Here is a 288,358-nt window from a genome sequence, read left to right as displayed (position 1 = left end):
CATCGATCCAGCCTGTCCAGGTCCCTCTGCAGGGCCATCCTACCCTCGAGCAGATCGACACTCCCACCCAATTTGGTGTCATCTGCAAACTTACTGAGGGCACAGTAGAGCACAAAAACAAAAACCAAATCATGTTCACTGTGTCCTTTTGGAGACTCAAATCCTAACAACATAGGTAGGTGCTGGAAGTTGAAAATTCCAGTTTATGAATAACCCTGGTGACACATACCCCTATTTCCAAAGGAAATACATTCTGATTTGATTAAACTAGATGATTTTGACATTTTCATGCTGTTCACAATCACTCAGTTGTTGGGGGGGTTATTTGCAGAGCAGCCTAAGCCATAATTCGGGGCTGTAAAGGGGCTGCTGGTAAGTGCTGCTCAGGAGCCCACAGCTATGCCTTCCCCTGTAATCTCAGAGCACACACCTAAGGAAAAGAGTTTTGTGAACAAAAGTAAATTCATTACATACCAAAACCATACTGGGAGCAGCTCTCCTGGGCTTTTTGTAAAGCATTACAGGTTGTTACTTGCATCTCACTGTTCCCTATAGCCTAAATTCACTGATTATATTGCATCCCCTCATAGGGTGGGCATGTGTCCCGTCCTTTGTTCATGCAGAGCAATGCCCTGTGGTGGTCACATAGCCAGCAGTTAGTCCTGGAGAAAGCGGTGCAGAGGGGGACCACATCCATGGGATCTGAGGGGTGCAGAGGAGTCCTGTTCTTTTGGGAGGAGGACCTCTGAGTGGGAAAAAAAAAAGGAAGTCTAGCAACTGCCAGTTGCCTCCACGCCAAGTGTGAATGACTGTGTTCCCACAAAGGTTTTGTTGTGGGTGTCCTTGATCTTTGAAAAGCTGAGGTAAGCTGCGTTCAGCTCATTTCAGGGCTTGAGAAAGGAGAAGTTCAAACACAACGTGTGATAAAACAGCTGCATTAATATTGGACCATGCTTTAGTTGCTGTCAACTATCGCTCCATAGAGATCAGGCTCCCTGCCTCTCCTACCTGCTCAAGGTTTTCCAAGCTCCATGATTTAAGAAGCTTTAATGATAGAAACATTTTTACTTGAATTTTAAGGACAGGGAGGACTGTATTTTCTGAGCACTGACCTTGTGAGTTTTTCAGTGTGTAGGCTGTAGAATTTAGCATCCTTCCCATCTATCTCAGCTCCTTCTAATCCTAGCAGAGTGCACTCTCCTCATTTACACCCAGCTGTGGGCAGGAGGGCACGGCCGCAGAATAGGAAATACACCACTGGGCTGACTCTGCTCCAGACCACAGAATTTACTTTCTGAAAAAAATGATTTGTACTACTTGAATGTTATGTAAGGAGGGTAAACCTTGAATACGAGTGCTCGCTCTGGGCTGTAACAGTTGCCTGGTGTTTGCAATTCCCTGGGTCTGTGAAACGGTCAGGGCCAGATCAGATCACTGCTCAAGGAAACCTGGCAAAGGGCCTCCAGCTGTGAACACACCAGTGCAGAGGTGAAACTCTTTAACAAGTCCCAGTTTGTTTCTGTAATGTCGTGGTTTAGCCCCAGCCAGCAACTAAGCACCACGCAGCCGCTTGCTCACTGCCCCTGCCCCGGTGGGATGGGGGAGAGAATCGGAGGAGTGAGAGTGAGAAACACTCCTGGGGTGAGAGCAGAACAGTTTAATAATTGAAATAAAGTAAAATAGTAATGATAATAATAACAATATAATAATGATAATAATAATAACAATACACAAAGCAAGTGATGCACAATGCAATTGCTCACCACCCGCCGACCGATGCCCAGACAGTTCCCGAGCAGCGATCGCTGACCCCAGCCAACCCCCCCCAGCTTCTATACTGCCCATGACACCATATGGTATGGAATAGCCCTTGGGGCAGTTTGGATCAACTGTCCTGGCTGTGCCCCCTCCCAGCTCCTTGTGCCCCTGGCAGAGCATGGGAAGCTGAAAAGTCCTTGACTGGCAAAAGCAGTGCTGAGCAACAACTAAACCATCAGTGTGTTATCAGCATTCTTCTCATACTAAATCCAAACCACAGCACTATGCCTGCTACTAGTAAGAAAATTAACTCTACTCCAGCTGAAGCCAGGACATGTAAAGATGGTGAGAAATATTTATGGGTTGAAAAACACCTTCCAGCTCATCATGAAACGCCACCAATGCACGGTACGTTCCTAGGTGGGTTGGAGTGCTCTGACCCTCGAGGCAGGAGCAGCAGCTGTGCTGCCTTTAAAAGTAGAAGTCCAGCTGCTTTCCAGCCACTGAAATGAGGCACTAACACTTGTCTGATTAAAGTCTACTTTGTGTTTGACTAAATCATAACTTCTAGTGGCGTTCCTTATCTTGCTTTTATAAACATCACAGGGTGGTAAGTGCCGCTAGCAGTTTGTTCTAATAATCCTCAGGTACAATTACTTAGGGGAGTGGTAAGTCTTTGGAGTTGTTGTTTTGGGTTTGGTGGTTTTTTTTTTTTTTTACTCACAGCCATTTGTTCCTGCTATGTGTCTGTTCTGTAAAAAGATTTTTGCACCCAGTATCTTCTACCTGTGAAGGCAGACAACCACCATTCATCATCAGGCATATGTGTGTCAGGTTAGAGGGGCAAAATGATTCATTTGTAACAACTTTATTTATCCTTTTCCTATTAAAATACTCTTTTCATCCTACTTCTGAAGCATTGCTCTGCAGGAGGAATGGTGTTTAAGTTTGAAATTCTTCTGGGTAACTGCTTCCTTCCATTCCAGCCCGTATCGTTTCTGTGCTAGTGTAAATGAAATGCACATAAATCAGTGTGTGACTCTGTTTCCAAAGTCCTTGGCCAGACCTTATGCGGCATTTAAGTGTTGCTTTCAGTCTCAGGCACAGAGACAAGAAAGGTAGTAGCACTTCAATCCCCAGTCTCAGCTCAAAACACATTCAGGAAAACTTTACCCAAAGCTACTACTAATCTAAACAAGGTGATGAATGGTTGAAACAAACAAAGGAGTGATGTGAAAACAATTGTGACGATATTAAATGTCATGCAAAATCTAAGGCACATCACATTAAATCCTGATGTATATAGCACGTTTAATAATTTATGATAAAAGAAACCTCACAGCTATCACTGAAACTGCTGATACACTAAAAACAATGCATTTTTTTTATGTCCTGAAGAACTGAAAATGAGACTGAAGGTCACACTTCAGAAATGCTTTAGGGTGCCTTCAGATCCAGATATCTGAGATGTCTGAAGATAAGTTAAGATAGGTCTTGGGGATGTCTAAAGTCCTCTCATTTTCAGTGGAGATCTGGGACAGGATTGCTTAAATACAGATAGAAGGTTTTATTCTGAAAATAATGGTGAGTTTTATTTGACTTCCAGCTTCCTCCCCAGAAGGGTGAGGATCTCCTATAGGTCCTGTATGATACTTGCCATCGTCACGTATCCATCTTGAATACCCAGGAACAAATAACACTAGTCATACACATATGAGCAACTAATTTATCTCAAGGTATCTATCGGCACTTTAGAAGACAAAGGAAAGAGTAGCTCCCTTCTATAGAAGAATCCAAAGCCTATCGCTGGTGACATTTATACCACATAGGACACAAACCTCCTCAGGCTCAGGTTTAAAGATGCCTACATATTGAGTAGGGAGGGTCCCAGGGCCAATTAAAATTGAGATACCCAGGTCTATATTTGCCTGAATTCTTCCTCCTTTCCATTTTGGCACACCCAAAGTCAAGTCTACGTAGTCACTTAGGCATATGGGTGAGTTTCACTAAGGCCATAACACACTAAGGGTCTGCACAGGTCTTGAATCACTACCACATCATCATGAAACACTGCCTTTCATGTTCTGGAAGTGACAAGTCCTTTTTGTCGTACGCTTCTACATCCTTTGTGTGGCTTTACAATACAGTTATGAACAGGGATTCCAAACAGAAATGGTTACAGCTGTTGAGGATGTCTCTGCCCCCCTTTGCCCAAGCGTTTGTGATGTGGGAACTGTAACCAAAGCTTACTGCTCCTGTATCAGTAGATAGCTGAAAATCTGGAGATTAGTTCTAAAGCTGCTGACAAAGGTGGATTGGAGCTAAGCTACAGGACTTTGGACTGACTTGAATTCAGAGTGTTCATGTTTTTACTTTGCTGACTCTGCTGCAGGAGTTTACATATGAGAATGGTAACTTCCTCAGATACTCTAAATTAGTTCCTGTAGAGTTGACTGTGGCCTCACATCTTTCTTGTATCCCAATGGGGAACAGTCTGTATCAGGCCCATCATATTCACTACATGTTTTAGTGCTGTGAGAATACTATTAAGATCTGTTGTGATGGGTTAGGATCCGCAAACCACTGTGTTAAGGGGTATACAAAATAAAGAAATGAACCCTGCATTTTCCTTACCTCTAGGGGTATTACCTATAGGAGTTTGCAGCTACACACAGCATTATTTTCTTTCAGACCTATTTGAAGACCTACCTGTCCATAAAGCCTGCAAATCACTAGGAAATAATTGATCTATTTGTGCGCCAAAACTAGAGTTGTGTGATTAAATAACTTTTTCCAATCCCTCTGGAATAAAAAATGTCTTCACATTCTCAAACCAACTGAAAACCTGCAAAAGCTCTTGAAACTGAATAAAATGTTTTCTTTGAACTAGAAACAAAATATTCAATTCTTTCAGGTCCTTGTAGTTTTATAAAAATACATTAAATTCCAAAAAGAAAAGCCATTTTACACTGAGAAGTGAATATGGCTGTTTTGTACAAATACTTCAAGTTCTGTAGGTTTCAGGCCTTTTTTTTTTTTGTTCTTTTTTCCCTGATGAATTCAGTAAATGTGAAAAGAATTTCACAATACTTCTTGGAGCACCTGACTGTATCTTTTGGAGGAGAGAAGCTGGTGGTAAAGTCTGAATAACTGTTACCAAAAGTCTCACCAACTTCTGCCTGCAACTACTCCACTCTTATGGTCACCATAATGTCTTAAGGAGCAGATGAAATGAGGAGAGGAGGAAAGCTGAAGTTGCTATAACATCACTGCCACCAGCACATAGTCAATGAAGCACAGCAAGCATGGGAGAGCCTGGCCAACTAGGCAGCTAGGCTTTGCACATGCTTGGAGCAAAATTAGACACTGATGAGCTGTAGATATTCATGAAAATTGCTGATAGCTTCTGGAAGAATGAATTTGGACCATTTGAAGTAATAACTTTCCTTTTTTCTCCTAATAACACGAATTCTCCTATTTCCTCTATATTGGCCGTCTGATACTCCGACTATATACCTAACAGTAAACTAATTCTCCAGTAACATCCCTATGTAGGTAAATTCATTTTATGTTTAGGAAAACAATTTGGAAAAAAGGGAACTACTTCCACTAGCAGTAGTAAAATCCACTCATCTGTGTTATTCCTGTTTGTTCTGCAAAATCCTACTACCCCTAATTATTTTCTTTGGAACTCCGTTGGGACTACTGTTGAAATAATCCAAAGTAGGACTTGTCTGCCCTCCAAACTGCATCCCCATATGCCCTACACCACTGCAAAGTACAAAACAATTAAATGTGTGGGATTAAAATTACGAGAATAGGTGTTGTCCTTTCAGTGCAAAACCTGAAGTAGTCCGGAAAACAAACTAGAAATGATGAGTGAGAGAAGTTCTTTTTGAAGGAAAAGAAAGATCTGTGTGTCGAGGTGGTTTTTCTGGTTTAACCATCTACCAGTGAAAATCAAAACAAAATTATCTATTCACTTCTCACTATGTGCCCAGGTGCTTCAAGAACACGTTTTTTGTTTTCTTCTGTCTCTGAGAGATAACTATCTCCAGCCTTTTTCAGTGTCACACAAAGGCTTTAGAAGCTGTTGTAAATATGCATGAGAGCATCTTTAAGGTTTTCATCAAGCAACTTCCTTTTGTGTCAACGAGGACAAGCTGAAAGAAGAGGATCTATGACCAAGAAGAAAAGAAAACTATGTAAAAGCCAGTCCACATGATAGGAAGCAGAGGCTTGATAGAAAACTTTCTTGTTATTTGTATTTGTTAAGCCTTTGCATTTAGAATCTGATGTTATACAATTCTGATTTGTAATATGGGTAGGTAACTATATCCTGGACTTCAGTGAGCTGGGTATGTGGTAGGGACTGTAGGCATGGACAGATCCCCTTCTTCCACCATGATTACACTCTTCAGAAAGGCTTTAACAATGTAAAGGTTACTTTGTCAAATGAAAAGTAACAAATTCAAATTGTCAGACGGCATAAAGGTATGAGTTTGTTGAGTCTTAACAGGAGTGCTAAGTCTTTCCTGCAGCTACAAGCCTGTATCTAGTCTCTTACTACAGCTCATCTGACCAAAAGTAACTAGTTAAGCAACAGTAAAGTAATTGTCAGTCTGAATCATTCCATCAGACTCTCTTGAAACCCAAAGAAGAGACTGCTGTTAAATGTCAAGGACTCCTTGCCTGGCAATAGACTGAAATTTGGAGATTTATGATAAACTTCAAGAACTCATTTTCCTGATGCAAAAAATTATTCAACTGCAGTCCATAGTTAACCCCTGTGGTAGGGATAAAGTGACATTACTTTTGTGATGAAAGTAAATTTAAGTTGTAAAAGCTGTTTATATATAAACTCTCATTTTTTACATAAATATGCATAATTCTCACCTCTGAATAACTGTGTATTGTTTATTCTTTAGCAACAGTTGTATGCTGAGAAAAAGTCTGTGGTGGGTCCCTATCTTACTCTATGTTCTTTTTATCTCTCTAACTTCTTCTATCCGTTCTGCATGGTAGGTGAGTAACAGGATATTGTTCACAGAATCACAGAATCACAGTGATTGAGGTTGGAAGAGACCTCTGGACATCAGCTGTTCCAACCCCACTGCTCAAGCAGGGCCACCTAGAGCCAGTTGCCCAGGACCGTGTCCAGATGGTTTTTTAACATCTCAAGGAGTGAGACTCCACAACCTCCCTGGGCAATCTGTTCCAGTGCTTAGTCAACCTCACAGTGAAAAAGTGTTTCCTGATGTTCAGCCGGAACCTCCCGCATTTCAGTTTGTGCCCGTTGCCTCTGGTCCTGTCACTGGACACCACTGAAAAGAGCATGGCTCCGTCCTCTTTGCAACCTCCCTTCAGGTATTTAAATACATCAATAAGATCCCGCCCCAAGCCTTCTCTTCTCCAGACTAAACAGGCCCAGCTCTCTCAGACTGGTGAGATGCACCAGTCCCTTAATCACCTTCATGGCCCTTCACGGCCCTTCACTGGACTCCCTCCAGTATGTCCATGTTTCTGTTATACTGAGGAGCTCAGAACAGGACACAGTAATCCAGTTCTCGTTCCAGTTCTCTCTCCATTGCTCAGCCTTGACCTCACACATCCTCAGGTGAGAATGAAGACTTACACATGAAGACAGGTTCAGTCTCTCAAAAAAGAAACACCCCTGAGGTACTAAGGAGACCTTGTTGGTGAGCTCAGGCTGGAGCACTAGCTGCTCAATGTAAAGAGCCATCCTTGATGCATTCTGCTGAGGCTGTGCTTTTCTGGGGAGAAAGATCCCAAAAGTTGTTGGACTACCAAGGGTAATTTAGGCAGCAGGATACTGCTTTCTCTTTATGGTTAAGGGTCATCTCCCAAGGAATCAGTTCCTTCTCCAACATACTGTGTGAGCGGGGCTGCAAATTTGGGACCATTTCAACAGGAAGGGTGAAGGTTATCCGGATTCATTCTTTTTTTTTTAATGCCCTCCTCCTGGGAGCAGATAATGTTACTTCCCCATATCCTTCACGAGCAATTTAGCCTCTATGTAAGTGTATATAAAACAGGTGAGTAGTACCATTGAGGCCACATTAGCTGTTACTCAAAGGAAAGAAACTGCCTCTTTCCACTGCAGTTCTCTAACTTATTTTGAACATCCTTTAATAAACTGGATGCACTGTGTAGGTCTCTATTGACTGGAAAGAAAGACCAAGATGACGAGCTTGAACACAGAGCTCCTCAGTTCTTCAGATGAATCCCACTCCACAAGTTTAGGTGAGGTGATGAGTGTGCATCTTCTTTGAAAGGTAAACTCTGTACTAATAACATTTTTTCTCCATCAAGACTCACAGAAGCACCCACAGCTGAAAACTCCACAATCATCAACCAGTAGTTGCACATGTTGAGTAGCTGCAAAAGCTTTTACTCATTAATTGCTAAGTCTTGTAAAAGAATGCGTAAGTGGGGTAATGTCAGAATCTTCATGGAACTGCTGTCTACGGGGCCATCTGTTTTTTATTTCTTTATTTACTGAGAAACCATCATGTGCCAAACACATTATAGAAAATGCTGAAACCAGCTGAGAGATTTTTTTGGCATTATGCTCTTTCCATGTAAATCCTGTTAAAGTTTATTTCATAGATTATACTTTTTTTTTCAGTTCTTATAATGATTTTGAAATATTTTAAGAAGAGTGTGCAAAATATGAGATATTTTCCAGATTCTATCCAACTGTGATTACAGGAGAGTGTAGTACCTTTTAGAGCACAAGGCAATGCTACTATTACCCACACAATTAAAACAACCATTAATTGGAGTGTCAGTGGCTGGTACCACATCTTCAGAGATGAAAGTTGATGGTCCCAGCTTTACACAAAATTAAGAAGTGGTGATCCTTTGGGATCAAGGTGAAGATAAAGACCTTGAGCTGAGTAGAAAATTAAAATTTGAGGCATCTTATTGAACTGAAAGATCTTGGGGTCATAGCACAAAATGTCATGTTCAAAGACTACTGTTCATCTTGGGGATTAAAAATCTGACAGCAAAGGAAGCAAAAAGGAAAATAAATTAAAAAGTCATAAAAGTTATGTGCAAAATCTCTTGAACATGCATGTTACTAGGAAGTGTATTGGGGGACTGCTTAAAACCGTTCAGTGACTTTGTTGTTGTTATTAGGGGTTTTTTTCCAAAACAATTTTCATGTGCGGGTGCTTTGATCCTAATATGTAGCTTATTCATAGACGTGAGGGAAATCCTGCCAAATAACAGAATATTTCATCAAATTTTGTTATAAATGATGGTACACTGCTACTAATGACATAATATGAGCTCCCTAAAGAAGTAAAACACTCATCAGTGTAGAAGCAGGTAGAAAGAGAAAATCTTCTTGAAAGCTTTTAGTCTAAACAGCCAGAGTAGGAAGGGAAATAGGGAGGAAGAGAAGGGAAGTGTCATTCATAGTCATCCCTGAAAACATAACAAAGAAGAGAATAAATGTTCCTCCAGCTTTTCAGAGTTCAGTTCATGCAAACTGCCCATTTTGCCAGCCTGGCTGCCAGATGTGCTATCGTTAAAATATATCTCCTTTTGTATGGCCATGCTTGTATTTGTAAAGGTAGGGACACAGTTCCTCACCAAGGATTTTCAGTGCCTTAGGAGGGGGAATAGAGTGTAATGAAAGACTGGCTGCTGCAGTATGTTTCCCACAAACAGATGTGATTTATTGCATGAGCTCTTTGGGGCCCTTTGGAAAACAAAATTTCATGGGTTCAGATTTCCATGTTTTTCTTGTCTCTTAGCTGTCTTAATTTAAATGTCATATACCACCAGCATATCCTGCCCACTCCAAAAATCACTTATTCTCTACCAGTCATAGAATTTTCTTTTTAATATTTTTAACATCAAAAGTTCCAGCTTCTAAAGCATTTTGAACTTTATAACTGTAAGTAAAAAATAATTTCATATCAAATAAAGACCTGGTTTTTGTTTTTCTGTTGGAAAATATCAGGCAGTACATTTGAAGAAATTCAGAAGTGTTAAACTTTTGTAAAGATGGAGCTTTGCTAGTCTTGACAATTTGAAAAGAAATTAAGAAAACAGGCAGGTTTTATTATTATTTCAAATTTAGTAGCATATACATCAGCTGGAAGTGGCTTAATTCGCTGGGGTTTTGTTACAGTCTAAGCCTAAAACAAGCACTACTAGTCCATTCCTCCGGCTGCTGCTGTCAAAAAGCAGTGAGCTATATACCCGGTGGAATAAGTTGGCCAGTAGCTAGGGAGAAGGGGCACAACATAGTTCCTGATAGTAGCAAATTACCCATATGCCTGGTTACACAGACACAAACTTCCATATTCATTATGCTGCCATTTAGACTACTACCAATTTTTCCCCCTAATAGTTTGAAAAAGAAATTAGAAAAAAAAAATTAAGATTTATGGACTGAGACTAGCAATCATTATTTTTGCTTCTGCGAGGAAAACCATGTTCTAGTTGTTCTTTTATTTTCTTTTTCACAGCATGGAAGTCTGCCAAATTAGGGGCCATTAGCCCAAATAGCTGCTCTGCTCCCACCTACTTATCTGTCAGATGCAATAGGGAGGAATTACATGGGATCTCTAAGGAGATTCATCTACACCATAGACTTCTAAGCTACATGATCGGAGAAGTTTACAACACGGTACAAAGATTAGTCGAACAAATGTTGAACAAATATTCATTGGTAATGTTTGCTGGAGGAAACAGTCTCCCTGGTCTTGTATTTGTAATGGTGTGGCCTTGCCTTAGTACTAGAAATTAAAGCAATTAGTAAGGTGCATTGAGTTCATGAGTGGCCATGTAGCATCACTGTGAGAGTGTCACCATAGCTTCTTATATAGCTTTTTTTTTAGACATTTGTGTAAGTTTCACAAAGGGATCCAAATACCTTTTATTTCCAGTTAAGAATTTAAATTGTTCATAAAATTTATACATGTAATCACAGATTGACAGAATAACGTAGTTTGGAATGGACCACTGGAGATGGCCTGGTCCAACACTCTGCTTAAAGCAGGGCCAACTTAGTTCAGACTCCTCAGGGCCATGTCCAGTTCATTTTCAAGTATCTCCAGTGATAAAGATTTCACAGCCTCTCTGTTTCCCAGTTCTCTATCTTCATAGTGAAAACTTTTTTCCAAAAATGTAATTTCTTTTTTTTTCGTCACAGCTTCTGTGTGTTGCCTCTCATCTTGTCAGTGTGGGCCTCTGAGTAGATCCCACCTCAGTCTTCATGCGGATGATCATTTCTTGGGGTCGGTAGAAAAAAGAAAGAGAGCATGTGTCCTTAAAAGCACAAGAGGTTACCACTGAAAGAGTTCACTATTCTGAATTTCCTTATCTCAATAGTTTCTTTGTTCAGCTAAGAAATACAGTAAAAACAGCTTTAACCCTGTGTCCTGGTTTCGGCTGGGATAGAGTTAATTTTCTTACTAGTAGCTGGCACAGTGCTGTGGTTTGGATTTAGGATGAGAAGAATGCTGATAACACACTGATGGTTTAGTTGTTGCTCAGTGCTGCTTATGCCAGTCAAGGACTTTTCAGCTTCCCATGCTCTGCCAGGGGCACAAGGAGCTGGGAGGGGGCACAGCCAGGACAGTTGATCCAAACTGCCCCAAGGGCCATTCCATACCATATGGCGTCATGGGCAGTATAGAAACTGGGGGGGGTTGGCCAGGGAGCAGCGATCGCTGCTCGGGGACGGGCTGGGTATCGGTCAGCGGGTGGTGAGCAATTGCATTGGGCATCACTTGCTTTGTGTATTGTTATTATTATTATCATTATTATATTGTTATTATTAGCATTACTATTTTACTTTATTTCAATTATTAAACTGTTCTTGTCTCACCCCAGGAGTGTTTCTCACTCTCACTCCTCCGATTCTCTCCCCCATCCCATCGGGGCAGGGGCAGTGAGCGAGCGGCTGCGTGGTGCTGAGCTGCTGCCTGGGGCTGAACCCCGACACCCTATGACTAAATGTCCATTCAGTTTTGCCAATTAAAAAAACAAAACAAAAAAAAGGCAAAACCTGTGGTACTGACTTAAGTATCATAAAAGGAGGGGGAGAAATATAAATTTTAATTTGTTACATAAAAGGTATACATAAGTATACATAAAATATGAATTTATAATAAAAGATAAGATAAAAAGGAGGCATGTGCTCTCTGGCATCTCAGTGTTGAGCACCAGGACCCACCTTGCAGTGCAATTGTTCTCACATATCTTCATTCTTCAAAGCAACAGAACTTTTTTTTACTTGCAAGGCTCCCATATGAGTCTTTTCAGGAAACCAATGTTCTGATGACTAGAAATTTTCTTCTAACTTGCCGATAATGTTCATGTGTTTCTCTGCCTTTACTCCCTCCGTCCAGAGCAGTCTTCTCCTTCCTGGTATTTACCTTGCGATGTTCAGGACTGCCAGCCTGTCTCCCACCTGTCTTTCTTTGCTACAATAAAGAAGTCCTATCTTTTTGCCACATTTTTTTTTCTTTTAAAGTGTTCCCTGATCACATTTTCAAGCTTTTCATTGTAGCCAGGAGAGTTAAAATGATTTGACTTGATTTGATTTTTTCTTTTCTTTCGCATTCTTTTTTATTCTTTCTACTGTAAACTGGGAACCATGAAACTGAAAATCTGCAGAGCTTTGTTAATTTTAGCAGCCAAGACATTTTTAAAACAATCGCCAAATATTAAGAGAATGCAACATCAGCAAAAAACTGGAATGACTGTTACAGACTGGCTGTGACTCTAAAAAGCTACGGGAAGTGAACAACAAAACTGTACCTTATTTTTCTCTCTTCTTATATCATATTAATAAAATATAACTTTTTATATTATTTGCATGAATTAATTCAGGTTCATTCTACTAGCATATGATGTCTAGTCAATTTCCAGGCCTTGATAGTAGTATAGACAGATAATCACATATCTTAGCCAACTGAAGCCTTTGGGAGAAAAAAAATTACAGTCAATTCTATCCAAATTGCAAGTTTTTTAATTTAACTGGTCTTCTTCTCATGAGATTTGGGGCCTCATTTCTAATATAGATTGCATTTTTCCAATAAAAATGTTCACTTCATAGATTGTCATACAGAGGAGTGTACAACAAAGCCAATTTTCCTGGAGTACCAAAAAAATGATGAGCTGATCATGTTTGTTTTTACTGAAAAGCAGCCTGTACCAATTACACCAGAAGTGAATTATTAATCCAAGTGTGACAAAAATTTAATTATCAAAATCTGGACTGTGTTTCAAAATCTAAATATGCTTCTCTCTCACATGCATTCAGAAGTCTGTAGATCTACTGTTAAAAGAGACAGATCAGTTTGTCTGCTGAAGAAATAGATATGAGATTGAGGTGAAATTACTAGGACAAGGGGGAGGACTGTATCTCCAGGAGTCCTGCATACTTCGTGTCAGGTTCCCAATCCTTGTTTTAAAGTTTTGGAAAGTTTGCAACTAAATTTGCAATGGTCTTGAAAAATTCCTCCAGAAGTGGCCAATCAGCGATCTCAGTTCTTCTGTGACAGTGTGGGGGAACAAAAGCTTTGACTACACCACAACATGGTACAAGATTTTCTAAAACTCATATTTTGCAAATCTTTTAAACCATCCTGTAGTAAGCACTTACGCACTGTTCAAAATAATGATTTTGGTGAACCTATAGAAAGATGAGCAATTGCTGGCACATACATGTCAATGATCATACGTCAGCAAACTTTGGTTAATATCCTATAAACCATTTTGCACACATGCAGAAGAGAACACATAATTCACTTTTCTTAAGCCAGCCAGTTTCCTCTTAGCTGGCTTTTCCTCTGCCCAAACTCACAATCTGAAATTGTTTGCTACATCCTTGCCCTTGTTGCTGACATCTGACTTTTTAATGCATTTCCATCTAAAGTGTTAAAGTGACAAGAAATAAAAATGAGAAACAAAAAAGAAAACCGTGGTTGAACTTTCCCTTCTTAAAGTTTGTCTTTGTTTCTCCTTGCTCAGCATCTAACCATCTATTTGATGTTTTTTGTGTTTTTATTTTCTCCATAGAGGACATGTTCTCCCAATAAAAGACCGAACCACATATTCTCCTCCTAGGGAAGATAGCCTTACCTGATTACTCATGCTCCCATATTTTAAATAATGGGTAGGAAGGTTTTCTTTTCCTCCTTGCTCTGTTCCATTCTATGTGTTGCTTTCTTTGTATTTTTCTGTTTGCTTTGGTGGATTTGAGAGCCATTCTGATGGAATATCACCTTATTTCTTTCCAAAAAGTATGTTAGGACATTGTACATGCTAAGACTTTGCCCAGGCTACCTGTTTCAAAGTTTAACCTAGGCTAAACTTAAAAATGGTTTTGTTTTGTTTTGATTAAGGAAATGAGAGAAGAGCTAAATGACAATGGCTGAAGACACCTACTTCTCCCCAATGACCACAGAGAAAGTCAAAGAAAGCCTAGAACATGAGGGTTAAATGAAATACATTTCCTTTTAAGAAAGTGTTTTTGAAACTGAGATCATGTCTTCAAGCAAAGTCAGAAGTGGAAAAAATCTGAGATAAAATTTTAGAGATATAAAATCTGGGAAACAAATTCAGGGATAGAGAATATTTCTATAGCAGGTACCATGAAGGGTCTTGGAAATCTTTATTGCACTAATTTTAAATGTCTTTCTTTACACACACTATCAATTTTGGCTTCCATGATATTCTGTTTTGGACATGTCATTGTGTTCAGTTTCCTTCTTGATCTTGTTACCATTTTCTTTTTGTGTTAATTACTTTTTCCTCCCATGTTTCCCAAGAATGAACTGTTGCAGCTGTAGTAAATACTGAAAATTCTGTGCCTAAAGATAAAAAGAGCTGTTGACATGTTCAAATTAGCTGACATTAAACAACAGCAAATGCTCCCTTACTATTCTTGTGGCAAATACAATAAAATAATGAAATTATGGGGCATAAATAAGACTGTAAATAAAATTACAGCTTAATCTATCCCTCTGAAAGAGTGACAGAGAAGCAAAGGGAAGGAAAAAAAAAAACCAAGGAAATTCAGGGGAAGAAAAAGAATGAAATTATATAAAATCACATTATCAAGCCCTAAGTGCAACTGGCTTTTGAGACAGCTTTGAAAAGTGTATGTGTGAAAAAGCAAGAGAACAAAGAAGAGAGAAAGAGCAAAATATATTCAAGAGGATGCTGAGGAGAGGATGCTGACTCATTTTCTAATGTGTTTCAGATCTTATTCGTACAGAAGCAGTTTACAGATATCTCTTCTCAATCCTCCTATTGGCTCCACAGTGAAACCTGCAAGGGTCTTTCTGCAGAACCATTGTAGAAAGAGAAAAGGATTGTCAAGGCAATGACACAGCGACATGAACCACAAAAGTCTCCTGTTTATAAATGAAAAACAGAAAGGGATGTAAATGTCTCCAGAACTAGGCTTCCAGAAAAGACCTGCAAGCAGAATCAGCAATCAAGAAATAGAAGATCTTGTTTATAGGGTTTTTTTAAGGTCTTATTTTGAATCATAGAATTGTCTAGGTTGGAAAAGACCTTTAAGATCATCCAGTCCAACCATTAACCTACACTACCAAGTCCACACTAAACCAATCAAGGGTAGACTAGACTAAACCATGTCCCAAAGTGCCACGTCTACCCGTTTTTTGAACACTTCCAGGGATGAATTGAGGCGTAGTGGATATAGTTTTATGGAGCTGTTGCAATAAACAGCTAGAATTTAAAGCAAATAATACTTTTGTGTACCCAGGACACTTCTTGTTGCAGTATATTTACTTTTTATTCAACATGCAATTAATCTATACAAGGATTCATAGGATTTTATATATATATATATATATATATATATATATATATATATATATTATTTTACCAGTGAGACCAGCTCTCCTTTATGGAATTGAGCTTAATTTTGGTGGTCTGATTGATCAATAACTTACTAACATAGTAGCATCACTTTTGAAATAAGTAATAAGATAAAACTATGACCTATAATAAAATCTCCCTTTTTGCAGGTTATGAAATTAGAGACTTTCATCATGTCATGGTTTAGCCCCAGCCAGCAACTAAGCACCACGCAGCCGCTCGCTCACTCCCCCTACCCCGATGGGATGGGGGAGAGAATCGGAGGAGTAAGAGTGAGAAACACTCCTGGGCTGAGATAAGAACAGTTTAATAATTGAAATAAAGTAAAATAGTAATGCTAATAGTAACAGTATAATAATGATAATAATAATAATGATACACGAAGCAAGTAATGCACAATGCAATTGCTCACCACCTGCCGACCGATACCCAGACAGTTCCCGAGCAGCGATCGCTGCTCCCCGGCCAACCCCCCCCCAGTTTATATACTGAGCATGACGTCATATGGTATGGAATAGCCCTTTGGTCAGTTTGGATCAACTATTCTGGCTGTGCCCCCTCCCAGTTTCTTGTGCGCCTGGCAGAGCATGGGAAGCTGAAAAAGTCCTTGACTAGCATAAGCAGTACTCAGCAACAACTAAAAACATTAGCGTGTTATCAACATTCTTCTCCTACTAAATCCAAAACACAGCACTATGCCTGCTGCTAGGAAGAAAATTAACTCTATCCCAGCCGAAACCAGGACAGTATCCACCCCTTATTCTATACCATCTAAGTCATGCACAGGCCCTCCCCTTTCCAATGTGTTCTAATTCATCACCACCGCTTTCCCTATCTTGATATACACACAGATATCATTCCCTTCGTCTATGGCCCATCCCTCTAAAATGTCCATTGAGTTCATTTAGCCCATGACTTTGGGTTCCATCTGTTATCACAGTCTTTCAGAGCAGGAGAGGTGGTGTGCAGTGTTGGACTGTTGCATGCTGAAGTCAGTTCTCATTCCAACATGGTTTCATCAAAGTTCATTTTCATTAAGCTGGGCAATTCTTACTGCAATACCATTGATGCGGCATATAGCAATCATAATATATAGTATTATATACTTAATATTAACCTACTATATTATTATATTAACATGCAGTTAAGAGATAACATATAGTTAAGAGATAACATACAGTATTATAAAGCAATTAATATTATACAATTCAGTTCATTGGCTATTTTCACCCAAAATCAAATTCCCTTGAGGTACACATTGGGCTTCCCCATCCTTTCGCATCACCCACCAAGTGCACCCAGGTCCTTGAGCAAAAGCAATCCCACGAATGGGTTTGCCTTTGCCAGAGGGGGAAGTAACCCAGACTGTCTTCCCCAGCATATTTTTCATGTGCACTACAGGAACTTTATCTCCTTCTACAGTACGTAAAAGTTTTGATTGGGCAGGGCCAGCTCGATTGGCAGATCCCCTGGTGTTGACTAACCAGGTGGCTTTTGCTAAATGCGTATCCCAATGTTTAAACGTCCCACCACCCATTGCTCTCAGGGTAGTCTTTAACAATCCATTGTATCGCTCAATTTTCCCGGAGGCTGGTGCATGGTAAGGGATGTGATACACCCACTCAATGCCGTGCTCTTTGGCCCAGGTGTCTATGAGGTTGTTTCGGAAATGAGTCCCGTTGTCTGACTCAATTCTTTCTGGGGTGCCATGTCGCCACAGGACTTGCTTTTCAAGGCCCAGGATGGTGTTCCGGGCGGTGGCATGGGGCACGGGATATGTTTCCAACCATCCCGTGGTTGCTTCCACCATGGTGAGCACATAGCGCTTACCTTGGCGGGTCTGTGGGAGCGTGATAGAATCAATCTGCCAGGCCTCCCCATATTTATATTTCAGCCATCGTTCACTATACCCAAGGGGCTTGAACTGCTTGGCTTGCTTGATTGCAGCGCATGTTTCACACTCATGAATAACCTGTGCAATACTGTCCATAGTTAAGTCCACCCCTCGATCACGAGCCCATTTATACGTTGCATCCCTTCCTTGATGGCCTGAGGCGTCATGGGCCCACCGAGCTATAAATAATTCACCCTTATGTTGCCAGTCCAAATCCACCTGAGCCACTTCAATCTTAGCAGCCTGATCTACTTGCTGGTTGTTTTGATGTTCTTCAGTGGCCCGACTCTTAGGTACATGAGCATCTACATGACGAACTTTTACAACCAGGTTCTCTACCCGGGCAGCAATATCTTGCCACAATGCGGCAGCCCAGATTGGTTTGCCTCTGCGCTGCCAGTTGCTCTGCTTCCATTGCTGCAGCCACCCCCACAGGGCATTTGCCACCATCCATGAGTCAGTATAGAGATAAAGGACTGGCCACTTTTCTCTTTCAGCAATATCTAAAGCCAGCTGGATGGCTTTCACCTCTGCAAACTGACTCGACTCCCCTTCTCCTTCAGCAGTTTCTGCGACTTGTCGTATAGGACTCCATACAGCAGCTTTCCACCTCCAATGCTTTCCCACGAGACGACAGGACCCATCAGTGAACAGGGCATATTGCTTTTCATTTTCTGGCAATTTATTATACAGTGGGGCCTCTTCAGCACGTGTCACCTCCTCCTCTGGTGATATTCTAAGGTTTTTTCCTTCTGGCCAGTCCATGATCACTTCCAAGATTCCTGGGCGACTGGGGTTTCCTATTTGAGCCCGTTGTGTGATCAATGCAACCCACTTACTCCATGTAGCATCAGTTGCATGATGTGTAGAGGGGACCCTCCCTTTGAACATCCAGCCCAACACCGGCAGTCGGGGTGCCAGCAGGAGCTGTGCTTCAGTACCAACCACTTCTGAAGCAGCTCGAACCCCTTCATATGCTGCCAGTATCTCCTTCTCAGTTGGAGTATAGCGGGCTTCGGATCCTCTGTATCCCCGACTCCAAAACCCTCGGGGTCGACCTCGAGTCTCCCCTGGTGCTTTCTGCCAGAGGCTCCAGGTAGGGCCATTCTCCCCGGCTGCAGTGTAGAGCACATTTTTAATATCCTGCCCTGCCCGGACTGGCCCAAGGGCTACTGCATGAACTATCTCACGTTTAATTTGTTCAAAGGCTTGTTGTTGCTCAGGGCCCCATTTGAATTCATTCTTCTTCCGGGTCACTTGATAGAGAGGGCTTACGATCTGGCTGTAATTTGGAATATGCATTCTCCAAAACCCCACAACACCTAAGAAAGCTTGTGTTTCCTTTTTGCTAGTTGGTGGGGACATAGCTGTTATTTTGTTGATCACATCCATTGGGATCTGACGACGTCCATCTTGCCATTTTATTCCTAAAAACTGGATCTCCTGTGCAGGTCCCTTGACCTTACTCTGTTTTATGGCAAAACCAGCCTTCAGAAGGATTTGGACTATTTTCTTTCCCTTCTCAAAAACGTCTTCTGCTGTGTTGCCCCACACAATGATGTCATCAATGTACTGCAGATGTTCTGGAGCTTCACCCTGTTCCAGTGCTGTCTGGATCAGTCCATGGCAAATGGTGGGGCTGTGCTTCCACCCCTGGGGCAGTCGGTTCCAGGTGTACTGAACACCCCTCCAGGTAAAAGCAAACTGGGGTCTGCACTCTGCTGCCAAAGGGATGGAGAAAAATGCATTAGCAATATCAATTGTGGCATACCACTTAGCTGCCTTTGACTCCAGTTCATATTGAAGTTCTAGCATGTCTGGCACGGCAGCACTCAGCGGCGGTGTAACTTCGTTCAGGCCACGATAGTCCACTGTTAGTCTCCACTCCCCATTAGACTTTTGCACTGGCCATATGGGACTGTTAAAGGGTGAGCGAGTCTTGCTGATCACTCCCTGGCTCTCCAGTCGACGAATCAGGTTATGGATGGGAATCAGGGAGTCTCGGTTGGTGCGATATTGCCGCCTGTGCACAGTTGTGGTAGCAATCGGCACCTGTTGTTCCTCAACCTTCAGCAACCCTACAATCGAAGGGTCCTCTGAGAGACCGGGCAAAGTGGACAACTGTTTAATTTCCTCTGTCTCCAAAGCAGCTATACCAAAAGCCCACCGGTACCCTTTTGGGTCCTTGAAATACCCTCTCCTGAGGTAGTCTATGCCAATGATGCACGGAGCGTCTGGGCCAGTCACAATGGGGTGCTTCTGCCACTCATTCCCAGTTAGGCTCACTTCAGCTTCCAGTACAGTTAGCTGTTGGGATCCCCCTGTCACTCCAGAAATACAAATGGGTTCTGCCCCTCTATAGTTTGATGGCATTAGCGTGCACTGTGCACCAGTGTCCACTAGAGCCTTATACTCCTGTGGGTCTGACGTTCCAGGCCATCGAATCCACACAGTCCAGTAAACCCGGTTGTCCCTTTCCTCCACCTGGCTGGAGGCAGGGCCCCTCTAACACTGGTCACAGTATTCGCTGTTCACTTCCTGTAAATGTGAATCAAAAGTCCCCTGATCAAGGTCGGAAGTAAAATTAGCCCTCTTACTCTGTCTGGGGAACTGCTCACTGGAAACTGGAGCTGCAATTTTCCTGGGAGAACCGCCTTTTCTAATAGTTTTTCCTTGCAACTCACGCACCCGTGCCTCTAAGGTTGAGGTGGGTTTTCCATCCCACTTTCTCATGTCTTCTCCATAATCACGCAGGTAAAACCACAGGGTGCCCCGTGGTGTGTATCCTCTATACCCTCTCTCTTGAGCATAGGGACGTTGACTCCTAATGGCTGAGACACTGGTCCGTGCAGGTGGGGAGTAGGACAGATCCTCTCTGAATTGTTGGAACTCTTGGCACAGTTTTTCCACAGCTGAGACACAGGCCTGTAGGGAGGAAGAGAGCTTTTCTTCGTAGTCCCGGAGTTGTCTAGCCACTTCATCCACCGTTGGTGCCTCGTCGTCTTTCCAGGCTAGTATTGCCAACAAGTTGGAATACGATGCTGGTGCGCTCCGTACCACCTTCCGCCACATAGATTGTGTGCACCTGACTTCATCTGGGTCTTTGGTTAACCGCTCATCATTCAGGTCACTGTAAATCACCTCCAGCACGCCTCATTCCCTCAGGTACTGGATACCTTTCTCTACGGTGGTCCATTTGCTTGGGCGGTATAAAACATCCTCCTTGAAGGGATCCTTTCCTTCACGCTTGACAGAAGTCGCCTCCAGAGGCTGAGCGGTTTTGCCCCTTTTCCAATTGCTTTGTCAATGCCCCCTTCCCTGGAAAGGGATCCCAGCTGCTTGGCTTCCCTACCCTCTAAATCCAGGCTACTGGCCCCATTATCCCAGCATCGGAGCAGCCAGGTGATGATGTGCTCGCCTGGATGACGACCGAAATCTTTTCGCATATCTCGCAGCTCACTCAGGGATAGGGATCGGGTGGTCACCATCTCATTTATGGGTTCTTCCTCCTCTGGTTCTCGTGATGGCCCTGGTTCATCTTCATCCCTTACTAAACGAACTGATTTCCTCGTGTATTTTTTCTTCTGTATAGGGGCAACTGATACCGGCGCAGGTTGGTTCTCTGGTTTAGCCACAGTGTCTGTCACTGGGGTTTGAGTAGCCGCAGTGCTCATGGCTGTGGCTGGAGTAGCCACAGTGCCTGGGGCAGGGGTTTGAGTAGCTGCAAGGCCTGTAGTGGGGGTTGGAGTAGCCGCAGGGCCTGTAGTGGAGGTTTGAGTAGCCACAGTGCTTGTTGTTTTGTCATCAGATCCAGAGACCTTCTCTTTCTTTTGAGGGTACTGATTAGCGTTGACCACGGCTCGATAGGCATGGGCCAGTCCCCAGCATGTTGCAATGATTTGTGTCTCTCTGGAACTACCAGGGTGACAATATACTTCTTCCAAATACTTTACTAATTCTTCAGGATTCTGCACTTGTTCAGGGGTGAAGTTCCAAAACACTGGAGGTCCCCACTGCCCTAGGTACTTGCGCATACGTTCCCACACACCCTGCCACTCATAACTATCCAGCCTTGGGGTAGATCTCTGGATGGTATTTTTAAACTGCTTACTGACCTTTATCAAAACGGAAACAACATTCCCAAGAATTATCAATAGAAGTATCTTAACTGCCCAGGGGTGTTCAAGATACAGGAAAGTTGTTGTAATGAAGGAGGAAACATCATAGAAGAAGCAGCAAAGGTGCCATTCTGTATTTCCTCCACAACAAGCCTCTCAGAGTAAGAAGTATAATTGCTAACTCTCTCTATGAGGTAGTACCCGAAGTACAGTAGTGACTTCTGTATGAAACCCAAATACCAAAGAATGCTCAAGGTCAGGGTTTTGATAAGGAGCCTCCCAAGCAAAAGATCATGAATCACTGCAGAGCATAGCACACTACACAAACTGACAGCAAGCTTTAACGCGTGCTGCAAAAAAAAGAACATGGTGCAGATCAGAAGAACTAATATCGTGACCGGCAACTGTTAACAGACTCCTTAATACACTCTGGTTAATCTGTTGTTATTTCAAACCCTTCGAGCCCCACGTTGGGCGCCAAAAAGGACTGTCGTGGTTTAGCCCCAGCCAGCAACTAAGCACCATGCAGCCGCTCGCTCACTCCCCCTACCCCGATGGGATGGGGGAGAGAATCGGAGGAGTAAGAGTGAGAAACACTCCTGGGTTGAGATAAGAACAGTTTAATAATTGAAATAAAGTAAAATAGTAATGCTAATAGTAACAGTATAATAATGATAATAATAATAATGATACACGAAGCAAGTGATGCACAATGCAATTGCTCACCACCCGCCGACCGATACCCAGACAGTTCCCGAGCAGCGATCGCTGCTCCCCGGCCACCCCCCCCAGTTTCTATACTGAGCATGACGTCATATGGTATGGAATAGCCCTTTGGTCAGTTTGGATCAACTATTCTGGCTGTGCCCCCTCCCAGTTTCTTGTGCGCCTGGCAGAGCATGGGAAGCTGAAAAAGTCCTTGACTAGCATAAGCAGTACTCAGCAACAGCTAAAAACATCAGCATGTTATCAACATTCTTCTCCTACTAAATCCAAAACACAGCACTATGCCTGCTGCTAGGAAGAAAATTAACTCTATCCCAGCCGAAACCAGGACACATCACATCTTTCTTTTCCCATTACATACCACTAGCATCATTTGTTTTTCCTTCATCTCTTTGTGGCATAGACATGTTAAAGTTCCACAAACACAGTGTAAACCATCTAGCAGGATCTGAAATAATTCTATCTCCTACGGAGGTCAAAGGCAAAAATCCCGCTGAGATCACACAACAGCCAAATTGCATCTTTTGCCACGCTTCTGATCTCTTCAGGTTCTTTTACGTCCTTATTAACTGCTGCAACCACTGTTGGCCTCCCTGGGGATTTTTGTAGGCTGTAACAGGAAAGTCTGAAGTTGCAGTAGAGACACAACAGCCAGGTCACTGCTCTTGGGCTCAAGGAAAGTTCAGGTTGATTCCCAGTGGTTGCCTGTAATATAGAAACTTTGATTTCTATGTTTCATACGTAGTTCAGCACAACTCTCTTTCATTTCTCTCTCTTCGTTCTCTTAATTACCTGTGGTGCAAGCTTGCTCATCCAGGAGTTGTCTCTTACTGTGATCTGAGAGGTTCTGGGAATTTCTGTGATTTCCCCCTCCCCCCCCCCCCCCAAGAATACAATCAACATCCTCACTGTGCAACTAGATGCTGAGTTTATCAAGGAAAATAAGCACCAATCCCAGAGAAAGGTTCTCGGTAGCAAAGTCTGAAGGTTTGTAGCATAGATTAACAACTAATAGCTCAGGGTAGCTGCTCTTTCTTGCCTGCATCCACAATTTGTATAAATCGGTCTCAGCTGTACCTGATGTGTGCAAGTTCAGATCTGACATACCTCATGTGGTTTGAGCAAGTGACATTGATACCTACTCATGTTTCACTTAAAATTAGAAGTGCATGTTCATTGCATTTTTTTAATATGAAAATACTGAAAACATGAAATGCTTTTACATAGGAGGGCTTCTTTTCCAGGCTATGCCTTTGTGGAAGCATTTCTGTATGGTATTCATCACAAATATTTATTCTGCTTTAGTTTTCACATATCGTGGTAATCCCAGCTAACATCTCCACACACAAGAGTCTCATGCCCTTCATTATTTCAAACTTCAGACCTCCTCATGTGTGGAGTTTGTGTATGTTTTATATTTGCATAGGATCCATCTGCCCCAGTCACCACATTTTTTTGCTTCGACACAAAACTCACAATCAAGTGCCAGCAGGGTAATAAGTAACCATCTGTCAGCTGAAGTGTATTAACTAAGAGCGAGCACTCCTTGGGTGTTGGCCCGCGTGACTTCAGACGATGGTTGGCACATTTCCAGGTGTTTCTCCACTTCTGCCAGAGGCCATCACTACTGCAGAGCAGTTGGGGAACATGTAAACAGATTAAAGCGAACAAAAAAGCTGTATCAGACCTTGCGCTGGAACAGATGAGGCATTCTGGTCTGGTGACGCTTCGTGGAATCAGTGCTCCTCACCAACTGGACTGAGAAAGCAGCTGAAAGCGGTAGCATTTCAAATTGAATGCATTCAGCTATACTCACTCAGCTGATAGATGTAATTGAGCTGCTCATGCATCCTTCCCCTGTAACCACAACAGAGGGTTTTATCTGACTTTACCTAGACGTATTTTACACGCTTTGGCTGCTCTGCTGTAAATTGACATTGAGATAGCACAGCAACAAAGGTTGTGGGAGAGAAAGCAGATAGGAGCAAAGCAGAGAAAAACATTCATTCTGACCGCTGTGCCAAGTGACTGCAAGGATTTTTTCATAAAGATTTCCCAACTAACATTTCAGGGGGTTCACATTTGGGGATAACTGCTGCTCTCTAGAAAAGTGACGCCCCTCACCCCAGCAGCATGTGCTGTATTGTTGGGTTTGAGACTTGTAATGATATATACCCTGATGTGTGGGAGGATAATGTTGTCCTTAGGGTTTAGGTAGAGAAGATTCTTTTTACTAACTGGTACCATTTCGTCATCTTAGAGGGAAAAGAGAATCAGAGACAACTCATTTTTTGTAATGACCTAATTTTAGAAGATTGACATTTTTTTGTATAATAAATACAACTTTGGGGTATGCTTACATATTATAGTAAATTTAATCCACCTTCTAAAAGCATTTTCTGGCATCTTTGATTACTTGCTGTAACTTGAACATCTCTTCTGGTTCCATCTTTCTGGTTTCCCAGTGGAAAATAAGGGGGGAAAAAAAATATTTCCTGATATAAATCCTACAAGATTAGGGTATCTGTAATGGTGTTTCCAAGGCAGCAATAACAGAAACAATTTGCAGAAGCTGTTGTTGGGAGCTTTCAGATTTTATTTTTTTTAATGACTTAACAAAACTGACTAATGCTAAGAAACCAGGTTGAGAATAGTTCCACCAATGGATTGATTTCACATTTAAGCCTTTTAAAATGACACTTCCTCCCAGACATGCAGCCTGTTTATATTTCATTCCATAGATGAATAAACTTTATTGCTATAAATTCATTACCTGGTTCTTCTGCTCATTTCTTTTTTTCTCTTCATCAGCTGCTAAATAATTTGACTTCAACTTAAATGTAGTTGAAGAAAGTTCTCATGCCTCTTAAATGATGCCTTTTGGGCAAAACTGCAGATGTTCTGATGTCATATAAGTACCTGCTGTTAATTACATTGCGTCTCTAGACACAGTATAAAGAAGTGTAAAATAAAGGGTTTGTATGCATTCTCTGAGCAAGAATGAATTGCTAGCACAATGAGCAGCTAGTTTCAGCTTTACTCATGGAGGTGTAACCTATTTCTCCACAGTCAGGTCACAAGAAGTAAGAGTTACCTAGAATTAGTCTGTTACTAAGTGGTTCTTTTTCCTACTGCCTGACTGCAGTAATACCTGATTTTCTGGAGTCTCCCGAAAGACAAGTTCATGGGATTGACAGAGAGATGTGCACCTTTTGGGGATGTAGAGTTCTACACTGTATTCTTGACACTAGCTGTACAGCACTATACAAATGAGGGGAAATATTTCCATCCTCTCTTCCAGGGGATTCATGACCTGAGATACTAATACCCCAGAAGAGCTGTAGTTGCTGTCTTTTCTGTTTGTGGCCAGCACACACATGTGTGAAGCTTTCTGTACTAAGAAAACTGACTGACCAGTCTTGGCTGGCATTTGCTCTATTATTTCTTTGGAGATACAATCAGAGTCATAAGTGAATAAATAAGTCATGCTTTTTAGGTTTTTTTTATCTGTTTTCCAGGAATATTTTGACATTTTTTCAGGTTGGTTCTAAGTCAGAACCTTAGGGATATTTTTATAATTTTCAGCTTGGGCCTTACGTGTACCAGCCATCAGGGGACAAAACCCCTGATAAGGTGAGCCTGGCAAGGCAAATCCTACATGAGGACCCATTGCAATGTGAATTTAGTCAAGTAGCTGCCAGGGTTCAGGGTATTCCATTATCTGGGAACAGAGAGGAAGAAAGGAGAAAGAATCCTTGGTGGATATTCAGCTCAAGATTCAGATATCTGGATTTAAGCAATAGATGCAGATATCTACACATAAGTTAGGCATTTAGATTCTTATGACACCCATTAAAAACCCAGTCAATATAACCAGTGGATCTTACAGCATGATTCAATTTACAAACAAGTTGATACTTTCAAATGAACTTAATAACTTTCCAGGATCTATTGATGCTACTGACCTTTTGTATTGATCATTTATTAAATAGTTCATTGGTATCAACATGATTTAATATACCTAACTGGTATAAAGACAACCAGAGTTAAAAAGCGTAAATGAAACAATTCAATTTAGTTGTCTATAATACAAAATTTCATAAGGCCATTTGAAACACCATAGGGTTTCTGAAGCACCCAGAAGAGCTGACAGTAATAAAACAGGACCTGCAACCTTTTAGACTGACAGATGGGAAGATCAGGGATATCTATAAAGGCATTCGATGCCTATATAGGGCAGCTGAATCAAGTCATAGATGTTTCAAAATATTACTCTCTCTGTTCCTCCTCCTCCTCTCCATTCCTCCCAGTGCCTCTGGATATGAATGCAACAGCAGCTGGCCAGTTTACCTGCTGATTCAGAGCCTAAAGTCTCAAACCTAACCTTCATATCCTCTGAGAAGACGTCTGTAAAGTGCAGGAGTGAGCCATTCAGTTCAACCTTGGCTAACACTCATCACTGAGCATTTGCACTGTGTACTAGAAAACACCATCTCATTAAGGCAGAGTGCTTCATGGGTAATGGAAGTAATCAAACCATCAAAAACATGGGCTTTTCACAACTAAAATTAACTTACCATTTTCCAGTTAAGATGCATTTCCTTTTTTTTTTTTTTTTTAAGAAACAGTGCAGTACTACAATGCAGAAACACTTTCTTTGGTATAATTTTAATCCTGCAAGCTTCATGGAAAAAGACACTGATATTAAAAAAAAGGGGGGGCAGGGAGGCAGGCAGGGAGAAAAAAATAAAAGCAGCAGTTTCCAGATCAGAAGCATACTTAACTATTCAGTGGATGCTTCATGCCCAGAATCTCTTTCTCGGGAAGTTTACAAATGCACCCTGCTCTACTGAAATGACCTTTACATGCCATTGGAAAAGAGTCACCGCAAAGAATACATGACACCAAACACATCTCCTAAAAGCAAATGCCACCTCACCACGTAAATGTCAGTAGGCAAATCTTTTGGAAGGAATGCTGATGGGCAAAGTCAAGTCCTGTTGCACCACAGCATAAGACATGCTTTGAGAGTTCAAGCCATGTACATTTATTTTTTGAAGATTCCAACTATTTCTTTTGTCTTGGTTGGATTCTTTCAGAAGTCTAAATGATTGACAATCCCTAATTACTGTCTGATGTAAACTTTGAAAATAACAAGCTCCAAAGGAAAGACAAAGTTAACAGGTTATATTTAAGGGTAAATTAAATAATCTAAAATGACTGGATACCTTTTTCCATCTCTCACACACATTGCAATTTTTTTTTTCCAGTGGTCAGCTTAGACTAGGTCTCTGCCTGTAAATTATGAAATATGCCAAACATAGAGTATGTCTTACTTCAGAATAAATGTGACTTCTGTGAAAATCAGGTCTTAAAGTTTTTCATTTCTACACTGCCTTTTTCTCCCCTATACCCTAATATATATAAGGAATTAAGATATTTCAATATAATCTCAGCACACCACTCTGAAAATGGAAAAGAACAGAGAAGGAGCTTTTCTATGACTCGTCAATATTGATATCAATTGCTATCATTCCTTGCACATATATTTTATTCTTTTCTCATGGACACTAATTACTGTACATTCTGTAACAAGTTGAAAGGCAGATTCTGTCCCTAGAGTTCTGCTGACCCACATTATCATATCTCTTTATTCAGGAGAGCAACAACAATTTAAATCAGCTGGAAATCTAGTCCCATAAATTGTTCACTGCAGCAAGATGTAAGATACACCACCATTCCTCATCTTTAATTAACCTTCTCTGTCACTGCATTAATATGAAAGCATCAGAATAAGGAAAGAACAAGGCACTCACTTCTTTATATCTTTCTAACAGATTTCTGGAAGTGCTGTTAAGGTAACCACTATGAATCTGTGTAATTCATAGAAGAAACTTCCATGTGTGGAATGACAAACATTCAAATATGAGCTAACAGAATAAAACAAAGTCACAGTTTCTGAAAAGCTTCCCCTAAAGAAAGGAAAACCTAACCTAAAAATACAATTTCAAAGGAGTAGGGAAGATTAGCTCTGCCTTTCATGATCTCATTATTGACTTCAGCATAATAAAAGAAAATCTTAAGGCAAAAACTTGACTTTCCTAGCACACACAATCCATTCAGTTATTTCTTTTTGCTTTTATGTTGCTCCATTTCTCAGCTTGAGAATGATTGACTGTGTTAGTAATTTTTCCTAATTATTGGAAAAAGACAAGAATGGCATTTCTGGTACAGGAACAAATGGATTTAAACTGGTCTCCAATAAATTTAGGCTACACTTTGTTAGGTATTTTTAACTACAGAACAGATTCCAGACCAACCTTTTAGTAGGTTTGAGACGGCAACCGGTCTAGTTAATTTTAAGATAGAGTTTGATTAACTGATAAATACAATTGTTTCAGAAGCAGAAGATTAGATGTGGAATGAGATTCCCTCAGTAATCAGTAGAGAGAAATACATTAGATCCTATATAGGATGGTGTGAAGTGCCCTCCATAGGTGCCCATTTCTCTTATTTCACATGAAGCAGAGAAGGCTGCCTTCAGCTAGACATTAAACTTGTGAATAGCTAAAAGTTGGCATGTGGCAACACTGACAACCCAATACATCTTCCGTCCTGTTGCATGCTGCCCAGCTTCACTTTGGTCACACAGTCCTGGATGGGAAATTCACCTGGCCCTTTTACTCTCATTGAGTATTTGGTCCATCATGATTCCAGAGCGTGTTTAGGCATTTTGCATAGGATTGCTTGAGGTTAGCTGCCTTGTTCCCAAGTCAAACATACCTTTTCAGGCTCTGGAAGTGTAACAGAAAAACAAACAAACAAACAAACAAAAACCAGAAGGGAAAACAAACAAACCCTTTCCCCCCTCGCCCACCAAAAAACACAACCCACCAAAAAACCCCCAAACCCCAAAAAACTAAAAACCAAACAAGTATACAATATTTTCTTGAAAGAGAAAATCTGCTCAACTCGAATTTAAATCCTCTGGAGACTTATAGCCTTTTTTTCCAAGTCCAGGTATCCTTTCTCTAGCTGTATTTATCTGCAAGGAATCATTTTGTCTGATTACAGTGAGTCTCCTGACATTGTCTTTCCTTAGTACAGAATATTTAGTGGTAAGACAAATAAGCAAAAAGACCAAATAACAATAGTGTCCGTAAGTAAGAACCTGATAAAATCTGTAGACTAGATAGCCTACAACCCTGACAAAAAGGAGGAAAGCAGAACCAGAACTCTTTTGTACACTTATACTGAAGCTTCTGAGCCTGTCGTCCAAGGTAATGAAGGAGTGGCCAGATTTCATGTAGCACGTAAGAATATCTCCCTACGTGCTTTAGTCCTCTCCCCATTCCTCCTTTGGCTGACTTAACAGCCTAGGTTGTCAATCGGTGTAATCATGACCAATATTTAGAGCAGAAAAACTTAGACAGGACTGGAGTAATGACTCCAAGTGTTGAAATTATGCAGAGAACAGAGTCAACACACTCCTGAGCCAAGAAGCCAGCATGAAACGGGGCTTAGAGAAGAGGCACAGGGCTATGAAAGCTGAAAATTCAGCTGGAGTAAAGGCATAGAAGATTGGAGGTCAGTTATTTCATTATAGTTGGTCTGGGCTTAAATATTCTTTAGGCTGGCCTGCCATGCCATCTTTGGGGCATGGTAATGAAATTGGGATGTAACTGCAGATTTCTATTGTGTATCTGAGAAAGCATGGAAGGAAAACACTTGGTCTTGCTCTGTAAAGTAAGAAGGACACAAGTGAAGAGTGATGATTTAGGTTATTTCTACACCACAGTCCAAAGGCATGATAATAGCTCCTGTAAACATATCTAGTGTAATATTAAAGCAGTTTTCTCCAGCACTAGTCTTTCTCATGACTCAAGGTCAATAGTTTTCATTAAGACTTGCAAAATCCTTCTAAAAGTCCTGAATAATACAAATCTCCGTTCCTGTGCTAACACCCCTGTCAGCTATTTTAATACCACCTTGGAAATATATACCCTCGCTGCATGATCACCTTTAAATTGCCCTGCCAACATAGCTTTAGTCTTGTTTTCCAAAAGAGCTGAGCATCTAAAATTACTAATGCCCAGGAAGCCAAAGAGTGCAGCAGGACCTCCGTAGCTCCACACAGTGACTATACCAAGAGTGAAGTGTTTGCTGGATATCAAGGCTTAAAATTGCCCCCACTGCCATATACTTCCCACATCTTCCCACTCCTGACATGTGTTCAGAATTCATCCACATGGCACTTTGATCATGGGGCACATGTCTCACTGCAAGTCAAAAGAATTTCCATTCTTAAGTGACTAAGTAGCTTTTGAAAATACAGTGTGTGCTCCTTAGGGGTTTGGATCCCTTCAGAATAGAGCATGACAATTAAACCTCTCTCATCATAATTGCAAAAAGATGAGTAACTGACAAGTGTGGATTTGTCAAGCGGAAATCATGTTAGCAAAGTCTAATTTTTCTTGTGCACTTTGTGAACAGGAAAGAAAAAAAATTGATGAGATATACTATGGCATCAGTAGGGCTTCTAACACTATTTCTCATGACAGTTTCATAACAAATTAAGGAAAAGCTGGTCTCGGTGAAATTATTACAGACTGGGAATAATGCCACTCTATACCCTTCCAAGGAGTAGCTATCAGGAGTGTAATATCAAAATGCAAATATACATCACATAGATTCTGTAGGGTTCTGTTCTGCCTTTGATGCTTTTTCGATGACCTGAATGATCAAAAAGAGAGTTTGTTCATTAAATTGGCAAGCACAAAGTAGAGAGGGATGTCAAGAACACTGGAGGACAGGGTTCACGTTCATAAATATCACCACACAGAAAAAAATCGTCTGAAAGAAAGAAAACTGTAGTAGGAACAAGTGCAATATAGTCACCTTTATCAGTAATAACTGACTTTACATGGACAGGATGGGAATTAACAAGTGAGACAACAACTTTTGAGGAAAAGACATTAAAATGGATGAACTAGAGTCAGTGATGGCTTATGCTTGCTAAAAAGGTAGTTAGCATAAGGACATGTATGGTCTGAAGACAGGAGACGTTGTTGGTCAGGTTGTGTGTGTGTGTACCAGGAGGGCGTTGAGGCACTGGAACAGGTTGCACAGAAAAGCTATGGATGCCCCATCCCTGGAAGTGTTCAAGGTCAGGTTGGATGGGGCTTTGAACAACCTAATCTAGCAGAAGATGTTCCAGCCCACAGCATGGAAGTTGGAACTAGGTGATCTTTAAAGGTCTCTTCCAACCCAAACCATTCTATGATTCTATGTGTAATCTGCAATCCAAAGATACGATGTTAGTGTAAATATATGTGTGTAAACATAATTATATGCTTATATACCATTAAACTGAATACTGAGCTGCCTTCAATGGCATCACCATAACCCAGAGATGTTCATAAAGGAGAAGCTTGTGTTGGTACTCCAGAGACAGGGCCTGCCAAATGGTATTCATGACCAGACCTGGATGTAAGAAAAATAGCCTGAATTATCCTGCCAAACTATTCACCAATGTTAAGAACTTGGCAAGAGTGTAATGTCAACTATTGGACTCCACAATCCAGGAAAATGGAAGAGCCACTCAACAGAGTCCAAAATACATTAATTTAAAGAGTCAGGGCTCAGGAAAATTCAGTGAAAAGAGATGGCAGGAATTTTCATTGTTTAGCCTAAGGAAGAGGAAAATGAGAACGAACATACTAGAGAGTCTGAAAGTCCCTTTGCAGGGACAAAGGGGATAGTCTTCTCCATAGCCCTGATGGATAGAAGCATAGAATCATAGAATGCTTCAGGTTAGAAGGGACCTTTAGAGCCCACCCAGCCCAACCCCTGCAGTGCCAGGGACAGCTTTAACCAGCCCAGGGTGCTCAGAGCCCCGTCCAGCCTGGCCTGGGATGGTGCCAGGGATGGGGCCTCCACCGTCTCTCTGGGCAACCTGTGCCAGTGCCTCACCACCCTCACTGTAAAAGATTTCTTCTTGATGTCTAGTCTAAATCTATTCTTCTTTAGTTTAAATCCATTATTCCTTGTTCTGTCACAACAGGCCTTGCTAAAAAGATTGCCCCCATCCTTCCTATCAGCCCTCTTTAAGTACTGCAAGGCCGCACTAAGGTCTCCTCGCAGCCTCCTCTTCTCCAGGCTGAACAACCCCAACTCTCTCAGCCTGTCCTCATAGGAGAGGTGCTCCAGCCCTCAGATCATTTTGGTTGCCCTCTTCTGGACCCGCTCCAACAGGTCCATGTCCTTCTTGTGCTGAGGGCCCAGAGCTGGGCACAGGGCTGCAGGTGGGGTCTCACCAGAGGAGAGCAGAGCAGCAGAATCACCTCCCTCGACCTGCTGGATAGGACAAGAGATGGGCTTAAACTATAGCACGGAAGATTCCGAATTTAGGAATTTTCCTATGATGAGAATATTGAGACACAGTTTAGGGGAGGTGTGGGGTATCTGTCAATACAGTGTTTTAAAGACAGGTTTTTTAGGAATCAGATACGGATCATCATATGGGAATTATCCTGCTTTGAGCCAGGCAAGGTTTAGACACAACTTACGGTTTACTTTTCTATTACTTTACAGCCTGTGTTACTGTAGTTTTATATTTTCATGTGTGGAAAATACAGAATAAGAACGGTTGTCCTCATTAATTTGCTTAGTCTCTGTTGAATTGTTCATCTTAAAAATATGGAAAAAATGAAAATATGTAATATTTCTAAGCAACTAATTTTTATTTTATGTTTTGAAATGCATTAATCATGACAGCCAAGCAATGCAGACCACTTTTCTGTGGTTCTGTAGTGCCAACAGAAGCATGAAAGAGTCCAGGTTATTTTTATTGTAAACAAATGCAACTTGGATAGATGCGTACGGGGAACATCCTGTAGAAAAATTTGTTCATTGTACACCTGCTATCAAAGCAGAAGTGCCATTTCAATGCAAATGTCCCTGGAAGAAAAAATTCTGATGCATTTCATATGAATTACCTGTGTATATGTGTGGGGGTGTTTCACTTTAATGAAGCAAATTAAGCTGAGAGAAAACTTTCCTGAAGGCAGAAATGTGCAAGAAGGCAGATGTAGCTTTCCGTTGGGAATTTACATACATTGAGTGGCTTAGAAACCTGGTTAAGACAAAACACTGTACCTCCTTAAGAGGTGGTGTGCTATCCTGGTAGTGACAGGCATTCATGTGGGTTTGAGCCTTTGGGGTGACATGCCACAGTACGCATCAGAAGCCATGGTCATCCCCATCGAATTTCTAACCTCAAACACATGTCTGTTTGCTCTTAGCCATTAGTCTCTACGAGAAAGAGCCCACCTCATCACATTGGTCATGTTAATCCCCAGAGCAGGACTGTAGCAGATTCTTCTGGAGTTTGGGAGGGGATGGACAGCATTGTCCGTCACTGAAAGTGTGTTCCATTACATTAACCCCAGGGAGTCAGTAAAGCAGATCATACCCTTTTTCTTCTCACAGAATGGAAAGAGGACCAGAAAATTGATTCATTTTCATGCTCAGCCTTGCAAAGAAAACCTGTTTATCATCCAGGTTTGTTGCAACCCCAGTGTATCAAAGCTCAAGTTGTAAGTGAGGTAGTACCAGTGCTAAATTAGCTTCACTGGCAAATAAAATGGAGGAAGGTATTGATCTTCCTTCTCTGCTAGATTTTGGTGTGTGTGATGGGGCCTGAGTCTGGGAAGGACACATTGGCTTTTGACCTTTTCTCCTCTCTGAGAGAAAATGGAGAGAACTATAGAGGTGATATACGTACAGCCACCTCTCTCTGCACCATCCTCCCTCCCACACTCACTACAGGAACAAGGCTGGAGTCAACCAACTCTTCTGGCTTGCAAGAACACATCATCTGCAGATTTGGATTCCCATGGTGAGGACGTGCCCAGGTCTTCAGACACTGTAGTTCCTCTTGTTCAGATTGTATTTGGCCATTGCTCCAAATGCCTTCCTTCTCCTCATGTAACACCTGTATGATCATTGCTTAATCTTTCCTTTCAATCCTTTTGGATGGGAGGTTATGCCAAGAAAAATGCATACACAATTCTCAACAGGTTTCGCACTTATTGGGTGTGTATAGGTGTATTAAAGCTGATGAGTTTTCCGTATTATCAGAGTTCCTTGTAGTGGAATTAGTTTCACTTAGAAAACACGGTAGAAAAATAAAACTTAGACCACTTTGCTGGGATAGAAGTACCTTATCTATGAGGTTTAAATCACAGCTGAAAGTGACTGAGATCAAGCAGATGGCATGAGACAGCCATTTTGTCAGGCTCACATCAGCCTAGGTGACTTTAAGGATCAGTAAAGTGCCAATAACAAATATACTAACAGCAGAGAGAAGTAGCTGACAAGAACAACCCTGGAGACCCCAATGATGGTAGGCTGATCACTGATGGAGGGTGAAGAACGCAATAAGCAAAAAAAGGGACTTAGTTCTCAAATTAGGGATCACTTGAGTTGTAAGCCCAGAAATGAGTAACTATGAAAGAAAGCCTTGAGAATCCTTGGCATAAGAAATTATCTTCCTATTCCCATGGGCCTATTCAATAAGTTAAAATAGAATGTAATTCTAATGATGGTGATATAACTGTTGCTTTCTTTAATAAATTTGGTACTTGCAGTTTTTCCATAGGTTACCAATTCTCTGGCCTTGTTTTCCACTAATAAATTTGGAACATAACATCATCTTTTCAGTATGATTTATGCAACGTGACTTCAAAATCTAGTTTTTAAATACCTAAATCTGAACTGCTTAGCATGGATTCCCTTTAGCAATAGTGGAGAGAAATCAGCACCTCCAGAGGGCAATTCATCTCCATCTAACAGAGTCATAAAATGGTCACCAAATGAATCAATTTCTGGAGGCAAATTTTTCTCTCTGTTTTCTCTCTATTTTCTGTAAAGAGAGCTTTCCTAAGCTCAGACCAGCTTAGAGTTACACACTTAACATTTAGACTTCTAAAATCATGAGATATGAATCACCACTTGAGTTGCCCAAACCCCACTCTTCTGGTTTTGTGAAGTGAGAGACTGTGCACAAATTATAAATACACTGTAATCATCTAGTAATGTTGTTCTAAATGTTACATCTCATAGGCAGCAATTCCTCCTTTAAAGGAATTGTGTCTTTTTTTTTCCCTTACCCATTCATCAAGCAGGAGGCTAGCATGCAATAAAGGAGACAACAAGAAACACCTTTCAGAGACAGTCCATTTGAATGATGATCTTAATGTTCTATCATTACAAGTCACCAACTTCTCCAAGGTACAATTTATGGTGGTTTCCACACCTGTTTCGTTCTCCTGATGTGTTCTTCTTTATTTATAGAGCTGTTTAGCAGAGCCTGGATTTCTAAGTTTCATCTTTTATTTTTTCTCATAAATATTATTTCCACCCTAGAGCGCCATGAACCTTTTTCTCTTACTCTAATACATTAGGTAATATGGTAGTTACCCTGCTCACATCAGGAATGTAATTCATCTTTCAGATGTCAGCTTGATTCTGTAGTAAATTTTCAATGTTTTGAGGGAAATGGAAGAATGTTTCAAGGAAAAGCCTAAGGATGTTTATGGCCCAATGTAAATTGAAGCAAGATCAACTGGACCATGGTTAAAATATTGCCAAAATCTACCCTCAGTGTCCTTGACCTTTGAATAGGGAAAGCTTTGCATTCAGTCCTAACGTCCTTATTTTAGAGAAAATAAATGGGAACTGAGAGCTACAAGCTGGAGAAAGAACCTGTCTTAATTATGTACAACCAAACACCATTTGCATGTTATTTCAAAGATTTTGAAGATTTTCAAAGATTTCAAATTAAAGTAGGTCAGATTTATCTCCCTTTCTGATAGCTCCTGATTCAACTAAATTTTCCACTAATCCAAGGAAATTTTTTCAGTTGTTTTATTTTATGTTCTGCAGAATAACTATTAGGCAAGGCGTTCAGAATTTACCAAGTACAAAGGGCAATATTGGCTGCCTCTTCCAGTTAAACTGTATGTTTAAGCCTTGAAACCTCTTTCTAATATGACACATTAGATAGTGTCCATCTTTGTTTTAATTACACTGGGATTTGCAAGTGCTCAGTTTTATCTTGTGTTCTACATTCCTGTGAATCCCACGTTTTGCAGCATCCACCATAACAGGAAACAATGGGTTGGTTAAACCTGATTCAAATCCAACAAAGCCAAATGAGATAAGCAAAGAAGCATGCTACCAAGATATTTGCAATATAAATATGTGTATATAAGAGTAGGATAGGAAATTTGTCATTATTTAGAGGAGCTGGCTGTGATGTTGTTCAGAGCAGATTAACCTCTTCCCCAAGAATGTCACAATGTAGAAATAAGGAATCATGGTGTGTAGACAAAATACAGATATTTGTGCTAGAGATATCCAAATCTGAACTATTTGCCTTCAGTCAATGGAAAGAAACAAGCCCTTTCAGAGGGCAATTCCTCCTCAAGTAGACATTAGAGTGTGTCGGACAAATCCTGGCCCAAATTCTGCTTCTTCTCTCCACTGATTATTGCCAGGGTCTGCACTATGACTAACTTTGTTGTAGTCAGCTAAAGTCCAGTGAAATTATTGTCACTTGGTAGAACTGATGTTTTCTATTCCATTCTCTGCTTGGGAAAACAAATGGGCAATTGTCTCATTCTCCAAACTAACCCAAAATATAGATGTGAGTTGCCTGCCAGCTATGGAATTATAGGGTATCAACAAGTAATAGCCTCTTGTAAACCCACTGACTGAGGAATGTCCAAGTGGCAGCAAGAGAATTTAGCCTGTGATCACATTTGGATTTAAAGCAGGTCTGTAGCATGTCAGACTATGGAAGCAACTGTTAGAAAAGACCATCTGGTGAACTCCCACAGTTCTCACTGAAAGTGCTTTAGAATACAGCCTAGAAAGGCTTAAGCCATATCTACGCTGTTGGATGTATTCACTGCAGGGAGATTTCCCTGGTCCCAGCCCAAATGATAAAGTGTAGCTCATGTCCATCCTGTTTAAGATTAGCCGTCTCTAAAACACAGTGTTGTATCCACCTGACACAGCATTTCATTCATATCTTCCCTGGGCTCTGTAGAGTGCTCCTATGGCCCTAGGAAATTATTATCATTTTTAAAAGCATTTGGATATTTTTCCAATTAAAAGTGTCTTGTACAATGTAAAGGTTGTGCCACAGCCCACAAGGCAAATATTTTTATAGCATGAAACTAAGGAAGCGCATTGCATGTCCAGAAGTGAGACAGGGCGGGGGGGGGGGGGGGGGGGGGGGAGGGGGGGGCAGGGAGCCAGGGGAGGAGGATGTGGTCATTGTAATCACCACAGTGATGTCTGCTGTTTAGCAAAAATATACCTTATCTATTAGCTTTTCACTGTGACTTTGTGCCAATGAAATCACTAAGGTGAAATAACAATAGCAAGAAGGTCTCCCGCAGTGGGAACAGCTGAAGTCTGTTCCTTTGGTTTTTCATAGGAAAAAGGATGCAGAAATGTGTCCTTTCAGTGCAGGTGGAAAGACAGTAACCTTGTTGAGAAAACTAATAATTCTTATTTAAAACAAAATGAAAAAAAAAAAAAAAAAGTCTCTCCTATACAAACAGAAGCCAAACATTGGGATTTGGGCAGTGGAATAGTTTTGCAAAAAGATGTTTTGTAAAAAGGTGTCTTCTACCACTTGCTTAAGCACTACTTCTATTTGGCCAAGCCACAGGATGTTAAAAAAGAAAAGGTAGAAACACCATTGCTTGTCAGTGTTTCACACAGCATGGTTTATTTTTGGCTTGCTGCTAGGCTACAGAGTGTTGCCTGCTACATGGTTCAATGGCTTCAAATAAACAACCGGCAGTTCATCTCTAACAGGGAGTGGATGTTGAGTAATGTTTGCAAATAGTGAATACTAAAGGGCACAAACATGGCTGAACTTTAGAATTCAGCTTGATGTTTGTCATTTATTTTGTATTTGTTTTGGAGGAGGAATTCAACCAAATACTAATGATGATTGACGATATACTGAAGTTTAAGAATCACAACTTTAACTCACAGATGTAAGTACTCGAGACCAAATATAAAATATCATTGTATGCAAACATTCAGAAATGCCCCTTTTCAAGGCAATTCTTTGTGTTTTCTGTAGGTGTTTACCGATCCCATAGCTATGGCTTAAAATTCACTCCCTGGAGGTTAGGCAACTGGAATCTTTTTGGAAACTACATTACAGCTGATTGAATAGCTGGATGTTTTCTCATTCTATGCTCACATGGTCATCACTGGCTGAAACCAGTGGCCAAAAGTTTTCCCTTTGGCAAGAGTCATAATAATATAAACTTCCACAATAATTTTTACTCAGAAAATAGATAAGAGCAAGAGAATGGAGCTAAAGATGGGCCTGATCCCCAAACTTCACTTGCTCAAGAGGCACTGCAGCACTGTCAGACATATTGGACATTCATCAAACCAGTTGTGCCCACCGGCATGTGCATCATGCCCATTTGAATGTTAATCAGTGATGAAAATAATCATAATTTGGCCATGATCCAGGGATGGTGCTGGTCAAGAGAATTTTGAGGATTTCATAACTGAGCAAACCCTTCATATGGCTCATCTTCTCAGCAGTGACAGTCCTCCAGGGACGCTGTGTCTGCCTTTCAATGCCACCCTGGTCTTGGGCCATGTCCAGTCCCACCATCCAGTCCCACGCCACCGTGTGGGATGCCGAGGGTGGTGTTAACCAGTAGATGTCACTGGTGGAGCACTGGGCTATGAGACAGACACAGCGGACTGTCCAGAAGACGAGCTGTAGACCTGCTGGCAAATGAAATGGCTAATTATCTTCTGGTTGTACAAGGAGCATATGCAAACACGTAGTCAAAAAGACCCTCAGCTTCAGGATTTTTCTTTTTTTATTATTTTCATTTATTTCTTTGTCAGCAACATGTTGCATCCGGGAGAGAGAATTTTCAGACTAGCATCTCTCTGGAAAATGATGCAGCAATTTCTCTTCTGACACACTTTTGTGGCTATTCTGGGGAAAAAAGAAATTGTAGGAGAGCAGGTACAGCCCTCTCTGTTCATTTTGCATCTTGCTCTTCCGACTGTGAAAGCACAGTTTACACTGTGCAAAAGGGAGGGGTTCAGAGAATTGTGTTATGGGTGAATGATGCCCAGTGCAGGTTCCTCTCTTCACTTCCACTGGAATGCCAAGAGGCCAGTCTCTCCACCAGAAAGTGCCACGTGTTGAAAGATTTGTCTACATGGCAGTCCAAGATACAAGAAGATACCCGTAACAGCACAACCTGGAGCTCAGCACAGGAGTCCATGTGATCTTTAATTAAAGCTTTCACTGAGGTGTTACCAAAGCAAACCAAGAGGAGACTTTACCCTTGATTAACCAGTCTGAATCCAAAGAGCCACAACTGCCTCCAAACTACGGACTCCAGACTCAGAGGTTTGCCGTGATTATTACTTTGGCACTGAAGTGTTGTGCAAACCCAGAACCAAAAAGTTTGTTTCCGCCTCAGAACTTATCAAAAAATAGAATTATACAACAATTAATAACAAATAAAAGTGTACAAAAAAGAAGCAAAACCAGCATGGGATTGATCTGACTAAAAATAAATGTGGGTTGTCTCCTAGGGTGCCTTTCAGGTAGAAGAAATCTAATCAGGATACTCAGAGGAGTGCAGGACATTACAGGTCCTAAAATAAATGTCTAAAATAGACTGAGTGAATTGTGCCATGCAAGGTTGTTTGGTTTTTTTCAATCCATTTGTTGTAGAAGGAGCCTTCCAGCTCAGAGAGAGACATCTGCACAGAAGGTGTCTAAACTCAGAGGTCTCCCACCAAGAGAAGCACAAACAAAAAGCTGGCCTTCAAAATGAAGTGTGTGAAAAAAAAAGTAATTTCCACCATAAACAAGTCCAAAAGTGTCTACATTAAAATTCTGTTACAAGCTATTAATATCTCTGGCTAAGGTGAGCATGACCTGTTCTCATGCATAGTACTGACTCTGACACTTTAATCCAAAGCTGAGATCCTGACAAATCCTCCCAGGCAACAGTATAATTTCATCGATAACTTTTAAATATTCAGAACAGGCATTTCTTTTCACTGTGGCATCAGATATCTATGTCAGTAGTTTAAATACAGTTTTCATTTGCATTAACTTTGGTTTAACTTCAGTGAGGTGGACGGGAGTAGGTTTGGAGAGTGAAATAAAAATATCTCGTTTGGGCTTGAGCACCTCATGCCAGGCACTGTTTACCAGACTTTTTGATAACCTGTTTCACACACTAAGTACCCTCATTTTAAGGACTGGTGTCTGTCTTACTTCTCCCTTGTCTGGAGTCACCTTCCGAGCCGGCAGTCATGCTATGTTTCTGATTCTTTTCCTCTGTTTAATAAGAAATTCAGATCTAAGTAATTTGTTTCCATTAAAACGTTGCAAATTATGGCTATATAACTAATAGAAGCCATCTGATTCATCAATGCTGTTCCATAGATCAGAATAATTGGAGGTGGAAAGAAGTAGAAATATACTGACTCATCAAGAGAGGGGTTTTAGTGAACTATGAGCCAGGTTTCTTCCCTCATTTATACTAATAAAGTATCTTTTAAAGTGCCTTGCACATAGCAGGACACAGAAACAATTATGAAATGGATCTGATGTCTGCATCCTTAGGAACACTCATAAAAAGAACACTGCTTCAAAAATAACAACCCAGGTTTTTTTTGTTTTTTTTTTTTTCATCTCTGGCAGGATATAACCTGTTCCTAAAAATTCCTCCATCATGTATTCACACGATGTAGGCTACAAATGCAACAGCCATGTGCCTTACAAGCCAGTAACACAGGAGGGGAAATCTGGCCTTTCCACTTCAAAAACACTGGAAGTAAAATAGTTACAAGACTTGCTACATGTCATTAAACATAATAAATGGAGAAACCTAATTACACTTTACTAGCTGGTCTGAAAACCTCCAAGGGGAGATAGGCTGTTCCTGAAAGTGGTGCTGTGTTAAAGGCTGTGACATGATATAGGGCAAGCACCTGGATATCAAATCACTGGATTTTTAAGCTGGAGATGCTTTGCCACTGCTCCCACTTCAGATCATGTACAACAAGGGTGGTTCACAAACCAATCAACTCTAAGGTGGCACCACCCCACTGGAGACAGCAAAATTAAGCGCTCACTTAAAGATGCTAGTGAACAACATAAAGTTAGTTTATTTCTGCTGGATCCTAACTGCTTTGGGGTTGATAAAGTGTTAGGGTGGAGAAAGGTGTTCTGTGTGGTTTTGAGCAACCCCAAGCTGTTAATGCAGTGAGGGGAGGAGAAGGAAGTTTACATTCTGCATCTCAGTTTGCATGCAAGCTCTTCAGCTTGCAAATCCACCGTATAATGCTTCCAATTAGGACTTTGGATGCCATGACTCCATAATATTTAGAATTTGAATCAGGCTCTGCAGTTTACTGTTCAGACAAATCATTTAAATAAAATATACAGTGAAATCATTTGCTTTCTTATTATAGCTGCAAACAGACTAATAGGCAAATAAATGAATGCAATCAAACTGAATATTCTCTTAGTTATTTCATGGGAGGTAAAAATCATCTGTAAACAAAATCAGATATGTTTTGTGAGTTTGAGGTACACAAGTATTTTGAAAGGATAAACAAGGTAATGAAACCGAGTATGAAACTAATTTTAATTCAAAAGAGGAAAAAAGAACAGTCTATATGGGAGCTCAGTAAAGCAGACAGCAGCTCAGGGAGAAGTGTGTTGAGAATTTCAGTCAGCTGAGTGACATAGGTTCACTGTCATTTGGGGAATGATTTCTTCTGTATGCCTCAGTTCACCATCTCAAAAGTGGGCAACGGTCTACTTGGGCACAGATTTTCCAGTCAAAGATGCTTCAGAAATTCTTGCCACACATTGCCATTTTTTCCAGCAAGCCATAAAGGGTGTTGTGATATACTGTTCAGTGTGCGTACATGGTTGTGTGCTATGCAATAACACAATGAGGTCAAAAAGATTTTATAAACAGTGAACAATCCAAACAACAGAAAAGCAGACATAAAAGTAGTGCTAAGAAAAACAGCCCAGAACTGTACAGATTGCTTAGATAGTACCTATAACGAACTGCCTCATAAGAAACACTTAGCCATACCACCTCCTCATCATTCAAACATTGTGCTGGGTATTCACCATCATCGGTCCAAGCCCAGGTTTTCCTACACGAGGTCTGAACAGAATTAGGTTCTTGCAAAGGAATTCTAAAAGAGGAAATAAATCTATTTAACCATTCACCTCAAATAAATTCACCGGTGAGGCAGAGCCCTACAGTGCTGGGATCTCTTCTGCTCTCTTTCTGTTGCTTCCTGCAGACCTTTGGTCTTTCACTATAGGGCTTAGGGCTGTACCAGTGTTAGGAGCTTCTTGTAACCTTGAGGGGACAGAGAAGGGGGGGAGGCGTGTGGAGTGGACAAACAAGACCTGATTCATTTCATGCAGTTGCAGTGTGGATCCACTAACACCAAATGAACCATCAGGACGTGGTTCAGGTTATTCTGTCATTCTGGAGGAAAAGGACTTGCCTGGAGGTACCTCTGTGTAAGGAGAGACTCAAGACTTTTTTCCACCCCAAACAGCTGCCACCTTTGCTTCTCTGTGTTCTTTGGGCAGGAAGCCAAGCTTGTCGGAGATGGGAAGAACTGGAGGTTTAGCATTTGCATTCATAAATGGTCTCTTTTTGTCATCTTTCACATAGAAACAGTATAGAGCCTTATAATTATTAATCTTTAACTTCACAGGTAAGCTAATAGCTCTGCAAGGGAAGAGGTCGGGGAGCAAAAAAGGCAAGAAGACCAGCATATCTTTCATTTCTCCCTTTCATTTAGCGATTGCCCAGCTAATAAACAAAACTGTCTGAATCAGGGTGCTCCAGCAGCACCACATTTCAGTCTGAGCCTTAAAAGGCCAGATATCTGCAATAGGCACAAGCAGAAATACTGAAGGATGTTTACCTTTGGGATCTTTAGGCACTGATAGTGTTAGCTGGCAGCTCAGCAGAAGTCTCAGGAATGTCAATAATTCCTGAAAAGTGAGCTTGGAACCTAAGAAAACATTGTTAAGGGTCCTAACACCTTTTCCTGGTAGGGTTTTGGAGTATAGTAAAGCAAGCTGAAAACTCATGCACACTGGTTATTTCGGAGTAGTCCCTGCAAGCATACATTTAGTTCGCAGTAAGGCAACTTGCTTCACTTTGAGAAGAAATAAATTACACGCTGCATAGCCAAATTAATCAAAGTTTCCTGCAAGTGAGAATTAAGTTAAACACATCAGTCAATCTGGACCTAAGAGAATTCACAGGTGAAGAAAGTATATTTATCTTGCTGAGCTCAAAACCTCACATACACATGAGCTCTAAGCCCCTGTGTATGATTCTAACACTGAGTCTTCCTGCTAATGATTCCTTGAGGTTAAAGACACCAATAAGCATCTTAGAGACCAATTCAAGAGGCTCAGCTTAAAGACCTGGAGCCAAACTCTGTTCCCAGGGTTGCGAGTCACAGCGGGGATGGGAGAGCATGGCAAAGCAGTCACTACCTGCGGGGGTCTGCACGGACCCTCATTCACAGATGGGTACATCACTTGAAAATCAGCAGCTGAACCATGGAAGTCTGTAGTGCTGTGTTAAAGAAAACTAAATTTGGTGATGGTTTTCTTTAGAAAGAGTTTTGTGCACTAAAGTGTGGAGTAGAAAAGCAAGAAGGGCTTTCTAATCTGCTGTCTCAAGTGGAGCAAAGCCCTCACATGGATCCAAGGTCTCCACTGCACAGGTGTTAATCTGAAGTGAATGGATAGAGGCCAATAGAGTTCTTCCAGATTTTGGAGTGTAACAGAGAAGTATGTTGCCCAGAACCTCATTGCAGGCTTTGAGCTGCAGGGCTGCCTAGGTCATGATTGGTAGCAGTCTGTTTACATTGTTTTTCACAGACTACAACAGTGACGCCACCAATGGGACTGCATTGTGACTGCACTAAATGTGGTCCTCATTGATTAAACCCAATAGATTTATATGACTTGGAGCTGGAACAGGAATTTTGCATGACGCAAGGGCAACGACATTTAATGGCAATAGCATTAGCAGTGTCCTTTTGCCCAACGCACATATCATATGTGCAATCACATCAAGAGAAATAAACTCAGTAAAAGTAAATGCTGTCAAAGATAACTAGCAATAGGCAAAATCATCTACAAATAAAACCATCACAGGCCTTCAAGTCTGATCCATGTGTCTGTGTGGTTGGAATAAATAAAAGCCTCAAATCTTGTTAGCATTAAGCCGATTTTCATTCAAAGCATAATGGATGGCTCTTCCAGGGAGACATATCACTAGTGCTTGTTCCCACCTCCTCCTTCTTCAAGGAAAACCTATGCCAATGTAAAGGAAAACCAAATCAGTTGTGCTAAAAGGGTCTGGCTGATTTATGTTCTTTTTTTATTCATTCTTAACCATATTCTTCTTTCTCATCTCAGCATTTTAGTTATTCATGGAGGAGTACAAGGTCATACCACTTGCCAGATAGGATCAAACATCTACTTCACTGAGAAATCAACCTTGGCTAGATGCTAGGCAAAGATGTTAAGAAATGCCACTCTGGCTGCAATTTATTCCAATGTGAGATGTCCTCATTACAAACAGTTGTAAACTCTAAAGCAGGAGACATCTGTCATTAGTCATTTTTATCTCATTCTTGACACCTTATAACTGTTCAGTCCTTTCAGGACACTTGTTACATACTTAACCTTGAAAACTCCCTGCCACCATAGCTACATCTGTATGAGGATATTGAATCATAGATTCATAGGATGCTTCAGGTTGGAAGGGACCTTTAGAGCTCCCCCAGCCCAGCCCCTGCAGTGCCAGGGACAGCTTTAACCAGAGCAGGGTGCTCAGAGCCCCGTCCAACCTGGCCTGGGATGTCTCCAGGGATGGGGCCTCCACCGCCTCTCTGGGCAACCTGTGCCAGTGCCTCACCACCCTCATTGTAAAAAACTCATAGTCCAGGAGGAAGCAGTTAATGACCTGCTACGCCACCTGGACGTTCACAAGTCTATGGGGCCAGATGGGATCCACCCGAGGGTACTGAGGGAACTGGCGGAGGAGCTTGCCAAGCCACTTTCCATCATCTGTCAGCAGTCCTGGTTAACAGGGGAGGTCCCTGATGACTGGAGGCTTGCCAACGTGACGCCCATCTACAAGAAGGGCCAGAAGGAGGACCCGGGGAACTACAGGCCTGTCAGCCTGACCTCGGTGCCGGGGAAGATTATGGAGAGGTTCATATTGAGTGAACTCAACAGGCAAGTGCAGGTTAACCAGGGGATCAGGCCCAGCCAGCATGGGTTCATGAAAGGCAGGTCCTGCTAGACCAACCTGATCTCCTTTTATGACCTGGTGACCCACCTGGTAGATGATGGAAAGGCTATGGATGTCATTTACCTGGACTTTAGCAAAGCTTTTGACACCGTCTCCCACAATATTCTCCTTGGGAAGCTGGCAGCTCATGGCTTGGATGGACGTACTCTTTGCTGGGTAAAAAACTGGTTGGGTGGCCGAGCCCAGAGAGTTGTGGTGAATGGAGTTAAGTCCAGTTGGCAGCCGGTCACGAGCGGTGTTCCCCAGGGCTCTGTTTTGGGGCCAGCCTTGTTTAATATCTTTATCGATGATCTGGATGAGGGGATTGAGTGCACCCTCAGTAAGTTTGCAGACAACACCAAATTGGGTGGGAGTGTCGATCTGCTGGAGGGTAGAATGGCCCTGTAGAGGGATCTGGACAGGCTGGACCGATGGGCCGAGGCCAACTGTATGAGGTTTAACAAGGCCAAGTGCCGGGTCCTGCACTTCGGGCACAACAACCCCATGCAGCGCTACAGGCTTGGGGAGGAGTGGCTGGAAAGCTGCCTGGCAGAAAAGGATCTGGGGGTGTTGGTAGACAGCCGGCTGAACATGAGCCAGCAGTGTGCCCAGGTGGCCAAGAAGGCCAACAGCATCCTGGCTTGTGTCAGGAAGAGTGTGGCCAGCAGGAGCAGCGAGGTGATTGTCCCCCGGTGAGGACTGGTGAGGCTGCACCTGGAATGCTGTGTCCAGTTTTGGGCCCCTCAGCACAAGAAAGACATTGAGGTGCTGGAGCATGTCCAGAGAAGGGCAACAAAGCTGGTGAAGGGTCTGGAGCACAGGCCTTATGAGGAGCGGCTGAGGGAGCTGCGGGTGTTCAGCCTGGAGAAGAGGAGGCTGAGGGGAGACCTGATCGCTCTCTACAACTACCTGAAAGGAGGGTGCAGGGAGGTGTGTGTTGGTCTCTTCTCCCACATAGTTAGCGATAGGACGAGAGGAAATGGGCTTAAGCTGCACCAGGGGAGGTTTAGGTTGGAAATTAGGAAAAATTTCTTTACAGAAAGGGTGGTCAAGAATTGGAACAGGCTGCCCAGAGAGGTGGTGGAGTCACCATCCCTGGAAGTGTTCAAAAAACGGGTAGATGTGGCACTTCAGGACATGGTTTAGTCTAGTCTACCCTTGATTGGTTTAATGTGGACTTGGTAGTGTAGGTTAATGGTTGGACTGGATGATCTTAAAGGTCTTTTCCAACCTAAACCATTCTATGATTCTATGATTCTATGAAAATAAAAAAAGAAATAACAAAATGGGACCACCCAGCCAGAAACCAGCTTGGCCAAAAAGGACCTGGGAGTCCTGGTGGACACCAGGTTGAACATGAGCCAGCAATGTGCTCTCGCTGCAAAGAAGGTGAATGATATCCTGGGCTGCATTAGGCAAAGTATTGCCGGCAAGTAAAGGGAGGTGATGCCTCCCCTTTACTCAGCCCTGGTGAGGCCACACCTGGAGTACTGGGTGTAGTTCATGGCTCCTCAGTGCAAGAGAGACACAGACATACTGGACAGAGTCCAGCGAAGAGCCACAAAGGTGACTAAGGGACTGAAGCATCTCTCCTATGAGGAAAGGCTGAGAAAGCTGGGACTCCTAGAGAAGGAAGGCTCAGAGGGGATCTCATCAATGTGTATAAACACCTAAAGGGAGGGTGCGAAGAGGATGGAACCAGGCTCTTTCCAGTGATGCCCAGTAACAGGACCAGAGGCAATGGGCACAAACTGAAACACAGTTTCCTGAAATTGAACATCAGGAAACATTTTATTTTTCTTTCCTTTTTCTTTGTAAGTTATAGTCCGTGACAGCTCTTTGTGAATTGCTTTCACCACACACTTGGGTATATCTAATTGGACCCCCAGTTCCAATTTTTAGCTAACTAAATCACAGCATGCTGAGTTCAAGGTCTGCTGGGAACTTGATGCTCCCAGACATTTGCAGTCTAGGTGCACAGGTATGGATCTAGAAGCCTAATGACAATTCTAAGCATTGTGGCATAGTGACTTTCCAGTTGTCATCTGGGAAGAAAGTTGCAGAGGTGGGAACAAACATTCAGATCATTCAGCTCCAAAACTATTAGTTCTTTGCTGTATTTCTGCAAACTGCAGTTAAATATTGCATCCTTCATGTCAGCTGAAGGGGTACTACACATATAGGTGCAAGCGTGACCTCAGATTTGATTCCTATAACTCCAAGATCATTTTTCCTCTTTCTTTTTTCTCCTTGCATCCTGGCCAAAATCACCAGGGGAATAAAAGTCAATGGCAAAGCTCAGCTATGCTAAATAGCTTTAGCTCTGTGAGCTAAAGCCTCAGCCGTAAATGAGATCCAACAGGAAGCAAACTCTTCACAGATGTTTAGGGGAGACTCCAACCAGCCTTTTATAACTTAATATTATATTCACTGGATTTTATTCAGGGAAAGAGAAAAGGAAATTCTGAAAAGACAGCACAGTCCACAGCACTTATAAACTGGAAAAGAAGATGAAAACATGATATACTGAGGGCAACTGGAAATATTTTCATGTACATCCACATATATTCAGCTAGAAAATCAGGCCACATTCAAACTGACAGTGTCCTGTGAGCATTACATTCCTCAAAATTAAGGGAAAATTGTTGCATTTTTTTTTATCACACAGAAAGCAGGCTAAGGCTTCAGGGACACATTCTGCAGGGCATGGATCACTGCCTCAAAGGATGCCAGTATATTTAGTGCTGCCTTTGGGTCAGTGGTACTCATTCCAGTATTGCTGCTTGACCTTGCAAATAGACACAAACGGGCTCAGTGGTATTGGTCCCGTGTCTCCTCTTTCCAGGCTATGTAATTTCTGATGCCAGGATGCCTTCCACAGATTAGGCAGAGAAGGCTGAAAGCTTCGTTCCCTTTGCTTTGGAAATAATACTTTCATAAAGACTGAACTATAACCCATATATATTAGTTCCTCTGCATACCTCTGAGTTTCAGCTGGATGGTTCTATACTGAAAGTGAGTGAAGGTTATTACATTCCTTTTTCTATTCATTGTCTGGCTTCTATGCTTAGTGCTCAACAAAGACAACTTTAGCCTTCAGTTTGAATATGCCAGGTGCATTACAGTATAAAAGGCATGAACATGATTTACAATGTATTCACAATGTTCATATCACAATAAAAATGCTGAGGCGCCATTGTGAAACTTTTCATTTTAAAAGTTCACAGCCCTAAGAAACGAAATTAGGCATGATGACCTATAGGATACGTCAGCAAGTTAAAACAAGGAGGTGCTGTGATTTGAATGGGGATTTGCACTACAGTTCCCCAAACTTGAATTAATGTACTCTGCATGGCAAAATCTAAGCTAAAATATGCAGTCTGTTCCATTGTTTCCATCTTCATTAGAAAAATGAGCACAACAGAAAGAGAAAGCTGTGACATGCAAGCCGTGCTTTCTTACAAAAGAGGAGAAACAACTCCCATACATTTAAATCCTTAGGCTATAAGATGGATTTCAATGCACCCCTCTCAATCTCTTGAAGGAAATGACAGCCACTACTCCAACCTGTGAGTAACCACTACAACATGCATTTAGCTTGCTGCTTCAGATCCACTGTTCTTCCAATGGGAATGAACTGGTTTTTCTACTTTTTGTCTGTTATTCAGTCAAGGTCAAACCGATCTTAAGTATCTGGAACTGATGAAGTTCCTGGGTGTTCTGGTTTTGGCTGAGGTAGAGTTAATTTTCTTCACAGTAGCTAGTATGGGGCTATGGTTTGGATTTGTGCTGGAAACAGTGTTGATAACACAGGGATGTTTTTGTTACTGCTGAGCAGTGCTTACACAGAGTCAAGGCCTCTTCTGCCTCTCACCCCACCCCACCAGCGAGCAGGCTGGGGGTGCACAAGGAGCTGGGAGGGGACACAGCTGGGACAGCTGACCCCAACTGACCCAAGGGATATCCCATACCATATGATGTCATGCTCAGCAATAAAAGCTGGGGGAAGAAGAAGGAAGGGGGGACATTCGGAGTGATGGTGTTTGTCTTCCCAAGTAACCATTATGCATGATGGAGTCCTGCTTTCCTGGAGATGGCTGAACACCTGCCTGCCGATGGGAAGTAGTGAATGAATTCCATGTTTTGCTTTGCTTGTGTGCATGGCTTTTGCTTTACCTATTAAACTGTCTTTATCTCAACCCACGAGTTTTCTCACTTTTACTCTTCTGATTCTCTCCCCCATCCCACTTGGGGGGAGAGAGCGAGCAGCTGTGTGGGGCTTAGCTGCCAGCTGGGGTTAAACCACGACAGGGACAGCACACTGATAAAGTAGTAAAGTTTCAGGGGAAAGTGTAAACTACTTTCAGGATGGAGCTTGATCAGCTTGTGAAAGGGCTGTGGTTGTGTGTGATAACAGGAGACAGGAATCATTATTTGAACAGGTCTCCATCATTTCTTTCTCTTCTCTCTAATCTCACTCTGCACAGAAACATGCTTATTCTTCCTGCAGAATGATTATCAAGTGTACAGGTGGCTGGATGAACCCCAGTGGCATGCAATGAAGGCTAGACCACCACTAGCTTTGTTCCCATCAACTTGATCAGTTCTTTTTACATTTCCACTTCTCTCCTGCAACACACCTGGGGACATTGCGCATTTACCGTATTATTTCATTCTCTGAAAGCTTGAACTTCTCTGTATTTCAGGGTGTATAGAAGTCTGAACCATTACTCATATATAGAAAGGGCCTGTTTCGTTGTCTTTGGAGAGGCGCTACCCTTGTGTACACAGTTCCCATGTTTCTCTTTCGTTTCGCACCCTGGGGAACTCCCTTGAGAGTTTTGTCCCATTACCATGACTCTACACTTTATATTGAGATGTGAGCAAAAAAGCACAAAAAAAATTTGGGCACATCTATCATCTAATTGTTCAGAACAGAATGCAAAGTGGGGGCAAATGCTGTGAATGGCATAACTCCATTGAAGTTTTGTCTCATATGCTCTCTGCTTTATCTAGCTAGACTTTTGAATGATTTACTCAACTAGCTAAAAATGTTTTATTGGCTATTCTTCCTTTAATCATCAGTGCAGACACCACAGGGGACTTCTGCATGCCCTGGTGTAAACTTTGTTCTGCTTTTTTAAAAAATTATTGCTATTAAGCTAGAGTAGCACTTTCTGGAAAGCAGGGGACGGGCTGAAGTGCTAAACAGGGGCTGCCACTTTCTGCCTACTTTTAGGATAGAGAAAAGAATGCATAGCACCATATTAGTGACCAAGACTTGCCTTTATGCAAGGACTTTCTATGGACTTGAATTTTTACCCCACATCCCACCTTTCATAACACACACTACACATGCACATATTAGGTCGGCAAACACCTGCCTTTTTTTTATAGGTTACATTGCTAGAGGTCAATGCTAACCAGACAGGAATGAGATATAAAGAATGGAATGGAATGGAATGGAATGGAATGGAATGGAATGGAATGGAATGGAGTGGAGTGGAGTGGAATGGAGTGGAATGGAGTGGAAAGGAATGGAGTGGAATAGAATAGAATAGAATAGAATAGAATAGAATAGAATAGAATAGAATAGAATAGAATAGAATAGAATAGAATAGAATAGAATATTGCAGTTGGAACGCACCTACAATGACCATCCAGTCCAACTGTCTGACCAATTCAGGGCTGACCAAAAGTTAAAGCATGTTATTAAGGGCATTGTCCAAATGCCTCTTAAACACTTAACTTGCTATTGGCAAGATGAAAATAAAATAATCTCTTTTTTAAATTATTTTAATTTTGCTTGTATAAGGTTTTAATTCATTTTAAATTTAGGATCTTTGCCATTATGAAATGGAAAAGAAAAATCTTGCTGGATATGACCCAGGCCTGAGTTTGGGGATAGGTGAGTTGAAGCTATAGAAGTATCCCGAATTAATCACAACAGATACTTCAGGCTGCTGCTTACCCATGTCGCTTTAATAGACAACTTTGCAAGGCTTTCAATAAGTAATGAAATTAACAGAAGCAGGCATCTACATGATATTTGGAGATTGTTTCAGAATGTATACTATGCCTGAATACAGCTTCTCCCACCCCACACTAATTACCCTTCAACCCATCAAATACAGAAACAGAATTTTAACTAGCTGGGAAGCCAGCTTGCCACTGGAATAAGGAGGTTTGTGTTGAATGTTAGCAAGCTGGATCTTATGTTTGCAAGATTTTCATTTGAAGATAAATTATTGTAATTCATTGAATCTCAACTAGATATTGAAAAGACTTTGCAGATGACATTTTCTAAAGCGTTTAGCAAAACTAATGGTGAAAAGAATATATTTCCTGCAGAAATTAATGAGCTTCTCCTTATACCATATTTAAATTGTTGTCATTGATGTAGCCAGTCACATATATTCAGTAAAGCTTCAGGAAAAAAAAAAAAAAGAAAAAAAGAGTGGAAAAGGATTGCATATTAATAGTAAGGTAAGGGAACAAAACTGCTGGTATATTTTAACCTAGCTAGTCTCTCAGGGAGACAAGGATGTTGTGAGCCTGTGAGCAGCCATGTGCAATGGTTACCAACAGAACTGATGCATAAGCAAGGGGCAAGGCACTGTGGTCAAGGCATGCAGAGGTCAGGAGCTAGACCTTAATGAAGCAAAGTAAGATGAAAAGTTGAGAAGAGGACAAGCTGAACTCCAGGAATTAGCATATGGACAAGTTTAGGATGGGGCACATGGAATGACGGGTTGTAGGAACCAAGAACTATGACTAAACAAGAAGGAACTAGGAGAGAGACACGCTTTGCTGTTGCCAACTGGTAACAACTGCTCAAACAGCCTCCTGTACCTGGCACATGTCAGGTTCACGGGCTACTCTTTCCTCAGCTCATCAAGCACTTCAGGCCCAATGTCCCTCAACAGAACTGTTGCCAGTTTACCATTTGCAGAAGTTGGTCATCAAAATGAAGCTTAATGGAGGTCAACATAATGGGATTCTTGGATAGAAAATCCAGATACATTGCCTACTTTCCAGGAATCATCTTCACTAGTGTTAGCTAGATATATAACTTGCCTGGAAGCCACCTCTTGTCAAGGCATGAGTCTCTGTTTTAAACACAAACTGGCATGCCTTGGAGGGTAATTTGAATCACAGAAAAATTTGGGTTGGAAGGGACCTCTGGATGTAATTTGGCACAACCCCCTGAGTAACAGGTCAAGCACTTTGTGAAAGGAATAGAGTGGCAGCTCTGACCTCATGGTCCTCCGAGCATGTACTGGTTTTATAGCAAAATTACTGTCACTCAGGTTAAATCAGAAGTTGTCGGTATGATTATAGCAAATTTAGGTTAATGCATCTGAACACAAGGGCCTTTCTCCAAAGTATATTTGCATCTGTGTGATTCCCCTTTTTTCTAATTTCTGTATTTTCCACTGGTCCTTTTCTGCCCTGGCTTTACTGTGTCTGCTTTTATCACCTTTACTACAGCTGCAGCCAGCCATTTGGATAAATACCATAATATCAGAAAGACACCTATAATATGGTATACCAGCCAATGCAACCTCTATTACAATATTCATTCACGCACCATATGATGTTGTGCTCAGCAGTAAAAGCTTGGGGAAAGGAGAAGGAAGAGTGACATTCGTGATTATGGCACTTATCTTCTCTAGGAGCCATTGCACATGCGGAGGCCCTGCTCTCCAGGAAGAGATTGGAATCTGCCTGCTGATGGGAAGCAGTGAGAATTTCTTCTTTTTGCTCTGCTTGTGTGTGCAGCTTTTGCTTTCCCTATTAAACTGGCATTATGTCGATCCACGAGTCTTCTCATTTTCCTTCTGTTTTTCTTCCCATCCTCCAGGAGTTCTGCATAGATACTTAAATTTGCATGTTGAAACTGACAATCTCAAATCCACCCCGCAAAAGGACAGGATTCAGTTGCCTAAACATAGCTGTCTAGTGCCTTTTGTGGTCACAAGGTATCTGAGACTCCTGAACCAGGCTCAAAGATATGATGTGGAACCCACAAAAGACCAGCGCTCATCTGTTTTAGCAGCTGGTGTCTAGGGGATATCTGATAGCATCTCATAGAAATCTTAGAAATCATAGAATCATTTAGGTTGGAAAAGACCTTTAAGATCATCCAGTCCAACCATTAACCTACACTACCAAGTCCACACTAAACCAATCAAGGGTAGACTAGACTAAACCATGTCCCGAAGTGCCACCTCTGCCTGTTTTTTGAACACTTCCAGGGATGGTGACTCCACCACCTCTCTGGGCAGCCTGTTCCAATGCTTGACCACCCTTTCTGTAAAGAAATTTTTCCTAATTTCCAACCTAAACCTCCCCTGGCGCAGCTTAAGCCCATTTCCTCTCATCCTATTGCTAACTACGTGGGAGAAGAGACCAACACACACCTCACTACACCCTCCTTTCAGGTAGTTGTAGAGAGCGATAAGGTCTCCCCTCAGCCTCCTCTTTTCCAGGCTGAACACCCGCAGCTCCCTCAGCCGCTCCCCACCAGCCCTGTGCTCCAGACCCTTCCCCAGCTTTGTTGCCCTTCTCTGAACACGCTCTAGCACCTCAATGTCCAGAGAAGGGCAACAAAGCTGGTGAAGGGTCTGGAGCACAGGCCTTACATGACATTAGATGACTGTTTAGGCAACCAAATCCTATCCTAGCCTTTTATAATTGCAATTTAAAAGTGGAGTTCAGACCATCTTTGTAGAGGTATCAGACTTGCTCACGGTCTTTACCTGGGAAAACAAGATACATAACAGCTGGCCAGTAACAACACTACGAAATAAAAACAGAGAGCGCCTTGTGTGACAGGATGGCAATAATAGGATTTGACATGAAATGTACCCTACAGTAAGAATAAACAAGACTGTACTTAGTCTCTACCTTCTCTACCTTTGTTTCAAGTTGGGAGCTCTTGAAATAGAGGAAAAACATAAGGGAAACAAGGCAGTCAGCTTTGCTAAACAGCTTGGTGAGCATATGGATTTGGGCTTTCTTCAAGAATCAGCATGTAAAATTTCCTGGACTTTTTAATAGAAAAAAATGCAAAAAAAATCTCTTGGTCATAAAATATATATATATCTACCACTCAATACTGAATCACCTAATGCATACAGCCCCTTCCATATTTGGGACTTTAGCCAAATAAGTATAACTGTTTGTTGTCTTAGCAATTTTTCATACCTGTTTTTTTGTTTGGTTTGGGGTTCTTTTGCTCTAACTGAATTTCTGTGCCTGACTATTAAGAAGGAACATCATTTTATTGCAGCTCTTAATGACACTAGAAATGTTTGGGGATTATGTATTAAGAGCAGGGATTGAGCTCAGAATGATTGTTTGCTTCCTGCTATGGAAAAAGTCTATGTGAGTATTTACTTCCCAGCTCTTACAATTTTCTGTAACTGTAGATATGAAGTACTTTAAAAACATCTCTGTATCCTTCCTCCTGACTGTTGTCTGCATTCCAGATCCAAAAGTTGCTCCAACCCCATTACCACAGTTTATGTCTGCACCTGATAGTAAAAGCAGATGTAAACTTGAGAGAAGGGTTTCTCATCTCTGTAAAGGCAACGGCATTCAAATCTTCCTGACTCACGTGGCTTCAGCTGTTTGCAAAACACTGCATTGATGCAATTTAGAAGCATAGCAGTTGGGGAGTGAGAGAGTTTTTCAAAAAACCATGACGCACTGTGTGACGCCAAAGAAACTGTTTCTCCTTTGACAGCCTTCGCTGTAAAAAATACTGCTATAAAATACCAATAAGGGCACTCCTCTTAGCAGTAATAACCCAGCTGAGTCTCTGAGCCTTTTGAAGATGTATTTGTGAAGCAGGAAGAGAAGGAAAAACAAAATACTAAAGGGAACCTACAGCAGAGGTAAAATGGTCCTGTTTAAACTGGACACTAATATATACTGTCGGCTATATAGTAGAAAATGGCACCATTAGGAAATGAAAACTCATTCCAGCAACATATAATCAGCAGCTTAAGAAGTTGGTATTGAACAAGACAGCAACCCTTCATCTTCATTGGGATTTTATTAATGCTGCTGTTAAAGTGGCTGTTACATTGACTTTTTTGCATAAAACCCTGTAAAAACTGTAAAAAGAAAATTGAGGCCTTGTCCTGTAACAGTTGTGGTGGCACACACAAAAAGAAGACATGTTATAACCAACCCTGGAGCACAAATAATAAACTTAGGCCATCAGAGGTTCATGTCAAAGCCCACTACGTTCTTTCCCTCCTCTTCAGAAGAAAGTGGACCGGGCTATGGGTCTATGGGTCATCTGTTCTGCTGTTCGGTGTTACTCTTCAGCATGGGATTTGGGGTTGACTTTTAGAGGCAGTGATCTGAGTTAGGAAGTATCTTTGCAGAGCCAAAGGGTTTGATACAGAGACAACAAAACATTAAATATATATATATATATTAAAAATACATACCTACATACATATATACATGTATATACATATATAGTTATATTTTATATGTATATAGTTGCATTTATACACACATGTATGAGCTCCAAAGGTAGTGTGATAAAGTACAACATCTGTTTAGCTGTCTGTAAATTCTCTCTTCCTTTCCCACCTACTCCCAGATACTCCCATGCTGCTGGGAAAAAAATGGGATGAAAGATGCAGTGAGAGCACCAGGCAGTTCTGTATGTTTGCATCTGGAAAGGTGAATGGCCATTTTATTGACAGAGATTTTTGAAAATGTCGTGATTTGGGGAAATATATTCCAGCAAACAAGCTCCCTTTCTCACTCACACACTCACTCATGTACGGGGATCTTTACCCAACAGTGGTGTGTGCCCAGCACCTCTCCAAGATGCAACTGCCCATTTTGAGCATATCCACAGTAAAAAATGACTGACTGTGCAAGGAGCTTGGAGTTCCTGACTCCTGGATAAATGGGTGGGGTTTTTTGGCTATATCTGAGGGGTTTCTGGTTTGCAGGACTTTGGTTTTGGTGGGGTTTTTTTTAATTGTATTTTTTAATCCTTCTGCTTGTTTGTCTTCTCATCTGCAAACTATAATTTAAAGTATGTCTTGTTGTGTTCCTATAATACTAGGCTATATTTTGTTGCCCTTTATTATGCAGAGGAAAAAGGGGTACAGCTAAAAAGGTGAACAGTTGAATTTAATGTTAACTGAGTCAATAAGGAGAAGACTTTGAGCTTTATCAAAAAAAGGGGTCAATTCCTTTAGGTTTGAGCTTGGCTCTGAGCCTGACCCGTGACCTCACTGTCAATTAATGTCATGGTTGCGCTATGCAAGGAGACAAATGTGCTGTTATTAGCAATTAATAGCACAACTGACCTGAGCTCTAAAGGTTCACATGTGGCCTGAAGGGACACTTAAATGCTTTGTGTTAGCAGCTGGAAGTTTTATATATGTCATTGTGTAAAGTCAGAACATTGTGAAGACCCTTAAGGCCCTCAGAAACAGGACAATAATATTTGAATCTGTGCCTAAGCATGTTATACAAAATATGAAATAAAGTCTCCACATCTTGGAAGGAAGCTAATAGACTTACAATGCAATGACAAGCTGATCACTGTTGTATAAAAAATATCCAAACAACAAAACAGGTAAAAGTAAAATTGTACCAAATACTTCCCTCCTGGTCTCCTTTCTTTCATAACTGTTATTGGCATAAAGGGATACTGAGCCCTTCATGAACCAATTTGCACTTAAAATGGGAATCCAAACAGGTGCCAATACTGACATCCACCATAACTCTCTCAGGAGTCATTTAAACCCAAAGACACTTAAACTCCCACAGTACTATCCCTTTTCCCCTGAAAACTTTCTGGACACCTGCATTGCTTCTCATGCCTTCAACTGGACTGGTTTGATTAATTAAGAGACAAACACACATGCTTATATACCACTGGAGTCCTGACACTAGCTGGAGCAGCAGGTTGAGCCCAGACTGCTAGGCTAGTTCAGAGCCAAGCTACCCTATGCAGACCCCTGACTGGTACCTGGTAACAAGCAGAGGTAATTACTTGCCTTTTGACCACAGTAGAGGTGTTAGACCTGGTTTTGGTGTAATACCCCTCTGTTCAGGACACAGTCTAAGACATTTTAAGCCTGTAGCACCCACCTGACAAGAGACCGCTCTAACAATCAAAGCACAGATGAGGAAAAAGCAGGGGAAAGTATGTGGCTGAAGATGCTCTGTTTCCAGAATAGTGATAGAATCATAGAATCATAGAATCATAGAATCATAGAATCATAGAATCGTTTGGGTTGGAAAACACCTTTAAGATCATCCAGTCCAACCATTAACCTACACTACCAAGTCCACACTAAACCAATCAAGGGTAGACTAGAATAAATCATGTCCCAAAGTGCCACATCTACCCGTTTTTTGAGCACTTCCAGGGATGGTGAATCCATCACCTCTCTGGGCAGCCTGTTCCAATGCTTGACTACTCTTTCCGTGAACAAATTTTTCCTAATATCCAATCTAAACCTCCCCTGGTGTAGCTTGAGCCCATTTCCTCTCATCCTATTGCTAACTACATGGGAGAAGAGACCAACACTCACCTCACTACACCCTCCTTTCAGGTAGTTGTAGAGAGCGATCAGGTCTCCCCTCAGCCTCCTCTTCTCCAGGCTGAACACCCGCAGCTCCCTCAGCCGCTCCCCACCAGCCCTGTGCTCCAGACCCTTCCCCAGCTTTGTTGCCCTTCTCTGGACACACCCCAGCACCCCAATGTCCTCTTGTAGTGAGGGGCCCAGAACTGGACATAGTATTGATGCGATGCCACATTCATGGGGCTAGAGGAGTCCAGACATCAACAGGTCAATAGCAGTCCAGCAGTCCATGAACCTGCATCATGAAACACCAGGATCTAAATATAAAGCCACTAACCTGGAGACCCTTGTACCTCGTTATTAGACACAGCTTTTAATTTCTCCATGCAAAACCTGTAGATTTATATTAGCTCTGCCAATATGTAGATAAACTGTTTCACTGCTAGCCCTCTAAGAGCACCATGGAAGATGGGTGGCCTCATACTCCAAGTCCCCCACTCCCTCCAGCTGTGGCCTGTTGTCTCCCTGTCCATGTTGCGACATCTCAGTTTCCCACCACAAGACCTGCTGGACACTGGGTTGCTAAACAACTCTTCTGCCACCATGTCTGCTGTCTACTGGTGTCTCCTGGAGCACCAGCTACCACAGAGGAGGCTGACGATGTGTTGCAAGGTTTCTCTCATGAGGCAGGTGGTCCTGACGGTCCTGCACTTCCTTGGAAAGGGGATGGTGATTAAGCTGCAGTAATGCCCCATGTGCTGACTCTGGCCTGGGGAGAGACACGTAACCCAAGAATTCACTATGAAAAGGGCTGCCAGGCCTCTATCGGTTTAATAAACCAAAACTTGTTTAAGTGGTTGCGTTTGTATCAAGGTATTTCTCCTCCAAGTACCTCCATAAGCTCAGGATTCAGAAAGTGAGAGAGCAACCTGAACAGTTATTCTCTCCATCCCCTCCAAAAAGGTGCTCTACATCCTTCACAGCCTGAGGGTGGTGGAAAGGTGCAGTGGAGTCTGAGGCATCTGGGCATATCTATACAGCGTGTGTTCCTGCCAGGTGGGCAGGCATGTCTGTTTTCACCAGCTGCCCTTCTGTCAGGGATGTTAGACCCAGTACTGGGTGAAAGCAGCACTGCTTGTCCTGTTACTCTGGGGAAATGGCTCCCTTCTGGCCTTGCAGAGGTTGTGGGGATTTACAGACCCAATATTTTACTTTGTGCTTGCCATAGGCAATTTATGGTGACTCATGAAGTCTTGGAAATGTAATCACCTGTGAAAGCTCTCAGAGAACCCTCTAAAATTCACCCCTTTTCTCTTAAAATGTCAGAAGAAAATGCAAAGGCAATAAACTGCGCAGTGATAAGGAAACTTTATCATCCAGCAGACCTATGAAACCTACATTATCTTAAATAGCTTGCAGCTATTTAGACTTATTATTTAGTCACCACATAATGAATGTCATTAGCATTGAGAGAAGTGAATTTGTACGTGCAGATCATTGTAAAGAATTTGGATGCATTATGACATAAAAAAAAACAGCACTAGGATAAAACAACATCAGCAGGCTGGAGATAAAGGACTCATTGTCCTGGTAGTGCTCAGAGGTGTGTATACAGAGGTACAGAAATTATTTCCTCTATTCAGAAAACAGAATTGGCAGACACCTCCCTTTGCTTGTCTTTGCTTCTTAGCAAAATGTGGTTGCTCTTATGTAGAAATTAAAGTTGAACAAATTGATGATTAACAGGATGAGAAGAGGAAAAAATCTCATAATCTAGCATTCAAGGTGGGGACAGGTAGTTTGGAAAATAAGCAGGTGACTGGCATTTTCTCATTTTCTTTGTAAATACTATATGACTCCTGAGGCATTTGTTAATCAAAACAATGAAACAATTCAGTTAGCACTTGTCAAGTCACCTGAGTTTGCTCACCAGATTAGCTTTGGTCTCCTGCTATGACCTTGTACTTTAATGGAGACATGATGTGAACAGCAGCCAAAGAATTGCCCCCAAAATTCTATTTCCTGCCTTTACTCATATCACAAGAGCAATAGGATAAGGCAAAAATTATATAACTTAAAAGATAAAATATATTAAGGATCAATGTTTTAATTTTCCTGGGTGATGCTGATTAATTAGGCCCTATTATCAATTGCTTTTTGAAAAAGGCAGTCTTTGTATGCCTTTCTTCTTCTTGTGCAAAAACAGTGATTATGTTGTCTTTCCTGGTAAGAAAATACATATGTCACAACCAATACTTCCGATTTCCATTCAGATTTTCCAGTTAAAAAATGTGAAATAAATACAAAGGACGCCTTGAATGGAAAGTCAGGCAGCATTTGCATCCTAATTGGAGGTGGAAGCAGGCAAGGACGCGCAGGAGCGAGGCCGCTGCCTCTGTCCGTGGTGCTGGTTCCCACACAGGGAGCTGCCCGACTCTGCTCGGGACCTCTGGCTCCTTCTCTGCCAATGTAGTCACAAAAAGGTTTTCAGCAGATTTCTGATTATTTTTGTTACCATCAGTGCCAACACAAGTGATTATTAATTGCATTTTCTTTGGCAAGCGCTCATCTCTAAAGGCCTTTTATACATCAACGACCTAGCCATCCTCCATGGCTGTGACCATGAGAGTCACTGTAATTACCCCAGAGAGGAATTTTTCCAATCTAACCTGAATGTCTAAAGTGAGGGGTTTACAGCCAATAGAACTCTAGTGGGTAGAATCCAGGACAGAATTAATTCAGTGCTAAACAAGATGTCTAAATAGGTCAGTGTCCTGGTTTCGGCTGGGGTAGAGTTAATTTTCTCCCTAGTAGCAGGCACAGTGCTGTGGTTTGGATTTAGGATGAGAAGAATGCTGATAACACACTGATGGTTTAGTTGTTGCTAAGTGCTGCTTATGCCAGTCAAGGACTTTTCAGCTTCCCATGCTCTGCCAGGGGCACAAGAAGCTGGGAGGGGGCACAGCCAGAACAGTTGACCCAAACTGCCCAAGGGCTATTCCATACCATATGGCATCATGGGCAGTATAGAAACTGGGGCGGGGGGGTGGCCAGGGGACAGCGATTGCTGCTCGGGAACTGTCTGGGTATCGGTCGGTGGGTGGTGAGCAATTGCATTGTGCATCACTTGCTTTGTATACTATTATTATTATTATTATATTGTTATTATTACTACTACTACTGTACTTTATTTTGTTTCAATTATTAAACTGTTCTTATCTCACCCCAGGAGTGTTTCTCACTCTCACTCCTCCGATTCTCTCCCCCATCCCACCAGGGTAGGGGGAGTGAGCGAGCGGCTGCGTGGTGCTTAGTTGCTGGCTGGGGCTAAAACACGACAGTCAGACAGATAGTGACTTCAAAATAACTGTTTCTTTCTTTTGTTTATAAAACAAGCTGTCTTGCATTGGTGCAGCTGTTTACACTGAAGTTATCCAAAGTTACATGAAGATAATTCCACTCCATTCAAAATCAGCCCACATTAAAGCAGTGCAAATTACGATAACCTCTGTCACTCAAGATGGCATTCATCTTCTCCAGTACTGAAACTGTAAAGCAGATACCTATTCAGACCTGCATTATTTCAGGCTCCTTCTGAAGTCAATGAAGAGAGATGGGCATATTCAGAGGGTGATCCTAAAATAGTTGACTAATATAGGTGAGATGAACCACCCCCACCCTTACAAAAAGGATGAAGTCAGTTAGCTAACAATAAGGGAGAAGGCTGCTGCTTTTGTTAGCATTGCTGTTGCTTGCCAAATATGTCTTCTGTGGATGACTCTGGATGACTTTGCCATCCACCCACATGCCCATGCAAGCTACTCATGTGCCAGGCTTGGTCTTGCTTATGTCTTCTTTTCAAACATTCATTTGCTTAGCTTCTTATTTCTCTACTGGAATGCCTCTTGTTGCTCTCTAATGACCCTGAAGTTATTTCCCAGATATTATGTTGTCAAATGCAAATCCCAAAATCATATTACAACCAGGACTATGGCTTTTTTCCTCCTCTGACTCTCAACAAAGCAGACGTTTGCCACTCTTGCTACTTTATTGTCTCAGTAACACATATCTGACCATGATGAATTCTAGCAAATTCCCTTTAAAAGCGTGCAGTTTAATTAAATGTCTGCTGCATATTCCTCCCCTAAGCCTCTAGGCTGTTAATAAACAGAAGAAAATCTTATTTCAATAACCTCTCTTCTAATTAACATTCTTCTCTGCTTTTCCCTGGGTATCTTAAACGTCTAGTGCCACACTGGGACTCAGTTGGATAGTGTCATCCTACAGACAGTGCGTAGCCCTCGATGATGATATTAGAAGTCGGATAGCTAGTAATGTTCAATTTCTGTTAAAAATTAAACATGTCTGCAAAGCCGATGTCTAAAATTACTCACTCCTTTCCTTTTCCTTTGACTTTGGCTGTATTTATGGTCCATGTGTTTGATCTGATTACATCAGGCACCTCAGTTTAGCTGCCTGATAATCTCCTGCCTGAGTGCATGCATTGGTTCTATCAGAGGAGATCATTAGGACCAAATGAGCACACAATAAAGCAAAAAAGCCTAATCATTTACCCTGTTATTTAAGAAATGCAATGCTGAACATATTCAAAACTGGTATTAAATATGACTCAAAGTCATCTGTGCGTATGCCATCTACTTCACAGATCTCACACCCTGTAACTTAAGATGAAAGTGGTCTCAGGTTTCTGAAACTTCTGTAGTAAATAAATTTCTGCATTGGTTTAGCTTATGCCTGTCTACAAGCACCAAATGGCAGTTCTGCAAAAAGGTAGCCATCTCACTGCTTGGTGGGATCTCACGTAGTCATCTTATTCCAGTTGATGATCTTTTAGCTTTTCCAAGATAATTAATTCTTATGTATGCATATATCTTGACAAGTATAGCAGATGCAAGTCAGCTGCCAAATGACCAAAGCATATAAAGTGTGAGTGTATAACAGACCTCATAAAGGTTGAAGCGTACAACAGGTATCAAAAATTCCTTGATGACGAAGTAGTGATATTGGGAAGGGGCTGTTTGTTTGTTTACTTTTGTGTAAGGTGTTTTGGTTCATACCTAAAAAGTGCTATGCTAGTTGACTGATGGAATTAGTACAATTAGAGATGGCCACAGCTGTATTTTTTTACTTAATAACGAATCCCACTCCTCATACCCAAAACAAAAAGAGCAAGAGAAGAAAAAATAAGAAATGTTAAAATAAAAAGATAATAGTGAGGGGATCAACCCTCTTTCTTCCACATGGTTCTTGGCCAGCCCAAATTGTTTTGATCAAACCGTAACAAAACACTCTGTTTCATTTAGCATTTATTCAATGCTTTTGTATTAATTTAAATTTCTTTTTAAAAATGAAAACTGCAACAATTAAATCAGCTACTACTTCACTAACAGTTATATAAGCACAACCATTTTCAAACACTTCTCCCAGTTTAACTTCATGCTTTTTTTCTGCTGTTTCAAGCACAACAGTATAATATGGTCAAAAAGTTCAAGCTGGAACACTGCTTGTGAGTGACAAGGGGTTACCTCTGATTATGGGATAGATGTGGATTTGTTTAAAGATGATTGATTCTGAAGATATTTTTTTTTCCCTTTGATTTCATCTCTTTGAAAAGGGAACTCATTTTCCTTGCAAAGTCATTGAAGGCTCCTCAGTCAAGGCTTATGTGTCACAGCACAATACTGTTCAACCCTTGAGAAAATAACCACAATTACTAGGTTATTTTAGGACTTCCTATTAAATTTCAGGGTACAAATGAAAATACATTAGTCAAATGAATTCAACAGGCTTTGGAGAGAGTGTGTTTTCAATAGGTGTTCTGATAAAAGTATTTGGCTGTGTTCCTTCATGTATTTACAAACATTTGTGTTACCATCTTCTGTGATGTCTTACATTTCACCCCTAGAGAACTTGTCTTTGGCTGGAATTACACTTCATTCTTTTTCCGGACTATTTTTATGCAACTATTTATGCACTAGGTTTATTTACTGAACTAGCAGTTTAAACTGGGTCCCAGAGATTGTCTCGCATCTCAAAATCCTATTTCAGACCTTGTCAATCCTGATTCTTTCCTGTGGACCTGGGGATGTTCTTACAGTTCCTTTTTTCTTCCTGTATAATTTCTATTCACTTCTCATTAACCGTGTGAGTCTTCCAACTACAAATTACTCTGACAACATTAGAATGGGAATGTATCATTTTCTATCTTGTGGGGTTCAATTAGTTGCATTTGCTTAGTTGTAGATTTGCCATAATCTCTGAAAATGATTCCACATTATTTGTGGGTTTCACAACTTGAGGTGAACACAGACTCATACTCATTGATAGCTTTCCTTGTAGTTTTTTTTATATTCAGAAGATTTTTGAAGTCAGTAGTCAACATCAATAGTCATCCAGAATCCAGGGGATTAATATGAACTTATGGTCTTTGTAAAAGCAAACCTTGCAGCTTCTGAATGTTGTAAAAGCTTCACTGTTCTGCTCCATCTTACCAGTTAATGGATTCTGCTTAGAGATTTCGTATTTTTTGTCAGTGGTGACAGTACTGGCATTTTTTTTTTTTTCCAAAACCAAGAATGTGTATTTGAATTGCCCTCAATTCCTTTGATTTCTTTTTTCACTTTTTTTTTCGTAGATCTGCATGTCAATAATACAGGGTATCTTAAGTTGTCCAGTGAAATTACGCTCAAATGTTGTATATCTGTCTGTCATAAACTATCATTGTTCTACCATATGAAAACCCATTATAGAAATTAACTTCAAACAAAACTAGAACAATGACTGTTTGAAGACTCTGCTTTCTTCCGTGCAAAGAAAAATTTCACCAGATTCAATCTCACATCCAGGAAAACCTTGAAAATCCCTTTGTTTTCCTTAATACGCTATTTAGAATGATTTATGACTTTCAGAATAATGTAACTTGGGCACTGTGGAAATTCAATGACTCTCAAAATAGGGTTGACATTTTAATCTTGGCCTGATAGATCATATGAGATCTTCTGTGAATGTAAGATCTGGATAACCCCTCTTAAATCCATTTCCAGTTTAATATTTCAGACTGATAACGCTGATTTCTTCTCTATTTTTCACTACTTACCTGTATGTCCTATAATAGCAAAAGCTTTCATAAAGACTTTGGGAGACTTTTGTGCGACTGAAGGTTGGTGTCACCTCACTCCATTCGCTGTCTGCCTCAACCATGTAATGGCCAGGTTGCTACACTTTTCCAATGGTAGATTTGAGTTTTACCTCTAAGGACCACCGATTAAGTCTGGAAACAGTCTGAAACAAGTGACCCTGGCTGCACCAGGACTTTTTTGCCAGGATTGTTTCTGTTCACAAATTCTGTGAACAAATTTCCAGGTGATTTAGAGGCTTCCTGACAGAGTTGGGCTTGGGGGTGCAGAGGGTTCTCTAAGTGGAAGTTTTGAGGATGTCACCAGAACCTACACAGCTCTGGTGATGTGGTCTGACACAGCTTCCCCAAAACAGTACTGGAAGTATGAAGTAAAATGAGCAACTGAAGGCAGGTTGCTTCCACCTCTTTTTAATCCCAGGTGTGCAAGGCCATCCCTTTTTACTTGTCAGTTCCACTGATTTTCTCCAAAGTACATAAAATAACATTGTTGTTCTTCCAGTTAGGCTGACGCCTTTTCAAAGAAGAACGGATTGGGGGTAGGACTCAGTTCACAGATGGACACCGACATTTTGGGGTGTATCTGTATATAAATTGAAATCCCATTAATAATCCCCTACACCCATTTTTCACTGGTCAGGAACCAAGAAGGGAGGGAACATGCAATGCGCAGCTGTGGACAGTATCAAGGCAATACAATTAACCATCACAACAGGAATCTAATTACTACATCTTCTTACTTCAGCTAATCCATCTGACTTAAGCTACAGTGGGTAATACTTCCGACTTCCTCAAAGCATGAATGTTTTGGGGTTTTTTTGCCTTCTCTCATCCCCGAAGCTCGCAGAAAGGTATTGCTGCTCAAAGCTCTATTCATCTTGTTCCTCAATCCTCATTTATTCTATGTCAGACTCAAAACTACAGCCACTAATGGCAGAGGGATAAAGAGAGGTATTAATATGCTGTTAATGTTTTCATGTTAAACTTGTCAGATTAAATGATGGATTTAAGAACTGCATTGTAATCTCACATTTGGAAGCATTGCTGGGAAAAGGAAAGGCTGTTGCTAACATGTTTGATATTGGGTGAAATTGATCCTGGCATCATTACAATGGATATTTTACCTCTTCCTCACCTGCCCTACTGACTCAGCCATTGAAGTCTTAGTCCTGCAATGTGTCTGTTCTGCTCTTCTAGCCCTGATTCCCAAATGAGACAGTGAATTCACTTGAATTGTGAACTTCAATATCTTTTATTATATTGTCAGGTGCCTAGAAGCTCTGCCAGTGCTCATCCATCCTAAGCTAAGTCTTTTTCCTCTCCTGGGTATGTGCTGAAGTATTTAGCACTGTTGTCATTTGACCAGATTAATGAATAAGGGAGCTGAAATCACCACTTCTGGGTAAGATTGAAAGCCCACACCACAGTAAGAATCTCCATTACCATGGGTTGGGCTTCAGGTCATATCCTCTATGAGGTACTGGAAGCTTTGAAGCCTGTCCTCTGAGGGTAAACCCCTAATGCCTACCAGATCACTAGACTATCCATCCATTTAATAAAAACAAATGGACCTGTAATGAAAAGTACTGAGGCCAGACCCATGACTGGAAGTAATTAGCATTCCTCCATTGAATCCTGTGATGATTTAAGGATATTAACTGACCATGAACTAAATCAGTGTTACACAGGAGAAAAAATAATTCCCCCTACAGCATTACTGTTGAATAGGTCTATACAGCACAACGTGTATGATGTTCATTTTGGTAACGCAGCCTCAATTCTATTTCACAATAGGATTGTTTTTTTCCCAGCATGGAGTCATTCAGTAGCCTGTGTGTTCAACAAAGGCACTGCCTGCATTCCAGCCTCTTGCCAAAAAGTGCATGATTTGTGTTTGGCTTGGTGTTTATTGTTGGGATATTGTTTATGTGATTTAGTGATATAAACAAAGCTGATTGCGTGGACAGAAATTTAATAACTTCATTGCACAAGTCTGAGGGTTGCATGTATTTTTAGTGTATGCCAGGGTTTGGGGGTTTTTTTTGTTGTTTTGGTTTGGTTTGGTTTTGCAATTAGGATACAAGTGTTTAGTTTATGAAATACAAAACACTGACTTTCCAGAATTTGGGTTTAACTCGGGACTTCTGGATTTAACATCTGAGCATTTACTGCTAGACCTCATAGTTTCACCCTTCTGTCTGTGCTAGTGCTCCAGCTGTTTTTGCAAATGTATCTGAACCAGAAACTGGGGGTTTTCTGAGTCCTCATCCATCCCAGGAGCTTGGTATAAACTCTGGCACCATGCCCATATGGACTGTCTGTCCTCTGCAACAGCACCACTGGCAAACCCTCTACACAGCTGTCCCAGCTGAGATTGTCCCTCATGCTAAATTGGAGGCATTGGCAGGGAAGAGAGAGGTCTCCTGTAACATCTGTGACATAAAGAAGGAAGGAGATTTCCACAGAATTCTGCCTTTACTTCTTTTCGTTAGTCAGTGCAAGTTTTGAAATCCCAGGAAATCAGAGGTTTTCCTCTTAGCTTCATGTTCTTCCAGTGTTTACAAGATGAATTAACTTACTTATAAAAAATAAAAATCTAAGGACAATTAAAGAATTTTGTCAAAATATATCTTCTTTTTAAAGAGAACATATTATGAAGCCCTTATATTCTTCAACCAATAGTGGATTACACATAAGAAAATTTAACTGTTATTGACTCTACTGAATAATAGCGTTATATTTTTTAAGGTGAGTGGGTGAGATGTATACTTTTTATACTGAAGGTCTACTTACTTTGCTGTTAGTTTAAATGATGATTTTTCCTTTAACAAAAGCCATGGCAGCCTTCCTGCACCCTCATCTTAGCCAGTACTGTGACGAATGTATAGAAAAGTCATAAGAGAGAAATTTCCATGCAGGAAATATTATTCCATGCAGGAATAATATTTACCATTGCAGCAACTTTGGTCTCTTAAACAAGCATCCTCCACCTCCAAAGAAATATTCTCATCCACCCTGTGCACTTAGCAGGGTTGTACCATGCGGGCCACATACACCCACCCACACCACCTAATATCAGACACACAGAGAGTTGCAGAAACTGTGGCTTGTGCTGTAAAAGCCCTCAGTGAGAACTGATCTCTTTGCTCTGTGTCTGCACAGCCCATAGCACAGGGGGTCCCAGGATAAGTCTGGGGGCTCCTGGGACCTGCGCTCACACAAACGCATTCATGGCATTAATCATAGCCAGAGACTGCGAGGTCGGCTCTGAACTTCCACACTATCTGAATGGGACTGGCGGATGCAAAGACAATCTCTGACTCAGAAAATGAGGTAATGTTGCTCCCTGTCTCTGTCACATATGAAGGGTTCTTTGTCTCTCAGCCTCCTAGGTACCTGGTTAAACAGGCATGATGGAAGTTGCAGTGATTTTCACTTATTTCGAGTCCTCAGCAGGAAGGGTCAGACTGCAGTTTGAAGACTGAGATGTCTTTCTTGCATGATGGCAGGCTCTGATACAGCTATTATCGCTGAAAAATGAGGTCTCGGGGTAGCGATTCTCTTATGGAAATGTCACTTCAGCAGCAAGTAGCAGTCAAAAAAGCAAATGAAATTTTAGGAATTCTGGGGAAAGAAATAAAGGAAAAAATGGAAGGCATTGCTATGACACTATGGGTAATGTGCTTGCATCTTAAAAAATATGTGGGGTTCTGGTCACCTTATAGTAACTTTGGAAAAGCTACTGGAAAGATCCATCACTAAAGGGATGATCCGTCACTGATGGATAGCATCTGAATGAGGAGGAACTGAATTGGCTGGTAGTTAGCCAGGCAGGGGGATGACTGAAGAGGGTATGATGGACACCTATAAAATCAAGATTGATGTGAGCAGTGGCAGAGAAGATGAAAAGGCAGCAAATGTTCCTGCTTTTCTTGTGTAGTAATTATTCCACATCAAATCAAAATAGCACGTGGCCAGTTTGAAACAAACAAAAGTAGACGATAAACAAAAGGGATGTTGAACGGTGAAACTATCTGAAGCAGGTTGCAGCTAAAAGTTGCATGAGTCCAAAAAGCAATTAGAGATACTTAGAAAAGGAAAACCCACGAAGCACACAAAAAAACCATCTCATCTCAGGAGGTTCTCCAAGCCTCCACCTCATCTCCAAGACTCGTACTGTGGGACTGTGAGGGAATATTCCAAGGAAACTTGCCCTATTCCTATATCCATCCCTGGGCAACTGCTTTGGACATATTGAAGACAGGATACTGAGAGAGGTGGATTTGGGGACTGATCCCATAAGGACATTTTTACAGGTTTTACCTTCTCAGTGCACCTATTTTTAATGTTTGCTTGCTGCACAGAGCAGCACTAGAGTGGGAAGTGAGTACACGAACGTGTTTGGTAGGTTAAATATATGATTGAAGCGGGGGAAAAAACAGCTTATTAATATTGCTTGAATGAGGGTGTGTTATCTGACCATATATGGTTTGTGAGAACACCACCTAAGAGCTGTGTCATTCCAAATAAATGACAGGGGAAAAAACTACCAGAGGTGGTTTGCAATTTTCTCTCCCTCAGACTGGAAAGTGGAACGAAAAATATAAGAAGCTTCATATTTACAGGAAACAGCAGAACACGCTCAGTGAGCTGCAAAGTTTGTGCAGGAATGGTTATATTACCTGAAGAAATAAAATAAAATTCTATTGTCTGAAAGATATCTGTCTTTCAAGCCACAGACATATTTACTAGGGTGTGCAAGAAGTCTCATGGAGGCAGGGTGAGCTAGTGGGTGGACTGGATGGCTGGAAGCCAGCAGGGTCCTGTCTTCTCTCTCTAGCTACTGAGATTTTTCCTGTCAGCTCCCTTGTTGATACAATCTCTGTTTGCAGCTGAGTAACTGAATTTTCAAGTTTTGTGCAGTGCCAAAAAAAAAAAAAAAAAAAAATTAGAGAAAAAATATTTTGGGTCAGCGTCAAAAACTTTAATTTCTTAATGAAAGAAAAAGGGGAAAATTAATTTTGTGCCAACCAAACCATTAATCTCAAATGGCCCTTTTATTTTAGCTTTTATGGAGAATATTTTTTTAATGACATAATGTTCAGAATTAGAAATGAAACAGTTATTTTAAGAACTTTTTCTAATTGTTAACTGGACATGAACACCATCAGTGCTTTAATGGACAGATTTTTAAAAATGTGAAACCAGATTTGTGCAAAAAGAAATTTTTCAGCTCTGCTGCAAACAATGTAGGCCAGGATTATCTCCCCTAATGAGTTTGTACAACACCTAGCATAATTGTGTGCTTGTAACCAGTGTTAATTCCAGGATAATAATAACCAAAATTTTAAGTGTATATCTGAATTTTACCTAAACCTTCTAATTACATTGAGATTATCCACAGAACTGAGATGCTAAATGAGATTCTGATTCAACAGCTGCAGAGATAAAAATAACTTAAACCTACCCATCTTTTCATATTTTTCTGCTTGCCCCCCACAGCTGGTGCCAGACTCCGACAGTACAAAAAATGCAAGAAAATGAAGGTGGGTTGGACTAAACTCCAGCAGAGTGTTTTGACCTCCTCCATGAGCTGGATTCTAACATGGGGTAAGACTTTTGAAACAGTGCAGCTGAAGGAAGCTAGCTTGAATAGGCTGAGATTTCACATCTCACTTTCCAAAATCGTTTATTTATATCAGGTTTGAGCCCAATCCAAAAAGCTAGATCTCACACTCCAGACGTTAAAAAACAGGGAAAAACATTCAGCCTTTTAACCTCACCTTGCTGATCTTTACACAAAGGTTAACCATTAACCAACGTTCCCTCTCTATTTTCCAGGTTTTCTACCCTCAGAGTACTAAACCATTTTTTCCTGCTATCCTGGATTTGTGTTTATATGTTTCTTCCAGTCCCTGTATGTTCTGGGATTGCAAACTTTCTCAAACAAGTATAATTTGATGGGAAAAGCAGCTGTACAATAGCAAAGCTTTCATGCAGCTTATGTTCCATTTTTCCCTCTACTGTTCACCAAGGCTGATGTCCTCAGATTTCTTTGCAACAAACGCAGACTTTTCATAGCTGGGCACGATAATCCAGAAATATCACTCTCATAATTAAGAAGCATATGTGTGTTGCATGCTAACAACCATAGTTAAACATGCTGGATGAAGTATACCACTTTAGTGTGAACTGGAAAAACTACGTATCTTCATCCATGGTGTCTACATGCCCTTTCAGTTTCCATAGCTGCTTAGTAGATGATTTCTTGCACACAGCTGGTTTCAGGAGGCAAATAAAAAAGTCCTTTTGCCTCTAAATTGGATGTCATCCTTCTACTGCATGGCATTAAGGCCTATTGTTGGGTTATGCCCAGTGTTAGACAAAACAGTATGTAAACTGGCTCGTGTCCAAAGTCAGTACATTTCAGCATGTGCAAAGCCAAAGGTATTAAAAAAATTTACAGCCTGAGGCAGCATTCCAGCCAAAAAGCTACAGGTCTCAGAATAAGAGAGGACTAAGAACATAAACAAGAGACTTGCTTCACCTAGTCAACATCCTGTAACATTCCCAGTAGACTATAAAAGGCAGAGGTGGCACTTTGGGCCATGGTTTAGTCTAGTCTACCCTTAATTGGTTTAGTGTGGACCTGGTAGTGTAGGTTAATGGTTGGACTGGATGATCTTAAAGGTCTTTTCCAACCTAAACGATTCTATGATTCTATGATTCTATGGCTATAAGTGAGACTTCTCTGACTTCCTAAACCCCAAGAATCTCATCCCAGAAGGCAAGCATGTTAAGGGTACTTAGCTGACTAATTTCAATGGGAATCATAGAATCATAGAGTAGAATCATAGAATTGTTTAGGTTGGAAAAGACCTTTAAGATCATCCAGTCCCACCATTAACCTAACACTACCAAGTCCACCACTAAACCAATCAAGGGTAGAGTAGCAATTTCATGTTTCCTGGCTTGGTGGCCATGATGATGTTTCTTATAGCCCTTTAGAAACACTAGCCTAGACATGCATCTTTAGATTTTATGAGTCAACCCAGTTGACTTCGAAAAGAGCCCCATGACAATCCCAAGACATATCTGCTCCCCCCTAAAGACACAGAAGGAGTCTTTTGTTTGGGATGCACTTCACCTAAGGTTATATATCCCCAATAAGGGCACTTTCTGCAGGAGTTATCCTGCTTTCCTTTACAGTCATGGAAAGAAATAGGCATTTGGAGGTATTGTCCATCTGCCCAGATTTAGACAGCTATTTTAAAGAGAAACAGGTCATTCACTGCACTGCACAGCCTGTACTCACTAGTTCTCTCTTGTCCAGAAAGGGAGCTGAGGTTTGTCAGCTCAGCAGCAGACGTCAGATGAATGTCACTCTCTATGGCCTAAGTAGTTGCTATTCCCAACGTGTATCTCAAAGACTCTCATCCTTTCACCATCCAGCCCTTGCTGGTTCTGGTTTGCTTGTCTGGATACATGGTCTACCAGGGCTAGCCTCAAGGCTTTTAGCTTTTTCAGCAACTAGAGCAACAATTCTCTCCAGCCATCCAAAACCTCTAACCCAACATCTCCTAAGCTTTTCTCACCTCTTCTCTCTTCCATAATCATATCATTTCCAGTTACATTTTCAGGCTGCCCACTCTGCTTGGGCCCCTGGTTATAGCAAAATAAAATATATGGATAAGGATTGCAATAATTCTGCCCATCTGCCAAATAGCTTCAGTTGAACCCTGAGCTTCCTCCTCCAGAGTAGTGACCAGCTCCTTTATTAAAGCTCACCAATACTGTGTACCTGCAATTCCATTGCCCAGTTTTTTTGGAGGGGTTTAAATTTCCATTCAAGATGAGAACAGACTGGAGCTAATAAAAAGCAAGTGGCTCTCTGCCACAGCTTACTGGTATCCTAGTTCTGTTTGTTGCTATATATGTTTCTCCAAATGGTTATTAAGCTGATTCCTTTCCCTTCCAACTAGTTGAGAATGTGAATTTCTGCCAGCAGTGGTGCCTCCTTCCACCCTGTGGACGTTTGCTTTTGGAGTCATTTCTCTGTAAAGATGACATTCACTGACGTGCATTGTCCTCCTTCTTCTTCCCAAAGGGGAGCTGGCACAGACTTCAAACAGCATCTCTAACTGCATTTTGCAATAAGCCAGCCCTCACCCACTGGTATTAATACATGTCTGCAAAACATCTTGCTCAGGTCATCATCACTGTTAACTCCTACCTTGTGCTTTCCTCTGGAGAGCACAAAATGCTTTGCAAAAGAGAGAGGACTATCAGCACTGCTCTGAAGATGGGAAAACCTGAGTTGTCAGTTCAGCCAAGCTCTAACCTGAGGTTCAAGCAGTTACCAGCCAGACTGCCTGCTCTGTCACGGGGGATTATCTTCACAGCAGAGCTGGTGGAAATGAGTGTATGAGCTCTCATAAATCACTTCAGGGTGAAGTTCAGGAGCTGAGCTCTCATAAATCACTTCAGGGTGAAGTTCAGGAGCTGATCTTAAGCCCTTTCCAATACCTGAGCACCTCAGACATGTGCACACAGACCGTTCTGCTGTGCAGTCCGTAAGTGCCACCAAGGCAGCAGGGACAGACCTGGCCCTGGGCGTGGAGTAGTCAAGAGAGATTGAAGTGCTGCTGCTTGCCCTTTTCATGCTATCTTGGAAAGACACATGGACCCAACAAGGCCACATCTGCACCTGTTGCATCTATCCCACAACTATTGCACCCATCCTATCCCGTATCTATCCTGCAACTATCTGTTCACCATACACAGCACCTTGCCGTGTCAATGCAGCACTGCACTGTCTGCCTTCCAAAACATACAAGGCGGTGGGCACTGCTGAAAACTTCACAGGTCATTCAAAGGGACACAACTCAGGGTTTCTACTGTGGCCTTAACTCATAAATTGTTTAGACTGCATCTTCCATTCACTTCTTCTCCGAAACCGTCATCAGGAGAAATCCTTCATGCCAGATAAGGTGTGACGCTACTAGAGTGTGACTCATCTGGCATATTTCAGGATTAATCGAACCACAGCCTAAGGGGTCCCTAGGGAAACCAAGTCTGACGTTGGTGTCTAGAGCTACGTGGAATGAATCTTATCTTTATGCTGACTGTTTCCATATTTAATCTTCTCTGTGGCTCCACTGTTGTTTCACCAACCCTCCATTCTCACTCTGAGGAGCATAAAAATGCCTGTTTACATCTTGATAGTGTGTGCATCTATGCACCCACTGTGCAGAGGAGTCAACTCCCACGTGCACCTGATGGTTTGGGAGCATAAGCCCCATATGGCTTTGTGCTCATAACAACTTTAATCACATTTGAACATTTTTCCCCAAAACAATGAAGACCTCAGTCCTGGGATGAGTGTAGTTAGAGCACATTCAAGGGAGATCACAGGCAGAGCACAATGCACAGAACAGGGAAGAGACAGAGAAATTCATCATTGTGGGAGCAGCTGTGAACATGGAAATTACTTACTGACTTCTTACAACCACTCTCCAGGAGAAGGGCAGAAAGAAGCATTTAAATAGAGATACCAATTCTCTCCACACACCTTTTAGCAATTCCCTTTGGTTAAATTTGGTCCAAAGTTTCTCACTGGAACTGTAGATGTTGGCTGCCAATTAAAAGCATCCAAATGGATAGATTTAATTTACCTTTTTGTCATGTTGCAGTGCTAAAAGAGATCTAAGGCAGACAACATCAGAGAGGATTACTCATGTATCCAGAAGCAAATACATTGCTTAAAAAGGAATAAAAAAATCTCTTTGTGACTACCTTTTAGAAAATTCCTGTGAGGTTATTCAAGGGATCATAAGAGACCAGAACACTATTACAAATAACCAGAATATGTTTCTTTTTAATCTGAGTCAGAGCATATGACAAATGACCCAAATCTAGAAGCTGTACTTTTAAGAAGGGACTGAAGGAATCCTGTATCTTTTAACCTCCTTCCCTGGTGTTTGACCCATCAATACTTCTGCTTTTGAGCTTCAATACAGTCATTGAATTCACCTGTATCAAACTGGCATCCCAGAATGATGAAGCAAATGCTGAATTCCCAAGGAATCAGACATCAGTGCTGAGGATCGATTTTGTGCACTTGTCGTTTCTTCTCTTACCACTCGAGAGGTGAATCCATGAATGCGAACAAGACCCAAATGAGGTTGTAGAGCATCATTTTGGAAACATATTAAGTCCACAGGCAGAAATGGTCGCTCTTAATGAATCTTCATGTTTCAATTGTATTTACTTTAGTTTCATAAATCAATAGTGCATGCTGTGACAGCTGGAGGATTGCTGCCTATACACCCAAGCTAAATCAAAAATATCAAGACAAGTGCTCAGGATGCAGAATCATACGAAATAAGCCTAGAAGGGACCTCAAGACATGTTTTAATCTATTCCCTCTCCATGCTAGCCAAGCCCAGGCCTGAGAAATGTTTCTTTAATCTGTGCAGATATCATCATTCCACACTCTAAGGATACTGAATATGACTCATATAACTCAATATAATCATACAACCAATACAAACTGATTGGGAATATAACAATAATTGCTTTCTTTTCTTTTCCCCCACTCTCTGCAGAGGGTGTGTGAACATGGGGAAGTACAGAGCTCTGTGGAGGGGTGTGGGAAAATCCCATGGATCAGTACAGGCTGGGAACTGTCTGGCTGGTAGGTGCCCTGCTGAATGGGGCCCAGGTGTTATGCTGTATCCCTCAGCATGTTTACATGAGACGTATGCTCTGGGCCCCTGACAATTTTTGTAGCCCTTTTCTCAATCCCTTTTAGTTTCTTCACATCCCTCTTTGAGCTGGAAGGGGTGGGGGAGAGCAGAACTGTCTGCAAGGTTTCAGGATTGACCTCACCAGTGCTGAACAGAGGAAGGACAACATCTTGATCTGCAGGCCATGCTGACCCTCATGAATGCTGATATGGGATTTGCCTTAATCTCAGTTGGAACACACCGTTGGTTTATATTCAGTCTGATGTCCACCATAACACCCAGGCACTGTTAGCAGAGCAGCTGCTCAGATATAGACAAGGAAGTATCAACATCAGAGTTAACTGAAGCATACATGGAGGAGTTATCAGGCTGGACTGGGTATTATATCTCATTGCATATCCAAAAAGGCAGCTTGGACCAGTGCTTAGGGCTAGGGACCGGGATTCAAATGCATTGGCCTTTACAAACTGGATTATTTCAGACAAATCCTTAAAGGCTCTAATCAGACCATCTGTTACAGGTACTCAACATCCTCATTACAAACCCCATGGCCTTTTTGTTCAAGAGACCAATACAAATGACTCAAAGTTTAGGGTTCCTATTTCCATTTAACTGCATAGTCAATGAAAAGAGTTAGACATGGTATCTGAATTAACCTGTATCAGGGCATGTGGATGTGTTCCTTTTCCTGTACCTTTTCCATGGCTTTCCTCTGTCCACGTAGTTATTTCCTGCTCCAAAAAGGCATCATAAAAAACATTCATTCACACTGTAATATGCTCAGGTAATGTGGCAGAGAAGAATATCTGTTTCACAAGCAGGTCTGTCTCAAGCACCAACCAATACTACGTATTTCAGAAGTTGCTGCCAGTAAAAGTAAAGATCCTGCTACCTTTTTGTTGGCTTGTACCTTATTATTGCTTTATTGCTATTAGTTTGTACTTTGAAGCATGAGTTATTTGTTCTATTTAACACTGCTGCAGATATATCCTATTATCTACTGATTTTCAGTGGAACATGGCCATCCATAAATGCCACCTACAGATATGTGCTCTCCCTCTTAACCTTGCATTTGGCTTTAAATTTATCTGGTGGCAATTAATTCCTCGGGTTATTTATTGTCTCTGTAATTAAACAAGCTTCCTTTTAACAATTTTAAATTAGTCGCCATTCCCTTTTATCAGTCGTCTTGTTTTAGTATCAGAGTGTGCTGATTTTTCTCAACACACATTTTCTCAATACTCATTTCGTATTCTTCTGTCACATCGCTTCACATTCATCTCCTCGCTCCCTGCCTTCCCTCTGCCTCTTGTGGAAATCTTTCTCTGTCAAGAGTCATTGCTATCACCTACCTCTGAAGATCTCTCACTGTCTACTCAATCTTTTGGGAGATGAGGCAGCCAGAAACAGGGAATGGGGATGGATTCATCATACTAGAAGGCATGTATCTCCCCTTGAGCTACTTACACAAAGTTCTCTTTATAGTCAATGTCAATCCAGTCAATAATACCTTTGGAGTTTGGTTCCTGATAACAAGGGTGAGAAATCAGTAGTGCAAGAAAGGAAAGCAGTGGATTCTCCATCTCTTGACACTTTCAGGCACAAACTGCTCACCTTCCTTGGAGCTATGCCTCAGCCACTGTAAGAAGTCCACAGTCCCAGTAATTTATACATCCTAGACTCGAAATCTATCATAGAGAAGAATGAATTACCCTATGCAGGGAATAATCCTTTTCTGTTGATTGTAAAAGGAGCAGAGGGAAACCAGCTCATTTTAGAGCAGGTAGTCTGTTTCTAACTTCACTGTTTAAATAATGGTGAGGTGAATCCCATCCCACATACTACGTAAGAGACCAGGGTGGATGAGCTAATGACCCCATCTGGCCTTTAAATCCATTAAAATCTCTGAAATAGGAGCTGATTCAAGGGACAACTTTCCCACAGAGTCAGCCACTGTAACCAATTTATGCAAGGTAGAGCTGAAGCCAGCCGAGATTTTAAAAAGCATATGCAGAGTTAAATACTATGATTTAAAAATACTGGAGAGTTTGGGGAGAAGGATTTACATTCTCTGCTTCAGAGATAAAACAACCAAGAAACTGGGATTAGGAAGAAACTACTCATGTGGCTAAACTACCTCAAGGCTGACTGCTTCGTGATTCCTTCCTACCCACAGCCAAACCAGACCTGTCCCATTTTATGCTGTAATCAGAAGACACACTTTTTAAATGTCCTGTGTTTGACTCACCCACCTTGTCCCAGGACGACATGAGTTTGTGGTGCAGTAACGCTGCTCTGCTCCCACTGGAGGATCCCATGCATCAGGCACTGATATCAGCAGATCAGCCTTGCATTTGAGGTCTCAATGGAAGAAAAAGACCACGGTGATTTGCTACATGGCAAGGAATGTGACATTAAAAGGATCATTCCCCAATAGCAGCCTACTATTATGGGTTTTATCCTTACTGTATGACCTGAGACCACGTCTATCACATGGCTCCATAGAGAAAGTGCGCACTCATGACATGAACAGCTGACTGTCTCCAAGATACAGCCCAGTGTATATCCTGCATCAGGTTCCCAGTAACCTGCAAGGTCTGCCACATGTTTGTCACTATCAAAGACAGCCTACGGGACTAGATAGACCATGATTTGATCCAGTATAGTAACATCTTATTTAAATTTTACTTAGAGAGCTATAATTGAAATAGAGCCTTCTTCACAAGGCACATTTCCATGTTGGATATTTTTTAAAGTCCAGCATCAAAAGAGAATGTTCAATACAAAGACTACTAAATTAGCCTGAAAAATGAATCTAGGGACACAGTCTTACATTTCTCCTCCCTAATTAAACATTCTTTTTGCATTTGAGTAATTTCAGTGAGCTTCAAGCCTTTGGGCTACATTCTGAAGTGGAAGATTGATTTTATAGAGGTTCTGATGAAAAATGGGCTATATTTTTGAAATTGATTCCATTTCTGTACCACATCTGAGTGAGATTCATCCCCCTTATGATTCCAATGACTTCACTTGAGATTGATGTGAATTAAATATGATTGGTGGCGCCTCATAAATTTCCAGATACCCATATGGTAAATGGTTCTGCACAGCTACAGGACCTGTAGCTTTGGATGTATCTACAATTAAAGAAATTGCAGCATGGCAGACTGCTATTAGAGGGTGTTGTCACTGACATGCTATTAGAGTGCTGACTTTGCAGATGACCTCCTCTGCTCATAGCTATGAGTCAGCTATCGTAGCTGTTTTGAAATGGCAACAAAACACACCTCAAACCTGAACAGAGATATTCAAAACTTTGGCAGACCAGCCAGGTATGGTATAAGAAGTAAACTAATCACATCAAAGTTAATCAGCCAATTAGTTTATTATTTAATTAGTTATCAGGACCATCATGCTTCCCTCACGTTTTCATTTCACTGATCTACTTACCACCTCTCAAAGTAGCTTTGGAAAGTGTACATAATACTGCACTTCCTAGGAGAGACCCACTTTGCAGGTGTTTGTCAGTCAAGGGAGACAATGGTGTACCGTGCTCAGACCAAACTAGGATTATCCTCCAGGAGCTGATTCAGCTCATTGTGTGCCATGGTTTAGCCCCAGTTGGCACCAAACACCACACAGCCCCTTGCTCACCCTCCCCACCCTGGTGGGATGGGCGAGAGAATCAGAAGGGCAAAAGTAAGAAAACTCGTGGGTTGAGATAAGAACAGTTTAATAATTGAAATACAATAGCAATAATAATAATAATAGTAATAAAAATTGTAATGAAAAGAGAACGAGAGAGAGAACCAAAACCCAGGGAAGAAAAAAACAGAAGTGATGCAACTGCTCACCACCTGCTGACCAACACCCAGCCAGTCCTCAAGCAACGATCGCTGCCCCCCAGCCAACTCCCTTTAGTTTCTATACTGAGCATGACATCATATGGTATGGAATAGCCCTTTGGCCATTTTGGATCAACTATTCTGGCTGTGCCCCCTCCCACCTTCTTGTGCACCTGGCAGAGCATGGGAAGCTGAAAAAATCCTTGACTAGTGTAAGCAGTACTTAGCAACAACTAAAACATCAGTTTGTTGTCAACATTATTCTCATCCTAAATCCAAAACACAGCACTACATCAGCTACTAGGAATAAAATTAACTCTATCCCAGCCAAAATCAGGACATGGTGGAAATATACGTCCAATTCTTGAGGACACAATCTGTGTTCCCTTAAGTCTGGCCAGAAGGTTGGGTTCTGTTTTAGTTTCATTTCTCATCATGCTGGTGTGAGATTTCCCTGGTCCCTCTACTGTAATCAATCCTTTTGTCTGTTGATCTAGCTTATCAATGTGGCATACTCATGAATAATCGCCTGAGGATATAAATAGTGTGCTAATTAGACACAGCATTTGAATGCTGGCTATGTCTGTTTGACAGCCTAGCCACCTCTTGAACTCCAGATAGTGCTTTCCTTAAACCACCTTCCGTGCAAATACGAAGGACACGAAACCTTTCTGCAGTGCTGGAGCCCAGCCTGGTGGGATCACCTGGCCAGCATGGGAGATCAGAGTCCTGACACTCCCTGCCGTGCCATGTGAATTGGCCCTGTAGCTAGAAATCGAGCCCTGAGCAGACACACCTTGTGATGACGTTGAGCAGCAGACCTGGAAGTCACAGGGGCACAGTCAAAGTATTTGCCACACAGAGCTCATTGCAGTGGTTGTAAAGTTCGTGTGCCTGAAAAGCTGTCTCAAGATCTCCATGGCATATCTGTGCAAATATAATCACTGTTACGAGATATATGTGAAAGAGGGTCATAAGTACATAGTATGTCAAGGTTTTATGTCTTAGGCTCTATAAATATTCTTCAGATTGCTTCCACAAGGTGATTATTAATCCACCTCTGGCTAGGTAAGAAAAGGAATTTTTTTTAAAATCCTTTAATGACAGTCATGGATTTTTTAGCTATCTGCCTCTATTTTCCCCTCTCTTTAAACAATAGAGAAATGGAGAAGTCTTGATAGGCTTTGGAAATTAATGGAATATAAAGGGTTACGCTAATGTATCTACAGTTTTTAAGACAATTTATCACGCTTAATTATGTACCAAAACCAAAGTATCATGCTTGTAGAAGTGGATTTCAAGCTGATGATCATCCTTTGAAGGAGCGCACGGGTAACTGTTTCCCTGTTTCTCAACTCAAAGCAGAAGTCCGTCCAAGCAAATAATTTCAGCTCAGATTGTTATTGTTTGTATAACCATTGCACTTATTGGCTTTATGGATTGGACAAATAAGCCTAAAATCTAAGCAAATTAAAGTGATAAAAAGGAGAAGTGTCTGCTTGCTGAAATAGCTGGAGTGAAGAACTGTACCAGATTTCAATTGAGGGTCCTGGTTCACAGGCTCTGCTGTCTCTCTGAATTAAATCCTGAACAACACAGTGTCTGGGAACATTTCAGCATCAAGATTTCCACTCAGTCCACAATTTTAATGCTCGAAATGACCTACTACATGGCCAAAGCTAGAGCACAGGGCACATCTGGAGGAGATATCACTAGCCGTGACCAAGCACTCCTAGATGAGAGCATTGCCAAGGAGAAAGGTCTAGACTGTGGTCAAGGTGAGTAGGTCCCACACGTGCTTTCTGTTAAGCTAGTCACAGCTGGAGACAACACAGCCCTGAATCCCAGAGAAATCTGTCACCCAGCTTTAGACATCTACGGTCTAGGGTTCTACACCTGAACTAGTCAACCCTGAGCTGGATAGGCTTTTTTCTGGGGGGATTCATCTGACCTGTTTCAGATGTCTACATCGGGATGAGCTCCATCATCCCCTGGATGCAAGTGGTTAAACTCCCAATGATTGTTAAAAGCCTGGGGGGACATATGAACACCTGTAACATGATGTCCCATAGCTCCAGAACCACAATGACAGTTTGAAAGAGCAACACTTCCAACACAGCACCCGTGTCTTGCCCAGCCTTAGTGGCCTGTCCAGCAAAACACAGGTGTATTGTAGGTCCTGTATCGTGTTTACCACACTCACATGGCTATGATTGCAGCATCTCAAATGACATTGTCAGCCTGTGCTTAAGCAAACACATTCCACCCAGAAAGCCCAACAAAGAGATTGTATAAGGGAGCAATGCTCTTTTTTTTATGTACAAAAGACACAGAGGCTCCAGTAAAGCCAGAAGATTATCTAAAGATGCAGCCTGTGGTGCACTGCGATAACACTTCGCTATTTACAGGCTGGTTCTTGACAGGAAGTGTGCTTGCTTTTGTGGCCACAATTAAAGAAACACATGCAATACTGACTTTTATTACAAGGCCCTTTTGCTGTCCAGGAATAGACCGAGCCTTGCACAACATGAAAAGCACAGAGATTTCCTTGCTGTGAAACTCATCCTGCTGGGGACCACCTCAGCAAAGGTTCAAGCTCTATGGCCTTGACAAAGACAATCCCTGTAGGGATGAAAGGAAGTTATCAGAGAAGGTAGAGATGCTGTCACTGCTCCTTAAGGTGAAACAGGTTTCACCCTGCTTGCATAAAGAGTTAAAACCAGATGTCTCCCTTTCAGAGCGCATTTTGCAGCCGGTCCTTTGCAAGTGTGGCATGCACTGGCAGCAGAGAGAAGATTAGGGGACAGCCACTATTGATATCTAACTCTTTATATATTTGACTCTTGTCTGGGTGTGACTTGTTGCTCTGATATACAGTCTTATTTATCTGATCTGGGACACTTTTGACCCAGCTGAGAAAAGCACTGAGTAAGTCCCCAAACAGGAAACAGTTTGAACAGACATTTAGCTTTAAGCACTTGCTATAACCCCACCAGCTTCAACAGGATTTGAGTTACTGAAATTTAGAACAAGTCTACTTTTTTCTCCCTGACTGTGGTTAATTTCTTAAAAAGAAGACTTAGCTGATTATAACCCCCAATTAAGAGATTCCTTGTTAGCTTTACATTGTTTAAAATAATTATTTTCTCACCTGTAAGCAAATTGGAAGATTGGTTTTCATTTTGGAGTTTATTACAGTCTCACATTTTATAGTCATCTTTGGTATACAGGGTAGCAGAGAACCTTGGTTTGACCTGGGTGTGGATAAATGGGTAAATCAGCACATTGTTAGATCTGCAAATTGTATCTGTGTATCTGTGCTGGGTTTGGCTGAGGTAGAGTTATTTTTCTTCATAGTAGCTAACACGGGGCTATGTTTTGGATTTGTGCTGAAAACAGTGTTGATAACACAGGGATGTTTTCATTACTGCTGAGCAGTGCTTACACACAGTCAAGGCCTTTTCTGCCTCTCACACGGCCTCACCAGCGAGCAGGCTGGGGGTGCACAAGGAGCTGGAAGGGGGCACAGCCGGGACAGCTGACCCCAGCTGACCCAAGGGATATTCCATACCATATGATGCATATATTCGTTGCCGGCTGGGGTTAAACCACGACAGTCCCTGATGCTGTGTCTTGGGTTCTCCACCCATACTGCTGAAAAACTTTGACGTGAGGTGTGGAGACTTGATGCAGTAAGTTTCCAGAGCCGCATGCATCATCAATCAGATATGCCTGGAACACACACATAAACAAACGAAAATTGGTAAGCTGCAGTTAAACAAGATGGGGATGACTCACCGCAGAGCGAGTACAACCCACTCACCTCCCCAAACAGTATGAGATATGGCACAGCTGCCTTTGAATTCAGCCTCAGAGAACTAGTGGCATTAAGGAGGGAAAAGATATTGTAAGTTTTCTAGGCCAGCTGCTTCTGTCAATGTGTTGTTTTATGTGCAAAACACATCCATCACCCCCAGTTTCTCCTGGGAACCTTGCCTGCTGTGAATGCCCGAAGACAGTAAAATCTCAGCGGGGTCAGCAGAGGTATTTGTTTAAAAAGGTTAGTCCCCTGTCTTACCTGTGACCAAAAACTCGGGTGTCTGAGAACATTTCCCATAAGCGTATCCATGAATGCTTAACGCTGTCCTCAATGTTTGCATTAGAATATTAGTTCCTTTGCCAACGGCATACAGCCCAGTTTTCAGGCTATCTCCAGCTCAGGATGGACCAGTACACAGATGCCACTCCCACCCTGCATGAAGCTGGGGAGCATGAGTGATTGCTCTTTGCTATTCCCAGCCGAAGTATTTGTTTGCTGACCAAAATGTGTGTGACGCAGCATGCAACACAAATATGAAAAACTGCTCTGCTCTGAAGGGTATACAATCCAAGAGGTGACGTTTAGGGAGAAGACTGATGCTATAAAAGCCAAGGGTCATATTTTTTGTTGAAGCAAATAAATAAAACTTTGTTGAACCCTAGTGAACCTCACTGGGGCTATGCCAAGCCTTTAATACATGGGTAGCCACTCCAAGGCAGGGCAATGTAGCACCTCGGAGGCAAAATTCAGTACCAAACTCTTCTGCCCTTGAGAAAGGCCAGTCACCTCTCTGTGAAATCCCTTTCACAGTCACCAGGTAATACAGGAGACATCAGCACAGAGCCTACACATCAGGAAAGCTTAATAAATTCAATGCCATTATCTTAACTCAAAAGCACTGGAGCCTGGTGTTTCACTTCCCTCAACATATATTATGTCATCTTCTTGGATAACATTTAGCTCTCCATGGGAAGCTTATCTTTATATGCCTGATATTTTCTAGATGGCTACAGCAGCATCCACAGTTTAAAGTCTTTTTTCCCTGAAAAAGCCAGTGCCAAACCTCCTGGAAGATGGTTGCAATTCACAGGCATCAAGTAATGCCATAGACTTTAACTCCTTCGCTGTCATTCGTCTCTTGATACAGAAAATGAGAGCGGGGTCTTTCTTGGGAAATGATTGCTTCTGGAATATCATTATGTCATTGGCATTTACATTGTCAAAAAATGACAGGGACCATGGAGAATCTGTTGTTTGTCAATCCGGTTAAATCTAACACGATTTAGTCTGCAAATACCCCTGGATTAGAAGAGGGTTTCCCTGATTTGTGTAGTCAGTCTGGCAGGTTTTGGGCATGAAACTATTTTCTGCTTACAAGGAAAGAAGAGTTGTCTGGGGGAAAAAGAAACACCAAAATGTTCTGGAAAATTACATTTATGTCAGACAAATTTTCCCAGACAGCATTCATTCAAAGGAATGAACTGTCATTTCCTATTCCCCCCAGATACTCTTTTATTTTTCGTATGCATTGAAGGGACTTAGAACATAACACTTCTCTCCATTAGTAGATGTAATGTTTTCCTAACGTATAGTAAGGATGCTTAATTTGCTTGCACAAATATATCCTGGAGGCAGCAGATACATAAGAAATGCATCAGACGAGGGAATCAAGCAAGCAGCATAAACCCTTAACCGTGATATTCAGCAGCTCAACAAAGAGACCTGAACTGCAGCAGACAGTAAGTTTTTAAGATCTGATTCATAGTAAGAAGGGATGGAGGAAGAGCTCCCAGCCATAACACCTGGTTGGATTCCTCCTCTCTAACAGCTTATAACTGAGCGAATAGGGACCTGCAGAGCTGTTCTGATTTCTTTGCTGCAAGAAGGATGTTGAATAGCAGGTTCGACTCGGAAACAAGGGATATCCCAGCTAAACAAACAGAAGAAAAATCAATAATCTGACAAAGGGTGTTCATCGACTGCCAAAAAAACCCCAGGGGCTGCAGAAATACATTCTTCGCTGATATGACAGTGGTATTGGTTTGTTTGGGGTGTGGGACAATATGCTCACAGGAGAGTCCTCCAAGCAGGCAGATACCTCACATTAACCACACAGAGAGTCTCTGATTGAATTTTTTTTCTTCAGAAACAACCAGATTTCGGCGATGTGTGATAGACAGTCAGCAAGTTTCAGACTCAGGTCATTTGTTACTGAGCTGAAAGAAAACCCCTCGGTTTGGAGGGAAGAGGGGGCTGTATTCCACTCTCCCTATTCTCCATCACCGTGCCGGAGCCCCAGGCTCCAGCCAGACCCTGTGATCTCTGCTTTGTTTACCCCACCGATGCCTGCAGGCAGCCCAGCACTGCTGGGGAAAAGCCTGCACGGTCCAGGCGCACCGCACTGCCGGCCAGCCGCCAGCCGAGCGTACCGCTCTTGTGCAAGCAATTGACTTGAACACAGCTGAAAGGACTAAGGCCCTTGTCTGCTGAGATGAAAGAGCTCCCTCTTTGCATGCAAAAGAGGGGAATGAAGGCAGGCTGAGTTTGCTGTTCATTTTGGAAGAGGAGTGGAAAATAAGAAAAAAAAAAAAATTGCAGGAGCTCTTGCGACAGATAAATCCCAATGACTGTCCTGGTGTATGTTCAGTGCTTTGGATGTCATCTGGACCTTTTCTTATGCTGGGGTTGGTCTTAGAAAAGAGAAAAAAGTAACTCAGCCCAGCAGGTGTGAAAAAATGGGATAGCGCTCTGCAGTGTGGCCACAAATGCTCTGCTGGGCACTGACTCCTGCTCTCCACATCCTTCCCGGGGTCTGGCTACCCATAAATCAGAGTCCTCTGCCCTCCAGGGCTCTGCCAAACCCCTCAGGGCTCCAGCACTCACGGTGCCCAGACCAGCTGAACGGACCATGCAGATCTTCATTAATGCTATGAAGGCAATGAGCAATGCTGACTTTTGAAATGCCATCACTTGCCACTTTAATTCTTGCTGAGACAAATGTGGCAGTTCAGACTTCTCAGAACCCGTTTCAGGCTCCTGGCAAACTCAGGCAGATCCAGTCGCACAGGTTTGGGAGATTTTGTTCACAGCTGGTAAAGCCAGAGGTGGATGAAATCTGGGATCTTGGAGAACCAGTACAAGCAGACAGCTTGGAAGAGCCCTGAACCTATTATTCGTTACGTTTTGCACTTGTCAGTTTACACCATGTCTTACAACATTTCTTTACAACATAAAACAACGTTTATCACAGAAATTAGTTACAGCATAGAAATTCCTGTTTTCAGCTGGTAAGGTCTTAAACACAGTTCGTGATATTAGCCACAGAGGTTCTCATCACCCAGTCAGAAACTGTTTGGGGTTTGATCAACGGACACCAGCAGCAAATACTCTACGTACAGAGCAGCTCTGTGATGCATTTGACCAGGCTGTGTAAAATGTTCCGTTTCCCGCCTCCTCCACAAAAACATCAGCTGTATCACATCCTCTAATGATAAGGTGGAGCCTTTATCTCAGTCTCTAAAGCATCGTGTTTCAGCCCAGCCTTTGAGCTTGTATAATCGCTGGTGTCAATCAAGAAGTTGGGTGCCCTGCTTCATGTGGCTTCTGCTGCCAGACTCTTTGCGAGAGCAAAATGCTTCTTCATGGTCACCATGCCCTGGGAGGAAACCTACCTCCCCTGGACACAGTTTATCTTGAGAAATATGGTTGTAGTGATGCTAGGTGTTCTGCTTATCAGCTTTCTGCACACATAACACTGCCATTACTGCCTCCTCTCTCTTCCTTTGCTCTGCAAAGCTCTAAGAAGAAAGTAGGGCGGGAGAGGCAGGTACCCTATTTCCTCTGTGTCTTTAACACATGTACCCTGGAGCGGTTTTACCGTGTTCCCAGTGTAAATAGTGTTGTTTTAATAATGCATGGGCTTCTACTCACCTTAATTCATTCTATTTCCAGCAGACTGCCATCTTGAGTTCAGAGAAAGTTCTTGCTTGCTTGTTTGTTTGCATAGGTTTTTTTGGTTTGTTCTTTCTGAGCCCGAAGAGTTTCTCTTTTTTCTGCCCAAACATAAATAAGACCTTTTTAAAAATTATTTTTAAGAAAACTGTTTTATCCAAGTACTTCATGAGTGAATGGTCCCCTGTGGATATGTAATAGTAATTGCAAAGCTTATTTTTCTGCTCCCAGTGGCATTGATTGTGTGAAAATAAATGTTGAGTACTATGAAGCAATTAATCCTTAACTCTCCTGGGAGTTTGGTAGGTAATTATTACTATATTTAGCTTACAGAGTGAGGTGAGCAACAGGAGCCAGATAATTTGCCTTTGCCCCAGAGACCAAGGACAGGATTGTAGTCTTCAAGTAGATCCTTTTAATTGAAATATTCTACTCATGCTCTTCAAGTTTCATGTTTTGCACCGACGTATCCACCTGTGTTGTTTTCATAGTTTTATGATGCTATGTCATTGGACAGCTGGAGATTTCTAGGAGAACTTCTCCACTGGGTAACAGTTGGGGACAGTTGGGGACAGGAAGGGAAGAAGGTCTGAGCTTTTAGCCCTGCTGGATGGTGGTCAACTTGCTTTAGATTTCTCCTAGGGCCACACTAGTATCTTCACACAAGGCTACACCACACTGACCTGTGCTGCTGTGCTAGCCAGGTAGCTAGTTCAGAACTCTCTGTGCTCCAGTGAACAGCAGAGACAGCTAGGAAATCAACAGGGACCATCAAGAGCTTCCTCTCTGACTCTCAGAAAAAACAAAGTCACTGAACTCCTTGTGTGGGATTCAGCTCCAGATCCAGGCACATGAATTTCAGTGTTGATACATAGCTGTCTAAAGTCCCACAGCAGTCAGTGGAGAGCTGGTCAGTCCAGCCAGTGGGACCTGGAGACCAATTCAATTTGTCTTGCACAGACATTTGATTTGCTGAATATCTCTTGAGGCTCCATCGACTTGAGGCTCGATTCACCTCCTAGATATAAAACCAAGCAGATGGAGCTCATCATTCACTGCAAGAGGGAAGGAGTCTTCCAATAATCCCTTGCTCTCCCGGCTCTTATCTGAACCACTTACAGTGCCACAGCAGTGTGCTGGGTGGTTGGCCTCACAGCCAGGAATAACGCTTCTGCTCGAAGAGCAGTGGTCTTCATGGCTGAAGGTTTGCGTTTGAGGAACCTTTGTGGATGACATCTACTTATGAAGCAAGGTGTTTATACTTGGAGAGAAGAGGAAAGATGCTTTACAGAGGAGGTACTTAGAATTAAGATGACAATTACAGTAGGAGAATGGAGACCACATATTCTCAAAAAACATAGCTTTTTCTGGTGGTGGAACTCAGGCATGGCAAATGATGTTTGCTGGATTTGTGCATCAACTAAATGTACTGTGATTATTAGATTCCTCTGTCTTAATCAGAGCTTGTAATTTTTCTCTATGTCCTTTTCCTTAATGGTCTCATTTACTGAGATCCTAAGGGTTATCTCTTTTGCTCTACACACACAAGAAAAAAGTGAATAAATTGCAGTGACAGGTTGAAGACCTCAAAAAACATTTATACAACAGACTAGAGGACTTGGCTGCACCTATGCTTATGCCCACAGTGCTTCTAGCCAAGGTGTGGTTAGCACCACTGAAAGCTCATAACTTTTAAAAGGACAATATGCTGTGTGTATATTCTTCAGCCAGAAAAAAATGAGAACAGGCCAGGAAACCATGTTGCAACCTATAACCTATCACACTGACATTACTGCCTCACTGAGACTGAGTCCACCTCCTGTATCTTATGTTTTACTAATATCATAAGCTTGACAGAATAAAACCTTTTTTTTAATGTTAGTGCAGCACAGTATGATCCTGACCCACAACTGGAGACTGCAGGCACTAAAAAAATACAGACATAAAAATTAATAATAGTTGTTAATAATCTCATATGACAATACTGCTTGCGTAAAAGGTAAGTATGATCTATATTCAGAGGATTAGACCTCCAGATGGTAAAAAACCCAAGAAAATCCCATGTATATGCTATGCTATGCTATGCTATGCTATGCTATGCCTATGTTATGGCTGATTTACACCTGCTGAAAATCTGGCCCTTCCCAGTATTTTTGGCTTGTGCAATTGCTCTTGTGGAACCATCAAATCAAATATGGTTTTCCTATGTTCAGTCTCATCATTCATTCACTGAAACAACAGGTTAGCGTTTCAGTTGTTTTAACTTCTCTGGTTTTGATGGTTATATATAAACTATGAAAGGGGTTTACAATATATATTTTATGGACTGTTCATAGAGCTGACAATTGTATACCAATATGTTAGACAGCTCGTTTCAGTTTTAGCACGTTATTTATCTTTCTTCACTTTTGAAAGCTTTTTCGCTATAACATAATATGTCCCTGTACACACATGAAATATTTTTTATTGAAGTGCCACGGCCGTGATTCTTAACTCTTTTTGCTGGGCTTGGTACAGAGTAATCTGAATTGTGAGTAGTGAAGACAGCAATCATTCAGGTTCGGTTGGATGTTTGAAGCCCTAGCTACATTGAATAAAACCTCATCGGTTCACATCTGCCAAGAAAGTCATTCAGCAAAGAGGTTTTAGGGATATAGGCTGACTTCAAGTGGCGACTGTAGATGTCTACCTACGAACACCTACATTTCATGCTTGTCATAAGAAATCCCTTTACAGGCAGTAGAGGTCTAGTCAATGTAGTCAACAGAGTCCAGGGCACAAGTCACTTCATCCCAAAGGATGGAAAATAGATTAGATAAAATGTGCTCAGGTGGCAATATTTAAATTCTAAACATCCACAATTAAACAAACTGAATCCATCAGCTAAGCTTAGAAAAGACTGATAAAAGCCCATACTCGTGCACCTCTCAGGTCATCATATTTCATTCAGCCTCCCTGTCCTGGGCCATCTTCCTTGAGAGGCATTCAGCTGTTATGCAAAAACACAAAGAGATCAAGAACACTAAACTGAGTGGAGTTTGTTAGGAACATTAATCACCTCCATTAATTTGAGGGGGTGGGAGGTCTCATTCCTCTTTCAAATTTTCCTGCTTTCAACAGCCATTGCCTTATGCTATCCTCTTTTTTTTTTTGCTACTGAAGTGTCTTTTGGTACCCAATATCTTCTCAAGAAGCTGCTTAAATTTAAATAACTCATCTGCCAAATATCATTAATAAATTGGAGAATGAAATATTTCACCTTCTCCATTCCTGGCATTGCTCTGTGGACTGCATTTTGCTCTGAATTAAGAAAGGTCTGAAGATCTCTCTTGTTGCAATTAAAGACTTGGAAAGTAACTTTGGCTAAGTGTCCCAGCAGGTTTACACGATGTCCTATTGAATCTGATCAGTCAGTCATATCTGCGGACACCTGTACTTCTTGGCAGAAATGGGGCACAGATCAATGTAATTTCATTTTGAAAAAAAGGCTGCTAAATGAATATATTCATTATGACATTGGAGTAGGTGACTGCACTGGATAAATATGTGGAGTAAATTGAGAGCTCTCTCTGCATAGCAGCGGAACGATGCTGGTTAAACCAGCTCAGGGCCTGGTCCAATGCATTGATAATAAATTAGGGGAGGCCTACAAAAAGAAATCCAGGGGGAGAGCTGGCATAAAAAAAGCCCTTAGCTCCACCAAACCTGAAAGTCTTCCTCTACTGATTGATAAATAAGAAGATTTAAAACACAGGAAACCACAAACTGTTTATGCTACCTTTTGCAAATAATGAAGTCCTATAGGTGGATGCAATTGTTGTGTTTGCAAAACAACACAGTGAATGTTTTCTTGTCTCTGATCCCAATGTAAATAATATATAGAAATACATTTCACGATGTGTTTATGGAATGTGATGTTATTACTTTATATAAATAAAGTCACAAAGTAGAAAGCAGAAAAGATGCACTGTGTTGGGTTTGGAGAGAAAGCTAAATGGGGAACACAACCCCAGCAGCACAGAACAGCAAATCCAGCCTTCAGCAAACTGCTGCAGGAATCAGCTCTCAGATATTGTCCTTCTAGACCCTTCTGTTAAGAGCCTTTGTATTTCTGATTGCCAGGGGCAGAGAAGAAAGAAACACAGACAGGAAACACCCCGGTTGCTTTTATTTACTGCTACTATTAGTCTTCACCAACATTTCTTATACTCATGTGATACCATCCCAAGCAATGTCCAGAAAGATAAGCCATTTTATAATGGATGCCTCAGCTCAGATGTTAATTACCTTTAAGAAAGAGGGTTAAATAGTGGAAATGAGGTAAGGTAGCCACAGAGAAGATGCACTAGACCAAGACAGTGATGACTGAAATAATTGTGCTGCTACTGATGTGAAGAGGAATTAGATCTTGAATTGTTTCTTCAATGGTTCATGACTCAGGTGAGAAAAAAAATGCCTTCTGGTCTGCTACATCAATCTCTTGGCAAAGAGCCTGCTCAACACCAAGCAGCTACTACCCTCCCAACCTCACATCACAGTCCTGAAGCCTAGTAAAATCTTTCACAGAGATATGTCAAAGGGAAACACAGTGGGGCGAGTACCGACCTCCCTGCAGCAGAGCAACATGGAAGCTGAACTTCAGTGTAGTTTAATGGAAAGTGAAGCAAATAAGCAAAATCTCATACAACATATATCTGTTTGATTTACACAGAGATAGGCTCAAAACAGAACCATCCTTTGGGGGAAATACTTCTTGGTATTATAATACGTCAGTAAGTCAGCTTAATACTTAGAAATGCTCCTGTCCCCACTCATCTAAGGCAAAAAATAAAGGTTTAAACCATGACCGTCATGATGCTACTCCATAAAACAAACCACCGTGCACCAACATTTTTAATCATTCTGGCTTCTATCCTTGTCCCAGAGAAGATACACAGGGTCAAGAACGGGTATGGAAGAGGGCAAAAAGGATACCAAATGTATGGCATAGGCTCCAGCCCAGAACGCATCGGGCTTTTCAGCCTGCAAAAGAGGGACTGGTACAAAATCTTAAGCCACGTGGAGAAGGGAATGCGTGTTCACTGGTAGCGTAAGATTTGGGAGCATGGGATGAAATGAGCAGAAGGTGGGTTCAAATCAAACACAAGGGCTGCTCCCGGAACCATGGACTTCACTTGACGCCTACAGGAGATAAGACTAGCTGGACCTACGTCCCGCGCAGTCTGCAGGGCAAAAATGTACAAAACGTGGTTGAGACTTTTCCTGTAAAATCACTGTCATGAGACACAAACCATTCAGATTCACTCTCTGAAAAGAAAATAAAGAGCGACATGTGCAATACCTTCGCCTCTCCCCCCCCCAAGGGAAATCTGTCTTTAACAGGCCACTTGAAAGCGTTCAGGCTGCATGAATAAATGAAATAAGCAAACATAAAGTGGCTATTATTAGCAGCGAGATGCAGTGACCAGCTAATCGGCCTTTCCCCTGTCATTTTATGATCCAAACTGAGCTTTATATAGCTTTGTTGCATGTTCAAATTGTTGTACAATTAATTGATGTAATTAACATCTTGTCCCTCTCTTTACACTGGCAATTATAAGCCACCATCAGGCCTATGACGAGAAGCAAGAAATAGGACTGGGATTTTTTTATATCAAATGCAAAAGAAAAGGGAAAAAAAGTCTTTCAGATACCAACGAAAGCACAGATCTTTCTATAAATGGTAAAGGGGGGAAAAATATACTAAACTGTTTTTTCTCACCCTTTGCATGTTACCTTTAAAAAGTGAATGGGTTAGTGATTTGTTAACAAGAGCTAGAGGCTGGATACAACTTTAATATTTTAACCCATTAAGCCCTTTCCTGAAAATGGCAGGTTTCCTGGTCGTGTCAGTAAGTTGAACAGCCTGGAATTAGGGAGCTGTCTCCACGGCCTCCCATATATGAGGATTTTGTTTTCTCTCCTCAGCAGGCGGTTTAAAAGACAACAAATCTGTCTGTCCATTAGATCTTGAAAATCTAGCAGGACTGGGGAGACAAGAACAGCCAGGAGTATATTATCTTTCTTATTGTTACCGTTATTTATGGGGCTTGTTTGGGTTTTCACGCTAAAGCTAGCCTATACCTGTGGTTCCTCTTGAGTTCAAAAGAGCATTGCCCTCAGTACGAAATGCAATCGTGCTGGAGAGGGGAGAGATTTCCACATTTGCATCAACAACGCAGGTCAATCTGGTCTTGAGCTGTTCTTCCAAAATGAGAAATCCAGAAATATCAAGTCACTAACCTGCACCTTGGAACTTCTCTATTTCTGGGGAGAAGGACTGAGGGAGGACACACAGATTCATTGAACTGGGCTGGGATTTGCGCACTTTGATCCACCTAACCCCTTCCAACCAAGCAGCTATTTCAGAGGAAGCCAAATGCCCCAACCAACCATTCCTCTCCTTTCCCCACAGCGCTGCATCGCTTTCCCAGCACAACTCAACCCACTTGTAGAGCTCATGGCAATGTCTGGGCCACCTCCTGTGCCTCTAACTACTACCCCTACTATCAAGACCATTTCCCCTCACCCTCCTCAGTGTCTCTCGGGGCTGAACCCAGCAGGGAGCCCCAGGCTCTGCGGAGAGGTGAGATGCTTTTGCACCGCAGGCTGTGGGTCTGGAAGCTTCTTGCTCTGGAGCTGGAGGAACCCCATAGTGAGTGCACAGGCTGGTGGGTAAAAACTGAAAATCAAGCTTTGCTGCTTTCCTCAGTTTCTTTCCAGCCCATTGCCATGATTAAAAAAAAAAAAAAAAAAGCACAAAAGAGGAAAAAAAGAAAAGAAAGGTGAAAAGGAGAGAAATTAATGAAGGAAGTAAAAAGGAAAGGGAAGGAAAAAAGGAAAATAAAAAAGGGGGAAGGGGGAAGCAGAGAAGGGAGGGGTGAAAAGGTGTCAAAAGCAGGCAAGGGGTAAAAGGGGGCAAAAATGGGGAAAATGAAGAAGGAAATGGGAAAAAAAGAAAAAGGGGCAAAAGGGGATAGAAGGTGAAAAGAAAAAAGAAGGATGGTAAAAGGGAAACAAAGAAAAAAGGGGCCAGGGAGGAAAAGAGGAAAACAGTGAAAAGGAAAAATGGGAAAGATGGAAGAAAGGGGGGAGAGAGGAAAAGGGGGAGAACCAAAAGAAGAAAAAAAGGGAAAGAAGAGGAAAAAATGAAGGAAAAATTAAAAGGGAAAAAAAGGAGGGGGGAGGAGAAGGGAAAGAGGGAAAAAGGAAGGGGACAGAAGGAAACCAGGAGAAAGAGAGAGGAGAAGAAAAGGAGGAAGAGGGAAAAGAAGGGAAAGTGAATAAGGGGGGGAAGAGGACGGGGTAAAAGGAAGCGGGAGGGAGAAAGTGGGGCGGGGGGGGAGAGAAGGAGGGAGAAGGGGGGAGAGAAGGAGGGAGAAGGGGGGAGAAGGAGGGAGAAGGGGGGAGAGAAGGAGGGAGAAGGGGGGACAGAAGGGGGGAGAAGGGGGGAGAAGGGGGGAGAAGGGGGGAGAAGGAAGCGGGGAGCCCCCGGGAAGCGCAGCCTCCCGCGGGCCGGCGGCACCTGGGGGGCGGGCGGGGGCGGGGGCGGGGCGGGCCCGCCCCGCGCAGGGCAGGCGGCCGGGGGCGGGGGCGGCCCCGGCGGAGGGGCGCGGAGGGGCGCGGAGGGGCGCGGAGCGGCGGTATCGCCTCCCTCCCTGCATCCCTGCATCCCTCCTTCCCTCCCTCCCGCCCGCCCCGGATGCGCTCAGCCCAGCGCCGGCAGCGGAGCTCAGCGTCGCCCGCGGCCGGAGCTTGCGGCGCGGGGTGTCCTCCGCTCCGGCGTGGGCGAGCATGGAGTACCCGCTCCTGCGCGTCGTGGTGCCGCTGCTCGGCTGCTTCTTCTCGGCGGTGAGTGCTCCTCCCGGGGCGGGCGGCGGGACGCTTGGGGCTCAGCCCCCGCCGCGCCGTGCCGGGGCTCCCCCGCTGCCCGCTCCTTCGCCGGGTTTATGGATTTAGCCCCGGGCAAACTTTGGACAACTTTGAAAGTGCTGTCGGTTTAAGGCAGGTGTATCTTTGTTGGCTTTCCTTTCCCCACCCCGTATAACCTAGGAGATCGCAATCGCTTAATTTTCTTTTTTGTTCAGGGCATGCTTCCTCTTCACGAGTGAGGGGATCTCCTCAGCTAGAGGAATTCACTTCGGGGTTTTAGTGTTTTCCTTCGGGACTGGCTCTCGGTTTCGTTGCCATTCAGGTTTGCAGCCTGGCTTTCAGTTTGCTTTGGCTTGTGTTCAGGAGCTCGACTGTTTGGTGCAACGCTCCCCCCAAAACCGGGGACAAGGCGAGGAAATTTCCCGGCGGCGACTGAGCGGCAGGGCAGGGGGCTCTCGGATGGGACCTTCCTCCGGTTGAAGAACAGCCACCCATGAGAAGTTTGGCAAAGTGCTGCTCTCTGACGCTTAAACCTCATGTGGATGCACTGTTTGAGGAAAGAGCAGAAGCTGGGGGCAAGGGAAGTGTTTTCTGGCCGCCGTGTCCCCTTCTGTTTATAATTTCCATGCTTGCGGGTCCCTGATTGGGGCAGTGCTGTTTCCTCCCCCACCGCAGATGGCTCGTAGCACAGCGTAGATTTAGCGAACGGGATTGTTTCTCCTGGCGATGTGTCCGTGTGCGCACACACACACACGTGTGCATGCAAAAGCTAATACTCTGTGCAAACAGCGCAGACACAGCGTTCTGCACATTTCGCTGACACTTTGTTCTGGCGGCTTGTTTCCTTGCAGTGTGTGGTTTCTAGTGCGACCATTCATTTTTATTCAGCAGGCTGGGGCGGGAGGAGGGGTTGGGTGCTGGCTCTGGCTGAGTTTCTCTCTTACTTGTAATCTCCCACGCTTGTTTTCTCTCTTTGGAAGGTGAGGTCGCCTCACCAGCATCCTGTTGGGTTGGGTGAGGGTTGTCCACAGGAACTAGGTTATGCCATCGGTACCTTGCTTGCAAGTCACTTCTGTTTGCTCTGCTCGGCTGGTGCCAGTGGTTCACTTGAAGCCGCTCTGATCCCCAGCGAGCAGAGTCAGACCAACCAAGCCAACCCTCAGAGCGTGGAGGGTAACCCAGGTTTGGCACTGCATCGCTCATCTCTCCTTTCCTCTCCCCTTGTCCCTTAAGAAATGAGACAAATGGACTTACTGCAATTGTTTTGGCTGTCACGGTGAGCCACCCAGCCATCTGCATCGACAAAGAGTTTCTTTGAGGAAGAACAGGCTGGGAAAATAGATTAAAGTGTTAAAAAAATGACCAGGCAATGAGTTCCTGGAATTCTACAGCCTTTGCTTTAGGGAAGATCCAAAATAGCTCATGTCTGGGGCTGGAGCTGGGGAAATGAGAAGGGGGCAGCACTCCCGTCGGCTGCTGGAGCTGCTCCAACTCCCGCTTCCATGGAAGCCCATGGCAAATATCCCATTTCTTTAAACATTGTTGGCATGAAGAGGTCCTCTGGGGCCAGATCCTGCAGAGAATTAAGTCTCGTAGTCTGCTGGCAGTTCAAGATGCAAGTGGTGGCAGGCTCGGGTCCCTAGGCTGGTGCTCTCGGGTTGATCGTTGCTGTCAATAAGCACAAACCCCTAAAGCTTTGGGACAACAGGAGGGCACAGCCTAGGTGCAGCCCAAGAGCCTGTACCGGTTCCTCTTCAGCCATTTTATTATCTTGTTGTTTCATACTTTATCTCGATTCCTTGCCCTTGGTTTAGTGAAACCATCGGTTGCTCTCTCGTTCTTTCATTGCATTAACGTTCCTGAGACGTGGTTCAAACTACTGGGTTAGGGATTCGCATGCTCCTTATCAGTGCTGGTCTGCAAAGTGACTCATGCTGAAGTGCCTCAACGCTAGAGAAAATCCCGGTCATTTTGTTTAAACCTGGGATTTGGTGTTCATTTTTAAAGCGAAAGTAACTCCGCAATTGTAACAGCCTGACTCTGGGACCTACGATGGCTCAGCAGAGGTTTTTTTCTTGTAATTTATTGTGATAATTTTTATGGGTCTGTCCTTGGAAAAACTCTGAATGAGAACGATTGGCTGATCAAGAAGTTCAGTGCTATAAAACTGTTGCAGCCATGTGGTTTCTAATTGCTGTTATAAACTTTCACCTCGGCCTCTCATGATCTACAAATGTGGAAAAAAGGGAATTGGGCAAATCTCATTTGCTGTCGTTCACCAGACCATGCTCGGCAGAGACTTGACTCCTGCAACAGTCAGCTCTTAACATTTTGAAGAAAAGTGCTAAAGTTGGGGAGGGGGGGTATGGTGTAAATCCAGAATAATCCCTATTAGGGTCTAGTGGGTCAGTTTACCTTTTTTAGGGGTGTAACTAAGATAATCTGGCCTAGAGAGCTACAAGTTGGGCTATTTTTTTTTTTTTTTTTTTCAGTGTGTGTCTAGTAAATGAGATGTGGATAATTTGAGCAGTTGGTCGATTCCACATGCCTTCAGACTGCAAGATTGTTGAATTAGCTAGATCTGTCCAGCTGGTGTAATTTGTGCTTTTTTTCAGAGTTTTATTCTGCTCCAGCCACGAAGTAGAGGCGTGATGGCAAGGAATAAAAAAACTCAGATCTGATCCTTTAGCAGCCCGAGTGTAAATGCTGGAAACCGGATCATTGTAAAAAAGCAGTTAAATTTAAGCTCATGGGACAACCACTGCAGCCATATCTGCATCTCTTTCACCCTGTCATTGACCGAGAAGTTAGATAAATACATTTAAACCAAAATAATCAATGTTTTTGGCAAGGAGGCAAGGTACTTGCTAGAATCCTCTAGCCAAATTCCTGTGTCCAACACAAAGATCCTTTAGCAATGACAACTTGTGTTTAACAAAGGCTTTGCCACAAATCCTCAATGTGTTACTGGGTGTACGATTTGTTAAATTTATACATGTATAAACGCATGACTGACTTTATTGAAAGCCATCTAGGAGAACCAGTTGCCCAACCCTGTACCTGGGTAGCTTGCAAAGTTTCATTACCTCTCCATAACATTGAAAGTTTTCAGAGTATGTATTTTCAGCCGTAAATATATTTCAGAAGCTCTTATTTAGGGCATAACAAGGCAAAAGAGCAAAATAGGCGAAACCACAGTATCTGAGGAAGAAAAATCCTATGTGGAATATTTAAGGCCGTTTCCAACAGCGTGTTGCTCCAGCCCACCAGCATAGCAGCAGGGGGATTCTCACTGTAATTATCACACCCTCCCCGCAGCCGAGAGGTCTGTCTCCAGCAGGAAAACCCCAGAGAACCAGACAGGAGGGGAATTGTGATGTATCGTAAAAGGAGATGAGTCCGCCAGGGTGTTTTTTAAAAAGAGGGACAGTTGCCAAATATTCAGCATCAGGAGGCAGATGGGACCATGGACAGAGAAAGCTGCCTGCCTTGTGAATTTGGGTGCGTTATATGTCTGTTGTTTCCTTTTCCCACTTTTCACAGTGCTTTAAAAGTATTCTGGTTCAAGCTTCTTCCTGTTGTAATAGCAGCAGTGGTGTGACAGCCAGAGGGCTGCACCAGATAAAAATGCAAAGTAGGGTGTGCTGCGTTTTGTGCGAGGTCTGTCCGGTGCTGACTTGCAAGGCTGCCGTGATGTTTTGTTCTTGTTTTCCTCGTTTCACAGTGGCGTGACTTTGCTGAGTGGTATTTGTCTCTCTCACTTCAATGTCCAAGGAGGGGTCACGGCAGTCGGTGGATGCAAAGCAGGGAGGTGCTCTGCGCGTTTTGCAAATGGGCAACTGGGGCACGAGTCAGTGATGGGAGCCGTGTCACGAAAGAGGTGTTTCAGCTCTCCCGAGGCACCGACTGTGAGGCTGCCTTGGAAATGCCAAACATACAAAGTTTCTATTATTTTCAGGGGCAGGGGGGAAGATAGTTTTTTCCCTTTATGAAATGGTCTCCAGCAGAAACAACTGGAAAGACCGGTATCTTGTCAAAATGAATCTTCTACTTGCCATGTCATATGCTGACTTAGTCTGGTAGGACTGGGAAGTCACCTGGTATTTGGGCTAGCTTGTAGACACAGATCTTTGTTGGCGATAGCAAAAAGGGGGAGGAGGGACAGGAAGGATATCTCCCTGTTAAGCATCAAGTGTCCTATTTATTGGCAGTCTGAGGCACCAGACACTGTGTAGATCAATGAGACCCAAGACAAGATAATTTTTTTTTTTTTAAGTCAGACCTGAGTCCACTCGGAGGAGATTTGTCACACTCTGCATGGCATCTGTGGCTCAAATTCAGGAAAGGAGTCAAATTTTCTGTGCAGAATAAAAACTGTTACTCATGTTTTGATGAGCAGCAGGACTTAGCTTGGTTTTATGAACACAGTAGGTCATGTCCAGCCCTCCGACCAAGTCAGCACAAGTGTGGCACTGTCATTTCACTGCTGTGAACGGGATCGCCGCTGCATCACACTGGCTCAGGGGAAATGGATGTGTGGTTTTCCAGTGCTTGGGAAAGGTTGTGTGCTTAAATATAGCCCCATTCTCTGGTCTCATCAACTTTTTCTCTTTCATATTGGAAAGAAGAGGAAAGGCCTTTGTAAGAACCAAAATCGAGGAAGTGTAGCCAAGAAAAATCCTCAGTTGTGGGCCAAAAATGTAGATTAAAATGGGTTGGAGATGCCTGGAGACCCCAGAGCAGGAGGGGCTGGAGTTCAAGCCCAGTAGGTGGGATGGAGAGCATGGATGAACAGACAGACGGGCAGGTCAGAAGCTCCTGCTCCCTCCGTAGAACTTGCCAAGCCTGCCTGTGCCGTGGCACTGATTTGTCCTCTTGGCCCATGCAGCTGGGCAGGGTTTCCCTCAGTGAGTGCTGAGCACTTGCCATTTCACTGCTCCCTCTCTTCCGTGGTCCCAGATGTTTTCCAGAAGTCACGAGCTCTCACAGCTTCATTTGGGTGGGAACCGAGCCAAGAGGGGAGATGTCTTTGCCTCTGAAAATGAGATCCCACAGGATTACAGTGGAAGAAAAATCAGACCCTTCGTTTTGAGGTATGAGAGGGGCAGGGAAATGATGCCAGCCATCAGGCTGGCCTCCATCCAGAGGTAACACAGCTAACGCCGTGGCAGAGAGGTCCTGCGCATGGCTGGGGAATGCTGCTCGCCAGCTGAGTGGTCTTCTTGTTGCCGTTCCCTTTTGGAGCAACCTGCAGCTTGCTTGGCTTCATGCCTGACCACCAGGGATTTCTCTGGGATGATTCATTTCTCCGGGCACGAGCTTCACCTTTCACATTACAAGACCCGTAATGCAGGGAGAGTTCATTCATTAGTACTCAGAAGGTGCCTTGGGGAAGGTTTGAAAAGAAGATGGGCTCCCTGAAGCCACCGGTTGCTGGATGCTCCTTGCATCATTACGTAGCCCTTTTATTTATTGAATGCGGCGATACCAGACTCCTTCAGCGCTGGGGTTTTAGAAAAACCTAAAGGCTTCTGGAGATGTAAATAAAAGTGCAAAGTTGCTTTCTGATAAGGATGTTGTAAATAAAGTACCAAGATTTTCTGTCCCGAAACTTCAGCTTTATTAGAAGCGTCTACTGGCTGTTAGCTTTGCTACAAATCACTTTTAAACTGCTTAGCCTCATGCATAAACCCTAATGAGGGAAGAGCTATAATAGCAGGAGCACTTATGTTTAATAATTGCCAATCTGCACAAATATAAATAGCCTAGGTGAACACGGCTTGACCTGCTGGAAGCAAGCAGGTAAGGTGAAGAGGCAGAAGCGGGTGCAGTATTTCTTTGCTGTTGCGGTCCTTGCCTCCGATATTCTTTCCCCGACTTGTCCGTCAGTCGTGTGGATGCAAGGCAGATGTGGTGCCCTGAAGTCGCTTTATCCCTGGTATGAAGTTAGCGTAGGTGACGTCAGAAGTCAGTCCAGTAATTTTTAGATAGTTGGTTTATAAAGTGAATTTAGGGACATTTTTGTGTGCATGGATATGTGTTGTGGGTTGCTTAAGGCTGGAAAACACACATTAGTGCTGCTTCACTGCCAGTTTATTGTGCCAGATTTTATCTGCAGCACTAACTTTATATATGTGTGTGTGTGCATATATATATATATAGAGAGAGAGTGAGTATTTCCAGGACTTAAAGACCTATTTTAGCTTCTGAGCTGTACATGAATTTTGGAGACCCTGATATACTTCACATTAACAAAGTCACTTTTCCAGTCAACTGAAACAGTGGATGTTAACAGCCTTAAACTCCTCCATTAGTCACATTAGGTAGATTTCTTACCCCCAGGGTAAGTCTTACTACCCAGGGCAGTCACTAACCATCCAGTTCACTGTTTGCACTGTGGGGAGATGAAGACTTAGACTTCTGTCACTTGCATTTAAATTCAAGTGTTAGAACTGAACTGGGATTATTTTTCTAACTCGGAACCACATCGGGATTATTTTCTGATGCATTTCACTAGTGGGCTGGACAACGGACTTGGTGATGCTGTTTTGATAAACTCTTTTGGGCGTCATGACTTGGCTTCATTGATTTAAAGTGCAAGAAGAGACCAAAGGAAATGAATACAGAGTCCCCAACTCTCTGTTTGCTGAGCCACCATCCCCATGATCCTCCTCCTGCTTTTGCAGCAGGCTCGGGGATGTTCCTACTCCTGACAGTGAGTTGGGAAGCTGAGTGTGAGCTCCACCTTTCTTTAAATCTTCATCCCAGTGAAACTACATCTCTTCAAGAGGGAAGGGGGGAAAAAAAAAACCCCACATTTAAATACAATTCTTGTCTGGAGAGGGAAATATCAATACTTTGTGTCTCCTTTGTAAAGCTGAAATCTGTTGTGCGTCTTTTCAAAAGATGTTTCTTCAGGGCCCCAACCTTGATTCTGTGTTTAACAGATGTTACAATTAATACCTGGTGATCTGTAACATCACAACCAACACCTGAGCAGCGAGTGTCTCCAGGGCCCTTATAAATGTCATTGTATATCACAGCTAATCAGTCTGTGAGCTTCCTTGCAGGTGACCTCGGGGTGGGATTCATCTTGCACATTAGGACACCTACGTTTCAGCATTTCTGTGTAGGTGCCTACGTGCGACCCAGATGGTCTGAGCTCCCGTTGTGGTCAGCAGTGTTGTCAGGTTTATGTCAGCTGCCTCCTCTCAGGCCATTTGAGATGCAGGAAAAGATGCCGTTGTGCCACATCGTCCCTCTGGAGAGCGAAGCCCCCGTAGATGCTGCGTTATCTGCCAGCCCCACGTGGACGCCGTGAACACAGAAAATAAAGTTACCTCAAATGGCACCACATGCCTCCGTTATGCACCTTTTTGAACCCTCATTGACTACAGTGGCAGTTCAGTCACCCTCAGGTAGACACCTACACTTAGAGATCTTAAGCCGCAAGCTGAATCCCTCCCCAGGTTTCTCTTGTGTTGTGTAAGAATGAAAAAAGAAGAAAACCTGCTCACGCTGAGCTTTTCCCTGCAGCCTGCTTTATTCATTACTGAAAACCAGCTTTTATTTCATATTTCCTAAGTGGCCAGACCGCTGCAGTTAAAACTTTAAGGAAGGTATCCCTTTGCAAGGCAAAAAGGAAACAAAATTCAATACAATGAATGTGATGCCCACCCCTCCCAAAAAAATCTGTAACAACTCTGTACAGTTGCAACAAAATGAAAAGCTGCTTCAGCACTGACACTCGGCATTTTTATGCACTCAGCTTGGAAACAGCCAGAATCCAAACCCTGCTGGAGATTATACTGCTTCCACTTTTATTTTACTCTAGCCAAATTCAACTCTTATTTTGAGTGAATGTAGTGACTATTTTTTATAGCCTCTTTCCCACGATGGACGCCTAGCCATTTATCAGGGGAGGGGTGAACCCCTTTAGCAAGTTCATCCCATGCATGGTTATGTGGGACATAATGTATTGCTTTTTGTATTTTGGGGTTTTTTTTAAGCCACCTTTCACAGCCCTCAGGAGTTTGCTGAGCAGAGGTTAAACCCCAGTGCTGTGGCAGATGTGCTTTCTTGCAGAGGGAGGGAGTGAATGAGATGCTCCCCAGGAGCATTCAGCCCTCGCTCGAAGGCAAAGCGCTCGGCCGCGGAGCCGCGGCAGCGCTAGCTGATGTGGCTGCATGTGTCCTGCTGCTAAAGCCACTTCATCCTCCTTGCCATCAGCGACTGGGCTCAATCCTGAGCTGTGCCCGGTATTCCTTGGCGGTTTTTCCCCTGTAATTTGGGGCTAGTAATTTGGGACGATTCAGCAAACAGTGCAAAGGGATGTGGCTGCTTTCTTCCCCTTGCTGAGTCCTGCGATGTGCTGGGAGCTACACGGAGGGGTGGTGGAGCCCCTCTGCCAGCCTTGTGCTGGCTGGGCATCCCTTTGGGATTCACTCCCTGGGGAGGTCACAGGGGTTTCCTATTGCCCCAGGGCCATTTCAAAGCAGGGTGCAAGCGTAGAACAGCCTGCACTGAAACAAGCCACTTGTTTCCTGCAATGTCTGCATCCATCTCTTTGGTTATTTTTAATTTCCATCCTTGCTCTTAAGCATAATTAAGCTTTTCCAGCTTTTTTCACAATAGAACCAGGTTTTCTTTTTGCTTGACGTACTCAAAGGCAGAGAAAAATGCTGCTGCTGGGGCGGTTCCCAGCTTCACAGGGCACCAAAAGGAGGGCAAATACTACGTGAAGAATTACTGATGTGCTCAAGTGTCGACTGCTAGGCTGCTTGCATTTTTTTGGCGAATGACATTAAACACGGCCGCAGAGCCATGTGGGTCTCAGCTATGCTGTGCACTTAATTCCAGTCCTGCAACGATTCCTCTCAAAGAATTTTCCCAGCCCTTGTGTTTTGCTCCACTCGCTGCCTCTCGTACAGTTCTGGTTTTGCACAGTTTCTCTGCGCAAAGCTTTTTTTTTCCTTCTGGAGCTGGTGTTTTGCAGTTGGGGCATAGGCAGTGTTTCGGACTGCAGGAATTCTTGCTCTTTCGTCCTCTCCACAAAATTCCTTTTTGCAGCACTGTTTTTGGCAAAACGAACCTTTGTTCCTCTTTGCCCTGCTCTCCTCCCTCCCCTGGGAAGTCATAAATGTTTCGGCAAACAGTATGACAAAGGCTTATCTTCAGGCTGTTTGTGTACAATGCAGATGAGGCAAAGTTTGTCAAGAGGAACAACAGCTTATATTGGAACAACTGAAATATGTATATATTTATATATATATAAAATTTTACATAAATATATATATGTATAAAGAATAAAAATAAATACTTTCAGGCACGACAATACTTCCTGACATCCGAAAGAGAAACAAAGCTAAGTAGCAGTTGCTCTGGGTTTAGCCTGAAGATGTTTGTCTGTGGGACAATTTGACAGAAAAGCATGCTGGTTGGAGAGAAGGGCTCATTGCAAAACCATCGCTACCATGCTTCTGTGTTATAGACCTACAGCTTATCTCCAAAAGGCAAGCCCACAAATTAACATTCATGGTTCTGCTGGGCATTAAAAACCTGGAACTCAGCGGAGACACTCATTTTTATGACATGCCACAGTTTTCTTCACGTCTCGCCACCTGCTAGTTTCTTGCTGTTGCAGAGGTGATAATTCCTGCCCACCCCTGCAGTCCTACAAGGGCTGATGGTCCTACCAGCTCCTCCCTGCCTAAGTGATTCATCTGCTCTGCAGGTGCTAATTACTCTTTTTTTTCTGTAATTAATTAACTGATCTGAGTTTAGTCAAGTTATTTCAGACCTATGCATATCCTGAAGTTTCCTGAGTGTGTTTCAGAGTCAAAGAGCTTCAAAAGTTCTTTTTTTTTTTTTTTTTCTCTAGCTGTACTAGTCAGTCTAATAAAAAAAAATATTTTGTCCCATATATCAGTAGTCGATCATGGCTGTAATAGCACTTAATAAAACTGTGGTGTCAGTTGTTGCTTTTAGAGATCCATTCGTCTTGGTACCTAGTTCTTTTGGAGATAGTAGGTTGGATGTCTGTCAGTGGGTGAAGTTGTGCTGGAAGTGCGTGATCTACACTCTAATTAAATTTGCACACCGTCAGGGAGAGACTCATAATGTTGGCATGCGTATTTGTGCCTTCCACCTTGGCTGTTGTTTTCATTTGGATCTTACAAGCTTGGGGATATAAGGCAGGAACAACCCTTCTGTCTCCTTGAGGTCTCTGCCAACATAGGGCTCCTGTCGTATTTATACAGTTATTTGCCTTCAGCTTCTTAAGGTTCACTTTTTTGCTGTGCTCCTTTGACTGGGAAGCTGTTCCCAGAGCCAGACAGCTCTGGTGGTTAAACTGTGTCAGCCAAGCCCTGATGGTTTTGTAGATGGAAAGGAAATTAAAAATTGGAGCTTGCTGCCTTGGCTCTACTTGACCTGAGCCTCAGAAATGTCTTGAGGGACCAAAAAGCATCTGGAAATATTTTTAAACCTAGCTATAAAGCTGAAGCTTTGGTTGCCTGTTTGAATTTTTTTGCTACGTATTGTTGTTACAGGGAGATAAAACAAAGCCAGGATTTATTGAAAGGACATCTTCCAGAAACACTAAATTCAGTTGTGGAAGAATGGCTGAGTAAAGGGCTGAGTAACGGTTGCGATTTTCTAAAGGAAAGACACCTAGCGTGCTCAACAGCACTATATTTACTCTTTGGGAAAAGAGATGCAGAAGGGAAAAGAATCCAAGTGGCTGTTGCAAGCTGTGATGGAGGCCTCAGGGATGGTCCAGGACCTGAGATCCCAGCATGGTGTTTGCCTGGGGATACGGTGAGGGCTGGGATGAGGAAGAGGAGGAGGTTATACTACCGTGTGGAAGGGCAGCTGGGAGCAACGGGCAAGAGAAACATGAGGGCAGCAGTCGTGAACTCCAGCTGCAAAGAGGTTAGGAACTGCAGCCTTTAGGTAGATAAATTGTGGAACAATCCTGCATTTGAGTTGAATCTCTTGTCCAGGTTGATCACTGGGTCTGCTGATCCCACTTGTCTAGAAGCATCCCAGAGCTCTAGCACTCTTAGGGACAGCCTGTGCTGGGAACACTGAGCAGCCTAGGTGCAGTTTTCTCTCCTGCATTCCCTCTTTCCAGCACGTTTTTTTCTCTGCATATTGCTCTAATAGTGTATTTCTTCTCCTGTTCCTCTCTGCTGCAGATCCGACAGGTTTTATTATTGCACAACTGAAATCATCATCATAATAAAACAGCAGCTGTGTCTTTGATTCAGTCTTGCTTTCTTCCCAACTACGGGACTGCTGAAAAGTCAACTCTCTGTTTCTAGAAGGGGTATTAAAATGCTTGGCAGGTTGATGCCCCTCTACTTTGTAATTACTTCTTCTCTGCCAGTTCACCACTCAAGCTTCCTGGGCTGTCAGCTCTGGAAACAAGTATTAAATATATATTGCAGCCCTGGGGGGAGAGCCCAACCAGTCAGAGTACAATGCACCTAAAAATAAATGCTTATTTCCCTTGCAGAGCAGCCTGAGGAGAAGTACAGACAAGAAACAGTGTAACTGTTTGGGGTAACCAGAAGTGGAAGGAGATGAACCAATACATTAGAGGGGTAACAGTTCAGGCCCAGGATGAAGCTGAGGAGCTCTTAGTTCAGTTCCAGGCTCTGTAAATGAACTTTCTCCTAGGTCTTGCAGCTGAATGCCTGAAACCCAATCTGGAAATGAGAAAAATATACTTCCTTTACTTGTCCTTTGCTTATTTCATTTTTGTCTGCACACATCATAAAGACTTCGTAGTTAGTGTTTGGCTAGATTAGCCTTGCAAATCAATGTCATGGGGATGATGTGCTTACCCCCCCCCACCATGTGCACTCGTGATAACATCTGGGAATGGAAGCATCTTCTAAAGCGAAGGACTGGTGCTGGTGCCAGAGTGTTTGTACGCTCGATGGGATTGAATTTGGCTGGATGTGGGAAGGTTTGTAGCAGTGAGGGGAGTGAGATGTGAGAACAGCCTGCCAAGAGCAGCACTGAGCGCCAGAAAACCAACTTCTTTTGTGATGGAGGTTGGCCCATTTCTGAAAGGGATGTGTTGTCTGTCACAGGGACTGCCTTAGAGGGAGCCTTCCTATATGATGTGTATGTTATTCAGCTGCTATGCAGGGAGAGCAATTGGTGTGATACTGTTCACAGTGCAGTGCTCGCCCTCCTGTTTAGGGAAAAACTTAGCAAGGCAAAAACACCTTTAGCAGGAGCAAGGCGTTATCGCAGTATGGACCTACCTGTCAATGCAGGAATGGGAGGCTGGCCAGGCTTGGAGACACATCCATGTGTCTTTGAGAGTGGTGAGAGTAGGAGATGGAAACAGATCATCTTGGAAAGCTACTGCTTGGTCGAGAGATGGGCAGGATCTCTTTAGAGTTTCATGGAGTCCCCCCAGTATTGCAGCTTTGCCAGTTCTCCAGTGGGAAGGTCCCACCGATGATGCCTCTCTTGGCAGTCTCCTCCTTGGTCCCTGTTTTTTTGAAGGTATGTGTTTGTGAGTGCACGCTGCAGGACATGTTCCTGTTGCAGGAAACTCAAAGCCAACTGGAGGGCTTTGCTCTGCAGGTGACGGGGGTCACTGCTCTCTCCCACTGTTTACCCCTTGTTTTGAGGGATCCATCCACAGTGGACTTGGGCCTTCCTGTGCCAGCCAACAGTGTCATCATTCAGGCTGTCATGGGATCGTGGCCATGAAAGGAAAGAAGTGTTTTGTTAGGGAGCAGAGACAGGGAAAGGTTTTCATCAGGATGATCCTGGCCATATGCTCAGTGTTCAGCCGCAGGCTGGGTTGACAGTCCCAGCACGGTGTTTCACAGAGCAGATGCGGTGTGTTTCTTGCAAATCTTTTGTTTCAGAGGGGAGGGAGGGGGGGATTAATATTTTTGATTGCTCTCATACAAGCAATAGGGAGTTCCCAGATCCTTCACACTGTACTAAAATAACAAGAGCAAGTTTAAAAAAGGTGCTTCTCTCCAGAAAAAGGTGCGGTCAGCCATCTCCAACTGCACATGCTCAGGGACATGAGCTGCTTACAAGTGGTGAGCAATTGGGTGAGAGGGAGAGAAATTTAAAATCGGTGTCGTACATCAACAGTGGGGTCTACAGTGAGGAAACCATTATACTTCTGCACAGCTCACCCAATTAGTGGCTGCAGCTGACCTCTGAGCATGGGGGGTGTGGTTACTGTGAAATGAGATTTAATTAATCTTAAGGTCAGGATATAATGAACCTTGACTAATCTCTTCACATTAGACCTTGCTGGCCATTTATCTTCCAAATGTATTTTCCTTTAACAAAAAGCCTAACCTTCGACTTGAGGAATATTTTCAGGAAGGTGGGGTTTTTTTGCTTGTAATGTTGCTGGGGGTGAAGGAGATATCTATCCTTAAGGATTTTAATTCTTGATTGATGGGGGAGAAAGAATAGCTTTTTCCTTTTTCCTTCTCATCAAGAAACTGAAAAAGTTTGCAAGTTCTGAGTTATTTTTCTTGACAGAAGGGTGCATAAATTAAAAAAAAAAAACCAAAACATGCATTTTATGGATTGTTTTTCAACTTTCTTTTTCAAGCCAGAAAATAGCCAGAATGTGCCACACCTTTAAATGATGGCACAGCCAGTTCTGGGGAGAAGGGAAATTTCGCTTTCCTGATTAGCATGTTGGAAGACTGACACACTCGGAGAAGGGATAATGACCTCTGGTTTAGATCATAGTTCAGATAGTGGAAGAATTTCAGTTTTGAAAGTTGTTCGGTCGCAACTATTAGTTTGAAGCATATTCAGTCTTAGAGTCTGCGGATCTCTAAGATCACTTCAACAGCAGCAGATCTAATTGGGGAAGAAAATTTCCAGGCCTGGAAATAGAATATTGCACTAAGTCTAGAGTTTAAATGTATTTAAGAATCTAGGAAAGTCCTGACCAGTGAGATCAGGGTTTTGGTGTCTGCTGTGGCGTATATCAGTGGGTTACCCCCAAATTATGTTTTCCTGCAAAAGGGTGGCATTTAAATGATGTGACTGAAAGCAGCACATCTGGGCATCAGGAGGGAGAGGGCAGGAGGAGTTGCAAGGGTAAAACTGCATTTTCTTCATTATGTGGGAGACCCTTAGAGATCAATGTGTCTGTTCTTGGTTTTCTCCAGGAGATGGTTATTTCAGCCTCTGTAATCCAGTGCCTTGTGGCTGCAATGGTCTTAATGGAGCTAAAAATAGAGTAACTTTCCCAATTGAAGAAGTATCTGATCTCCTTTCTGTCTGTAAGGAAAATGCAGCTGAGTTCCATGACAGTGCTATTCTGATAGAAGGTCCCACAGGATCGTTGCAAACAGCATGGTTTCAAGACCTCAGTTCTAGCATCTACCTCAACATCCCTTTCCCTAGCAGGAGCTGGCACTGAAAACAGAAAGATCAAAGCACGCAGGCACTTGGTCACATATTCATTCAGCCTTAGGAATTTAACTTATAGTTGTGCTTGGGAAAATCCTACCCTGCAGTTACCATCCTCAGCCAGAATAAATCAGCTTAGCTTTGCTGACGTTAACATTACTGTGCCGTGCCATCTGAGGCTCTGACTGTGAGTTTAATGCTCGTGAAAATTGTTACGGCAGCAACCCTGGAAGGCTGAAACCCAAACGTAGCACAGGCAACAGCAGTCCTCCCCGTGGCCCGGAGCTTGTGGCACATGAGATGTTCCTCAGGGAACACCTCAAGGTGGGTGGGTGGCATAGCTTGTACGACCCAACCTTGCCCACATCATGACCTGTGAATTTTGTTGTCACCATATGGAGAGGCCTCCAGCAAAACAACCTGACTCTGGCAACAAGCCTGGATGATAATGCTTGTGGAAAAAAGAGGTCCTTAACCATTGGAGTGGGGTGCTGGGGTATATCTGCTAGGAATGGGTCAGATGTATGGTTTCAGCCTTTGGCCTGAGGGCACTTTCAAGTCAATGGGAAACCTTTCAGTTGTCTGTGAAGATAAGTAACAGCACAGCCAAGGAGCTGAAATTAAACGTATAGATATTCTGTGCTTCCATAGGGAATTTCCAGGAGTCAACAAATTAAAACAAGAGTGAACTCCGTCAGGTTCAGCCAGAGAGAGGGAGCTTTTGTATACACCTTTTTGTATAGAATCTATGTGTCCTATATGACTTTTTCTGATCTATAGATAGGGTGAGGAGAGCTCATGTGGGGTGGCATCCAAAGGGTTACACATGGTTTAGCAGAGAGAGTTTGCTGCACAGCCTGGCTGGAGGATGGGGAACAGGGTGCCAGAGGTTTCCACGTTTCTTTTGTAATCAGTTAAGTGTTCTCACTCTGATAAGCAAAGTATGATTTTAATTAAAAAGCCATTCCAGCTGGATTTAATTTTTATGCCATTGAAGAGGCAAATCTCTGTGGATATAAAGAGGGGGAAAAAAAAAAAAAAAGATGGTCTTCTCATTCCAAAGAGCTTTAATCCACAGTGGCTTGGATCCCAGGTCAAGGCTAATTTCCCCACTCCTTGGAAGAAGTGTTGGGATTCTTTTCCTCGCATCTCCTTAGCAGAAGGACCAGTAAGATATCCCTGCTTTATCTCCTCAATTTAAAAATATGAGGAGTCAAGTTAATTGTGTCATCCCAGGGGGCTGCTGCATTTGGGGAGCTAACCTTGACCTTTGTCGCCTTTTAAACAAGGGCTTTTCAGAGAAGAGCTGTATGGGTTGATGTATGCTGATGCTGAGGAAAGCACTTGCCTCTATTTTCTGTCTTTTTCATGTGCTACATTTGATTTTGTGGGGCAAAGAATGGAGCTGGTGCTGGGCTAAATCTATGGGACATTTAGCCATGTTTAGCAGAAAATGGGTGTACACCTAGGAAAAAATAAAGATGTTCTTCTGTTCACTTACATTGTTTGGTCTTACCTGGTCATGTTATTTAGCTGTGGCATGAGATCCTGCTGTCAAATAACTCTAGTAACAGCTGTCTGATAGCAACTTGTATCACCAAGGATATGAATGACACATATCTTTCCCAAAGGCTGATGTACAAAAAGAGAGGCTGGACCAGAAATGCAGCAAGGTAATGGTTATAAACATCATCCAGAACTCTCAAAGGTCTCGCAGATTTATTTTTTTTAAGTTTTTTTTATTATTATTTTATTTATTCACCCACAAGAGTGTTTCCAGTCCATATAAGCGTAATTATTGTCTGGAGTTTCGCTGTAAATAAATGGGGCAGGATCATCGAGTTTCATTTTCCTAAAGCACTTTGCAAGGCTCAGTTTTGGATGCGTAGCTGGACAGGCATCTGGGAGCATGCAGCAGTGGATGGCTCCTTGCCCAGGCTGGGAAAGCTGTGGAGGAAGAGCGCTCCCTCCTCGCTTGTGGTCTTGTGAGCATATAAAACACATCAGTTACAAGTGACAGTAAATGCAGCTATGACTACTGAAATAATAGGTTTTATATTAAAATATATGCCTCATAGTAAGGTACTAAGATCTGATTTTAGGCTTTGTTGCTTCTTCTCTTTCCTCACCCTGTGCCACTGTTGAGTCTTCTGTGTGATTCCCTTGATCCCGAGCGTGGGAATTTAGGAATGAAATGAAGAGACAAAGCTGCATTTCTACACTTAGAGAAGCCACTTTCTCTCAGAAATACTCATAACTTGATAAACCTATGAGGGATGCACAAGGCACAGCTGTATCCTGGTGCCAGTTTTGCTGTGATTTAAAAGCGATCCAGCTTTGTGCTATGTCAAAGTGCCATAAATTCTCATCTACAAATGGCAGTCCTCAGTAATGTGTGCAGGGCTGGGAATGGGATGTGCTGGGCGGGAAGCAACCCCTTGAGGCAGGAGACCCCGTTAAGGGAAGTTAATGGCAAGAACCAGATGATAGTGAACACCATTTTTCATTGTGGTGGGCAGGCACGGGCTGCTGAACAGAATATCTAATTTTTCACTTGTCTAGCTGGTAGGCTGTGGAGCTGGGAAGAGCTTCCTAAGGACTCCTGTCCTCAAACATGATGCCTGTTTGCAATAGCCTGCAATAGCCTGCACTACCTTGTCTGGAAGATCTTCCCTAGCTGGAGCAACCTCTGCCATGGCAGTACGAGCTAGTGCTGCTGAGATGCATTTTCAGCTCTGAACCATAGATGAGCCTCTAGGGAAAAGGTTAAACTCTTCACAGGAAGAGTAAAGCAATTGGGTTGTGAAATCCCAGCAGCGCAGATGTGTTCTGGGTCCGTGTTCCCAGATTAACACCCAGATAAGTCTCGTAAGCCATGTACAGTGCAACCCTCCTTTATACGGATGGGGCACCTAAGATAGCAAGTGGGTTGAAATGCTGTCCCACGGCACATCTGCAGTCACAGGAATTGCACAATCCATTTGTTTTCATTAGGTGAAACGCATCCAAATAGTTTGTAATTGGCAGATGCAGCCAGAGTTCACTGTGTCCCCAGCTCAGTACTGCAAGCCTGGGCTTGCAGGGTTCAGCAAACCCAGAACTGATAACATGGATGTTCTTGCTTTGAAGACCAGAGATCAAAGAAAAGAAAGAATGGTGTCTCTTCCCTGGAACAGTGGGACAGCCCTTTCAAGATGGATTTCTTTCTCCTGTACACTGGAACAGAGGAAGATGTTATGCAAAGGAGAGCTAGACTCCCAGCATCCTTCATCCGTTAGTAAGAACTGGATGTAGACCCTCCTTTTGTCCTGTAAAAATGTCCCCAAGGTGGGACTGCTCTGCAGATTAAGGTGTCTAACTCTAGTCACTTCATTATGGTCGCTGGAGCTCTGAGGTTTGATTTAGCTGCCCACAGGTAGGGCCTTGCGCCATTTCAGATAGCTTAGGGCTCCCAGGTGCCCGTGCAGAGGGCACAGGTCTCCCATACGCCTTTTCTCGTACCAACCAGCCCATGTGCTGTCCCAGCTCTGCTCAAGTATTTCATGTGGGACTGGGCAGCAAACTTCAGACAAATGAATTCTTCCTTGAGTTGCGATATGTCTGTGTCTATTCGTGTGTGGACAGAGACCAGCTCGATGTCACCAGTCTGCACTGGTGAAATACCAATAGCTGCTAGTCACTTTTGGCAGCCCCCAAAGCTAAAGAAGCAAAACCAGCAGCAAAAATCATGGAACGATTCTGAAAAAGTTGAATTTCTCATTTATTTATCTTTTGGATTGCAGATGTTTGGTATTGTCCTTTTCTGTTCAATCAAAATGACTAGAAGCCTGCTGCTGCTGCTCGTCCGTTGGCTGGGATATGCTAACCATGCCAGGACAAAAGGAAAATACTGCAAGTTTTCTGATGAAATCTTGGGGATTGGCAGCACTCAGTGGCTCCAGCAGTATCAATATGACCTTGCTTTGTCTCTTCTTGCTTCATGATGTGGATATTGATCTATGTAGACCTTGATCAGGCTTTTTCTACCAAAAAGGCGTTAATCAAACAAGAGTGCCCCTAAAGTGGAGTTTGTAAGGACTTCTGTGCAGCATTTCCTCCTCTTGAAGTTCAGAACATTATTGAAACTTCATTATTTGAATGTGTTTTTTTCCAAACATAGAGCAGCAAGAGCAAGTGGGCTTCCATGATTAGAGGCTATTTGAGAAAATCCAAGTGGAATGTAACGTCTTAGTGCCTGGGCCAAGATCTGACATCAGAAACCCAGGAAGTCTGTGCAATTGTAGCTATATTAAGATTAGAGTAATCCCTGATGGGAAGGGCAGATTATTTTATTTGGCTAGTTTCACCAGTTACCTCTAGTAAGTTGAGTCCAACAACCTGTTTCTGATAAAGCATGACTCACTTTGTTAAACTCTTTCTTTCAGGACCTGAGATGGACAACTCAGCACATCTATTTCCCCTTGCCCTAGCTATTAATCTGGATATCCTGGAGAGAGTTATGAATTTCCATAGGTTTCCACTTTGCATCCCACTGTGCCTTTCTCTGCTAGATTGAATTGCCTTATAGTAGAGTACCTCTGAAGACATTCCGCACCTGACTGAGTTGCCTAAACATAGGTGCCCAGTGTCTACTGAGATAACCTTATAGTGAGGGCATCCAGGTCTTGCTCCACAAGGATGCGGAGCTCTTCTAATTCCTTTAATGCTTCCTTTCCACACCCTCCTTTGGTCTTTATTGCCCTTTTAAAATGTGTGGCGATAGTGTCACAGCACAGGTCTTCCCAATACCATGTAGAAAAGGAGTGTTATCTTCTTGTTCTTCCTTGCTGTTCAGTTTATACAGCAAACAGTTGCGTTAACCTTTTCTCAGCAGCGCATACTGGGAGTTCACGCTGAATTGTTTACCTCTTTTAATCCCCAAATCCTCCACCACATTAGTCTTCCAGACTTCAGGCTGCCATATTGGAGGTCTGTGCTGAATCTGTTCTTCCTTGAGTGCAGATTTTGCATTTGGCTGTATTCAAATAGACCTTCTCAGCCAGCTTTTATAGTGCTCTTAGGTGCAAGTTATCCAGGCCTGCTGATTTTAAATGTTTATCTCTTGTAGATGTTGTTTAACATCTGCCTTTGTTACTAATGGACTGGAAAAAGCTTCTTCATCATCATCAGAGACATACAGGTTGCCCTGCTGCTTTCCAAATACAGATCAAAATCACACGTTGAACTTTCCCCTACTGGACTGTACCATCTGTAAGATTTTGTTTGTTGTAATGCTTTAAAAAAAAAAAAAATCTCACCAAAAAACCTAACAAAACAAAATCCAAAGCCAACCAACCAACCAAAAAAAAACCCTGAATATAACAACTTCTCATTAATCTCTTATTTTTACCATATAATGCTTCTAAGCTTCATGATACATCATTTATATTTCTTCATCTATATTTCTCTAGTGTTTAGTAAATATTGCTGGGTTTGGGTTGTTGGTTTACTTTTTTATCTTCACTTACAATTCCCCCTTTTAATTCATAGTTGAACTGAGATTAGGTTTCGCTCAAAGTTACTCATTTGGATTGGGAAATCATGCTTGGCTTGATTCATTATCTTTTTGGCCACCTGGCCCATCCTCCCAGAAGAACCATGACCTGTCTCACAGCACCGTGTGCAAATAGGGCAACCAGGGGCAGGTGGTGAAGGAGGTACCCCATCACTGGGCTGGTGCCCAGCCGTCAGGAGGAGAAGGTTATGTGTCAAGTAGGACACACAGGTCACAAGAGAAGTGAAGACAGGTTTTATTACTGAAGCATAATTTAGGCAACAGTGGGGATATCTTAATAGGGTACCACAACATGCTGGAGTTGCTTTCTGGAAAATATAGATCAGAAGCCGGAGGTGGGAAAAAAATAACATCATCTTAATGACATCCTTCTGAAAGCATAGGCGTAACTGTCCCGAAAAGGTATGAAGGATCAACAGAGAAGAGCACATAAGCGCAGTGATCCTTTTGCTATGATTGTTTACTCAAAAATCAACTTTTAATAAACAGTTGAATCACTGCAATGAAATTTCACACAGTTCACTGACAGGGGAACTTCTTTCATTTCATGGGGAGATAGTTTTACCGCTATTGTGAAAAATCTAAGTGCTGTTTCATTAACAGTTTTATGATTAGTACAATTAATAATACCAGAGAAGAAAAAGAAACATGCCTTACATTAAACTCAGCTGTCAGTAAGTAGAATGCATGCAAATGGGGATCTCCTGTTTGGTATCATTGTTTCTAGAGATATGTCTGTGCTTATAGATATATTACTATTCATGTGACTTGGACGGCAAGCTTAAAAACTTGGCTGAGTGTCATAGTTTAACCCCAGCCAGCAACTAAGCCTCACACAGCCACTCGCTCACTCCCCCCAGGTGGGATGGGGGAGAGAATGGGAAGAGTAAAAGTGAGAAAACTCTTGGGTTGGGGTAAAGACAGTTTAATAGGTAAAGCAAAAGCCATGCATGCAAGCAAAGCAAAACAAGGAATTCATAGAATCATAGAATCATAGAATCATCTAGGTTGGAAAAGACCTTTAAGATCATCCAGTCCAACCATTAACCTACACTACCAAGCCCACTCTAGACTAATCAAGGGTAGACCAGACTAAACCATATCCCGAAGTGCCACATCTACCCGTTTTTTAAACGCCTCCAGGGATGGTGACTCCACCACCTCTCTGGGCAGCCTGTTCCAATGCCTGACCACCCTTTCCGTAAAGAAATTTTTCCTAATTTCCAGTCTAAACCTCCCCTGGCGCAGCTTGAGCCCATTTCCTCTTGTCCTATCGCTAGCTACTTGGGAGAAGAGACCAACACCCACCTCACTACACCCTCCTTTCAGGGAGTTGTAGAGAGCGATAAGGTCTCCCCTCAGCCTCCTCTTTTCCAGGCTCATTCTCTCTTTCCCATCGGCAGGCGGGTGTTCAGCCATCTCCAGGAAAGCAGGGCTCCATCACGCTAACAGTTACTTGGGAAGACAAACACCATCACTCCAAATGTTCCCCCCTTCCTTCCTTTTCCCCTGGCTTTATATGCTGAGCACAATGTCATATGTTGTGGGATATCCCTTGGGTCAGTTGGGGTCAGCTGTCCCAGCTGTGTCCCCTCCCAGCTCCTTGTGCACCCCCAGCCTGCTCGCTGGTGGGGTGGGGTGAGGGGCAGAAAAGGCCTTGACTCTGTGTAAGCACTGCTCAGCAGTAACGAAAACATCCCTGTGTTATCAACACTGTTTCCAGCACAAATCCAAACCATAGCCACATACTAGCTACCATGAAGAAAATTAACCCTATGCCAGCCAAAACCAGCACACGACGTTTTGTCAGTTAATGTTTTTAGGAAATTCTTGGAATACGTTTGTTGCGTGTCCATGCTTGAATTGTTACTGTGGTAAATGCCTTCTGTGGGAAACCTGTGACTTCCAGGAATTTGTGAAGTGGCAAGAAATTCTGCTCAAGATAAAACTTTGGAGGGAAGAGGCACTGGATTTTTTTAGGGTTTTTTTTAATGATGCACCTTAATTGTTTTAAAATGCCTTGGGTTTTGTGGTTATTTCCCCTAAAGCATTTTGTGTCTAGAAACTTTGATAGCAGCTTGAGCTATTGCGGAGGGATTTTTAAGAGGGTTTTAAATCTGCTTGTACGGTTTCATCTCTACATACATCCAGAGTTTCTTGCAGCTGTGAGATTTATCCTCCTTGGATGGATACACTTGGCTGGACTTGGTAGAGAAACGGACAGTGCGTATGGATGGCTTAGCAGGTGACATCTTATTTCCAGTTGCATCCTGAATTAATGCCCTAACAAGACCGTGGTGTTGGCTGGGGATTGCAGGTGAAGGTCTTATACTGGTTGCTGTTGAAGTACCAGGCAAGACATCACTAACACGTGAAGTTGTCGCAGGCAAAAAGGTGAAGGAATATCATAGATCATAAATGAACAAAAAGGGCCCAGGCAGCTGGGCAGGAGGGACACAGCGTGAGGAGCTACCGCTGTCTCAGATGGAGTCGGATGCTTGGAGAAGCTATCAGCAATCTGGGAAGAAGAGCAAGCATTGCAGGTGCGCAAGCGTTGGCCAAAGCTAACACCTACCCAGCGAGCGTGTGTGGTTGAACAAGGAGTTCAATGTCTTGGGGCTGTAGGTGCACCACAGCTGCTCCAGGGAGATCTTGCACAGCTTTGCCCACAGCTCCCTGGAGACCTGCACTGCTCACACTGATGCTTAGTGATGTTGACCTCTCAGAGACAGGTCAGGGTGGAAACCAGCATTTTCAAGAGCAGTAATGTATCGTGTTAACAGTGTCCCCCTCGGACAGATGCTGCGTTCAGGTCTGCTCACCCAAAGGGACAGAGAGGTTCAGAAGTCGAGGGTGACTGAGTTCAGGGGATGATGTCAAGGTCTGTTGGCTGAGTGGTCCTGGCCAGGGGTGCAAACCCTGGGAAAAAAGTAAAACCACAGCAGACGGAGATGCCTCCTCTGCAGAATAATTTCCCTGGTTGCCTCCATTCCTTCAATGTTAGTTTAAGCTTCCCGCTGTTTGAAGGCGATTTAATCCTTATTATACGTGAGGAAAGTCCCAGGTATGCGGTGAAGCCCACCTGTCTGGGGAGTTCCCAGTGACATTCATGTGTCTGCATGTGAGCTGCTGGGCTTTATAAATGGAGAGGAACTAAAATGAGGAAGTGCTTGGTTTCTTTAAGAAGCCTTTTTTTTATAAATTCCTGGTGATTTTTGCAGGGCAAAGCTGTATTTTTACCCTTCTATTTCAACGTGAATGTATATATCCAAGAGATATTGGAACCTGTTGTGGCACTTAGGGAGTTGGAGGGTATGAAGGGGGACACCCTTTTCAGCTAGCTTTTCTGCTTCTCCTCCAGGACAATGTTATTGCTCGCAGTTTATTTTTCCTGTTCAGCTGTGACTCTGCAACACAAAGTTCATTGGAGTGTGGCATTCACCTGCCACAATGATATTACTGGAATTTGCTGAAAGGTGATTTTGTTCTTAAGACTTAGATAAGGGATCTGGAAGAGTTATACTTGGTACCTGCTCCTGATGAAATGTTTTGTCCTCCTCAACTTTGTAAGCTTCTCTTCACCTGCAAAATCAGAATTTCTCAGTCTTTTTTGCCTGTTTTAGTCTATTTTCCATGTCAAGGGTTCAGAGCAGGGGCTGAACACATAGGCAACTCCTCTTACGTTTGGCTGCTGATTATGTTAGGCTGAAAGTAACATAATAAACTGGAAGGAAACTTCTGTTCTGTTTAAAGGAAAAGGGGCAAGTGATCCCTGGTAGACTTTTACCTGGAGCAGATTATGTCCATTTGGGGGTAAAAGCACTTGAGACAGCTGGAGGGAGTCCAGGCATGGCCAGAAGAATGCTGAAAGGTCTGAAAAATGCTGTGGGGGGAAAAAAGTGAAAGAACTGGGAATGTGTATTCTGAAAAAAACCAAAACACTGAAGGGAGTAATCACAACTTGTCTTTAAGTATATGAAAAGGCTACTGCAACTAAGAAGCAGGGGAAAAAGATCTGTTCTCTATAAGCAGTCTGGGTATAACTAGAAATTTGGGCCTCAAATTGTAGCCACAGAAATTTAGTGTTTCGCAAAATAGACAAAATCTTTCTGATGGTCAGCGTAGAGAAGCTTAGGAATTGATTAGGGTCTATAAGGACACTGTGGAGTCTCTGTCACTGGGGACACTTGACAAAGGAAGGGACAAAAGCTTGTCAGAAACCATTATTGGGATTTCTTACATATCACACAGGGATAAAATAGTCAGTGCCTTATGGACCCTCCTAATCTGTTGGGTTTTCCTTGCCCTTAATCTGTGAACATTATAGCTAGATTGTTAAAAGAATAATCCCAAGAATTGCACCTGCTCCCTTTTCCCTTGGCCAACTTGAAACCATTTTCACACAGAATCACAGGCTGGTTGAGGTTGGAAGGGACCTCTGGGGGTCATCTCTTTGACTGTGTGAAATTTAGGCTGACCATCTGCATAGCCCTGACCACTGGTTTCTGCTTTGGACCTGCAGTACAAACAGACCCGAATGATTTGAAGAGACTCTGCTGGTAAGTCATGCCAGTCAGTGTTAAACTGTTCCGAAGCAGTGCTTTACTTCTAATCCACATTTTAAATAGTTATCCTTGGCAGGAAATTTTATGGTTTAGGTGCTTGTTGGTTGTGATTGATTAGACTTTTTTTTTCCTCTCTTTAAGTTTAGCTGGGATGTTTTGTTTTGGCACTACCAGGTTTTCCATACCTTTAATCATTATTACAATGCCTATTATGCCATTCTCAATGTTTGCCAAGTCAGTTAGCCAGGGTGTATATTGTGCCAGCTACCTGGAAACTAGGTGAAATCCTGGCTGTTTCCAAGTCAATAGAAATCTCTTTGACTGAAGTTTGTGTCTGACAATTTACCCTGCAAAAAGGCTACCGCCGCCCAGTGCAAATTTATTGGCTATTATTTTTAAAGGTGAGAAAGTGGACACCTAACTATGTAGATGACCTTTTACTGTGTAAGAGGTGGTGGTATGGCTCTTCTTTGAGGTCAAGTTACCTTGTCCCCATGGTTATATTCAAAAAGTACTTGAAGAGCACTTACAAATAAGACAGGGATTTCTACACTATGAGAGTTGTCCAGCAACGAAACAGTCACTTAGAAACATTGTAGAGTCTCCATGCTTGGAGGATGTTACGACTTGGTTAGAGAAATTTGTGGCTGAACAATAGTGGTGTTGGTGCTGGTCTGGTTTCAAGCTGAAGGCTGGACCAGTATTCTCCAGAGGTCTCTTCCAGCCAGTATTTCTGCAAGTCAACGATTCGGTAACATTTGGCACTACCTGATCTGCTGTAGTCACCAGGATGCCTCTGCTGAATCCTTGCCTTGACCAATATTGGGATATTCCTATGGCCAAATTTACTGCTGAACAGGTTGTTAAAACAATAATTATAAGGGATGACTCACACCTATATTACTTTGCTGTTATGTTGGATGAACTTCCTCCAGCTTACAAGTGGAGAGAATTAGTTAATCAGGCTATGATTATGTTATTAGCTAGAGGCATAATACCAGTGTCATTAACACAGGATTGAGCCTTTTCTGGATCTAAGGCTCTTGCATTCAGCTTGCCAGAGATCTGACTGTCTCAGATTTGCTCTGTCAAAACCAGAAATCATTGCTCAGTACCACTGAGAGAGTATCAGTAGATTCCTAGGCTATATTAGCAAAAATGACTGCTCTTGTTACTGGCTTTGTGCAGAGCAGTGTTTCTTTATGCATGCACAGAAGAGCTGAGTGTCAGTCTGAAATCATCCCACTTCATAAGGTCATTTGAGAACTGAAATCCCACTGAAGTCAAAGGGATGCATGAAAACCTCCTCTTCTGTTATCCCATATTACATCCAACGTTTGAAAGGCACGCAAGACAAAGGAGGAATGAGCAACAGGTAGGGTTGATTTCTTAACAGCAGCTTTCTTCTTCTCCCCTCTTTCACCCTTCTGGAGCTGAATGCTGGGGAAGTAGTCATTCCCTGTGCTCCTCACTGATATTCCTGCTGCTCAGCCTGCTACTGCTTGTGTCTCATTAATTCAGTTTACATACTTGAAGGAGATGGAGAGTCAGCAAAATGTTTTTTGCCTTGGTTTCATACTTTCTTTCCCAGAACCAAAGTGGGGTTCAGTTGCTATATTGGGGTTGGGTTTTTTTCTCTCTTGTTTTTTTCTTTTTTCTTTCTTTTCTCCTCCTCCTGGCTTTCCAGCATTATTGTAGCTAACCTGCAGGACTGCAGTTTCTGGGGCAGCTGTCTGGTGTCATTGCTGTCTCTTGATTTGATGTGACCAAGCATATGGCATCAAGGGATGCTGGAGAGGAGCCAGAAAAGATCAGGCTCTGGATGAGGTGTTGAAGGGCAGGTAGGTCCTACTAAGGCACGGGGGATGTGACTGTGAAGGGCTGATTAATACTGATTAATCCAGAGGTACCACCATCATCCTTTAAATTATCCTTCTCTGTCCCTTTTTAAGGGTTCTTGCCCCCTCTGTTCTAGGCAGATCTGCATCGGCCATTTGCAGGCATGTGTGCACATGCATGATGGATTCTGCAGCACCCTGCTCACTGAGGCCACCAAGGACCATTACCCTCTACGAGGATGTTCAGAAAATGCCCCAAGAGGTGGTTGCTGGAGACAGAGACCATGTGGAGAAGAGTATGTTGCCTATAATATTTCAGTTGGTCAGCTTTGCTGTGTGTGGTCCAGCATCCCTCGAGATCAAGCAGCTAACAGGTCCTTCTGCTCTACTGTTTCCACCAGACGTTTTAGATTCTCATGGACCTTTTCGTTGGTCGCTCCCTCTGTCCTCTTCTCTTTTTATCACTGCATTTCATTCCGTTCTTATCAAAGCAACTGATCCTTAACTAATACCACTGCAGACCTCCCTGTGGCTCTGTATTTCTGCCTTCAACACAACCTGCAGTTTTCACGCTTAGCCACTTCCTTAATTTCCTTCCAGTTGTTGTATTAATCCCCTTATCTATCATTAAGGCAGTCATTCGGTTTGGCATGTCATCAAACTATTTACTGAAGCTAAGAAAGATTAGATCCACTGATTTTCCTCTCTCCAAAAAAATCCCAGGAACCTTATCAAAAAAAGTTATCAGGTACATTGCCACGATTTACTTTTGATAAACCACATTTTGTATTTTATCCAAATCTCCATTTGCTGCCATGCTTTCAATTACTCTTTCCTTCAAGCGGTGTTCAAAAGTCTTGTGTACTTTTGTGCTCAGATTAACTTGCTGATAGCTGTCTGGCTCTTTTTTTCCCCTTCCTTCCTACGTATAAAAAAGCATTACATTTGTTGACTTTCAGCCAGATGGTACCACTCCCACCATCCAATCTAATCACGTTGTTCTCTTTTGAGTGGCTTTCAGCTCATATACAACAGTTTCCGTACCCTTGTTTGCCTTCACAGTCAGCCCTGTTTTTCTCAATTATTCAAGCTAGGTCATTTTCACCATGTGTAACTATTCCACTTTTTATTAGTAAAATTATATTTTTACCTCTGAATCGCTGGAGAAACCAGTGAACAGAAATGGGGGGTGGGGCTGCATGTGACTTCTCTTTTCTGGGGGCTATGTTTAGTTTTGTCTTGAATTTCAGCACTTTGCATAGCAATCTCACATTTATTTTTCCTGTTGTTGTTCTCTTTTTATTCATATCACTGAAAGACATTTTCTGCTCAGCTGAGCTGGTCTTGACAGCAAAGGCTAGACTTCTAGCAGTGCTCAGATTTTCTGCTCCTTGTACTGCTCTAAACATCATTTTCTTTCCAGAGTCATCAGCCACTCTGCCCAGGTCTTCTGATCGCTCCTGATGTCCATCTCAGGTTTTATCTTCCTAATTATCTAATCTATTATTTTTCTCATATCCAGTATTCCTAAAGTGAGATTTGAAGCCTTTCTCCTGTTCCCATGGAACAAGGGACGACTCCTTTCCCACTCTTTTTTCCATCCAAATTCTCTTTGGATGTTGGCTTTTTGCTGGGTGACCAGGGTATTTTGAGGAGAACATTTAAATATTTCATAGAAAGCAGAACACCTCTGACAGATGTGGACATCAGCATACACTGGCATATAGAAAGGTCTTTTAGAGACATGCAAATGCTGGTAACACAGTGTGTGAAGTATTTAGGGGGGTTTTGTGACTGCTTTCATCTATCTTTGGTATAAGGAAGGAGTTTTGTGAGGTAGCCAGACCAACCTGACATTTTTGTTGTGGGGGATTTTTGTGCGTTGGGTTTTTTGTAGGGGTTGGGGTTTTTTTTAGCTACTAACTTGCTGAATGATCTTGGGCTTTCTGCCTTGGTTTCTCCATCTGTCAAAAGAGGCTAGAGATACTACCTTTGTAAAACACTTTGAGATCTACAGCCAGTGGTATCACCCAAGACAGGTCTGTTGATACTGTACCGCTAAAATTGGTTTTGCCATCTAAGCATTCATTTTGTGTGTCATTTGTGCCCTTGTATATTTTCCCTTTTAAATAGACAAACGAGAAACATCTTCCCTCTGAGCTTTTCCCCCCATCCGTGTTGTTAGCGGGTAAGGAATAACAAAAGAAAATGCCCAGTGCAGTAACGTAGAATCAATTATCTGCCTGAGTAGCCAGTCCATCACAATCTAGTTGCACAGTGGAAAGCAGCTACAAGTTGACTTTGCTTCAGGGACTGATGGGAAGCAAAGCTGTAGCTAACAGCCAAGCTGGGACGGTGAGGCCATGCAGGAGGCAAGGGTGAATGGAATAGAATTGAATCATTAAGGTTGGAAAAGACGTCTAAGATCATCTAGTCCAACCGTAAATCCAACACCACCATGCCCAATAAACCATGTCCCTAAGTGCCACGTCTACACGTTTTTTGAACACCTCCAGGGATGGGGACTCCACCACCTCTCTGGGCAGCCTATTCCAATGCTTGGCCACTCTTTCAGTAAAGAATTTTTTCCTAATATCCAGTCTAAACCTCCTCTGGCGCAACTTGAGGCAATTTCCTCTTGTCTTATTGCTTGTTACATGAGAGAAGAGACCGACACCCACCTCACTACAACCTCCTTTCAGGTAGTTGTAGGGGGTGATAAGGTCTCCCCTCAGCCTCCTCTTCTCCAGACTAAACAATCCCAGTTCCCTCAGCTGCTGCTCATAAAACTTGTTCTCCAGACCCTTCACCAGCTTTGTTGACCTTTTCTGGACATGCTCCAGCACCTCAATGTCTTTCTTGCACTGAGGGGCCCAAAACTGGACGCAGTGTTTGAAGTGCGGCCTCACCAGCGCTGAGTACAGGGGCACGAACACTTCCCTACTCCTGCTGTCCACACTATTCCTGACACAAGCCAGGATACTGTTGGCCTTCTTGGCCACCTGGGCACACTGCCGGCTCATATTCAGCTGCTGTTGACCAACACCCCCAGGTCCTTTTCTGCCAGGCAGCTTCCCAGCCACTCTTCCTCAAGCCTGTAGCGTTGCATGGGGTTGTTGTGACCCAAGTGCAGGACCCGACACTGAGCGTTGTTGAACCTCATACAACTCACCTTGGCCCATCGATGGAGCTTGTCCAGATCCCTCTGCAATGCCTTCCTACTGTCAAGCAGATCAACACTCATGGTCTATTTGGTGTCATCTGAAATCTCAATCCCCTCATCCAGATCATTGATAAAGAGATCCATGCTTCCTTAAAGCCATTGGTAAACTCTCTCCTGGCCAAGGCTTGCCATGTTCAAATCATCTAAACTGCCAGTGGGTTGCTTTGATAGGTAATGCAAACATTTATAACATCTGACACTTCACTTTGATCCTCTGCTTCACTTGACACTCAGCTGTGTACTCAGCAGAAGTGATGATAGTTGAGATGCAGCCCTGTCACAGCATCATTGCATTCTGGGATCTTGAGTCTTTTCTGAGTGTTATTAAGAGGAAGGTGATTGGGGCTGTCAGAGACACTAAGTGTGGCCCTCAGGCTCCTGGGAAGACATCAATGCTCTCTTCAGGTGGAAGTGTTGCTTCTGTGCCTGGTTTAGACAGCATTTGTGTGTGTGTCATGTTGCATTTGTTAAATTTTCATGTGTGTCTAAGGCTCTTAGGCTCATGTTACAACCTGTTTAACCTGTAGCTTTAAGTCCTTCTTTTCAGCCAGGAATAGTGGAATCATGTTTGAATTATTCCCCTGTTTTCATACTGACCTTTCACACAGACCACTCAAAGTTGTGCAGCATGAATGCTGATAGTTTCAGCCCTCATTTACTGTATCCTCCAGGAATGTAAGTCCCTCCTAAAATCTCCATCTTTAGTCGGTTCGTTAAGTCCTGATGAGAACATGTTCCTCTCTATCAATTGCTCAGATGTAGTATGTTCTCAATATAGACTAGCCATTGGGCACAATGAGGGGTATCAGAAATGACGGCTGAAGCCAAAGGTCCCAAACGTAAATGTAATTAGCAGGTTTCCTCTAGGAGAGCTCTGTCCAGACAGTGATCTCCAGCATGTTCTGTTCTTCTAAATCAAGGCTGTCTCCATGTGCCATCCTGCACTCTCTTAGGTAAAGATCTCTTCAGTTGCTCTCTGCATGGTTTCCCCCATTCTTCTGAATCTTTGTTCTTCACTGCAGCAATGCTCTTTGTGGTTGTCCTAACCTTGCTCACCCTCACATGTTTTAGCAAGTGACTTGCCCTTTCGCTTCCTTCCATCCTCAGCCAAAGAAGGGAAAGTTGGCCCTGTCCTGGTTTTGTTGAAGATGGCAGCTCTTGTGCTTGGGGTGGCTCCAAATCACTGGGGTACTCTTGACTCCCTCATTATTAAAAACAATGACTTGATCCTTTGTTCTGAAATACAGACTAGGCCAGGAGCTTGTCCCAGTAGGCTCTTCTTCCTGGAAGACACGCCTGGGTGCCTCAGACTGTCCGTGAGGAATTGTTCTATAGCGAACTCTGATGCTTTATAAAGGATGCTTTATAAATCCATAACACCCTCACCCAGAGCCTTGTTGACTGAATCACTTCTGCTTAATTTGAAAGAGGGAAGATTAATTTCTTCCTGATCTCTGACTGAACCAAACTCATCTTTTGCCAAAATCTTTGTATTTTTTGTACTCTCCCTTGTAGTTAATCAGTCTTTTGAAGTGAACTCTTTGAAATGAGATGCATTTTTAGATTGTTCCAGGCACATACCTGGATTTCAATAGAAAGCTTTGAATAGTGGCACAAACAAGTCCTGTTAGGGGCTTTCAGGATGGGAAGTGATGTATGAATAGTAAAATCATCCTGGAATTGGTCCTAATTTGGTTTAATAAAAGATGTTCAAGGTACTGATAGCCAAAAAGGTTAAAACCTTATCACCAACTGTATTATAGAAAGGTGCTGTGGTGACTTCTGGAAGACATATACTGTAGGAAGGATTATAGTATGCATGTCTTTTTTTTTAATGTTTTCCATGTTTCTTGTTCCTTTATCTCCTTCTGGTTGCTCTTGGGGAGTGGTACTGACCTTGACAAGCCTGTGCTCTGACCCAGTTTGCTTTTTCTTATGGCCACTGGGCCACAAGATTGGAAGATCCATGTCCTAAAGTCATTTACTGTTCAGTGAGCTCGGGAAAGTTTCAAGCACCGAGTCCCCCAAATGCTGAATGTGTCCAGTTTTGACTGCTCAGTTGGAGATGCTAAGGCTGCTATGCTAAAGCAAGGAGAGGGCACCCAGTAAATGCCAAACACCCTCTTTTGTCCACATTGCTAGCTGCCACTGAGCTTCAGAGTACCTGCACTATGTAGGAAAAGCCATGCCTGGGACACTGGCTGCTACACTGCTCTGTAACATTGCCACTTTGCTGTTCAGTCCTTCCCAGAGAGCATGGAAAAAAAAAACCAAACCCTGAATTTGCAATGAGACATTGGGCGTGGGAAACACCCTCTCCAGACAGCCCTAGAGCTCCAAGTGAAGTTGCTGTTTATTGGAGCTGTGAGGGTTTCCAGCATGAATGGTGGGCAAGCCTGGTGTCAGTCACTCCAGCCCTTGCTTTACTGATGGTGCAGTAATGCTGGATTAACACGGAATTTCTAGACATTATCAGAGCTTTCGGTTCCCCTAAAAGTTAAAAGGAGCTGCCCGCATTGCTAACCAAAACTGTTGTTCCTCAAACAAGGCCACTGCAGTATTTCTGAGAACTAGAGAACATCCAGCTTTCTTTGTCCAGCTCCCTGGTTATAAATAATATCCAATAGCCAGCCTTGCAGGAGGGTGGTGGGGTCCTGTTTGCCAAAGGTTTTGTGTACATGACATGTGTACACAGCTCCCAGGCAGTGGGAGAGGTCTAGGGGATGATTGAGAACATGAAGGGCAGGGAAGAAACCACAGGGACTTCACTGTGATTTTGATCAAGTGCTTATTTTGTAACACAGCCTCCTGTGACACTGAACTGCCTGCTTAGGTGCCTGTGGATTCCCCAGGGTGTTGCTCAAACTGCCAGTCTCCATTGCTCTGGATTTGGGAACCCCTTCTGCTCTACACCCCACCCAAAGCCTTACCTTTCTGGGGCCATCTGAGCAGATCTGAGTTCCGTCCAACTCTTCTTCAATGTTGTGGCAGGTGGATTTGGCTGGTGGTAATATTTAGGTTGGATTCGGGAGGAATACAAGACTCTGGTGACACAGTTGGAGTGAACTGAAGCAACAGGAGATGTAGTGGACAGCAGGCAGGACTGGGTGGGGGCCACTGTAGTTGCCCAGGGCAAGAATCAGAGCTGGATAGATGGAGGATTTGTCAGGAGTTAGCATCTGGCTAAGAGACAGGAATGAACACAAGCAACTTGTGGGTTTTGCCGAGACATCTGCTCAGGGCTTTGTGTAGAATCATAGAATCATAAGAATGCTTTGGGTGGGAAGGGCCCTTCAGAGCTCACCCAGCCCAACCCCTGCAGTGCCAGGGACAGCTTTAACCAGCCCAGGGTGCTCACAGCCCCGTCCAGCCTGGCCTGGGATGGTGCCAGGGATGGGGCCTCCACCGCCTCTCTGGGCAACCTGTGCCAGCGCCTCACCACCCTCACTGTAAAACATTTCTTCCTTATAGCCAGTCTAAATCTATTCTTCTTTAGTTTAAATCCATTACTCCTTGTCCTGTCACAACAGGCCTTGTTAAAAAGATTCTCCCCATCTTTCCTGTAGGCCCCCTTTAAGTACTGGAAGGTCGCAATAAGGTCTCCCCGCAGCCTTCTCTTCTCCAGGCTGTAGTCCCTGCTCAGCCTGCAATTGAATTAGGGACCGTTTCTTCTGTGCGTAGCAGTCAAGAGGTGGCTACTGAGGAGATGACTTGGTGCTGGATGAGCAGCAATTCAGGGCAGGATGAACAGGTTGCCTGCACATTCTCCTGAAGCCAAGTACCTTTTTTCAAAGTCAATATATCTTGAAAACAACAACCCATAAACATATTAGAGCACTAGTCTTTCAATCAACTCCTTGATAGAGATCCTGCCAGGTACCATCTCACATCCGCTGTCGGAGTATGCTGGGGAAGGAGGGGGCTGTCTGGAGGTGTATCGTTCAGTTTATAGATGAGCCCAGGTCTGTGGGTTTTATCTCATTTAACTTCAGATATTTGCAGCATAGACTTCCACCTCTCAGCCAGTTGCCTAAGGCTCCCTGACTGAAGCAGTGTAGGGTAAGTTTCCTCTAACCTATTTTAGACAGTTCCTTTAGTTTGAAGTGACTCATGTCCTAAAAGTGCCTGCTCCTTCAGGTGAGGAAGGATGATTAATGTGCAGGAGGCAGATGTAGATGTATACATTATAGACGTATACTTTTGGCCCAATGGATCCCCAAATCATATTTCTGAGTCGTGGGGGTGAAGCAGTTCTGGATTTGCATATCCTTTGTATTTCTGCTGTTCCTGTAATTGGCTGAGCAGAAGCTTTGGAGGTGAATTTCCTCCAGAAGGTTTGATCAGTTTAGTAGTTAAGATTCTGAACAATCTATAAGAAAATCAGCAGAATTTTCCTCAGTCAGGCTCTGTTCCTTAGACTCAAACGTAAAAGGAAATTAAAAGCAGTCAATGACCAGTAGTTCGGGGGAAAACTACAAGTTACTTTGCTGCCCTCCAATTTCCACAGAAGTCAGATAGTGAAGTCAGTCCCCTTTTTTCTTACCTTTGCTGCCCATGTGTTCTCTTGGGATAATTATCATTCTTTGCTTATTTTTTCTCAACCGTAACAGAGATACTATAACACTTTGTTCTTTGCTCTGAATTGTATATCTAAACACCACTGATCTCAGTGTTGCAGCATCCTTGTATTTCTGCAATAGCCTGAATTCAAACCTGTTGTCTGAGCTTACTGGAAAGAAAACTCATACTTATCTATCTACTCCAGATGATAATTTAAAGGAGCTAAATGTGCTTACCCAGCCCTCAGAGCTGTCTCCTACTCAGTTGTAAGAATTTACTCAAGTACTGCTTCTCTTTTAATCGCTGTGTGTCATTACTCCAGTGCCAGGGCACCACTTCTTCCTTAAAACCCTAATTCAGCTCTGCTTTCCAAGACAGGCATATACGAGCTTGTCACTAAGGAGTTAAGCAACACAGCTGCTCGGCTTCCCTTTCCTTCTGGTTCTCCCAGCTCTTTGCAAAACAGTCTGCACATGTTTCCTTGATCTTCCAACCCCTCACACAGAAAGGGGACAATCAGAATAAATGAAGTCTTCGTGCCTCCAAGCTGCTGGATTGACTTGGCTAAGTTGCCTTTGTTTAACAGGGTCTGCTTAGATGAGTATTAGCATGATTATATTTTGCAGAAGTATAAAATGGAGTGGTTTGAACAGCAAAGTGAGAATCAGGATACTTGGGTATTTGCCTGGACCTGTTTTATTTGGAAAAGTCTCCTAGGGACACATGCTGCTACCTGTGCTCTGAGAGTCCCTTACTGACGGCTGGTTGCAGAGTAGTGTATTTACAACATGAGTAGAGGTTGTGGCAGAATATAGCTTGCCTCTGCTTAAAAAATATTGGTTTTGCAAGTCCTTCTTTATTGATCCTACAAAGGCCACACAGGGTGTTTGGTTTGTTTTGAACTTGGTCTTATCTCTCAAGTTTATGTCTATATTACTGGCTTCTAACATTTACTTCCCCATGCTGTCATGGCATATTTGTAACGTGGTTTTGGGTTCTTAGACAAAGGTCCTTTAGAACAGCACGTAATTATAATGCTCCATAAATACTTTTTTTTTTTTTTTTCCTCAAGACCACCAGAGCTTTTGCAGCTTTTAAGTCTGACAGTGTTATTGTTGGAAATTGTGTTATGCATCACCATAGATAAAAATCCTGTGTCGGTGTCTTCCTTTGGTCCACTCTCTTTGCTCATTCTTGCACTTGTACACTGTATTTTTTTGGCTCACTCACAGTGTTTTTAGGAATAAAACTGCATTTTCCTGAGGATGTTCAAAAGGAAGAAACTAAAAAGAAACAAAATCTAGTTTTAAGGCAGAGCTGATTGAAGTTATGGAAGAAATCAAAGCCAAGATTGTTGCATAAGAAGTTCCTTTAGTCCTGTGTTCCTACAAATAATGAGCACAAATGAAAGCCCCTGGACTGAAATTAATGGTGAGCTCTCATGGCAACTAGCCAGAAGTATCTCCTTCAGGTTACACTACTAAGGCTTGAAATAGGACCTGCCTGCTAAAATCTTTCATTTCCTTTGCTGTCCACATGAAAAAGAGTTGAGAAACTCCATCTCCACTTAAAACAGCGACTGCAGTCATGTTATAGAAACTGCAGGAAGGCAACTGATGCTCTTGTCTTATACCATTACTACCTTCACAGAAGCTATGGGAAAGTAGTAATGATATAAGAAATTCTCATTCAGATAACTAGAAGCGTACCCATGTGTCACTCCTGTGTAGGCTCTGGGAGCTGAATAAAAATAGGTGAGGCATGTGATTTCATCATCTGTAGGCTTTTAAATTCTACTCCTTCCTTGTTTGACTCCAAATCCTGTTATCACTGTGGTCACCCTAGTCCCCATCTCTGCTGGAGTCTCCCTACGGTAAGCTCTGGGTGAGCCTAGGAACACTCTGGGATCAGGAGAAAGGGAGGTACTGAGGCTCACATTACTTCTTGTGGGCCCATACTCCTGCTTGCCTGCAGCTGTGGCTTTGCTGTGAATCCTGCCTACCTCTGAGGAGTTGCCATGTGAGCAAAGGAGTTGGCCCACGGTGAGCCTGGCCCTGCTAATGGCAGATAGCATAGATGAGACTAAACATTCCTGCAGCTCCTTCAGTCTGTGACAATCCTGTGAATTGTATTTAATTAAAGAGTGTACACAATGGCTTTCTTTGCAGTAGCAGACTGTGCGGTAATCTTCTAACAATTGTTGGGATCTGGCGCAAAGGAAAACTCTCATTAATAAATACTTTGGGGATAATTCCTCATGAGAGTTGCTGCAGAATTCAGAGCTGTAGGAAATCACATCCAGAAAAACATTTCCCTTTGTCTTTCTGCTCAGGGCTTTAGAGTGTGTGCAGGGGAAACGACCCCTGAGAAACCCACCACAATTTTTAGACAGTGTCTTGGGCATGCCACGAGGGCTTAGCAAAGGAAGGTTTACTGAGTTGCAGCTTCACCCACAATAGATACGCCCTGGAAGCTGGGTTACTGTTCACTAGATGATGTTAATGTGAGCTAACCAAAGCTGGTCATGCTTTTCCTGTATCTACGCTTTGCCTTTATCTGCACTTTTTGGACAGAAAGTGCGAATTAGCGTAGCCTTCAGCCCCATGTCTGCATGGCCAGTTGCCCGCTGCAGTGAAAGATGCCAAAGCCCAAAATCTCTGCCTTTTCCACAAGAAAAAAAAAAAAAAAACCCAAACAAAACAACACAACAAAAAAACAGAGCTGGGGAAGAAGTAAAGTGACTTTGTACCAAGCTGTCTATAAAGTCTATTCAAGGTTTTCTAGGAGGAATACACAAAGGAAGGAGAGTTATTTAGCCTCGCACCCCAGGGAAGATCCCCCTCGGCAGGCAAGACTCACAGCTCGAGGGGTCTTTTCAGCCATGAGCTTTTTGTCAACTGGGAGGCGGATTAAATCAGCTGAACTTGTTGCCCTGCTCACCATCATGCCAACTGAACTGATGACCTACCAACAAAAAAAGACACACTTTTCTGTTTCCCAATGATGCCCAAAGCTGTGACTTTTTTATTTTGTCTTTTTATTCCAGCTGCCTTTGTTATCCTCTAGCAATGATGGCTGTGATATGTGACATTTATTAGTGTTATCGCTAGAGAGGTAGAAGGAGGGTTGCTGTGATTGTTTGGGTTATTTATTTACTTGTTTAGTTAATGTGGAAAATGAGCCATAAGCTAGGCGGCCTCCAATGTGAGTCTGTTTGTTGACCTTGATGATTCAATTAAAGGTCTTTAGACATTAAATTCACACATCACTGACCTTCTCCAGCTAAATAGTAGGTATTTTAGTTTGAACTGGTCCAACTACAGTAAGTGAAGTTGGATGAAAGCCTTCCAGGCTGATGCTCGCTAGCTCTCTGTGGACTAGAAGGAAGGGTAAAAATCAGTTCAGACTAAACATATAGCTTTTACCCAGCTAAAATGAAGGAAGGCAGGCAAGAGACATCCCACTTTTTGTTTGTTTGTTTCTTTATAGAATCATAGAATCATTTAGGTTGGAAAAGACCTTTAAGATCATCCAGTCCAACCATTAACCTAGCACTGCCAAGTCCGTGACTAATCATGTCCCTAAGCACCACATTTACACATCTTTTAAATACCTCCAGGGATGGGGACTCCACCACTTCCCTGGGCAGCCTGTTCCAATGCTTGACCACTCTTTCAGTAAAGAATTTGTTCCTAATATCCAATCTAAACCTCCACTGGCGCAACTTGAGCCCATTTCCTCTTCTCCTATTGCTAACTACTTGGGAGTAGAGACTGACCCACCACCCCCTGCCCCCTCCGGTCAGGAGCTGCAGAGCGATCAGGTCTCCCCTCAGCCTCCTCTTCTCCAGGCTGAACACCCCCAGCTCCCTCAGCTGCTCCCCATCAGCCCTGTGCTCCAGACCCTTCACCAGCTCCGCTGCCCTTCTCTGGACACGCTCCAGCACCCCAATGTCCTTCTTGTACTGAGGGGCCCAAAACTGGACACAGTATTCCAGGTGTGACCCCACCAGTGCCAAGTACAGGGAGACAATCACCTCCCTGCTCCTGCTGGCCACACTCTTCCTGATACAAGCCAGGATGCTGTTGGCCTTCTTGGCCACCTGGGCACACTGCTGGCTCATGTTCAGCTGGCTGTCGACCAACACCCCCAGGGCCTTTTCTGCCAGGCAGCTTTCCAGCCACTCGTCCCCAAGCCTGCAGCGCTGCATGGGGTTGTTGTGAACCAAGTGCAGGACCCAGCACTTGGCCTTGTTGAACCTCATACAGTTGGTCTCGGCCCATTGATGGAGCCTGTCCAGGTCCCTCTGCAATGCCTTCCTACTGTCAAGCAGATCGACACTTGTGGCCTATTTGGTGTCATCTGCAAACTTACTGGTTTTTTGCTCTTAAGTATCTAGTACTGTTTTAGAGAGCTTAATATATATTAAGGTAGCTGGTTTGGGGTTGGCAGATCCAACATATGATTTACATGGGCCCGTGCCCCCTGGAGTGAAAGCTGTTGGCCAAGAGGGATACTCTAGGACGTCTCAACTGAGGCTAGATACCTCTGTTCAGACTAAATCCCATCTCAGACTTAGAGACTAAATCCCACCTCAGCGTTTGGCTCTGCTTGAAATCAGTGGGGATCGGGCATCTAAATATTCCTTCAGTCAATGGAGCCACCCACCTTGCTTAAAAGCTCACAGCAAGTCAGCACCAGCACTACAAAAGCCAAGATCACCTGTATTTTGGTGTTTTAGCTATTGGACACTCTTTTTCCAGCAGTTTGCCTAACACATGTCTTTCCTCTTAGAATGGATGAAAAAAAGATGAGATTTTTAAAATTACATCTATAATCAAGTTTACCTGAATCTTTCACAAGCCCACTTTTCAGAATACTAGTGATGAATTGGCCTCATTTTTTTGAAAGGTGATAAAACATTTACTCAAAAGTAAATATCGGGCCATCGAGGTAAATATGCAATCAACCAACTTAGGCATGCGTTTTAGTGAAGAGAAGATGCAGCAGTGAAGTACTTGGTAATGGGCTTGGTAGAAAATTTACTGCATAAAAAAAATTTGAAATATGTTGTATAAGTACACAGTGCTTTGCCAACCCTGATCAAAGTTAGAGATGTATGAATTAATTTATAAAGTGAAAACTTATTTATAGATGTGAGATTAATTTGGCAGTAGTTTAAGTCCAGAGAGTTAAAACTTTCCTTTGAAAAAGTCAGAATGTTTTGAAAACATTTCAATCTTTATTTTTACAGCAAGTGTTCTGCAAATCTCTCACGCTTCCCCTCACACTTTTTTAAGGTTAAAATAAAAAGGCAAGAAGCACTGTAAATCAAAACAAAATGAATCTATGGTATTTTAGATGAGCCAAGATAAAATTTCCTCAGATCTGTTTCCCTTTGGGAGAAAGAAGCATTTGAGTACCAAGACAACTCCAAATAATTCCCCCCCTTCTCATGTTTGTTTTTTTATTTTTAATTTGACTAGAAAACCACATAATTAATTGTTTATACACTACTAATCAAGGCCCATTCCCAGCCTAAAGGAAATTACAGTCTGAACAAGACATGGGGTGAAACAGGGAAGAGAGCAGGTTGGGTTAATAAGAAATGGTGAGAATAAACTTAATGTGCTAAATTATTTTATAATTTTAATCCAAATGGCAATTTACATCAAACGATTGTTCCTTCAAAGGATTTCTGGGCCTTGTCTTACAAACTTGTCTGGCAAATATATGGACAGAGAAATTGCTCACACATTTTGAAACGAGACATGAAAAGATCTTTTTTCTTTTCCTTTCTCTGCCTATTTCTGATGAAAATATATACTTTTCCCAAAATCCAGCAAGAGTGAACACTGAATCAATGACTTCTTACAGGCAAAGGCTCATCCCCTGTTCTCAAAATCTGTCCCTGAAGCTCACCTGACTTCTTGCATCGCATTTAACTGTGACAATATAAACTCAAGCTGAGACTTCTGCTCTCTTCACATCATTCGTCTCTCACCATCTCTTTGCAGCTGAATTTCTGAATAGGTTTCTCCCTGCTGAGTTCTGTTTCCAATCGCTTTGAAAAAAATGGGGGTTTGTGCAGCACCGTGCGTAATGGGACCTCAATTTCTGATTGCAATTGCCATAGCAAGGAAGCAAGCTGTTCCCTCCAAGTTGAGAGCATGCTGGTGACAAGGGGACACTGTGTTATGTGACCCATTGTCCAGCTCCTGATTCCTTTTTTGGAGTGCAAATCGTCATTTGCACATTTTATGATTGAGGCAGTTCATGAATTACGTGTTGTAAGGAGTCCACAATTAATTACCTGAACATTTACAGCCACTGTTGTATTACAAACACAATATAATTAGGTCTGACTGAGGAGAAACCACTTGGGGGGGTAAAGTCTTGTCATTGGTAATTTCCTGCTTTTTAGCTCCTTGATCTCCTAATCTGCATCAGAGATTTCATTCTTATTTGATTTGGTTTTTGTTGTGCTTTGAATTAGCATGAGCCAGGAGGCGTGCTGTGTGAGAACGGAGGGAATAAACCATGTAAGCACAGATCCCACTGCTCTTGGTATGAATATTAAAACGGCCATCTTCCTGCCCGAGATGGCTGTTGGTGTTAGGTTCATCAGGCAGGGTTTCTGGAGCATAAGAAGCAGAATTGCTCCTGATCATCTGAAAAAAATAGGTTGGGTTTTTTTTAAGGAAGGCAGGGAGGGAAATGTTTTTTCAGCAGGCTCTGGGTTACACTCCCTTCTCTCAAGCCAATGGAAAAGAAGACTGGATGTATGTCCCCATTGTGCAGTGGCCCAGGAGAGCTCAGATGGCTGAATCCCCAGGAACACATCTCTGAGGATAGATGGGTTTTGCTCACTCTCTTCTTCTCTGCCCTTTCTGCAGGCATCCAGCACACATCCGGAGTGCAGCATCATGCAGGAGATTGAAGAAGAGCGCAGCCAGTGCTTGGCAGAGCTTATCTGGGATAACCAGACTTCAGGTATGGGGCCGCTCTCTTCTCTCCTGGGCCTGCAAGCCAACATCACCCAGCCTCGCATCTGCCTTGCCCATGCCATTTCTCGCCCGTTCTGCTGCTGGGGCAGGGCAGTCACTCCAGCTGATGTTGAGGTCTTACATTAGGAAGGAGAGAAATAGGTAATCCAAATTATGATTCAATCAACCAAGAGTTTGAATAGCTCCCTGGGAATCACTTGCTGCCTCCCAGCTGGGTAAGGCTAGCTTAGGTGTCTCAGTGTGTTTAATCACAGTCAATCATCCATCTCTCTGAACTGGAAGTGCCTTAACCAATTTTTCCCTGGGATCTGAAAGTCTGATGTTCTCATAGGCCTTGGTTTGCTTCAAGGGAAGTCATAGTGACTTTCTCTTTCTGTTGAACTGCCCTCCCATCCCCATGCTAAAATTGTTTCTGTTCTGGTGGTGAAGCAGAAGAAGAAAGGGTGTGCTCCAGGGCTGCAAGATATCTATGAAGTTGGGCCAGGCAGCTGAGATCCTCTCCTTGTTCACACGAGGTGGAGCACACAACACATTGGGCAGTCCTCCTCAAAGGCTCTCCAGTCCCTTTAACCCACTCCCTGCTTCAGTCGTCAGCAAAGGAGGGCCAGGTCAATGATGCCACCTTTGCTCTCCAGCCTCGCAAGGTTTCTCTATCCTGACCTCAGGCAGCAGCCATGGAGCTGTGCCTCCATTGAGGAGCAGGCATAGCACACCATGCATTGGGCACGTGGGGTTTCAGAGCAGGTGTCGTGGTTTAGCCCCAGCCAGCAGCTCAGCACCACGCAGCCGCTCGCTCACTCCCCCTACCCCGATGGGATGGGGAAGAGAATTGGAGGAGTAAGAGTGAGAAACACTCCTGGGTTGAGATAAGAACAGTTTAATAATTGAAATAAAGTAAAATAGTAATGCTAATAGTAACAGTATAATAATGATAATAATAATAATGATACACGAAGCAAGTGATGCCCAATGCAATTGCTCACCACCCGCCGACCGATACCCAGACAGTTCCCGAGCAGCGATCGCTGCTCCCCGGCCACCCCCCCCAGTTTCTATACTGAGCATGACGTCATATGGTATGGAATAGCCCTTTGGTCAGTTTGGATCAACTATTCTGGCTGTGCCCCCTCCCAGTTTCTTGTGCGCCTGGCAGAGCATGGGAAGCTGAAAAAGTCCTTGACTAGCATAAGCAGTACTCAGCAACAACTAAAAACATTAGCGTGTTATCAACATTCTTCTCCTACTAAATCCAAAACACAGCACTATGCCTGCTGCTAGGAAGAAAATTAACTCTATCCCAGCCGAAACCAGGACAGCAGGAGAGAGGCTGCAGGATGTTGGTGCAAGCAGAGGAGCTGCAGACCAACCCGCAAGATGGGACACGGGTGGGTGATGTTGAAAAGATCTATGCTAAAACAGTTTGCCAGTGGGCAGCCTGCAGAGAGCTTGGGAAATTTTGACACAGCCACCCACACTGAGTCTTAAATTGTAGAGATCAGTGTGGCAGAGAAAGAAAGCTTTTGGGTTTGGTGCTGTCCCATCCCATCCCGTCCCATCCCATCCCACAGCAGTGCTGTCAAAGCCCCAGGTTGAAGCATTGAGTTGGACCTCTTCCCCTCCAAGTGCCTCTCTCAAGTTACAGGTCCTGGTTTTGTGAGTAAAGGAGGTGTAGGGACCAGGGGTAGGCAGTCAGCCTCTGAAACCAAGGGATCACATTGCTGGGGGAAGGGGTGGGAAGATGTGTATCCTGCTTGATGTTTGCATCCCACCTCCTGAAAGAGGAAAAAGTGGAAGAGGATGTCTTCTCATCCTCTCTCCCTTGGCATTGATTGCAGTTAGGCTACAGACTGAAAGACTGTTCTGCGCAATTCTACTTAATGATAGAATAGTATCCTGGGGACAAGCTGATCCCTGGAGGAGCTTTAGTGAATGCAAGGATGGCTTTTAGCCCCTGCTTTTATCTGCTAAGATACAGTTTTCTTTGATTTGGAAACTATTTCAAGTGTCCCTGTACAGTTAAATGGAGCTGTTTGAAGAAATGTTCTCCTGGAATCTAGTAAAGGGAGAAGTCAGGGTAGTTAAAAACATTCATCTGAAAGCCAACTAAATGCTTCATTTCATTTTCATGGATATTTAAAGAAATTCAATTAAATACAGTACATTCAAAATAGAAGAATAAATACTTGAATTGTTAATATTTTTTTCTGCTTTTTCAAAGTGTTTTTTCTCATTGGAAAGTTTAATCCAAAAGAGCTTTTTTTTTTTTTTTTTGTCACCACTGAATTAAACCATTGAAAAATATTTTTCCTGATTCTGACGTAAAGACTCACTCAGTCATGTTGCAAGGCCTTAATGCCCAAGCACTAGTCTTAAAAAATCCTTTGCTTAGCAAAGACTTAAAAATCCTTTGGAGTTTGTTTTTCATAATGGAATGCTGAAATATTGGACTGGGATAATTCTGCATTTCCACCAGTCACTACCTGTAGTCATTATACAGGACTGATTCAGAAATCGCAGTTGTGAGCACTATGCCATGTTTTCTGTCCATGGACACAGTACCTGCTACTGTTGAGCTAATGTCAAACGTCATTTGTGTATGTCTGTATGTCCTGGGTAGAAATGGTCAGTGATGACATTAGTGTGGAACAACTGTGTGTAGGGACAGAGTATGTGCCCAACCAAATTCTACAATTGTTGTGGTTTAACCCCAGCTGGCAACTCAGCACCATGCAGCCGCTTGCTCACTCCCCCTGCCCCGGTGGGATGGGGGAGAGAATCGGAGGAGTAGAAGTGAGAAAACTCATGGGTTGAGATAAGAACAGCTTAGTAATTGAAATATAATGCTAATAATAATGCTAATAATAATAATAACTTGTGAAAAGGAAAACAACAATAACAGGAACAAAAACCAGGGGAAAAAAAAGCAAGCAATGCAATTGCTCACCACTTGCTGATCAATACCCAGCCAGTTCCCGAGCAGCGGGATTCCCCCGGCCAACCCCCACCCAGTTTCTATACTGCCCATGACACCATATGGTATGGAATAGCCCTTGGGGCAGTTTGGGTCAGCTGGCCTGGCTGTGCCCCCTCCCAGCTCCTTGTGCCCCTGGCAGAGCATGGGAAGCTGAAAAGTCCTTTACTGGCATAAACAGAACTTAGCAACAACTAAACCATCAGCGTGTTATCAACATTCTTCTACTAAATCCAAACCACAGCACTATGCCAGCTACTAGGGAGAAAATTAACTCTATCCCAGCCGAAACCAGGGCAACAATGCGAACCGTGTGGAAAGCAGTTGGCATCCATTTGCCCCAAAACATCAGCAGGTATTTAAGAGCTCAATACCTGCCTCTTGGCTGGGCACTCACAGCTGCCCTTGCAGTCAACAGAAAGAAAGTAGCATCTCTAAAGTGTTGTCTCTCAAATGGGTGGCAATGGGTGAATCATCTTATGGAGAAGTCTGTTTTGCAAATAGTGTGGACAGGTAACTTCAAGGTGTCTACGTGGCACGTGTTTTCCCCTTGGAGTGTTCAAGGCACAACATGTAAGCACATGTAGGTAGAAAAAGCTGTTTTTTCTGGAGCGGAGCTCCGTAACTTGATAAATGCAGCTGAGCACAGCTGCAAAATAAAACTTTGAACTTTGGCCGTTGGGGCTGAGAGGGAAGTTTGGTGGGGAGAAATTGTATGAAAGTGATGATATGAGATCATATGAAGGTGACGACCATTTAGTCTGAGTGTTGCTGGAAAGAAAAAACCCTAGGAAAACTCCCAGGAAAAATGTAATTTTAACACGGTTCAGTCCCCCAGAGAGGGAGAATGTAAAGCAATTGAGATTCCCTGCCATCTGCAATGTAATACCTTGATTTATGGCCAGGTACTGCCTTCTGCGCATTCCACGTCCTTTTAGCAAAAAGAAAACCACTTGAGGTTTAACAACCGATTTGTTATCCTTTCTAATTAAATGAGTGGAAATAAGGAAACACGCTGTTTCGGTACAGTCTGGGAATAAAGGTTTGTTTAGAAGCCATTATCAATTGTATTGATCAGAGGGGCTTAATCACAGATGTAATTTGATATGTCAGATAGATTGGTCACTTATTAAGAACTTGGGTAGTGATGGTAGTGCTGGATTGATCACCAGCTCAGGATAAGCAGGTAGATTTCCACTGATAAACAGTAATGTCTGTCTTAACGCTGTTTTGTCTTCAAACACGCATTCCTGGTAGTGGGTGTACATGCGTGGGTGAAATCGATGCTTTCTTTTCAGATTAAACCTCTGTGTTTTCAGTGGTGGTAGTAGGTGCCAATCGCTGTTCCTGAAGTCAGCACTCCTGGACCACAGGACTGCTGTTTATTATTAGCAGGATGGGGGACTCTCTATTCCGTATTAGGAGTGTGATTCAGTATCCGTAAAGTTACTTACATTTGAGGAGACTTCAGCAGGGACACAGGAGAGACACAGGGGTCACAGAAGTGTGACCACCTCTGATGAGAAGAGGTTAGCTTTTCAGCACGGCAAGGGCTGCAGAAGATGCAGCTAGGAAGAAAATAGCAGGGAAGACCAGTTTAAGCTGGCAGTGTGTACACAGGAGAATAAAACGGCTGTGAGGTCGAAGTCTGAACTTTAAAGGAAGTTTGTAACCATCAGAGGATACTGAACAGCCTTTGTGGAGGTCTGTAGGAAGGATTGTTTTATTGACTTCATGGCAGAGCATGCCCGGTTTATGAAAGGGTGTGTAGGATGCAGTTGTGTATTGCAGCACAGGGTTGAATTTCATGAGCAGGGCTGCCCTTGCAGTCCTCTGCCCTGTTATCCTTTTACCTCCCTGCTAAAATAACTAGTAAAGATGTAAAGTGACAGTTGTGATTCAATACAGAAGTGGATTCTTTACCATTAAAATCAGGACTAAGTAGACTGAGACCAGTTCATTTCACACGGGCAAATAGCCATTGTATGGGAATGATTTTTGATGAGGGATTTCTTTCACTTGATTTTAGGTAGCCCAAGTGTATTCTGGCTAAGTATGAGCATCTCTTTTAGGATGTGATGAATCATGTTCAGGTTGTTTTGCCTGTTGACAAGATCTTCATTTACTATCAGGGGATTCTTAGTGAGCAGCTCAGCTGTGTTGGAAATAATCACACTTCACAGATTATTCCTGTCCTGGTGTTCACTGGCTTGGAGGGGATTTGGCCAAATGAGGTGAAGTCCCAGTTCTGTCATTAGGAGTGATGAATCTGTTCGCATACAGTATTGCATTTCAGACAGCTAAACTTTCACTTGGGTATTTGTTAGAAGATCTTTCCAGCCCTTTGGCCCCCAAAGAGTCCTCACAATATAATTTGAGGCATTATTAAAAAAAATCTTCTGAAAAACCTGTTACTGCGCCAGTGGCAGGATTCTTCCTTGCTCAATACAAGAGAGAATGTACAAAATGCCTCATCTCAATCTCAGTGCAGACTGTGTTCCTAAAGGACCTAAAACTCAACTCAGTGAGGTTGCTTGCACCATTTCTATGAAGTGATATAGAAGACTTTTGGGGGGGGGTTTGACATGTTGGAAAATGAGTTTTGGTTATTCCTCCCCTTATCTCACAGCCAGGGAGAAAATGCGCATGGATTGCATCACACACAGATGTAGCTGAGTGTTGGACTAGTGAAATTTGTAGTTTTCTTATGTGTGAGGTGTCTGGCTTTCCTTGCAGAAAATGGGCCATTCCCATGGCAGGCAGTGCTGGGATGCACTAGATAAAATACTGTGAATGACACAGATCATGTCTGCTTATAATAATGTCATGCAAATGTGAATCATTAGCTGTGGATGCCTTAATTTCCTGCCCTAAGCATGTTTTAATCCCACCCCATGCTGGTCTCACAGCTGGTCTCCCTGCAAACTTGGCCTCCCTTGATATCCATAGATTATTGCAACTACAGCAGCACTGTTGCTGCAGTTAAGGTGACTCCTAGGTCTCTTGGCCTTAGTTCTTTTCTCCCCTGGTTGGATGGGGGAGAGAATTGGAAGGGCAAAAGTAAGAAAACTCATGGGTTGAGATAAGAACAGTTTAATAATTGAAATAAAACAATAATAATAATAATAGTAATAAAAATTGTAATGAAAAAAAAAGAACAACGAGAGAGAGAAACAAAACCCAGGGTAAAAAAAGCAGGTGATGCAACCGTTCACCACCCGCCGACCGATACCCAGCCCGTCCCCGGGCAGCGATCGCTGCCCCCCAGCCAGCTTCCCCCAGTTCTATACTGCCCATGACGCCGTATGGTATGGAATAGCCCTTTGGCCAGTTTGGGTCAGCTGGCCTGGCTGTGCCCCCTGCCAGTTTCTTGTGCCCCTGGCAGAGCATGGGAAGCTGAAAAGTCTTTGAGTAGTGTAAGCACTGCTTAGCAACAACTAAACCATCAGTGTGTTATCAGCATTGTTGTCATGCTAAATCCAAACCACAGCACTATGTCAGCTACTAGGAAGAAAATTAACTCTATCCCAGCCAAAACCAGGACACACCCCAAAAGAGAAAATTCATGTTGTCCAGATTAGGTTGCCTCTTCTCCACTTCTGTTCTCTCAAACAGAATCATAGAATGGTTTGTGTTGGAAAGGACCTTAAAGATCATCCAGTTCCAACCCCCCTGACACGGGCGGGGACACCTGCCACTAGACCAGGAGCTCAAAGCCTCATCCAACCTGGCCTTGAACACTTCCAGGGATGGGGCATCCACAGCTTCTCTGGGCAACCTGTTCCAGTGTCTCACCACCCTCATAGTGAAGAATTTCTTCCTTATATGTAACTTAAATCTACCCTCTTTCAGTTTAAAGCCATTACCCCTTGTCCTATCACTACATGCCCTTGTGCAAAGTCCCTCTCCAGCTTTCTTGCAGGCCCCCTTCAGGTGCTGGAAGGCTGCAATAAGGTCTCCCCGCAGCCTTCTCTTCTCCAGGCTGAACATCCCCAACTCTCTGAGCCTGTCTTCATAGGAGAGGTGCTCCAGCCCTCTGATCATCTTTGTCACCCTCCTCTGGACTTGCTCCAACAAGTCCATGTCCTTCTTATTTTGGGAGCCAGAGCTGAATGTAGTACTCCAGGTGGAGTCTCAGGAGAGCAGAGTAAATCTGTACATAGTATTCTACATCGATCTGCAATGACTTCGGGATTTTTGTGGATGAGGTTTTCCCAGGAGCTGCTTAGGGAGTTCCTTGGGGATGCTCAAGTTATATCTAACATACACAAAGCCACATTGTCCTATGTGCTAGTGCCAAGCAATGCAACGGTGTAACCTGCATGCAGAGGTGGGAGCTCAAGTCCTGACAGTGCTCCATCATCCAGCACAGCTGGGACATTTAGCTCAGCGGCATCTTGGTGCAGTTACACCACCAGTGACTGCAGCACTGCTTTCTGCAAGATCAGCGTACTGTAAGCAGCCAGTAGCAGGTCAGGTCTGGATGTTCCGCTGCATCATTCCAAAGGTTCCCAGGTCATCCCAAATTTTCGGCAGCCAGTGGCTGTGGGAGTCCTGCCTGGGCAACTGCAGGATCAGTTCAGCCAAGTCAGTCCCAGGATTTGAATGCCTTCAGTGAGAGCTCTGTCTGCTGCCCTGCTCGACAGGCGTGATGAGAAGTTTTTGAGAATTGCTTTGTAGGTAGGAGTTTGCACGCTGCCAGCAGCTGCTGCAGTAGCATGCCGTGAGCTGCCCAGTAGCTCCTTGGGCTGTCTTCTTTTCCTTTCTCTTTACTCTCTGTCTGTACAGGGCTGCTTCTCTGGTGGCATCTCCCACCACTGCAATGTAAAACAAACAAATAAGGCAATTCCACAACCTGGGGTTCTCCAAGAGAAGTTCTCTACTTCTCCCAAGTAGCTAGCTAGCGATAAAACAATAGGAAAAGGGCGCAAGCTGCGCCAGGGGAGGTTTAGATTGGATATTAGGAAAAATTTCTTCACGGAAAGGGTAGTCAAGCATTGGAACAGGCTGCCCAGAGAGGTGGTGGAGTCACCATCCCTGGAAATGTTCAAAAAACAGGTAAATGTGGTACTTTGGGACGTGATTTAGTGGGCATGATGGTGTTGGGTTGATGATTGGACTGATGATCTTAGAGGTCCTTTCCAATCTTAATGATTCCTAGTTTTTACTTTCATTATAAATGATCCAGCCACCAAGCCAGGAGGCATGGGGTTGCTATTCTCCCCTTGATTGGTTTAGTGTGGACTTGGTAATGTTAGGTTAATGGTTGGACTGGATGATCTTAAAGGTCTTTTCCAACCTAAGCGATTCTATGATTCTAAGGCACTTAGTAGTTTTAGGGGTTTATAATAAATAGAGTTCCTAAGTCCTCTGCATTACTTTGACAATGCTTACAAACATATTTCAAAAGTGAAGAATGCAATCCCAGCCCCACTGAAAACCAGGCTTTTACTCGGGATACTTTTTCAGCCAGGACATCTGTATGCATCACAGTAACTGCTTAACTGATAATACAGTTAACAGCAGTAGGGAAGCTCTCCCAAGGGTTAGGAGGAAAGGATGGCTGAAGGGGGTTTTGCTTTCCAGACTCACAGATGGTGGCAAATCTCTATGTGAAGTGTGGCTGAGCTCCTAAAGGCTTGCTACAAGGCAGGTCTCACCACTGTGTTGCTTCTTGCAGACTTCCACTTGCGTTTTTTTGTGTAATGATCCTGGAGCACAGGGCATGGGGGGTGTTTTTGTTTTTAAGAGAGCTTCACCTCTCCATGGCTGTAGTTTACAAACAGTTCAGCTTAGCCTGAAGCACCCAAATAAAATAAGAAAAAATAAGTAACCCTTTCTTTTTTATTAAAAAGACAAGAAGAGCAATCAGGTCTAGGTCGGTTGGCTCAGCTCATTATCTGTTTATCCCATTATTGCTAATCAGTTCGCTCTGCAATCAGACATTCTTTCAGAAGTAGGAGAGTCTTTTAGGGATGGCAGTTGAACAAGATGCTGCGACTTACGTTTGTGTGGGATGAGCAGCTCTGGAGACCATGCCACTGCACAGGAAGCATGGCATCATACAGTAAACAGCCTTCATGGAGAGTGGTGGGAATATCAGGCATCACTTTGGCACAGGAATCCTGGCCCAGTTTTGGAGTTTACTTTAATGGCATGAAAGTTTGAGTGTGAGGGAAAATATTCCAGAACAGAGAGGGGAGACCTTCAAACCACAGAAGACTCCTGACACCAGAGCCTGATGAGCTGAGCAGGTGGGATGTGATTTTCTGTATTAACATAGTTCCTTGACTTAGTATCACAAAGTCACTGATGTTAGCAGGGACCTCTCGATATCATCTAGTCCAAACCCCTAATTAAAGCACAGTCAATCAAATCAGGTTACTCGGGGCCATGTCCTGTTGGGTTTTGAATATCTCCAGGGATAGAGACTCCACAACCTCTCTAGACAACCTGTTCCAGTGTTTAAATATGTTAATGGGGGAAAAAAATCTTATGTTTAAATGGAATTTCCTGGTTTTCAGTTTGTGTCCATTACTTCTCTGTTTTCTTTGCTTTCCCCTGAATGCCATTAGATATTTATACACGTTGATAAGATCCCCCGCCAAGCCTTCTTTTCTCTAGGCCGAACAGTCCCAGCTCTCTCAGCCTTTCCTCATATGTGAGATGCTCTGGTCCCTTAATCTTTTTTTGCAGCCCTTTGCTGGACTCTCTCCAGTATGTCCATGTGTCTCGTACTCGGGAGCACAGACCTGGACCCAGCACCCCAGACGAGTCTCATCACTGCTGAGCAAAGGGGAAAGATCACCTCCCTTGATCTGCTGGCAACACTCCTCCTAATTCAGCCCAGGATACCGTTCACCTTCTTTGTGGCAAGGGCACATTGCTGGCTCATGTTCAACTTGGTGTCCACCAGGACCTCGAGGTCCTTCTCTGCAAAGCAACTCTCCAGCCTGTATGGGTGCATGGCATTATTGTTTCCCAGGTGTAGGACTTTGCATTTCCCTTTGTGGAACATCTGTCACTTTATGGTTTTCCAGAACTTTTTTTTTTCTCCAAAAGGGAAGACCTTCGGCTTGATTTGGATCCTAAATTCTTGCAGAAGTTAAGTGTAAGTGAAATGAACTCAGAACTTCACAGCTGGAGGCTGTCAGCATCTCACAGGGTCAGACCAGCTTTTAGTCTATCTGTTCCCCGCAGTTCAGTAGCGTGGAGATAGCTGAGATGATTTTCTAAGTGTCAGTGAAAATTGCCAATAGCCATCAAGGAGCTGCTACTGTCAAGCTGCTTCTGATACCTGAAGTACTTCAGCACTGCACTTTATATTTGCAATCTAGACCTGTCTGTCTTGCAAGCAGGATTTGAAACCTGATCAAGAAGTCAGAAAAGTGGAAAACATGAAAAAAAATAGTGCCAATCCCCTCCCCATACCTGTTCATATCTGCTTAACTTATACATGCTTCACACTTGTTTTGGTCGATAGAGCCGATTCCTGCAAGCTCATCACCAGCATTGTCACATGCAAACAAATCCAGGTGGGAAATGGCCCATGTTGTTTATTCTCTGTAAACTGTTTTTGCTGTTCCACAGGCCTAGGGCGGAGGCTGGCTTGAAAAGCCAAATTTGGAGCTTGGGGTTCTTTGTCAGTCTGCCTTGGAGAAGTCAAGGCGTGTTTGATGGGAGAAGAAGCAGTGAACATATGGAAATTAAAAGTCAAGCTGGAAAAACGTTAATGGAGTTTAAATGAGGAGTCTGTTTATTCATCACCATCTGTTTATAGTGCAGTAAGATAAGAAATAATTAATAGTTCCTTGCTTGCAAAAGTTCAAGTGAATTCTCACCTTCCAGTTGCATAAGACCTCCTGGGATAGATGATGTGTCAGTCGGATTTGTATGACAGCCCAGTAATCAGCAGCTCTCCAGGTGCTCCATTGCTGGAGCAGGCAGTAAGTGGCTGATGGCAGCTCAAGCGCTTGAGGCAGTGCACACAGCAGGGTGGAGAAGGGGGTGGATGGACCACTTGCCGCAGGCTGGGGAGGTGCTGCGTTTTCTGGCTGCGTCAGGGTGGTGGCACATCCCTGAGACCTGCCAAGTGCTCATGTAGGTGCTCCTTACACCTTCACATACATGAGGATGGATGGTTTTGTTAGCAAAAAGCCACTGTTTTAAACTCAGGAGCAGAGGGAGTGTTCAGGTGAGCCACTGAGCTGGCAGATTTGAAGACCTGTCCCCAGGCTCAGAAGGACTGCAGAGAGGCTGTGCTTGCAGGGGAAGCAGGCAGGTTGGTTCCCATGGTTCAGAGCAGTCAAAGAAAAAAGTCAAGAAAAATAGTCAGACCCTTGGACAGGGGTTGACTCTTGTGAACCCTTGGCCACACGTCAAAGTTCTTAACAGATGCTCTTGGATAATCACTGTGGCCTCTGGTTGTCATTTCAGAATTCTGTAGGGCTCTCATAAGTCTTGTACCATCCACCAGCCCCTCCAAAAATCTCATATATCCTGCGACATCAGGAATGGTGTTAAATGACTACTGCCACTCAGCTAAATCGAGCCCTGAGGATTGTCAACATATTCAGTGAAGGCTGGAGAAGAATTTAGTTCAGTCTGAAATAAATACCTACATTTGATCTTAATGATCTCTTTAAAGGCAAAGGGACCTGCAGGACTTCCTTCTGTGTTGTCTTTCCTTAGTTTTTTGTTTACTGCGCTTTACTACTCTGGTCTAGGTGGTACAAAGGGATTCTTGGTTTCAGTCTTGCTGTGACCAACTTCCAGATACGACATCAGTCCTCCCCATTCCGGGACAATGTGGTCTCTCCTACAAGAGCAGAAAATTCAGCCATGTGGCATCAGGACCGTAAACCCCAGGCTCTGATTTATCTCTCTTAGAGGATCAGTCCCAGAGTCAAGGTGCCTTTTCTTTAACAGAAATTTTTCTTCCTGTTATTGGGCAGTGGCCATGATACTCAGCTGGGACAGGCCACTGCATGGTACCTCCAGACGGTCTTCCTTCATTAATGGTTTCCTCATCTGCTCTGGGACTCTTCCTAGCTACCAACCTTCATGCTGCAGCTCTGACAGAGGTGGAGCTTGTTCTCTGGCAATTCAAAAGAGAGAAATCTACCCCGTATTTTTCAGGGGATAACCTTCCCTTGACCACGCTAGGAAAGCTGGCATCTGAAACATGGGAAGGAAGCACATGTTGCCATGGTGGTAAACCCAGCTTCAACCCTTAGCTGTGAGCAGCCCCCAGACTTTTGTGTTGGCTGCTTTGATCCAGGCCAAAGCTGATGGCCATTCTTCCAGGCCATGAGTCTCTTTCTGAGGAAATAGTACCCAAAGGTGTTTTTCCTCAAAGCTGTTATTTGGCTGTCCATCTTTGCTTGGTAACCCACTGTTCAAGGAGGGTGCACCTCTCCACTGAGGACTGCTGATTCCCAGTTGAATAGTGGTTACCTCCTCAGTCGCTTGTCGCTGTCTGAGCCTACCCTATCACCTGAAGTCCAGACACCTACCAGCGACAGGATGAAATTCAAACACAGACCTACACAGCACCTCATCATTCTTCCCTGTAGAGCCAAGAGCTGATTTTTGCCGTGACCTCACCTTTCTACAGATGCAAGCATGAGATAAGACATTACAACATCTGTTTTCTGCCTTAATACGCTCTAGGGGTGGAGGCTTTGCTTCTGTTTTGCCTGTTGCTGACATGTCCTGGCTGCAAGCTTTCTAGCAAACAGCAGGGTTTATTTGTCTTGGGAACAGCTGTCTTGTGGTTTGTTGGGATTAACAGCCATTTAGTGGACATAAGTCTTGTACTGAAAAAGGTATTTTAGTTTGGAGAATGTGTAACATTTTTAAATGCCATCAGACTTTTTGGTTACTTTTTTTTTTTTTAGCATGGGATAATATATAAATACACACGGCCTTAGTTACGCAAAGGTTATAAAAATAAGGGGAAAATGCCATTGCTACAGACCAATGGAAAGCAAATTCAAAGCATTTTCAAAGCTCTGGATAATTGCTCAGATGAAATCCATCTATGCAGAGCTTTTGATTCTGAACATGGCTTGTATTTGTCCCCATCACATCCCATCAGATTTCTGGTTAAGAAATCTCTCCTTCCTCATCTTTTTTATTTTTCTTTGCCTGCTGACTGTATCAGAACACTTTCATGATGGTATCCACCCTTTTTACATAGGATAGGTACATTGGAAAACATTGCATATGCCATAAGCTATGTCAAACTCTGGTTACAATATATGGCCAAGATCCAAAACCTGCTGCAGCCAGTGGAGATTTTTCCACTGATTTTACTACGCACTGGACTTTCTGTAATCTAGGTGCCTTTATTTCTTGATATCCAGACTTTTTAATATAGGAAAGTGAAATTGTGGAGAACATGAGAAGCTGAGGTCAGAGGTTCTATGCTTTACATCCGCTTTTAAATTAACCATGTCTTACAAATTTAGCTTTTCTTTTTTGTTGACTTCTGACCATTAAATACGCCTCCATGTGAAACCAAATCTTTCTGGTCCCTCTTGTCCCTTCCTACAGAGTTAAGGTACAGGGCTTCCACACAACCTTTCCTGCTTCTGTAGATGCTCTTCTAATATTTATCAGCCAGAAGCACATTTCCAGCACAAGCTCCAGCACATTCAATAAGCAAGAGCCAGATCATGAAGATTTTACATAGTGAAGCTCTCTCCAGCTTTGCATAAGGACTTCAGTATCTTTCTAGTAGCAGGACAGGCAGTCTGTGGCTTACAGTTTGTAGAGGAAGCTTCCATTTTACCCTTCCTTTTTTCAGTGGGGTGTCATATTTACCATGAAGAAGAGCCACACAGCATTGACTGAAAATCTCCTCCATTGCAAAGTACATCATATGGTCTTGAAGGTCCTTTAAAGTAGCAAGAGGGTAAGATCCCTCTTAATCATGCCGTAATTGCTATAGGAGAGACCTCTCCACAGCTTATTGCAGATTGGTAACCCATGGGTAAACCCCCAATTGCCAAGGGGGGCTGTCACTTGCCTGCTTGCCTTCAATGAGCAAGTCAAGCTGAGTTGGGCAGTGGGAGGGTTTGCACTTCATTAGAGTGACCAAGTCTCCTGAGCTCTCATCTTGATGCTACCATTCGAGCTGCCATATACATTTAAGCAAGTCAAAGAATTCATGCGGATTGGACTAAATGTTGGAAATTGAGGAAAAGTCTCCTGACTTCACAGCACTTGAACCATCAGTGAGAACTGCTGCACTCATGTCCTGTCCTTGCTTGGCCTGTTTTATTAGTGTTGTGGTTTAACCCCAGCCAGCAACTAAGCACCACACAGTCGCTTGCTCACTCCCTCTGCCCCAGTGGGATGTGGAAGAGAATCAGAAGACTAAAAATGAGAAAACTCGTGGGTTGAGATAAGAACAGTTTAATAATTGAAATAAAATAAAGTAAAACAGTAGTAGTAACAATAACAGTAACAATAATAATAACAATATTAATAATACACAAAGCAAGTGATGCACAATGCAATTGCTCACCACCCACCAACCGATGCCCACCCCATCCCCGAGCAGCAATCACTGCTCCCCGGCCAACCCCCCCAGTTTCTATACTGCCCATGACACCATATGGTATGGAATGGCCCTTTGGCCAGTTTGGATCAACTGTTCTGGTTGTGCCCCCTCCCAGCTTCTTGCTGGCAGGGCATGGGAAGCTAAAAAAGCTCTTGACTAATGTAAGCACTACTTAGCAGCAACTAAACCATCAGTGTGTTATCAGCATTATTCTCATGCTAAATCCAAACCACAGCACTATGTCATCTACTAGGAAGAAAATTAACTCTATCCCAGCTGAAACCAGGACAATTAGGAAGACCCACAATATCTCTAATGCTTTCCTTCTCGCAACATCCCTTTCTGCTTCTGGTAGGCCAGACAATGAGGTATGGAGGAGCTACAGCCTGGGTGAATCCCACTTTAGAGCTTACATTATCAGGTTAGTCACTCTTGTATCTCCAGCCATCAAAAAAGCATTGCTAGAGGTTGAGCCTGGTCATCTTCACTATGAATTGCTGCCTGGAGGTGACAACATGAGAAAATCTGTATAGGAAGAGTAGGTACCTAAATTCAAAGTCTGGTTCTCTATAAATCCAGTTCTCTATAACTTCTGGAAGAGCAGGGGGATTTGGGCAAGGAATAAGGAAGCCCTGGAATAATCCTTTAAGCATGCTCCATGTCAGAGCACTAGAGATCTATCTCTTGTTTAGATGCTGGTGAGGAGATAAGTTATATTTTTGGCAACCCACTTTGTAAATCTTTGTCTTAAATCATGGATCTTTTGCTGCAGTTTACATGTTCTGGAATTAGGCAGAAGGGCTCAGCTCACAAATTTAATTTCTAAAAAGAGTGATCTGGAGGGATGAGAAAAGTCAAGTGTTTATTTAGTTTGTTGGTTAAAGAAAGGCTGAAAGATTAGAGACTTTTATTTAAAAAAAACCAAAAACAAAACCAAAACTTTTTTCCTAGTAGATGTTGATGAAGGAAAAACTCAGAGGATTTTCATGCTTAAAAATAATCCTCCAGAAATAGTCTCTGGTGATTTCTTTCACACTGTTTATAATGACTCAGTCTGGGGCCTTAAGGTGGGGCTTCCTTCATATGTCTTTGAGTCAAATTTCTGCAAACATTTAGGAAGAAAGATATCTTTTAGCATTTCCTGTTGAATGCTTGGACAGCTTGTACTGCAAGCCACTGCAGAAGTGCAAACCAGTTTTCACAGCAAGTAACAGCGTTCTTGTTACTCTCCAGCTTGTACACAGAGTGGGAAAACCAAAATCAATATCTCGATCTTGCCACAGATATTGAGGCAAGGTCCAAGGTAAACTCTTTTACTTACCCTCAATCTAGAGACACTTTTTACTTTCTGTGAGTGCCCAAGTCCATTTTCTGCTGAACTGGGACTGCAAATCCCTCACTGGGGGATGAATAAAGGAGCATCAGTGCACCACAAAGAGCACATCAGTGGTGGGAAGGAAATGCTACAGCGTCAGGGTTTTGCATGCCCTGGCAGGATTGTGGTTTTCCTTCAGCTAAGTGGTTTCTCTGTCACATCCTGCCTACCGTGCTGGAGTGATAGCAGGCAGCATGACAGGCAAAAAATATCCAAATTAAATGCAAACCCATGGAAAGTTGAAAGGGGAGCTCTGAGGGGGGGGGTTGCTTCAGAGCAGACTGTCAGTGTTGCTAAAAAGGTGTCGAGATGGAGCTGGGGGAGGAGAGATGCCCGCAGGATGCTTGAGTGTATGAGTGGGGCTGGGGAGCAGGAGGGCACAGCAGTGACTACGGGAGGGAAAGGGTTGAATTTTGCAGGGAAGGGTGGGAGGATTTATTTAGTGAAACCTTGGAGCCAAGCCAGCCCCAGTCAAACCCAATCTGTCACAGAAAAAGAAGGTTAAAGCCTATTCTGCAAGTCCAGGGCAGGGCAGAATGGAGTAGAATTAAAACCACAAAAAGATACAAGGGAGAAATGATAGGGAACTGCTTCCATGCTAGAAGCAACTAAATAGGCTAGGAAATTTCAGCATGAAAAAAGAGATGCCTGAGGAGGGATATGAAAGAGGATTTTATGGTTTTTCTCCCCAAGAAAGGGATATTATGGTTAGGTTATGAATATTTCTGTCTTTGAAAAAGAACTAGGCAATTCCTAATGAAACCAGCAATGAGCAGGTTCAAAGTGATTCAGAAAAGGATGTATTTCTTCTTTCAGTGGACACTTAAACTGTGCAACTCTTTGGCCTGGGAGGTTGTGAATTTTAAGAATTTCCATGGGTTCAGAAGCAAAATGGATTTGCATTTAATTTAAAAGATTTATGGAAGAAGAAGAATTTAAGGTATTTTTTATTATTATGTACAACTTTTAATATTGAAATAGAAGATTATCCCTGATTCTGGAAGTCTCTGCTCATTGGAGTCTGGGGCAGTAGTAGTAACCCAAGGCTCATGATGGGTTTTCCTAGTCTCTGCTGTGACTGAATTCAAGCTGCCCATCTCGGCCTGAGTTAGATTGTTGCAGGGACCGTCTTTTGGGGTCTGTCTTCTTCAGTCAGGCAAAAGCTTAGTGGTCAACTGGGTAAAGGAGGTTGATACAATGGTAATTAGTTGTAATGAGACCAAACTGGGTAAACCACGGGTGAGCGCCTCGGCTGCACTTCTGTGTGAGCTTATCAGTGGAAGAATAAATGTCACCCAATAGCTACTTACAGTCCTAACTCCAGCGAAGTTGTAAACTGCCAGCTCATACCAAATTGGAGTGAAAATGAGTTTCCATTCCAGGCACTCCAGCCTGTGATGGTACCCAGTGATATTTCAGCTTGGCTTAATCAAGCTGCACCTTTGTCTTGCTGTTATCTACCTGTAGGTAGAGGGAGGCATGCAGAGATCCTGAGATGCCCCAGGCACCAAATGGGTAGCTTCACATCTGAACATGGATTCAAAGAGCAAATGTCTTGTGTGTGAATGTCCTTCAGAAGAGACCAGGAGTGACTCCAGTCATTAGGGAGAATTTGGTGCAAATGAGAGATGTACTGAAAGGGTTTTTTTCTGAATAGGGAGTTCACCTGGGTTAGGAGAGTGCCTGGCACCAACCTACTGCCATTCATTTTTTTCCTCAGCCAAACCTAGTCACATCTCAGAGCCATGCCAGAGCTCTCAAAGTCATGTTTATTCATGAAGTAGAGTTATTTGCTGCTGCTTCCTAGATAAGCTTTGACCGTATATTTGCTGTAAGGGTAGATACGACTCAAATAAATGTTTTTTGTGATCTAGTCTGCTGGTTCTGCAAACCACTGTATACCTGTGCCTCAGGACAATTGACCTGTTTTCTGTTTATTAACCATTTAAAGGGAGAGAAAATGAGGGCCTGAGCTTTGATTCGCATTTAGTGGAGAGAGTGGAAAAGGTTACCACCTTCTGCAGCTGTGGTGGGGTTTCCTAACCCACTGCAGCCAGGACTGTGTCAGTGGTTTTCAGCCATTTCATCTGAGCCAGAACCTCTCAGAGGAGGGCTCTCCAAAGCCTGGCTGAGGCTGATGGAGCCCTTGGCTTGCACTTGGGGCATTTGGCTTGCAAAGAGGGAGGCTTTGCTGCTGGATGCAAAGGTCTGAGCTCCAACATGTGGCCGACAGCCTCCAGACCATTCCTTGAGCAAGACTTTAGGAGCCTGCTTCAAGAGGCAGAGAGGTGGCTGCTACTAATTACACTAATTGCGTGGATTACAGTGCGACGATGAGCAGTTTGATCTGCTTATCTGAATGAAGATTACAATGCAGCTTCTTTACAGTCATGAAGGATTTCTCCTTGCAGCCCTCCAGAAGAATATGTTTGGCTCCAGAGAGCACTTCACCATCTACCAGGCAACAGCAGGACAAAGTTGAATGTCTGGAAGTCACAGTTTTCCTTCTGAAAAGGAAAAGACTCTTTATATATATATATATGTATGTGTGTGTATATTTGTAATTACAAGACTTTAAAGAGTGTACCTGATTACCCAGAGATGTGGTAAATGCTACTGTCTTGAAAAAGTTACACACTTATTTTTACACTGCTTCTCCAGACTCACTTGTGATCCTTTCCAAAGCAAAGCACAGCCCTTGGCAGTGTGTATTCCTTGGCTTTTGGTAACAAGCAAATGAGCAGAGCAGTTCTTTTCTTTTGACTGAAATGGAGTTGAATGGTCGGTGTATTCATGGCTCATTTGCACCTGCTGCCTTGGGTAAGGATTGATAAATACCTTTGCATCCTTCCTGCAGATACTGAGTGCAAGGGAGAAGACAACATTTATAATTAATTAATGGAGAAGCACTTAGCAATCACCAAACATGATTTGATCAGGCAAAACAAATTGTCATCTTTATTACATCCAAGAAGGTCAAGTGATGCCACAGGGAAGAGAGGGATTTCTTTTTTCGAAGGCACATAGCAGCTGTTTCTGCCTTCAAATAGTTTTCTTAGGTATTGATCTATCACACTGATATGACTGAATATTGTCTGCCAACCCCCTGATCCCAGCAGTTTGCCAGGGTAAGGTCTATCAGTTTTGGAGAAAGAAAACCATTTTCTGGAAGGCTATTTGATAAAGGTTGTCTGTGTCTTTGTCTGGATGGACAGGCACAAACTTTTGCCTGATGTTGTAATGGGATGACTACAGGGCGAGCAGCAAGCGTTGGAGTGCAAATGCAAAGCATCTTGCAGGTATCAGTCTTTGTATTGTTCCAACTTATTAAACTTGAGTTACTCATGCAGGCTCTCTTCTAGTCACTGGAGAGAAGAGGACACCTCCAAAGAATGATTCATTTTCTGAACTTTAGATAACCGTCCTACGGTAACATGAACTGCCAGCCAGAGCTCTGGTTTCCATTGGCTTCTTTAGGTTTACACGTCTGACTTTTAGATGTATAAATTTAGAGATATGAATCCCACCTATAAGACCTGGATCCTTCCAGGCAGCTGCACAAATATTGTCAGCATGTCTGGGCAGGCAGTAAGGAAAAATGGTGTTGGAAGAGCTAATAGGCAGATAAGAGAGGTCTTTACAGAGGCAATAATTTTTAAAGATCCACTTTGTGTGTCTTGCAAGGCCAGTCTTGTGTGTCTTCACTTTATTTTAATCAAAGAGAGCTTTTTTGATACAAAAGTGAACACCTAAAAGCTTTTTTCATGCATCACAGGTGGTGGTGAAAAATGCTAACACAGAAGAAGATCCAGATCACAAAAATTCCCAAAGTGTGTAATTCAGGACATTTAAAAAGCTGTCTGATACTATCACCTTGTATTTTATTTTGCATTATAACCTGTCCTGAGGTAATGAGTGCACTCTAATTTATTGAGGTTGATGGAGGAAAAGTCTGTAGAACATGAAAGGTCGTGTCATGAAATCATCTATTTTCCATGGGCAGAATATCTAATATCTTAATACTTTTGGACCTGCTGGCTGTTTGGTGGCTGGTAAGTATAACGCTGTGGAAACTGAGCTTTGCACCTGGTATGAGAAACCTGAAAACTGAATTTTAATGAATGCTACAGAAGAGCATGCACGAAGAAGATACCATCAGTTATGCCATTTTTCAGGCTCCGATAAACTCACCTCGGGACTTTATTTGAAAAGTTCTGTTTGCTCATGAAAGAAGGAAGGAAAAACCTGTAAAATAACTTTGAAAGAGAGCTGAGGGCTCTTTTTCAGCTTCAAAGCATTTTTGTGTGCTCTCTTTATTGATCTGAGACAGCACGCTGCCTCAGTCTGAACAGACTGATGATGACACCAGCCTTTTTCTTAGCTCAAGTAGTAAAAGATGATTTAAAGGAGGAATTTCAGATCGGGATATAATTACCAAGAAATGCAGCTTGACAGTGGTTTTCATAGTTCCCTCCGCTTGCATGTGAAAAGTATTTTCTCAAAGGTTTCTCCTTCATATTCTAGTTTCTCGTGTTAGGCTGTTGACCTTAACAGCAACACGTTAGTCACATTTGGGGAAGTGTTGCAATCTAATGGTAATGACAAATAACCAAGAGCAGAGGTGCTATAAAAAAATGAAATCTGTTGACAACCCATCTATCTAACCCAGGCAGCAATTGAAGTGCCTTGTCTGTTGGAAATTTGAAGGGGGAAAAAAAACATTTTCACTAGTAAGAACTCTAAAATATGTAACGTGTTGAGGCAAAAACATGTCTGATTTTTTTTTAATTCAGGTCTGCCAAGTCCTTTGGGTTTCAGTGTTGATCTTACATTATTCAACAGTGCAGCATGTATGTGACATCATTAATGTATTTTGAGAAAGCAGAAATAAAAGGGCAAAATCAGAACAGCATATTATAACTCTGTAGGAAGAACATGCGATTTTTTTTTCTCCCAGAAACTTTGTATTCTATCCAGAAAATCTTCAGAAATGCTTAATATTTACAAACCCCTATGTTTTCTCCCTGAAGTTAGCTCCATTGGTTACACCTTCATTCCGAGCTTGGGTCGTTAGGAGTGTACCACCTTGCACCACCCTTCCGCAGAGAGCATCTCCTGGCAACACTGTCCCTCCTCAGCCTCCAGGAGTGTTTTGTGCCTTCTCCCTTTTTAAGGAGAAAAACTGCTTCTTGAGAAGGGATTTGGCTCCTGATCTCTTGATCGTCATCAGTGTCCCCTTCTGGCTGAGCACATACCCTGCACAATCATCTCATTGCAAGGGGAAGAAAAAGCTGGTGACAGAAGTTTGGGGGAAGCAAAGAAGGAAGAGGAGCATGTCTCACATTTTCAGACCAGGTGTTTTAATGCAACAGGGAGAGATAAGAGCAAGGAAGAGAGATATTTAATTAGGCATTTCTGCCTTTTTCATCTAAAAAAAGGCAGTGTTCTGTGCTAACTCTGATTTGCCTGATTCTTGCACTTATCTGCTGTTCTTTCTGTGCCAATTTCTGGAAAATTACAGACACCACCAGTGCTGAACTTCAGGGACTGGGGTAGCTGAAAGCCACATGTTTAAATAAAATATTTCTGTGCCTTTCCTTCCCAAAGGTGCCTGCACCGAGGTGGTAGGCTCCACATGCCTTTGCACAGCTGCTCTGCTCTGCCCCGGTTCCTCTGCTTCATCCAGCAGATACCAGCCGTGCTCGTTCTACCATCTGCTTGTCTATTTTCCCCAGGTTGCAGAAGGCAATGGGACAACATCACGTGTTGGCCTGAAGCGGAGGTGGGAGAAGTTGTGGTACGGCCCTGCCCAAAGTACTTCAGGTTCCTCACCACTTTTCTCGGTAAGTAAAACCAGACAGCTCATCCCATTGAAATGTTTTTATGGTTTCACTGCCTGTGGGGTTTCACATCGTATCACAGGGGAAGCTTCTTGGTATAATCAGAGGGAGAAACAAACTCTTTGCACAAGGTAAAGGAGGTTTCCAAGCCATACATGAATGCCCAAACCGTTGGAGCATCCTCCCTTTCCTTCTTGCATCACAGGGATGCAAAAATGGCTCGTGGTGAAATGCAGTAACGTGGCTGTTGTGCGGTGAAAATTGAATCAACCTGTGTAATAGTACGTTTGTTGTACAAAACGAGGAGTTTAACACTACAATTAATTAAGTCTCTGACATAAAATAAACAAGCTGGAACTGTATGTAATAAAGTATTTTTCTGCTGAAATGACAAATTTGGCCACAGGCCAAGAAATTATCCTGACAAATAATGGGCCAGGAAGGTTAATGGGGGAAGTAGCTTAACTCACTATTCGAGGTGTTCTGGGAAGCTTTAATTTAAAATTCAGGTCTCAAGGGCCATGCAGCAACAGGACTCTTTGTCTCCTGGTAGTTTATAGTCATTATTTACTATTTTTATTATAGTAGCCCTGCAGGCCTCCACAGAGAATTAAGCTCTTTTGCACTAGAGATTATGCACAGAGCTGTTAAGTCTCCACTTTTACAGCCTTGCAGTCCAAACGCACATGATAGATTATGAATGGTAGTAAGGATACAATATCATCCCTGTTTAACAGGCCAGGACACTACACTGATTAACCAGCACACGCTGATTACATGACTTGCCCAAGGCCACACCAAAAGTCTTTGCAGACCCAGAAGGGAAATTCAAAATCCCCAGAGTCCTATCCTAGTCCTATAACCTCCCTGTTTCCAAAACTCCCCCATAGTTCATGACTGCTGTGTCAACACCCAAGGAAAGCAGGCAGAAGCTGCTGTAACATCACATCTTGCAGGAGAAGACCCCTGTGCATTGGTCCAGCCATGTGGAACAATTGCCTGCTGTTGCTGGTTTGTGTCCTCTCCTCTCCTCAGCACAATATTTGCTCACTGGGTTTTAGAGACCCAGCAGAGTTAGTTAAACAGGAAGAAAAAAACTCTCTAAGAAGTTTTTCTAATACTTCATCCCACCAGAGCAGAGCAATGAGGAAAGTATAATATATATTATATTGTGTGTGTATATATATGATCATATATATATATATATAATTGTGGCTGTGTTGAACTTAAGCTAATGCAAGTGGGATGCCTTTAATTGTGCGCTAGGATAGGCTTATGAGACTCAATAAACTTGCCCATTCAGAGGCATCTACTGCTCTCCAGAACTAGGACATCTCAGCTGGTGTCCAGGATCCCCTGCAGAAAGGTGCAGTTCTCCCATAGTTCATGTGTCATTGGATGTCTCGGGTACTTAAGGGTATCTCAAAAAACCTATGCTTAGGTAAATGAATGGTTCCTATTCTGGGAGAAGTCCAGACTTTACCGAGAGCAGTCAGGGCATCACTTGGGCTCTCTGTGCACTTATCTCGATGTGCCAGGCCAAGAACGAGCCTCAAACGCAAGCCAGCCTGTGACCTTTCCCTGCATACCCACGTTGTAGCGTGGCTGCTGGCATTTGTGCAGTTCTGTCAGCAGTGAGCTCAGCAAATGTCATCTAGCCTTGCAGCTGGCAATGTCAGTAGCCTTCTAGGGGGATTTCACATTGCCTTGGATGAGTTTCCTCATGTAGTTAAATGTAGTTTTCTGCATCTGACTGTCATCCAAGGTTTCCAGTCACTGGAGAGCTGGCTGGTTTGGTCAGTGGTGGCTAGGGCATGATTCAGCTCATCATAGATTATCCACTTAAAGAGATCCAATGAGCAGCACTGTGGAAATGCCTATTTCTCCTCATTTAGTATGGTAAAGCACAAGGTGACTTGCTTTGTTGGAGAAAGTGGATTCAGCACTCTTAATCTCTGCTGTTTCTAATGCAGATGTGTCTGTACGGGATAGGTGTCTACGATCCTATTAACATCAACAGTAATCTAGTCAGTGCAGTCAACAGACAACTGTATGTAGGAACCTGAACAGCTCTTTAGATGTCATTTGCTGCATTGAAAAATTTTCTGTTGAGTGTAGCAGAAGTGCAGACACTGAGCTCGCAGGTAGGCACCTACTCTCTAGACGCTGAGAGCTCCATTCACTTTCCTAAACACAGGCATCTGGTGCCATTTGAGATACTCTGGGGCTTCTAAGAAATCCATGAGGATGCCTCAACTGGTGCTAAGATACCTGCATTTAGGGAACTAATTTCTAACCTGGAATGGCATCCATATCAACTGATTTTAGAGTTTTCCATATGTAAACCTACCTCTGAGCTTGTTTTACAGTCAGTGGTGAGAAATAGGCTCTTTAGATGTGCCATTCAGCTGACTTTTAGACTTCAACTTCAGGATGAGTTGAATAACATCAATAAACCACATACTTCTCTCCATTTGGGATCAAATGATTGTAGAGTGGCTCTGGCAGATGTGAATGTCTTACAATATGGGCGAATCCCACCTTTGCAGAGCATACGTGCTAGCATCTCCTTCTGTAAACAGAGAAACTAATGCCATTTCCAGAGCAAAACCAACAGCTTTGATTTTCTGAGATATGCACTTTGCACAATCATATACAAATGTGGAAAGCACAGGTAAAGGGAGGGTAAGATTGCCTCTTGTTTTATAGGATTTGTTGCAAAATTAATGCCATTAAAATTTGTGAAGCAGTTCTTCCTTTGTAGTAGTGAGTAAGATTGAATAGCTTTCAAGGAAATCAATCATCTGGTTAATGTTTATGTCTTAGTCTTTGATCCCTTTGCAGGAACATGAAAGCTTATACCAAAGTTGTAAGCAAGAGAAAATCTTTTTTATATTTATAGCAGAAAAGGGTGAAATACTGGGAAATAAAGAGTTAATGTGATTTCCTGCCTAATAGAGAATATGCTCTTCAAATGACGAATATCCTTTCTCATGGTAAATAAAGGATAAAATAACTCGTGGCATTTAGAAACCTTAAAATGCCTAGCATAGTCCTGATGTCATTTGACATTAAATTTTTATGCCATTCACAAATCCAGAAGATTTTCATTATTTCATGACATTCGTCAGTACCATGTGAAGGAGATGGATGAAAATATTTTTGGCACCTTTCATTATTAAAGTACATTACTTGCTATCCCTTGACCAGAGCGTTCCAGCTTTCTTTCAATACATAAAAGATGACATTTGTAATAAGGATTTGTTTCCCACAGTTTCTCCAAAAGCAAGTTGTCCATCATGCACAAGTTAAACTGTAAAAATTAGCACTGACAGTTTTTAAGCTTCAACTATGAGATTAATTGACTTAAGGGTGAGGGGATGGCAATATCCAGGCTCCGGAATCCCACTCAATGAGGGTGAAATCCTTCTGGATTTCAGGATTGCCAAACTCCTTTTTTCCTCTGGTGCTCAAAATTTACTTCTGCTCTCCTTTCCCTTCCCTCATGAACGCGTTTTACTTCTCTTTCCTGCTCTACTTCCCTTCCTTGTGCTTAGTGGGCCTACTGGCTGCAGGGACTGCGATTCATCATTAATTCTGGTATATTCCTGTTGTCAAGCCATCTCGAACAGGGCTGTCCAGATCCTGCCTCTCTGCAGGCAGGTAGTGCCACTTCTAGGTCACCCAGGCATGGCAGCTTCCCTGTGTGGAGCTGAGCACACCAACATCTGCATGCATTTACATAGTTCAGCTCAAAAGCCTTTAATGTTGGTCAAGTGCATTGAAACAATACCGGCACTGTTATCAGATATCACTGCAGCTTCAGCCGTATCTTCCCTCCCCTGCTCCCCAAGTTCCTGATCTCCCCCCATCCTCCAATACATAATGCCTTCATGCCCTTACTTGTTTTCTTCATCATTTTTGCAGCAAACACCAACTCTTTCCTGGTGTTAGAAATACACTGCCAAAACAAGGAAATAGAACCTGTTGGCATTGATGGATCCCGCACCATGGATTTATACTTTTGCCGGACTAGTGGAGAGTGCAAAACTTCACAGGTGTAGCCAAACTGTGATAGTGCTGTCTGGAGCAGGTGTTGTCATCAGTGCATTTTTATGTGGGTAGGAAGCCATCAGAGAGTCTAGCTGGCATTGCCATCCAGTACCAGTTCATGCCCTGCCATCCTCCTATTGCATTTAGACATAACCTGCTCCAACGGATTGAAATTCTAAAGCCTTATCACAAGAAGACAACAGAAGTTCTCAGAGAACTGTTGTGACATTCGTGCACAAATAAAGAAGAGATAATGCAAAGAAGCAGTCAGGAAACTGGTAATGGAAACTTGCCTAATATATCATAGATCACAGATTATGAAAATACCACTTTGATTGACCACCTGTCGCGAATGCAGATTTGTGAATCCTGCTGCTTATGTTAATTTGTCATGAATGAGTGACTTTACACAGTTTGATTTAGTAGCAGTTTAGAATATACTTGCGGCAAATCACAGGATTTGATTGTGATATTTTAATACCACTCAATCACCAGTCGATTATCAAAGTGATTAGACAAAATTAATCAAAACAGCGACTTAGTTAAAGATTTGAAGATGGCAAGGTTCGCTCTATTACTAGTGCATAAAGGAAAATTAAGTTGCGCTTGAGTTAGAGTGATTCACAGAGAGATCGTGGATGCAGGGGATAAGGAGGACCCTCCCGTTGAGTCACAAGGTTCAGAATAGACCTCCTTGCTTTCTAAACTCTTTTTCAGAGAGGAGTCTAGGTGCGGCTAGGTCGAATCTTAGTCTCAGACTTGGTCAACGGTTTATGTGAATAAGGATAATATATATGTATATATTTAGCAGCAGTATAAGACTCACTTTGTAATTAAATCGTACATCTACAGACTACTCAAATTGATTTACATATGCATACGCACAGACATGGATATATATATTTATATACATATATATATATATAAAAAAAGATATAGCTGTTAAAAATTCCCCTTGAGTTCAGTGAAATGTTCATGTTGAATGCCTTGGCATTTTTCAACAGGTGAGGGTTGAGCCTCAAGGAGTGAAGGGTTTCAGCCCAGGCTCCACTGTTGGTCTTTGGCAATGGACCTCCGATTTTAGCAAACTTTAAGAGTTTGCTAACTCTGAGAGGCGTCCCGCTCAGAGGGAGGTGCTGGTGCAGCCCGCTGCAGTCCAGGAGAGCTCAAAGGGCCTCACCTAGGACTGCTGTTTTGTAGGACTGTGAGATGATTGGCTTTAGTCATCAGTAAATTTCCATCTGAGCCACAATCCAGGTCGGTAATTACTGGAATTCCAGTAACGATGATACTGCTCCACTCGGTTATGTTTCAAAGCTGTCAGGGGATAACTGACTGTTCTCACTCCCCGCATCAACCATGTAGGAGTTTCTGGTACAATTAAGGGGTGCCTAACTGACCAACTCACTAAACAAGGGCTGCAGTCTGGCAGGAATTCCTGAGGTCATAAAGCGGTCAAAGAGAGAAAACGGGGTGGGGGTTGCACCACTGCACCACCTGAAGCATTGATGAAATTTTCACATGTCCTCTTGAATACTGGACATCATCATTCCTTAATCATGCTTTGTACCAGTCAGATCATTGGGCCAGGGTTAGTCCTTGGAAGGATCCTGAGATTAACTGTGGAGCCACTGGAGTAGGGTGGTGTCTCCAAGGCTACTCTTCTTGGTCCTCCAGACTACAAGAGGGTAGGAGATGACTTGCCTCATCTTACGGTGGTTTCCAAAAATGTTGCCACTGCTTTTTAGTCTCCCCCTGTTGCATGTAAATGACAAAGATAAACTGAAACTGTGGAAGATAGATATTCTGGTAAATAAAAAGCCCATCATACTACAAGAGGCTGGAAGAGCACGTCTTAGGGACACTTGCTTAGTTTGGTAAAACACAAGGCGAGAGTTTGCATTGCAACAGTGAAATCAAGAAGGGGAAAGACAAGCTTAAGCCAAAATCCAACAAAAGCAGAATATGCAAACTGCCATGAATAGGATCACAGTAGAAACTGGAGGAAGGTTCCAGTGGGGATTTATGTGGGAAGTAAAAACTAACTTTGGAGATAGCTTTGATGAGCTTTTAAAGTGATTAGATGATGTTAAGGATCCAGGACATCTCCAGGACTGCTTCTGCATGTTCTTCTGATGGACCTACAGCATTTCATATGCAGTGAGCCAAAGATACAGAGAGGGAAAGAGACCGGACCGTGTCTCTCACTGACTGCCATGAGGGTGAGGGACTCAGTTCTGCACCTGTTCACTGAATATTCAGATATAATTTGTGGATTATGAGCTATAAAGGCAAGCCAAGACTGCAAGTGTTGGTCTCAGGTGAATCCTGAGTTGTCTCAGCAAAATTATTTCCCCTCCCTTGAATGTCACTGCTAGGAACGCTGTCCATCTGACTCAGGACGTTTCCTATCTTCAAGCTGCTGCTCTTTGTCCTGTTTAGCAGTCCCAAATCCTACATGCTGAGAAGCAAATCCTCCAAGTCATATCTGGCTTTGGATATCCATGAAAGCGATGCTTTTACTGGCTACCTGGAGTCTTAGAATGAGCATGAAGCTGTCTGTGTTTATTGTTGACAGCTTTTAGGTCACTCACAGCTTGTTTGACTGATTTCCATGGCACTCATTCAGAAGGTTTCATGCAGTTCTTCAGGCACGAACTAGGGTGGGAAGAGAGTCATGTAACCAGACTCCTGTGGCTAACACCAGCTACAAAATTTGGCAGGTGTATTGTGCATCACCTCTAAGGTTCATATTTGTGCAGAGCAATAAGTGTTTAGGTTTCTGATCTTTTCTCTTAAACAGGAATTTTGAAATGACAAGTATATTTATCAGCATTGATTCATGAAAACAGCGAGCTTTTCTTCTTCTACATGGCGATTAGGATCTAAAAGGTCTAGGCTGTATGAGAAAGATGATTCAATCCGGTCAAGGGTTTTATAAACTCCTGAATTTAAACAAGATCATACATTAATCAAGATGGGTTTTCTACTGATTTCAGCCTTGCTCCTTTCTGTCTACATGGTGCGGGTAATCAGGGTCAGTATCATCTAATGTTAGCCATATGAAAGCTCAACATTAAATCTAGCCAGATATATGGGTTTTCTTCTGCAGTAAAGAGAGAGGCACATCCCATATGTCCTGGAGGTGTTTCTCTGTGGTTTGAATCAGCCTATGATTTCTGCACTGTTCATGGAGGGAAATCTATGGAGTAATTCAGAACAGACTCAGTATCTCAGCTATAGGTGGACCAAATCTGCTTATCCACAGACACATAGACAAAATTTTTTGATGTATCTAAATCACTTGTGTGTTTAATATCATTGCAAGTTGTATGCAAATGTTGTCTTATATGTAAAGAACTTGGAAACAAATTCTCTGGGTTTACAGTTTTTTAAACTTGTAGTAATTCAAGTTTATACCAGCATTAGCATTCAGAATCTGACCTAAAGTCATTACACAAGCCATTTTTGCATAAGCAGAGCCCTGAGACTTACCTGAGAAATCATGGATCTTATTATGTTACTGTGGATGTTTTAAATCATCAGCCATCGTGAAGACTGTCCTTTTTTTTTTTTTTTTTTTTGTCTTCTATCATTTTGAACTTGCACATTCATACTCTTCTGTCAGATAGCTTTTTCATTTGAATTTAAAAGGTACCTTTTTCTCTGTGGTACATTTCAATTTGACAGATATAAATCAAGAGCTTTTTTATTGTCTCTTGTCATTCTCTTTTTTCATATTGTGCCCAAAGTTATTTTAACTACCATTTGTTCCTATGTACATCTCAGCTGTTGTGAGCGCTTACACACAAAACATGGTTCATATCATTCCCAGCTTCTGACTGATGGCCTTTTGGCAAATTCAGTACGATGGACAGCAAAGGTCTAATTCTGTCATCTCATTTTTTTTTTTCCTGATTCATCTGTAGAGAGATTTGGAAATGACACCTTCGCTCCATACCTTCACTTTGACTAATCCTTTGTAGCATTATCCAACTTCATTAGGACAGAAGCAATCAAGTCAAATTCATTGGATGGATGTCATTTACTGTTCACGTCCAGGTCCTAGTGGTTCAGACTGAAGCAATACCAACCTACCACTGCTCCCCACCCCTTCCAGTTCTGGCACACACAGACAACTCTACACAGCTGCACAGAGCAAAGGGAAGAGCTTCTCATGAAATACCATGAGAATGAGCCCCTGCAAATATTGAAGGAAGTGGTTAAATAGACTACTGCAGGTAGCTCCACTGATGCCACCTGCAAGCATGCATGGTCGTCACGTGGAGCCCTCCAAACACATTTGAGTCCCTGTTGGCTCAGGGTGAGTCAAGGAGCAGAGTATAGCCATGTCCTGGAATAGTTAAATGAAATTTGTAAGCAGGACATGGATAGGGACTCCAGGGAGCTGCCTTTCTTTTTGGTTGGTTAAACATATGGATGAGGTTCCTCCCACTGAACCGTGGGCACTTAACATTAAGCATCTAATCTAAACTCCTTGTCTAATTTCTCCCTCCAGCACTTCCAGGACATGGGTTATCCCATGACATTTCTCAGGAAGGGTTAAGATGACCTTTGGGTGTCTGATATGGCCTCTACAGGGAACCTGATAGTCTACTTTAGACTAGACTCCCTACATTTCCATGGTAAAAGTTAGGTAAGATGAATCCCAACCTTTTGCTCATGCAAAAGAGATCTATAATGAGTAGATAAAACAAACAAATATGGAGAATCGCGTTTATTTTCTCCCTTCCAAAAAGGATTCTCATTTGCTTGAAAAACATCTTAATCTCTCTCTCTCTCTCTCTCGAGCCAGCATTCTTTTCCTCAATTTGTTTTCTCCTTTATTCTATATTGCTTTTGAAGCTGGAACGAAAACTGAATAAATGAGGAGAGGGATGAGCAGATGGCAGCAGATAAGCAGAAGATATTATCACTACCACTGAGAACCCCAAAATGAACCAGACCCACTATTTATTTACTACAGTGCTCATTTAAAAGGAAACAAGCAGTCGAGTGCATCTGTTATGGACGTTTGTTCACTGAGGGCCTTTGACCTGTTCAGGTGCTCGGTCCAAATGTGCCTTTGTATCACAAAGGCAGAATTGCCAGGAAATCTCCTCGTTTTTGTGGAATTGTGGCAATTATTTGCACAGCGCACCTTGAAGTCACAGAAAAGGGGACAAGTGAGCAAACGCTCCTGCTGGCAGCCTCCAGCCCCGTTTGATGTTCATTTTTCTCACTTGACAGGGACAACAGGAGGTCCAAGGCAGAGAACAGTGCCGGATGACCCCATTTCCACAGATCAGTATTGATTTTTCATTCTCATTTAAGAGCACATTTTTCGTGTTAGCCGGCTCCAGCAATGTGCACGGGTATAAATACACAGGTGGCTTTCCAGATATACAGCTTATTTAAAGCTTGGGTTTGCTTTAGACCTTTGAGATTTCATTGCAACCGAGCTGTCACAATGCATGTGCTCCACTCCTCTGAAGGATTGGTGCTGAGAAGGTTTTGTGAGCAGAAGCTGAGCCTCTCCACCAACCTACAGAGCATCCCAAGTCATGTATGTCCAGTGATACCAGTGCACACTGTGTTGAGGTCCTTAGGTTGAAAGCCCACTGCCAGCCCCATACCTTGTGGAGTTGCTATACCTCCACTTATCCAGAAATGTGCATCTTTTCCTTGTAAATATTTTCTGGTAAACTATGATTGCAATATCAAAAGATCTAATGAGAAATTTGTCCCAGAGTTTGACAGCTCTGCTTTTAGTGTGAGAAATAAATAGAGTTTACAAAAGGTGCCTAATTAAGGGGAACATGTGATGCTAAGAAGGGAGGAATTATCTGTATTTGTTAAGGATTGAGATCTTCACACTTAGAAATGTAATGTGCAGGAAGGGGAAAGGAAGATAAGGGAAAATGGAGGATTTCCCAGAATCCAGGCTGCAGTAAGCTTCAGGACACCAGAGATGTGGCAGTAATAACTAACTGCAGACCAAGTGATGTGAAAGAGAACAAATGAAGAAACCGGAGGCTGTGTCTGTCGCGTGACATGCTGATACCATGCCCTAGTTTGTACTATGGGTTGAAATTATGAAATAGTATGAAATACTAAGCAGAAATTGTACTGAAAGAATGATCTTGTGAGATCATGACTGAGGCAGATAAAGCAAGTTTGGAAAATATCTTGTCATGACTAACCCCACAAGTTTGTCCCAGATCTAACCCCTTCAGCATCCAGTTAAATGCAAGCTGTGGCTGTCTGAAAGTCTCAGGTGTTTCCCAGTAACAGTAGGACAGATCAATAATAAAAATGGAACTAGAGACGTACCAGTGGGCTCAGCAGCATCTCAAGAAGAGTAAATTATAAGAACCGCTATTGCTTTAATAGCTTCTGCTTGAAAAAATCGATTTCTGACCATGGAATATGATGATAGAGAAGCAGGACAGAAGCTACTCAGAGCAGACCTTCCCCTCTCCTTTAGAAGCTATTACAGTAAAGGGCAAAAGAAGCAAGAGGGAGACAAAAGCGAACACCCCTTAGCAATGACTGACCTTATATCTCTTTGTATGAATTCAGGCTCCCATTAAAAGCCAATAAGAGATTTGCTTGCACTAAGATCAAAGAGCTAAAACCTCACCTATGACACAAACTTGCAGACATGTTTCTGAGTCTGAAGTGTGTATTTGAAACACATGAGAGGCAAAAAGAAATTAAGAAAGAGAAAAACCTTAAGAGCTAGACATAGGCAACAAATGGCTTGGAGTACACTTATCTCTCTGCATTTATTCAGTTCACCTGTTCAGTGTTTAACTCCTACCCAGATCAAACACCTTTTATAAAGAAAATGTTCTGGGTTTATCTTGGTTCCACTAACTCCTCACTTCTCTTCCGATATGTCATGAATAAATCATGTCATTCCTCTACCGGGTCCTTTACAGGTTGGTATAACCCAATCTGCAAAGTCATTTTCATTCATATCTCTTCCACATTGTTCCCAAATACCTTTATAAATCAGGGAATTGAATTAGAAGTTTTGCCTGTGTTTGTTCCTGTTCCAGAAAGTCTATCCTAATTAATAAATTGTGTGTGCAGTGTTTTTCTGTAGAACATCATCTCTTCATTTCTCCCAAGGACCAGTGATGAAAATAAATATTCACTGCAGAGCAGAGTTAGACCCCTTGTGTAGGGCTATGAGGATCCGGGAGGCAGAGGAAGAAGGCTTGGAGTCAGCCCTCTGGGCTGTTTGTGTGGGCAGCAGAGGGACCAACATGAAGGCCAGAAGACCTCATGGAAGGTGCAGCTGAGCAGGTCTGTCAGGTTCTAGTGGGAGATTCACATCCAAAGGAGAACAGGGCCATCATTGGAACGGTGTACGAATAAAGGTATGGGCAGACACTGTACCAGTGGGGTAGCTAGGTTAATGCTCTTCCATCTAGAAAAATGTGGGTTGAAAGGGTGTAAGTCAGAGGTAAATACAGGCATGAATGTTGTGGGGAAAGTAGGTGGGAATACTTGTTTCATGGTGTATGAGAGAAGGGGTACTGAATGAAATTGTCCATCAGCAGGTCTAAAATAAGCATAGAGAGGTATGTTTTCACACAACATATAAAGAAAAGGTAAGGGTGATAGACCTGGAAGGTACAAGTGAAAGCCAAACGTATAAAAAGCTATCAGAGTTATTAGAAAGAGGTAAGAAAAATTCAGAATATAGGAATAAAATAAATTCAGTGGTTAGGTGTGTGGAACACTACCTCATATGCAACTTCCATTTGAGGGAGCCGAGAAGATATTTCCACCATCACCACAATATGCAAGATGCAAATCCATAAAGTCATTTGGCTGCTTAACTTGCCCTGCTTCCTAGGAAGCTTCAACAGCTCTTTACCCAATTGGGGGAAAAGAAAAAGCAGGGGGTAAAGACAAAAAAATCCTTCTTGTCTCCTGATCAGTATCAGTAATGTCAATTCATTGTTATTTGTAGATCCAACTAAAAAAGGTAAGAGTAGTATGGGAGAGGAAGAGGAGAGGACAATGCCTTTATCCTTAGAAGAAACTGAATTAAAACAATGAGTAAAATCTGAATATACAAAACTGGAAGCAAACTCCAGAATACTTGGACATTTCCATCATGAGTTTACACATGTTGGGGTTTTTTTAATTTTACTGGGGTTTTTTAATGCTAAAAAGAAACGGGGGTGAGGAGGGTTAACAAAAACTTGTCTCGGAATTTAGCCAGTCCTGCTTGTTTTCATTCAGGGGGATTTCCTTCCTTCTGTCTTTGCTACCTAGAGCAGAGAGTTTCTGAATCACCCTGCAAGTGAGAAAAAGCTGCTTAGGGTAGGTGTGAGCCATGTACCACATTTTGTACAACTACACGAGCTAATCAGAAGGAAAGATAGGAGCATTTGGCTAATTGCTTACAACCATCAATTCCATTTTCATAATAGGCATGCCATCAAACCATGCAGATTAGGAAATTAGAGAGGGCTTTGTGAACTCTAAAGAATCATTTGCTTAAACCGGGAGCAGCTGCTGGGCCAGATGGCGAAGTCCTGTCCTACGGCAAGCATGGTACTAGAAAGATGCAAAAGTGTACAGGGGAAGTGCAGCCTCTCCTCGTGCTTCACGTACGTCTTCATTAATTGCCACAGCACGCTGCAAGCAGGTTTGCAAGGAATACAGGCAGAGGTAGCGCATGAGGAAGACTTGTGCTTTATTATACGTACATATATTATATATACAGCAGTTTGCATTGACTTGGATGGCCCATCCTGTCTGCTTAACTTTGCAGTTGGGTAGGGTTTAACGTGCTGCAGACCAGCTGGCGTTGATCTTGGGAGAGACCCTGTTGATCTCCCCGGGGCTTGACCTGAAGCCACTAACACGTTTGCACTTCTGTGGTCAATATATCTGCAAAGAGGCAGAGCTCGTACCTCGGGCTGGACCAAGAAATGCGGGGATTTGATTCAACAATTATGGCCCGTCATGCTCCGTGTGAGCCTTTAAGGCACTGGTGCAGTAAAACTTACCGAAAACTGGTTATTCAGGCCTGCAGCTTTACCCCTTGCCTTTCAATAGAGTTTTATGCCTTAACTGCCATAAACACTGATATAAATGAGCCAAAGGTCTAGCTAGCCTCATATTTGCACTGGTAATTCCCTTCTGTAAGCAGCGGCTTTTATACCACAGCATACTTTTGGAAAGCTGACTGATTAGTTTTCCATCCTGGTTGTCCGGCAGTAGCTATAGTTCCTTTAGCTTATATAAGGATTACTGCTGCACATTATATTTGTCAGGTCTAGAGAACTAACTTTTGTTTGTTTGGTTTTTTTTCCTTTCATTTCTGCACTGTTATTTTGCTCCCTTTGTACATTCATCCCCTCCTGTCTGGCAGGGAGCCTTATGAAAAGGTCATCACCTTGTTGCCTTTAAAACCTCATCTTTAAACTCTTTTCGCCTGCTATCTGCAAAGAGAGAAGACAGTAGTGAAAGAGCTGGGGTGCTGAGATACCTCTAACTGTCTCCCTGTGGTGCTTTGCTCAGGACTTAGATACACAATCGAGTTATTGCGTCTTAGCAATTATTGTGCATCTGCCGAGCCAAGGTAGCTCCCAACATGCATGATTTACACTTTTGGCAGCCGTGGAGAGATTTCACTTAATTTACACTACAATGAAAACGGTTTAGCCTAGTTGCCTTACCTCCTCTTTGCCACACGCAGAGTCGCGGCGGATGAGCTGGAGAGCCGTATATCACTGCAGCATCAGTAGCAGCATCTCCTAAACTGTCTCCCAGCCTCATGGGGGCATATGCCTGGTGCTTCTGCCACGACTGTGCACGCCTGAAATGGGAACTAGGGATTTTGTCCTGTGCTTGTGAGAGCACCCAGAAGAGGACATCTCTTACATGCAAGGCTCTCATTCACAAGTGCACTTCTGAAGTAATGAGACCCTCTTGCACATTTTAATTGCCTTTGCATTTTCTAACCATGGCCAAACTCAAATACAGGAGGCTCCATGTGAACATGAGGAAACACTTTTTTACTGTGAGGGTGACCAAGCGCTGGAGCAGGTTGCCCAGAGAAGTTGTGGAGTCTCCATCCCTGGAGGTTTCTGAGGATATCCAATAGCTATCTGGACATGCTCCTGAGCAACCTGCTCTAGGTGGGTCTGCATGAGCCGGGGGCTTGGATCAGATGACCTCCAGAAGTCCCTTCCAACCTCAACCATTCTGTGATTCCATGAAAGTAGGAAGCTGAGTTCTGGTAAGACACATTATGAGGTTATTTTATCGTAGATGAGAGTTAGTTGTGGCTTTTTCAATTTTTTTTTTTTTTTTTTAAATGGAAAACCTCATCTCATCAAAATGGATGTGGCTTTTAGGGGTAGATGCAGCGGTTTGACAGTTGTAACATTTCTGATGAAAATGAAATGCAAACCCCACAGAAGGCAGGTTATTTCCTGACTGGGATAGGGAAAAAGCTGTTAACCAATACCACCCTACTGAGGGGACTCTGTTCACACCAGGGACTTGAACCTCCTTTTTCCACAACATAGAGGAGAGCCTAGAGCACAAACCTAGTGGCAGTGGGATGCTTTCCAGCTCTCAGTGGATCTCCTCCACTGTGCATTGCTAATTACATGTTACTGAGTTATAAACCCCACCTCCTTTCTGATTAATTCTCCAGGAATACAGTTTATAAAGATTTAGCTTCAGTCTGATAGGAAATGGGAAAGTTTTGGAAACCTGGTGAACTTTCAAAGGCTGGAGATACCATTTCCAAGTCCAGAAGCTCTGTCTTTTCTGATAGTGCCACTGAAGTTTTGCGGCTTCAATGTACTTCATTAGTGCATCATTCTAGGGAGAATTTGTGTTACACAAAGTAGTGAGAAACAGAAGTTAATGGGAAGTGGTTCTGGAAAACAGCATATAAAACTGCTGGTGCTTTGACCACTTTGCCTTCCCATTGACAGAAGATCAGGCTTTATTACCAAAGTCCTACTGTTGGTGGGGAAACTGAGACCCAGGGAGATCACAAGAACTGGCTGCAGTTTCACTGGAGGTCTGTGGCAGAGCTGGGATTTGACCTTGTAACATAAAAATCTCAGTTTAGTACTTCAGTCTAAAGTTTGCTGCCTTTAAACCTTAAACTAAGAGCTAAGCTTATGAAGCACTTTTCCAAATTCTATGTTTTCAGTATAGAAAGTAATCTGGTAAATAGTAGTAATTAGAAATGTTGTTTGCTCTGAGAGGAGACATCATCCATCACTTGAGCCAAAATTGTGGTGTGGTAAAATCTGTACCTTCTAACCTTGTACTTTTTGCAGCTCCCAGACATCTAGTACAAAATACAAGAGTTATTAGAAAGGTCTGTTGTATCACACCATGTGTGTGAATTTGTGCATCAAAAAGTGACATGAGCAGCAAAGGGTGGTAGAAAAACTTCTCTGGGAAGTGAGTTTCCCTAAAATCAGGGACATTATTATTATTATCTTTTTAATCCCAGTGATGCTGTATCTTTGTGCCTCTCCCTACCTTAGTTTCCACATCTGCTAAAGCATTAAGACAAATTTTGAAAGTGTTATTGAGAGCAGTGAGAAGAATTACAAAAAGTATCAAACAGTTGTGAGGAAGTGCACTTAAAAAGGAGAAATAGGAGAAATATGACAAAATTAAGCTGAAAGAAGCACCCCTTAGTACACTGAGAATAAGAAGGAAAGAATCAAAATCACCATGAAAACTCAAGTCATCCCCAAACAGAGAGGAGGAGTTTTGAGCAGGAAGTAGGAAGCAGAAAACTTCAGATAATGGGATCCATTGTAATGAAGAAGAAATAACAGATATTACGTAAGACCTCAAAAAAAAAAAAAAAAAAGTACTGAACAGTCATGTCCTTGATTTGTTTGCACAAAACCTCTTATGATACCGATATGAGCCCCGGTAAAAAGAAATTAAAACAATGACCATGCACAAAAAGCCTGGGGAACAGCAACCCACCAAACTGTGCTAAAGCCAACTTCTTCTGGAGCAGCTGTTAAAATCAACAAAGCCACCAGAGCCTTCATGGAGTTTAGATCTGTTGTAAAAACAAGTTACAGGAGCAAGTTTCAGTGTCAAAATCCACCTGTCACGGGGATTCAAGAAGCTAATTAAGCCAGGGGATAGGCTGCTGCTGATTTCAGTGCAAAACAGGTCTATGGTTAGGAAGATGTTCAGATGACTCAATTGTCAGAAATTCCTGGAGGTGATGTTTGAGTATTTTCATGACTCATAGCTGCATAATTGATGTGCTCCTGTTTGCAGAAGTTTTATTATTCCTGTGTGCAAAGAACCCCATTGTTGGAAATATTTGCAAAGCTCTTGAGTTTCACTGATGTTATTCTTCATCTAAGCAGCAAGTTTTGACTACTGTTTGTTCATTCTGGTTTATTGTACCAACTTTCTAGTTGGGAAAGGCAGGCAGTTTTGTGTGATAAATGACACCAAAGGAATGCCACAGAGATAAGATTTGCATGAGATGGACAGGGTAGGGACTGGTGGTTAGAGTGGGTGCTGGAGGAATTTGCAGTGTACTGTTGGATGTAGCGCTGCTTTGTTATTTCTGTCTGACAAACACCTCTCTTGGCCTTTTAGACTACAAACCTTTTAGGGTAAGGCCTATCCTGGTCAGACTGTTGGTGTCTCCTTCTTTTGCTTGATTCATGTCAGTACAGCCCCTAGCCAGTGTGGGATTGAGCTGGGACAGGAAGCAGAGATGTCTTACGAAGTGAGAAATGCTTTGCACTGGACAGCCCCCTTACGATCCCGGATGGACCGGGAAGTGCAGAGTACCAGAGGTATGCGAACTTCACGGTTTTGTCAGTTTTGGCTGAAGGAGAGAGACATCCTTATGTTAATTAAGTTTTTTTTAGCCAGTTGGAGGCCCTAGGCATTCAACTTGCTTAAGAGTCCAGGAAATCTTCCTGCCTTTGAGTATACATGTTAAAACAGGCAATACAGGTTGTCAGTATCTGTTTTTTCTCCCCTCATAACCAACTTTTGAAGTGTTTCATTCTCAGATAAGAGTGCAGTAGATTTCCCAGGAATCACATTTGATCAAGGCTCATCTTGTATGCAAAATCTGGGTTTTGAGGACTGCATTCAGTTCCCAGCCCTCTGACCTTACCTGCATAATGTGAAATGGGCACTTTATCTATCCCTGTCTTGGCCTCTCACAAGCAAAGTGAGAGAAGTAAATACTTCACTGCTCTGTTTAGATGGAAAATTTTCCAGGAACAAAGGCAATATGATGATAACACTCTCAAACAATATTGGTGCAGTGCCAACAACCAAAGGTCCAGGTACAACTGGCATTATGGTACCATTAGAAGAGATGTTTTGTGGGCACCTCAGTATTAAAATGTACTTGTTTTGAGGTCTGAACTTTATATCCCAATGGGTCCCTCCCGTTTTTGTATTCTGTGTAATATGAACACTTCGTAACAGAGAAAAAGTATGAGAATTTTACTCTAAGTGTCACAAGAAATGTGTTCTGGCATGTGAATCAATAAAAGGCAGACATTTGGTTAACATCAAGCTGAACATTTCTTTTTAAACCATCCTTTTCTCTTTTCTTCTAGGGAATGTGAGCCGGAATTGTACAAGCCAGGGCTGGACGGATGTGTACCCTGCACCCTATTCCGTAGCTTGTGGATATGATTCCAACAGCACGCCAGGAGAAGAGGTTTGTAAACCTGGGATGGGTAGACATTAAGATTTACCAGGGATCGATATCAGAGTCACATGATCTTCCCATGCCCAATTTTTTCCATTCTCACTCTGATTCCTCAAGAAGAAAGGATCCTCTTGAGGATCCCTCGAAGCAGAGATCAAATATCTGGTCAAAGAGATGATCTTCCCTTTGATTTCCAGCGGGGTGGCAGGAAATCAGCACCTGAGAAGATCAGACCATTGTCTCTGCCCACACATAACTTCAGGTGCTTGATTTTCCATGTTTAACTTTGAAACAAGCCCTCCACATTTATATTTATGCTTAAGTAGATATGGTGATTCCAGTATTTCTAGGCCAACATAAGCATCAAAAGATCAAAAGGGATAAAAGGATATAATTCATTTGCCATCAGTGCTGCTCTGCTGATCTCAACCAGCTAAAGATCTAGAAAACTGTAAGGAACACACAAATTTTCATGCAATGTTACTGAATTTTGTAAGGAAATCTGCAAGCTCTCTGGGATACTGCCTGTATGTAAATTAGTAATCAGTGGCCTAGGTGTCATTAGCTTTATAGAGTATTGTCATTACACAAGAAGGAGTTTGTTATTGGTTTGCTGCATGCTGACACATGAAGGGTAAAGTCTAAAGAGGATAACAAATGTTGTTAGAAGCAAGATTCACCTCACCTAACTAAAAGTTCAACATCTAATCTAAACTAGTCACCTATAGCTGTCCCATAGTCAACAAGAAAAAGCTTTATGCTAGAAAAGAATTACATTTCACTGCAAGCATATGTTTATATTAAACCTATGCCCATGGGTTTTTTTCTGTTGTATGACATATGTCAGTTTTGTGAATGGTGGACATAGTAATCTTAATAATGAACAAATATATATGGTGAGACGTCTTTGTGTATGGTCACACATTACCAAGGCACTCAAAGAGTTAATGGAGAATCTGAACAGAACTGAGCCAGCCTTGATAGTGAAAGAATACAGAAAATAGCAAAGGGAAAGCTGCACAAAGAATTTCAGGGCTCTACTGAAGAGAGCCTTAGTCTGCCTTTGAGGTCAGCCACCACTTCACATCCTCAAGTGTCCTGTTTCTCAGATCAAGCTGTGTGGCACCAGTTGCGCGCTGCAAAAGCCATTGTTAGGGGTCTGCTCTGGGAAGGTCCTCCATTGAGAGCTCTGGCTTATGTTCCAGCTGCAAAGGGGATTTGGGAATTCCTGGGACATGCTTTGGCGACCCAATGGATTGCAGCGTTGCCAGTGCGCCGCGTTACCAAGAGAACACGTATTGTGTTCTTTTAATTCTTTCTTAATTATTTTCTCTCAATTTCCGTGGTTTTGTCATGCTGTTTAAGTCTAATTTGTGTGAAAGGTGGCTGAGGGGGGTGAACATGCAGTACTAGCCTGTGAAGAAGAATAGATTTTTGTTGTTGTTGAATTGGCTGTCAATTTGGGGAGGAAGAATTAAAGGGAACAGAAAAAAAGAACAGCAGGCTGTATGGGACAGGAGGTCCAGAACAGACTGATAACCTTCCATGCCTGAAATACTTCGTGCACTTTTAATGCCTACTGGTCTCAAGTCAGAAACAAGAAAAATATGAAAAATAAATAAGGGCTGTTTGCAAGATTTTCATTGTGAATTCTGGCAGTCCCTAAGAAGCAGATGATGTAGGCACCAAAGTAATGCACTTAGGATCTTTGCAGTGATAATGATTCCTTCTCCAACCTGACCTTTAAAACCCACTTATTAGCAAATTGGGGGGGTTGTTTTGCTGTCCCATTGTCAGACTTGATGCACAACTTCTTCCTTGTGTGCCTCCATCTGGTCAGAGAGGGGCCACCCCTGGTGTCCCCATAGGCTTTGTCTGAAGACGGTGAAGAAAATAAGAGGTCAGGTCACCCCACATTTCTCTCCAAAGGGACCTCTTTGCATTTACTCTGGAGGGACCCCAGATGACTTTAGTCTAGGTGACATGAACCCAAAACATGTTTGGGTGTAGGGCTACTGAAAGACTGGATAGCAGTATTTCTGTTCTTTTTTCTCTTGCAAGTGTAAATGAGTCACATACTAATCTCAGTTACCAAGGGATAAATGTAGAGGTTGCTGAACAGAAACTAAGGAAGCTAATTCTCAGTTAATCTCAGTTTAGCATCTACCTTAACTGATTGCTCTTATCACATTCCTGTGAAATTAAGCAGAGGCTTTTAGAAGTCAGAGAGAAAATGATGAAATTGCCTAATTTTATTCTGTAAATCAGTCTAGGTCTACAGCTAGAACCCAGGCATCCTAGCATGCATTTCCTTCACTTCTCTAAATCCCTCTTTTTTCTAGTATGAATATTTTAGTAATCCGAGCTCTGAGTGAAATTCCAATTCCATTTATGATCTTGGGTCAAATTCTCTGCTTTGATATCTGTAAAATAGGAAGCGATTGTCATTACCAAGTGCAAATGAAGAGTGAGAATTCATTGTGTGCTCTTTCCAGAACAGAGATGACCTCACCTACTACATTAAAGCTGAATGCAGAGCCATCTCTCTGTACACAAGAAGGATTGGTCATCATAAAATATAAGTGCAGGGAATTGCTTGTTGAATAACATCAACATCTTTCTGTGCATAACTTGCTGCTGTGAATAACCCTAAGAATCAAAAGGCCCATACCTGTATTCACACTGGAGAGTTTCCATCCACCACCCTACTACTGACATCTCCTATGCTATCTATTAATTTTCTTTCCCTCATTTCTCTGCTCTCCTAAATGTAGTGTGGGACAACCTCCTCAAACTCAGTCCCCTACCACAAGCTCCCTCCTTCTGCTGGCCAGGTCTTTCCTGGACCACTTTTGCTCTGGTGCCATCAAGAAGGAAACTAGATAATGAGAGAAGGACAAAATCAACATAAAGGAAGTTGACTGCTTTTACTCGAAAAGTCTCAGCTGCCTTTGGGAGCCCAAACTCAAACAAGACTGGAAACAAGACTATATTTAGTTAGCTTTGGGGGTAGAAGGGTGGAACTTCCGCTGTTCCTTACTGCAGTGCAAGTCCCTCCATGCAGTGCAGAAGAGCGAGGCTTAGGTATGACCATACTATACTGGGTGACTCCGTCGCTATAGCAGCCTCCTGGCATCATATGGGCAAGATCAGGTAGATAAATTGGCCTGAAACCATTGCTATGACTTATGTATTCAGAGTTACTGACCCAAAGCTCTTAGTGATGTGGATTCATTGAATGAATCTGTAAAGACACCGTGCTTTTAGCCATCTCTGAGATCTGTGGTCTAAGAAGCAATATAGATATGACCAGTGTAACCTTTGCACTCTCTGAAAGCCCTGTCTTGTTTTAACACCCCTCCGAGTTGGCTTGTGCAAATGCTAGAGGATTACTACTCATCTCAGCCTCACTGGTTCTGTAAAGTACCTAGTACTTGTCAAGGCCTATGAAAATAGCGCATAAAAATGTCAACCCTCACTGCTATTAAAGAGTGTTTTCTCAAACAAGGTTAGGTTTAGATTTTCTGTCTAAAGTGCTCTTCGGAGTTTTGTTTTTTGGGTTTTTTACAGAAAATGGTGACAAGGAGGGCAGAGGAGGGTCAGTCAAGGTCTGTGTCGTGGTTTAGGAAAGATAAGATTTTCCACAAACAGAGTTAGATTCTCATAAAAACTTGGATTTTTCATTGATGAAACAAATGTCCAAATACCAACTCATCTTTTGTCCTTTTTTTAAGTTTAAAACCAAAATATATTGACTTAGAGTGTTGGTGGAGAGCCTTGGAAGAGCTGGAGTTTTGTTGCCTTACTTCTGCATTTTATTTAGACCAGGATTCCCTGTTTGATTTAAGTCCCGTGGTGCCCCGTGCTCATAGATTCCCTCTGTGTGCTGTCAAAGAGAAAAGCTATGAACTAATTTCCAACTTAACAGATATTTCTGAATTAACATATCTGTGATTTCAATGAGAATATTTCACGTTTTTACTTGCCAAAACACAATGTCTAGCTTCCACAAAAGCAAAACAATTTCCAGACCAGCTCTGTCCTCAAACTTCCTTAATAAGATGAAGCTCATCATACTCACCCCCTCAGAGCCAATGTGTCAGCGTGCTGTTTAACTGAACATCAGTCATTCTTGTTCCACAAGATTATAACCATGTAGCTGTCTCTGCAGTTGTCAAATCAGACTCCTTCCTGCATGAACTTTTCCCTTGTGTAACTGTAACCTGGTTTCAGAGTGATCCAAGATCTACTGCAACTGGACGTGTTCTTCTTATTCACACTCGTGGTATTTGAGCCATGTACTCTACTGGATGAGATTTTAAAGGGTGAAGGAGTTGGAGATTTTTTAAGAGAATGGAGTAGGATGATGTCCTTGTGTCACCAAGAAAGTCAGTAAAAGCTCAGTGATAGCGTATTTAGGAATGCGTGTTGGCAGCTCTTTGAAAGACCTGTTTTGTTTCTTTCCTTCACATTAGCAAACGGCATTCTATGGCACAGTCAAGACTGGCTACACCATTGGACATACCTTGTCACTCATCGCTCTCACGGCTGCTATGATCATTTTATGTCTCTTCAGGTAAGACCATGAGCAAAAAAGGCATAGGTAAGGGGATGACTCAAAGGACATAGTGTCTTTTAAGTTATAGCTGTGAGTGTTACAGAGGGATGCAAAAGACTTCTGTCAAGTCTCAGCTGGACAGGGGACGAGAGTTCCTCCATCTTTAGGTACCACTGTTTTCTGGTATGCAATTTGTGGCCTTTCTGTGAGAGTTATAACCCAAATCCAGTTATTTAGGTGGGATTCATCTCACTAAATGTAGATTGTTACATGATGCATCTCTGTATTAGACGCCATTATCCCATAATCTTGTTATAGTCCACAAAGACCTAGTCAGTATGGTATATATGGATACTATGGAATGATGCATTTCTACTAAAGTAGGTATTCAAAATGGTACAGGTGAATCACATCCCAAAACTACCTCCCAAATTCTGTTTCAGAAGCACTTCCTGCTATAGCTCTATGGGAAGACATAGACACCCAGAGCCATTTTAGACATGCTGGAGCCTCTGAGATGTGCACAAGCGTAGCAGATATGATGCAGGACCTTCAGGAGACCCAGGCCCTTATGGATTGATGGGCAGATGGTCTACAGCATATCAAATGGCATTAGATGCCTAGACTGCGGCAAATGAATTAATCCTCTGTCTCTATTGTTTATAATAGATTCAGGCATCTAAATTTGGGTGCCTCCAACGAAGAAGTCTGCATATAAGGTAATCTCCTATTATAATGTTGTTCATGTATAGGGAGAACAGCAAAAAGCAGACCTCTGTGAGATGGAAGAACCTTCTAGATGTGATTCCATCTCCTCAAGCCACTCTCCAGTGGCTTCCCTGAAATGCGTTATATGGTTGTCCGATTTATGACAGTCTGGTCCAGACATCGTCCCCAAAGAAAGCTGTAGGAAACAGCACGTGTTCTAGGGTAACTCTCACACTTATACCAAGACTGGCATCACCCTTCAAGATCTTTGCACTTCTTGGCACATGTGTTTTCTCCACTCCTTTTACAAGGGAAGAGTGAATCAGACACACATGAAAATTGTCTCATCTCAGCAAGGTACAAGGTGCCAGCCAAGCTGGTGAAACTGTCGGGGTTCACATTCTTCGTCTGTGGGAAACAGCGTAATTTGACTTGCCTTCGCCTGCAAGTACAGAGGACTCAGCTCGATCACATTATCTTGCCATCATCAGAGATTAAGAGCATAAACTCTACCAATGCACAGTGACTCATTAAGAGGTGGTAATTTGATCATGTTGCTGAGTGAGGTCTGTTGTGGTTCTGATGACTATACAAAGTACCCATTTCCAGACTATTAGGCTGTTCACTTCAGCTGATGTAAAGTCTCATTTGAAAAAAAAACCTACTTGATCAGAATTCATCTTCAAAATATTAGTGGGTAAGGGACAGAAAAACCCTGGTGGTATTCTCAATATCATTAATAACTAGTCATTTTTAAGTGAAAATAAGGTTCGTATTGCTCTAGAAAGCCTGTAATATGTGTTAATTTTGGCAGCGGCTGCTAAGAATTTATTTCTCTTCCGGAAGAAACATTTCACTTTGAAAAGAATTATTGCAGTACAAACATTCTGTAGAAAACAGACCTTTATCATGAGCACAGTTTGCTCAGTCAAAAACATTTCTTTTCCAGTAGAGAGCAGTGTGATGGACCTGGTTTCTGTCATTCTGTATTTTGATCTTTTTTTCTGAGAATTGGAAAAGCAGCAACACTGCTGCAGATGTATGGATTGCCACATGTTTTGTGGATTTAAAAAGGCTTAAGTGGATTTGTGGTGATTTACATCAGAACATAGTCTGTCTCAGGGTTTCTAATGTTTAATTGTAAGTCTATGTCTTGGCAGAAGAAACATGTAAATAGATAAATAATGCTTTTGAGAAGCCCTGTATTCAGAAATGTTGTTTCATCTCTTCCCAACAGAAAACTACACTGCACTCGCAATTATATTCATATGCACCTCTTCATGTCCTTCATAATGAGAGCCATCGCAGTCTTCATAAAAGATGTCATCTTATTTGAAAGCACAGAACCTGAACACTGCTTTGTGAGTTCAGTAAGTAGCCGTGCACATTGAATTTTCCACCTTATTCTGTTGCCCCTCTTAAACAATGTACCAAAAATTACCTTGCGAATGCATGTGAGACAGTACTTTGGGAAGATTTCAATTTTTTTTCTCATTTGAAAGAAACAAAAACATGATTACTGCAGTTTAATTTGTATGGAAAAGGCATAAAATAAATTAGCAGGGTCAAAAGTTTATAGGCAGCTCGTCCCTTCTGAGGTCAAACCCACAACCGGGGCTCTGCAAGATTCTGGGGCTCTGATCAGTCCTGTGTCCATCTCCCAGTCCTCTGCTAATTTCTTGGATATCCTGGTCAGAGGAGACTTGCAGTCTTGTGTTTAGGGATTCAATAAAACCTTTCCCTTTGGTGAGGGTGGGAGTCAGATCCAGACTCACGTAACATAGGTATCTACGGGGTAAGTACCTATACATGGGCTATGTCCGTAAAGTGCAACCGTAGTCAGTCGAGCTCTAATTAATATACTCACTGGAGTCTGGAGAGCTGTTCACCTCACTTTGAAGAAGACACCTGCATTTGGATGGCCTTCTGGGCTCCACTGATTGCAGTGACCACATCTCTGCAGGAGTTTAGGCAGGAAATCTACCTGTAGACATCATCGTCTATTTTTCATCTGGATCTGTATCCCACACTAGCTGTCTGCAACTGTGAGATTTCCCCACTGGGATGATAAATGAGGGGAATAAAGGAGTTGGGATATTTTTTTCGCTTTCAAACTCAGTGTTATCAGCTGGAGCAAACATTAAGGAGGGAGAAGAGCTGTTTATCTAAAGACCATATTGACGTAAGAGGAGACTGGTCATGAATAAATTTAGGCAGGAAAATCACCAAAATAAAGAGATGTGATCAGAAGTCATCCAAAAAAAAAAAAAAAAAAAGGAACCCTCCATAATAAAATCATGCAGTTAGATGAGCTGCTTGCTGGTAAGACTGCAGGGGACTGGGCACAGCAGTCCAGCAGATCCTTTCTGGACCTGGTTTTTATGTCATATGGCACCAGAAAAAAGATTCTCTTTTCTCTTCCATCCACCCAATTTTTCCCTTGCCTCCTGGCTTTTCTGTATCTTTACGCTGAGTCCTGTCCCTGCGGTTATAATGACCTTTCTGCTTGAGCACCTCTCAGCTGATATCAAAGAGCACCCTGCTCCCAGCTTTTCCCCAAGAACTGTCTGCAGCACGACGCATTCCCATTGCAGTGACACTCTGGGGCTTTTTCCCCTCTGTGGTTCACTGGGATCTGTATCCTTTAGCAATGGGGTTTTATCATGAAGGTCCATGAATGGCCAGAATGATATATAAACTGGAATAAACAATTGCCCGGTGTCTGCTGCCACAGATAACTGCCCATGCTAATTGGCAGAGGAGCCAAGAACCCAATGAGCCATGGAGTTTGAACTAACCTCTCACCCCTGCAGGAGTTTGCGCTGGGTCGTGACTGAGGCATGACTGCAGAAAGCTGTGTGAGAAGTGATTGCTTCAACCATCCATCCAGAAACACTTTTGTGTATAAATACAGGACTTTGTTCTGCAGAATCTGCAGCTCCTGGAAGCCAGTGTGCTTTAAGGCAGACCCATGGCTACCACCATTGTGTGTGTTTCTCCCCGTCAGAGGTTCTTCATGTTAAATGCCAGCTCAGGGTGAATGGCTGGATAATACACAAGGGTAACAAAAATATGTGGAACAAATCTGTCTCCGCCACACTAGGCTGAGCATACCCTTTGCAAAATCTGCACCCATCTTGACCCAACATTTTGGACAACCTTTTAGGTCACAGGGAAAAAGTACCTACATGAAATGCAGTCAAAATACGTCTCCTATTAGTCATCTGTTTGCAGAAATAGTTATAAAATCCATTGTGTTTATGTGGGTTTGGTTGGGTTAGGTTGGCTTGAGTTACATTAAATAATTGGTTTGTTTGTGCTTTGAACTTGCAGGATAAAATTTTGACTTGGGACACCCGGCTACTAGTTCATATACACAATTTACTGACAGTTTTGTGTATGATGGCTAGATATGACCTTGAGCTCAGTCTGAGGAGAGAATTGAACAAACAGTTCAATTGACTGAATGCTCTCACCACTATGCTGTTTTAGAAGAGGGCAAAACCAAAGCAATAGGTGTTTTATTGGAAGGGAAAGTACTGCACTTAGTTCCTTTAAGAAAAAAAGGATAAAGGCACCCCCCTTCCAGAACATATTCAGGGCTATAAAATCCAAATGAACAGAGACCTCTTCCAGTGTTTCTGATGAAGGGACCAAATTCCTGAATTTGGCATTACCTGTTGCAGTAAGAAGAATTAAAATTATGTTTTATGCACCAGTCCCACAAAAACATTTTAATCTCTCCACCAACAAATGTGTCAATGCTCCAGTCAAGTAGGAACTCCACTACCTGTAGGTGTATATGTAATTGAAAAAAACTGGTTCATAGGCTTTGCCACAATAGCATTTTTACTTCATTTCACCTAGTGTGGGAAACCTCAGTTATGGTGTTAACTCTATACCATTCTAATACATTTTGCATTACCTGTGAGTTCAACATGAACACCCTGAAAAATTAAGTTTGTTGGGCATTTCTATGTGCTGCAGAGCCTGAGAATGTGGCAGTAAGCATTTCAGGGCCAATGCAGCCAAAATACATGTGATGAGCATCACCAAGCCATCATGTGAGCCAGAACATGCACCACGTGATGTTTACAGAGTGATGTGTGGCACCCATAGCCTCCTTGAATTCCTTGGTCCTTCTTTCCTGATAAACCTGCTCCTGGGGGAAAGAAAAGTCTTGCTACTTGGGTGAAAAATTCAGCCTGTTTTCATGGGGCAGAAACCATGAGTTGGCAAGCAAGGCTTGTTTTCAGAACTAAATGCAGCAGGCTTAAATGGTCAGTGAACCCAGGACCTGCACAAGATGGCCCAGGCTCTTTGTCCCGCACCAAGGAAACTCAGCAGCAGTAGCTTTATAAACGTCCCTCATGCTGCCTCCTCTCCCCAGCTGCCCAAATCAATTAGGCTTGTTCTTAGGCACCGTGGGAATCCCTTGGCTCAGGTATAAGCATGTAGACTGACCTTCAGGGAAGGCTGGCCCTCCAGAAGCCCACTGTGGCATTTTCCAGTGGGAAACAAAACACTACAGGTATCTTGAATTTTCTAGAGGGGTAGAAACGGCAGAGGAGTCTGATGGCCACAAATACACACAGCATATTGCCCAAGGCACCAGCAGTCCTTAGTAGACCAAAGCCACTTTCTCTCTCTCTGTCATGCCTTCAGTCATAAAGTATGTCTGTAATTATGTGTAACTGAATCATCCTATTGGCTTAAATTGCATAAAAATAGGCATATACTCAAGTGTGTGAGTCAATCTGGGCTTTAAGCACTCAGCTGTAGAGGTGATCAGGCTAGGAGGGGTCTGTGAAATCACCCACTACAACTTCTTCAATAACTATTCGTTTTGATTCATTCAGAATATGTTCTGTCTCAATAATCGGTCATTTCTGATGGAAAACTCAACGCACGTGGCTTTATTGCATGCAATGATTACTCACACTGCATGAAAAATTGCACCACTTTCCAGCCTGGATCTGTCTGCATTCTTCTGGGTTTTTTTTCACTGCCAGACTCAAGAGGCCTCCTTACAAGTTTTAGGTTTTCACATTAGTTTTCTTAGGCCTAGTGACCTTCAGTCTTGGCATTCCCACGTTTTGTCTTCCCCTTTCCTTCTCTCCCTGGAGATCACCCTGTGAAACACAGTGGCCAAAACAGCAAACCTGGTAGAAGGATTGAACCAAACACTTCAATTGTCATTTCATTTGATTTTTTGTGGTATTATGGATAGGTTTTGATATAGCTTCATTACTGTAATATCTGTATAGCATAATGATGAACCACTTACATTTCCAGCCTAGCTGAAGACAAAGAAGCCAACAGTTTGATATAAAGAAAGATCAGGTTCTACAGATTGAATTCAGGCTGACTTTTTCTGAGCTCTGCAAATTTGCCTTTGTTGAGGATCCAGCCAAGGGACACTAGATCATTTATCTTTTTCCTTTTGCATTCCAGTAAGACAATCAAATTCCAACAAAAAATTATTTGCAAAGGAGGGTGGGACTTCTAGCAATTGTGAACATATACACATATCCCATATTTTCAGTGTGAAAATTTGGGTTTTTTTCACCTGAGCTTCCTCAAGCCAAATTGATAACAGCTACAGGCCCCTAAATGAACTTTATATATGGAAGTTGAAGACAGACACATTTTCTTTTCCAGCACACCCCTATCTGAGGCTACTCAGATCCATATTCTCTGCCTCATGTAGGACTGCCCCAATATGTAGGCTATTGGAGAGATGGAAGAGAATAAGCCTTTTTATGCACTGTGTAAAAATGAAATTAATATTAGAGACTCAGCCCTTTCAGTGGATTACATGCTGTGGGTAAGACATCTACTCCCACCTACACAGAGGAGGGTGACCTCTTAGCAGCATAGACAGGCATCTGCTGAACTTTGGCTGACTGGCTTGGGGGAAGAGCCTGGCAGAACTCTGTCTGAAGACAATGTGAGTCTTTCCCTTGACTTTAATTGGAGTTGGGCTGGTCACCAAAATGTGTAAAAACATCAGATGATGCTTTTTCAGCAGCTCAGCCCACTGCTCCAGAATTGCACCCCATCCACTGAGTTCAGTGGGACCATCCAGGCGCAAAGGTGCTGCCTGAGATAAGGAAGCACTTTACAGCCTGTCTTGCCATGGAAATGAGGCTCAATGTGAAGTGAGGTCCACCTTGTTTTGCTTAGCTGTGTAGAGTGAAGGAGACCCTTGCTCCTCCCACCTAACAGGTAGCAGCCACATTTGGGTTTCATCTCAAGGAGCAGCACAAGGAGCAAAGGAAAAATCACTGCTCATGTGAAGTAGAATTTTCTCACTGTGCTCTTCCACTCATGTCTGACCTGAACCACCTCACCCTGTCCACAAATTCCTGTGAAACCCAGCCAAATGGTTCCTGTTGGCTTCAGGATGTGGGTGTTCTACAGTTTGAAATTCTCCACAGATATCCCATCCAGGAACATTTTATCTCATCATCTCTTCTAGAACAGAAGAGGTGTCTACCTGCCTAAGCCCTCACTGACATTTATGAATTAGGTTTAAGTTGTCTCATACATGCCATAGAGGGGAGGTCTGGACACAGGTCATTACTGTGGAGCTGATGGCAAACAGTAACTTCCTTCTGTATTGGTGAGACAGCAATTTATGGCTGCCACACTTGAAGCCTTGGTTGCTGCTCCGTACATTTCACAGGGAGTTAACCACAGGGCTGGCAGTAGCAAGTAAAGCATAAAAGAGACTGATAAGAAGGGTTGTGGTGTTGGGAGCTGAAGCTCTGCTAAAATGATAGAATCATAGAATCATAGAATCATCTAGGTTGGAAAAGACCTTTAAGATCATCCAGTCCAACCATTAACCTACACTACCAAGCCCACTCTAGACTAATCAAGGGTAGACCAGACTAAACCATATCCCGAAGTGCCACATCTACCCGTTTTTTAAACGCCTCCAGGGATGGGGACTCCACCACCTCTCTGGGCAGCCTGTTCCAATGCCTGACCACCCTTTCCGTAAAGAAATTTTTCCTAATTTCCAGTCTAAACCTCCCCTGGAACAGCTTGAGCCCATTTCCTCTCGTCCTATCGCTAGCTACTTGGGAGAAGAGACCAACACCCACCTCACTACAACCTCCTTTCAGGTAGTTGTAGAGAGCGATAAGGTCTCCCCTCAGCCTCCTCTTTTCCAGGCTAAACAACCCCAGTTCCCTCAGCCGCTCCTCATAAGGCCTGTGCTCCAGACCCTTCACCAGCTTCGTTGCCCGCCTCTGGACACGCTCCAGCACCTCAATGTCTTTCTTGTAGTGAGGGGCCCAAAACTGGACACAGTATTCCAGGTGCGGCCTCACCAGCGCCGAGTACAGGGGCACAATCACCTCCCTGCTCCTGCTGGCCACAGCATTCCTGATACAAGCCAGGATGCTGTTGGCCTTCTTGGCCACCTGGGCACACTGCTGGCTCATGTTCAGCCGGCTATCTACTAACACCCCCAGGTCCTTTTCGGCCAGGCAGCTTTCCAGCCACTCCTCCCCAAGCCTGTAGCGTTGCATGGGGTTGTTGTGACCGAAGTGCAGGACCCGGCACTTGGCCTTGTTGAACCTCATACAGTTGGCCACGGCCCATCGATCCAGTCTGTCCAGGTCCCTCTGCAGGGCCATCCTACCCTCGAGCAGATCGACACTCCCACCCAATTTGGTGTCGTCTGCAAACTTACTGAGGGTGCACTCGATCCCCTCATCCAGATCATTGATAAAGATATTGAACAAGACTGGCCCTAAAACAGAGCCCTGGGGAACACCGCTCGTGACCGGCCGCCAACTGGACTTAACACCATTTATCACTACTTTCTGGGCTCAGCCACCCAACCAGTTCTTTACCCAGCGAAGAGTATGCCTGTCTAAGCCGTGAGCTGCCAGCTTCTCGAGGAGGATATTATGCGAGACGGTGTCAAAAGCTTTGCTAAAGTCGAGGTAGATGACATCCACAGCCCTTCCATCATCTACCAGGCGGGTCACCAGGTCATAGAAGGAGATCAGGTTGGTCAAGCAGGACCTGCCTTTTGTGAACCCATGCTGGCTGGGCCTGATCCCCTGGTTGACCTGTACTTGCCTGTGGAGTTCGCTCAAGATGAACCTCTCCATAATCTTCCCCGGCACCGAGGTCAGGCTGACAGGCCTGTAGTTCCCCGGGTCCTCCTTCCGGCCCTTCTTGTAGATGGGCGTCACATTGGCAAGCCTCCAGTCATCAGGGACCTCCCCTGTTAACCAGGACTGTTGATAGATGATGGAAAGTGGCTTGGCAAGCTCCTCTGCCAGCTCCCTCAGTACTCTCGGGTGGATCCCATCCGGCCCCATAGACTTGTGAGCGTCCAGGTGGCATAGCAGGTCATTAACTGCTTCCTCCTGGACTATGAGGGCTCCATTCTGGTCCCTATCCCTATCCTCTTGCTCAAGGGCCTGAGTACCCTGGGGATGACCGGTCTGGCTGTTGAACACAGAGGCAAAGAAGGCGTTAAGTACTTCAGCCTTTTCCTTGTCCTCGGTGACAATGTTCCCCCCCACATCCAGCAAAGAATGGAGATCCTCCTTGGCTCTCCTTTTATTGCTGATGTACTTATAAAAGCATTTTTTATTGTCTTTTACAGCACTGGCCAGATTGAGTTCTAGCTGGGCTTTTGCCTTTCTAATTTCCTCCCTGCAGGACCTAACAAGATCCCTGTACTCCTCCTGAGCTGCCCGCCCCTTCTGCCAAAGGCGGTAGACTCTCCTTTTTTCCCTGAGTCCCCGCAAAAGCTCCCTATTCAGCCAGGCCGGTCGATTTCCCCTCCGGTTGGTCTTACGACACACGGGGACAGCCCGCTCCTGCGCCCTTAAGACTTCCTTCTTGAAGAGGGCCCAGCCTTCCTGGACCCCTTTGCCCTTCAGGACCGCCTCCCAAGGGACTTTCCCAACCAGGGTCCTGAAGAGGGCAAAGTCTGCCCTCCGGAAGTCCATGGTAATAGTTTTGGTGCCCCTCCGCTTAGCATCACCCAAAATTGAGAACTTTATCATGTCGTGGTCGCTAAGCCCGAGACGGCCTCCGACCTCGACATTTCCCACAAGCCCTTCTCTGTTGGTAAACAGCAGGTCAAGCGGGGCACCTCCCCTGGTAGGCTCGCTTACCAGCTGCATTAGAAAGTTATCCCCCACATGCTCTAGGAACTTCCAAGACTGCTGCCTCTCTGCTGTGTGGTATTTCCAGCAGATAAAGGGGAGGCTCGCCCCGCGTAGGCACCGCTGGGATTCGAACCCAGGATCTCCTGTTTACTAGACAGGCGCTTTAACCAACTAAGCCACGGCGCCGGTCAGATGTGGCAGAAGAAGTAAACATGAGCTTCAGGTATGAGTTTGGGAAGAAAGGAACATGCAGTGAAGGAGAGTGGAGGGAACCTTGAGTGTCAGAGAAACTAAAGGTGAAACATCATCATCTTGAGACAGGAAGGCAATGAATAGCAGTGGGGGATGAAGCTTGGCGTGTGGTGCTGAAGGCATGCCAGGCTAGCAAGTCAGGAAGGTCCATGCCATGGTATTGGGATTCTGCTTTAGGGCTTTGCAGTAGAAGGTGGGAGGAGCAGTGGGAAGAGGCTGGATTTCAGCTATAAGTTAGCCAACATGAGCACCCCTACACAGAAGAGAAACAGGATATTCCCCAACTGGTCCCACAACAGAATCAATGGCAAGCAACAGAGGGAGAGCTTGATGGGAGCTTTGGCTGGGCTCCCTCCCTGACAGCTGGCCACAGGTCAGGCCCAAAGAGGATGGATTAAGTGATCCATTCCTCCAAGGAGAAAGTATCAGATTCTGGGTTATGCCCCTTCTGCTCCTCGCACTGCTCGTATCAGGCAGCCATTGAGAGGGTCTGGACCATGAAGACCAAGCTGTAACATGGTTTTACAGAGTTTTGCTTGGATGAGTTATCCCCTTGCCTTCTCATTTGCTCCTGGAAATAACCCAGGAGTGAAGGCAGAAAGTTAGACTGTGGAAGAGCTCTGGAGCAGAAACTTTCTTTGCATAAGTGACCCTATCGTGCCTGACACAGCAGTGCCCCAGTCACGGGCTGGCACCTTAAAGCAACACAGTATTGCCAGTAATGAGAGAAAATGTGACAAGTGCAGAGAAGGGCATTATTAAAACTCTGATCACCTTCTCCCTTTAGTTGCTGCCTTGTGGTTGACTTGCCATATTACTGAAGATGTGTTCAGAAGAGCCATTATTCTGTGATTGATGGGAACAAAATAGAGACAGTTACCCCATTTACTGAGATAATCCTATTTTTACATCTAAACTCAACTCTGAGCCATCTGATGCAGAGGCTAGACCAGCTAGAGCTAATGACCATCTTAGACATACTCACAAGACTGCCCCCAAAAATCAAACGAGTATTCCTAAGAGACAAAATAGAAAGGCCAAGTCCCTCAAAGACAGACAGTTACATAACCCCTGTTAAAATCAGCGGAAGAGAAATGCTTAAATAGCCTTGAGAATCACAGTCATGGGGCTTAAACTTGCTTCTTATGTGAGGAAAAGCAGACATAAGAGCTTCCTACTGAATTCAGCAGACAGCGTTGTATTTGAGGAAGCCTGCGTGTGAAGCAGGCAAAGCATGCAGTCATGTGGACCACATTTTTTGTTGGTGTAAACTGGTACAGCTCCACCTATTTTAACAGAGTTCGTGAGGTTTCTGCAAGTGCAGGATCTGACCCTGCCATGCTTTGCTGTTGTTGCAAGCACATAAAATAGAAGTTGTCTCTGTCTCAGAGACAGACATTTAAATGCCTTGCCATTTTCAACTGGCTTTCAGCTGGCATTAAAGAGGTGAAAGCAGAAAGAAAGGCCAAGGTCATCTCATGGGACTTGGGGGTCCGTATGGGTTGAGCTATTGCCAGAGAAATGATACTCTAACCAGAGAAATAATACTCTATCCAGGTTTGGTAGTGGCCCAGCCTTGGTGCAAGGGGAATTTGTGGCACAGGAAAGAGAGACTGAGACTAAGCCACATAGCTTCTTCCTAATGTCTCCATCCTTCCACTGTCTTGACAGGAGCAGGCAAGACTTAGCTTGCTGAAGTAGTGTGTGTGTGCATGTGTATGGCTGTACAGCACAGATCATCAATCTAGAAATAGCATTTCTGCTTTATGAAAGCAGTAACAAATCAACAAGCTCAGACACAAATCCAGGTTATAATGGCTTAATAAATTGCCCAGTGACAGCTGACATAGAGTAAGTATTCCAGGGTGTGCTCTTAGGCAATGATGGGCGTATGAAAATGTAATGTGTTGTGACCTAGAGGAAAGCGGGTTAAGATAAATTGAATTAATTTGCTATTGCCAAGGCTTAAGAGCACTCTTGCATAATGTTTCTGGGGCACCATTGATGCAGAGCAGCATGTTAACAGGGAAAATGTGTGTTTGAGGCCGCTTATCCCTGTGCCTGAGATAGATGGTGACCGTGAATTCAGTTACATTGATCTATCTGCCGTACTTTTTATAGGGTTGACTTACAGTTGAAGCCACTAAGGGCAGCAGGAGCTGAAGGGTCCATCATCAAGACATAAGATTATTATTCCCATGAAGGTCTTGTCTTTGTTATAATTCCTGATATTGCTTTAACCAAGGCTTTGAACTTGACAACTTAGGCCCTCACAAACTGAAGGCTACGTGCCTCAATCAGAAACCACTTTGTTTCTATCAAGATGGCATTTTAAGAATTTCTTCAGTCAAATTTCTTTATTCATAGATAGTGTTAAGTCCTCAACACTCAAAATTTCCATGCATCTTCCAGGAAAATTTGCAGACCCACCCACTAGTGTAGCAATTTATCATTTAAAATTACTTGCTTGTCAGACTCCATGATAGGGAAGGAAGGAAGGTGTCAAAGGCACCCAATTGATTTAGGAGGGCATTTCTTGTTTGAATAGACCTTAACTCCCTTTCATGGTAGAACATAAACCTTGTAGGGCTTTTTTATTGCTAACCTGTTTGAATCTAGTCTACAACTGCAATTAAAATGAGGGAAGAAATAAAAGTGATGGCTTTTTGCCAGGCAGTCTTGTTTGGTTGCTTTTAATTTGGTTTTTCTGTTGTTACACAAAAGGCTGAGTGTGCTAAGGGTAAGTTAACACTTTTTCTCTTTTTCTTTTTTTTTTTTTCTTTTTCTTTTCCTTTTCTCCTGCCTGAAAGGAGGTTGTAGAGAGGTGAGTGTTGGTCTCTTCTCCCAAGTAACAAGTGATCGGAGGAGAGGAAATGGCCTCAAGTTACACCAGGGGAGGTTTAGATTGGATACTAGGAAAAATTTCTTCACCAAAAAGGTGGTCAAGCATTGGAACAGGCTGCCCAGGGAAGTGGTGGAGTCCCCATCCCTGAAGGCATTCAAAAGACATGTAGATGAGGTGCTTAGGGATATGGTTAGTGGTAGACTTGGCAGTGCTAGGTTACCAGTTGGACTTGATGATCTTAAAGGTCTTTTCAAACCTGAATGATTCTATAAGTCTATAAAATAAAAGTAAAGTTAAAAGCAGAGAGAAATATCCCATGGAAAAAACCACATTTGGAAACTAAGTATATCCTGACATCTCCATGCAACATGCACAGAAATTAATGGACAATGAATAACTATGAATAGTGCTGTACAGTATTTAGGTTATAAATGGTTGGAAATTTGTCAGTTGTATGAATTCCAGTGCCATGATAGTGAGATGGGGAATTAATCATACTGTGTAATCTTACAAGCAGAGCAATTATTTGGTTATTCCATCATCGTTACAGATTACATTATACTTTTGCTAAGGTGGATATCTCAACAGAAAAAGAGCTGGGATGGGATTCAATCTGATTTAAGCATGTGGGGTGGGAATCAGCTCAAGACTGAGACTCCTGAATTTAGTTATGATTATGAGATAAGTGCCTAAAATAGCACTATAGATATGAAGATGTAGGGTTAGGCCAGTCCCTGTGCTTGAAGACCTTAATTTCAGCATCTCCAAAGCAGGTGGTGCTTGCTCAGTGCTACCCCATCTTCCAGGTGTGCCTCAGCAACAGGCTCATGAGTGGGATCTATAAAAAGCATTTAAATAAGATCAAGGAAGCCTCCTTGACCAGGCTGGGGAGAAGAGCAGCTGTTGCTGTGGGCAAATTCAGCATGAGTCACTCAGCAGCTAGCCCTTCAGATAGGTCATGTCTTCTGGGCAACATAAAAGAAAAGTGCTGGATAAATCTGTCACTGAGAAAATGAGTTTTCATCTGTCTTCTCTTGAAGAGGCCTGCAGAAATCTGTGTGTAAATCTCTTCCTCCTGTATCAGTGGTGGTAGCCCAGGTAAAAGGACCTAAGTACCTTAAAGGGGATTTTGATGCCTCCAGGATTCATGATTGACTGAGGCAAATCTGAGCGCACGCTTTTGCCGAAGGCACTGGGGACTGGGCTGAAGGCTCTGTCCCAGCTTCATAAATAATGCCAGGAGCTGCAGCATTGCCCAGGATTGCATGTGATGTCTTAAATGTGTCTTTAAGTTGACTTAAATATATCTTGGTGCCCTGCCACAAACCTTCCACACCACAGGAAGCCGCAGAGTTTAAGGGTACGAGGTGGGAACACGGGATCTGCACAGGGGTCACATCCACGTACAAGAGAGGTCATACACAGGGAGGGACAAGTCAGGTCTTGTGATGGGGATTCCCGTGATTGGGGCAATGAGACTCAGGCAGACTGTTTACATCGCAATGTATTCCCAGGCCAGCCGTGATGGGCTGGGTGGGAGTACAATCACTCACTCAAGTGCCCCTTTGTATTTCTTTGATCTAAATCCTTCTTTGACCCAAGGCCTAAACCTGTAACACACCATATCCCTGATAAAGGGGATAAGAGAGACTTGTGTTGGTGCAGTGATGCTCTGTGATGCACCGCAGCGTTTCTGTGGGGTTGATTGACCTTTTTTTTGTAGAGTTTTGTTGCATTCACAGGAGGCTGATGCCTGCGCACGTGTTGGTTGTGTGTGTGCGCGTACCTCCCTCAAGACCTCAGACCAGCTAAGCTGCTTATATTGAGCTAGAGAAATTCAGCAGCTGGTCAAGACCAACAATCCTTAGCAGTTATTAATGAGCAGGGATACCTCGAGCAGAGTTATTATTACTGAGGACTATGACATATGTGTATTTAATGCAATAACAGATCCAGCTCTGAGTTAATTACTGCCTCCAGCAGCTGAACTGCATTTTTCTAGGTGGGTCAGCTGGTCACTACATCAGTTGTAGGAGAAAGATGTTTTTTCTTGGGGCTAACATTATTTGAAAGTATGAAGTGCTACTAGGCACTGGGAAAAAACCTGGTAGGGTTATTGCTCGGTCTTGTTTTTCCCACCCTTATGTCCCTTCCCTTTGCCTCTTTCTCAGGAAGCCTGGTTGCATCTTGAGTGCATTCTTCCTGTGATCTGACAAAGTGGGCTGTGTCTTTCATAACAGCCGTGGCACATGTATGCTGTGCTGTATGCTGGCTGTGGGTAGCTCTGTTGCTTTTCCCACCATTCCGTAAAGCCCTGAACTTGACCTACTATAGGACACCCTAAAATTTTTGCCCAGCTTCTCAACTAATTGCATTTCAACATCACACCAGCTTTTTAACCAACCACGTGCTTCGTCCCTACTCGTCCATCTCCTTATTGAAAGGACAGTGTACATTCCTAAGTAACGACAGCTCATTAAATATTTGCCCTAAAATGACTGTAAGAAGTCCCCTTCTCTTTCAAAGCAAATATGGTATCTTCTGCCTTCTCTATTGCCTTGTTAGGCAGTAAATAGGTGTATGCTCAGGGCAACTGCCTCTCAGAGGGTAATCAAATGCCCCTCATTTTGAAATGAAGTCATTTATTTGAGAGCCATAGGCCCGCTTCATATCTAGAAGGCAGGCATTCACACCCGTGTTCAGGGAATGCTAAACACTCCGTGACCAGCAAGACAGTATTTTGCATGCACTTCATACAGGTGTGAATATCCATCTAAAATACAAAATAATAGGAATTATTTCAACAATTTGTCTATGTCTGAGGAAACCAGCCTTTCAGGACTGTAGTACAGGGCAATATGTACATTTTTCCCTGTCTTGCTATCTCAGCAAGGATTTTCTATAAAGGGCAGACTTCTGCCATCTGAGCATGGGCATCTCATACCCCTTAAAATGCCTGTGAATATGGCAAAAGTCCGCACAGGAAATCCCCATCCTTCTGGAGCAACAGCTGGAAGCCTAACACAACACTTGGTGATGCCTAAAATGACACTAGCAGTCTACTTTTAAGCAGCTGACTCTTGCACAGTGTCTCCTTTTCAGATAGCCCTCAGTTAAACAGTCGTAAATGTAGATGCGTAGATGGTTGGGCACACTAAGGCAAGGTTGGCCCACATGGTAGGTCTAAGACATGCCTCGTCTCATCCTCAACTAAACTTCTACAATGATCATAGAATCATAGAATGCTTTGGGTTGGAAGGGCCCTTCAGAGCTCCCCCAGCCCAACCCCTGCAGTGACAGGGACAGCTTTAACCGCATCAGGGTGCTCAGAGCCCCGTCCAACCTGGCCTGGGATGTTTCCAGGGATGGGGCCTCTACCACCTCTCTGGGCAACCTGTTCCAGTGCTTGACCACCCTCAGTGTAAAAAATTTCTTTTTTATGTCTAGTCTAAATCTATTCTTCTTTATTTTAAATCCATTATTCCTTGTCCTGTCACAACAGGCCTCGTTAAAAAGATTCTCCCCATCCTTCCTGTAGGCCCCCTTTAAGTACTGGAAGGTCGCAATAAGGTCTCCGTGCAGCCTTCTCTTCTCTAGGCTGAACAACCCCAACTCTCTCAGCCTGGCCTCATATGATCAAGATTAAATTTTTTTATTGACTATGAGGAATTTAAAGAGAAGCACAAAAGTGTTCATTGGGGTCAAAGAGGTTTCTATGCCTCATTGGCTGGAGGCAGAATCCATCTCAGCAGTTATTCACTGGCAGCATGTGTGGAAAGGGAGGGAACATTCAAGGGAAAAGCAAATGGCCCATGTCTAATGCAGTCCCAAAGAGGGGAAGCAGAGAGGAGCCACTTGGGTAGATGTGCCATCCGCAAAGCAAAGGAAGACCATCTCACTGCAACATCTTGTGTGGATATGAGCAGGGCAAGATCCCTGAAGAAAGACAGGGAAATAAGCTGTTGTAAATGAGACAGTGGAAGAGGAGAAAATAGAAAAAACAGTGCTGTAATGCTGCTTTTCCTGCTGAAAATGTCTTTTCTAAACATAGCCTGTATTAGTTTTTCAACACTGACACATCATGAGGTCTGCTCTTCATGAAAAAAAAGTCTTCTATGAGATACAATAGCTCATCTCTGCCTCATGTCTGTCATCTAAAGGGTAAAGCATCTTACATAAATGTGGATTTTATTTCCCAGCATTATAACAGCCATTCTGAGGCTGAATCCAATCGATCAGGAAGGTAGACACCCATTACCAAGTGCTGCATATAATAAAGTCTCTCAAAAGCCAGGAAGGGCTGTTTTCCAAATGTGTCACTGAGTTGGCTGTCAAAGAGGATTCGGTGGAGGAACAACACTGCAGTCAACAGTGAAACTGTATCTCTCATAGAAATATCTGGTCTGGTTTAAACTTACCCAGCTTAGGCAATAGTAGTAAGAAGCCCAGGTAGCGAGAAAATTCCATGATTTAACTTGTAAGACAGGACAGCGCATCTAAATCTGTTCCAGTGCTGGACATCCCCATGCCGCAGGGGATCCCTGGCTGCGGCACGTTATTGCTGTGTGCTCGAAATGGTGCATAAAAGTATCTTTTCTCCAGGTAAAACAAAAAATGCCTGGGGTGGTAGCAACTGCTCAAATAGCCAAATATCCGTCAGCATGGAGCAAAGAATTGATCTGCTACAGGTCCCTCAGAGAAGAAGTTGCCAAACCCCAGCTGCTGCCCATGTGCATGATCCACCTCAGGTCTGTAACAAGCCACCACCATGTTAGGGAAGGAGGTAGGGCCGGGGACTACCACAAAAGCAATGGTTGCCAATACTGGGAGAAGAGGTGATGGATTCAGGCACCCAGATCCAGGACTTCTGCTGCCATAGCCTGAGTTCAACACAGCTTCCTCTCTGTGACAGCAGGAGCTCTGCAAACTCAGGCTGGGGATCCCTGCCTGAGAGTCTCTGTTAGGCACAAATCATGTACGCTTTTTTTGAGCGGCTTTTCCAGGTCCTGTAAAGTATTGCAGTTCCTTCTGATGTGCTCCAGCCTCATGCCTGTGCCATAGCTTGACTACAACTATACAGAAGGGATTCCCCAATGTTCAATCCCCAAAGCAAATCTGTGGTTGAGGAGCGTGTGGTTGAGATGCATCAAAACTGCTCCCTTAGACCTCGTGTCTCATCTGTGAGCTGCAGAATTAGGGCCAAATGCTGGCAGAGTGAAACCATAAAAGAATTCAGTAGTTCCAGTAGCGCTGAGCACGCTCACACCAGCAAATCCCCACTGGCCGCAGACACACCAAGCAGGCACTCAGGCTTTGGGCAAAAGACATGAGGTGTGCCAATGTCACACAGCCGTATGCACACAACAGCAGGGAGAAACAAAGAGCATAGGGATGCCATAGGGAAGACGCTGTTGCATTTCCAGCCTTTGTCAGCTCATCTCTGTGTCACCTTCCCTCCCTGGGAGTTAACTGCCTGCTCTGCCTCCACCTTCCCCCATCACCACCCTACAGCAAGTCTCTGCTGATGCCATCTGCCTCACAGGAAGGAGCTGATGTGCATATAAATTGATTAGCAGGAGCCCATGAAGGTCCCCAGTGTGACATATTGGTGGGCGCTAGGGGAAGGCTGAATTAGTTTTGAGTGATCAGTGGGGACAAGTCCCTCTCCAAAACATGTAGCATTGCAAAAACACTTTCCACACTTCTCTTTTTAACCAGTGTGTTTCATAGCAACTGTTTTCAGCGGGAGAGGAGAGCAGGGGGGAAGTGTGAGCTTGTCACTGGTGCAAATCAGTTATTGCTCTAAATTCAACATATTGCACATGCAGAGCACCAGGGAAGGGACACTAACCAGAGAGTGCTAGCAGCCAGATCCTCGTGCCCTTGCCCCAATAAGTGCAGGGTGTTACCCAGGCAGACTCACTGAAGGCAACGAAGCTATTGCCAAATCAACATCTCAAGAATGCTTAGACAGCGTGGATGTGAGTAATGATGCAGCCAACAATCTTCTGTAAAGCTGCAGCTGGATGTGGATACATCACATGCCGGGGCAATGGCCGGGGCTGACATACTTCTTTGGGCAGCTGATTTCTACCTTTCAGGTGTTTTGCAGTGGGTTTGGCCCCTAAGTGTCAAAGAGAAATTTCCCATTTTTATTCTTTTGTAAGGTGACTGTTCCCATTACCTGTGCTGCAGTAAAATCCTCACACAGCAAGTTACTGTGTTTAATTATTCATTTCCTGAAGAAAAACAATCCTCCTTCCCTTTTCAAATCTCTCTCCTTCCAATACAATCAAATCTGCCCATGCTTGTTAGTGTTTACCCTGCTTCTCCTTCTTATCCTTTTCTTTATTTTAAAAATATGCATCCCAGTCCTTCTTTTCCTAACTGAGTATTCACAATTCTTTGTAGACTTGGCTTTCTTCAAACCTGTGTCTCAAACTGCTTCAATTTTTGCAGTATCTACCAGGCCATGGAGTGATTACAATTGGACTTTGCTTTCAAGGGCTAATTAACACAGATTTTTTTTTTTTTTTTTTTAATCCTGGGGAATTAGTTTGTTCAAGTCAGAGGCTTCATTTCTTTGTGTTTAGGGAACCAGGTAATACTAGCAGGCAGCCCCACTGAGAATGACGGTGGGGACCATGATGCCCAAGTCACTCAGAGTGTCGTTCCTCAAGATGCTGATTTTAGTGCCAAAAATAGCATAAGAAATTCCCACCCATTCTTGTTTACTCTCCAGTGCAGATCACTTCCATCATGCTGAACCAAGTGTTTGTTGGCTGCACCATAAACCAGTCACTGAGTTAGTCTCAGTTCAGAGTAGTGCCTTTTTGGGGGGTTCTTCTGAACCAGTACAATGGTTTTCTTCACAGCTCAGCCCCACGAACCCATGCCTGGCAGAGCAGAGAGGCTGCACATCAGGATGCCAGGTCTTGACCTTCTGGCATCCACTCTACCACTAAGCCAACTTCCCACAGATGTACATCCAAAACCTACAGAGAGCAGCACCATGCTGCTAGGGATCATGGTCCAGCGTATCAGTTAGTCACAGCTCAGCAGGGTTTCCAAGCTTACGTGCATCTCAAGGCTCACAGAGCCAGATTGCATCCAGACCTGAGCTGGGTCTCCCAAGGATGCATGCTGCACTCTCCATGCAGGGGTTAACATGTGTCAAGCATGTCCATCCCAAGCAGGCTTGGTCAGTCGTTTGGGTTTTCACCATAGATCTCATTCCATAAGGGCTTCAGATGCTGCAAAAGCAATCCCAAAGGTACACACAGAGCAAGGTTTACTGGTAATTCAGTGTGTTTACTATGGCAACATGCTGCAGTTCACAACTCTTCATTTCTTCTCTTCCAGGTAGGCTGCAAAGCCATGATGGTTTTCTTCCAGTACTGCGTCATGGCCAACTTCTTCTGGCTCCTGGTGGAGGGGTTGTATCTTCACACCCTGTTGGTCATCTCCTTCTTTTCAGAGAGGAAGTACTTTTGGTGGTACATCTTGATTGGCTGGGGTATGCATCTTCTCCAAACTGAATGCCAAGAGATGATCCTGACAGGCATTTTTAACAGCAATTTAATCCACAAACCTGGGGGGCTCAGACAGGGCAGAGATATAGTGCACGTTACCTTGCTGCCAAGAATTGTTGGTGCAACCAGGAGAAAGATCAAGTGATAGCCAGAGGACCTAACAGCATTAGCCTAAATCTTCAAAGGTATTTAAGAATTTAGTTTGTGCTAGGTTAATTGATAGTTGAGCACCTCAGTGTCTTTAAAGACTGCGGGCCAGAAACTCCTCATCACCTTTATAGTCATTTAGTCCTTTGATCCTGACTGGGATTCCAAAGTTGATATAATGCATTGACCTTAAATTGTAAGGAATCCCATTGCCTGTACAGTAATGCTGATAACCTTCTGCTTACTGCTGTCATGATTTCTCCAGCTTTAATGTGACTCTAGTCTCAAACACATAAAAAAATGAAATGAAATGAAATGAAATGAAATGAAATGAAATGAAATGAAATAAAGTAAATAAAATAAAATAAAATAAAATAAAATAAAATAAAATGAGAAAATGCCAAGGAAGACAGTATTAAACTCTTCACAACGTAACTCAGAGATGAGTTGCTAACTTATGCAAATTAATCCTACCAGATCAACTTCTCTTCTTTCTCCGAAGAGGAAACAGGTATCTCTTTTCCCCTTTAAGCCATTTAGCTGAAGATTTATGTATAAGTAAGAAAAATGGTTTTCTATTGCATGCTCTCGATAGCTGAAGCTGAGAAATAATTAGAGCGGGGAAGAATCTTGGAAAGGAAAGAAAAAATAAAATTGTGTCATGTACAGGGGTATGCCTGGACTCAGGATTTGATCAGTTAGCCGTAGAGTAACTTCCATCGAAAGTGACAGGAGTTATGCTTGGGTTCACACTGCAGAAGAGAGACAATTCTCCATGCTATAAGCACAAGAAGAGATGATGTTAGCAGGCCTTGTTTCAGATGCAGTTAATCAGGTCAGACCTTCTTTAAGCCTGCCTCGTGCATAGAAACCCTTCTTTCAGCACAGTAGAGCTGGCAGATTTTAAAGAAAAATGTATGAAGCTAATGATTTTAAATCAAAGGAAATCTCTTGCACTCATAATGTATCCTGAGGTTGCTTAGGTGAGGAAGGGCAGTTCAAGAAAATGACAGGCGCTTGAAGGATCCTTTGGCCTTTCAGTCATCCATCATTTACAAGAGCATCAGTGATGGATCTGAAATGGATCATTCAGGAATTAATAATTTGGATGCATTCATTACAGTTCTTACTGTTTTACTAGCATTGCACTCTGGTAATCACTGGAATCATCTGGTAATCATCTGGTAATCTGGAAATCACTGGTAATAAACAACACGCGATACTGTGACTAACACAGAACAAAGCAACGTGTCCTTCCTGGAGTATTTCTAATCTAAATCTAATCAAAGGCAAGGGACAGAGAAAAGAGGCACCACAAGGATGGAACAAGACCACCCTGGTCAGGCAGAAGATCATGGAGTGAGGGGCAGAGTCAGCTTCAGCTGGCCAACTACAGACACCTGTCTACACATGAACTTGCACTCCAGGCTCCCTTTATAGTCAGTGGAGAACCAGCAATACAGTCAGGGGAGCCCAAGGGCATATTTCTTGTCCTAAAGCTCTAGGCAGCTTTAGGACATCTAAAGTAGCTCAGATGACCTGTGTGTTAGAAGTACATATTTCTCCCTGTTGATGCTAAAGAGAGCCTGTGTTGACTGACTTAGATACAGGTGTCCACACTGTAGATGTCTAAAGTGATTCCTATTCCTTGCATTTCACCATCAGAAGTTTTTTTGTAGGCACTGCAACAGGAAGACAAATCTGCTAGGGAGCAGTTACAGGAAACTCATCTGGTGAAGGGTCTGGAGCACAGGTCTTATGAGGAGCGGCTGAGGGAACTGGGGTTGTTTAGTCTGGAGAAGAGGAGGCTAAGGGGAGACCTTATCGCTCTCTACAACTACCTGAAAGGAGGTTGTAGTGAGGTGGGTGTTGGTCTCTTCTCCCAAGTAGCTAGCGATAGGACGAGAGGAAATGGGCTTAAGATGCGCCAGGGGAGGTTTAGGTTGGATATTAGGAAAAATTCCTTCACAGAAGGGGTAGTCAAGCACTGGAACAGGCTGCCCAGAGAGGTGGTGGAGTCACCATCCCTGAAGTGTTCAAAAAACGGGTAGATGTGGCACTTTAGGACATGGTTTAGTCTAGTCTACCCTTGATTTGTTTAGTGTGGACTTGGTAGTGTAGGTTAATGGTTGGACTGGATGATCTTAAAGGTCTTTTCCAACCTAGACGATTCTATGATTCTATGATTCTATGACCTTACATGGCCAGTGGGAGAGAAAGGCAACATGTTGCTTGTTTGGCATGTGAATATTGAAAATGTGAAGCATTTGCCCACTCTTGAGGGAAGGCATCACCTCAGTCACTCAGGAGAGATGAAGAGTGGGGGAGAACAGCCCTGAAAACATGGATAATGATTTCTGACAGTAACATCATCTCTTCTCTTACTAGGTGCCCCCTCCGTATTCATCACTGCTTGGACTATTGTCAGGATTTACTTTTTCGATGTTGGGTAAGCCCGTGGACTCAATTATCTTTCCTTTATAATTCTCCCTTCCTTTATCTCCAAGGAAGGTCTTGGAAAGCCCTGCATTTTGGTATCCCAGCCATCCTGCCCTAACCCCAACAGCAGAGTGGAGGCTTTCCCCTGCCACCATGAGCAGGGAAACGCTCCAACGCCTGCTTCAAGAGACATGGTTTACGTCAACTTAAGCCAGTCACTCACCCTCTTTTTTTCCCCAATCCTTTAGTCAGGATATTTGCAGGGAATTTGTGAACAGACCCTGATGGTCGCATTTGGCCCTGTGATCCTGTGTTTAATGAAGATACCAGCTGAGCAGCTACCCCGTCCTCAGAGCAGAGCTTTGCATCCTGCAGAGTTGACCTGAAGTATGCTCATGCAGCAGATACTTAACAAACACACCCATTTCCCACAGAAGAAGTCTAAAACACCTTTTTTTTTTCCCCCAGGCACATCTTAGGATCTGGTTTTTATCCTCTTTAACCTAGCAGCAGCCTTTGATATTTTATACAAGCAGCAGATAGAATACAGCTAAGTAAATGAGGCAGATATCAGAGCTATCCAAGGATATATGCAAGTAAATAGGATCTGATCCTGCAATCCTCCTTCATGCTTTTACTCAAGCAGTCAAACTATAGTAATTGGAAAGGCTTTTATGAGAACACACTCCAAAGAGTTACAGAATCAGGTGCTTATTATGTGCTCACTGTGCATGCCCTCGCTTCTTACATTTGCAGCATATGGTTAACTCCATTCTCCCCTGTGCATTCTCCCTCTCCAAATGTGTCCTGATTTGTCCTTATTTCAGTAAGAGAAGCAGCTCAGATTTCTCATTGCGTTTTTGATTTATGGTCATGTAACACATTTCCTGAGGGTTACTGACTTTTTTTATGGTTTCACTCTATCTGCATAAAACTGACCTTACTAACTCTGTTAATAAAGAGCCTCTACAATGAGATAGAGACCAAAGGATTTAACCAGCCTGGATACCAATTCTTCTTACTATATATTCCCACTCATCTCCAGCAATTCTTAATAAAAATACAGACTTCTTTGCATTTTCTGGAGGCTTTAAAGCTCTACATTTTTGTGCCAAGTAAAACAGAGTGTGAATTTACAGGATATGCTAATACCTAACATAGATTTTTTTTTTGGCATACTGAAATTACCTACAGAGAAAAATTACAGGAAATTAATCCAGATTAAACAAAACCTAATTATGTAAGATTGGTTAAACAACATTAAGCCTCTATTTAAACATTCTAACTCCAAATTAAAGTGACCTTCATTCAGACTGCCTGAATTTATTTTAAAAATGAAGTGCACTAGACATAATTAGGGCCACTTTAATTCTAAATGAAAGGGCAGCATGCACCTGACTAAGTATAAGCATCTGTATCTGAGCAATTCGCTCTAGTCTCCTTTTATAGCTAGTGAAGATTTGGTCAGGGTAGTCAATGGAGTGCAATTCTTTTCATCCTAAAGTTGATGCCTAAAATAGGTCTCAGGAACAGTGCCCTAAAAGTGCTTCTCTTCATCTACCATTACTTGCGCTGTCAACATATTGAATTAGAGGAGCTGAATCCAGGTGAAATTTTCTATGATGGGTTCCACTAATCTATTTCAAACATAAATGCAGACCGATTTTCAGGAATGCTCTGCTAAAAATGCACCTTTGATCACCTGACTCTTGTGAGGTCTGCAGATAAATGTGTCCCAAGCAATATTAGTCATTTCCATGTCATTCCTAGTCTGTCATTTCCTTGCTGGCTTTAAAATATAGTTCCAGATGACCTAGGTGAGTGGCATGGTTTGCAGGCAATTCTGAATTCAGGATGAAATAAATCACACCCTGGACCCTATGGACTTGTCTGACTAGATCCATAGCTCAGATGCAGCTAGCTAGATTTAGTCTGCCTAATCCCACCACACGCTGTCTGTCATCTTTTTCAGAAGGGCATGTGGGTTTTTTCTGGTGGTGCCAAGTGCTCTGTGCTTAACAAAACCCCCATCCATGGTGGCGGATGGCATTGGAGGCCTCATGAATCTGTCAGTTTTGATAGCGTTTCCTTGTAGCAGACCTCAGTGTAGGAGAAACAAAGTGACTCACCATCCTCCCCCACATTAACCCTGAGATAACATCCTCCAGCCTATTCCATTACCAAGGGGAAAAGAGCTCACAGCATTATGCCTGGGACAGCTGCTACCTACCAGTGCTCAAAGCCACTGCAAAGCAAGTCTTCAGCCCTTCCCAGTTCACGCACACCAGGTTTAGTCCTCTTCGTATAACCTAGCATAGCCATCTTTAGCATTTAGGGAAACCAAATATCTGAGAAGGTTACAAAGCTGCTTGCTTGCTTTGCCTGATGTTTTAAGTCCGGTTTTGTTTCTTTTTAGGTGCTGGGAGGAAATAGTGGAATCCTCATTCTGGTGGATCATTAAAACTCCTATTTTGGTGTCCATTTTGGTAAAGTATCAGCACATTCTGCTGGCTACAAAGCCATCTTTAATACAAAGTGTGGGGGTTGAAGGGGTGTTGAGAAGTGTTCTGTAAATATCCATGCGAAATGCATTGACAGATAAAATACTGCTGTATATTGAATGTCTTAGGATGAGGAAGCTCACCCTCTCGATAAACATTTTTACCTTTAAGCACTGACCATGGGAAGAGCTTGAGTGTCTAAACAACCAAGGTGGAGCTCATTTGATTTAACTCTGACCACTTCCATCCTAGCTAGTTGCCCTGGGCACCCTGGTGCAGTAGCCCTGGGTGTGTGTAGCCAGAGGAGGCTGAGCAACATGGTTAGGGATCCAGGAGAGGCTTATCTTGCCTAATGAATCAGTGGATGTTGAAATTCAATCAGATGAATTGTGCTATGAATGTTTTTGTTTCTCTGAGCTGACCATATGTAGAGCCCAGGATGACTTGTTCAGTTGTAGATGTCAGCACTATAAAGTAAATTGGGGTGAGTCCTACCATAAATTTCTCCCTAGATACAATGCAGTTAGATGAATTCCCCCAGATATTTGCCTCTCATTACAGCATCCAGTACAAAGTTGGATTCCAGCTGTGTGTTTTTAAAGTAAGTTCTTGAGAAGCTTGGCTAATTTCCAGATAAATCAACAGAAGTGCTTGACTTCTTCTCTAGATATGATCAATTCTGACCATAGAAACCATGACACTTCTGAGGAACTCTGAGTCCTTCCATGCTTGTTGAATATTATGTGTTTCCTCTGTCAGGTATCAAGCCAAAACTTGAAATCAAATTAACTCGAGTTGAACTTAGCTTTGAGTTTTCTTAAATGAAGGCGAGTATGTGGGAAGGGAAGAAAAAGAATGCAACAGAAATCAAACCAAATGTATCTCTTTTAAACAGAAAGCTTTTCTTAGACATACATTCTTCTTATTCCACATACATTATGACCTTTACAGGAAGACTTTTTTTCTGTAGCATTTGTCATACTGGGATTCCAAACTGAAACAGTTTGAATAATTACATCTTACTCTATTCACCTCACTGAAAAGAAATACAATACTTAGATGACACATCTCAAAATATTTGTATTATCATATAAAGCTGTAGATAGTATTTCCCTTTCCTGAGATAACCTTTTTGTAAAGAAATACACCCTGTTCTCCTCAGATCAATGAGTCTGTATTTTCTTTTGGCGAATAAATTATTTCTTCATTGCCAAACAAAATTTACCCAGCAATTTCTGATTTTCCTTCTGCAGATACCATATAAATCTGGCACAAAGGAAGGGCATGATAACCTCTATCTGATGAACAGCAGGTTTCTTCAGGGAGGAATGCAACATTTTCTCCATAGCCATGGGAATAAAGCATAGATCTTTATGGAAGGAAGAAATACATACATAAGATATATAAGATATTAAGCACTGGGAACAGATCAAGTACCTTTGATTATACTCTAGGTTGAAAACTAAACTAAACAATTTCTCCAGTAGCCTGATAGCTATATCTTCTACCATACAATGCTAAGACTGTACTAAGCCTATAAGTCATACTCCACCTAACTCATCACTGCCCTGTGTCCATGTTTGCTCTTGACCACTACAAGCTAACACAGTCAGTATTTAACTGCTCCGATCTTCCCTTCAATGCTGCAGCTTGTGTGCTAACAATGCTTACTAGAGCAATTGATCTAGATAATACTGCTTTGAACTGATAAATTTTACTCGCCACCAAGTCAGACGCAAGCCATTTTTATAAGCAAATCAATCTGAACAGAAGCTATGATAAATGGCATGAGATAGATAAAAAAGTGATTAGGCAGTGCATCATAACCAAGAAATACAATTAATTCCCCATCACTCGTAGCCTTTGAAAAAAGAGTGAGTGTCTGAGAGATGTGCTTCAGTCTACTTTATTCACCTGTTCTTGAGATAAATGTAGGAATTGCTGGAGGAAATTTTACAATCTGGTTTTGCAGGAAATCAGATTGGCTGGTTAATACAATCTCTTCCAGCCATTGAGTCTCTAAAAATCAGAATCATTTGTGCATTCACTAACCATGAAAAGATAAAGAAAGAGGTTGTGTGCCAAACTAAAACTAAACGAAGTCCACAGAAACCTGTCATCACTTTTCTATTGTATATTTTGCATGAATAACGGTGTGATTCAATGGATAGGACCTTAAGAGCAAGTATATTTGCATTCAACTCATGCCATCTACTACATGCCTTTAGGAAACTGCCATTCCTATCTCAACACCTTTGCTATTAAATAAGGTTAGCATTGCTTGAGTGTGTTGGTGGAGCACTTTGAGATTTTTTGAGTGAGAAGCACTGTCTAAAATCTGGGTATTAACTAGACTCCTCTGATCTAACGTCCTAGGAGAGGATGTTTTCCGCTGTGTCAGTGAGGTCTATCCCTTGCTATACAAGGTCTCCAGCTTCTCTCCAGAGGAGACATGCCCAATAGCATTGAGTAGAGGCCCGCTTGAGTGGATACTGCTTTGTGTTTTGTTTTGGTTTCCTTGGCTCACCGCCTCAGTCTTTGACATGCTCAGCAGCCGGTCCCATGTCACCGTCTCCTGAGGGCTTTGACGTCCGTCGCTCTGCTAACTCCCAAGGCTCTTTTCCCACCCTGTCGTCGGCGCTCCCCCGCGCAGCAGGACGTCGTGCATAGCTGTGCTCTATGGGTTTGACATCATCATACTTGGGATGTATGACACAAAGTCCCAAGCAGGCTGATGTCAGGCCCAAGATGGCTGCCATCCTATGTCGGTTTACTATGTGCTCCCAGAGTGGGGTTCTCTGCTCATGGCTTTTTAACAACAGCTTGCTCCATGGCAAAAATATTGCAGTGAAAGGAACTCCCTTCTAATGATCGGCTCTTTTCACTGGACAAAAATACTAATTTTTAATTTCTCTCTCTGTTTCCTTTCTACCCATCCCAACAGGTGAACTTCATTCTCTTCATTTGCATCATCCGCATCTTAGTCCAGAAGTTGCATTCCCCAGACGTTGGACACAATGAAACCAGCCAATATTCGTAAGTCCTAGATTTTTTTAACCATATTGTATGGTTTTGGGGAAACCTCTTTGTCTGTTAGTTCAGTATTGCATCTGTCTCCACTGATCAGAATCAAGTATTTGTTAATTGATTAAAGCCAATCAGAAATCAGGAAATGGGGCATTTGCTAAAATGGCTGGGAATGTTTTATGTCCGTTTGAACAGACAAGCAAGAAGGTTTTCTCCTGGGATTAAGGACGAAGAAGTGGGAGCAACAGTAATGATCATGAAACAAAATAGGATTTTTCTTTGTGTATTCAATATTCATTGAATTCTAAAGGCAGAGGGAACCCTATGGAGAACAAAGAGTAGCTGTCCACAGTATAAGGGCTTTTTTTCTGAACCAGTTACTCTCAGCTCCCTTTTTCAAAGAAGGAGATCTAGAAAATGAGTACATTCAGTAGAATCTATGGCAAATTTGCCTTATCCTAAAGCAGACCCCTAAACTAGGTTGGATTAATCCAATGCATTTCTCTTCACTGTTGAGCAGTAGCACTGACTCAGAAGTTTCGCTTGATGTAATGCTTTTATTCGAGGGATATAAGATTGACCTTAATGGGGCTTTTTATAATGAAAAACATGCAAGTGAGATCAGCATCTGTCTCAGTGGCCAAGACTGGTCTTAGCTGCAGTATTTTAAGAGTGAGAGAAATCTGTCTATCTGCATGGATTTATTCTGGCTTCAATGCAAATAAAACAAAAGTTCAGACCAGCTTATTTTTGACTCTTGCCACTATCCTAGCTCAGCATTTCAAGTATCTTGGATATTTATTAATTTTTTCTTAGAAAAGAACTGAAAAGAAAAAAGTCTGGTGTCTACATGGTCACTGCTCATAAATCTTCTTTGTCTTTGGAGGCAGCTATGCACTTTGGTACCCTGAAGAATCTGAGCTCAGTTCTTCTTTCTGCAAGATGGAAGACAGTATCAATTTGGTCCTTAAATACTGACCAGCCATGACACTGAGTCTTTCTCTCTGGTGATGGTAAATTATGCATTTCATCTGCCTCGAGAAATTCTCAGATTTATGAAAGGAAATTCCAGTATTTTACCTTAATTTCTCCCTGTAGCAGCCAGACCAAATTACCTCTTTTTCTGTCATCATAACACAACAACATTACCAGACCTTGTGCTTTCTATCACCTCCCTTTATGTATTTCTAGTTGGGCATTGTATCTTTGTACCCCCAGGATTGCAACAGCTTTGGCCAGGTACATAGATTAAATCAGCATATTGAAATATGTTCTGGTACTAAGCAGCAGCCTGGAGCAGTTCATCTCAGTAGAAGTGCTGCCAGCTTGCATTGGAAGGGTTATGCCCAGATTACCTCGGAGGTCATGCTGAGCTTTGAGTTCAGGACTTTTTATTTCACTTTTTCCAATGAAATGGGAGCTGCCAGGAAAGGTCTCTTTGCCTTGTAAACACAAATGGCACATCTAGCACGTCAGGGCAGTAAGCAACGCAGACTTCCCCACACTGGCTTGCCCAACAGAAGGCACTGCTGAAGTACAAATGATCTTCACATCTTCAGTTCCTCACCTTCCTCCTCCACCTGGAAAAACATCTCAGCTCCATTAGGGCATGAATCAGTTCCTCACTTATAGGTGTCCAAGCCATATGAGAAGCTTTAGGACATTTGAGATACTTGCCTGGACCTGGCATATAGGACCCATGGGAGACTCGTACCCTTATACAGTGGCAACTGGCCACCAGCCAGATTCTCTGCGGCATCTGGAAGTCTCCATTGACTCTATTGACTACAGCGGCACATGAGGCACCACACTTTCCTATGGAAATGAATGTTAAGTGTCCCAATCTGAAGGCTGGATCTCACCAAAGGGAGTTCTCAGTGTGGTCCTAAGTTTTTGATGTTTAGACGGCTAGCTGTAGAGACATCGAGGGTCCAGACCCTTTTATAAGTGCCATTAGGCATGTGATCTGCAATTGTAGGTACCAGTATTCTTTTACACGTCATTCCCTTATTACCTGAAATGCTGCTGCTGGCTTCAGGGGTTTGGCCTACAGGACCCAAGGGATCTTAGCAAAAAACTGCTGCTAATGATATGTGTGGGTTCCTCCTACCAAATGTGAAATAAGTATGTTTTAAACTAACAACATCAGGGATCTCTCATTTGCATTTCTCCCTCCTTCTCTTGTTTATTTTATATTGTTTATCTTATAAAAAAATAACACGTCGACATGTTGACAGTATTGTTCAATTTCAACGGGTTTCAGTTTAGCTGCAGGCTGGAAGTTCAGGTGCTCATTAATGCTACAGACAGTGATCTGGGCTTTAATGTATTGGAAACTGTGAAAACAAGTCTCCCAAAACAGTTTTCTAGAAATGACAGAGACACGTGCAAGAGTGGGACAGCGATACTTCATGCAAATGGAAGTTGTTTTCTGCAACAGAAATCTTGAGCAAAATTCATCTCTTTCTATTCTGTACATGTTCATAGATCAATATTATCATCAAAGTTTTCTGGGTAACTTTTCCGTTATGCATTCAAGGAGCATGACTAAAACGTTGGTTTGCTCTTATCCTCTCCCAAGGAGAGGAGTAGGTTCAGTGCAGGCTAGTGGAGACGTGCTTTCCCTAAATTACCTGTCATCATGTATATCTGTCAGAGAGGGTAGGTCTAAGAACTGTACCCTGTGCTGGGAGCAGAAGTAATGAATTTTTTGAGAAGCCATGGCTTCCAGCAGGTAGCTTTAAACAGCTTTGGAGAATCTCCCAAGCAGTTCTGCCTTCTGCACAGCCAGGCTTTACCCTCCTGGAATAAATTACACCATAACTGGGGAAGATGATTTTCCTCATTGAAGTTTTTAGGGGAGTCTTTTAAATATCACACGGCTAGACTATAGGGCCCTTGCCTTGAAGCCAAACTAAGATCTAGAACGTCACTTGATATTCTGGGGAAGCTCGATGCTGGGGGCAAGACACTGGTTTGGGGAGTTGTGCAAACTGGAGAGGGGGCTCCTAAGGTTTGGCATATAGGTCCTGTTCATTGCCCCAGTCCAGCCAGGAGGGAAAATGCTATTACTGAGGCCCCAATGTTGTCTGCAGCAATAAGATAAAATTTTCTAATCCATTGGAGGTTGCAAATGGCTTCTCTATAAATATGGTACGTGAAGGTAGCATCACATCGATCTTCTCTAGGTTGACTTGTTTCTGAAAGACTGAGGAGAGATCTCTGCAAAGCCAGTATTAATATTCAATGAACTGTGATCTGCTTAGAAAATGAGTTGCTTTGTCATATGTTGGGAGCTGGGGGAATTACAGCTGGGTCATATAAGTGTGGGTCACACTGGCCAGAGTTGCTTCTGACAGGGAGGCACATGGTACCCTGGTGGCCACCAATGACAGTGACAGTCCTCTGGCAGAGCAAGACATCCAAGAGGACTCAGATTTTGGACCTACTCACTATGAGCAGGGATGTGCCTGCTAATGAGGAAGGTGGTAGGAAAGGCAAATTCCTGGAAAGCTCCTTGGCTTCCTACAGGTACTTGTTTTGCCTGGGATGTGTCGCAGCTAGCTGCTTTTCAGCCAGCAGGTATTCCCAGGGGATCCACAGCCTCCAACCACAGCCTTAAGACCAAACTGTCTTAGGGCCAGGCGCAGAGAAAGCTGGAAAGGTCTGCTGGGAGATACAGTGATGAGCATCGTCTGCATAAAGCTGGCACATCAGCCTTCCCAGCGGGTTTATGCAGATGGCAAATAAATGAAGATGGTCTGAGGGGACTGAGCCTGATGGGACTTTGGAGGTGAAGGGTTTGCAGATGGTAGAACAAGTATTTCCAATATCCCAGCCTGAGCTTCAGTTCCTCCAGAAGCCTCTAGGTAAGGGGGACACAGGAGGTTGTAGGTGACCAAGGGAGCCAAAACCTCCAAGAGCATCCTTAAGTCCTTGATTTCATTTTATTTCAGTCAGCTATATTTTAATAATGGTTACATTTAATAAATTATCATCTCTTCCTAATTAGACCTCTGATTACCCAGCCTGATGCCATTAAGCACTAATACTGTTCATCTCCCTCCTTTGGAGATATTCATTGTGCGATAGCCTGTCATTATTCTGAGCTAAACATACCATTTCTCTCCCAGAAGCTGTAATTTTCAGAAATCCCAAGCAAACAAAGACAGCACTAGATGATGATTTAGCTTGTAGAGATGAAAAAAGATCTCCGGTGGGAGGGGAAGAAGAGAGAAAGGAGAAAGAAATACCTCCATTGAAGTTACTGGGAATAAAGATGTCACATTTTATGTTGTCACCACATCTGAAATCACCAGCCATCTGCAGTCTGCAGGCCAAGGAGAAATAATCTAGGGCTGATCACTCTGCCTCAGCTGGAGGCACGTATATATTTATATGAGAGCTGTTAATGAGGAGGAAAGCAAGCCTGTGGAAATGATCCCAGCATTGTCCTTGGTTAGTTTGAACTGTCATATAGTGACTGTGCCCAGCTGAGGGTCCACCTCCACGTGTCATTGCATCCCAGCCCAGGTCATCAGAGGGATCCTGGGGAGGTTAGGCTGTGAGGAGCTATCTCAACACCCTCTGTTTCACTGTACTCCAGACAATTCTTCCCTCTGGGCGAGGGCAGCCTCCTAATGCTGCCTCACTCGAGGCTGCTGTTGAAAGGCTGGATGTTGACAGGATCGCAGGGTAAGTGGCCCATATCACACCTCTTAAGGGCAAACAAAGGCACTTAACAAGCATGATACAGGCTACACCATCACGATCCAGGTAATCAGCAAATATGTACTGCAGCAAATTAAAGTTTCGGGGTTGCATAGGGCTCAGCTGCAGGATTTCTCATCAGCTTACCCTTTAGCTCCTCATCCCTCTCCCCTTATGACTCATGTTTGTCTTTCCAACAGGAGGCTGGCCAAGTCCACCTTGCTGCTGATTCCTCTCTTTGGCATTCACTACATCATGTTTGCTTTCTTCCCTGACAATTTCAAAGCAGAAGTTAAGCTGGTCTTTGAGCTTGTGGTTGGGTCGTTCCAGGTAAGCCACCCTTTGGGCCACCAGTCAGTCACCAGGTCTGTTGGCAGGGAGAAGTGTAACAAGCTTGACAAGGGAATAAGTAAACATGTGAGCTGGGGTTTTCCTGGACATGCCCAATATTGTTCTTACACCATTGGGGAAAAAGCTACCCACTCCAGCTTGGCCAGGATGGAAGATGATTTTATATTTTGCTTCCTGGAATTCCAGAAGGAGATCCTCTCTCCTCATTTTAAGCACCTCAAAAGAAAATGTACCTCTGTAAGTTAGTCCCCCTAAGTTTTTTGCACTTAAAGGAGAAAAATGAGCACCTCAGTTCAATTTATATGTCATTGACATGGTGTAAGATGAGATAAATCACCTTTGGGAGGGGTGTCTTTCTGGCCATTAACAGGAGTCTGCCTTCAACCAGTTGACTTGCATGAACTTTCTCCTCTGCTAATAAACCAAGTCCTGCCTGTAGATCCTGCTCAAGCAGGATTCCAGTCCATTGGCGTACGAGGCAGGTTCCCCATGAGGTTGGATAATGGGGCTGTCCTCCATTAATCTTCAGGAAGCCCTGATGAAGTTTGCTTCTTAGACCCTCCTACACACTTCACTTCTGTCAGTGCCCATGTTGGGTTGTTAAACCTTGGCCCTGCTGTTGCACGAAAAGAAGCATTTATTTATGTATTTAATCCCATTGCATCCATCCATTAATCAGCTCTAGCCCCTTAGTCTTCTCACAACCTGCAAGCAGGATCTGTCTGTCACCATGTACCATACATGTGTCAGTGGCATGCTTTGTTCAGTGGTGAATGAGTTAATGTCCTTGCCTACATCATTATCACTTCACATCTGGCATCTCTCCTTTGAGAGATAAATGGACCTACACTCACTTCTTGTCCGTAGTGTTTGCAACCATGAAGTCTAGAGATAAGCGTTTTATTTTTTCAGTGAAAGCTGAGATTCTCAAAAATGAGGTGTCACTGCAGGGGAGATGGAACAGTTTATCCCTATACCATGTCTAAGATCGTTCTGACCCTGATGATGTTCTAGTGAGCATGTTTAGATCTCCCCAGTGTCAGCTGACAAAAGCAAGCAGCAAAGTTTAAATCACCAAGTGCCCCTCTTAGAGCTGAGCTGACTGATTGATGGCTTTAAACATGAGTCTGGAGCAATCTTTGAACTCACACCCATGCATCTGCTGCAAGGTACCTTAACCAATCTTCCCCTGCTCCTCTAATAAGGAAAATCAAGTGGTTTTTAAGGGGCACCTTAGCAGTCCCCCAACAGTGTGCCCTTTCTCCAAGGCTGCAGTGAGTTTGGGTTGTGATCCAGGGGAATATCAGCTATGAGGTGCTAAAAGCCTGTTCCCTCCTTTTCCCTAGGGATTTGTGGTGGCTGTTCTGTACTGTTTTCTCAACGGGGAGGTAAGATCAACAATATTGTTTGGTTAATGTTTGCAGCTAAGGCAAACTGAATGCTTGTGGAGAGTGGATTGAGAAGTGTCCCATTCCTGGATGTTACCATATTGGCAGGAAGCTTCCACATCAAATCGCTCGCTCCAGAAAAACAACTCAACCATATTCTTGACAGTTTCCAGGACAATTAATAAACGTATTAGGACTTTTGTGCGGACTATGATATTTCTGCTGCCGAGTCCTTCCTTTACACATGAGACAGCATCAGCAGAACTCCCCTATGACCTTGCCTAAACCCTGAGCTGAAAGGACTGACTTCAGCAGGGAAGGATAAAACCCATCTTCTAAGCCCTAGTCATGCTTAGCACCTCAATGAATCCTCCACAGAATCAGGCCCACTGCCAAGATGGAGACTTGTTAGTGCAGTGATATTTTTGTACCACGCTCCATCTGCCTGTAAGAAATTCAGCAGAGACTGATATCGCAAAGGCTACCAAGTAGGTGTCAGCAGCTAAAAATTTGGAGCTGCTGTCAGTTGGAGCACTTTCAGCTCAATAAACTGAGCACGGACAAGCAAGAAACAGCTGTGATCTGGGTTTGTGTTCCAGCTTCCTGGGGAGAGGAAGAGTGTCCAGAATCACAACTTGCTCTCTTACAGCTCTGATGGTGCTTTCAGCCATGCTGATGCCAGGAGTACATCACGCAGTGGCATGCAGGGCAGATAGCCCAGCTCCAGCAGAGACCTTTGCCAGTAAGCCTGTGCAGAGCAGGACAAAACCGCACAAACTTATTAGGATCCAAAACTGACATAGGCATTGATGTGACTTGTTAGGCAGAGACCAGTGCCAGGTAAACATGCTTCTATTTTACAGGCATTGATCTTGCCGTTCCCACGTTTCCAGTCCTAGGGTTTGCGTCCTGGTGTTGTACTATTCCTGTGCTTGCTGATCCCAGAGGCCCTTGGACACAGCTGTTTTATCTAATTCATACTGTTATCTAAAAATTTGCACTGGAAGGCTGCAGGAGGGGTCAGGGACAGTGGCCAGATTTGTTCAGGATCTGAATCTGGACGGTGTAAACCAGATGATGTATGTAAACTCCCTGAGCTGGAACAAGTAGCTTCTATCAGAAAAGCACAACTGTATTGACAGCTTTACAAACAAGCTATAGTTAAATCATTTGTATTTGGACAAAAACAGGGCAGTGGGGAAAAAAATCTTAATTGTACTCACAAAGCATAGAATATGTTGCCATTAAAGTTAAGTAGTCTGGCACCTTCACTGTATCAGATAAGCAGTTCCCTGTGCTCACCTTTATGCTGAAGCTCAGGGATTTCTGCTCTAGTAGTTCACTTGCTGGAGTGTGACTTCTATGCGGCTGAAAGTTCTGGCCAGGTTGAGTTTAGTGACCTTTATAAAATAATTCTTGGCCCTTTGGTAGGTGGGTCACCCATTGTGACTCACACAACCAAGTCGGAGCAGTGGAAAATGCTCCCCTCTGCTGATTTGCTTGTCTTTCCACCACCTAGGTCCAAGCTGAGCTCAAGCGAAAGTGGCGGAGGTGGCATCTGGAGCGGTTCCTGGGCTCGGACATGAAGTATCACCACCCTTCCTTAGGCAGCAACGGCACCAACTTCAGCACCCAGATCTCCATGCTGACCAAGTGCTCACCAAAGACACGCCGGTGCTCTGGCTTCCAGGCTGAATTCTCTCTGGTGTGATGGGGGGAGGCTCTCCAAGCACTGAGCATCCGAGAGAGGAACTGAGAGACAGAAGGATCCCCAGGAATCAGCGACTCGATGACAAATCCTTGTGAAATGACATACTCCGCGTGAGCCAACAGAGGACACAAAACTGGAAAAGCCACTGGCATCCAGAACAAGATCAGACAAGCCAAGAGGCGGAGAAATACTTTTCCTCTCCCTCTTTTCAGACCTTTCACTCTTAAGTTTCAAGCTCTCATGGGCTGATAACTATGAGTAAAGGTCCCAGTCACTTGAGGAGAGCTTGGGAGATCCTGATGTATCATGAACAATGAAGTACGGGGGGTAAGGGAGGGGAGAGCCTGAGTCCTTGGTGGCTTTACCAGAACTGGCATCTCTGAAACAGATAAATTGCACTTTTTAAAAAATGAGCCAGTAAAGGAGAGAGGGAGGCAAGAAGCAGGGAAAAAAAATGCCAAACATATGAATGTGCCAAAAATTCCTGTTGATAAGAGGTGGTGTTAAGACACCGAAGACAGAGTCAGGGACACGGGGAGAAGGGACAGGAGGAACATGAGCAGGAAGGGGAGAGGCCAGCACACGGCCCCTGCCTCTCCGTTTTACACGTGTGAAGATGAAGCTGCGGCACCAGGAGGGTGCCCCAGTGCTGCACTGTGTTCTGCTAATTGCCCACCATCCTTGTTAGCAAAAGCTTTCCAAGCACCCGTGGGTGCCCTCTGGAAAAGCAGGTCGCTGAGAAGGAACAGCGTGAATGCCCTTCTCTGCGCTAAGTTCATGACAGCGTGTTTTGTTTGGTTGTTTTCAATGAACAGGAAACTCAATTTGCATGTATAAAAACCAGGTACAGATGCCAAAAGCGGAGCACGACTGTGTTTTTCATTCTTTTTAAGTTCACCCATAGATCTTGATGCATTAACGCACCCAGGATCATTAGGGATCAGGGGAAAACAATTGGTCTGTAATTCATTTGCACTTGCTGAGCACACACTGCCAGGAAAGGGAGATGTAGAACCCTGTAATCCTTAATTGAATCAGACCCACCATAAGGAGCCACTCTCCAGATGAAAAAATTAGCATCACAGCAGCAAGCAAAATTGCTTTCATCAGAATAAGGTTGTCTCAGCACGTAACTGGCACTCCAGGAGCCAGGAAGGAGTGAAGAGCTATTAAATTGATTTCTTCTTCAGCTTTTACAGGGAGCTTTCATCCTATGATGAAGGCATTGTTAGATCTTTAAGACGTGCACATGTATTTTACCTGTTTTCTGAAGTCCTATTAGTTTCCATATAGGGGCAATCCCTATTTGTAGAATGCACATAGATCCTGTTAAAACCAAGGGAATAGTTATTTTTTTCTTTTCTTGGTGGAGGGGCAAATGAGAGGGTTGAAACCAAATCCTGCTCAGACATGCCAGGCTGGCAGCTCGCAGGGCATCACATGCAGCTCGCGCTCCCAGGCACTGCATTTGAGACAATCCCTGCAATCCCAAACTCCGTCAGAAGATAGATAACAGAAAGATGTTTGTGTCCCACCCAACTGCATCAAAATGGGGTTGCGCCAGTTTTACACTGGGGGTGGGAAATCCCTGCCCAGCTCGTGTACACTTAGTATTGGGCTGCTGCCACCCTACTGTAACATGTCACAGCGCTGTCCTCATGAAGGAGAGCCTGGGTCGCCGATGCCTGGACATGGAACGGAAGATGGGCTCCTCTTTCAGAGTTCAGGGATCTCGCATTATCCACCAGGTGCTAACAGCTGGTGCTAACAGCTTCTTTTTCTTCAAAATGTACTTCATTGAAGGGAAGCATCTTTAACTTGGTGGGTTTGGGGTTCGTTTTGCTTGCTTGTTTGCTTGCTTTAAGCCACTGCCCACAAACCACACTGAGCCGAGGAAGGTTGTTGCAGATCTGGACATCTAGTTTCTTTCTCAGTTCTGAGAGGGTGGTGGTTCTACGCTGTAACCCTGCCCAGAGTTATACCTGTTATCATCTGAGCTTGATGCTTCCAAAGTATTTCCCCACATGCAGGGCTGAGAACAGCATAGAGGGCTGAAGTCAGCAGGGGCATGAGATACTCTGATACAACTGCCCTGAAGGGTAGACGTGCACTCATGAGTTTCCAGTGAGCTAGCCTAGATGCTGTCACAGTGTAGCCATGGCTACCCAGCCTGCAAAACCTAAGAAGCTAGGGAGATATTTGTGAAGGTACTCATAATGAGCTCCATGGTCCTAGAATTAAAGTGCTGACGAGACCCCAAGCTAGCCAGCTGCAAGCCATCTTTGTTACGGCTATGTTACACTGAAACCGTGTCATTAACAGTCAGAATCCAACACTGATGTGCCATAAGATCATCAAAATCCTCTCTTAGCAGCTCTCTAATTCCCAAAATCCATAGAAACCAAGAGGATGCCTAAAATTTCCCCGTGTTGTTTGCACTGAAGCCCTTATGCCCTGACACCCTAGGAACAAGGTCCCTATTGAAACCCCCATGAGCTTCTCAGAGGCAAGGACCCTCTTCGAGTTCAGTGCTGGTGCTGCTCTGGTGAGTGCTTTCAGACCTGGATTAGGACTCACACAGAAGATGCTGGAGAACTCCCACCAGTATCTTCTCCTGTGCCTGGTTCAAAGCAAGGATTTGACCCAGCTCTGCATTTTGCCAGGTGAATGGTTAGCTGCAAGTAAGCCCAGAATAAGCAAGGGAAAGCTCTTTCTCACTGGTGTAAAATACTTCCTCTCACTGGTTCAGAATTTGGAATCAACATCAGTCTGGGAAAGATTTGATTCATCAAGCTATGAACTCATTCATACTCTTCGTCTGTCATCGTAGCTATTTATGCCCAGCAAAAGTGGCGGGCTGCAGAGGAGCACTGCCTAATCTTGTTAATGTATTCAATGAGGTGCCTAAGGTGTGAACTTGAATCCCAGGTCCCAGACAAGCAGAGGAGGAGTTTGAGCACAGAGCTGTTGAGCGTAAGTGACACACCATTACCAGCAACCTCCTTTGTGAGATGTGAGGGAAGCCCTTCCCATCTGTTTGAGGCACCCTTGCTGGGGTAGAAGGTCCATGGCTGTGAGCCATGAGCAGCGAGACACCTTGTGCATTTTCAATCTGTTGTTATTCACCTTCCTTTTCCTCTCCCTGTGCTTGTAACGCCATTTGCAGGAGAACCTTCTGCTTTGTGTCCTTCTGCTTTGTATTTATAGCTTCTCTTCCATTTCAGCCCTGTGCTAACCTGTACCAACATCAACCCTGTGCCAACGGCAGCACGAATGGACTTGCCTTTTAGAGACATGACAGGGAGAAATTTGGATGGTTATTTACCCATGCCACAGGGCCTTCTGCAGCCCTTGAGCTGCACCACCAGGTTATTCTGCATGGGAGCCTGAAGATAGGATGTGACTCAAACTGAGGGGCTCCTTCAAAAAATGTTGACTACATTAACACGCCAGGAACAGTGCCTCCAGGCATCCTACTTGCAATTATTTCATCACCGAACATCCAGCCACATCGCCATTATGCTGTCAAGAGTGTTTGAGAGATTAAACGAATGTGCCGAATATACCTGCTGTGACAGGCATGGCAATATTAGTGATGCAGGCAGTGCAGAGCTGCCAGCCCAGCTGTGTTGGCCTCATATTTCAGGAGAACAGAGGAGTCAGTGGTGAAATCAGAGCTTTTCACTCTGGGGATATGAGCAATCAACTGAACGATGACATTCAGATCAGGCCCTCATTTAAGTGGCTTAGTGCAGGAATTTGGCCTGATAACTTGGCCTCCTCTACTCTGTTTTTCATCCAACTCATCAATAAAATGGAGTTCAAGGACGTCACTGCAACCCCAAACAACAACCCAAACTGCATTATCCTGAACCCATGTAAAATAGGCGATGCAGTGCTCAGGACTGCTGCTGTTTCTGACAAAGCACCAGTCTGACCCCTTCAACTCTGGTGTAAGATAAGAATGACTCCAGTGAAGGCAACTGCATTAATTTGCTGCAAAACAAGATTAAGAGGCATACCTGGATGTGACCGGCTTTTCGATATGCTTGAGGATCATGAATTTGGACTCCAAAACTCTTTGCAGACATCAGGCCAAATTCTGATCCCACTTGCACTGATTGCAGTTCACTGTTCACTTCAGTGACTCCTGAATTACACCAGCATTAAACTGGAATTTGCCTTTAGAATAATTCCTTTATCTTCAGCCTGGAACTGTTTACTCCCTTTTTATACCAGTGAGATATCAAACCCCTTCTATTAATTAGTCACTCTATATTTCAGTGACTAAACTATTAAAAAATTATTAATAAGTATGGAACAATGAAAATATAAAAATTAAATTATCGTCTCAAGGTCTAGAGGTACAAGGTCCAATAGTAACATTAGACTGTCGCTATTTCTGTTCAGCTGGGACCTACATTGCTCTGTGGCCCTCTGATAAGCAGCAAGAAATGAGAATATGACCATGTTTAGGGTTTAAAAAAGAGCAATAAAGAAATTCTAGGCTGCTGCAGAATTTCAGGGTATTAACTTGAAACTTGTTTTTAAAATCAGAGGTATATATGCAGCAGCAGCATTACTGAAGTTATGGAAAGAAAAACGGATCCCAAGAAAGCCCAGGAGATGAAACACCAAAGCTCAGGAGAAAAAACACCGGATTTTTTTTTTTTTTTACGCCCCCCAGAAACAGTTATATTTTTCTCAAGGAAGGTGTTACTGGAGAAAAAATGTTTTGCACATTAACTAATCAGCAGATTTACTTCTTTCTCAATATCCCACTTGGTTCCTGTTCAGCTTAGAAGCAATGAAGCAGGGTGGTGTCTGTGTTGCAGGGCTATGCGAGCAAAGGGATTAAAACCAAATCTCTGCTCCAATCTGATGGAAATACTTTCAGAGAGAGATGCATCTGCTGATTAATGAAAGACTGCCAGTGGTTTTTAAAAAGCAAATGAAGTTCCAAAGAAAGCTCAGGAGTGAACATCACTTGGCTCCATGGCAGGGATTAAAGGGGTTTGTTGGGATTATTTTGTCTCCATTCCTTCCATGTTCACCACAGTGTTTAAACAAGGCAAAACCCAGTGGGTTTCTGCAGGAAATATGAAATATTTTCAGACTAAAAGGGAATCTCTCAAACTTGGAAATGCCAATATGTGTCTTTGTGAAGCTTATTTTATTCTGTCCGCACAAGTTCATCTTGGTTTGATAAACAGACTATGGAAATCCATGTGGTATCAGAAGCAAGGAGACTGAGGAGCAATGTTTGTTCTCTGGAAGATGAATCTAGGTTTAACACCAAAGCCCAGGTAAAACATGCTTCCTCCCTACTGTGTCCCATCCTCTCTGCTTTGAGGTAGGACGTTTAGCTGAAGAAAGGATCTTGACTGGGGTGTTGACGCAGCCCAGGCACAGCTCTGTGCTTCCTCCCAAGGCATCTCTGCACCAATGAATGTGCCAAACTCTTGGAGACAAGGACTGTGGTCCTGAGCTCCCTGACTTGCAATGCAACTTTGCACTTTTCACACACGATGCTTATGGTGGCAAGGACCATAATGCTGCTTTGATTGTAGATCATAGAATCATAGAATCATTTAGGTTGGAAAGATGACCCTTGCAGAGCAGGAGACCAAGCTCTTGGCCTCATATATACCCATATCAATCTGGAATGACTCTGCTGGTATCATGCTGGAACTAAACTGGTATAACAAGGAAAAGAATTAAGTCCCAGACTGGTACGTGGGGTCAGATGTCCCAAAATCCAGAACAGCACGGATTTCAATGCATTTTCTTTCAGTCAGTCAACTTTTCATGCCGTCTCCAAACTCAGTGTTTACATACCAGTTTGATGAGGTATAATTACAATGGCTGATCTTGTTATTTCCCCTGGAGATCTGTACAGTTGTAAACTATGGCTTTTAGGAATTAGGAGGTTCTCGGGCCCACGGACCATCTCTTCCACCTCCTACCATCTGAACGTCCTAACTCCTCGTTTGCTTGCATGGTGTTGCGCTACATACTGAAGAGCCCTGGGTTTGAAACCCCGGTTATTTCTAGCATACTGTGAAATCACAGGGAAGACGACAAACATTGGGACTGGTAACTACGTAACAGGTCTGTAAGGGAAATAATGCCCATTTGGGTTCTGAGGGCCAGGCCTTCAGGACATGCAAATTGGCATCAGCAGAGCCCTAGTGTTTTATACCCCAGTTTTGTGCATATTGTAAATTTGTACATAGAGGAAATCTGAATAGCACATTAAAAGGAAAAAACCCACATTTTTGATACTCTGATTATGATAAATTAAGTTCAAAAGGGCACTTTTAAATTCAAAAGTGTATTTTTCAGACTCTGTTTCAAACACCTCAAGCTGTTGTTCAGTAGCTGGTGCCAGCTGACTCTTCTCACTCAAACTGTAAGCACCTCTGCTCTGCCCTCCTGTAAATAAGCTTTGACAGCAAAAAGTGATGAAAACTGGCTGTGAACGGATAATCACTGTCTCTGTGGACTTCTATGTACCTAGGTGCTTGTGATGTATTCTTCATGCCGGTGAGAACAGGCCTGCTTGCTCAGCACAGGTGAAATCTCCACCTTGTTTCATGGCCTTTTGCCCAATGTTATTTATTTTGTTCTGACTTTGTACATATGCAATGAATTGGCTATTTTTTTCCTTTGTATTTGGTTCATCTCCTTGCTTCAGAGGAGGTTCTTCTCTGTGGTTGACACTGCTGAAAACAAGCAATAAAACCATTGTGAAGACATTGTGTCTAAGGTGTTCCACCCGATATTTTAATATATTTTTCTCAGTCCGGAAGAAGACACAGAGAGAGGAGGAAAGGCTAAGAAAGAGGTAGTGAGGTGGTAAGGTGGTTGCCTAGAGTTAGGCACAATGATCTCATACTTGGTGAAGTTAGCCAGGTAGACCAAATTGCCCTCAAAATGGGAGACCTTCTTTGAGAACATCTGTGCCAGCAGAAGAATCAGTACCAGCTCCAGCATGAGTGGTCCCCAAAGCTACCACAACGAAGGCAACACCACTGCATGAACGAGGTGGCTGGATGCAATGTCTTTTGGAGGTAGGACTCATGCTTGGAGGTAATAATACTGCAATTACAAGCACACTATGATCTTTTGCCATGATCAAGAGATGTCAAATGGTTCCTGTATTTGTTAGGTGCATACACCCATGCACACACATATACATGTATTGGTTGTTACAAGTGGTTGGATCCTGGAACATCCTCCAGCTGTCTCACTACACTGTGCCGTTCAAATTTGTCCCTATGAGAATTCCCCCAGTACCCTGGATGGACAGACTAAAGCTAAGGTCTGTCTTTTATATCACAGACTGTAACCATTCATAACCACCCTCCAAGAATAGGAAAACCCCAAAATATGTGAAAAAACGTGTTTTTTCTCATTCCCTTCAGGACTGAACACAGACTGCCAGTCATCCAGGCCACATGATAGGAGAACCTGTGAGCAGCTTTTCAAGAGCAGGCATGATGGCTCCATTCCACCTGCAGAAATCCCACACTTCTGCAAGAAACCAAAATGCTTTACCCATGAGATACACAAGAGAGCTGCCATCCAGCGCTCTCTACAATATTTGGCATATATAATGACCAAGGACATCTTACCATACAGTTTCCAGCTCAAGGCGGTGGCTTGGCTTCGGCTTGTCACAACCAGATGATTCCACAGCACTGGTGGTGTAAATTCATAATCTAAGCATCATGAGAACATCGTGCCTGCAGCTTTTACAACTAGACCCTTGACCTATCCACCTCAGTACTCTACCTGCACACCGTCACTGTACATGCATATACAATCCCAATATGTCTGACTGTAGCAATAAGTATATGAGCGGGTAATTAATGACTTGCAGGTATAAAGGGAAACACCTGGGTCTGGGGTTAAGCATCCCACGGCTTGGTTGTTACTTTAGTTTGCCTTTGGGACATAGGTTAAGCTAGTCCTCTGAATGTGTTGTTTATCCACCGCAAAAGGAATGCCTTGATTTTTAGAAGTGCAGAGTTCATTGGGTCTTTTCAATGTGGAGTGCAAATTTGTCTGCTTAAATCCCTTCACATACTCTCTGGGCTGAAAGTAGCTCTCTCCGTGGAAAGAAATGGACTGGTGTTTGAACACGGATTTGCAAAGCCTCTAAATCTCTGCTAGTTAATTCCAAATCATTATCAAGCCATTTAAATTAACACTTCTTTCAGGCACAGAATTACCCAGTTGGGCTAACGAGACTTAACACTCTTCCTTTCCATTTCCACTGCCCCTGCCTGGAGCTGGTGGTACTGCGAAGCTCGGGTCTGTCTCTGCCTCCTTGACACACTGTGCGTGCCAAGCGCTGGCATCTTGTACGCTGCTCCCTGGAGCAGCAGACACAGCAGTAGTGCTCAGCCTGCGGGGACTGTATGCTCATCCCTGGCAGCTTTCCCACCCTGCCAGGTGACCAGATACCTCCTGAGCCTCACACCGTGACTTTAGCTTTGCAGCTTCCTCCAGCTTTCCCAAGGGTGCTACATCTGCCCCTGTATCATGTCTGTGTTTCATCCTTGCTGCGTGCCCAGTTCCGTAGTGCTGTCTTTTCAGGTCTTTATTGCTCAGAACAAAGCATGAGCCTTCCTCTGTGTTGGAGAAATGCCTAGCAGGCAACTACAAGTGAACAGTAATTATTCGTATAAAAGACACATTATTTAATGCATGTGAATATTAGGCAGTGAAAATAGACTGCATTGAGAGGTCAATGAGCTTTTCCTTGTCCATAGGGCCAGTTCCACAGCTCACCCCTTTTTTTAGCTGATCTACACTCACTGTTCACACTACTGATAAAGGCCAAATCTACAACTAGGGATGACAAGTCTTTGCAATATATGTCCCTCCTTTCTGCGTGGATTAACCATTTTCATTTAAAAGCAAAGGACATAATGCTCTGGGCCATTCTGAGAAGCAAAGCTCTTGCATACTGGCTTCCACTGGATCCCTCTGTGGATTAAATGCAAAATCAGAAAAACGGGTTACAAAGGCTGGGGAAAGGGAAGATCAGCCAATTGCATTTATTCTGTGCCTATAGAGGTGATGATAATCACATACTGCCAAAAAATGTCTTCCATATGAGGAACTCCAATCACTGCCCAGAAATTAATTAGTGTAAGTGGCTTTGATGGAGGTCACCTAAGAAGTCTGTAGCAAAAATCAACCCAACCATACCTGCTGTGTCCTCTGTGCAAGAGCCATCCTTCCTGGTTTACAATGAGCATAGCATTGCCTTCCTTAGAGACGGACCATTATTCTGAATTTGATAGAACATGTGATCACATATACCTGGAAATTTTTGAGCTTGGCTTTTAGAGCTTTGTGTAAGTTCAGTGGTGAAGTGGCTTTTCATTACTGGAAAAACATCATTCCCTATAAGAAAAAGCCATGATTAAAAATGGCCAATGGCATTGTTTTCCTTTGATCCCCTGTGGTTTCCATGGCAAAATGCCAGGACGAGGACTTTTGTGATCTCCATGACATTAAAGCAATTTCCCGTGTAGTGGGAATTTTAGCGGTTAAATTATCTTCACTCCACATACAACCAGTTGCATTCACTCCCTCCCACTGGGAATATAAAGTTTGAACTGTGACCCAATGCAATCTGCAGAAAGAGTCCGGCTGCCCTCAGACAAGTTCAGAAAGACTCTGGATTGTGCAAGGATCACAGGGGAGTGAGGCGCAAAGAGCCTAGGCACTGCATCACTGCTGTACACTTTGAAGAACTTAAAACCTCCTCCGATGCTGACACATGCTCGCAGAGGAATCATTCCTACTGGTATAACTCCCTACGCATTTAACATTTTGTTGGATCATATGAACAAAGCCAGGTAAGTTGAAATGTCATATCAAAATAGCCATTTCCCACATAGTGGTATTCTCAGAACCAAACTGGCCTTGCAGCCGAAGACCAGACAAAGCAAGAGATTTATGTATACGGCATTAGGTCCCCCATTACGGTGTTCAATGATGAACCCTCTTCTGGAGTCCATCCCTGCCCCATCACACTTCTGATTGAACCTCTCGCCTTGGAAATATCTCCACGCTGCCCAGTTGAGATCAAAGCCTTGAACCCTTCTCTTGAACTCTTACAGCCTAAGAGTACAGGAACTAGCTTGGCATGCTGAAAGCAGCCAACATCACTCCTGCTCTTGGTTTTCAGAGCAACTTTACATAATTGTTGCACACTGACTGGGTCTGAGGGAGGGAAAGAAAGGAAAACAACATCTGACCTGTAAGCCTGAAGGTTGGTGTGCTTGTTGGGGAGCCAAGACCAAGACACTCTAAAGAACACTTTGTCCAAACATTAAGAGGGCAATTACTTCAATTCAAAACTTCAGTACCTTGATAGTTAGACATCTGGGTGACAAACAGGAGCCCTGTCACTTAATATCAGCTCCAAATCAAGGAGAAAGGACATTCAAAGCAGGGTCTCTAGCCAAGATGTCACATGAGTGAGCACTGCAAGCACGTCATTAGCTCTGGAGAGTTCTGCACTTTTCCAGGAGGTGATATAAAAGTCCTTAGAAACTGAGAGGCGGGAGTGGGAGCTTGGCAGTGGCTTTTAAATCCATGATGCCTGTATGTGATGTGAAGAAAACTAGGGTAGAACCATGTCATACCAACACCCACATATTTGCATATCTTTCTCCTCCTTCTGGCAGGCCCTGACAACTGGTTGCACCCCATTGTCACTTTTTACCTGAATCTACATGTGAATCTTATTTTACAAAGGAAGGAAAATACCAGCAGCAAGACCCCAATACGGAGTTGGCCACTGCTGCCAAGAATCTGCCTCCACTAATCCTTACTACTGAAGATTTACTTCACTGGGATGCCTAATTAATGGCTGTTTCTTATCAACCACTTAACTCTGAGCTCTTTGGCATAAAGCAGTTAGAAGCCATAATATTTCATTGCATCCTATCTGCTCCTAGCTAAAAACTATGGGGATCTGATAGAAACAAGGCTTCAGTCTGCAGTGATGAAGGAATTTATTACACGTAATAAATTTATGCGTGTAATGTGATTTCTGGTTTAGACTGGGTGCAACATTTCATCGCATCCCATCACGTATTTCCCACCAAATCAGTGCCTGTGTGATCTGGTTCTCCGCTAAACTCTCAACTTGTGTACTATTTAGTTCAGATAGCATTCTAAACAGAGGGCTCCTTGGCAGCTATTCCAGCAAGGCTCTGTGGCTTTTGAGAAAATTCCAGACATCTTGGTCTACAATGGGAAAAGGTCCGGACACATCTGACAGCTTGCAGAGCTCTCCCTGCGACAGCAGTAAGCACAAGTGCAAGTTCCTCAGCCTGGTGCTCCCGCTGCCAAAGCTTGTCTGGCCTTGTCCTCTTGGCTGAGTCTGAACTCACCCCTTTCTTGGTTCATGACGGTCACATTTCCAAGGATTTGTTTGTAAATTAGAAGGTTATTTATAATCACTGTCATTTATCTGATCTGGGGAAGAAGACTGAATGGTTTGCTCCTTTCCTGCTTCCATTACTGGCTGGGCACCAGCAGTTTCTGAGAGGATTACTGTCATTGTGGCCAGAGCTGGACAGGGATAAAGCTTAGAATCAAAATTATAGAGTACGCCTCACTTCTGGGCTCTCACCAGCTCCCCCATCTCAGAGGAAAGCTTTGGCTTTCATCAGCTGGATTGGTTATTAGGACTTTTGTGAATAACTGATTGCATTTGTTTGGCTGCTGAGGAGTGAAGGGAAGGAAAAAAAAAAATCCATGGTTTATTTTGAAAAAAAAACATTAAAAACCTATGGTTTATTTGGAGCAAAATGTTAAAACAGACACGTTATGGCTATTTTCCCCGAAAGAAGAAACATAAAAATACCATTTGAAAAAAAAAAAAAAAGTGATGTGGAACAGAACATTTCACTTTTGTAATTTGAAATTATAACAAAAAAAAAAAAAAAAAAAAGAAAAAAAGTCAAGATAAACTCACAGGCACTCACAAAAAAAGAAGAAAAGACAGCACTGCCTCCCTTCCACTAACTCAGTTTACAGCCAGAGTCACTAGGTAGGGTGAGAGCAACAACTTCGATCTTCAAGATTGAGTCCTTTTACACTGTGCATAGTTGAAGGAGACTAATTTATTTACTAGGATATTAAATAAAAGAATTTGAAATCCCTCAGCTATTTCCAGTTGCACTCTTATGAGTTTCTATAACTGGAAGGAACTGGGGCTGATGTGCTCACGCTCTCCCATCCCTTTCCCAACCTGGCCAGTTCTAATCACCAGCCTGGGAAGTTGTGCTCTGTTTCAGTAGATTTTGCAAATGGTACATCTTTTAGATGCACAGTCTTCTTTCGTTGTGTAGGACATTACAGGTTTGTCTAATTCACAGCTGACATTAGACATTTATTCAAACTAGGAAACTGAAGATATTGAAACAAAGTGTAATGTTATACAAAACAGCACAATCCAAAGAACTGGAGTCTGGGCCACCCTCTCAGAATACTGTTTGGCTAGCTTAGTAACCTCTACCGTCTAAGGTGGCAACTTGTAAGTAAAATTAAATTTATTGGAAAGCTTAGCAGAATTAGTTTATCTAAAATAATCTTTCTACAAGGGTAGTGTTTCCAAAATGGTGACCAAAATTAATTCTGGTGGCTGCAATGTCCTACTACATCAGCTCACTTCTTCTATGCACATGATGATTAATTTGTATATCGTTTATAATACACATAATTTTTGTGGCCTATTAGAAGCACAATGGTTGCATCTCTGGAGCCAAGCAGCGGTAAGAGTCAATGGGCACTTTTCCTAACATTAACAAAAGATATATATAATTCAGCAACTCTCACTATTCAAATGCCAAGCTAATTACACTGCAGAATGTAAATTAATGGAACATTCTTTTGAGAGCTGCTCAAATCCATAGTAATATTCCAGTTCTGGACGTTGCCGAAGCCTTGAACAAGAGTGAAATTTTTCAGATTCAATATTATCTGAAGTGCTACAGCCTGTTCACAGTAAAAAAGCTTTTTAGGTGTTATTAAGTCACGGAGCAAAGTAGTAATTACTCCGGCAAGGGAGAAATTTCTAGGGAACATTTGAGGTGGGTTCCAAGTGGATCACACACACTCAGCTAGAACATATCTCTTGTCAGAAGACCAACAAGTACTTGAAAAAGCAAAGGACTTGCAAAGTGCTGGTGAAGTGTAGTATGACACACAGGTATGAAGCGCTTCAGCGATGAAAATAAATGACGGAGTCCTTACTACTGTACAGAGAATCTGGCTGCAGGAACTCATTGCTAAAGTTTTTTCTTTTCATGGACCAAAAGAAAAGCAAATTAAGAATAATACAGTGCAATTTGGTGAGGTGGACAATGCAGATTCCTATTATTCTAACTCCCAGTTATTCTGAAATCCCAGTTAAACCTGTTCTGACCTCCTGAGATGTGAGCACTTCAGTTAAATAGGTTTGCTTTCTTCATATAACCTTAACAGGGCAGGTACAAATTCCTAGCATCAGCATCTGATAGACCCCATTCAACCGCAGGCTGAATTTAGCCACCGAATGTGGAAAAACCTTACACCCAATGTCTCCCTCCAGAAAGCTGTTTTCTCTCTGTGGAGACAAGAAGTTGAAAAACTACATTTCATTGCACATAGGGCATCACTGTTTTCTCTCTGTTAAGTGGGCCACAGGGTGAAAAACTATTGTCAGCTTTGTAAACAGAAAGCAGAGAGCCATTGTTGTTGTAGTATTGACTTTCGGGGTGAAATTCCTCTCACCCGGTTTAATGTATCTGTTATGCAGTTGTTAATGTCAGAGCCACTCATTTGAACTCCTTTCTAGGGAGCTCTTGTCAATGTAGTTAATTCAGTTTAGAGGGAAATTCATCTGTCCAGGTGCAGCAGAAAAATGGAGGCAACCGAGAGATGTAACACACTCAAAGAACCCCAGATTGTCTAATTTAGGACGTTGGAAACTAAAAGGCAGAGCAGACATTGAAATTACCGATTCCTCTGTTTGAAAAGGGTAAAATGTCCGCCATGCACAGACCTCCTCTCCCAGAAGGCATTGCGTGCAAACTGTAAAGAAGGGATTTAGAGATGCCCGATGGATGCGAACTGCTCTGCAAAGGTCTAAGGTGATGACTACAGAGGCACTGCCAAGGGGAACCTGGACACTCAATGAATGGATGGATCACCAGCACCCAAAGCTGTCCTTGACCTTCTGGGACACAGCTACTCTGGTTGCTGCCAAATCAGTTAAGACAAAAATTAGTAACAAGCTCTTGTGAACAAAAACATGTATTGTGGGAGGAAACGCCAATAAAAAGATATGACGATGAAGAGGAAGATGCTACACAAAGCCATTTCAGTTCAAAGCTGGAGGGGGAAAGCAGCAACAATTACAGTTTTGCTTGAAATACACACCTGCATGCCTCACAGTATATCCAATATTCTTTCCTTAAAAATACATGTAATTTTTGTTTATTTATGTTCTATATTAATATTGAATACAAATTCTTGTAATAAGGATCTTTTGGTGGCCACTGCATATGGAAACCTTGAGTATTATAAGATAAAAATATACTTATGACCAGAAAGAACATTGCTGTTGTTAAGAACATAATTACGCTTACTACATTAACATTTAGTGAATGCTACCATTTGTAAGTAAAATATAAATCCAGAATTTTTCAAAAAAGTAGAGAAAACATTTGCAGTGTGGGTTCAGCAGAGAGTGAATTTGACCATGGCTCCAGTAAAGAGATATTAGTTGGGATAAAACACTCACCAGATGATCATTAACACAGTAATTTTCCTTATAGGTCATAAAAAAGTTCTTTATCTCTCCTCAAAGATCAAATGAAATCAAACCTGCACTTACATATATTCTGTTTCTTTACTAATGGAGTATTAATTTTTGTTTTTCCTGGGGCTGTTTGGAAGGTTTTGGTTTAATATGTTGAAATTGCAGCTGCATATATTTAAATTATTTATGCACCCAGACATGTAGACTGTGATTAAGTTTCTTATTTGATTGTAACACAAGGTTCATTTCTTTTGCTAGCTGATTTAACAAGGAGAAACCTTCCCTGCAGGTCTGCTTCACAATAAATTGCTATTGGCAGATAGAAATGTCAGGTTTACCCTCCAGATGGGAGCACACAAATCAGACCTTTCCTTGCTCCATTCTTCCTTCTGCACGTGTAGAAAGAGATGTGTGTTTCTCTCCGCTTACTCTCAAATGTAGAGTTATATTGGGGCACTTTTCCACGTATGAATTTCATGACCACGAAAAACTGAAGCAATGTAGCTCAGGGTCTGTGAAACTGGCTAAGAATGGCAAATTTCTCAGCCCCAAATGTCAACTTTACTATTAATCTATTGAAGCTGAAATAATGTTGTTCTGGTTTTCTGGATTGCAGTTTTATAGCGAAGGTCTTTTTATAGTCACTGGAGATTTGGTCAGTATAAGTTATGCACCAGCAATAGAATCATTTCATCTCAAGTAGACAACTGAATTACATCAGATTGATTACACATTAGTAGGACTCTGTTGTGTCTAATGCCACGAGACCTCCAAAGTGTTGTAGACGTCTACATGGAAAAAGAAGATGTAACACAGGACTTAATAGCACATACACATCACTTTGTAAGGACAACTGTACTCCTGGAAGAAAACCCCACAGCATCTACTATGACTCTTCAAGCCTGTGTTTAGGCAGCTGAAAATCTCACCCTAAGTGCCTACTTCTTGCCTTGAATATAAATGGTTTACTGGGACTATCTCAGCTGGAGATGTCAGCAGTGGTGGTGATGTCTAATGCTAGGCCATGGCAATTCACGCGCCGTTGCGTATCTTGATTTATTGTGACTGTATGTGCTACATAAGAAGGCATCTTTTTTTTCTGTGGGTACAGAAAATATTGATCTGAATCATAATTTACTGGTAGTGACGAGGGACAAGTCAGTACAGTCCAAGGGCAACACTATGGTTTCCAAGCTCCGAAACAGAAAAAACTTACCTCAAACTCTGGATAAAGCTGCCACTGTGGGAGAAAGAGGACCATAGCTGAAGATATAGCCAAGGTCTATGGCTTTTAGGATGTTCACTCACCCACTGATTTCCTCCACCTTCTCAGCTGCTTCCGCCTTCCTGGACACAAAGGTACTGCCCTTAGCTTCTTCACTAAGGCTCACACCATTTGTGCCAGCACCTTTTGAATGACTGTCTGGAAAAGGCAACTAACAACAAGTGCTGCTTGCTCCTGAGGTGACAGGCAATGGTCAGCCACTACCACCTGCATTTTCAACATGGGTTTCAGAGCTCCTCTCATCCCCCCCCCAAGTTCAAGTTGAACTGCAGCGGTGAGTAACCTGGGAATATATTAATTTTATTTCCTTGCTTATTGTTATCAAAGAGCTTCAGTGGCAGTGCTAGAATTGCATTTTTTCCCATGTTTTATTTTCAGTAGACTGTTACTCTTAAGGAGGATGCAAACACTCTTGCACATTACATCACTGCCCATAACAAGAGAGGGCGCAAGGGGGAGGGAAGTGGCTGCTCTCAGAGATGATGACCTTGCGTAGTCAAATCATCACACTCAAAACACCAAAGCCAGATGAGGACTTTATGCAACAGAAGAAGGATTTGTTCCTGGGAGCTTTTCTCCTGGCTCAGTTCCTCATACTGTCTAGGAACATAGGATGCAAAAGGGTCAGCCACCTTAAGCAGCAGATGTCTTTACGCAGCAAAAATGGCCATAGTCCTGCTATGCCTCTCCCTGCTGCCCCTTCTTCTTGCAGCAGCCCACGTCGATGCTGATGATGCTTCTCCAAATGAGCTCTGGACTCCAAAAAAAAAATCACAGGGTGTAACTCCATGGTGTCCATAAAGCTATGGGATGTCAAAGAGGGAAGCACAGATGTGGAAATAACAACTAAATCCTAAAACACCTTCCGCCCCCCCGCTCCCCCCTTCTTCTTGGGCTCAACCTCGCTCCCAATTTTCTCTACCTCTTCCCTCCCAAGCAAAGCAGGGGGATGGGGAATGGGGGTTGCAGTCAGTTCATCACATGTTGTCTCTGCTGCTCCTTCCTCCTCAGGGGAGGACTCTTCACACTCTTCCCCTGCTCCAGCGTGGGGTCCCTCCCACAGGAGACAGTCCTCCCCCAACTTCTCCAACGTTGGTCCTTCCCACGGGCTGCAGTTCTTCACAAACTGCTCCAGCGTGTGTCCCTTCCAGGAGTGCAGTCCTTCAGGAACAGACTGCTCCAGCATGGGTCCCCCACAGGGTCACAAGTCCTGCCAGCAAACCTGCTCCAGCCTGGGCTCCTCTCTCCACAGGTCCACAGGTCCTGCCAGGAGCCTGCTCCAGTGCTGGCATTGGCTCTATAGGACATAGGGGAGGCTTCTAGCAGCTTCTCACAGAAACCACCCCTGTAGCCGCGCCCCTCCCCCCCACCAAACCTTGCCCTGCAAACCCAATACAGCAGTCTTTACAATAACAGGGAAACCGGTTTTTAAAAACTCCCAGATGACCCTAGGAAGCCAGTCATACCTCACACCACAAGAAGAGACACAAAATGTAGCGATGTCTGCCAGTCTGACCTAGGGGAAGCATCTTTTCCTGACTTCCAACTCCTAGCATGCAATCAGGACACATCAATTACACACGTGAAAGATTTAATGAGAATAGGTGCATCATGTGATTTGGGAATGAAATCCCAGTTCTGGGAAGAGTTTTCTTGCTTAGAAGTCTGTCCTGGCTCTGATACTGCAACAGTCAAGAAAATGACCCACATGAATCTTCATGCCAACACTTTCTTCATCCTCTCTGAACCATCACAGAGTGTCAGACCCCACAGTTTCACTGTAACACTTCTGTAAGTCCATAGCTGGTGGAGATTGAGAGAGTTCAATATTCTTGGCACCATTCCGGTCCCATGCATAGGTATCATGATGAACTAGGTTATCCAAGACTTCCAGGGAGCTGCAAGGGATGGTTGTTCCCCAAGGGACAGGCAGCCAGAAGCCAAGCTTGATGACACATCCATGAAGATCAAAGCCAATGCTCCTTAGGTGAGTTGGGTGTCTGTGTAGGAAGAGGGTACAAGGACTTCTGGGCAGGAAGGAAGGAAGAGCAATAAAGGTCATTGAAGTCAGGAGATGACACTCATCGCTGACCATTGCTGACCAAATGCGAATACAGGGTAAGATCTACATTTGAGTCACTCAAAGCTGCCTTCACAGACAGTGCAGAGAAATAAGAATTTTTAAAGAGCAATTCATCTCATTTTAAGGTAAATAAGCTGTGTGCTAACATGGCCTATTCCTCTCAGTGACTATAAAGGTAGCCTGAAGTAATTAGCCCTGATGTGGTCACCAATACTGTCAACTCCTGAAATTAAGTGAAGTGAATCTCAGTGAAAATGTCAGTCCCCAAGACGCAAGTCATCCTAACCCTCCAAGGTCAACTACTGGACAAACCAAACATTCTGGGCTGTGTTCCAACATTTACTGGTGACAGCAAAAAGCAGCAAATTTTCTCCAATGACTTTGGACTAGATCCTCAACCACCTCAGGAGGAATGGCTTGTTATGCCTTGGAAAGCATCCCCTTGTGACAGGCAAAGGTCACTGTTACAGATGAATCTACAGCTGTGATTAACGCTAGTTTAGTGCTTTGTGGTTAAATCGATGAATTTCTGAGGTGGTCTGTTGAAGTGAGAAAGGATTTGCCAGCACTGAAGGAACACACAGAGAATTCATGAAGATCTTTCTCATTTTGTGCAACACTGGTATGAGTGCTGTCTCTATTTGTGCCAGGCTTCACCTCATCCAGCTTTCTACACCTCCTCCTGAGGTCAAAACAAGTCTTTCCATTTATTTCTCTGACTACTGGATTAAGCTTTTATGGTGTTAACACAAGCTTTAAGGTATATACATGAGAGAAGTGTAGTTTCATAAAAAACATTTACTGGAGTTATAAATATCTAGATGGTGCCAGTTTAATGCTACTTCATTATTGATTAGCACCTAATCCACCTGAAAATCTCATCCATTCACAGAGCATAGCAGTATTTAGCAGGAGCAGAAACAGTCAAGCCTGACTTTTTTAAAGCACAGGAGAAAATAAGCCTTCCCAGTCTCTTTCCCTAGGCACCCAGTATGCCACATTCACCATCATGGTATGTTATCCTATTTTTCCCCCTCTGCTGAAAAATATTTTGGCCATGAAAGTCAGGCTGAGAGCAGAAAAGGGAAAGTACCAGGAAGCACCGCTGAGATCCTAAATTACTCCTGTTCTGAACCACTGCCTGGGCATGGCTCTTTTTCTCTCCCCTGAATACAGATGGAGCTAAGAAACTCTTCTCTTAACATAGTTGCTCCATAAAGCTGCCTAAATTTAAGCCTACAGATATGCCCCAAATCTTTTAATAAATATACAACAGGTATCACTTCTTAACACTATGCTCACCTCGTTTTCCTCTTTTGCTCATAAATTTAACAGTTTGGGCTAGACATTATTTTCAATCCTAGTTTTCCTCTTGAGAGTAATGTTTTTAGAGAGAACATGTTTCTAGGACGGTTGAGCAAGTTCCAACAGCGAGGGCAGCTTTTTCTTCCTTAATCTTGCAATCTGTTTCTTTGAGGGATTCCTAGCCCTGCTGCAGAAGAGGGATTAGAGCCTGAAGGGTGATTGATGCCGCAGCATGGTGGTTCTGTTCTTTCTGTCTCCTTCTTTTTACAGGCTAAGATATTACCCACTGAAATGATTGCATTTCAAAACCACTTTTCAAGCTGCAAAGTCAAACCTGCAAAAGCTAGGCAATGCCAGAATATGAAGGATACCTGTCTGTGTTGGGCCAATATGCGATAAATAAGAGCAGGGGATGCACATTTGCATGCGTGAAAAGGAGAAAGACATTTGAGGGGCCGCCCAGCAATGCTGGCAGCACAATCTGTCCATGCACTGAACCAGGCAGGTGCAGGGAGAGGAGAAACTGGAGTTCAGAAGCACTAAGGCCAGTATTTCCAAACTCAAGGGCCTTAAATGAGTCATCCTAAAGGATATTACTCGAAGGAGCTGAATAAACATTTCGCCTCTCTTCCAGCCTGTTTGGCTGGATTTAACCCTGAATTAAAAAATGGGAGTTTGACAATCCCAAGAAGAAGGATAAAGAACAAATACTCCCACATCTGACCGCTCATGCTGCCTCTGAGGTGAAAACCAAATAAACAAACTACAAACCAGACCAATTAATTTACATGCTCCTTCTGCCTTGAGGAGAGCCTAAAAGAAAGGAGGCATTGCAGAAGACTAGCATGAGTCACTGCAATGCCTGCAAGGTTGAACAAAGCTCGGATCCCTGGGTCTGTGAACTATTTGCTGTTAAAAGTATACGAACATAAACATAAATATAAAATAAATATATGTATAAACATAAAAAATATCAATAAATAATATAAATATAAATATCATATAGATTCAAAGCTGTACCAGGAGGATATCCAGGAGTCAGTTCATCAATCCTACATGTAACAATACATCGGTTTTGCTGCCCATTTCTGAAAGGTTTGGGTAGAAAATAAAAAAAAAATCTTAATCCATTGAGAGCAGGGGGTGTCCTACTTCATGCAAGGTTAGACTTGCTTCATCATGGCTTGTTCTGGTGGCACTGCAGACACCATAAAGACGGCTCAGAGATGCTGTTCATGCCATCCAGCTGTCTAAGCAATATCCTGCATACCATTATGCCCTGCGTGGTCTGACAGTTCAAAGGGGGCCCAGAAAGCAGCTGGAGTAAGCAATAAGGCTACAGCTATTGCAGTAAGTGAAATGGGTCCGGGATCTTTCTCTGGTACTGAGGCCAGCTGACTTGGAATGGCCCACTGCTATTTTATTAAACTCTGCTGGTTTCCCAAATATGAGGCTCCATCTAAATTCTTCATCAGGAATGAGCTACACTACCTCCGCCCCGCCCTGAGACATCCACAGAAATTTTTTTGGAAAGTGCTATTTAGCCCAGGCACAAGGCACACCGATGAGTATCATAACAATTTCCCAAGTCAGATGATCAATTCCAGTGTCCGGGAATGTTCCCTGGCACTTTGTAGACATAACCTCAGATGTTAGCTGGACTATGTAGGTGGTTAAATCCTATCCGCAAACCTGGTTTTACTGTAGCAGGGTCACAGGTCAATGTACCAACGCTGTTGTGGTCTTTGCAGCATAAACGTATCTGGATAAATGGAGACAAAAGTCCAGAAAAATGTGCTTGGACAAAAAGTGAGTTGTTTTGCCAAAGTGGCAGGACGTGCTTTGGAGAAGGAGCTGCAGAGCTTCAGTGAAAGTCCTCAATTCACTCTATGCTGCTTCTGTACCAATGCTAAGGTGCTCTTCAGGTTCAATACAGAGACGCAGCACAGAGCTCCCAAGCCAGAAATAGCAAAGTGCTCTTTGAGGGAGGTCAGCACTGCAGCCCTTTCTTTTACACATAGGGAAACTGAGGCTTGTGCAGAGACATGGAAAAAGGCCATCTGACAAAGAAGTCAAAGAGCAAGATACGAGCCCCCTCAGGTCATCTGAATCTTGTCCAAACCTGTTCATCATGCTGTGCCTCCAGCATGGCTCGCTTCTCCAAATGAAAGGGTAATTCCTGCACTTATGAACAGCTGCTTGCTGTGTAGTTCACAGGAAGGAAAAAAAGTTTTTTTCTTCATGCAGGGGTGCTGTAGAAATAGACAATGAGAAGAGGACAAAGAACTAATATGCTTTGATCTCTTTTTCATGTGCCTCTAACAGCTGCCTCCCCCTCATTTTGGGCTCTCAGCCAATACGCTGCACCTCTTCAGCAGGGAGAGAACAGCATATTCTGCATATTAATGTCTTACAGCTTCTAGATGAGCCAGGCTGTGGTGAGGAAATGCCTCTTGCAATGTGCTGTTAATTTCTATTACGCAGCAAGGGTGATGTGCCGTAAAATCCACCGGGAGATCACCTCGGTGGATCCGCCCGAGAGCAAAGGCTCAAATACAGCCTTGGCACGTCAGAAGAGTGTGCAAAGCTGCAGCATGCACCAAAGCCAGAGAATGTATTTGCTGCTTCTACTTGGCAAAAAATTCTCCAGGTGCCACCTTTGCAACTGAAAAATGGCCCACGAGGGCAATGAAAGCAGCCAGCGCTTACCTCCTTCTCACCTGCCATGGCTACCTCACAAACCTGGCATCTGAGCTACCGCTGAAAGATTTCAGGTCATTGTATTTAGTAAGGAAGCATTTTTGGTAAAAGGTAAAAATTGCCCAAGATTATATACTAAATCGGTGGTAGATCTGGGGACCCCTGGCTTATTTCCACCACTTGGGATTCAGCTCCTGGTCTGAATCCTACTGAGAAGTCTACTCTTCGGAAAAGTCCTGGGTAAATTGTCTATGCAGTCTATCCTTATGCTAAGCAAGATCAAGCTGTGTTCAACCAAAGAGCAGATTATCTCCTGTACCAGATAATTTTATTTTAGGATAGAGCAGCTATCCTTCAGGTCCAAGGCACACACAGAAGAATTATAAAGAAATGCCAGGATCCCAAAATCCCACCTGACCATCCTGCGGGAGACCTCCCAGCTTTGACATACCCGCCTTGCTTTGGATAAGGACTACCACAAACACAGGTTTGTTCATTCATTTCTTCCCCGCTATTGCTGAGCACATTAAAAAGGCCACTGCTGACTTTTTTCTGCACTGTTGATAAAATTTTGAAGCAGCTGCAGCTTCACCACTCATTCACAGGCAGACCTGATGCTGAGGTAATTGTGCTTTTATTGCTGAGTTTGGAAATCTTCTTTGCTTCCATTTGAGCAGCGGAAACGGTTATCGCTCCTTCAGCCAGCCGCATCCGTTGCAAGGCATGGCAGTTTGATGAAGGGCAGGAATGTAGATGAGTTTATCCACAGGACAGCTTTTACAGACAATGGGAAATCAAATGTGCTCTCTCCCAGGGGAGAGCAGGTGGGGTTTTGGGCACAGGCCTGATTCTGTGTGGAGCCGAGACCTTGCAAAGCACTTCAGTGCTTCAGTAAAATGCTTTGACATCAGTAACCCTGTGTCCTGGTTTCGGCTGGGATAGAGTTAATTTTCTTCCTAGTAGCAGGCATAGTGCTGTGGTTTGGATTTAGGATGAGAAGAATGCTGATAACACGCTGATGGTTTAGTTGTTGCTCAGCACTGCTTATGTCAGTCAAGGACTTTTCAGCTTCCCATGCTCTGCCAGGGGCACAAGGAGCTGGGAGGGGGCACAGCCAGGCCAGCTGACCCAAACTGCCCCAAGGGCTATTCCATACCATATGGCGTCATGGGCAGTATAGAAACTGGGGGGGTTGGCCTGGGGAGCAGCGATCGCTGCTCGGGAACTGGCTGGGTATTGGTCAGCGGGTGGTGAGCAATTGCATTGGGCATCACTTGCTTTGTATACTATTATTGTTGTTATTATTATATTGTTATTATTACTACTACTATTGTACGTTATTTTGTTTCAATTCTTAAACTGTTCTTATCTCACCCCAGGAGTGTTTCTCACTCTTACTCCTCCGATTCTCTCCCCCATCCCACCGGGGCAGTGGCAGTGAGCGAGCGGCTGCGTGGTGCTGAGCTGCTGGCTGGGGCTAAACTAGGACTCCATGTTAAAACTCTCTCTTCATCTGCTGTGTTAGTAAATTTATGCAGCAACACCAAATGTCTGCAAGTGCTGAGAGTGGTGACAGCCTGCTTAGACCCTCAACTCTGGCTCAGGTACTGGCTCCCCAGTGTAGGAGCTCGCTCACTAGTGGGACTCCATGCTCCAAGTGGTGCAGCCACTTTCCAGACCTCTTCTAGCAGACTTAGTGCAAAGCACAGCCTGCTTTGCTGCTGAAATGGCCGACCTTGCTGTTGCATTTAGCTGGTTAGCTCTCAATCCATGACAACACCAGGAACAAGCAAAGAGGAGGTGAGAAGTCCAGCTCAAGAGGTTGAGTTCCTGAAACCTGAGACTCATCTCATCCAACTGGACAGCTCTAAAAGTCAGATATTAAGTCTATTGACTTCATAGGCCACCTCTGGACCAGAGGAAAGCTGCCTACCTGCCAGCTCACAATAAACTCTACCATGTCTCAGCTGGGGTGGTTGAACAGTTCTCCAGAGGCATCTGCCTCCATCTATTGACTCTAGCAAGAGTTTAGAGCTCTAGCAAATTAGGTTGGGCTAGACAACAAGGTCATTTAACAGATATAGATGAAACCCACCCACAATCATCAATCTGTTCCCCTTTCTCCATCTAGTCCTGGAATGCACTATTTGATTTCCATCCCAAACTGAGGATTGAGCCCTGTGGGACACAGTTCAGGAAACCAAAGATGCTTTTATGAGCTATGTAGCAAGGTTTTGGGAAGTGAAACACAGGTTTCCTGAGAAGGATCTTTAATTGAGTGTTATTTAAATGTTTCTTGGGTTTGTTTTTCTGCTTGTAGCTGCTGTCTATACAAAAGTGTGGTTAGAAAATTAAAATTAGTTAGCCATAGACACCTGATCAGTTAGAGAAATTGCTGTCACAGCTAAATGGGGTGAAACAAAGCTACAGGCAGGTCAAGAAAAGTTCAGACAGAGCAAGCCTGACAAGACTCACTCCTGAGGCCTTGCAAATTCAGTGCAAATCTTATGGCCTTTTAATAGCAATGGCAACAGGGCTACATGGTTACACACTGGGCATCATTTTCCTGTAATTTCCCTATTTTAAGCCTTCCAGATCACTTATCTTTGATTATTTTTAAGAAAAACTGTTCATGGAGGTCAGCTGCAGGCATGGCACTAATTGGAGCTCCGGCTGAACCTGGCAATGATGGCACTGGCACCTCAAAAGAACATTTTGGCCAAGTGGAAGTTTAAAAACTCCCAGTAGACTCCTCATGCTTTGTTTTGATCCAAGCATGGTCATGACAGAGAACCCTGTCGCACAATATTACCACAGATCTGTCTGGATAGATAGATCACACCAGCCAGGTCTATCTGGTGTGACTCGCCTAATGAGATCTAGAGCTCTCCATCCAAGTCCAAGCTCCTCCTCTCAAACATGCTGTATTAATGGAAAAGTAGTCTGTGCGGCCAACAGTGCCATTCAGCCTATCTTGGTCAATCTACGTGGTGCTGCAGTGTCCTCTGTGGGCTTCTTGGTTTGGATGCACCCATAATTCCAACAGTCTCTTCACAACCCCATCTTGTAGTGTTACACCTTGCCATGCCCTGAATTTTTCTCATCCTCTTGAATGGGCAACAGAGAACATCATCTCTGCTGTTGTCCTTAGATAGTGAGAGCTCTCATCTAGCTCAATTAGCAGAAGTCATGCTTTGGAAGATAATACAGATATCAAATTTAGCACTGACATTTCCTCCTCTATTTATAGTTTCATTCATTGAATTAATGGCACTCTTTTTCCTTGGGTGATTAGTGAGCTCTCAGCAAGAGATAACATATAAAAGTGCGCACTCAAAAAAAAAAAAAAAAAAAAAAAGCCTAAAACCTCCCTTTCCCTTGATATTTTTCACTCCAGTATTATATTTATAATAATGAATCAACTTCCATTCAATTGTCAAGCATCCAGCTGTAAGCCTGGTAGCTAGGCCACACAAGGGCATTCAGATTGTTGGCCTGCAGTTTTTAGACTGGGATCAAGCTTTCAGCCTCACATAGCTTAAATGAGAGCTTTACCCACAGGGACACTGCCCAGCCTCCTTCCTGGGTGCATTTTCACATGAACCCCAAGCCAGCAGATGGTTTCCCAGCATGCGAAATTAATCAGGCTGTGCAAGAATGGGAGATAATTGAAAACCTACTTTATTGAATCCAGAAGGGCTATGTTGGCTTGTGAGGTTGTACATGTTGCCACCAGCAGAAGAACAAGTGCTTTTACAAAGACTTTCTTCACGGAATTTGGAGCGAGTTTCTACAGCAAAATACCATATCCTGCAGGGAACAGTTAATTTTGAATGAGGCAGCTAAAGCATCCCTGCCTGAAATGGCTTTGGGCTTTGCCAGTGTCTGACTATATCCACCAAGAGTTAAGCATCAGCTGAGCATTAATTTTGATGACCTCAGTTTAAGGATAAGTTAACCAACCTGATCTGTTGGGAACGCACCCAAAATCATTTTCCAAGGAACTCATTAACATTTCCCTCCTTTATCAGCTAGAGAAACTGGAGTCATAAAGAAGCAGCACAACTATTTGAAGGTTACTCAGTGGTCAAAGGTAGGAATAAAAACTGCACCTTCTGCACCCTAGTCCAACCATAGTAGCCACTAGGCAGTAGCTTTTCCAGTTATAAGGCAGAAACAGTCGAGGAGGAATGCCTGATGAGTCTCTTCATTGGCCTCATTAGGATTTGGATCAAATATAGAAGTTAATCTTTCTACATTCGCCTATGAAGCTATGCTCTTAAATGATTCATATAAATGAGGTGCATACACTAAATTTGTAATGCTGTAGGCACCAATATGCAAGTGTTAGAAATGGCTCTTTATTCAAGCAACCTGGGCAAAACCCTGATTCTCCTATGAAAAAAAGGAATGCTAAAGGAGCTTCAATAAAGATGATTCTTTTAAGTACACATCTGAAGAAAGACAGAATAATTTTGAATGTATATGTGCCCTTTATTATTCACTGGAAAAGGTCCAATCTTTTGTGCATTTGTAAATATACTCAAGTCCATGATTATGCATTGTCATGACTATTTTGTGATGAAATCATCAATCTGAGCTGCTCCGGAATTAAGCTGAATTTTGCAAGTGACTTCTTTGTCAGAGAAAAAGGTGTAGAGCAATCTCTTGCTTCTTGTATTCAGGAAATCAGCCATATTAAAAAAAATATCCACTGAGTTAATCCACTGGTGGTTTGACAGCCTAGACTTCCAAGCCTTGGAAAGCCTTGAAGTATCTTAATTCATAAATGAATCTCACCTGTAGGCAGCATTGTTATGGACAGATCACCGCTTTTGAGAAACAGACTTAGTTCAGCTGTCCACGCAGAAGTGTCTAGTGCCATTTGAGATGCTTTAGGGTATCTGACCTAGCTCCAAATATTGCTCCAGAAGGACACTGGTCTTTCATTGCATCTGCATCATAGCTTCCATCCTCTTATGGAGGCTTTGATGCCTCCAGATACCTGTTCTGAAGGTCTCAAAGAAGATGAGAAAACAAAATTATTATTCTCATAATTTACAGAAGAAGGAATGACTAATGATGTAATTTAGCAATTAGATTAAATGGTGGCCCTGAAAGAGGTAGCTCTTAACACTAGATCTCTCCAGATCATGTTCTGTGTTATTACTAGAAGCAAATCCTTCTTTCCTCTCAAGCTACAGAGATAAACCCTCCAGAGCAGGTTGGTACGCTGGAGAAGTCTGACCTGAGAAAAGCCCGGAGAAACTCTCCAGCTCTTGTTACAGTTTTGGCCCAGGGCAACTTGCCAGCCAGCGCTTTCCCAGTCATCGTCTTGGCACATTCAGGAGTCACCGTTGGGTCAGGGCCCATTTGCTGTTTCACTGATGGACGTCCCTTGTGCCCATCTGGAAAATGAACGTACTCAGCTGCCTGAACAAGGGCTATGTCCATGTTGGCATCATGGCTAAAAACCCATTCCAGACCCAATTAAAAATGCAGCCAATGATGTCAGCAAAATTACATTTCAAGGTCTAGAGTCCCTTCAGTCTGGAGACTCCAGGGAATAAAGAAACCTTAAAAAGGGTTTGCATATATCTCTGGCAAGCCAGGCAGACCTGCCTGGACAGACAAAAACCCCACAGATTTTTTTTTTCCTCCTATTTTCAACAGCAGGAAAAAGCAAGTTTACAGTTGCATCTTCAAATAGAAGTTTCTAGCACTGAAGGCAAAATATATCACTTTCGCATACAAATGCAGTAGCACAAGTCAAAGAGGGGAAAAAATACTTATATTTCATAAGTACAGAGAATAATATGAAGTTCTACTTATACAGTAGCTTTTCATCAGCTGCAGCCCACAGCCTCTCATAACACTTACTAATAGAGCTCCAACAGCATTGCTTTCTCAGCTTGCACATAATTCAGACAGGGAAAAAAAATCATTTCAGGATAAACGAAATTCCATTCTTTTTTAAAAAGAAATTAAAGGTAATCAATGGTTCAAAAGCATTGTTTGGAGGTAAATAACACTTTTAGTCTCAGCTTCAAAGGGCTTCTTTAGTAAAGGGCTTTTTGCTTAAATGGCACTGTTAAAATTCAAAATTCCATTCGAATAAAAAAGCTGAAAGATTTGATTCTAAAAAGCAGGAAAAGGGGCAATTTAAGTGCTTTTCAAAATTGCTGTTTGTCTGGTTCCTACACAAATAAATTGACAATACCAGCAATTAGTATTCTCATGCTTCTCAATCTGAACAACTCCCCTGGAAAAAAGTTTTAGCCATAAAATCTTGCCCAGTTTTTCACTACGCTGTTCCCTGCCTAGGCATATTTTCAGAGAAGACACCGTTTGCTAACCATACAGCATCCAGAGCTACAGGAGAACAGCTTTTCTGAGCAAACAGGATGATTCAGAACTGGAAATGGAGCACAAATATCCTTCAGAGAAATATCTAGTGGCATCACTAAAATCTTGACATTTCCACAATAAGGTGTTTGCAATATTGTCTCTATTTAGCAGGGAGAATTTCAAAACCACAGTAAATGTTACAGCAGCCAGAAGTCCACATCAAGATTCTAGTCATCCTTAGTGTAATCACCTGAGTGAGAACTCAGCCAAAAGGCCATTATCCTTCTGAGAAGTGGCTTTTTCATTTTAATGGCCATTCGATATCAAAGCTTTGGACTGATGTCTGGTCTGAGAGGCAGCATTTCTCCTAGTCTGTGCTCCGTTGCACTGTGTTGGGTCTATTTTGATCACTCCGGGGAGGCCACCTATTAATTAACACATCCCTTGCAAATCCAGACCTACCAGCTCCTCCATCGTGGGTCACCCATGGACCCAGGCTGCACAGAAATCCAAGATAAATGGCCCTTTAGCACGTGTATGTTGTATCTATACTATATGCATGGTAAGTCCTGTGTATCCTGGACATGTTGGATGCATTGTCCATGCAACGCATGGTCCATATAACGTGGGGAGTGAACCTGGTCCTCCCGGGCATGCCGCATTTGCTGGGTATGTGCAAATCAATTTTGTAATACAGAGCCAAGGGAGTCGATCTCTATAATCCATTAACCCTCCTGTTTTCAGAGCTGCCCACACAGCAGATCTACAGATGCTACTTCATGGTGCACCCCTGATCCTAGGGATTCATCCAGATTAAGAAACCCTTGGCCAGCAGGAGTTTGAGTATGAAATGTGTGAAGGCTGCTCCATGTCCTCCAGGCTGCCAAACCAGCTGTGCGTGGCATTGCCACTGAAATTATGGGAACTCCCAGATGTTGGTTCTTCCCAGAACTGGTTTCTCGAGACGGGAACTAAAAGTCATTCCCTATCTAGTGCACATCAGCTAGACAGGGAAGATTTCCACTACTGTTACTTTTCTGGTCCAGAAAAGGTTAAATAGCTCTCTTTGCTGACAGTAAGAGCAGCCTAGCCTATTATGCTACAGATTGATTGTTTCTTTAATTATACGCTGTCACTCCAAACTTCACAGATTCTCCGGATAGATTTCTTTCTTTTTATATGCACACACACGTGTGTGTAGATAGATAGATAGATATCTACTTTTTTTTTTTTTAAGTTCAGCACCAAACTGTGGGCAGAAATGACCCTAGTCACACTTGAAATTAAACTACTGCAAGCTCCTGAAATACTTTCTTTGGCATATCCCCCTCCTCCCCCCTCCTCCTCGTCCCCCTCCTAAGTAAGTTACAAAGGAAATACTAATTAGCTTCCAGCATCAGGCACGTCTGTATTATATGCTGCTCTCAACTGACAGATACTGTACAGTAATTGGGTCAAACACACAGATGCTCAGAATAACCAAAGCATTGTGGGTTTGCCTGCAGCTCTGTTGGAGGAAGAACAGAGAATTTCACAGTAAAGGAGGACCCAACACAGTTACTTGCAGCTCGACTTCTTTCAGGGTGCTTGACTAGAGCTCTTTACTAGCATTAAAGATTTATGAGGATTTTTACAAAAGCTATCATTATATGACTGGTAGAAAAATAATTTTGCTCTTATAGAAAAACCATCAGGCTGAAGGATCACAAATACGTTATTAACTTCATACAGACAGCATGCCTTTCCTCTGCCACATGCATCCACTCTTCACACCCTTCATCTTCTCCAAAACCGAAATCGAAGCATCTCCTTTAGTGAACATATGGTGGCATAGAATCACAGAATCATAGAATGTTTTGGGTGGGAAGGGACCTTTAGAGCTCCCCCAGCCCAACCCCTGCAGTGCCAGGGACAGCTTTAACCAGAGCAGGGTGCTCACAGCCCCGTCCAACCTGGCCTGGGATGTTGCCAGGGATGGGGCATCAACCACCTCTCTGGGCAACCTGTGCCAGTGCATCATTAAGATCTTCACATTTCTGCAGTAAGGTATTTGCAGTGTTGCCTCTACTTAGCACAGAGACTACCAAAATAACCACAGTAAGCCTAACTAGTGCTGACATTTCATGTGGACAAGGTGCTGGGCTGCAGTGTGAGTGCTTACACAGTCTGAAGGATGTGAGCTAGGAGCTGAGAGTGAGCCCTGCAAGTGGTTAATTAAACTGTGGCAAGCTAGGAAGGGTACAGCAGCATGAAAGGCCAGATCCTGAGATAATACAGCTCTGCACACACCCATGTCACTGTGGTATATGTCAGAGTAGCTAGACAGAAGTCACCTTGGGTCTTCACTGGTATAAATGGAGATGTTTCCTCTGCAAGCAAAAATCCTAATTAGTGAAAATCAGTGCCTGCAGCTGGTGTTGCCCTGCCAAAGCCTGTAGAGTTATGCCAGTTTACATCTGCAGGAGTTTGGACCTGGACTTTCAGAGCTGGAGCATTTTCAGATTGGGACAACGGACATTTCTGTTGGCCATGCTTGAAAACGTGGCTAGTCACACGATGCTGACACTTTTTCTTCTTCCCAGATACAAAGGATCCATGAGAACTCAGCTAAAAATCCTACATGGTGCTACCCCACTAACTTTTTCTGCTGCAGTACTACTACAGGATGGGTTGGATGAGTTCAGCAAGAAGGACATGGTCTGTACAATCATGCAATGAGCATTGGAGAACCTTGTTAGACAGCTCTGCTGGCTGGAGCAGAAGGGACCAGAAAGCTTTGTCCTGCAGGAGAAAAGAGGGGCAGCCTGGGATTAGATATACCAGCCCTCATGAGAGATATTCCCAGCTCTTAGGACAGCTTGCTTCTGCTGGAGCAGTGCCCTGGAGCTCATGGCCAGGCTCTTGATGGAAACCCTCCCTACCTGCTTTGCAACAGCAACGGTCAAAGCCGATGTTAACAGCTCAGGCAGAGCCTCAGCAAGAAGGTTTGATGACCAGCTGTATCCATCCCACCTGGGCTCCTTGCAGGTACCACCACCTCTCCACTCACCCTCCAACGCTGACCTGCAGCCCAGCAGCTGTTAAAGGCTGATGGGACCTGCCATGAATTTGGCACCTTCCCCAGTGAGTCACCTTGAGCAGAAACCTCTTATCCATGCCACACACCTCCAAAGACCACAAGGACCCTCACTACAGCTCAACCGATGCTAAGCGATCCCACCCTCAACCCGATCCACCTTGCCTGGGTAAAAAGCAGGGTGCAGATGGGGCACAACAGACTGCTGCCCCTCTCTTGTCCAGATTTTTCTGATGCTGCCAAAAACTAGGGCAGCTACAGGCACATTATCTATGTGCATAACTTCTGCTGTCAGCCTGCAAAGAAATATCAAAAAAGGCAGTTCCTGGTGCTGTTAATTTCCCAGGAAAACGAGATGGGCCTATTTCTTTCTTATGGCTGTGGGCTTGCAGGCAGTGCCTGTACCTGAGGACTCTGCAGCACAGAAACACCCCATGTGCCACCAGATCACACTGCTCTTGCCCATACAAGTTGGGTGCCTGGAGCTACACACTGCAGTTATGTGCGGTTCACTGTTTTTTGAGAACAGGACTCTAGAGAAAAAAGCTTAGCTGTTGCTTTCTGCATATTAATAAGCAAAATACATATGCATATAATATGCATATAATTCTGTGTTTTGGACATGGAACAGTCTCTGAGAAACTGAAACACTTTGCATATAGAGCTGCGACTTCTTCAACACTTCACCATTTATTACCTAACACAGCCAGGGCAGCAGCCCCACTGGTACAAGGGCCAGGTACAAGGCAAGCCTGAGTTTACGACTGCTTTTACAAAATGTTCTTAAATCCCAGAATGTCCTGCCTGGGACACCTCCCAGTGCTATTTTTCCCTGATTCTCCCAATTGCTCCCTTGATTAAAGGTAGGGGGGTATCCCATTAGACATATAAAATCAAAGATCACATGCAGTACAGGAGCACATGCACATGCAATGGTGAGGAAAAGGGATCTGTGGCAAGGCGAGTTCACTTATCTGCTTCTTTTTTTTTTTCCTTTCTTTTTTGTGTGTGTGTGAGTGTGTATTTTTCTGTTTCTTCCAGGTCATGATAACTATCAAAAAAAGAGGAAATGAAGTCTTTGCTTTTTTTCTTAAAAAGACAATGTCTTGATAGTATCTCTCAACTTTGGAAAGCTACAGCTTTTTTTTTGCCATGGGGAGGGCTGTTACAAGTCTTGCAATCCCTGACAAAGCAGAGGAATGGAAATGCTCCAAGTGCCATATAGCCTGTGATTAATCTGAAAGAAGAACATCAATAAAACATGATCTGCTTCTCTTCAGCTGATAGAGACTCATAAATAATAAAGCTATAAGATGTGGAGTCCAAAGCGGAAAGACTTTTTCAGTGTCAGAAACAGTAGGAGAAAAATCTCTGAAAGTTATGTGGGAGAAGTTAATTTAGAACCCCCCACTGCTCGTTCAGTGCTCTGCTTCCCTTCATGCCCTTCCCACCATGGCCTGCCACCTGCACAAAGCATTAACCAGCATTAAGCCTTGAGCATCACCTGAGCGACTCCCTGGGAAGAAGAGGTGACCCCAGTTACACCTATAGGCTTTTCCCAGCTATACTGCCCAGCTGCTATGCAAATCCAGTGTAGATGCACTCATCACTTGTGTACCGCCTATCTTGCAAAGCTCGTAATATCCTGCAAAGTCTGTGCTAGCTCACGTTGTGTGTCACTAAACAAATGCCGTGTTGTTAGAAAGATGTCAATGCAACGCAATTTGTTATAGGTAGGTTGAAAAGTATAGGTGTGGAAGAAACCTCCAGAAGTCCCCACCACATCTGGCAATCCATGGATATAAGCAGTACATAGACCTTTGAGGTCGTCAGTCTCTGTCCCTAGCCATAACACCCCACTTTTTCCAGCATGGCTTCTTTCTACAAACCAACTGGATTCTGATTTTCCTCACTGCAACGAAGGGCAAAAATTTACCTGGAGAAATATCAGTTGGCTTCATGCTGCCTGGGGAGGAGGACATCTCACAAGACTATACTCTCCTCCATAACCAGCATGGAGTATATTAGTATTGGTAATATATTTATTAGTACAGCATAGCTTCAGATAGCAACATACACGGTGACTTAGCAGAGCCTGAATAAACAAAAGAGATAATAGACACCCCCACTCCACTCTAATCATGCCAGCAGAAAAGAGTCTGCCAAGGGTAAAAGGTTCAGGAGTGAAAACTGAGGCAGGGACTTTCCTTGATCGAAGATCAGAAAGTGGAATCAAATAAATGTTTAACAGCTTGACTTATACAAAATAAGACAACTTGGTGCTATAGAGAGTTATATGGATATACTTTGCAGAAGTGAAGGTTGCTTAGTGTGAGTAACATCCAGTTGTCTTCAGTAGATTAATGTCATTTTATATTTGGGATAATAAAGAGGTGCCGTCGCTGTGGCACGGAGCCTGTATCCATGCTTAAGTTCCTACCTGCAAAGACCCCAGCTCTTTGGAAACTTAGTCTCTGCATTTGAGTAAGTTCAGGAAGATTTCTCCTCTGCTTACTCTAAATGATCTTCAAAGAAAGATTTGAATCTAAATCTCCATTTTTAATCTAAAGTTTTATTTCCTTTGGCAGCTGTCTGTATTTATTTGGTGGTTTTTTCTTCTCTTCTACTACACAGAAATTTCACAAGTGGCATAATACTGCCAGGTAGGAATTCTTTGTGCCTTATTTCAGTTGCACTTATTTACTAATTAGGATATGTTTAACATTTTAAGCAAACATTCCTTTCTTTCCTATTTGTTTGAGAGACTCTTTTCTCTGGGGGCTTGCTTGAACCCTCCATGTTGCTGTATTGAATCTGGGGGGTACAGCACCCCCCAGAGGAAAAAAAAAAAAAATCCACCGCTGTGTCTGCTGCTTGCCTCATGTTTTCAACAGTGGTGGTTGGACTCGGGCTGCAGCTTCGCTGTCTCTTCAAGCACATTATAGCACAGTCTGCAATTGGCCATTTAGATCAGTTCAGAGCAATCGAGAAGCCACCAACTCAGGCTATCTCATGGTGGACTCGGAAGAGCTATAAGTGCTGTGGTCAGCTGTGCTAAACACAGGCAGTTATGCTGCTCCAACATCCTGGAAGCAAGTGGAGATGAAGAAAATTGTAAATGTGCCAATGCAACACACCAATGCAACCCAAAATGGCTGTGTGTGCATTGCCCCAGGAGAGGGAGGAGAGCTCTCAGCTCTGCTGCCCGTGGTTTTCTCCCTCACCTCAGGTGGCTGGTGACTGTCCTCTAGCCCAGCATGACTACCCTTGCTGCTGCAAAAAGTCCATTCTCCTCCAGCTGCAGGCTTCTCCTAATACCTAGTGATAAAATAGCTAATAGAGTGTTATTTTCTTGAACAGCCGACTTCCAGGGAGGTGGATGTGACACCAGGTTGACTCTCTGGTGTCACCTCACACATTCAGTTTTCATGACTACTTTCATTCTTCAGCCACTCCCAAAAATCACAGGTGAAATGGCACTGAGGTTTTGATTTTTAATGACTACTGGAAATATGTGCAAACTTGGAGGGACTCCAGGGTTGCTAACCTAGACAAAAGGGGTGGCTGAAATGGAAAAATATTAGCAAAGCCAAAAACATGAGATTGGAAGCATATTCTGTCTGTGCTGGGAATCCTTTCTGGGTCTGGCCCTCAGCAACAAACAGGAAAGAGAATAAACCAATGCACTCATCCATCATCATGACAGTATCTACACAGACAGCACTTTTCATCTGAGGAAGCTTTATGCATTTATCATAGTAACTGTCCCCAGAATTTACAGTACGCTTCTCAGCCTGGTATCTACATATCACTCTCAACCCTCTCTTTAAGAAATAGAGATAAATGCACAGTTCAAAGGAAACTGGAGTGCTGGACAGTGAGGGAGGCAGAAAACAGCTATTCAAACAGCCAAGCAGCCCTGGAATTAAAATACATGCAAATGCAATGGTCCAAGAGGGTAAAAATCAGCTGTCTCCACCATTCACGGTGCTGAACCCATGAGCAGGAGGGAGAAACTATGTACTGAAGGACAGCACCGCTCCTTCCTCCGTGACGGGATGTTCTTCAGGGGCCTTCATGCTCTTCCCAATGACACCCACCAGCCTGCACTCACAGCAAGGAGTTCATCCCTGGAGACAGTGCCAGAGACATGGAACCTCCAAAAGCTACCACGTAACTGCTGAGCAGCAAGGACTCTCCATGGGCATGCCACAGCAAAGGTATGCTAATTTGACTCCTATGTGGCAGCAATAAAATGTGTTGAACCCAACCCAAATTACATTGCATGGACCCCTCCCAATGTTTGTGAACAGGTGCTCATCTAATCCATGGCAACTTCGACACTGAGGCAACTGAGGAGTCTGAATTTGTGAATCCTGCACCATAGGATCCCCAAATACCCTCAGAGTGGCTGAAAGGGGTCCTCCCCACCCAGAACCCCATCTCCTCTTCTCTTACCAGGGGAGGCAGAGCAGGCAGCTCTCCTTACATGGAAACATTTCCCTCTCTGGCTGAGGGAGGGAGAGCATCTACAGGCAGGACAGCCTTTGTCAAGTCACGTTGAGACTGTGGTAAGGGAGAAGGAGGTATTTGCATTTTCTCTTCCACCCTAAGCAAATTGAGAAGAAGCATTCAGCCCCATCTGGTTGCCCAGGATAAGCTGGGAGGAAGAAGACAACCACCACCTGTCAAGGACAGGCACAACTGACTTGAGCCAGTACTGCCATAAAAGTTTTGGACCTTGATCAAATGTAGTTTCAAAACAGGCTTTAAGTGGAGCTCTCCAGCCACAAAGAAGAGTGGAAGGCAGGAACCTATTGCCAGAGGATGCTCTGGCGTTGCCACCCAGGGGCCTCGAAACTTCGAACAGCTTTTGAAACAACTCCCGTGTAGCTCCAGGCCCTGCTATCATGGCTTCCTCTCCCTGGTATGCTCATGCTTGGTGAAGAGGGTGACTTCTCCTCCTCCCCTTCTGTCCTTTCAGGCTGAACACTGATGTCCTTGCCTCTCCCCATCTGCCCCACTATACACAGAGGGCCCAACCCTCCTGGTTCTTTGTGCTTTTCAGCTTCAGTCTCAAATACCTCCTGACACCCCCCGAGAACCAGCAGACAGCCAGTTTTTCAGTATCTCTCCATCACTAGATGTCTTTAGGAACCAGCTAGATTGGTATCAGTCAGATGCTTCTTTGGTGAAGAGTTGATAGCCAGATTCCCACTCTTTCTCCCAGCAAGCACGTCACGAGGCTTTCCCCTGCTTGGTCTCAGTCACCACGGTAGCCTACAGGAGCTTGTTATTTTTCTCTTAGAGGTGCTCAAACAGTTGCTATAAACAGATACGCTACTAGAAGGAAGTCTCATTTTCTCTGTGTAACTTCAGCTCCAATATCATAACATCTGAATAATGTATCGGAGCTGTGATATCTACCATCCCTTCAGTTCCCTATTCACCCCAAGTTTCCTGTCATCTCAGCCTGATGCAATCAAAGAAATAGCACAGGATGTTTTCCTAGCTCCTGGGTACCACTGCTGAAAAGTCTCTGATCACTGTTAAAAATGTTGGTTCAGCAAGACCCAAATTCTAATGCAATTAACAGGGGAGTGACTGAATCAGCTTCATTGTGTCTCCGCTGGGGACATAAAAAACGCCTCAAGGCCTATGGAGGCCGTGTGTAACTCCACAGGCTTAAACACTCTTCCACATAACCCCACATCAGAAACTGCCAGAAGTTTAATCACATTTTTCTTCCCAAATTGCAGCTTCAAGGCGACTTGGTGACTTATGGCTGGAAATCTTTTTTACAAAGGCTCTTGATTTATTTTGATTAAGATGGATAAGCCCATCTCATATTCCCAGCAGAAAAAGGCATTTTAGGATTGATATGCATCACTGTTAGGTGTGCCTCCGGTGGTATGATCACAACTTCCACCATGTAGCTAAATGCACTTCGAACAGAGACGAGCAGCAGGCAAGGAGAGGACTGGATGGAGACTATTTAAACCCTTTTCTGATTACAGGTCTCAGGAGGGAACTGATTGCTGCTTATTCAGCATTTCAGATGTTTGATTTCCTCTCCCCGGTGTTTACTTCTTCCTTTTCCAGTTTTATCATGACTAGTGGGAAAATAAGGAAAAGAGGAGAACGGGGCAGAAAGAATATGAACCCTGAACCTCCACCCCAGGACGGGTAGGCAGCCTTCACTGCTGGATTCATCAGGTTTTGGTTGTTTGACTTTTATGTTTTGTGGCTGTTGAACATGTATGTACACAATCAATGATGAAGAAAAGTGAGTGAGCGAGACAGGCTCTCTCTCTTTCACAGGAACAACTTATCATCATTCGTCAAAGACTGTATCTTGCTTTTATCGAGTTAAATGTGCAAGTTCAAAAAGCTACCCTTCTTCTGTGTCTGGATAATAAGCCAGCCTGAGAAAAGGGCCGCATTTCAGTAGACACAATAAGAACAAGATCCTTCTTTGTCCAAAACTGTACTCCAAAATGTCTATCATCTATATATATATCAACAAGCTTTTGCAATTTTGCTGGTGTAAACCAGTGCAATTTCTTGACCTTTGGCACTAGGCAGTGCAAGTTCTAAAAGGAATTGACTTATGTCATGACACAGCTGAAATACAAGATTAATTCAAAGAATTACTTATTGGGTCTAAAGGGAATTGTGCTCGTTTCGGCTGGGGTAGAGTTAATTTTCTCCCTAGTAGCAGGCATAGTGCTGTGGTTTGGATTTAGTAGAAGAATGGTGATAACACGCTGATGGTTTAGTTGTTGCTCAGTACTGCTCATGCCAGTCAAGGACTTTTCAGCTTCCCATGCTCTGCCAGGTAAACAAGAAAACTGGGAGGGGGCACAGCCAGAATAGTTGATCCAAACTGCCCCAAGGGCTATTCCATACCATATGGCGTCATGGGCAGTATAGAAACTGGGGGGGTTGGCCGGGGAGCAGCAATCGCTGCTCGGGAACTGGCTGGGTATCGGTCGGCGGGTGGTGAGCAATTGCATTGGGCATCACTTGCTTTGTATATTATTATTATTATTATATTGTTATTGTTTTACTTTATTTCAATTATTAAACTGTTCTTATCTCACCCCAGGAGTGTTTCTCACTCTTACTCCTCCGATTCTCTCCCTCATCCCACTGGGGCAGGGGCAGTGAGCGAGCGGCTGCGTGGTGCTGAGCTGCTGGCTGGGGCTAAACCATGACTGTGGACTTGGTAATGTTAGGTTAATGGTTGGACCGGATGATCTTAAAGGTCTTTTCCAACCTAAACAATTCTATGATTCTATTACAGGAATGTACCCTTCTTGACCAGTAAGCTACGGCCCATATTAGCAGGGATGCTACAGAGATCGTTTGCTTAAAATAGGCACAGGAAGGAAACCCAGTGCACCACAGATGTGATCACTAAAATTCAGAATTCACAGGTGAGATGAGGGAAAGGGACAGCAGCTGATACCTGTTATCTGGTGGCATTTTCACAGTACAAAGGCCAGCATCACAACGGCAGCATTTGAGCCCATCTGCCCTAGTTCCTAGGTGTGGCCTGCCTGGGAGAGGCCCATAGGTTACACGAGATGGGATTCAGTACACCCCGCGTTGGTGGACTTGGCAGTGTCAGGTTTGTGGTTGGACTGATGATCTTAAGGGTCTTTTACAACCTAAATGATTCTACGATTCTATTTCTGGTGTTGATATCTCCAGCTGGGCAAAGCACTGCAGGTCCCAGTCAGCAGAGACAAATGACTGTTTTTTCTCACCTATTTTGGATGCCTCCTTTAGGACAGGCTGAGCTGCATGGCTGCTATGTCTGCAGTGTAGATCTAGGCTGATGTACCTAGGGGTGGACCTCTTTGTGGTGGAGGGGTCTGTCCAGTCAGATGAGTCCCCCATCTATTCTAGGAGTCTCTTCTTTTTCCAAGCTGAATGCCTGGATTTGAAAATTCAAGCAACTTTCCACCACAAAATAAAATCCTCTTCACTGTTATTCATGTAATTTTCAATATTTCAGATGATCAGCCAGAAAGCTGATCTTCTCAGCGTAAGCTCACCTGCAATCTGGTTGACTGGGCTGGGGATCCTCCACTAGCTCCATCCCAAAGCTGGTGATACTTCATATCTGCTTAACCAGAAGGTGACAGCTACAGGCACCATGATGACATTTTGGCCACCAAGCTTGACCTAATAAAGTAGAAGAAGCAGGAGGAAAGCTTCCCAGGCACCCCTGTGAGCTCCAGGTCTCATTTCAGAAGTGAGCACCAGCTGATATTGTCCCCAAGGTGGGAAATGGTCAGGTGTCTTCTCAGCTGGACTTACACACACCTTTCTCCTTGCTATTTACATACTAAAATTCAGCTAATGGGCCATGTCATCCTCTCCTGAGTCACTGACTCTCTTTTCCATTCTCTGTATCCAGGGTTAAGGCAGTTTATTAACCTTTCAGAATTGGGTATTCGGCCAGTCAGATGTTTAGTTTCTTCCCATAAGTTACTTATCTTTGGTTGGGTTCAGGTTCTGTTTCTCAGACTTCAAGATTCCAGATATATTTGGTGAAAAAAAATCTTCCAGTTGTCACATCCAGTAACATCTCGGTCAACTCACTGGAAAATTCCTTTCTTCTCCATCTAATATCTGCAAAATTAAAAGTCACAAAGATCTCTCCTCATGATATCCTTACTGTTTTAGTACTATCACATAGATCTTTTTCCATATTCAAGCCTCAACTGATAAAATTTTGCTTATGACTGTTGGGTATGCCAAACTCCTGCAGCTAAAATGATAATAGAGATCATGCAGTGAGTGTGTCCAGAACGGCCTTAACATCACCTCTAAAATAAGTGCAGAGGGATCATCTCCAGCTTCTGCCACCTCTCTGTGTGCCAGCCCAGTTCACACAAATTGTGGGCTTGTCCATAAATACCCCCTTTAGCATATTCCTGTAAGAGATAGATTAAAAGTTGGGCTAGTATTCAGCACACTTTCATCAGTACAGCTCTCCCCTATTAGAAGCTGTCATGATTTGTCTGGACATGTACAAACATACAGCATCCAAAGGATAAAAGATACCATGGATATTTTGGACCCTGTGATGTGGCTATGGACCAGATTCTCTGCAACTACTGTTCTCCTGAAGACCTGGGGTAGGTGCAACTCTGATGGCAGTGGGGAAGATGAGGGTGGGAACCTCCTTCTGGGTCTGGCATGTCTAAAATGTAGATATTTAAGCCTGATCTTCTCACTCCCGTCTCCTTCTATAGTCAATACAGAGAAATGGGCACATCGAGAGGGTAATTCACTTCACCCTGAAATAGGAGTCTAAGGTCAGTCTGAACGGGGTCTTTTGGAAGGGCTTACTTACAGATAGGGGGACCCCAAAAATGAAGAACTCAGATGTGGTCATCTGACTTTTAGGTGCCTGAAATTAAAAGATACAATTCTCACTTTGCATCTCCTCCCTGTCCCTCCCCACCATATCACAGAAAGGGACCAGACCCTCCTCTTCCATACAGCTGTGTCACCACACCGAGGGCTGGGATGAGTGGAGAGGTACCGTCCTCCTTCATCGCTGAAGGGAACATCAGACTCTTTCCCACTCCCTGTACTTGGGGCTAAGGAAGCAACGCACATCTCTGTGCTGGTGGGAGCTCAGCTACAGCAAGAGAAGCACAGACTGAAGGTTAATGGGTGGCAGATGACCTTCCTGGCAAATCTGAGCTTGATAATCCCACCAGATCACTCCACCAAAGCTACTAGGGCTTCACAAGTTAAGGCCACGTGTGTTTGGGTTACCTCCAGAGCCCTCACTCACAGAACGTATGATGAAATCCAGCGTTTCCTAGAGAGCTTGGGCGGGGGTGGGGCGCTTCTACCTTCCCTCAGGAATAGGTTCATAAGATCATCTCAACTGCATAAGAAGCTGATCTTGGCTGAATCTCACTGAAGGGAGAGCTGTGTCCTACTGCACGATTACGATGGTGGCAAGTCTGAATCCCTCTCCGTGCAGGGAGATGATTTCAGCCTGAGCTGGACTCATTACAGAGTCAGAGCAACTCTGCACTCTGCATTCATTTATGCTCAGAGGCATTCACTAAAAGTTCATCTCTTTTCCCAGTACCAGGAAAATCACTTCACTTGTCAGCAAGACAGAGCCTTTTTGATCAACCTGAGACAGGGTGTCTTACAGTAAATACCTTGCTGCCTGCAGCAAGGTGCAATCTGCACTATTTTCCAGGCATGATTTCCTTTGTTTTCCACCCTCAGGTTCTTTCTTTCACAAAGCAGCACTGCAGACTGGGACAATTCGCACTGCGTTGAAGCACATTAGATAAGTTTTCAGCTCCCGTGAGTCTTTCCCCATTTTTTTTTTTTTTAATCTTCAGAAAGGAATGAGAGCCTAAGAGAATAATCTTTGCTGGGCAACTTTTTGTTTGCGTTTCTCCCTAGATGTGCTCTAGGCACTTTCAGTGTGTAGGCTGGTAGAAATTTCAGCAGTCGGATACTGATCTCAGTCCCAAACCTGGAAAACAGACCCGTCCATATTGTACTGGGATTTGGAACATTTGTTCTCGGGAATAGAAAAGAAAGGTGGAAAAGAACAGGTTATACCAACCTGTGATACACCCGTGTTACTGTGGTGTTCTCCTAAATGAGCAATTTCAAAACAAAAGGAAAAGGAACATTCTTAAAGAGTTCAGATGTTTTGATGACATTTTTGAAAGAAACTATTTCCACCCACACAAGCTTTTCATTTTGAAAATTTCCTTAATTGCTCTATTGTTATCTTAATGCTCAAACTTTGATCAGAGCACTTTGATTCAAATGAAATGTTTTATTCTTAGAGTTGCCAGTAGCTCAAAACATCGCTTTCCCTAATTACTCTAATTGCAGAGGCAGGGCAATTTGCCTGCATAGTGCAGGAGGTATAAATGGCCTAGGAGTCAGAACTGAGGCACACAGGTCACCACAACTTTCTGACCAGGATAAAACCAGCATGAAATTCCGTAAAGATTGCTCTTGTAAGACAGGCAATGGAGATGGACATGAGAACCAGGGTTCAATTCCAGCTCCTCCCTTAGGCTCTCTGGGTGGCATCCATCTCAGTAGCCATAGATGCCTCTGCCTGAGCTCCTCACCCCATACGAAATCAGTCAAGGAGGCAATTCACCCCATCCTAAAGAGGACGTATAAATAGATTAAACATCTTGCTCCCTAAAAGTACCAACTTCTCCCCTTAAATCCATAATCAGAGCCCAGGGATATAATTCAGTTGCCTAAAAGCAGACTTCTAGTGCCTTTTGATACCCACAGGGCTCTCCCAATGAACATCTAGCTGCCACTTCAAAAGATATTGAGTACCTCGTAGCTCCTGCCAGCCCCAGACAGATGTCTCAGTTACCCCAGATCATGCAAAAAGGCACTAAATACATATGTTTAGTCAACTGAATAGAGCTGATTGCAAACTTCAAGAGATAGAGAAAACAATAATTCCCTTAGGAGTTTGGTCTAGTAAGTCAATCACCCTCACCATTAATATTTTTCTTCTTGTTGTGTTGTGTTCTTGTCCAGATTAAAGAGCCCGTTAGCATCCAATATTTTCCTGCCAGTGATGTACTTTTGAAGGCAGCAATCAATCCCCCTATTGACTGCAGTGGGGTAGATAGAGTTTGTGAGGTCTTACTGTAAGATCCATTTTCCAGTTCTGAAATAATTTCCATGGGTGGCAGAAGTAGACAAAGTAGGGCAAAAATAATATTTGAATGGAAACTGGTTCTTAAAGAGAATTAATTCCGAGTCAATGCAGGTACTTTACAGGACCCAGAATTGCAGGTGTACATGAAAGGCTTAAAAACTAATTTCCGCTTCTTCATAGCATAATTTCTAGCACTGAATGTCATTCTTGCATTCAGGAATGGATCTTCTTCCACGCAATGAAGGGAGTTTCCTCTTACCTCACATCTGCTCTTAGCTATCATGAGGCAAACAGTCAAGGTGAGCTCTCTAAAGGAGTTTCTAGTGCCTTCTACATTGAGCAAAACTGTTAGCACATGAACTCCTGAGTTCCCTTGATCCCAAGGGCACTGGGGAAAGGGAGCTCTGCTAAACCAGCCAAATAGTTGAAGGGAAAGTCATTTGTTAAGTCACCCGTACTGTTGACTTTTATTACCATGCTATCAACCTCTACAGCTTTCAACAGGAGAAACAGAGACTTTTATTACAGGCATCAGGTAATGCAGGGAAGTAATTATGTTAATGAACAAGACAAACAGAGATTTGTGAGGCAGAATCAGGGGAATTAGCTCATGCAATACATCAGGGCACATTTTAGCAGGGCACAGGTGACAAATGTCCTCATGGCTGACAAAGGAGGGAACTGAACAAGCAGTCTCAGGACCACTCAGGAACCGAGGTGCAAGCACCTTGCTGCATGGAAAGAAAAAGAAAAAAAAAAAAAAAAGAAAAAAGAAAAAAGGAAAAGAAAGAGAAAACAAAAAGATAAGAATTGTAGCGTACCTGGCCAGAGACCTGCAAAACATGTGCAGTCCAGGGGTCCAACCTCTAAATTTTATCTGATGGTCATAAACCTACTGATATATGGCTGAATCCCACCCAACTGACAAAAAAAAAAAATCATCAGAGAACGAACTACCCTGTGGAAGTATCTGCTTCTCTTGACTGATGTAGAAAGAGCCTGGATGACTAATTTAAAATTAGCAGCTATCTTTTAAACCTCTGACATTAGATGAAATGTATTCTTCCCCTACTGTTTCAGTAGGAAAGATAGGATGGGCAGAGAAAAGGATGTCCCTCTTACAGAGGCTACTTGGACTGCCTCAGCTTAGGAGTATGAGTATCTTGCTGATTTTCTAACTGACTTTTTTTGTGTTTGTTTTTGTTTTAATGAAACAGTGAAGACTTAGCTTCAGAATCTACACTCAGTAGTCTTCCCTCATCAGACAGCTCTTCCCTCTCCTGCCTCTTTGCAGAAGAAGGATTGATGAAACCACTCTTCTCCAGAGCAGGTTATTTCAGCAGTCATCTGCTCCCCTCCTCTGTCAAGAGCTTCCTGACAAACGGGATCCAAAGGAGGCTGAAAATCATCTTTTTCCCAGCCTAACCCTCCACAGCAGGCACCACATCAACTCCAGCTGCTCAAGCTGCTAATTGCATGGGAGAAGGTCTCTGCGCAATCTCCTGCACTCGCCTCCTGCCAGCCTGTGCCACCCACGCAGAGCCAACAGAGAAGCCCACGATGGTCCCGTTGCCCCCACGGCTCCCCAACATCTACACCGGGCTGTCAGTGTCTTAACAGCCTGATTTCCCCCTACTGGGACTCGCTTGGCTGAAGCGGGTCTGCATATCATGAGGTTTTGATGAACAGTGCATCTCTCTTCTGGTTTACTTTGTAGAGGATACCTTCAGGGTGTGCTGGACACTGCTGGCAAAAGACACTGCCTGGGGGCACTTAAAAGACAAGCAAGGAATTAGTCATAGTGAAGTTTTTGAAATGTATGAAAGCTCTTCTTCTGGTGGACTAAAAGCTACACACTTGGTCTATTTTTAATGCAACTGGCAGTGTATCAGCATTAATATCAATACAATATTTTAATGGGTGACAAGTTATGGAACAAGCTATCAGTTCCCAGTTAATCGATGCATTCTTGGCTTGTGTCAATGTGAGTTGTCTTAACCTCTTTCCTCGCTTCACATTTGCTGCCTGCTGAAAGCTCACCTGTGACAAGTCACCATCGCTCAGCTGATAGATGGCAGCTTGTCCACGGGTCCAGCTCAAAGGTTGCGCTGTTCAGATCATTGCAATTAAAGCTATTAAACACCCTTAGGGCCATAGGAATGCAGGAGTAAGCATGTCAGAATAGCTTATTCTTATAAGCCTTAATAATGGTAGCATGATTAAGGTGAATCATTTTAAATCCAGAAGTGTGAATCTGAATGTCACTCCACTCCTACGTCTTAGACTGCTGACTGCAGTGTAAGTGAATATTTGACCCATTGGTTGGCAAAGACTCAAAAATCATTCTAGATGCGTGGTGCCACTGGACAACGCTGGTTACAGAAGCATATATGTCTTAACCAAGCTGGCACCTGGGATCGGGACAGGCTTTAGACCTATCTCTGTAGAGAAAATAGAATAGCTCTGCCTTGGGCATCCTCTGCTCACGTAGAGGCTGGATGGTCCTAGGAGCCAGACTGTCTTAGAGCAGCACTGAACTTGGGTCAGGCACCTTAAAAATCACTGGTCCCCAGATGCTAAACAAGGAGTTGATGCTAAATACCAGGCCATAGGTACGTAATGGTTTGGAAAGACTGCCACTACTAATAGATTGGGAGAGAGAAAAGGGGATAGGTTGTCTTCCTGCCAGCACATCAGCCTTTGCTTCAGGTCCTATAAAGCTGCCATGTTAAAGAAAACATTACCTGCTGACCCAAGTGGTTTTACAGGTGCAAAATGCCATGTGAGGACCTGATTTAAAGTTCATGTGTCCCACTGTTCCTGGATGGAGGAAGAGATTCCCCTGCACAGCTCTACGTGGTGCTGGAGGAAGGTCTTCACAGGGCCGGGGCAGTCTAACCAGACATTGAGAAGGCCAGGACATCACCTGCTGTGCACAGAGCAGCCCTGAGCACAGAGCCTCGTGTGAAGGACACACACACTCTTTCTTCCTCCCAAGGAGGACCACACTATGCAGACAGAGGTCCCTGGCCTCCCTCCCCGCTGGTTTCAGGACACATCAGGATTTGAACACATCTCCCTGTCACTCCAGAGTCACCCAGGAGGACACCTCGACACTCAGCATTCACGTCTGGCAAAGAAATTGAGCGTGCCGACGTTGCCGCAGAGAAACAACCAAAGTCAGGAATGACCCGACACCAGGCAGCACAGCTTCTACCTCGATGATAAATCCTCCTCGTTTTGGCAGGATGGATGGGAGCTCTGATTTCCTGGACTAATGCTAGCAGTGAAAAATCAATTACACTGAGGTCTTTTAAACTTATCGAGCAAAATGCATTAGGAGGTACATGCTGTCTGGGCATACGCACAGGCAGGCAGCTGAAGAAAAAAGAAAAAGGGGTTGCAGAGCTTGCTCGTGACGGCTTTCAAACACATGTTCAGAACCAAAATGAGGGATATACAAGTGTTCACTCTCCAGAGAATAACAGCAAGGGGTGAATAACTGAGGAGAGCTTTGGATATATCTTGGCTTTTCAGGTTAAGCAAGGAGCCAAGACAAATTAAAGGAATTGAAAATTATGTGCTGCTTGGGGTTATTCATTAGGGCAAGAAGCTGACTGCAGCCACAGCAATTTCAACCTGAAAGATGTTTCCCTGTAAGGCACCACAGCATTACTGGCTGCAGGGATGCTGCTATGCTGGCGTGTGTCCTTTTGTGGGGAGTGTGGCTCAAAGCCACAGGCTCCTTGCTGAAAGCCACCACAGCCTGCCATGGTCATCTAGAGACAACACTGATGCATTGACACTTGTCTGCAGACCCCGACATAGAATCATAGAATCATAGAATCGTCTAGGTTGGAAAAGACCTTTAAGATCATCCAGTCCAACCATTAACCTACACTACCAAGCCCACCTAAACCAATCAAGGGTAGACTAGACTAAACCATATCCCGAAGTGCCACATCTACCTGTTTTTTGAACACTTCCAGGGATGGTGACTCCCCCACCTCTCTGGGCAGCCTGTTCCAATGCTTGACCACCCTTTCCGTAAAGAAATTTTTCCTAATTTCCAGCCTAAACCTCCCCTGGTGCAGCTTGAGCCCATTTCCTCTCGTCCTATTGCTAGCTACTTGGGAGAGGAGACCAACACCCACCTCACTACAACCTCCTTTCAGGTAGTTGTAGAGAGCGATAAGGTCTCCCCTCAGCCTCCTCTTCTCCAGGCTAAACAACCCCAGTTCCCTCAGCCGCTCCTCATAAGACTTGTTCTCCAGACCCTTCACCAGCCTTGTTGCCCCTCTCTGAACACGCTCCAGCACCTCAATGTCTTTCTTGTAGTGAGGGGCCCAAAACTGGACACAGTATTCCAGGTGCGGCCTCACCAGCGCCGAGTACAGGGGCACAATCACCTCCCTGCTCCTGCTGGCCACACTATTCCTGATACAAGCCAGGATGCTGTTGGCCTTCTTGGCCACCTGGGCACACTGCTGGCTCACGTTCAGCCGGCTATCTACCAACATCCCCAGATCCTTTTCGGCCAGGCAGCTTTCCAGCCACTCCTCCCCAAGCCTGTAGCGCTGCATGGGGTTGTTGTGACCGAAGTGCAGGAACCGGCACTTGGCCTTGTTGAACCTCATACAGTTGGCCACGGCCCATTGATCCAGCCTGTCCAGATCCCTCTACAGGGCCATCCTACCCTCCAGCAGATCGACACTCCCACCCAGCTTGGTGTCGTCTGCAAACTTACTGAGGGCACACTCAATCCCCTCATCCAGATCATTGATAAAGATATTGAACAAGACTGGCCCTAAAACAGAGCCCTGGGGAACACCGCTCATGACCGGCCGCCAACTGGACTTAACACCATTTACCACAACTCTCTGGGCTCGGCCACCCAGCCAGTTCTTTACCCAGCGAAGAGTATGCCTGTCCAAGCCATGAGCTGCCAGCTTCCCGAGGAGGATATTATGCGAGACGGTGTCAAAAGCTTTGCTAAAGTCCAGGTAGATGACATCCATAGCCTTTCCATCATCTACCAGGTGGGTCACCAGGTCATAGAAGGAGATCAGGTTGGCCAAGCAGGACCTGCCTTTCGTGAACCCATGCTGGCTGGGTCTGATCCCCTGGTTGACCTGCACTTGCCTGTGGAGTTCGCTCAATATGAACCTCTCCATAATCTTCCCCGGCACCGAGGTCAGGCTGACAGGCCTGTAGTTCCCCGGGTCCTCCTTCCGGCCCTTCTTGTAGATAGGCGTCACATTGGCAAGCCTCCAGTCATCAGGGACCTCCCCTGTTAACCAGGACTGCTGATAGGTGATGGAGAGTGGCTTGGCGAGCTCCTCCGCCAGCTCCCTCAGTACTCTCGGGTGGATCCCATCCGGCCCCATAGACTTGTGAGCGTCCAGGTGGCATAGCAGGTCATTAACTGCTTCCTCCTGGACTATGAGGGCTCCATTCTGGTCCCTATCCCTATCCTCTAGCTCAGGGGCCTGAGTACCCTGGGGATGACCGGTCTGGCTGTTAAACACAGAGGCAAAGAAGGCGTTAAGTACTTCAGCCTTTTCCTTGTCCTCGGTGACAATGTTCCCCCTCACATCCAGCAAAGAATGGAGATCCTCCTTGGCTCTCCTTTTATTGCTGATGTACTTATAAAAGCATTTTTTATTGTCTTTTACAGCACTGGCCAGATTGAGTTCTAGCTGGGCTTTTGCTTTTCTAATTTCCTCCCTGCAGGACCTAACAAGATCCCTGTACACCTCCTGAGTTGCCCGCCCCTTCTTCCAAAGGCGGTAGACTCTCCTTTTTTCCCTGAGTCCCCGCAAAAGCTCCCTATTCAGCCAGGCCGGTCGATTTCCCCGCCGGTTGGTCTTACGACACACGGGGACAGCCCGCTCCTGCGCCCTTAAGACTTCCTTCTTGAAGAGGGCCCAGCCTTCCTGGACCCCTTTGCCCTTCAGGACCGCCTCCCAAGGGACTTTCCCAACTAGGGTCCTGAAGAGGCCAAAGTCTGCCCTCCGGAAGTCCATGGTAATAGTTTTGCTGCCCCTCCGCTTAGCATCACCCAAAATTGAGAACTTTATCATGTTGTGGTCGCTAAGCCCGAGACGGCCTCTGACCTCGACATTTCCCACAAGTCCTTCTCTGTTGGTAAACAGCAGGTCAAGCGGGGCACCTCCCCTGGTAGGCTCGCTTACCAGCTGCATTAGAAAGTTATCCCCCACATACTCTAGGAACTTCCAAGACTGCTGCCTCTCTGCTGTGTGGTATTTCCAGCAGATGTCCGGCAAGTTGAAGTGCCCCACAAGAACAAGGGCTAGCGATTGTGGGACTTCTGCCAGCCGTTTATAGAATGCCTCATCTACCTCTACATCCTGGTTGGGTGGTCTATAGCAGACTCCCAACAGGACATCCGCCTTTCCGGCCTTCCCCCTCATCCTTACCCATAAGCATTCCACCTTGTCATCACCACTGTCGAGCTCTATGCAGTCAAAACACTCCCTAACATACAGAGCCACCCCACCGCCTTTCCTTCCCTGCCTATCCCTTCTGAAGAGCTTATAGCCCTCCAGTGCAGCACTCCAGTCATGAGAGTCGTCCCACCACGTTTCCGTGATGGCGACTATGTCATAGCCATCCTGCTGCACAAGGGCCTCCAGCTCCTCCTGTTTGTTGCCCATGCTACGTGCATTGGTGTAGATGCACTTAAGCTGGGCTATCGATTTCTCCCCCAAAGTTGTTGTGCTGCCCCTGGGCTCCTCATTAGCGGGCCCGTGTATATCCCCTTCCCCCTTCAAACCTAGTTTAAAGCCTTCTCAATGAGTCCCGCCAACTCATGGGCGAGAATCCTTTTCCCCCTTGGAGACAGCCGATCTCCATCAGCCGCCAGCAGGCCCGGTGCCGTGTAGACCTCCCCATGATCAAAAAACCTCAAATTCCACCGATGGCACCAGCCTCTGAGCCACCTGTTAATCAGATGAGTTTTCCCATTCCTTTCAGCATTCCTTGCTGGCACTGACAGGATTGAGGAAAACACTACCTGCATTCCCGATCCTGCAACCAATCGCCCCAGTGCCCTGAAGTCCCTCTTCATTGCCTTAGGACTTCGCTCTGTAATCTCATCACTACCCACCTGTATAACCAGCAACGGGTTCCAAACCTCACTGATCCAGGCATAAACTGCACAAAGTAACGGATCATTCCTGCTGCAAAAATCTCCTAATCCAACTATAAGACAGAAAAATAGAGAGCGGCATGTTCTTCTTTTACAGACAGGAAAGTGAAGCACAGATGGAGTGTAGGACTCCCCCAAGGTCACCTGGGGAGTCAGTAGCAGAACATGGGAGTAAATCCAGATGTCCTGAAATGTGCTGAACTACTGAAATCTTGGACATATCCTTTTTTCCAGACATGGCACGGACATGAAACATGGGCAGACATCCATGCTTTGAAAATGCAGCTGCATATCAGCTGAGTTTCTCTTAGCATGATGGGTCTTCCCTGAAAGAGCAGGGTAGCAGAAGCTCATGTTGGAGCTCTGCAGTCCAGATGCATCCTGGAGGCCAGATTTTACTTCTTGGGAAAAAGACTGCATTCAGAGGGGAGGTGAAGGCCGTAAACAATCTGCTTTTAACCCCAGAAACAAGAATATGTTTACAGAACAGAAAATTAAACTCATCCAAGGGGAACTGCAATATTGTAAGGCAAGATTTTTGCTGTCACACATAAACATAAAATAGATGCTAAAGACCAGAAATGGTATCGCTTCATGGATGCAGAGAAAGAATTCAAGTACCATTATTTCTGCTTGACTTGCACTTGACAACACAATTTTCCTCCCAATGCTTGTTAATGCCAGCATAAACAGAGGCCAACCACTGACACATACCATCAATGCTAATAAAAAGCACGGTTGCTTGGCACACAAAGATCCTTCCGAGAGCTCCTAATAACTGAGAAGCTGCTGCTGTTATGACTACAGCCTCTATGACTGTTAGTCAAAGCACCTCTAAATGGAGGGAGTACACTGCAAGGGAGCCATATCATCTCGGTTCACTTTATGGCAGCAATAACATTTCAATTTCTAATCCACCATTACTTCAAATGAGAAACTCTCAAAGCAAGAGCTCAGCCTCTCTCATTCCTTTGTCACATTGCCCTTTATGGCAGTTCGCAAGCGGTGCCATCACTGGGGTAAGTGGTCCAGAGGCTGTTGTGCGCTGATCCCTAGAATGACCCAGCGAATGAAGGAAATGCCCACTTCCCAGGTGATCGTATATCTGTAGTTGCTTGCTAGGTCCTGTTCGTTGGCTCTGGGGCTGATAGGTTTACATCCAAATAGAAAGAGTTAATGCTTCTGCCCACCCCTCACACAATCACCCTCACGGCCCTCATCTTCCCAGACCCCTCATCTTCTCATTGCCTCCCTGGTGCCAGCTCTGATTTAGGTCCCTTTTACTTCCACCAAATCTCAGAGGCACAGGATTAATCACAAGGATTGACTGGGGCATTTCTTTCTCACTGCAACATCTTTCCTCAATCTCTCAGTTCAACTAAGCCTTTTTCCTCTAGCCTCATGCCCTGGTGAGCATCCTTCCTGTTGATGCTAGCCAGAAGACCACTTTTGCTCAAGACAGCCTTGTAAGCACTTTGTTAGAGGATGAAGGTTAGAGAAAGACCAAAGTGATTTTGATGAGAAATACCTGCAGTTACATAGCCTCAGGCTGCATCCTTGACAGATCTAAGACCTCACTAGCACAGTATCGCATTTATTTATGGAATTTGTAATACACTTTGGGATAAAGGGTGCTATATAAAATGAAATATTGCCAGGAGTTATTAAAGATTAGGACGATGCAAAAAATCAGGACTTTCAGTCCCTTTTTGACTTCATCCCTTTCCCTGTATCATTGCACTCTGTAACAAATGGTGGGGAGGGGGAGAGGGGGCAGAGTAATGAAAGCTGTTCAAAGGGCACCAAGGGGAGTGGTTATGTGAGTTCAGTTCGTGGAACCTGTTAAAGGAAAATAGTGCAAGTCTCTTTCATATGGGACTAAGAAAAGGAAAAAACAAAATTATTGGAATGTATTATAAGGCCTGGGGAATGCAGTGTTGGTACCTGTGTAACCAGTGATGGGAGCCTGGACGTGTCTTCTATAGAGTTTTGTCCTCCGGAGTCCCATGTTGTGAAAAGGGCCAGTGTGGTGCCAGTTTGACCAGTATAGTTAGTTTGGTGCATTGAGAAGGGCCAGTGTGGTCTAAACATCTACAATAAGCCATTTGAGCCACTGGTGATACCCATTTTGGTCATGCAGTACGCTCTCAACACACCAGCGCTGTTGTACCAGTATAGCCCCTTGTGCGGCTGCAATTACGGTGGTGTAATTACACAATTTCTGCTGTATGCATCGAGCTCCATCGGTGAAACATAAGACCACAGACTATAGGCAATGTCAAAAAGAAATGTATATGGCGAAAAGAAAAACCGTTCCAGACCCAGCTGTGCTGGTGAGAGACAACACAAACCACCCCATCGTGTTTCCTCCCCCACTTTGGGTGAGTCCACTGGTGGCTGGCCAAGCTGCTTGCGTGAGCCCTCCTAAATCGCTGCAGGCAAAATCAGAAGAATTAGCTCAGCTACACTGATTTAGCAGGGAGTTGAAGGAAAATGCACTGCTAAGCTGGAGCAGCCTCCACTCTGTCAAGATGGAATAAAGCAGGTAGGAGGGTGACTATTCCCTTGTCCTGGGGCAGCCTGGGCAAAATGTCCATCCACAATCTCCTTTTACAGAAGGGTCAGTTTGGTGGTCTAAGTCAGTGTGTCTGTTTGCTGCAAAATCAAATCCGACTCTTACGAGAACAGCGTGCAACATGCACCTGCACAGGTTAGGTTTCCTATGTAGTATTAGATTTTCCTTCCCAAACTTGCTCTCATCAGCACAAAGTATTTTTCTCCTGTCTGAAAACATCTTTTCTTACTGAAGAGCTGTCTTTGAGAGAAAATTGTCACCGATGTGTTACAGTCACAGTTGTATTTCCTGTGTGCATCTTATTTCACAATACCTCAGTCAAGAAACCTCTTGATGCACTTGGGTCCCAGGCTGCAATGTAGCAGGAGTAATGAAGACCATCGTGGAGGAGGTGTTGGGAAATATAATGACCTCAAAAACTCCACCAAAGTGGACAAATGCCAGCGAGAGGCACTTAAGGTCCTTACAGTCCTCATAACCTCCTTCACTAAGTTCAAGCCTTTATTTTCGCAACCCCTCTCTAAAAGCAGTACGGTATTCATTTGACAGATAAAAACCTGAGGTTATGTGACCTCTCCAATGAAATCGGATGTTTCTATACTAGTAAACAAATAAAGTCAAGGCACGGGCACTTTCCAGGGATCATCCACATTGTTAGCATGGGCTGTTGCTCGGGAGAGGTGCTTTCAGAGACTATTTGGTGACACATGGGGAACTGCAGGGACGGATCTGGGCTAAACCAAAATGAAGGAGAACAGCAAAGAAGACGACATTCGCTACAGTGCTGGACAACAGAGTGGAAAGAGAGGGGAAGTAAGCTTCTGTGGGTGAAGGGAAGGACAGCCTTGGTCCTTGCCAGAGACATCAGCTTGACCCATATGTGTCGTCTCTCTGAAAGCACCGAGCAAGCTCACTGCGAGGATATGTTCTGTGGTTCAGGATTGTGGCTTGTGAGTACAAGTGTGTGACTGCAATAAAAGCTTGAAACACCCCCACACTTATCTGCTTATCTAAATGTTTTTGTTTCTCACTCTGAGGTAAGCAATATGTCCCCAGATGCCTTGGTGATGTTCCTGGTGGGTCAGCTGCTAGCACTGTGCAACAGGCAGCTCCGCGGTCACGGAGGCTGCAATGCTCTGCGGAGGGTGAACTGCAGAGGTAAAGACGTAACCAAGACCCAAGCACAGCTGTCAGATGCCATAACCGCACTAGTTCAGAGCGGTCTTCAAGCCTTTTTCTCCGGTTGTCTTTTCTGACCACAACTTTAAAATAGAAAGCAGACATCCTCTTGTGGTTGAGAAAAGAGACTGTAACTTTGAAGATTAGGGGGGGGTGAGGGTGGGAAGGAGGCGAAATAGCCCACTTAAAAGGAAGAAGGCAGCTGGCCAGAACTGATGCTGCCTGAGATACAAAGCAGCTTGTAAATGCTGACTGTGCTGACAAAGCTCCCGCTTGTCTCGTCGCTCCTAAGACTGATAGAAACCTCAGAGAAACCCACCTGCCCCTTTCTTGAGGGCGACCGAGGCTGGCCGTGCCCTGCATTCAGAAACGCCACCTCTCCAGCAGCCCCTTGTTTGGCCCCACAGCCTCCAAGGGCAAGAGCTGAGTTCAGCATTCAGGCTTTCAGATGCCTGCGGCATTTATTCACCCCTCCTTGACCGACATTTTAGCTGGAAGGTATATGCACTGCTTCCAAAAACCATAGTTCCGCAGACACATGAATCAACATGTCCTGAGTCCTGGGGTCAGGGCAAACCCTCCTCACCATCGCTCCTTCCTGCTGAGGAAACCTCAACAGCACTCAGTCCTCCGCCTGAGCATATCAACAGGGATATTTGTCTCCTAATGCTAGAATGAGGTTTAGCTCTGGGAGCAGGAGGAGCAAGAAGCTTCATGCCACAGCCTGCTCCTCTCCTTCCTTGTCCCATGGTGGAAGCAGCCTGGACTTGGCTTGCACGTGGCAAAACTCCAGAGAAACCCTGACCCTTTGGTCAAGATACCTGCGCTGAGTCACGCCGGCCCTTGCCCTGCAGACAAAGGGCTGGAGAAACATTGAGCATCTCTCTCCACACCACCACACAGCCCCGTGGCTGTGATCCAAGCAACAACATTTCCTAGGGATTAGTGGGCAATTCAGAAGAGGCACCACCAGTCCTCTCAGGCCACCTCTAAGCCCTGGGAAATGCAGTCTAATATGCGGATAACTAGTGATATCCCAAGCTAAATGAGCTGTGGTTCTTAGGGATTTACTTCTGGACAGGGCACAGCTGAGAAGGAAGCATGCCCCAGAGATGCAGGTGGTCAGAGGCCAAAGCCAAGGCTGCAGTAGGAGAACATCTCAATGTCACCCACCACTGACACAATCCTGTCCCTTGTCAAGTTTCTCTGCACAGTATTGGTATAAAGGATACCGTCCAAAACCACAGGGAAGAGATATAAAGGATCACCAAGGAGACAACAGATAAAATTTCTGGCACTGGCTCTACACCACTGCATCCTTTTATCCCAGTGAAGAAACCTGGCACCAAGCCCTTGTGCCGCTCCTGGTTGTGATGTAGGTCGCAAGGTCTTCCAGAAAGCAAAGAAATAAAGATTTTTCTCTTGGCCATGGCCATTTAATATCATTAGCAGAGCCCTGCAGAGCCGTTCCTCAGCTGTTTGCCTTTCTTTGGCATTCCCAATCATGAAAGCCTAAATCCAGGCTTCACTCCAGGGCTACAAAGCTAGGAAAATCCTCTTCGGCACAAAAGCAGTCCACCCAGTCTCCAGGACAGTCTGACAGGCTAGAACATTTCCAGACCCAAAAATGCTGAGGACAGTTGCTTTTTCCCTATCAGCAATAAATACCTCCAAGCCATGATACCCTGGACATAAGCCATAAGCTATGTTCGATCAACATGAGGTTTTCAAGAGCTCATTCTCCTTCCCTTCGCCCCCACCCCAGGCTGCATAGAGGTGACAGCTTTGGTTTTGCTGAGGGCATGAAGGGAGCGAGGCCACACACACACACTACCCGGCGAGGCACAGGCAGCTCCTATTCAGGCTGCAGTTTGATACAATTCCCTTCCTTCACATACACCATTAGCAAATTGCTTTGATCTCACAGCACCTACCAGATGAGCTTTTCCAGACCATGGTAACAGAGCAAAGAAAAATGACAGTTGTTCTTCATTTAGAGTATAAATAATTGGACATTTTCAACGTACTTCAGATCTGTGAAATGACTAGTTTTCTTCTTTTGGGCTGGTTTTGCTCAAGAGAGCAACAGAAAGACCAAGGGGAGCTTCTGAGTTTCCTCCTAAGTGAAAACGCTGCACTTTGCTGTTAGTCACACTCACGAACAGAACTCAGTGCAGCCCCCAGGGAAGTCAAGACCAGCCCTCCCAGGTCATTAAGAGGAATGGATTAGATCTGCAGAGATGACCATGCATCCCGGGAGCTGTATCCCAGCTGACACAGAGGGAAAATGAGTTGGTTTCAGCTCCCCAGCACCTCCAGAGCATCTTGGCTTTTCTAATCAGTGTGTCGCAGTTGGGATGTTTAAGAGCTCCCACCTCAGTCAGGACGATGTCAGTAACCACAGGGACATATTGGAAGTCTTGGCCACTTTCTATTTTGCTTGCAAGAGCCGTAAATATGACAAGCAGATGCAAATGGAAACATGGCTCTCTCTAAGGAGTCATTTACATGGCCCAAAGGTCACAATTTGCAGCCAGAGGACAGTGATGCAGCTATTTTTAAAAGACTGCTGGGAAAAAAAAAAAAAATTGAGAAGATACAGAAGATAACCACAAGGATGATTCATAGACATAAGAAAATGCCTTACAAGAACTGAATCTGTTCAGTTAGCAGAAATAAAAGTTAAAGGAGACTTGGGCTGAGGTGTGTAAATGCCTCGGGGGGGGTAACCCTGGGTACTGGTGGGCTCGTTAGCAGGACAAAAATTAAAGAGTGGAAACTAAAGCTGGACAAAGTTAAGCTGGAGATTAGAAACACATAAGGGGAATGGAGCCGGGCCTAGTGGAATGGCAGGTTCTTCCTCTCTGACAGCTGCAGATGCAGACGGGTGAGCACTAAACAAACATGCACAGGTTAGGGGTTAGCTAAATACAATTTAAGCACAAGAAGGTGAAAAGCGGAGATCTGCTTCATGCATTCCGGATGTTGCACTGGCACCTCCACTGTGCCAGACCTGCCTTCGGCTCATGGAAGAGGGGCCAAAGCATTGGCATCAAACTTTTCTGAAATATTGAGAATCTTTTCATGGTTGCTGAGTTATAAACACATTTCTGTGTTTACGTCAGGAATAACCTGGTGAACTGCTCCACCATCCATTTATATCCTTCGCTGAGTATTCAGCATTCTTCGCATAGTCCCTCTGCCATGGGAGACTTCTGCCTATCCAAATATTTATGTGGGTGTCATCACTAGAGCATCTGAGCATTTACTTTTCCTTAAACAACCTACCCTTAGGTGAAGCAGCTTTGTTCCTGGTCATGAAGAACATCTACAGCAGGATGCAGACTGGGCTAGAGCAGTGTCGTTCATGCTATAACAACATAAAATTGTTTTTTTAATGATGCCAGGTAGCCTGCATTGCTATTTTATTCCTTTCAAGAGAAACCAGGTCAATTGTGTTCAAGCTGCAGAGAGAGCCTACAAAACAGGGGAAAAAAAAAAAAAAGAAACCTGGTGGTGAATATACTTAGTGCAGCAGTGCCGCACCTGACTGCATCGTTTCCTTATGTCCTTTCTCTGGGGAGAAGCCTTTTCCAACCTAAACGATTCCATGATTCTGTAAACTGGCCCCAGTACTCAAGATCTGAACAAATCCCAATTAACCCAGTGGCAACCAGTAAAGCCTGGGCTTTCTCCTGCTGCCAGAGCAGCATGGGGACAGTATTTATCATTGACATGTCCCGGCAGCACCATTTCTGCCCACTGACCCATGAAGAATTCTAGAAGTAATCAGGAAAATGGGGTGATAGCCACAGCTTTGTGTCAGCTTCAAGGTCAGCTAGTACAGGCACTGCTAAATCCCTGCTGAGACAAATATTTATTCTGGCCTTTCAAAGGCTGCAGTGCACACGAATATGCACTCACGCGCGTACCAGTGCACTTCTGGCTCTGCCTTCAGTAGGTCTTTTAAAGGCATCCACCTGCCCTTTCTTTGGGGCAATTCAAGAAATGAAATAACGATGGACTTAAGGTCTCCTGAGTGCCTGGTGCAATTTGGTGTGACCTCTGTTGCTCCTGCTGCTCCCTGAATGGCTTTTATAACGCTAAGGGAGAAAGACCCTGCCTGGCCCAAGAAGAAACGTCCTGAAAACCAAGAGTCAGGTTCCATACAAGAGGCCTTGCTATTATGTGATACTCTGACAGTACCAGGTTAAATGAAATATGGGCAGTCCTGGGTTCAGACTAGCCAAAATCGGCAGCTTCTCCAGTCTGGGCACTCAGAGTCCATCACTGCCGTTTTCAACACCTCATCCTCAGGCAATGTCTTTTACTCCTTGCAATTCTCCCGTGCCCTATTCACTGGCTGAATTTGGTCTCAGGATTCAAGTATCATCATCCAGCTCTAAGGGCGCTTCACTTTTGTATACAGCAGCTTCAAACACGGCGATGCAAGCTTGAAACTAGGCAGGGTCCTCCAGACAAGAAGGGCTGTTACTCCCTCACCAAGAAATAAAAGCTCTGAGCAGAGGATGAAAGGGAAAAACGCAGCATGCTGGCACCCAAGACACAAAAGATACACCACTGAATATTTCCTACTGGATATTTCCTTCTGGATGCTGAGAAGAGCCAGAATTCTACTCCAAAGGGCCAGAAGATTTTCATATTAAAGCATCTGAACTTTTCAGGCTGTAACTCAATTTCTCATCGTTGAAGGCTCAGGCATAGACCCAGCACATGCTACACCAAAACTGGTTGCAGCGGTTGCTTACCCTCCAGTCCCAGTGCTGGCTTTTCTTGGAGGATTCTTGGAGGCAAAGAGTTCCTGCACTGGCATAGCACTGGCTTGATCATAGAATCATAGAATCATAGAATTGTTTAGGTTGGAAAAGACCTTTAAGATCATCCAGTCCAACCATTAACTTAACATTACCAAGTCCACACTAAACCAATTAAGGGGAGAGTAGCAACCCCACGCCTCCTGGTTTGGTGGCTGGATCATTTATAATGAGAGTAAAAACTAGGAATCATTAAGATTACAAAGGGTATCTAAGATCATCAGTCCAATCATCAACCCAACACCACCATCCCACTGCTGATCCCACCCATCACCAGCTTCACACGGAAAGCACTATTTGAGGCAGGGGTTTTGCAGGAACAGATGCCAAATGCCATAGATTTGGAGCTGCTAATCCTTGTAAGTCTCCTCAGCCCCCCCTCCATGTGCTTCATTTAGCAAGACAGTGAAATCTAACCCTGTTGGATATACAGGGCAGATATGGAAAAAAAATAAAAGAGGTGAAAAGCAACAAAAATATTAACCGCTGCATTGGAATAGGATTAGTGGCAAAAAGGAGGGTGGTCAGGCTCTAGTCCCTCACTACTGGCACTGAGGAGGACATTAGCTTTTCAATACTTAAAGAGGGCTTATAAGAAAGACGGGGACAGGCTTTTTAATAGGGCCTGTAGTGATAGAACAAGGGGTGATGGTTTTAAACTAAAAGAGGGGAGATTTAGGCTAGATATAAGGAAGAAAATGGGGGTAGTGAGGCACTGGCACAGGTTGACCAGAGCGGTGATAGATGTCCCATCCCTGGAAACATTCAAGCTCAGGTTGGACGGGGCTGTGAGCACCCTGCTCTGGTTAAAGCTGTCCCTGGCACTGCAGGGGCTGGGCTGGGTGGGCTCTGAAGGTCCCTTCCAGCCCAAACCATTCTGTGATTCTATGATAAATGTTATACACTGCAAGATGAAGTTCCCACAGGGTACTGGTACCAAACAGGTCTCCTGGGCTGGTGATGTGACACCACAAGGCCAGTGAAGACAAGATTTATCATTTTCCACACCAGCCCATCACAGTCAACTAAAGCTACGGAGAGCAAAGCAGCGCTGAGATTTTTGCATGTGGTGGTTTGCTTATTCTGAGTTAGCTTTTTTTTCCCCTTCCTGTTCCTCTCAAACTCTTGAGTTTTCACACATCAGCCCTTGAGGAAGGTTTTATTCCCAAGATCAAGCCACCGTGGCCCTGCTTGGTTCACACACCTCCTTTCATCTCGCTCCGGCAGTGCCTCCCACCCCTTCCCACCCTCATTGCCAGCCTGTGTCAGCAGCGCCGGGGAGAAAATCTGCAGAGCTTCATCTCTTTGCTCATCTCCCTCTCCTCCCCCGTAATTCCCCTACCAAAAGCCTGAGTTTTGTGTCCTCCCCATCAGGTGCTCACTGCCTCTTCAAGAGCAGGGGAGCGGGGACTCGGTTTGCCAGTCTGCTCCCCCTTCCCCAGCTACCCCTCTTTCAGACACACGTGGCACCACCCTCCCCTACCCTTTTTTCATTTATTTGAGCAGCCAACAAAGGAGTATTTCCTTTGTGAGGAGTTTAAGGAATTTTCTGGTTTTTCTGTCTTAATACTCTGTGGATTTTGTCTGTCCTGCTTCCTCCATCACCACCTAACGGCATGCAAGCAAACAGCATTTAGAACCTGCTAAATTCTGTGTCACTGCTGTTGTAAGAGCAGGTTCCCACAGAGGCACCTACAGGACTTTGTGTGCAGCTCCGTCCCTGCAGATTTGCTCAAGGGACCAATGTTCGCCCATGTACCCCTGCCAGAACAGCCAAAATTAGTCCTTCCTCCCCAGTCCATAGACAGGGCAGACTTTCCCAGAGAAACAAATCAGACACCAAAAAATTATTTTTTCCATTTACTGTAGGGAACAGAGACTGTCGTGGTTCAGCCCAGGCAGCAGCTCAGCACCACGCAGCCGCTCACTCACTGCCCCTGCCCCGGTGGGATGGGGGAGAGAATCGGAGGAGTGAGAGTGAGAAACACTCCTGGGGTGAGACAAGAACAGTTTAATAATTGAAATAAAGTAAAATAGTAATGATAATAATAACAATATAATAATGATAATAATAATAATAATATACAAAGCAAGTGATGCACAGTGCAATTGCTCACCACCCGCCGACCGATGCCCAGCCAGTCCCCGAGCAGCGATCGCTGCTCCCCGGCCAACCCCCCCCCAGTTTCTATACTGCCCATGACGCCATATGGTATGGAATAGCCCTTGGGGCAGTTTGGGTCAACTATTCTGGCTGTGCCCCCTCCCAGCTCCTTGTGCCCCTGGCAGAGCATGGGAAGCTGAAAAGTCCTTGACTGGCATAAGCAGCGCTGAGCAACAACTAAACCATCGGCGTGTTATCAGCATTCTTCTCATCCTAAATCCAAACCACAGCACTACGCCAGCTACTAGGAAGAAAATTAACTCTACCCCAGCTGAAACCAGGACAGAGACCCAGAAGGGCAAAATGATCCAAGGGTGGGGGCAGTGCAGCAGAGGGAATTAACGCAGCCCCGTCATCGTTGCAGAAGCATACAGAGCTCCTTCCCTGCTCTGTGTGTGTGTAGGTGCCTACTTACACTCATGTTTAGTGCCAGTCCAGGGCTGCTGAGTACAGCCAAGTCCTTCCAAAGAGATTTGTACAGACATTAAATGGCACTGGGCAAGGACCTCCTGCCTCCCCCTTACACCAAGGCAAAGCCACCATTCATAAGGTCCTCTTCTTATAGAGGTCTTCACCTTGTGCCTCTGGGGAGAATCACAAAGAGTCATCTCATCTGCCCTCACCTGCTCATGAGCAAGGCTTGAGCCTGAGCTTGAGCTGCTTGACCTTTTTTTTTTTCTCCCCATAAAATATTCCTCCCTTTTGCATTGCTTCTAGCCGCACTCCAAATGCCCCCCACAAAAAACATTCAAAACATAATTTTCCTGACATATTCCTGTGACAGATGTGATGCTGTATGGTTTACGTGGTCTCCAACATGCAACATATCAGTAAATCCTGCACTTTGGTTCAGCGGGGATTTTTGGTGCCAGGATGTATTTAGTGCTCTAAGACAATTCTTTAATGAGAAACTTAAGTGCAAGTTTAACACCAAGAAGGCTGCCTAGGTTAGCAATGAAACCCTAATCAAGAGGAGACACTGTGAGATTTATCTGCAGAGGGGACAATACTTGTGTCATCGAGAAATAAAAGCCAGAAGTTATCTATCTTGACTCTTTCTCCCTGCAAAACAGTGAAAGAATGCATTTTTTAGCAATGAAAGTTCAGCCTAACCCAGGAGTGACCCATCTTCCTTACCAAAAAACCAAAGCTGTAGGCAGACAAGGCTGTGTCCAGGCACTCCCGACCATTGGCTCCCTCTAACCCAACACAACCGCACACCTTGCTGTCGTGGTTTAACCCCAGCCAGCAACTAAGCATCATGCAGCCGCTCGCTCATCCTCCCCTCCCAGTGGGATGGGGGAGAGAACTGGAAGGGCAAAAGTAAGAAAACTCCTGGGTTGAGATAAGAACAGTTTAATAATTGAAATATAATTATGATAGTAATAATTGTGATGAAAAGGAGAACGATGAGAGAGAGAAACAAAACCCGGGGAAAAAAACCCAAGTGATGCAACCACTCACCACCTGCCAACCGATACCCAGCCCGTCCCCGAGCAGCGATCGCTGCCCCCCAGCCAACCCCCCCCCAGTTTCTATACTGCCCATGACGCCATATGGTATGGAATAGCCCTTGGGGCAGTTTGGATCAACTGTTCTGGCTGTGCCCCCTCCCAGCTTCTTGTGCCCCTGGCAGAGCATGGGAAGCTGAAAAGTCCTTGACTGGCATAAGCAGCGCTGAGCAACAACTAAACCATCAGCGTGTTATCAGCATTCTTCTCATCCTAAATCCAAACCACAGCACTATGCCTGCTACTAGTAAGAAAATTAACTCTATCCCAGCTGAAACTGGGACACTTGCCCAGAAAGGTGGATATTTGTCTCCCTGTTTTGGGTGTCAGCCCTTGACGGACCAGTCACCAGCTGTCTGGACAGCAATGCTTTGCTGAGGTGCTTCTCAGCATCCCCAAACAGAAACCATCCTCTGACAGGCACAAGGAGAGCCGTGCCTGGCTGATGGGCAGCTCAGATTTGTTCTTTGGGAGCTGAAGAAACACTGTCTTCCTCCCCAACATGCACAGCAGTTAATTAGAGCATCTCCCCTCCAGAGATCACCCAGGCTTAAACATTTCCCTGGATTAAAAACAAAAACGCTGCTTGGCACTGACAGGCACAATAAAAAGAGACACTGACAGGTCTGCCAGAGCTGAAAGCCACTGGCAACATAAGGAAAAAATCAGGCTCTGTGGCACGTCGAGGATGTCTTGTCCCTTGAAGGGCAAAACACAGGGAGAGAGCTTGCTTTGCTGCAGCTAAGCTTCATCCCAGGCCTCTGAAGAGAGAAATCATCCTTCCTCAAGAGCCCAGCTCCATTACACACGGGCAATGGAAACTCAGTGTACTGCTCCACTGCCCTCCAGTCCCAGCCAGATGTCATGGTCTCAGAGATGCTGGAAGGGGAATGGAAGGAAAAAGTCATGAGAAGGAATCAAGGCTCCTAGTTTGGGGCACAGCGGTAGGGTAGAGGAACTCAGGGCACAAGGGTAGTATACTGAACTCAAATGTGACTTGAACCACCTCTTTTCTGCTGCCCACGTTGCTCAGGGTGTTGCCAACGCCATCTCCCTGGGTAAAGGGGAGTAAAGACAGACTGGGGAGTCTTGGTCTACTACTAGGTAGCTCAAGGACCAGCCCAACAAAGCTGTTGATTCTCTTTCCACCTCCACTACTGCACAAAACTGTGACTGTGGTTTCTCACCCGTGCCTCGGTTTCCCCTGTTTGAAACTCATGATGTTGATCATGACTGCAGAAAGGTCCTGATGAAAGTGAAACATGGTGATGAGTGCTGTTAGCACTGGGGTCAATACCTTCCCACCACAATTCTGCTGCATTCAGGGTCCCCAGCTGATGATGATGCTACAGGAAGAAGAAACCAGCAATGTTTGGGGACACGCGTGGCTTCATTCAACACTCTTTCAAGGGAAGGCACCTGCTTTTACTCCATCCTCTCTACATCTCCAGCAAGAGAAATCTGATCTTGTTTATTCATTAAAAATATTTATGGTGCTTTGCATCATGCTTGCTAATGCAGAGGGGTCCGTTCCACCACCCACAAACAAGGTTAAATTTGCTTTCTCCTAACACCCAGTTTCACAGTTCTAGTAGCCTTTTCATAAGGACTTTGAATTACAAGTCGCTGTGCTTCACTGGCAGGGAAGGAGCAGGTTTTCCCTGTTCGGTCATGTCTGACATGGGTATTTGCTCCTCGCTTGTTAGGAATGCAGAATCAAAACAAGAAACACATTTACCTTGGTCAAATAAAAACAAGCCTGGTTCTCCCCTGCCACTACAGAGCAAAGAGAAGGGACAGTACCAACACCCTGGTACCTTTTATATTCACTTGGTACAGATATAATCAATAGTGGATGTACAAGGGCAATCCATCGCCTTCTGTTTGATAATGGCATACAATTTTCTGTCACCTCAGGACCCATTATTCTTGAGATCAGCGCTGCAGTAAATTTAAAGTGTAAATTTACACCCCCATTACCAAAAGTTGCATGGGGCCGCTGGAGCCCCTGCCATAATTTAAGCTAGTTTATAGGCTGGTTTGGTTATTAGCTGCCTGCAAAGCTCCTCAAGGGGCTGCTGGGGCTGGGGGGTTTGGGAGTTCAGCATATCCCTAACAGCCAGGCCTGGGGATGAGAAACAGATGTTGTGATGGGTGAAGCGAGGATCCTATCTGGCAGCTCCTGTTCTCCCCAATGACATAGGAATCCTCACACCAGCTTTGAGAGTCCTCGTCCACCCACGGCTAAGCCAGCCTTACATGTAAAATCCAGCGGAGCACACTTTGCTATCCCCTCCCTCAACATAAACCTTCTGAACCTTGATCCTAGGGCAGGCTGTGTTTTCCTAAATCCAACATCAGGAGGCACACAGAAAGTGTCCCACTCAAGTTTCCTTGCTCCTCTTTCACACTCATTTCTGAGGGGGCAAAGCGACTGGCTTTATTGTTGGGATAACTATTGATAGCTATTCCTGTTAACCTCTAAAGATAAAGCCCTTTCTGGAACACGAATTTAACATAAGCTCTCTGGTCCCAAGTAATAAAACTGGATAACATTTTCCCCATGCAGTTCATTTTTTATAACCAGCATTTTCATTTTCCTATCTCTATTGCTGCTGTCTTCCTATACTTGCACAACCCTCCTGACATCTACGATTGGATTCAGAGGGCAGCTTTAACCCTGGCTTGATCAGGACCTGTGTCCTGGTTTCGGCTGGGATAGAGTTAATTTTCTCCCTAGTAGCAGGCATAGTGCTGTGGTTTGGATTTAGGATGAGAAGAATGTTGATAACACACTGATGGTTTAGTTGTTGCTAAGTAGTGCTTATGCCAGTCAAGGACTTTTCAGCTTCCCATGCTCTGCCAGGGGCACAAGGAGCTGGGAGGGGGCACAGCCAGAACAGTTGATCCAAACTGCCCCAAGGGCTATTCCATACCATATGGCGTCATGGGCAGTATAGAAACTGGGGGGGGGGGGGGGGGGGGGGTTGGCCGGGGAGCAGCGATCGCTGCTCGGGGACGGGCTGGGTATCAGTCGGCGGGTGGTGAGCAATTGCATTGTGCATCACTTGCTTTGTATATTCTTTTATCATTATTATTATTATTACTTTCTCTTCCTCTGCTATCCTATTAAACTGCCTTTGTCTCAACCCCCAGGTTTTACTTTTTTTTTCCAATTCTCTCCCCCATCCCACCAGGGGAGGGAGGATGAGCGAGCAGCTGTGTGGTGCTTGGTTGCCAACTGGGGTTAAACCATGACAACCTGCCACGCTCTTCCCTAGGATTTCCTTCCCTTCTGGACAAAGACAAGAAGGTAGCGCAAGGGCATCACACTCAAACAGCTCCAACTGCAAATACTGAGCAGCTAATTCCTGCTTCTTGTTCACATGTAGACACCTTCATGTGCACAACCAACCAAAGCTGTCTCAGTCTGTCAAGTGGCTCCCACCTTTAAAGTGGAGTCAGTTGCTTTCACACAGATGTAAACCCCTTTTGGACCTCCAAGATATTCCTCCTGGCCTCCAGCTGCCTTTTCAGAAGGACGTTGGTCTCCTGTAAATCCTGTGTCACACCTGCCAGTCCCATGCGAATGTCTTAGATAGCATCTGAAATGGTATTTGGCAGTATGTATAGGCAATTGAATCACATCTGAGATTTGCAGGATAAGGGAGCTGAAGTATGAGCCCCTGGTGTCTGTTTCTCTCTTGTAAAAGGAGTCCACGGTGACTGGTTTAGACTTGAAGTTTAATTTTTACATGTTAGGTAAGATTAATCCTCTGCTGAGAATGCTGGGGTTGTTTAGCCTCAATAAGAGAAAGCTCTGGGGGATCTTGTTAATGTGCACAAATACGTGATGTGGGGGGAGGAAAGAAGATGGAGCCAGACTCTTCTCAGTGGTGCCCACTGACAAGACAAGAGGCAATAGGCACAAACCAAAATATGGGAAATTCCACTTAAACATAAGAAAAAAACCTTTGCACTGTGAGAGTGGTAAAATCCTGCAGCAGGCTGTCCAGAGAGGTTGTGGAGTTTCCATCCTTCGAGATATTCAAAACCTGATGGTGCACAGCCTGCTCTCCTTGACAGCCATTTCAGCAGCAGGGGTGGACTAGAGACCTCCTGAGATCCCTCCCAGCCCAGCTATCCTGTGACTCTGTGCATCCCCGTCACTCCTAGGGCATGGCCAAAGATCTCAGGCAAGTGTACAAAGTCTTCCAACTCTATCTGACATTATTTTTGATGAAGAAAGAGGCCAGACTCAGACAAATAAGGCAAGTCCTAGCTTAAGAACAGCTCAGTGCCTCCTTGACAGTCTACTTAAACTAAACTAAACAAAACAGAGTGCTCTAAAGCCCTCTGTGGTCATCCTCATTCGTCAGGCCTTCCCTGCACACTGCTAATGATCAAGTAAAGAACGTGACTAAGGAGAATGTGAGCAGCAGAACAGAAGCTGTGAGAAAACCGGAAAGTTTGTGCAGTTGGGTAAGATTACGAAAAGGTATGATATGTAAAAAGGTGTTTATTCAACTCTCTTCTCCAAGTCTCAAACAATATTCAGTGCCAGACACAAACTTTCCTCTGGATGGTGCATGAGACTTCAGGCATGTTCTTCTGGAACAGCATGACTGCTCACAACGTCACTGTCCTAGAGTATAGTATCCTTATGCCCTCATGGCATTGTGTCTGAGCTTTAACAACTACATCTTTACTACTCTCTCTGAGTCTACAAAACCATTCCTACAGGTGGGAAGCCAAAGCAAGGAAAGGCTAAAAACCTGTGGAGGGAACTCAGGAAGTCTACAGCAGGGCAAGGAAATAATCCCCAGTCTCCTCACCTTTTTTAAAGTTCACCTTCTTTTGCACACTTCTTAGAAACAGGCTTTCTCTCTGATCCTCTCCTCGCTTCCTCCATGAAGAAATGACTGAATAGGCCAGTGCTGGTATCAGCACAGCAATGGCTTTGCCCAGCTGCACGCAGCAGGAGGCTTTGTCCCCACTAGAAAACAGACAAAACAATTTTTGATTACAGGAGGCTCTATCGAGGCTCTGTCCCAACTTCAGAGCACAAAGCAAGGAGAATTCAACCCTGGGGGCCAAGGATCAGGTGATTGCACCAGCCTTTCTCTTCGCTGGACTCCTGTGCTCTGGGCAAAGGGCTGAGATGTGGATCATGGTGTCTGACCTGAACAGCTCTTTCCTCAAAGGGACATGGTGCCTCAAGCCAACAAGAAACTCCCGGCAGAAGGACCTTCCGGAGAGCAGGAGGGAGGTGGTGCTGGCTCTGCCACTGCTTTGATCACCCTTTCCTAATGGCTTGCCTTCCCTTGGGTTGTTTTTAGCTGTCTTTGATGTTAGAGGGAAGGACGCATGCAAGACTCGGTGATGCTCAAAGATGTACTCATCGCCCTGAGCACTGGAGATTGAAACATTATGGGAAAAGACACCAAGAAGCCACTCGTCCACCTTCTGCTTCAAGGCTTTGTTAGTTCTACCTAAACCATCCTGATAATGTTTAATGTATCTGATAATGTGATTGTAACCTTCTTCCTCCAGGGATGGAAGCCCTTCCCCAAAATCCCTTCATGTTTTGAACTACCCTCACCATCAGAAAGCTTTTCCTAACGTTTAACTAAAACTCCCCTGCTGTAGCATAAACCTACAATTTCTATCCTTTTCCCTTTGGATATGGAAAAGAGTTTATTCCCTTCACTTATAGCTCCCTACTACCTTCTTGAAGACAATAATATCCCTTCAGCTCTCTCTCCCAACACTGAACAAGTCCATTTCTTCTATATGGCAATAGCTCATACAGTGCTCTGACACTTTTATTTCCACCAGATCTCAAAAACTCCTTCATCTTACTTGGCCTCATTCACAGGACCTTTCCTTGTCTCCCCTGTTCCTTAAATATCTGTTCCTTGGCTGCTCTAACCTTGTGAATCCTCAGGATGAACAGATCCAGGGACATGCAGTAGGAGAACAAAAAGACAGACATCTCTCAGAGGTTTCAAACACCAAATACTTTTTGCTTCAGCTATCACAAGCCTTATCACTGAAAAAGTAATTTCACAAATCTGGTAGAATGTGGGAGTACTTCAGCCATCCTTATAGTATAAATCTACAGAGCTCAGGGACCCAAAGGGAATGTTTTACTGCCGTGTTAGCCAGCTTTACGTGATGAGAGATACCCCTCAAAGACAAGGGCTTGTCAGCTGTTCGTATATGGTCTCTTTGTCACCTCTGAGTGGGACTTCTAGAGCTACACCCACACCAGTAAATTAAACAGCACAGCAGAAAGTTTCCAAGCACTGAAACTTGTCTGTACCATTGATGGGTACAAGAGCCTCTGGCACGGATTTGGCCAAGGGCAGATGGTTTCTGGGCATCGCTCAAGACCGGTCCCAAAGTACAGGATATATAAGCAATGCTTTATAGGCAATCAATTTTGTTTTCCTCAGGGCTGGCTCCCTCGTTCTGCATCCACACTACAAAGCAACTGGTCTTGAGTTTCCTGCGGCCCAAAAATATGGTTATTATTATTTTTGACTGTTTCTTCAGTTCAATTCATATAAAGTAAAGCAGTGGGCTGTGGCCCAGTAGAGTGGAGTTTGCATGACTTGAACGTGAGGGACTGAGGTGCATGCCCTGGTGTGGGTTGCAAGGACATGAAAGGGTGTTGGAGGGTCTAAGTCTGCTCAGGTAGCACTGGAAGACAGTGTAGGGAGAGAGAGAGACTATGGTGGGAAATAGCCACTGCAGTGAATTATTCCCAAAATCATGCCTTGGTCTTGGAAAGGCATAGCTGGAGGTGTGCAAAGCACAGCCCAAGAGTGAGCAAGCAGTTAAGAAGCAAGGACTATCCAGCCTCTGGCACTTGAGCTCAACCCTTGGCCCTTTTATTTTGCTGTCTGGAAGCAGCATTTTGTTTATCACAATGGAAAGTTTTTACAGATCAGCTCATCTCACTGTTTCCTTTTAACACAGCAATCTTCTTCCTGGGTTCCCACCCACACCCACGGTACACACATACTTGCACATGCCTCTCGCACACACAGCCACCCATATACCCACTTCGGTAAGCAAAAAGCAAACACACCCAAAACAAATATGTGCCCAAGCACCCTCTTGGTCCACCCAAGAAATATGAAGCTGTTGAGTCCACCTCTTTTGCCAGCTTCCCAGTTTAATCGGATCACTCTCATTTAGCTTTCTCCACTGAGTCCTCATCCATTAGCTCATTTAATCACAGCATTTCTGAATCAACTCTGAATTTACACTGGTCAAACAGATCGGAAACAGTTGACAGTTTTGTTAAACATTCTCCCCTCAAATCAATACTCAATAGATGAGAGGGATACTTCAAAATGAATGCAATTTCTCCACAATGGAAGATATTTCATTATAACATGACTGCTTTGTTTCCTACAGCCAATTTGCAGTCTTCTAAAATGATAACGGGTATAACTTAAATCAAAACAAAGCAAATATCCCATGTGCCAGATAATGCAATAGTGCTCCTGGCAAACCTCCCTTTGGAAAGATAAATGTGTTTCATCACTATTTTTAAAGAATTCATCCAAGTTCTAGAGGTAAAAGTTGTAGTTCGAAAGAAAATTCAACTTGTTTAAGGGGGACATGGACCTGGGCTACCTGCCCTAGGTGGCCCTGCTTGAGCAGGGGAGGTTGGACCAGGTGACCTCCAGAGGTCCCTTCCA

At 43.6% G+C, this 288,358-nt stretch overlaps 1 protein-coding gene and 1 non-coding gene across 2 annotated transcripts; one reads left to right on the top strand and one right to left on the bottom strand.

The window, feature by feature from the left end:
* Window positions 1-81,832: 81,832 nt before the first annotated feature.
* Window positions 81,833-217,871, top strand: VIPR1 (vasoactive intestinal peptide receptor 1). The gene is made up of 14 exons (XM_075706532.1): window positions 81,833-81,953; window positions 122,376-122,560; window positions 136,918-137,014; window positions 158,679-158,786; window positions 176,462-176,565; window positions 181,032-181,132; window positions 183,060-183,192; window positions 201,428-201,581; window positions 204,133-204,193; window positions 206,600-206,669; window positions 209,629-209,720; window positions 214,622-214,751; window positions 216,119-216,160; window positions 217,680-217,871. Exons 1-14 carry the CDS (start codon window positions 81,833-81,835, stop codon window positions 217,869-217,871), a joined length of 1,590 nt encoding a protein of 529 aa, XP_075562647.1.
* Window positions 191,081-191,154, bottom strand: TRNAT-AGU (transfer RNA threonine (anticodon AGU)). Its single transcript has one exon. It is a non-coding gene; the product is annotated as a tRNA-Thr (tRNA).
* Window positions 217,872-288,358: the final 70,487 nt, after the last annotated feature.

This window comes from Pelecanus crispus, chromosome 2 (genome assembly GCF_030463565.1).
Source record: "Pelecanus crispus isolate bPelCri1 chromosome 2, bPelCri1.pri, whole genome shotgun sequence".
NCBI classification, from domain to species: Eukaryota; Metazoa; Chordata; class Aves; order Pelecaniformes; family Pelecanidae; genus Pelecanus; species Pelecanus crispus.
This window is presented reverse-complemented; position numbering and strand designations above follow the sequence as displayed.

What these genes read in the sequence shown, in the direction of transcription:
- VIPR1 (XM_075706532.1), top strand. Translation starts at nt 81,833, where the DNA reads ATGACCTACTACATGGCCAAAGCTAGAGCACAGGGCACATCTGGAGGA. An exon ending in GTTCCTCACCACTTTTCTCG is followed by an intron (nt 158,787 to 176,461) that starts GTAAGTAAAACC and finishes CTTTTCTTCTAG; the next exon opens with GGAATGTGAGCCGGAATTGT. An exon ending in ATCATTTTATGTCTCTTCAG is followed by an intron (nt 181,133 to 183,059) that starts GTAAGACCATGA and finishes TCTTCCCAACAG; the next exon opens with AAAACTACACTGCACTCGCA.